General features: G+C 36.6%; 2 protein-coding genes across 7 annotated transcripts in view; one reads left to right on the forward strand and one right to left on the reverse strand.

Annotated features, from left to right (window-relative positions):
* ATP6V1G3 (ATPase H+ transporting V1 subunit G3) overlaps positions 1–17,447 on the reverse strand; it is a 53,082-nt gene extending 35,635 nt beyond the window's left edge. The window contains exons 1-2 of the mRNA XM_082701954.1: positions 17,013–17,447; positions 13,229–13,356 (exon numbers count right to left, since the gene is read on the reverse strand). The gene's annotated coding sequence lies outside the window, so the exon portion shown is untranslated. The remainder of the gene's footprint in view (positions 1–13,228; positions 13,357–17,012) is intronic.
* A 58,722-nt stretch (positions 17,448–76,169) lies between these two features.
* PTPRC (protein tyrosine phosphatase receptor type C) lies at positions 76,170–200,947 on the forward strand. 6 transcript variants are annotated; one of them, XM_082701936.1, is made up of 33 exons: positions 76,200–76,542; positions 76,624–76,739; positions 134,557–134,580; positions 139,131–139,328; positions 141,769–141,903; positions 144,564–144,707; positions 145,485–145,550; positions 146,714–146,740; positions 148,968–149,186; positions 151,137–151,265; positions 152,395–152,535; positions 156,477–156,593; positions 161,247–161,399; positions 162,798–163,009; positions 167,686–167,746; positions 173,147–173,255; positions 173,989–174,023; positions 176,524–176,633; positions 177,205–177,295; positions 177,386–177,462; positions 181,367–181,403; positions 181,501–181,598; positions 182,318–182,443; positions 184,817–184,974; positions 185,180–185,315; positions 187,034–187,183; positions 191,535–191,625; positions 192,915–193,048; positions 194,019–194,153; positions 195,799–195,921; positions 196,144–196,319; positions 198,010–198,145; positions 199,854–200,947. In XM_082701936.1, the coding sequence occupies exons 2-33, from the start codon at positions 76,667–76,669 to the stop codon at positions 200,127–200,129; spliced, it is 3,897 nt and encodes a 1,298-aa protein (XP_082558062.1). In that variant the 5' UTR covers positions 76,200–76,542; positions 76,624–76,666; the 3' UTR covers positions 200,130–200,947. The 6 variants fall into 6 exon arrangements, with proteins under 6 accessions (XP_082558065.1, XP_082558062.1, XP_082558066.1 ...); XM_082701938.1 differs by lacking the exon at positions 139,131–139,328 and having other exon boundaries at positions 76,400–76,542; XM_082701937.1 differs by lacking the exon at positions 144,564–144,707 and having other exon boundaries at positions 76,408–76,542.
* Positions 200,948–265,991: the final 65,044 nt, after the last annotated feature.

Below are 265,991 nucleotides of genomic sequence, written 5' to 3' on the forward strand. Positions count from 1 at the left end.
CCTCCTTCCCCCTTCCTTCCTTCCCCCCTTCTTTCCTTCCTTTTCTTTCCCCTTCCTTGCATTTTTCCTTCCTTCCTTCCTTCTGTCCTTCCTTCCTTCCTTCCTTCCCTCTCCTCCTTCCTCCCTCTTTCTTCTTCAAGGTCAGAATCAGATTCAGATTCAGATTCAGTTCCCTGCTGGGAGAGTGATCCCAGGAACCTTGTCTAGGCTGGGTTTGCAAATGACCTTGAGGAGTATCTTTCTTATCCAAGAAAATCAGGTTGATTTTAGTACCAACTGGGTGTTTGAAGTGTTATCTTTACTCAAGTTGGCCTAGATTATTCCCAAGAAATTTTGGTGTAATTGGAATGTTGGAATGTTGAACCATCCTTTGACATTCTCATATGAATTCTTTTTTTTTTTTTTTTAAATATTTTATTTATTTATTTGACAGAGAGAGATCACAAATAGGCAGAGAGGCAGCAGAGAGAGAGGAGGAAGCAGGCCCCCTGCTGAGCAGAGAGCCTGATGCGGGGCTCGATCCAGGACCCTGAGATCATGACCTGAGCCGAAGGCAGCGGCTTAACCCACTGAGCCACCCAGGCGCCCCTCTCATATGAATTCTTAAGCAGGATAATGTTTCTCTCTCAAAAGTTCCCGGTCTTAAAAAAAAAAAAAAAGTTCTATTCTTGAGGTTAGCCTTAGGGTAAAGATATGCTAATATTACAGCTGACCACCGACAGATGAGAAGATATTCTCAAATGCTAGGTATGGATGGAAAGAAGTCAACTACTACATGTTACTACCAGTCACTATACTGGAAATGGTATGCACATTAGCTCCAAAACATCAAAACAACTGTCTTAGATGATTATAATCTTATTTTTAGTTAAGGAAATTAGTGTCTAAATTAGGTAAGTAATTTTTAAAAGGCCGTCTAGCTAAAAAATGGCACTCGAGGAATTTAAAGACAGGTCTGTCTGAGTCAGTGTCAGGATCACTCCTGCCTGTACTTATGCCTTCTCAACTAATAGGACTCCTTGTGCACAGTATCTTGATTTCCCTGAAGGTCTCAAGTACTTTTTAAACTCATATATATTGCATTTTCCAGAATAGTTCATGCAAGTCACCACAAAATTAAAGCTGAAGAGTTTAAGAAAGCAAATCAAAGTTGTGTTAGAAAATACGTTGTGCAGCAAATCTAGGAGATCTCTTCTAGTTGAGTATAAGATATATCCTGCCAAAACCGAAACAGAAATGGAGATCTACAGCTTAAACAAAACAATACTGCCTTTCCAGGGACTAACATGGGATTAAAGAAAAAGTCTTAGCTCTTGGATTAGTGGAATGTACTAGCCAAGAAGCAATGGAAATCCAAGAGCTAGGGTTAAGGGGTGGGAAAGACACTGAATAAAAAGTTTCATAAAAAGATTGAGTAATCTACACCTAGTTTGTACCTATTCTTAGTTCTTTGAACTGAATTTAAAATAAACAATTTTAAATAGCTAGTCTCATGTGCTGTTTCTCAGTGGAGATGGAATTGGAATTAGACGTAATAAGGATTGTCAGAGGAGTATAAAGGAAAATGTCTATGGAATTTCTGGAGGCTGGTCTTTTGGGGAGAAATTTCCAGTTGCTGGATAGCGGCATTGATAACATCACTATAATTTGGGGCACCTGGGTGGCTCAGTGGATTAAGCCGCTGCCTTCGGCTCAGGTCATGATCTCAGGGTCCTGGGATCGGGTCCCGCATCGAGCTCTCTGCTCGGCAGGGAGCTTGCTTCCCTCTCTCTCTCTCTCTGGCTGCCTCTCTGTCTACTTGTGATTTCTCTCTGTCAAATAAATAAATCTTTAAAAAAAAATCACTATAATTTGAGAGTCATCTGTTGTCCTTCTGTCACATTGCAACTTCAGGACTGGACTTGGAATACATTTATCTCTGGTAATTTTTTTTTTTTTTTTTATTATAAGTGAAGATGAGAGTGGGCAGATGGTGGCAGAAGAGGGAAACTGAATAATTCAACAGGGAATCGTCTTGACTTAAATCAGTTTTCTCTGTGCCAAAGCCTACTATGTGATGCCAAAGGAAACCGTCAAGACTTTTCATAGCCACACAGAAATGTGCAGAGACGCATTGGGTGTAGTTGCCTATGTAAATTTTACTGAGGGCTTCCTGTCATCTTAAGAAGAAGGAAGTGCAGAAGTACGTGTGTGTGCTAGCCTGTGAGTTTCTCACTGTGTATGGGAGTTTCGATGTGTTTTTCTGGGTGAGGAAGAGGGAGGTTGGGTGCAGGGCAGAGACATGAAGGAAGTACAGTAAATGTAGCATGCCTGTCCATCTCAGAATCAGCTTGCGATACTTCTGTGGTGCCCAATGTCACTCTCCATTTCTTCAGGTCTGGGAATGATTGTCCTTAATTACCTGTGTGGTTTTACTCCCATATTTCTGGGCTACCACATCTGTTTTTAATTTTCTCTCAATTGCAAAAGCAATATATATTTAATGAAGAAAATTTGGAAAATATAGAAGACAAAGAGAATAAAATAAAATGGGCTCATAATTCTATCATCCTGCAATAACCACTATTAATGTTTTGTTGTGCATTTTCCTAAGTATTTAGTTTTACAAAATAGGGATGATACTCTAAATCTTGCTCTATAACCTGCTTTTCCCCTTGACTTTTATGTGTTTTTATGTGACATATGCTTTTCTCAGTATGCTTCAGTGTATCACTTGGACAATTCTCCATCTTCATGCAGCCCCACCTGTGTGCTAACTTTACCACGTTTTTTTCTATCAGTAATTTCTACCGTGTCTCCTTTGGACTTCCTGATTCCTGCATAAAAATCACTTCCTTGTTTATACATTCAAATTCCCTTCTTTGTAATCACCTGCTCGAGCCTTAAGTCTCAGAAAATTGAACTACCTTTCAATTCCACATAAAACACTGCTGAAGAAAACCATACAACTGAGTTGATTCCTCAAAATGTTAATTCAGAAACGTGATGTCCTTCTAACAAATGAAATGTGCTCCTAATTCTGGGTCTGTGTATGTCTCCTCTGCCCAGAAATCCATTTCCTGAGTTGTCTTCTGTGACTCACTCCTTTACCATCAGGTTTTCCCTCAAATGTCACTAAACTCAGAGGAAACATCTATTTTTGGCCTCCATGCACTGTGTTGAAGTGACTGAGTTGTCTCTTCTCTTAGCCTGTAGTCTCCTTGAAGAGAAGAACAATATCTAGTGGAGTTTTGTCACATGGGAAATCTTCAAGAAATCTCTACTAAATAAAACAATAAGTAAAAGAATAAATAAATGAAAAAATATGTTTCTTTTCTAATTCATAAAGTATCATATTTGATTTTTTTTAAAGATTTTATTTATTTATTTGAGAGAGAGACAGTGAGAGAGCACATGAGCGAGGCAGTCAGAGGGAGAAGCAGACTCCCCATGGAGCTGGGAGCCCGATGTGGGACTCGATCCCGGGACTCCAGGATCATGACCTGAGCTGAAGGCAGTTGTCCAACCAACTGAGCCACCCAGGCACCCTCATATTTGATTTTTTAAAGATTTTATTTTTAAGTAATCTCTATACCAAACGTGGGACTCAAAATTACATTCCCAAGATTAAGAGTCACATACTCTACTAACTGAGCCAGCCATATTCAATTACTTTAATTACATCTTTGTAAATATTGATTTGGTAATAGTATTTTGGTCATTATATATACATTTTGGGCAAGCTTTGACCAGGTTCACATCACCAGCAGGGGGAAAACCAGAAGCTCAGTGTTACTCTTACTTTATTATACTTCTCATTCTTCCTCACCAATATAGTCCTAAAAGCAAAATATAGAGGAGTTCTAAAAGAAGTCAATCCTGGATGATATGGGATGCTGTAGCTGAACACATCTTACTGAAACATTACATTTCTGTTAAGTATCCAAAATTTACTTATCTTAAAAAATCTATGTGAATTTAGTATATTAATCTATAGCATGTTTTCTTCAATATTACTTTTTTAATAACTTAACAACTTACTTCACATTATTTGACTTTCTCTCCTCCCTCAAGTAAAACTGCTACTCCAGAAAGTGCCCATATTCATCCTATGACTTCCCAAAACTTCTTGAATCCCATTAGTGTCTGCAAAAGTATGTATAAACACAAATGAAGAAATAAAATATTGTACCACACTGCCTGTCCCTGTTGTGACTTGAAGGCAGAACCTGATAGTGTTGCTATTTGTATATCAGTAAATGAAATGAGAAACATTAACTCATTAAGCAACATACATTTTAATTGTAAATTTGCTGAGCAATATCCTAGCTCCAAGGGTAAATTCTCTATAATAATTCTCTCCAATATACCTTCTGTTCCCCTCTCTCTTCTTCTTCTGGAATCCAAATTATTCTAATGTTGTTTTATCTTATAGTATCACTTATTTCTCAAATTCTCCCCTCGTGGTTCAGTAGTTGTTTGTCTCTCTTTTGCTCAGCTTCTTTATTCTCTGTCATGTGGTCTTCTATATCACTAATTCTCTCTTCTGCCTCATTTATCCTTTCAGAAAGTGGTCGATTTTCTCTTTCTAGAATGGCTGCTCTTCTCTTCGATCTTCTGTTGGATTTGTAGGTGTTTGGAATGGTTTGATAACTCAATAGCTGAACTCCTGCTACCTGATGTCCTGCTACCTCAGCCTGCTACTTCTCCACCATCTTGACTCCTCCCTATTCCGAGCTCCAAGGGTAATCAGAGATCTATAACATCTGAACATGTTTTTAAGACATTTTGCAACTCAGATTGAAAGAAACTCTTCCTGATTCTCCCAGATATATAATCATACTCCAACCTCCCTTCATCTGAACAACTAATGTACCTCCTGTGGATAGTTATGACATTTATTGTACATATTTGGAGGATATAATAGTCCCTAGAGAAAAAAAAAAATAATAAGTGCTTATATGTCCAAAATGAGAAAAAGTAACCAGAGAAGACAAAGTTCCATGTTATTTGACTCCTAGATATACCTGCTCAACCTTTCAGAGGCCTGAGTCATAATAAAAAAGGATAAAAAAATGCAATATGAGAAATATCAAGGCATATTTTCATTGAATTACCAAGGGGTTTTTATTTTACATAGCAGAAAAAGAAGGAAATCTTTTATTATTTATGGCAGATTATTTATGGAGAAGGGAATTTTCAAAAATTTGGCTTTCTGCTTTAGAAAATTATCTCCAAATGCAATAATCATACATAAATGCTCGACTTCCTATCACCACTCATAAAGACCTTTTTGATGAATATTTTCTTCTATCACTAAACAAATTTAAATAACCTTTGATTTATTTGCTGAAAAATCACTGTAAAATAGCAGAAATACTGTATTGTTTTGAGTACACAAAATGCATATATATGGCAAGAAAGTGAGCTCTAAAGGCAGATTTCAGAAACTACATACTTAAATTCCTTTAGCTGTTTTTCTTACTTTTAACTATCTTTTTTCCCTTGGATATCTAAAATCTGGATCCTTCTCTGCTAGAGAACACTGCAAAGGTGCAAGGTCACATAGAACTTCAAAATTATAGAATACAATAAAAATTAAAACTAGTAAACCAAACGTTTACCTTTACTAAATTACGATTTGGGTCTCTGGCCGATTAAGCTTAAGATGAACACATGGGGAGATTCAAGATTTTAAGCAAGAGAATTGTCCTCTCTAGATTAAAACCATGTTCCAAGAGTTCTGACTTGAGGGATCTAAATTTATAGCTCTCTTTTAAAATACTGATTGTATAGCAAAATATACAAATAAACAGACTCCAGGGAGACAAAAACCATTTGCTCCCTTCCTCCATATTATCAGCTTCCTTTACTTTCCACCACCCTGCTATGATGGCTGCGAGCCAATTCCTGTGGCAAGACATTTAAAAACAACCGCGTGGCTCCGTATTGATTGGCAACACGAAATTTGGCTCCATAAAGTCTGGAGAATGTATCGGGAGCTAACGCTGTTACCTGCCTGATTTCAATGTATCTTTGTGTGCTTAGCACAGGAAAAACAATTTAATAACAGGCAGTTTACAGTCTTGAGTATAGTGGACTGGTGAGGTTCAGCTCTAGATGCACTGGCAAAACTCAGCCAACAGATTGGTAGTTTTATTTATTTATTTGTTTATTTATTTTATAAAGTTAACTTTTAATGGCCCATTTGTGATTGAATCCAGAATTTCATAGTCTATGCTATCAACCCCTAGATTTTACCAAAAATTCCTTGCTATGCCTATAACATGCTAACATGGTCGGATGCAAAATACAGTATAACTGGCTATTTTGCCTAGCAAATCTGATGTTACTTTTTAACGATACCCAACCACTTCAACATGAATAGGAATTTAACATAGTCACAAACATCCATGTGGAAAGTGCATTGTGGAGTATGCTTGTGTGAATGATTTTTTTAAAAATACAGATTCAGTAGGGGAAAATGACTTGTTTGTGTTAACCTGTAAGATCTACAATGGAAAGGAATATTCATCTTACTTGAAATCTAAGTGTTAAATTTAGTTGGAATGAGCAGGTTCATTAATGATTCTTGTAATATGGGTAATGATAATGAAAACATCAATTTATAAATTGTCATTTAGTATTAGGCTTTTTCCACTGCCTTAGCTTATTGTCACTTATATTCACATATTTCTATTAAATTCAGGGTGTGGCTCACTGTCTTTTTGTTAGGGTGATAATAGAGGCATGTGGTTTTATTTGTGGGAGGAGCTTTGGAAGGAATTAGGATCATCTTAGGCCATTTTACTTCTTTGTTTTAATCATTTTTCCCCCTCCTAGTCAAAAGAGATGATGGCTATTTCTGACTCAGTGAAAAGTAAATAATCTAATTGTGTCAGGATTTAAGAGCACTTACTACACCATGATAAAAAAATGAAATAGAAGCAAAACATAAAACATAAGGTATTCAAAAACCTATTCCTTCAGTCTCCCAAGTGTTTCATTTCCCAAGCCCTTGCCTGCCTTTCTCCTATGTCTCTGTAAATCACCAAGCAGTCTGGCTTTCTGCCACGTTTTCCTTCTTTCCTTTACACCAGCAACATCTACATTTTAACATCGGCTTCTGCTACTACTTACATTTTTTCTGTCTTTTATGTGCCTTACTCTCTATATACACACATATATGAAAAACAAGAAGAAAGAATAAAAGACTGAGCGATCTAACTGTTTTCTGCCTTTTTTATCCTGCTCTCCTCAGTCTCCTTTAGAACACTGGGGAGAAAACAGTTCAGATGCATATGATTTGGATGCATTTTTAACATAAATGGGATTTGGATTTTTCTACTCTGTTTTGGGAAAATGATTTAACATCCTTGTCTCATTTGAGATCCATAGAGGAAAGCTTTTAATAGCTTTCCATGAAATATATATCTGCTGTGTTTTTTTAAATTTCAGATTAGTGAAATTCCTTTTATTCCTAGTTTAGTAAAAGTAATTTTGAATAGATGTTGAATTTTATGGATGTCTTTTCTGTATCTGTTGAAAAAACCACAGCATGTTTTCCCTTTATTATATCAATGTGGCAAATTACTTTGACCTTTGAATATGAATGTAATAATGATGACCTCTTTTTTATTTTGGTATTTCAAAAAGTTGTCAATAAACTTGGATTTATAACCTTTATAAGTACTTTCAAAGAAGCAACATTTGGGTTTGTTAATTTGTTCTAAAAAACATCTTTTCTTTCATTTCTTTCTGTCTTTATGTTTCCTTTTTTCTACTTTTTTTAGTCTTAATTTGTGCTTTCTTTTCAAGTGTATCAAATTAATATTTAGATCAGTGAAAATTATTCATTACTTTTCAGCCTTTCTGCTTTTCTAATACATTTGTCAATGCTATAAATTTTCCTCTAAGCATGGCTTTAGCTACTTCCCAATGTTTTGATATGTCATATTTTAATTAATGATTTAATTTAATTAATGGCTATCACTACATTTTATTTAATTATTTGATCAATGGGTCATTTAGAAATACATTGTTTAGATTCTAAACAGGTATTTTCTAGTTATCTTTTTGCTATAGTTTCTAGTTTGGCAATATATTAAAAGAACAGATTCTGTTTAATTTAAATCCTTTGCAATTTGTTCAGTTTCTCTGGGTCTGTATGGGAGGTGTGCTCTGCATCCATCTCTGTGTCATTATAGAAACCAAGTCATTCATTATATTTTACCTGCATTTTCTTGATTACTATTTTTCATTTTGTCTTTTGTTCAGAAACTTTAAATTTGACACAGTCTGATTTGATTGATTTATAATTTGTATATTTTATTTTGTGTTTCAGGAAATTATTCCCTATCTTGACATCCTAAAGATACTCTAACACATTTAATTTTTTTTAAAGATTCATTTATTTATTTGACAGAGAGATCACAAGTAGAGAGGCAGGCAGAGAGAGAGGCGGAAGCAGGCTCCGCGCAGAGCAGAGAGCCCGATGTGGGGCTCGATCCTAGGACCCCGGGATCATGACCTGAGCCAAAGGCAGAAGCTTTAACCCACTGAGCCACCCAGGCGCCCCCACATTTTATTTTTTAAAGTTTCTATGATAGTTTAAGATAGTGAAAGAACTAACCAAATAAGATACCAAGCCTGCGTACATAAATCAGGACTGATATAAGTAAATTGATAAATACTGTCACTGTATCCAAGATCTATCCCCCCCTCTTTTTTTTCTTTTGATATCTCTTACCTCAGCTTATCTGTCTAACTTCAATTAGGACCCCTAGTAACAATAGCTAACATTTATTATTGATTATATTAGGAACTATGCTAGATACTTTATAGTCACATTTTATTTTGTTCTTGTGCCAATCCTGTGAGATAAGCATCGCTATCATATCTGGTTTACAAATGAGGAAAGTATCATGCTAAAAGTAAGGGATCTGGTAAACAAAGTTCTGCTGAGTTCAGGCAGCCTATGTAGGATCTGACCCTTAGTCTCTATGGAATGCTAAGGTCATTACTAACACACAAAGAATTATAGTAATTACTCTCTTTGCCTTTGGGATTTCTCTTGGTTCTGCTTCTCTTCTTCTTTCGTCTAGTTTCTAGTCCTTTGCTTTTGGTTTGAATTCTGACTTTTTACTTAGGCTCTTTTAATCGACAGCTCTATTTTAATGATCTGCTTGCCTTTGATTTAGCACTAACTTTTTATTGCTACCTACTACACCTGGCTCTAACTTCAAACTCTTGGGTTTTCACGCTATTCATTGCTCAGGACTCAATCTAATGCCTACATAACAGGGGATATTAAAGAAGAAATATGCTATACTCTTCCTGTAACTCTAGTAACTAGTGAAATATCCAATACCTCCTCCAAAAACCATTCCTTTAGTCATTTTTTCATGTATTTAATTTTTCTTCCTTTTTTTCCTCTCCTCCCTCCCTTCCTCCCTCCCTACCTTCCATCCTTAAGTTTATCAGACTTTTATCAATGTTAAGCTGGTCTGTTCTAAGCATTGGGCATAGAAGGATGAATAAAATATGTGCTTTGCTTTGTAGAGCTCATCTTCCAACAGAGAACAAATGTTGATGATAATCAGTGAAATAACATTGCATAAAATATTCTGAATTCATCATGGATGTTTTCATAAAAGAGGTAACAAATGAGCTGAACCTTTAAAGATAAATTTTTAAGAATAGGGAAGCGGTGCTGAGAACTAGAACTTAAATCAAGATGTGAGATTTCCACATAGTCCTTTAAAATTGAATAGAAGTAGTCTGAAAGAAAGAACTTAGATGATCCTGGAAAATGGGTTTATGATCTCAAACAAACAAACAAACAAACAAACAAATAAACAAAAGCCTCCCCCAAAACAACAACAAAAACCCCCACAAAAATAGGAAGTTTACTATGTTAAAATCTTACATTCAGGCCTTTACTTTCTTTATTCATTCTCTCCTTTTCTTTTTTCTTATTTTTCAGGGTGGTTTTGGTAACCACAAACCCGGTGACATTTTATCACTATACTCATATTTCAAATATAGCATATATTATAAAGTTGTATAGTCAAGTGAAACCCTAAGAAGCCACAATGTCCCCCACAAGATCTGAGCACTCAGGCCTACCTTCCATTTTATTTGTATAATCTGTCCTCAGTGTAGAGTAACTCAGTGAGTGATTTAAGTGTTTTATCCTTTCTTCACTTTCTAGGGACTTTTCTTGATAAGCCACCAAAGCATTATTTTAGAAAATTCAATTACTTTAGCCAGGTTGAAAAAAAAATAAGTCTATGTGTTGTTTTTACCTGTATATATCATTTCTACTGCATATCTTTTACATAGAAGAATGGCATCCAACCATAAATTTAAGCTTCTAAAATATTTTCCTTAATTATACTCAGTTTACCTATAAAATATGGCCTAGTCAAAATATTAAAAGTAATTCTGGTTTGTCATGAAGTTGTTAATCTATATATTCCTTAAGCTAAGGATGACTTCTAACTTTAAATTATTGAAACAGAATTGTAACTAATAAAAAATTACATTTGGGAGTGTCTGGATGGCTCAGTTGGTACAGCATGATTTCTGGGTCATGAGTTCAGGCCCCATATTGTGCTTAGAGCTTACCAAAACAAAAAACAAACAAACAAAAAAGTGATCTTTGTTCATGTTACTAAACTTTATCTAACTTCATATGATTTCTACTCTTGTCTATTATTTCTTTTTAGCTCTCCAAGAATTCCTAGCAATTTCAAAGAACACTAAGTTATCCATTCTTTGATCTAATATTTTCTGAATTTGTTGGTTAGCTCTTTATTCTAAATACAATCTTTTTTTTAAAAATTCAATTACTTTACAAATATGTGAGTTTTTTTAAAGTAGACAAATTAACAAAAAATAGAAAAAATGTATTGCACTCTACTAAATTAAAAATGACACAAACATTTTTAAAAGAAAAGAATCTAATGATCATCTTCAGATTCAGAGTTGTAAGTAATTTTTTTTTTGGATGATTATAAGAAGAGGAACTAGGTTTAATCTGTAATAGAAATGATTAAATTAGCTTTTAAATAGCATTGCTGAACTATGTATTATATGCAAAAATGAAGACTTACCCTTGTTCCTCTAAATTTTGAAGCAAAGGCAGTTTAAGAATAGTTCTGGCTTGGGTCTCCAAATTAAACACTTTTTTTTTTTTTTTTTTTTTTTTGCCAAAAGAGACTGCCCACCCCTCCAAAATAAAAAGCAATTTTACCTAGGATACTCTAGAATTGTCAAAAATAATAAACTCAGTGGAAAAAAATGAGTAAAACTTAAGAGTTTAGAATAAATCCCCAACCCATTTTGAAATGTCTCCTAAATATCTCTGATAGGTAATTGTGCAGATCACCGAACATATATTTTACTACATAGCTCTCAAATTGAAAATTTTAAACACTTCTCTGATTTCTAAGTATTATTTATTTAAAAATTATATGAATTTTTCCATTGTCTCTAATATAATAAAATAATCTCAAAATTTAAAAAATAAGTAGATGAGGTAACGATCAAAGATATAATAATTTATATTTCATTTTATTTATGAATGATTCAACACACTTTAATTTCCCTGAAATGTTTCAACATGTAAAGCAAAATAGCAAAACTGTTTTGTTTCCACAAAGAAGATGTATAAGAAAATTTTCGTACATGAAAAGTATGGAGCTACTTTATTATTGTAGAAAATTTTATGGCAAAGCAATTCTGATACTTGGTTGTAATGGTTGTCATAACTGAAAAATATATGCCATGTTGGTATATAGATCCAAAAGAAAAAATGCATTATTAATTGTGATTATTAAATTACGGAATTAAATTTCACCCGGTAATTAAGCAAAGGTTTTTGTTGAAGTTTATCCACTAAATCCCTGCCATCCTTGATGTCCTTGAGCTATTGCTGCACAGTAACTGGAGAATCACAGTTTTGTATCTTTGAAAATAATTTAAACTCTGCAGAAATTATATTGGAAAATTTAAGTTTCAAAAATCATGCTTATGCAAAAAAAGATGCTTATACATTTTTAAGGATGTCATGTCATTTGTGGCAAAGCAAAGCACAAAAACTAAAAACATTTTTATCCCTCCCTTTTAGTAGTGCTGAAAACTAATATATGCTTTTCTTTGTTGACCCCCTGTGTTGTGAAACTATCGCAGATCCTTCATGATACCTTCACCTCCTGATAGAGACAGAGAACCAGGCTCAATTCTTCTGTCAACTTCTTTCTAATTTAAAAATGGAATGTTCTCCTTTTTACCTCCTCTACTTAAGTGGACTGCCTTGAATGTCTCCTGCGGTGAGCACATCACACTTTATAGACCATTAAGTTAGGTTAGGGTTAGGGTTACAATTAGGTGGATTACATTTGCGGTTACTGTTTTGCTTGATTAACAGATTCTTCTATTGAATCACCATTTTCCCTCTCTTAACTTCTACTCTTAGATAGGTTTACTGGAAACCGTAAAGTCATGCCTAGATTGAGAATCTCAGGCTAAATGAGACTTTAGAAGTTATATGGTTAGATTTCCCACACAGCTCTAGAGTTGCCAGATTTACCAATTAAAAAAAAAAAACCAGGGAATCCAATTAAATTAGAATTTCAAATAAATAACACATTTTAATGTATAACTATGTCCCAAATCTCTATAAATACTTAGTGTCTCTTATTTTATCTGGCAACCCTAAATAGGTGACTGCTCTGTAGGAATTCTTGTGTTTGGGTAGTTCGCTTTCCTTTTTCCAAATGGAAAGAAATATTTCTTGGTAAATAGGGGAGTAATTGATTGTAAATGGAGTGTGTGTGTGTGTGTACATAAACATCATAATCAGCTATGATGACATTTTTTTTTCTTGCTCTTTGTTATAAATCGTAAATTATCTAATATCCTGACATGATAGGTCCTCTGAAACTTTATGGAATAAGAACAAAGATAATACAAAACCTGACTTTAAGGTCTTGAAGACCCATGCTTCACGTGCCACCATAAGGAAGATGTACTAAGCAATGTCAAGAGTCAATTAAGGGTACAAAACACTGGTGGCTAAGTTGGACAGACAGCATGTATTTTTGGACTTCTAGTCAAAGAAAGTTTTCTTCACTGGCCACAGAACATTCTCCATGCTTCCTAGTGGGTTTAACCTTCTAAGACATCAGTAGGTCCCCCGAGGAAATAGCTGGGGGGGGGAGCTATCTAGGACTTTGGAGCTTACCTTCCTTTTCAGTGCGCCACCCCAAATGCCTTGTCAACTTGATGCACAGAGAGAAACTCATCTTCCAAAGGCAGTATCAGTCAGTCATGGGGATTGGGTCTTCCCTCACCTCTGCCATTCTGCCATATCTTGAATAAGAGATGAGGGAAGAAAAAATTTAAAAAGCTCCTTTAACTTGAAGTCACCATTGAAGTACAGCTATTTACATTATGTGACAGATTGGGAACAAAAGTGGGCTTTGGAGGCATGTTAAAAAGCTATGACCCCAGTAAAAAAATTTCCTTAATTACTGGCACAGCAAAGCCCTGCACTGTGGAAAAACATCCTTGAAATCCATTAGTCAAAAGAAACATGACTAGAAGCTCCATTTTGTAAATATAGCATGCTTCTGGAATTACGGTAGCTAACCCACCCCTGAAGGATGCCAGTCTGGAGATAAGGGCAGGGTCAGATTCATGGTCCTGTGAATCTTTGTGGGAACAAGGCCCAGTGCTTCAAAAGGCTTCCATGCTTGATTTAAACCCTATTGTTATTGTCTTGAAAACCTTAATCATTTTCAATAAGGGTTTCCACAAGTTCATTTATTTTATAGTGGGTCATGGAAATTATGTTGCTGGTTCTGCACGGAGAAGAGAATTTTGGTCAGGGCTGTGACTTGTAACCAGAGGGCAGAGCTTTCCTAGGTACTGTGTTCCCTTTAGTAATAGTTCAGTGCCCATGTTTCCCATTATTGAGTGGGGAGTACCACCTGTACGCTATCATCCAAATCAGATCTAAACTTTGGATATTCATGATCACTTCTACCTATATCCAACTGGTTATTAGGACCTGTGGTTTCTATCTCCTACATATATGAAAACTTTATTGCCTCCTTTTTGTCTCTCTGCTAATGGCTTTCTTCAAGTTTCCTCCGGTCTTTCTTGGTCAATTATGCTAACTACTTCATTGGAATACCTGATTCTGGATCAATCTTACACTGTACAATTCATCTTCTATAACAAGGTCAAATTCTGCTTGCTACTGCTGCTTGTTTTTGTAAATAAAGTTTTATTAGAACAATAGCCATACCCATTAATTTACATCTCACCTATGGCTGCCTTTGTCCTATAGCAGCAAAATTCAGCAGTTGTAACAAAACCTGGCAAAAACTAAAATACTATGTAACCATTTCCAGAAAAAGTTCGCCAATTCATGTTTTATAGTTATCCCTAAATCATCTTCTAACTTGCATATTTCATCTTTCTGTTTCCCCATTTAACTCCAGATTGGCACTCCATTGTTCACATAAATTCTTAGCTGTTCAAACTGGCATACCCAGCTCTTTTTTTTTTTGTTTGTTTACCCAGTTCTCGATAGGCCTCTCTCTTTCTCTCTCTCTCTCTCTCTTTTAAGATAAAAGAGAATGATTCTTTTTTAAAATTTTAGATCTTATTTATTTGAGAGAGAGAGAGAGAAAGCATGAGCAGGGGGAGGGACAGAGGGAGAAGCAGGCTCCTGGCTGAGCAAGGATTCCTAATGTGGGGCTTGATGTGGGGCTCAATCCCAGGACCCGTGGATCAGGACCTGAGCCAAAGGCAGACACTTAACCCAATGAGCCACCCAGGCACCCCAACTGATAGGCCTCCTATTTATTTGGACTCTCTGCTAACAATATCTGGACCACTGTTTCCTACTGGAGTGGAGACAAATGGGTGGGAAAAAGAAGGAGGAAAAATGAAGTGGAAGGTTTATCAGGTTTACTTCAGAAGATATTCTTTAAAAAAAAAAAAAAAAAGATTTTATTTATTTGTCAGAGAGAGAGAGAGCGAGCACTGGCAGACAGAACAGCAGGCAGCGACAGAGGGAGAAGCAGGCTCCCTGCTGAGCAAGGAGCCCGATGCGGGACTCAATCCTAGGACGCTGGGATCATGACCTGAGCCGAAAGCAGCTGTTTAACCAACTGAGCCACCCAGGCGTCCTGTTCAGAAGATAAATTCTAAATGCCACCCTCTATTCAATGGCTTTTTGTGGGGCCACACTAATCTCAAGATTAATTGCCTCAATTAAAGCTAATTTATATTCAGGCTGCAAATACAATGTACCCAACAATATTATCTGAACAGAAGAAATATTCACTGAGGGAAAAAATATTTCCCCCAAAGGTAGTGCATTTTTATTAAAAATTAAAAAAAGAATAACATTTATTGCTCACTATGTGCCAGATGTTATCCGAAGCATATCTGATGCACACACTCATTGAAATTTTTAACAGTGCTGTCTTGCTGGTGGAGAATAGGAGGCTTGGAAGGGTAAAGCTATAATTAGTAGGCAATGGGGCCAGAATTCAAACTCAGGTGGTCTCATTCCTGAAACTTCATATTTAATTACTATACTTGTGTCCTTCTGAAACAAAGCACTGCTTTTCCTTGATGTGAGGTCAGGTTCTCTGGAAAATATCATAAAGATAAATAGTTCAGAATTTTATTACTAAAATGAAACACTACATTTTGTTTAGAATGACCTACATGAAGCTGGAAGGGCATTGGCTGTCTCTGATTGAGGAAGCCTATGTAGCCAGACAAATGGCCTTTTCTTATTTTATCTATTGGAAATTAAAGGTGACTAGGGGACTTTAACAAATTTGAACCCTCATGGTACAGGGGCCCTGGCTGACAGTTGACTTGGGTTTTCTTATTTATTTATTCTCATCTACTGATGAAAATAACATATTTTGTTTTGGAATGAAAAAAAAAAAAACTTGTCAAGTCCCATTAAACCAAAAATGATATCATCTCTGGAACTGAAATAAAGATATTAAATTTTATCATGTGCAACCTGGATCAAACTTTATAGTTGGACACTGATATTCAGCAAGGCAAAGATTCTTATTCAGGGTCACAGAGCAGAATCAGAAGTAGAACCAAAGGCTTAATAGACGAACCTGTGTACTTAGTAACTAGGTCCTTCATTCCATGGTTGTATATATTGTGGTTGATTGCTTGTAGCTTTTGACATCAATATAATCACTTATTAAAAACAAAATAAAACTTTGAGTCTGTGATAGTATCTGTTGTCAGGTATATGAGGTTGCAGTACTCTATCTCTTTAAATTCTTCAGAAAATCTACATCCAGCACATCATGTATGTGGTAATATCAAGTTCCTGATAATTCAAGTCTCTTAGCCTTACAATGCTTGTGTTGGTAATGTCAGTCAATTATCTTCTTTTTTTGGATCATGACCTCGGTAATTATACCAGAGACCGCAATTTTCCTCCTCTTCACTCAAAATGTCTCTGGTCCTCACTCTTCTTTTCTTCTTTCTAGTTTCCATAAAATGTAAGGTCTTTGGTATTTCTAAGACTGCATACCCCATTGCCTTTTCTCTTTGACTTCTTTTAAAACCTCATTTTGAAAGAGTCACTTTGTCTTTTTTTCATTTCCAACAACCTGTTTTTCTCTGGCCTCTTCCCATTATCTTGAAAACAAGCTCAGGTGCTCCTTACCATGGGAAATGCTCTCTTTCCCCCAACACCACCTACAGCTATAGCCTTATTGTTTTATTTTGTTTTTAAATAATTTCTAAATTTCTCAAAAAGTTCTCTGAATTAATTGTCCAGCATTCCTATGCCTTGTTTCCCCACCTCTCTGGTGAAATAGTTCCCTTCAAGGTCAACATGTTAACTAGACTCACTGTGGTGATCATTTTTCAATATCTATAGATATCAAGTCATTATTTGTGCACCTGCAAGTAATATAATGTTATATATCAATTATATCTCAATAAACAAAAAAGTTAAAACTCACTCTTGTCAGATCCAGTCGATCTTTCTTATAATTAAGCTTCTTCCACATGGCTGAAGTATGTGATATTTTTTTTCTTAAAATATTTCCTCTTCTGGCTTCTGTGACCCTGCCAGTTCCTGGTTTCTGCTTTACCTCTGCATTACTTCTCAGTTTTCTTATCTGGTTCCTTCTCTCTCTCTCACTCATCGAGCTCAGATAGTTCCCCGAGATTCTGTACTTATTTTTCTCATCTGCTTCTGCACACTCTTTTTGAATAATTTCTCCTGCCTTTCACAGCTTCACTTACCACAGTGGTTGAATTTCTGAGACACAGAACTCTTTGAGCAGCTGGCCAAATCTATGAACCCCTCACCCAAATTTTGACATGAGAATATAGCATTTGTTAAGCTAACGTTTTTTGATCACTTACTATGTGATCTATTATATCCTTGTAACAATCTCATGAGGTTGGGTAAGAAATTTGAGCTGGGTTGAATAAAGAAACTTACCAAAGATTCACACCTTCTACATTTATTTGGCTGGGTTTCAAACCTAAGCAGACTGACTATAAATAGACAGTTGACACTTAGTTCTGCATGCGTTGTGAGCAGAATCATGGCCTCGTGAATCTCTTTTAGGGACTCCTGAGCTATCATCATCAAGATGATGGTCACAAATTCCTATATCCTTAGCTACAGTCTGAATTCAATACATATTCATCTTTTTAAAGCAGATTTTATTGAGGAATAATTGCTATACAATAAACTGCACATACTTAGTGGACAAGTTAGTAAGTTTTGACATGTGTATATATCTGTGAAGCCATCACAACATTCAAGACAATAAACATATCCATCACCTCCAAAAGCTTTCTGAGTGCCCTTTGCATCACTCCAACCCACGTTGCTCAGAGGCAGCCAATGATCTGTGTTCTGATACTACAGAGCAATGTGCATCATCTGTTTTTATTTTATTTTTTAAATTTTTTAATTTTTAATTTTAATTTTTAATTATTTATTTATTATTTATTTTTATTTTTTAATTTTTAAAATTTCTTTTACTTTGTTCACATCTTCTATTTTTATATTAATAAAATCACACAGTATTTACTCTTTTTTCCCCCGAATTCATTTACATTGTATGTAACAGCAATTTATTTCTACTTTATTGATGAGCAGTATTCCATTGAGTCGATAGACCAAAATTTACCTATTTATTCACCTGTGACGGACATTTGGGTTGTTTCCTATTCAGGGCTATCACAAGTAAAGCTTCTATGAATACTTCTGTACAAGTCTTTGTTCAGAGTGGAGTAGTTAGAACATACAATATACATACATTTAATTTTCTAAGTGCCAAAGAGTTTTGCAAAGTGGCTGCACCATTTTACTAAAAATTTCCATCTTTGATGTATGAAAATTTGAGTTGTTTCACATCCTTGCCAATACTTAGTGTGATCAATATTTTTAATTTTACTCGTTCTAAGAGGTTTATGCTGGTACCTTGAGTTTTAGTTTGAATTTGGGTAATGACTAATAGAATTGAGCATATGTTCATGACCTTCATTGCCACCACATGTATTCTTTGTTGAGATGGCTCTTCAAATATTTTTTCCATTTAAAAAATTGGATTTTTCCTCCTTATTGTTTACTTTTTTTTTAAGATTTTGTTTATTTATTTGATAGAAAAAGAGAGGGATAGAGAGCAAGCACAAGCAAGGGGAGCAGTAGGCAGAGGGAGAGGGAGAAGCAGGCTCCCCATTGAGTGGAGAGCCCGAGGTAGGACTCCATCCCAGGACCCTGGGACTCGGACCTAAGCCGGAGGTAGACACTCAACCAACTGAGCCACCCAGGTGCCCTGCCCTTATTTTTGAGTCTTGAATATTCTCCAAATATTCTGAATGCAAATTCCTTATTATAACTATCATATTTTCTTTCAGTTTAACTTCTCATTATTTTGATAGTAATTTTTGACAACAGAAGTTTTAAATTTTGGTCAAACCCAATTTATCTTTTTTATTTTTAGATTTTTGTTTATTCATTTGAGATAGAGAGAGAACACAAGCAAAGGGAGGGGCAGAGGAAGAGGGAGAACCAGACTCCTAGCTGAGCAGGGAGCCCAACATAGGGCTCGATTCCAGGACCCTGAGATCATGACCTGAGCCAAAAGTAGATGCTTAACCAACTGAGCCACCCAGGTGTTCCATCATTTTTTTTCTTTTATATATATGTTTTTGATGTTGTATCAAAGAAATATTTCCCTAACATAAGATCATGAAGATTTTCTCCCATTTTCTTCAAGAAATGTTAGACTTTTCAGTTTACCATTTAGGTCTAGAATCCCTTGTAGTTAGTTTTTATATGTGGTGTGAGGTGTTCATATTGTGCATGTGATTATCTAGTTGTTCAAACACTGTTTGCTGAAAGACTGTGTTTTCTTTGCCTTTCCTCCTTTGCCCCAAATCAGCTGTCTGGTAAGGCTAAAAGTAAAGGATTCTTTCTTGACTATTATTCCATTGATCTATTTGTCTATCTTTATAGCAATACCATACAGTCTTCATTACTTTAGCTTATAATTAGTCTTGAAATCAGGTAGTTCTCTTTTGCTCTTATTTTTCAAATTTGTTTTGGATTTTCTGTGTTTCTTGAATTTTCATGCAAATTTTAAAACAAACAAGAGCTTATCAATTTATACAGGAAAACCCACTGGGATTTTTGAAAGATCAATAAGCCTATAGATCAATCTGAGGAAAATCACTATTTAAAAAAATCTAGTCTTCTGATCCATGAGTAAAGAACATCTCTCCATTTATTTAGATTTTCTTTAATTTCTCTCAGCAATGTTTTACTGTTTTTAATTTATAAGTAATAACCTTTGGTCAGATTCACCTCAAAGTCATTTTTTTATGCTATTGTAAATACTATTTTAAAAATATTTCAATTTCTGACTGTTCATTGTTAATATAGAAATACAGTTTTCATTTTTGTGTAGAGATCTTTACTTCTACAACATCTCTAAATTCACTTTTTTCCTTAGTAGCACATTGTCCGTCAGATCTTTTATGAAGATGATCATGTCTTCAAATAAAGACAATTGTATTTCTTACAATCAGGGTGGCTTTTGTTTAGCCGGCCTCAATGGCCAGAATCTTTCACACATAGAAAGGAAGTGGTGAAAGTGGACATCCTATCTTATTCCTGATCTTAAGGGGAAAGCATTTAGTTTTCACATTAAGAATATATTAACTGGGGGTCCCTGGGTGGCTCAGTGTGTTAAGCCTCTGCCTTCACTCAGGTCATGATCTCAGGGTCCTGGGATCGAGCCCCGCGTCGGGCTCTCTGCTCAGCAGGGAGCCTGCTTCCCCCTTCTCTCTATGCCTGTCTCTCTGCCTATCTATGATATCTGTCTGTCAAATAAATAAATACAATATTTAAAAAAAAAGAATATATTAACTGTAGAATTTTCACAGATGCACTTTATTAGGTTAAAAAATTTCCTTCTATTCCTTATGTTGCTGAGAATTTTTATTGGAAATAGATATCAGGTTTTGACCAATTGTTCTCTGAATCAATTAAGAAAATCATAGAGATTTTATTTTTTATTTTTTTTAACATGGGAAATTACATTGATTTAAAATGTTAAACCAACCTTGTGTTTTGGCCATAAACTCTGCTGGAATCCAATTTGCTAAATATTTGTCTAGTATTTTTCCATCTATGCTCATGAGGAATACAGGTCTGTTGTTCGTTTTTGTGTAAAGTTTTGCCTTGACTTAGTATCAGGATATTGCTAACCTAATGCAAAATGTTGACAAGTATTCCTTCTTTGACGGTCTTTAGTAGTTTGTGTACAATTGGTATAATTTCTTCCTTAAATATTTAGTGGAATTCCTTTTTAGTAAGATTTTTTAAAAAAATTTATTTATTTATTTGAGAGACAGAGAGAGAGAGGTGAGGAGGGGCAGAGGGAGAAGGAGAGAAATCCTCAAGCAGACTCCCTTCTGAGTGCTGAGCCCATTGCGGGGCTAGATCCCAGGACTCTGAGATCATGACCTGAGCCAAAATCAAGAGTTGGCCGCTTAACCAACTGAGTCACCCAGGCACCACTTTCTGGGAAGATTTTTAACTTCAGGTTGGATTTATTTAATAGATATAGGACTATTCTGTTTATCTATTTTTTCTTGAGTGAATTCGTTTATTACTTCTAAGGAATTTGTCCATTTTACCATTTTTGGCATAAAGCTTTTCGTACTTTTTTATTACACTTTTAATATCTATAAATTTTGTAGTGATGTCAACTCCTTCATTCTTGTTATTAGAATTTGTGACTTCTCTCTCTCTTTTTTTTTTTTTAACATGTTCTAACTGGTTGGAGCTTTATTAATTCTCTTGATTTCCTCAAAGAATGAGCTTTTTATTTCACTGATTTTTATTTATTGTTTTTATTTTTTTTTCAGTAATTTCTTTTCTAATCTTTATTAGTTTCTTTTGCCAACTTTGAGTTTAAGTTGCTGGGTTTTTTTCCCCAAGTTCCTTAAGGTTGATGTTATCAGTTTAGGACTTTTTTTCGTGCTATAAATATTTAGTGCTACAAATTCCTCTACATAGTTCATTCATGGAATCCCGCAAATTTTAATATACTGTGTTTTAATTTTTTAAAACGCTCCATAATTCTATTCTCATTTCAAAATGCTCTCTAATTTTTCTCTTCATTCTTCCTTCAAACTATGGATTATTTATAAATGTGTTCTTTAGTTTCCAATATTTATCAATATTCCAAGGATATTTCTATTGTTATTTCTAATTTAATTCCATGGTTCTCAGAAAACATATTTTAAAAGACTTGACTCCTTTAAATTTATTGAAGCTTGCTTTATGACTTGGAATATAGTTTATCTTAGTAAGTATACCACATGAAACTGAAAAACATATATAATTTCCTATTGTTGGAAGGAATATGTTATAAATGTTGATTAGGTCAATTTAGTTGATAGTATTGTCCAAGTATTCTATGTATTTCCTGACATCTGTCAACTTTTTTTTTAAGTCAATTATTGACACAGGAATATTGAAATCTTTAATTTCAATATAATTGAGATTATATCTGTGGATTGTCTCTTTCTTTTTGCAATTATATTAGTTTTTGCTACCCACATTTTGAAACCCGGTGATCATATGCATAAATATTTGGGATTGCTATGGTCTCTTGAAAAAAGGCATCCCTTCAATAGTATGAAATGATCACTTTTATTATTGATAATATTTCTTATTCTGAAATTGAATTTTTCTATTCTTAATATAGCCACTCCAACTTTTCTTTTAATTAGTATCATCATGGCATATCTTTTTTCCATTCCGTTATTTTTAAACCCTTTGTGTCTATTTAAACATCATTTCTTATAAGCAGTATATAGTTAAGTTTTGTTTTTATATCCAATATAACAGGTTTTTTTTGCCTTTTAAGTGGTGTGTTTAGACTATTTATATTTAATGTAGTGTTAATAATTAGAATTAAATATATTATTTTGCTAGTCACTTTCTATTTGTCTCATTTGTTTTTTGTGCTATTTTCTTCTTTGGTCTGTCTTCTTTTGAACTAATTGAGTATTTTGTTGTTGTTGTTCCTATTTTGTTGGCTTATTAGTTATCTTCACTTTTATTAGTGATTGCCTAAGGTAGATTGTATGCTTATTTAAATAGTTAAATTTTAATGACATGATATCACTTTATGTGTACTACAAGAACTTTACAGTAGTGTATTTTATTTATCCTCCCATGTCTTTTGTGATGTTGTTACATGTATTTTATTGTTACATATTTCATAACCCCCATACTACCTTGTTGTTTTTGCTCAAATAATCAATTACCTTCTAGATACATTTAAATAATAGAGAAAAACATGCATACATTTTCCCTTCTAGTTACCATTGTTGCTGATCTTCATTTCTTCATGTACATTAATATATTTATGCAGAGCCATTTTCTTTCTGCCAAAGTACTTTTTCTAATATTCTTTCTTTATTAATATTCCCTAATATTCTTTATTATTTTGGTAGTGTAGGCGTGCTGGTGATGAATTCTTCAGCTTTGTATTTCTGAAAAAGTCTTTTGCCTTTGTTTTTGAAAAGTATTTTCTTTATAGCATTCTCAATAGTTTTCTTTTCTAAATGTCACCATTTCAATAATATTATTTTCTCATATGTATTGTTTCCAGTGAGAAATCTGTGTTCATGATTAGCTTTCTGTGTGCAAAGTTCCATTTTTCTCTGGATGTTTTCAATATTTCTCTGTACCATTGGTCTTGAGCAATTTGATTATGATGTGCCTTACTATAGTTTCCTCCTCCTCCTCTTTCTTCTTTTTTTTACGTTTCATCTAACTTCTTGAACGCATGTGGGTTTATGGTTTCCATCAGGTTTGGAAATTTTTCATCCATCTTTTTCAAATGTTTTTTCGATCCATCCCTTCCTGAGGACTTCAATTAAATGCACGTTAGGGACCAACATCTTCAAAATGCAGAGTAGAAGAACCTGGTCTCTGTTCCCCCACAAAAGTAAACAATTAGACATCTATCCATGAACAAAAACAGCTTCAGGAGGGCTCAGAAGTTGACTTAAGATACTTTGGCAACACAGCAGTGGAAGCAACAATAACAACAAAACAAACAAACAAAATACAAAAATATCCCTGAGAATAACCATATAAAAAGGGAAGGAAGAACAACTTCATTTTCTTGCATTATTCCACCCGCCAGGCTGAAACTGCTCAGTGCCAAGAGGGAACTCCCTAGTTAAAGAGTCCCATGACAGGAAAGGGATAGTAGGGTGAGTGATCAGAATCCTGAAACTTTTGGGGGCGCTGCATGAAGGACTCACTTTAGTTTCACCTCACCCAGAGATCAGCAAAGCTGAGACAACTAAAGACAGTCTAGAACAAGAGGGCAGGGTCAACCAGTATTAGCCCCACAGTGGAAATGGCCATGGTTTCCCATGGCCTTCTCTGCAAGGGATCCCAGGAGCTTTAGCCACTGTAGAAACCAAATGCCAGCACAGTCATTTTGGACCCTGAAGGTTTCACTGTTGATGTTTTCTCCCATAAGTTTCATGTTCATAGGTGCCAGCTGCTTGAATACCTCCCCTATCCCTCCTACTACCCCCATCCCCCACTGGAGCCCAGGATTCACACAGACAGGCAACCCCGGCCTCTGCAGTTGCACAATGAGACACAAGTCCAGACCTTCACAGCTGACTGCCACTGCTGTGTGCACACTCTGGGCTAACCTCTCCAGCTATGAGCCTGCACTCTATTGTCCTGATTCTCATCCCAGACCTCAACTGCCATGTGTGTATCCCTGGAGAGACCCTGCTACCATGGTAGTGCTTACTAAGAGCCAGATCCAGCCCTGTCTCTTATCACAGACATGACCATTGTGCCTACCTGCAGCTAGCCCAACCATCTGTGCACTTGCACACCCCTGATGAGACTCCTGTTACTGGTTTTCTTTTGTGCATGTGCCATGGCAATAGCCTCCAGCCATGGGGGGTGGACACTGACAGCCCAGACCCCTACAGCTGTTGTGCTCTGGCAGTTAACCACTGCCCTTGCTTCTGGCCATGGCCTTTTTACTATATATGTCTGCAACCAGCTCTTGTCATTACACAGGATCTGCAACCAGCCCTGCAGCCGAGTGTGTGCACACCACCACTCAGGCCACACCACTGCTTAATTGATATGGATGTGTTCCTGAGGATTCCAACAGTCCTTGTAGCAAATGAAGACCTACCCTATGGTGCTTGCCAAGGCCCATGCAGTTGTTGATCCCAGCAGCCTGAGCCATTAAGAGATCACATAGGTTGAACCCAGAGTCACCAGACATACCACATGCACTTAGCACCTTACAACATTACAACATTAGACCCAGGATCACAGAATGCTCTAGTGTATCCCTATACCCAGAAAAAGGCCTTTCCTTACTGAACTCAGTGTAGAAAGACTGAAGAAGAAGTCTGTTTCTTCAAATAAGCAAATACTTGAACAAGGCTACAGAGATTGTGAAGAATTAAGAAAACATGACATCACCATAGAAATACAGTAAACCTTTAGAAACTGAGCCCCTCTCCACTAAAATAGAGATACAAGAATTGCCTGATAGAGCATTCAAACTAATTGTCTAAAAATGCTCAGAGAGCTACAAGAGAACACAGATAAACAATTTAACAAAATTAAGAAAACAATACAAGAGAACAATGACAAGTTCAAAACAGATAGGAACATGAAAAGGAGCTGAAGACTACGGTGGCTGAACCAAAGAATTCAATAGATGGTTTTGACAGCAAACTGGATCAAGTGGAAGAAAGAATCAGTGAAACTTGAAGACAAATTCTTTGAAATTATCCAGTCAGTGGAGCAAGAGAAAAAGAATGAAAAGGAATAAAGAAAGCCTACAGGATTTTTATGATGTTAGTAAAAGAAACAATCCATGCAGTTTGGAGTCCCAGGAGAGAGAAAGAAGCAGATAACTTATTTAAAGAAATAATGTCTGAAAACTTCCCCAAGCCAGAGAGATATTTAGAATCCAAGTTCATGAAGTTCATATATCCAGAAACAAGTTCAACTCAAAGACATATTTTTGGAGATATACCATAATGAACTCTCAAAAATCAAAGACAAAAAAATCTTGAAAAGAGCAAAAGAAAAGAAGCATGTAATTTATAAGAGGAACTTCATAAAAATAAGTCCGTCAGCTAATTTCTCAGCAGAAACTGTAAAGACTGGGACTGTAGGAAGAGATATTAAATGTGCTGAAAGAAAAAAATTGTCAATCAAGAATACTTTATTTGGTAAAGTTGATCTTCAGAAATGAAGGAGAGATAAAGACTTTCCCAGACAAATAAAACTTGAGAAAGTTTATCACCACTAGACCTGCCAACAAAAAATGCTAAAAGGAGTTCTTCAAGAATATATTTGCAATTCATATATCTGATAAGGGTTTAATATTCAAAATCTATAAACAACTCATACAAGAGAACAACAACACAAATAATCAGATTTAAAAATGAATAAAGAATTTGAATAGACATTTTTCCAAAACAGATATAGAAATAGCCAACAAGTACATGTAAAGCTGCTCAGCATCTTTAATTATTAAGAAAAAGCAAATCAAAATCACAATGAGATATCAGCTTACAACTATTAGAATGATGATTATCAGAAAACTCTTAAGAGGTAAGTGCTGGTGAGGAGGTAGAAAAAAGGGAACCCTTGTGCAATGTTGATGAGAATATAAATTGGTATAACCACTATGGAAACAGTATGGAGATTCCTTTAAAAATTAAAATCAGAACTACCATATGATCCAACAATCCCACTTCTGGTTATATAACCAAAGGTAATGAAATCACTATTCCAAAGAGGTATCTGTGCTAGGCATTTATTTTAGTTTTTTTTTTTATACCATTTATCTAATCTACCTAACCCATTTATATCATCTCCCTAACTTTTTGAATAAGTAAAATGCAGTTTTAATGACTATTTTAATGCTCTTGGCTGCTAATTCTGCCATCTTCATTAGTTCTGCATCAGTTTTAATTGATTGATTTTTATTGTCATTATCAGTCATGTTTTCCCGCTTTGCATATATGGTTAACTTTGGCTTAATGCCAGACACTTTAAATTTGCCTTGTTGGTGCTGGATGTTTTTATATTTCTACAATTTGCTGACTTTTATTCTGGATGCAGTTACTTAGAAATCATTTTGTATTTTTGAATCTTGCTTTTAAGATTTGTTAGGTTGGTCCAGATCAGCATTTAGTCTAAGGCTAATTATTCTCTACTACAAGACCTTTCTGAGTAACCTATCAATATCCTGTGATTTAGAATATTGTTCATTCTGATTGATGTGAGCAGACACTATTCCCAGCTTGTATGAATGCCAGATAGTGTTTCCTCTGATCCTCTTGAGTGGTTCTTTCCCTGGCTCTGAATTGTTTTCTCCCATGCATGTGCAGATCAGTATTCTTTTGAATATTTAAGAGGACCTTCTGGAATTTTTCTGTGTAGCTTTCTAATTTTCTGAAATTTGTCTCACAAACAATTCCTTCTGGAATTTTTCTGTGTAGCTTTCTAATTTTCTGAAATTTGTCTCACAAACTTTAGCTGTGTTGGCTTTCTCAGACTCTTGGTTCCATTTCCCTAACTCAGGGGATTTTCTCATCTCCACAGCCATGGCCAGTGGTCTCATTCAAGTTGATAAGCCATGGCAATTGTAGAGATTCCCTTGTTTGTCTCTAATCTTTTGGTAATTACTTTTCTTCATTGCTTAATGTCCAACATCCTGAAGATCTTTGTTTCATCTATTTATTTTTGTTTTTGGTGCCTATGAAGAAAAATAGAGCAAAGTAGGAGATAGAGATCATTGTGGAATAGAGTATAGATTTGGATAGGTTTCTTAGGACCCTATATGAGTGACTAATCTGAAGAAACACTGAAAATATTGAAGGAGTGAACCATGAGACTCTCTTGGAGAATAGCATTTGAGGCAGAGATATCAGAAAATTTTTATTTTATTTTTTTAAGGTTTTTTTCTTTTTTTAATTAATTTGAGAGAGAATGAGAGAGAGTGCACAAACACGGGGAGAGGAAGAAGATGACTCCCTGCTGAACTGGGAGCCTGACATGGGGCTGGATCCAAGGACCTGGGGATCATGACCTAAGTTCAAGGCAGATGCTTAACCATCAGAGCCACCCAGGCATACCCAAGAGATCAGCATATTTAGGAACAGTGATAGGAACATCACTAGCTTTCTGAGAGCAATGTAAAGGTCAATGTGGCTTGAAACAGTCAACAGGACTGAGATGAGACAAGAGAGATAACAAGGTACACAAATAATCTGAGACTCATAAAGAAAGGATTTTAGATTTCATTCTAAGTATTATGAGAAGCTACTGTAGGATTTTTAGGAAGGGTGTATGTTTAAAGAAAGAGATTTAACATTTTAATGGGCATTACTAGATCCTATGTAGAAAATAGATTATAAGGGGTCAGGAGTAGAATCTGATTTAGACAAGGATATTGACATTAGAGGTGGTAAAAACTGAGTCAGTTCTAGAATATTTTAAAGGATAAGCTGAATATTAAATGAATTATAGGGCATTAAATGAAAGGAGCATGAATATGGGGTATATAAAAAAAGAAAGGTGTAAAGATTTATTACTAAGTTTTTAGCCTAAATAATGGCTTTATTTATTATTATGGATAACAATGAAGAGAAAAGTTTTGGTGGGGAGAACTAAGTTTGAGATCAAGTAGGCAGCTGGATGTTCAACTCTTCTGTATTCACTCTTCTAGAGATATTGTAGAGTCATCAGCATACATATGTTGTATGGGGATCACTAGGTTGTGTGAAACTTAAAGAAGTCTAAAACCCGAGTTTTGATGCATTTTAAGATGTCATGGCTGGCAAATTGAGACTGAATCAAAAGACCAAGAAAGAGAAGCCAGCAAACTGGGACAAAAACCAGGAAAGTGTGGCATTCTGGACACCAAGAACAGAAAGTACTTCAAGAAATAGGGAGAAATCAACCATATCAAACATTACAGAGAGGTCAAAGAAGACAAAAACTGAGAATGGACTTCGGATTATTCAATGTACAGGTCTTCAGTAAATCTTCATTTCCTATTTTTTCTGCAAAGCCTCAAATACTGAAAGAATTTCATTTATTTAATTAGACAAAGATTCATGATGTGCTCACTCTTTTTACTCCTGAGTTTGGATGAAAATTTTGCTTTCCTTATTTGTTGGTGTTGAAATCAAGAGAAAATCAATGTTTTCCACTTTTTACTCACTAGGTTGTTGAAGCTTAATATGGAATCCAGAGCCTACCATCTTAGGGATATGTTCCTAGGAGGACTGCCTAATGAAGATCCTCCTAACAGCATGAGCAGTAACCTTGTGGGGGAAAATGTCACCTGTGTCTCCCAATGTAGACAGCCAGTCAGTGTTCTATTTAAAGTTTGTTTCTCTGTTTATTTTTAATATTATTTTACTATATATATACCCCCAAAGATACTTGAGATCCACAAGAACCTAAAGGTACACTATGATAAAGAATATACTCTGTTTTTCATTACATTAAAAATATTTCACTCCAACTATGATTAAAAATATAAGAACCAAGTTTCAAAATAAAATAATTAACTATAAAACCTAATATCTTGTTTGAGTTTTTTTACCTTAGATAATTTTTTATTTAAACACTAAAATGAATTGTAAAAGAAATGTCTATTAATAACCTCATTAATGTTCTCAATATTTTATGTGCTTGATTCAACATGTTGGTTTAATTTTAACTTAACAAATGCTGTTACCTCATTTAACCTACTACATTCTTTATATCTGAGTTGACTCTGGTCTGTACAATACATCTCTTGTTTATTTAATCACCTAAATGCCATTTAGGGATGTTTAAATAATCCATAAGTAATATATTTTCTAAATAAAGCAAATACTTTATTTATCAGACATGGTGGTGGCCTTGGGGTAAATGTCCTGTGAGAGTGTTTAAGGGTCAGAAACAGAGCAGAAGTGGGTATTTGGTGTAAATGTGTACTCTGTCCCGAGAAACAAGGGCCCTGCCAGTGACACTCTTTACCAACGAGAGCAACTCTTCCACAGAGGTGCAAGAAGCTAGCAGGCTCACTTGATATCTCTTTCTCTCAACCTAACAGAGGAAATATTCCAATTATCTGACTGAAAAGTAAGTAAAAGAAGAAAATGGAGACAAAATCTATTACTTTCAACCATAGAACTTCATATTTTTTAAATAAATGGTACTGAGGTGTTATAGGAGCCAGAAACTACATAATTTCTCTCACACAAGAGTGAAGGAAATAAGTCAAGTATGAACCTCTCTCCTGCTTTTTTAGTACTCTGATTCATGTCTTTTAAAAAAAAAAAATCTTACCCTCTGTGATGGTTAATTTTATGTATCAAATTCACTACCATAGGGTGCTCAGATTGAACATTATTTCTGGGTGTCTGTGAGGATGTTTCTGGCCGAGATTATCATTTGAAGCAGTGAATTCAATAAAGTAGATTGTCCTCCCCAAGGTGGGCGAGCATCGTCCAATCTGTTGAGAGACTAAAAAGAACAATATAGAGGAAGAAGGAATCCTTCCTTTTTGCTTCCCTGTTGAGCTGGGACATTTTACCTCAGACTGGGATTTACATCATTGGTTTCCCTAGTTTTCAGACCTTTGAACTCAAACTGAACTACATACTGATATTCCTATGTCTTTACCTTACAGACAGATACATAAATACACATATGCACATGTATTTATGTATGTATGTGTGTATGTATACATTCTTCTATTGGTTCTGTTCCCCTGAAGAACCCTGACGAATACATCCTCTATTTTATTCTTGAGCTTAACAAATAAAATAATGAGGCTAAAACATGGCCTCTGAGAAACACAATTTGTTATTAGATGTCTTATATATAAGTAGGGGATCTTTGTTGAGCACTCCCAGAATGGCTAGTCCTGATCTATATATCTGAGTTCTTAAATTAAGGGAGAACTTCCCTTAATGAGTTTTTGTTTAGATAGGATAGGTTTGTTTAGACAGTGGAAGCCAACAACCTCAGCATCTCAGACATTTAACAGAACTAAGTTCTATTTCTCATTCATACCACATGGACTTCTCCTCCCTGCCCATTGTCCTCATTTAGAGATCAGCTACGGATTTGAACCCATCATATGTCAGGGACTAGGGATCTCAGTGAATCATACATGGTTCTTAATGCTGCCACCCAGAAGTCACACGTCACTTGCACTCACATTTTATTGGGCCAACCAAATATGATGGTAAAACTATTCAGGCTTGAGTAGAGAACAACAAAACCACATTGTTAAACTAGATGGTGGTTCTTTAGGTTCATGATAGGGTTACCAGGCCCTGGTTAGAAACACAGCTGCCAATATCTTGGGGTGTAATAGTTACAAGTTTAATGATCCAAGGCCAGGAACAAAAGTCAGGAAAGCATTCTACAGAGAGAACCAAAAGTGAGACTTAGCTGGGATAGGTTCAAACTTCTGCTCTAACAAGATAGATTGAAGAGATACATAACAGGATCTCTCTAGAGTATCTAGAAGTGTATCTAGAAGTTTTCTACGCTCATCTCCTCTTCCTGATATTTATTCAAATGTTTATTCCAATGGACAATGAAAGTCTGGTGTTTTATAGCCTCTGCATATTTAGGTTCACGTCCTTACTTCAAAGAACTTCAAAGTAGGTAGATTCTGACACTTTTCAAGGTATTATAAAAACAGACATTTTGGCTATATACTTTATTTCTACCTTAAATTATATATGAAAATAATTATATCTAATCATCTATTTACATTCCCATAATAAAGGTGCTATGGCTATTGCTCTAGAGGTAGAATGATGAATATTTATTGAGAATGTTCTCTCTGTTAGATATTTGATATGCACTATGTCACTTGATTCTCCCATTAAGCCCGTGAATACATTATCACTAATTTGATATTCAGAGACTGTTTACCAAGTGCTTACCATATTCTGGGCCCTGTGCATTGCATATTTTAAATTGGTTATCTTATTTAATTCTCACAACAACCTTAGATTACTAGCTAGATAACTAGATACCTATCCAGGAAACAGAGGCACAAAAATATTAGGTAACTTTACCAAAATCTCAAAGTTAAAATACAGAGGAGTGGATATTTATATTAAGTTTGTCTGTTTGGCAAATCCTATTTCATTATATCAAGCTATGCCTTGTTTATTGAGAAAAGATTCTAAATTAAGAATAACTTTAAAAAATCTAGTTTATCCCATTACATGCTACCAATTAAAATTAGGTGAGTTGGACTTCTAGAGTTCTATTCATGACTTACCTGCTCTCTGCTTATTTTTCTGCCAGAATTGCCACTTGAGTGTTCTGCTCTCTATCAGCAAGAATTACTTCATAACTGAAAACTCTACCATCTATAGTTTCAAGCATAAATATATTTATTACTTCTTTTATAAGAAGTCTGGAGTAGGGCGCCTGGGTGGCTCAGTGGATTAAGCCGCTGCCTTCGGCTTGGGTCATGATCTCAGGGTCCTGGGATCGGGTCCCGCATCGGGCTCTCTGCTCAGCAGGGAGCTTGCTTCCCTCTCTCTCTCTCTCTCTGGCTGCCTCTCTGTCTACTTGTGATTTCTCTCTGTCAAATAAATAAATCTTTAAAAAAAAAAAAAAGTCTGGAGTAGGTGATATCAGTGTGGATTTGTCAAAATCCTGGGTTGGTGCTTTGCAATTCTGTAAGATTTCTTACTGCAACTACCCAGAAATAATATATCATTTCCACTTATATTTTATTGATCCAAGCAAGGATAGTGGCAGGACAATTGCTCGAGTAGAGGCAACTAAACCACATCATTAAAAAGGTGATGGCTCACAGCTCCAACATCAAGGGGGCATGGGTAGAAAACAAAGGGGCATTAAGGAAGAGCAAGGGAAAGAAGACTGAGTGGGAAAGAGAGATCTTTTCTTGCCTTCTTCTATCAGGTAAGAAGCATCTTTACAGAAGATGATACAGCAAGAACATGCTTTCACTTACCTCTAATTGATGATAACAAGTCCACATTGCAATCCTTGTCTACAGTGGAGGCTAACAAAGGATTCATGGCTTTTTAAAGATTTGTTGTGGTTCATATTTTTCAAAAATCTGTTGTATTTGGTGAGAAAGGGTGAAAATTCCCTGTATGTAGTGAAAAGGGGAGAGGAGTTAGGGAACCAACATTAGAAACTGACTGCCACTCACCTCTAATCTAGTATTAAGTTAATAAAATATAGTTTATTCGTTCATCCCTAAAATTTACACAGTTTCATTACCCAGTTTCAATACTACCTTCCCTTAAAAATTCAAAAAATTGTATCATCCAATTTGCCAAAAATTTCTTCTAGTTTTAATATTTTATTTAATCCCTGCATTAAAGTGCCATTAAATTAACATTTCATTTCAGGGCAAAGAGCCTTCCAATTCTGAAACTTTCTATCTTCAAATCTCATCCCCACTCCTTTCCCACCATCATATTCAAACTGGTGGTATCAAGTCCTGTCAAGTTTACACCAAAATTATATTTGCAGCCTGTCCATTTCCTTCTACTCTTAGCATCCTTATTTCTGGGCACCATCATTTCTCATTTTGACGACTGCAATAGCGTCCAAGTCGATTCCCTCACTTCTGTTCTAGATACCCTCTAAGACATTCTTTGCAGAGTAAAGAAGATTTAAAAATGTAAGTTAGATTATATTGCCCCTTGCTTAAAAATCTCTTCATGATCATCCTATTGTGTAACTTACAGTCCTTAATATGGACCACACCCTGATAGACTGAGAACTTCTTGAGGAGAGAGACTGTATTTATCTTGCTCATATTCTACATTTAGCAAACAGAGAAGCATCTATTATTTATTCAGGTGTGTGTATTAGATGAAAGAATGAATGCTAGAATTATAAGTTACTCTTATCATAGTATACAGAAGATTTATACTAGGAACATTTTGAGCAAGTTCTTCCTTTTTATAGAAAAGATATTCCAAAGACCCCTAACCATTTGGATAATGGGATCATACAGCCAAATGAGACTAAATAGTATTGACTGATTTCAACCACGTTAACAGTGAAATAATGTATATGAAAATATAACATATCTAACTAATAGGGTATTTTCAATTCTGTTATTTTATAGCATCTTCCTACTTTAAGTGTCAACATTTTGTCTAAAAATAGTTGGATCCACCATTTTACTGTCTTAAAATGATACTTAATATCTATTCTTTTTCCATTTGACTATGTAAAGCAAATAAGATAGTCTGGCAGCAAAGAATCCTCTACTATGAAATAATATGTCTAGGGTACTGAACAATTTAACTTGACCATAAATACATTTCTACCTTTTACAAGTAATATAAAAATTTATTAGTAATGTCTTTTGTATCAGTTTCCATTTATTCACATTAGATTATTAATGCGAATCTTACCAGCAGTTAATGCATTTTTTGTTGTTGTTGTTGTTGTTCCTGGTCCTATATGATGATTTTCTTCTTTTTACATCTCTCTGTTCATCTTTTCTGCCTTACTCTGATCTATATCCCATGCTAAGCCAAAACAATTCACAGGGATGGTAATTTACCTCAGAAAGCATACACTCATTAAAGATGATCTCTTATCTCTCCATACTTACTCCAAAGTCAGTCATTTAAAGTACAGAGTCTTAATTAACCTTGAACTCTACTGTTATAGTTATGCTGTTTCTGTTCATATTTGGTACCTCACAGATCCAGGCAATAGAATGCTGCCAATGGCAGTCACTAGTTACATAATGCTTATAAGCAAGCTTGCTTTCTTTCTTAAATCTGCACAGTAAAAGAGCTTTTACAGAGACAAACTTTTGTTTCTGATGTCACCCAGAAAATTCTCTCTGATATTACTCGGAAGCCCCTCATTCTACTTAATTTCACCTATCGCATGATGAAATTTATACTCCATATCACACTCCAGTTCCTAGAAAAAGTAACAATAATTAAAAACTATCTGCTTATTGTTCACTGGGCTCTTACTCTATAATTTTTACACTTTATTGTGTACTAACAAAAATGTCCTTTACAATGAAAAGTTATTAAATGTAAAATATTGTATTTTTCAATGTCACTATTTCCTTTGATTCTGTATTATTCTATTTTTGTAATTATTCCACTTGTTACATATCAATGCTGATTCTTTCCACCATAGCTTTTCTTATGATTGATATATAGCAAATGGCCCTAGTTTAAGGTTTTTGTGTCAAGAATAACGCTTGTAAAGTGCAATAGGTAAGCTCTATTTTAATCCTTTACTTGAATTAGATCAGAAATTACTAGTTGCATTGATAATGACACCATTTTATAACATCAAAATGCACTTAGTGAAAAATACTTTGGGGGGGGGTGTCTGGGTGTCTCGATTGGTTGAGCATCTGCCTCTTGGTTCAGCTCAGGTCTTGATTTCAAGGGTCATGAGATTAAGCCCCGTGCAGGACTCTGTGCTCAGTGGGGAGTCTGCTTGAAGTTTCTCTCCCTCTGCCCCTCCTTTCTCAAATAAATAAATAAATCTTTACAAAGAATATATTTTTAATGTATCATATGTACTAGTGATGTAAAAACCACATTAATTAATTTAATTTTGGAGAATTTTATGTGGTATTGTTTGACAGTTGTTGCCCCGGCAGTATTTTATATTTAAATCTTAAGTCATCTGGCTCCCTATTGTCCAATATTGTCAAATGTACGATTGACAAGTTCACCTCATTTCATGGTGCAGCTTTCCTCTGAAGCTCTCTGAAACACAGAGGTCCTGGACCTGATCAGAGAAATTGAGAGGACTATGTGTATCGAGTCTGTAACGACCAGAGAGAATTGTTATTTCTCCACTTATTGTTTAAATCACTCACAGAAAATGAAAACCTCTGGTGTGCTACTGCATGGGTTTCTCCATTTCCTATCTCTCGGGATATTTGACAAAACTTTAAAATTAAGCCTATAAGAATTTTCCTTTCAGGGGCAAAAAGAAAAGCCATCTGATTTTGTGGTTATCATTGTTTATAGTAGTAAATGTGTAACAATCCTAAAGTTCCAGTACATAATCCAACGACAAGTACTCACTCTGTGCTGCCTCAGATCCGTGGTTCTCAATATTACCCGCAGACAACACTGGGCAATATCTGGAGAGAATTTTGGTTGTCACCCTTGGGGGTGAGGGGAGAGGTACTACCGGCGTCTAGTGGGGAGAGGCCAGCGGTTCTACTGAACATCCTTCGTGCCCAGAAACGTCTCCACAACAAAGAAAAGCAGACCATAATGTAAATAATGTAAAAAGCCCTTGTTGGATTGAAGGAAATCTATCGTTTTTTAAAAGTCATCAGAATGTGAAATTTCTGTGGAAGAAGTTAATTCTAAGAATACATCTTTTCTTTTTTAGAAATATCTAAAATTCCCATTGTTGAGATCGAGATGAAAGCTGCTCGGTGACCCACTCTGACAGATAGGGAATAATTTGGTGGAGGTGACAGAGTAGGGGGTATTTGTGGTGACTTTGGTAGTGCACAAACACAAAGCACCCCTATGAGCTGCCTTTTGAAGAAGGAAAAAAAACTGTCTCTCAAGCAGAGTGTATGTAGCTCATTAGTTACCTAACTGGACTCTCTGTTCTTTTTAAGAGAAACTTCCTCTGGGGTTGAGAGGGGGGGGGAGGGGGCACTCAAGGCATGGGAGGGGGTGGGCAGTTTGCAAGTCTGAGGAATACAAATCTTTGAGGTGACTAAATTAAAAACATGCTATGAAGCTATAAACTCACTACCGAAAACTGTGGCCTCGGGTCAGAGTCCCTGCAGGAGAGCGGTTTCCTCAATGCCTGCGCTTGTTAACATTTTCTGTAAGGAGCAGCCCAGGGCTAAGTCAGCTCTAAGCAGGACTCTGGAAGCCCACATCAAAAATGACAACAGGCGGGCCAGTGTGATGAGGCCTCGGTGGGAGGTTCACCCTGTGTGAGGATTCTGTCCTGGCACACCCCGGGAGAGTCGCAAGGACAAATGTAAATGTTCTGTTTCATTGAAAATCACTTTGGATTATACAAAGCCTATTCTTTTTCACTTGAAAAGCTACCCATTTTTGCATTCATATGTGCAAGAGATGATTGTCCTTGGGCCACAGAACTACCCAGTGACAATTCCTGGGCGTGTTTTCTCCCCGCAGTTGAGATGGCGTGATTTCACAGCGCTCCGGCCCGGTTAGCATCGTGGATAACCCGGCATCCTTCTTCGTTTCTCCGGGGACTTCCTAGCTCTGGGAACAGAAGACAAAGAATGGCGTCATTTACCTGTGTGAAAAGAAAAATGGTTTTAAAGCAATGCCTGGTAAAAGACAATGTTCTCTTCCCGGTGTATTTTATTTATTTTAAAAAATTCCTAACACAATTCCTTGATTTCAACAGGGGGAAGGGAGGGATGATGGCTGTTTTACCTCCTCTCTGCCCCCTCTGCCCCACTCCAGGACAATCGGCACTATTTGGAGACATTTTTTGGTTATTGGGATTGGGGTTCTTACTGGCGTCTAGCAGGAAGAATCCAGGAGTGCAGTTGAATATGCTGCAATGCTCAGAACAGACTTTCCCAACAAAGAATTATCTGACCACAGTATTGACAGGACAAGACTGAGAAAGCCAGGCCTAATCCAATGTCAAGGACATAAATGGAACTCAATGCTAAATATTCCAATTACTTATGAAGGAAACTCAGTAAGATTGTTGGGAGTGAGAAGATTTTGCATCAAAATCTCTGGACCTTTTAAAGATAATCATGTAGATTTTGAGCCTGGAGTAAGTTGAAAAATATTTTCAACTCACACCTATTCAGGCACACCACTTCAAGAACACCTCTCTGTCCAAAAAAAGAAAATTAGTTTAATTATAATTAAGTTATGAGTAATAAAGTCCTAGAATATCAACCTCAATATAAAGAAATATCAGGAGTTCATAAATGAATGAGTTATCTCTTTTCATGTAACTGGATATGGCAGGTTTACCCATACTGCCAGCAATGCCACATTTAAATCCCTTTAGTCAGGTGCCTGGGTGGCTCTGTCACTTAAGTGGCTGCCTTTGGCTCAGGTCATGATCCCAGGGTCCTGGGATTGAGTCTTGCGCTGGGCTCCTGCTCAGCAGAGAGCCTGCTTCTCCCTCTCCTCTGCTGTTCCCCTTGCTTGTGATCTCTCTCTCTCTCTGTGTCAGATAAATAAATAAAATCTTAAAAAAATAAATATATCCCTTTATGTCATAATTATTGCATTAAAATTGAAAGTCACAAAGGCTCCAAACAGACCTAGACTATTATAATTTCAGCACACCTAGGTCAAAACTCAAAGCAATAAATACTAACTTACAAATATAAGGGAATATCACATATTTGTTGTTTTCTTTTTAATATCTGCCTGCATTTTCACATTGCAAGACTGAGTATAGAAAAGCCAGAGGCCTGCGATGAAAATCATTTTCAAAATACTCATTCTAAATCATTTTGACTTCAGGCCTGTGCACTGTTTTCCTGCACCAAATTGTTGGTCTTTATCCTATAAAATATAAAACTCAGCCTCCACGGCTGGATTCATTATGAATTATGTAAATGCTCTATTGTTGCAATCACTTAGGTGGTCAGCATTGGTTACATGACACAGTGTTCAAAATATGTACTTTATGTAATTCATCATGCACTTGGCATTTTCTTGCCTTTAAGTGTTTCTATTTTCTTTTATATTTGGAAGTGCTAAAATAAACGAGGCACATTTTCTGCCAAATTTAGCAAGCTCCCAACTAACAGCTTCTTATACACTGTATAAATAAAGTCTTTGTGCCAATGAGAGATGTACTTCGCAACTTTCAGATTTCTACAGGTAGAAACACATGACTTAATGCTTGAAGTCCTCATGCCTGTCAAATCAACCTGTGCCATGTTGGGTAAAGCACATGACAGCACTTGCTATGAAATTTTGCTATTTTTAATATTGTTCTCACTAAAACCCCTTTCAAGATGCATTGTTTTATTAGATGAATTTAGGAGCAGCCTTTGAGCTATGATCATGGGCCATCTCTATGTGGAGATGGGTTAACATCATAACCATCTCCACACCAACTGCTCTTACCATCCACAAAGAAAGAAGGGCCACTCCAATTAAGTCTGATTAAATGAAAAAGACAATTACAAAACCTTTCTTTTAGATAGTACCTGGAAATGGCACTCTCAAAATGTGATTCAACATCCACATTGGACAATAATTAGTCATTAGCCATTAGCCTATGGGGATACTATCACTGGGCCTCAGTTGCCTTCCATGTAAAATGAAAGTGCTGCATGAAACTGTCAACTCATCTCATTAAGCATATCCCTTAGAAAATCTTATCCTTTTAAAATAGTTGAGTTTTTGGAAGAGCTATTTTAAATTTGATGAACTATTGCCATTCTTGATGTCATTATATGCACAGCTGAATGTCTAACAGATAATCTCAACACTTAAAGCTCTTAAAATGGTTAGTGTTTTTTAAGTTACTATTTGAAATTTTAAGGCCTCTTTATATTTTTAAGAGATCGAGAAAATATTTTATATGTACTATTATAGACATTATTTGTGTTCATTTCTAAAAGGAAAACTGCATTGGTTTCTTTACTCATAAAACGTGAGCAACTTATTTCAGGCTTCCCGCAGAGCAAGGAGCCAGATTTGGACTCCCATCCCAAGATCCTGGGATCATGACCTGAGCAGAAGGCGGAAGCTTAACTGACTGAGCCACCTAGGCATCCCTTGAACAAGAATTCTTATGATTATTATGATATTATTGATTTACAATGAACTACTTGTTATTATCAAACACAACACTGCTATTTGAGAATCATTGTATGTATGGTATTGTCATAAAGAAAGAGAAAGCCGAAAATAAAAAGCAAAACAAAACCAACCAACCAACCAAACAAACAAACAAACAAAAAAGGCAGAGACTCTTAGGAGCTTTTGGTTTAGATGGGAAAAGCTCTTATTGCAGCAAATATTGAAATGTGTTTAATCACTAAGTTTCGTTGTATTTGCAGAAGGACATAAAAAAGTGAACACATGGTTTGTTGAAGTCCCTTCCCTCCATCTTATAAGTCTTTGTACCTCTCTCCACCATACATGTACCCAAGAAGAATTGTTAGCTAACCGAAATCACCTTACTGTCAAGTGCACACCATGGCCAAAAGGTGTCTGTACTTCAGGGGACCCAACCTCTACCTTCAGTGTGCACTGCTCTCTGTTATCACTGCTCATTGGAATTCTAGGTGGCAGGCTAAGGGTTGGCCAAAGTTTCTTCTCAATCGGAACCTGAAAAATAACAGGATTGGAGGAGATTTTTTCAGCTTCTACAGCACATTTATTTTGTAAAGGGCAAAAGAAATCTCAGAGGGAATTTGGAATGAAGAAAAGACAGAGGTTAAAGCTCTAGCCAATATCAACAACCCCAAAGCTCTCACAGAGTAAGTCTGAAAAGCTTAAGGCCTGCAGAGGGGGATTGAGGTGGGGGATGATGGTAAACTAGCCCAGGTCACATGGTCCCCCATTCACATCTGTGCACACCCTGATCTATTCCTTTCCAGTCTTTGGGTCCGAAGTCTACTCACTCTTCTATTATCAGGAAAACTCTTTGTCTTCACAAAGGAAGAGATCTCAGTCTCAGGGTCCTTTATGATTCTGGCAGTAGAGGATTTTCTTTATGTTCCTTTTCATATTGAATATCCGTGCCCATTACAAAACAAGTAAATTCTCTTTTGCTGGCTGTTCTTTCTCTATCTTCCCCATATGTAGACCCACATGGGCCTGTGCTTAGTGAATGTTTTCCTTTTTTTAATTCAGAGTCTTTTAAAAATAAGGATGTTTGGGGAAGACTTGTCATTACCTTCTGCACATGGCTAATATATTTATAATAATATGAACAAACTGCATGCAAATAGGGACTTGTGCATTTTTGCCAAAATACTTTTAGTATAAAAAACAAAAAGAATATTCACTTGTACTCTCATAATTTAAACTCCTAAAATTAGCCATTTTAAAAAATAGTCTATTTTCCAAAGATTGCACTATTCTAATGTTCATGCTATTTTATGTTTAGCTGGCACTATTTAAATGTGTGAAGTAAATTATGTGGAAGAAAAGCAGATGTATTGGTGAACTGTTTTCTGACAAGCTTTTCATTTGGATGTCAAGAATTCAGGTCATTTGGGGAGCTGACAATTCTGTTACTTGGCAGCAATTTAAAAAAATATTTTTTTCCTAAGAAATTGTAGTAGCTATTTTTGGAAAGTGCCCACGTTCTTACAGAAAGCCTGTCTTTGGAACATACGTAAATTCAGTGTGACCCTCCCACTTTTCTTGATTTTTCTTTTTCTTCTTATTTTTTCTTTTTCTTATTTTTCTTTTTTCTTACTTTTTTCTTATTTTTCTTTTTCTTATTTTTTTTCTTTTTCTTCTTATTTTTCTTTTTCCTTTCATGGTAGGAGCCTAAAGCTTTTATGATCTGGTGGCTCCTCTTTATCAAAAGAAATACAGAAAGATCTTAACTTTGCAAATGTCACTAAAGTATACAACCATGTAAACACCTTGCTAGGACCCTGAAGGGGACCTGTATAGGCCAGGAGCCCTGAAACCCACTTTAGTAGTTTCTACATAATTTCATTGCTGCTTTATTCCTGGACTTATGCACAGTGGGATTTAATAGTTGCCTGTTTTTCTTCCAGGTGACAGAATGCTCATGAACAGGATACTTACCTGATTCCACAAAATTACTGTGAGATAAACACAAGGATTCTGATATAAGAAACTCTCTTCCTAGGGTGCCTGGGTGGCTCAGTTAGTTAAGCCTCTGGCTTGGGCTCAGGTCATGATCCCTGCATAGGGTTGGGCTCTCTGTTCAACAGGGAGCCTGCTTCTCTCTCTCCCTCTACCGGCTGCTCTGCCTACTTGTGCATTCTCTTTCTCTCTCTCTCAAATGAATAAATAAAAAAAAAAATCTTAAAAAAAAAAAAAAAGAAAGATACTGACTTCCTGATGTCTAGACTGTATATGACTCTTCCTATCTCCCTTTTTCCTCTCAGCACAATCCACATCTAGCCAAGTGATCTACTTATTTTGTTGCGGGCAGATATCAAAGGAGTCTGGTTGGGTGGGAAGTTTCTTTATCTTGGAGTATGCTCTCAAGTCTCAGCTGATTCAGTTCTGGATTCAACCCTGATATGTGTTTGGGAAGTATAAGTAAAAACAAAATCATCTTTGAACCCAGAAATCCTCTACACAATGTAGTAGAACCCCCCCCCCCACTTTTATTAATGAATAAGCATTAAACCAGACTGTGACGTGTGTTACAAACAATCCACTAAGAGATTGTGATGACAGAAAGAAATCTCATTCCCTAATAGAGGCATACAGATATAATCCATTACATATACATTTTCAAGATTCAAGATAAAAAATAACTAGTCCTCATGTAAGAGAAATTTGAAGTCAGGGCGCCTGGGTGGCTCAGTGGGTTAAAGCCTCTGCCTTCAGCTCAGGTCATGATCTTGGTCTTGGGATGGAGCCCCGCATGGAGCTCTCTGCTCAGCAGGGAGCCTGCTCCCTCCGCCCCCCACCAGCCTTTCTGCCTACTTGTGATCTCTGTCTGTCAAATAAATAAATAAAATATTTTTTAAAAAGAGAGAGAACTTTGATAGTCACACATAGTTCATCCTAACTTCACCACAACTGAAGTCACTATCTATGGCAACTGTTTCGCTTTATTCAGAGGAGAAACAAACTCCTACCACCTTTATGACCGGAGGTAGTTTTGCAACTTGGAGCAGGATACCAATCACAGTTAGGTTACTACCCTCCACAAAAACTGAAGATAGAGATACAATCTCCCTTAATGTTTACATTTCCAAATGATGGCTCCCAGGTCTGTAGGAGGGTCCTGGGTCATAAAGTTAACAAAAGGCCCATCTACTTTTCAAAAGGATATGTATGTGCATTTTAAGGAGAAAGTACTAAAAATAACAAGATTTCTAGGGTAAATACTCTAGGAAAAAGGGTGGGAGAAAATTGTTTTTCTTATTTTCAGTAGGAACGATTAAGCCTTATATATTTAATGCATATTTGCTCTTACAATGTCTGACAAAAAATATAGGTCAATGATAAAGGATTTTGTTACAAGTGTCTCAATCATCTGTTGCAAAGACTTGTCCTATTGAAGCTTCCCTTGTCTAGATGTTGTTTTTCTTAGAGGTTTTTTGGTTTTGTTTTGTTTTGTTTTGAGAAACAGAGATTATGAGTGGGGTGGGGAGCAAAAAGAGAGAGAGAGAGAGAGAGAGAATCTTAAGCAGGCCCCATGCCCAGTGTAGAGCCAAACACAGGGCTTGATCTCATCACCTGAACTGAATTCAAGAGTTTGACATCAAACCAACTGAGCCCCTTCTTAGATTTTTTTTTTATACCAATTATTTCCAATGATTTTTTGATATTAAAAACCAAAGTAATGTATATATTTTTTGCTATACGCAATGATCTTTTTTGACCCTGTACCATGTCTGTATCTTTGTAGTTCTATAATTCTATAGTTATAAAAAAGAGGACTTAGTACACTAAGTGTCAGTATTTGGTGACAAAGTTTTGTAGTTCCTACCCCTGCTATGACATTCTCCAACTATACAATGCTGTTGGAGATGTCTTGCTGCACAGAGTTCCCTATCTACTTGAGAAAAGCATAGAATCCATTTAAAACTATTCAAAAAACCATTATAATTTGGCTCTCACCTTCAGTAATATAATGCTACTTGATTAAAACATGTGGCACCCCTTTCTTAAGCTATATATTTTTAAGCTTTTTATAACATTTCATAATATTGATCATCATTTCCTCTTTGAAACTTTGTTGTTAGAATAGAGAGGAACACTGGAAATAATCAGACCATGTTTCTTGTGTTAGAGATGAGGAAAAAGTGGCCACAGAAGATGAAGAGTCTTGTCCAAGTTCACATACTTAGAAAGTATCTAGACACAACTTTCGCAATTCTAGTCTCTTCTTAATCTCCTCCAGAAGATGCTTTTTACTTGGCAAGAAATAAGTGTCAGTAAAGTTTCTTTCTTTCACCTTTGCTTATCTATTACCTCATTCTACCAAAAGGCTTCTATGATCAACCCTATGTGACTACAAAAGACCATAGATATAAGAATAAGACAGCTTGGATTTAAATCTTTGTTTTGTTATTTCTATTAACTTGTAAATGTGTCACACTGACTTGCACAAGTTTAGGGCCACTTAAAGGATTTGTAAATGCAAATTCTGTCAGTGATGAAGGAGACAATATAAATGAATTAAGTTGGTGTATAAGACAATATTAGATACTGAAAATCAATATCTAAGCTTCCATTTCAAGAAAACAGAAATGGATTGGCAAGTTAAATTGAAGTAAAGTACAAGAAAGGAAAAAATAATATATACATAAAAGCAAAAACCAGGGCAACTAAATACAAAATAATTGTATGTGAGAAAATAAACAGAACACCCAAAACTGGTTCTTTAAAAAGATTAGTATATATTTAGAAAAACTAATCAAGAAAAAAGGCAAAGAAGATAAAATATTAACACTGATAATTTATAAGAGTATCACTACAGATCTTACAAATTTAAAATTTTTTTCCAGTTCCACTGAAATACAGTTTAACATATAACACATTAGTTTGAAGTGTACAACCTAATGATTTGATGTATGTATATGTAGTGAAATAATTACCGCAGTAAGTTTAGTTAACATACATCACCTCACATAGTTATAATTTTGTTTTTTTGTGATGACAACTGTTAAGATCTATTTTGGTAACAACTTTAAAATATACAATACTGTGCTGTTACCTATAGTTACCATTCTGGACATTATATCTCCAGAACTTACTACCTTATAACGGGAAGTTTGTACCTTTTGATCACCTTACCCATTTCACCCACCATCACACCCATTCTTCACCATCCTATGTCATAACCACCAATATCTTTTCTATATCTGTGAATTCAAAGGTTTGTGTGTGTTTGTGTGTGTGTGTGTCCATGCAAATGTGTTTAGAGTTTACATACAAATGAGATCATTTGGTATTGTTCTCTTCTTTCTGGCTTGTTTCACTTAGCATAATGACCTCAAAGTTCATCCATGTTGTTGCAAATAGCTAGATTTCTCTCTTTTTCATAGCTGAGTATGTATGTACATTTTGTATGTATGTGTGTGTATACAGACACACACACACACACACACACACACACAAACATACCACATTTTTTTTTAATCCATTCATCCACTGATGGACACTTAGGTTGTTTCCATGTCTTGGTTATTGTAAATAATGCTGTCATAAACATGAGTTTGCAAACATCTCTTAGAAACAGTGAGGTTGCTTCTTTCAGATATGTATCCAAATGTAGAATTGCTGGATTATGTAGTAGCTCTATTTTCAATTTCTTGAGGAAACTTCATACTGTTTTTCTTTTTCTTTTTCTTTTTTTAATAATTTTTTATTTTTTATAAACATATATTTTTATCCCCAGGGGTACAGGTCTGTGAATCACCAGGTTTACACACTTCACAGCACTCACCAAAGCACATACCCTCCCCAATGTCCATAATCCCACCCCCTTCTCCCAAACCCCCTCCCCCCAGCAACCCTCAGTTTGTTTTGTGAGATTAAGAGTCACTTATGGTTTGTCTCCCTCCCAATCCCATCTTGTTTCATTTATTCTTCTCCTACCCACTTAAGCCCCCATGTTGCATCACCACTTCCTCATATCAGGGAGATCATATGATAGTTGTCTTTCTCTGCTTGACTTATTTTGCTAAGCATGACACGCTCTAGTTCCATCCATGTTGTCACAAATGGCAAGATTTCATTTCTTTTGATGGCTGCATAGTATTCCATTGTGTATATATACCACATCTTCTTAATCCATTCATCTGTTGATGGACATCTAAGTTCTTTCCATAGTTTGGCTATTGTGGACATTGCTGCTATAAACATTCAGGTGCACGTGCCCCTTCGGATCACTACGTTTGTTTCTATAGGGTAAATACCCAATAGTGCAATTGCTGGGTCTTAGGGCAGTTCTATTTTCAACATTTTGAGGAACCTCCATGCTGTTTTCCAGAGTGGATGCACCAGCTTGCATTCCCACCAACAGTGTAGGAGGGTTGCCCTTTCTCCGCATCCTCGCCAGCATCTGTCATTTCCTGACTTGTTGATTTTAGCCATTCTGACTGGTGTGAGGTGATATCTCATTATGGTTTTGATTTGTATTTCCCTGATGCCGAGTGATATGGAGCACTTTTACATGTGTCTGTTGGCCATCTGGATGTCTTCTTTGCAGAAATGTCTGTTCACGTCCTCTGCCCATTTCTTGATTGGATTATTTGTTCTTTGGGTGTTGAGTTTGCTAAGTTCTTTATAGATTCTGGACACTAGTCCTTTATCTGATATGTCGTTTGCAAATATCTTCTCCCATTCTGTCAGTTGTCTTTTGATTTTGTTAACTGTTTCCTTTGCTGTGCAAAAGCTTTTGATCTTGATGAAATCCCAATAGTTCATTTTTGCCCTTGCTTCCCTTGCCTTTGGCGTTGTTCCTAGGAAGATGTTGCTGCGGCTGAGGTCGAAGAGGTTGCTGCCTGTGTTCTCCTCAAGGATTTTGATGGATTCTTTTCACACATTGAGGTCCTTCATCCATTTTGAGTCTATTTTTGTGTGTGGTGTAAGGAAAAGGTCCAATTTCATTTTTCTGCATGTGGCTGTCCAATTTTCCCAGCACCATTTATTGAAGAGGCTGTCTTTTTTCCATTGGACATTCTTTCGTGCTTTGTCGAAGATTAGTTGACCATAGAGTTGAGAGTCTATTTCTGGGCTCTCTATTCTGTTCTGTTTTTGTGCCAGTACCATGCTGTCTTGATGATGACAGCTTTGTAATAGAGCTTGAAGTCCAGAATTGTGATGCCACCAACGTTGGCTTTCTTTTTCAATATCCCTTTGGCTATTCGAGGTCTTTTCTTGTTCCATATAAATTTTAGAATTATTTGTTCCATTTCTTTGAAAAAGATGGATGGTACTTTGATAGGAATTGCATTAAATGTGTAGATTGCTTTAGGTAGCATAGACATTTTCACATATTTCTTCTTCCAATCCAGGAGCATGGAACATTTTTCCATTTCTTTGTGTCTTCCTCAATTTCTTTCAAGAGTACTTTATAGTTTTCTGAGTATAGATTCTGTGCCTCTTTGGTTAGGTTTATTCCTAGGTATCTTATGGTTTGGGGTGCAATTGTAAATGGGATTGACTCCTTAATTTCTCTTTCTTCTGTCTTGCTGTTGGTGTAGAGAAATGCAACTGATTTCTGTGCATTGATTTTATATCCTGACACTTTACTGAATTCCTGTATAAGTTCTAGCAGTTTTGGAGTGGTGTCTTTTGGGTTTTCCACATATAGTATCATATCATCTGCGAAGAGTGATAATTTGACTTCTTCTTTGCCGATTTGGATGCCTTTAATTTCCTTTTGTTGTCTGATTGCTGAGGCTAGGACCTCTAGTACTATGTTGAATAGCAGTGCTGATAATGGAAACCCTGCCGTGTTCCTGACCTTAGCGGAAAAGCTTTCAGTTTTTCTCCATTGAGAATGATATTTGCGGTGGGTTTTTCATAGATGGCTTTGATGATATTGAGGTATGTGCTCTCTATCCCTACACTTTGAAGAGTTTTGATCAGGAAGGGATGCTGTACTTTGTCAAATGCTTTTTCAGCATCTATTGAGAGTATCATATGGTTCTTATTGATGTGTTGTATCACATTGACTGATTGGCGGATGTTGAACCAACCTTGCAGCCCTGGAATAAATCCCACTTGGTGGTGGTGAATAATCCTTTTGATGTACTGTTGAATCCTATTGGCTAGTATTTTGTTGAGTATTTTCGCATCTGTGTTCATCAAGGATATTGGTTTATAGCTCTCTTTTTTGATGGGATCCTTGTCTGGTTTTGGGATCAAGGTGATGCTGGCCTCATAAAATGAGTTTGGAAGTTTTCCTTCCATTTCTATTTTTTGGAACAGTTTCAGGAGAATAGGAATTAGTTCTTCTTTAAATGTTTGGTAGAATTCCCCCGGGAAGCCATCTGGCCCTGGGCTTTTGTTTGTTTGGAGATTTTTAATGACTGTTTCAATCTCCTTACTGGTTATGGATCTGTTCAGGCTTTCTATTTCTTCCTGGTTCAGTTGTGGTAGTTTATATGTTTCTAGGAATGCATCCATTTCTTCCAGATTGTCAAATTTGTTGGCATAGAGTTGCTCATAGTATGTTCTTATAATAGTTTGTATTTCTTTGGTGTTAGTTGTGATCTCTCCTCCTTCATTCATGATTTTATTTATTTGGGTCCTTTCTCTTTTCTTTTTGATAAGTCGGGCCAGGGGTTTATCACTTTTATTAATTCTTTCAAAGAACCAGCTCCTAGTTTCGTTGATTTGTTCTATTGTTTTTTTGGTTTCTATTTCATTGATTTCTGCTCTGATCTTTATGATTTCTCTTCTCCTGCTAGGCTTAGGGTTTCTTTCTTGTTCTTTCTCCAGCTCCTTTAGGTGTAGGGTTAGGTTGTGTACCTGAGACCTTTCTTGTTTCTTGAGAAAGGCTTGTACCGCTATATATTTTCCTCTCAGGACTGCCTTTGTTGTGTCCCACAGATTTTGAACCGTTGTATTTTCATTATCATTTGTTTCCATGATTTTTTTCAATTCTTTTGTAATTTCCCGGTTGACCCATTCATTCTTTAGAAGGATGCTGTTTAGTCTCCATGTATTTGGGTTCTTTCTGAACTTCCTTTTGTGGTTGAGTTCTAGTTTTAGAGCATTGTGGTCTGAAAATATGCAGGGAATGATCCTAATCTTTTGATACCGGTTGAGTCCTGATTTAGGACGAAGATGTGATCTATTCTGGAGAATGTTCCATGTGCACTAGAGAAGAATGTGTATTCTGTTGCTTTTGGATGAAATGTTCTGAATATATCTGTGATGTCCATCTGGTTCAGTGTGTCATTTAAGGCCTTTATTTCCTTGCTGATCTTTTGCTTGGATGATCTGTCCATTTCAGTGAGGGGAGTGTTAAAGTCCCCTACTATTATTGTATTATTGTTGTTGTGTTTCTTTGATTTTGTTATTAATTGGTTTATATAGTTGGCTGCTCCCACGTTGGGGGCATAGATATTTAAAATTGTTAAATCTTCTTGTTGGACAGATCCTTTGAGTATGATATAGTGTCCTTCCTCATCTCTTATTATAGTCTTTGGCTTAAAATCTAATTGATCTGATATAAGGATTGCCACTCCTGCTTTCTTCTGATGTCCATGAGCATGGTAAATTCTTTTCCACCCCCTCACTTTAAATCTGGAGGTGTCTTCGGGCTTAAAATGAGTTTCTTGGAGGCAACATATAGATGGGTTTTGTTTTTTTATTCATTCTGATACCCTGTGTCTTTTGACAGGGGCATTTAGCCCATTTACATTCAGGGTAAGTATTGAGAGATATGAATTTAGTGCCATTGTATTGCCTGTAAGGTGACTGTTACTGTATATGGTCTCTGTTCCTTTCTGATCTACCACTTATAGGCTCTCTCTTTGCTTAGAGGACCCCTTTCAAGATTTCCTGTAGAGCTGGTTTGGTGTTTGCAAATTCTTTCAGTTTTTGTTTGTCCTGGAAACTTTTAATCTCTCCTTCTATTTTCAATGATAGCCTAGCTGGATATAGTATTCTTGGCTGCATGTTTTTCTCGTTTACTGCTCTGAAAATATCATGCCAGCTCTTTCTGGCCTGCCAGGTCTCTGTGGATAAGTCAGCTGCCAATCTAATATTTTTACCATTGTATGTTACAGACTTTTTTTCGGCTGCTTTCAGGATTTTCTCTTTGTCACTGAGACTTGTAAATTTTACTATTAGGTGACGGGGTGTGGGCCTATTCTTATTGATTTTGAGGGGCATTCTCTGAACCTCCTGAATTTTGATGCTTGTTCCCTTTGCCATATTGGGGAAATTCTCCCCAATAATTCTCTCCAGTATACCTTCTGCTCCCCTCTCTCTTTCTTCTTCTTCTGGAATCCCAATTATTTTAATGTTGTTTCATCTTATGGTGTCACTTATCTCTCGAATTCTCCCCTCATGGTCCAGTAGCTGTTTGTCCCTCTTTTGCTCAGCTTCTTTATTCTCTGTCATTTGGTCTTCTATATCACTAATTCTTTCTTCTGCCTCCTTTATCCTAGCAGGGAGAGCCTCCATTTTTGATTGCACCTCATTAATAGCTTTTTTGATTTCAACTTGGTTAGATTTTAGTTCTTTTATTTCTCCAGAAAGGGCTTTTATATCTCTCGAGAGGGTTTCTCTAATATCTTCCATGCCTTTTTCGAGCCCGGCTAGAACCTTAAGAATTGTCATTCTGAACTCTAGATCTGATATATTACCAATGTCTGTATTGATTAGGTCCCTAGCCTTCGGTACTGCCTCTTGTTCTTTTTTTGTGTGTTGAATTTTTCCGTCTTGTCATTTTGTCCAGATAAGAGTATATGAAGGAGCAAGTAAAATACTAAAAGGGTGGCAACAACCCCAGGAAAATATGCTTTAACCAAATTAGAAGAGATCCAAAATTGTGAGGGGGGAGAAAGGGGATAAAAAGAGGTCCAAAAAGGAAGAAAGAAAAAAAAAAGAAAAGAGAAAAAAAAAGAAAAGAAAAGAATTAAAAAAAAAGAAACCAAGAAAAATATAAAAAAGAAAAAATATATATATTAGATAAACTAGTTAAAAAACGTTAGAAAAGAAAAAGGTAAAAGTTAAAAAAAAAATTTAACCAGAAGGTGAGAAAAAAAAAAACAAAAAATGAAAAAGAAAAAATTAAATTAACTGCAAGACTAAAAAAAATCACAGGGAAAAAGCCATGAGTTCCGTGCTTTCCTTTCTCCTCCTCTGGAATTCTGCTGCTCTCCTTGGTATTGAAACCGCACTCCTTGGTAGGTGAACTTGGTCTCGGCTGGATTTCTTGTTGTTCTTCTGGGGGAGGGGCCTGTTGTAGTGATTCTCAAGTGTCTTTGCCCCAGGCGGAATTGCACCGCCCTTATCAGGGGCCTGGGTGAGTAATCCGCTCAGGTTTGCTTTCAGGAGCTTTTGTTCCCTGAGTGCTTTCCGTAGAGTTCTGGAGGACGGGAATACAAATGGCGGCCTCCTGGTCTCCGGCCCGGAGGAGCCGAGAGCCCTGGGCCCCACTCCTCAGTGCGCCCTCAGAGAACAGCGCCCAGTCACTCCCGTCTGCCTGACCTCCGGCCGCGCTCCGAGCTCACCGAGCCTGCGACCGGTTCAAGGTAACACCGAGCTGCGAGCTTACTGTCGGCTCTGTCTCTGTAGGCGGCTTTCCCGTTCCAATACCCGCAAGCTCTGCGACACTCAGACACCCCCGATCCTTCTGTGACCCTGCGGGACCTGAGGCCACGCTGACCCCGCGTGGGCTTCGCCCCGGTTTAGCCTCTGGAGCGATGTCCCTCAGCGGAACAGACTTTTAAAAGTCCTGATTTTGTGCGCCGTTGCTCCGCCGCTTTTCAGGAGCCGGCCCCTCCCCCGAGGTCTATCTTCCTCTCGCTTTGGATTCACCTCTCCGCCGGTCCTACCTTTCAGAAAGTGGTTGTTTTTCTGTTTCCAGAATTGCTGTTCTTCTTCTCTTCGATCTGCTGATGGATTTTCAGGTATTTGCAATCTTTAGATAAGCTATCTAGCTGATCTCCGGCTAGCTGATGTAGTCTCAGCCTGCTACTTTTCCGCCATCTTGACTCCTCTCTCATACTGTTTTTCATAGTGGTTGCACCAAATAGATCTTATGAACTTTAAAAAGATAGTAAAAGAGGGGCAGCTGGGTAGCTCAGTGGGTTAAGCGTCTCCCTTCAGCTCAGGTCATGATCTCAGGGTCCTGGGATTGAGCCCCGTGTCAGGCTCTCTGCTCAGCGGGGAGCTTACTTCTCCATCTCTCTTTCTGCCTGACTCTCTGCCTACTTGTGATCTCTGTCTGGCAAATAGGTTTTAAAAAAAAAAGATAGTAAAAGAATATTAAGTGCAATTTTGTATGAAGGTTGTCATAATGTCATAAAGTTGTCAATTTATATTAAATAAACAAATTTCTTGAAAACATAATTTATCAAAACTTCCTCTGCAATAATTAGAAGATCTGAAAGTTTTTTTTTTTAATTTTATTTTTCTAATTGACAGAGAGATCACAAGCAGGCAGAGAGGCAGGCACAGAGAGAGGAAGGAATCAGGCTCCCTGCTGAGCAGAGAACCCGATGAGGGACTTGATCCTAGGACCCTGGGATCTCGACCTGAGCCAAAGGCAGAGGCTTAATCCACTGAGTCACTCAGGCGCCCCAAAAGTTTTTTTTTAAATAACAAGTTTATTCCATTATTAAAATCTTTGCTCTCCGCTCCCTCAAATTCCTCTAGCCAAAGAAGTTCTTGTAAGTGGCACCAATCTTACACAGAAACTCTTCAAGGAAACAGAAGAAAGAAAACAATTCCCATTTTATTTTAAGAGAAATGCAAAATCTTGCTATCAAAGGCTTACTCTGGCATTACAAGAAAGGAAAAATGAAAAAGAATGTAAAAATATTAAATAAAATATTAGCACACAAGCATAAAGAAATATAAAGAGGGAAATGTATATTATAATCATATACACTTTAGTCCAAGAATGCAAGGGAAGTTTAGCATTCAAAAAAAAAAATCAATATATTCTACCACATAATTAAGAGAGACAAAGAGAGAGGGATCCCATAATCATCTCCTTAGATTCAGGAAAAATAAACACACTGTGACACAAAAAACCCAGTGAACTATGAAGAGAGAAGCACTTCCTTAATTTAAATATAGAACTTCTATAAAAAAAACTACAGCAGATACCATAGTTAACTGTACATTAATGAAAGACTTTCTCCTGAGATTGGAGCTAAGAAACTTTTGCCCAGTATTATCAACAAGGTACTGGAAATCCAACCTAGTACAAAAGACAAGAAAAGGAATACAAGTTAAATGAACTCACGAATTGCTAAAATTCACAAGTGAATTTAACAACATGGAACTATAATTGCTTAATATGAGGTCATTATAGAAAAACCAATTACATTTCTACATATCAGAAGCAAACAAATAGAAAATGAAAGTAAAAACACAATGTAATTTACAATAGTATCAAATAACATTAGATCTCTAAGAATGCAATAATAAAAATGTGCAAGACATCTACAATTAAAACACAGAACATTCCTGAGAAAAATTAAGCAATATCTAAATAAATGGAGGTATATACCATATTATTCATGATTTGGAAGACAAATAGTGTAAAGATATAAATTATCACAAAATTGATTTATGAGATATAATGTAAGTCAAAATCCCACAATATATTTTGAGAAAATTGCCAAACTATTTCTAAAATTTATGTGGAAATACAAATGACCAAAATTAGTCAAGGCCGGGGTGCCTGGGTGGCTCAGCTGGTAAGTGCCTTCTGCTCAGGTCATGATCCCAGGGTCCTGGGACTGAGTCCTGCATTGGGACTCCCCCCACCCAGCTGGAAGCCTGCTTCTCCCTCCCCCTGTCACTGCCTTTGCTGTACTTTCTCGGTTGAATAAATAAACAAAATCTTAAAAGATTTAATCAAGGCAATCTTATAGATCAACAGTGAAAGGCTTATATTTTCATATATCAATTTTTTTAATAAAGTTACAGTATTGAAGACACTGTAGTATACAGAATATACAAATAGTCAATAGACTTATGAAAAATACTCAGTTTTATTCTTTATCAACAGAATGCAGATTAAAAGAATGAATGATATTATTATACTCCTGTTGGAATAACTAAAAGGGAAAGGTAGGGAAAGAAAAAAAAAAAAAGAAAAGGAAGACAGCTCCAAGTATTGGTGAGAACTGGGAGCAGTTGCAATCCTCACACACTTCTGATGGGAATGTAAATTGGTACAATCATTTTGGAAATAGTTTTGACACCATCTAACAAAGCTGAATACATGCATAACATATGACCCAGAAATTCTAGTTTGAGATTAATTCTTATAAGAATTTGCGTGTATGTTTACCAAAAGATAGGCACCAGGATATTACAGCAGCATTATTTGCAATAGCCAGTAACCGGAAAAGAGCCAGATGTCTATCAATAATTGAATGGAGAGACACAACTGATAAACTCTTGAATGAAATTGTAGAACACAGCTAGAATGAACAAGGTACAAAGATAGTGCAACAGGAACGAATCTCAAAAATACAATGATGAGGGGCACCTGGGTGGCTCAGTGGGTTAAAGCCTCTGCCTTTGGCTTTGGTCACGATCCCAGGGTCCTGGGATCGAGCCCCTCAGTGGGCTCTCTGCTCAGCGGGGAGCCTGCTTCCTCCTCTCTCTCTCTCTCTCTGCCTGCCTCTCTGCCTACTTGTGATCTCTGTCTGTCAAATAAATAAATAAAATCTTAAAAAAAAATACATGATGAGTGATAGAAGCCACACACACGCACACACACACACACACACACACACACCCCAAATGGCATATTATTTATGTAAAATTTAAAAGCAAGAAAAGTAATCTATTGTGCTAGAGTTAAGACAGTGACCTTTGGGGTGGAGACCCAAGTTTGGAGGCGGGGATTACTAGGAAGAAAAGCAAGGAGGGATTGGAAATGTTGCTAATGATCGATTTATTTTTTCTTGGTTTTCTAAAAATTAATTTTGTACTAACTTTCCAAAAATTCATCAAGCTGTGATTTTTGTGTGTGTTTTTCTAAAAAATATATTGGTGGACAGCTGGATGCTTTAGTTACAGCAGGTATCAGTCACTCAGCTTTAACATATGATTCTTATGCAAAAATTAGACTCCAGTGAAGTACAGTTTTCTGGGTTTCCAAGAAAAAATTAAAATGTGAATTTTAAGTAAATCCTCCTTTTCTTTTAATTCCAATATAGTTAATGTAATTAAATATTTTTAAATGTAAGCAACCAATTCAGATCAAAACAACCACAAAACTAGCAATGTGGGTCAAAAGATAATAATAACAGCCACAAGTTTATAGTGTTTGCTTTGAGATCCATCTCTCAGTTTTGAAACAGGGATAATACCACACTACACAATAGTGATTTCAACATTTAAACGAAAAATTGTGTAGAAGGGTTTATCAAAATGTCTGGTGTATAACAAGTGATTGATACATGGTTGCTATAGACATGTTGCTGTTTGAAACCATAACGTGTCTCTTAAAATTTATCTTAATGATCCTTTATTTTGGTGGACCTTTTACTGAAATCCCACACCTTTACTGTAGTAGCATTGCATCAACCACAGAGTAGATATTCAATACAAATTTGTGGCTTAAATATATGTGAATTGATTGATTAATAATGATGTATATTTATATAATTGAGAGTTTCAGCATCATTGGCATTATTTCTATAGCTTATGTCATATCATGGAATGTTGTAATAATGTTAGGATTCTGGAGATCATGGGAAATTTAAAGGCTAATTATAGACGGTTTAGACTAGTTATAGACAATTTTCAGGTAGCTGGAGTTAAATAAGTGTATCATTAAAACACATGTAAAAGTGTTTCCTACTCTATCCTAGGCAGGTGGTAAGAATTGGTTCACAATATCCCCTTTTGCCATTTGTGAGCTCCATCTTGCATTCTTCATACTCTTTTCAAATGGTTCTGAGCATGGGGCAGGAAAGGCATGTACCACCACTGCCATTGACTCATTCATTTACACCACCCCTCCCACCATCGTTGGTCTTGGTTATTTTCAGCTCTTCACTCCAGTCCCTGCTGAAAGTTCTGATGCTGCCAGTACCTGTCGCTGCTGCTGAAATCCACAGACATACACATCAGGGCAGCCAACGTACACCACTGAGGGTGTCCATATCTATGTCAAGGGCCAATGAGTCTTATCACAGTAGAAGCTATCAGCACCATATCCTATTGCTGTAGAAGCAGCCAGGAGCATTCTCTGACACCTAGTACCATAGCACGTTTAGATTTCAGTTGCATGTTTGCTGTAATCCTCTTTCCAATAAAGGAAACCAAGGGAGTTGAACCGGTGCTAGATCTTAGCAAGCAACATCCAATATTATGCAGGGAAGAGGGAATGGCTGGAGGGAGATGTCATTTAAAAAAAAAACAAAACAAAAACAAAACAAAGAGACAAAGAGGGATGGAAAAAGCCTTTAGCCACAGGGAGGAAAAAAAAAAATGGTTTCAAAAGAGAATCGAAGTCATATTCTAATGTTAGGATTTCAACCAGTTTACCTACTGTCCCTGACACAAACAACCAAGAGAGGGGATCCTTGAGTTAGGGGCTTAGAACTCAGTTGCCTTGAACTGATATAGAAGAGACCTGCCAGCATCTGATTTACCCACTGGGACTGGACGCAGCTCCAGAACCTGGTTGTGCTGAATTGTCCTTGTGCACCATGTTCCTCTACTCAGGGGAAATTGCCCCTTCCACTTTAACAGTGTTTTCCAGATTTGAATATTGGCACAGAAGAACTTGAGAAACCCACAAGTCCAAAGCATCCATCTTGTCAATTACAAAGTTGACAGTCACTCAGAGAAGTTCACTAATTTGTAGAAATCATTCAGCTAATTATAGCAGAAATAGAACTAGATTCTAGATCTTTGATTTTCAATGGTGGACTCCACCACTCTGTCACTATGACAGAATTTTTCTGATCCTTTCTCGAGAATGGGTTTACTCAGAAGAATGAATGGAACAAACTAGAAAGAAAGGCACTAGGGATGGTGTCATTTCACTGTATCTTGCTTGAACTACCCTGCATATATTTCCATGAGCAACACTGCCCACATTCTAATCCACTGAGGAAGAAAGTAGAGAAAGTGATCTCTCTCCTTTTCAAGCAAAAACCAGTATTTGTTTGTTGCACGTTGCTAACTTTTTAGATATGTAAATGTATTACTTTCTAAGTGGGGTCCAAGGGCAGCCACGGTGAGTATCTAATAAATATGACAGCAGATGTTAAAATTCAAGAATAAATTCCTTCACCTCAATTAACATGATGAAAGAAAGTATTGGGGCACCTGGGTGGCTCAGTAGGTTAGAGCCTCTGCCTTTGGCTCAGGTCATGATCTCAGGGTCCTGGGATCGAGCCCCAAGTCTTCCCCCTCTCTCTCTGCCTGTCTCTCTGCCTGCTTGTGATCTCTGTCTGTCAAATAAATAAAGAAAATCTTAAAAAAAAAAGAAAGTATCAACTAGGCAATTGTGTGATTTTGAATTTATTCAATTTCATATTTAGGTACACCTCTATGAAAGCAATCCATGTGTCATTCATTTGTAAGGTATGCCTTGAGGTGGGAGTGGAAGACAAATGTCAGCTCTCTGGTTAAGCTTAGGCTAGCTTCGCTAATGATACTTTACATGAGCAGAGATTTTCCCCTGAAAATGTAAGAGTCAGCTTGACTTAACTTCTCTTATGATTAAGCCTGCCTCCAGTATCTGAATAATTCTTTCCTTAGATAAGGAGGAAAATACAGTGTTAAGGAAGTTATTTATTTAGAATGTCAAATTCTTTGAAATAAAAACCACACTGTTACATGCCATCCTGAGTGAAAAAGGGAAAGAAATGTGAGCATACACACAACCTTAAAAAGAGCTTAATGTCATTGTGTTTTTCTTGAGAAAGTCAACATCATGCATGTGCGTGGTGCATAGAATACGTTGTTGGCCAATAAGTTCATGCATGTTTTCAAATAGGACCGCACTAAAGTCAATGTGTTCTCGATGTGCCATAAACTCTTTTAAAAGTTGTGTGTTTTAAAATGATATAACTCTCATTATCAAAAAAATGAATGAGACTAAAATGTACAAAAATGAGAATACAGGCCCTCAACAATCTGACGTTCAGTGATCATCAGTGTTTCCCTCTTGGGATATGGACCTCTGGACATCTCTCCACGCACACGTTTGTGTTCACACACACACACACACACACACACACACACTCTCTCTCTCTCTCTCTCTCTTATATGAATACAATCTTACAAAATACGCTCTGCAGAAACTACTTTCCCCAACCATGAATAAACTTGCCCATTTCACAGGAAGATGGATAAAGTCTCCATGAATGTGTGTTTGCAAGTGTCCTCTTTCTTTGTTTTTAAAGATTTTGACACAGATCACAAGAAGGCAGAGAGGCAGGCAGAGAGAGAGAGAGAGGAGGAAGCAGGCTCCCTGCTGAGCAGAGAGCCCCATGCGGGGCTCAATCCCAGGACCCTGAGATCTGAAGGCAGAGGCTTTAACCCACTGAGCCACCCAGGCGTCCCAGAAAGTGTCCTCTTTCTTAACGGAGCTTCAGCACACAGGAGCCCAGTGAGTACTACTGCATTATGCAACACTGATAATATTTCAGAGGGTGAATATCAAATAGTTTTGATAAGATACCATTAGCTGAAAGCCCCACCTGTGAGCTAAATTTGCATGTTTCTTACACTTACTCTTTTTTTAGGATTTGTATTATGAAAATTTAAGCCAAAAGAAAAGAATTCTACAGTGACCATCCACACACCTGTACTTCGATTCACCAATTGCTCACAGGTTGCTGTGTTTTCTTTGCGTACCAATGAAACTCTCAGTTTAATCTCTTTGATTTTTTTTCTGAAGCATTAAAAAACAACATGACACTTTGCTCTTAAAGACTTCAGCCCGAGAAAACAAAAAATTATCAACATTCTCTTACATTTACATTCATATTATCATACTATTACGTGTAGAACAGTCAGATTATTTTATAATGTCATGATGAACTTTCGTCAAGCGAAAATTGGGGGATGTGAATTTTGCACAAAGTTTACTTTGCACTTTATTTTTTATACACATAGAGAATCCACAGGGTGTCAACATTGATTGACTATAAAAGAGCTGTTTATATCCTTTGACATGGAAGCATTACGTTTGCGTAATTAGCCCCCTCTTGTATTCAGAAAACCTAGATTCACTTACATCCCTTTAAAACTATTACCACAGGACATCAGGCAGCGGGTCGCCATCTTCAAACACAGTACAACGTGCACCTGGTTCTTATAAAGCTAAGAAACAAAGATTAAAGCAATAGACAGCAAATATGAGCTGGCTTCCAGGGATTTTATTCACCTGAATCCTTTGGGATCATAAGGATAAATGTGATAGAAGGGGGTTCCTTCAGCAGTCCTGAATCAACTCACGAGGATCAAAGTATGTATTTTTCTTCATAATACACTTGAGGAGATAGAGTCACTTTTCGTCATTGATACGATCTTCTTCTCCCCCACACTTTTTCTCTTTTCCGTCTTTCGTTTAGCATTGCAGTGACGATCCACAACGTGGTAACAAGGAAAGAGGTCTTTCCTTATTGATAGATTTCTAGGCATCGAAGCCATTTGCCACTCATCCTAGGTGTTCTCCAATCATGCATTATTTAAATGAAGGCAGCTACCTCGAGTTAGGATGGATTTATTAGCCGGGGGCAGGGACTGCAGGAGCTTTATAGGGGTGTGATAGAAGGGAAGCGGGTCTCTCCTGTTGAAGAGGGGCTGCTTGGAACAGCTGTATGAATGCTCATCTGCCGTCCTGAGAAAGGACGATGGCTTGTGCAGCTCTCCTCTATGGCGACATGGGGACTCTTAACCAGGGCATTGAACTCAGCTCTGCTAGCCGTGAGATTAGAGCTCTGCCTCACCCTTGAGCAAACCTATGCTGTGAAACTCCGATGACTGCTTCCTGCCCCACAACCCATCCTCCACTCAGCCATTGGAAAGAAGTTCCAAGGGAGGGCAGGGCAAAGACAACAGCTCCCGAGCACGTCCAATGCAGAGGAGTTGTATGAGGCAGTTGCTGCAGACGAAACTGCGAGCAGGTATGGTTAAAAAGGGAACCACTGGCTTCCTGTGAGCACGCGTTCCAGTCTGCAAAGTTGAGGCTGTTTAGTTCATCACAAAGGAAGTGCTCTCAGCACCCCGGAGGTGCTGTTCCCAGGGGCTTTGAGTTGTGGGTGGAGGAAGGCATGCTGAGATGAAAGGCCACCTTCCCATTGTTAAGGTCACCATGCCTCTGGTTGGGTTTGTCCCTGACTTACGGCCGGCCGCAAGTCATGGATGTGTGGCCCTCAGAGTCTTGCTTACAAGGTTCACAGCACACACTCTGCAGCTGCACCACCCAGCTAGGAGGAGTGAAACCAGTGGAGCCTTGTAGGCTGAGCTCATTTCCGCCCACATCAGAAACAACAGAGGAGTTTGTGGAGAGCTACACTTGAGCCCTCCATTAGCTGTTTTACATCTTCTAGACCAAGATGCCACTTCCTACACCCTGTGTAAGCGGGGAACCATGTGGACACAAAGTCGTAGGAGGACCTAGCCCTAAATGTGCTAAGGCATTGAGAAGGCTTTCCTTATTCACACTTGCTTTCCAGCGACACTCTTCACAAATAAACTCCACTCCCTTCTCCCTCCTGGGATTTTATGACACTAGACACATTTTGAGGGCATGGAGAAAAGAAGAGGAGAGGAGAAGAGGGGAAGCCAGAAGAGGAGGGAAAGACAGGGGGAGAGATAGGAGAGAATGTGCCAACCAAAGGTTTAGGGGTGCCTGGGTGGTTCAGTACGTTGAGCGTCTTCCTCTTGGTTTCAACTCAGGTCATGATCTCCTGGGTCCTGAGATCAAGTCCTTTCTGGGGCTCTGAGCTCAGCAGGGAGTCTGCTTGCAGATTCTCTCCCTCTGCTGCTCCCTTTACTCTCTTTCTCACACTCTCAAATAAATAAGTAAATCTTAAAAAAAGAAGATAGAATTTTTAAAACGATATGTTACAAAGTTATACATTCTTTTTTGAATGAAAATAAAAATGAGTTGGTAGTGAAAAAGCAAAAAGGAAGCATTTAAAAGATACAAAACCGGGGAAGATGGGATACAGTGAGGAAAGGGAGATCTTTACTTTTACCCAATTTACCATACCTTATAGGTTGGACCAGTATAAATACTGGTGAATACTCAGAGTTTTTCATTCCATTGAAATCGACACTCTCAAATGCATTGATGAGACATCTTTAAGACCTTCTACTTCTGGTTCCTGCCATCAGCTCCATAGCTTTTCCTTTGGTTCTGGCCCTCACCATGGTGTTGTGATTATGGTCCCTTCACTCAGTCAGATCTACTCTATGCTATTGACAAGAAGATTTAGTAAAAATAAATTTTATTATATCCCTCCCCTCCTTAGATGGCTTTGATGATTCTTCATTACCCACAGACTGAAATCCAAACTACTAGTAAAACAGCCAAGGCTTATCCTGATCCAGGAGTGGCCTACCTCCCCATATCCCCACCTTTGCATACCCATGATTCTGTGAATTGAAGAGTTTTGTTGGAAACCTCTGTGCAGTACATTTGTACCTGTTGTTCCTCTAACCCTCCCCCACCAGCTCACTAACCTTGTCTGTGCACCTTCTACTTACCACTCAAGCATAATTGATCACTTCCTCCTTCATGCCACAGTGTCATACTTTATCACTCCGTGTTTTAATTATTTGCTTATAAGTCTGTTTGCCTACTAGATAGTAAGCTGCTGGTGGGTATAAGCTTTATTCCTACTTATTTTTGTGTTCTTATATCCTATTGGTAATAAGATATTTCCTGGAACATACTAGATATAATTCTAAAAGTATTTGTTGAAGAGTAAATCATTGAACATTCCACTATAAGAAAGTCTTGTTCCCTGTGGTTACTCCGGGCACTTTCTGTTGCAAGTGTCACAAAATTGGACTTAATCTCATTTAAGCAAAGAGGTAAATTATTAGTTAATGTAAGATAAAACACTTAGGGTAATTATTAGATTAGAAATAACTAGACTTGACACATGAAAATATCGTGTTTTTCACACATCTTGTTTCTCCTACCCATGGTTGCATTTAGGCTGTTTTGGCTTTAGCTTTAGAAATGGCATGGTAGCAAGAGAAGTTCCAAACTCCAGCCTTTTAAATTTTTTCACTTTTCAGTGCAGCAGGGGAAAAAAGGGGGGGTGGGTGGAGTTCTTTCCCAGAAATGCCAGTTAAATTCACCCAAGCCAAATGTACTCTAATTGGGTTATGTGCCCATTATGGAGCCAATTTCTCTGGCAAGAAGACAGCTCTACCCTGATGGACTTAAGGCCAAATGGTGTGCTCGACCATTTGGTTTTGGTGTTTCTTCAGGGTCACAGGGGGCTGACAGTGGAGAGGGGAACATAGTCAGTTACCAGAAGGAGGAAGAATGAAACTGGGTGGCAAAAACAATGGGCCAATTATAGGGTTATGAAGGAAATATTTGGTTCCTTTAAACCAAGATTTGGGAAGTTGGGAGCTTCATTTCTTGCTTAATTTCTAATGAGAAAATCCCAAAAGTCATCTCCTACTTGATTTTAGTATAACTCTTACCACTCAGTGTAGATCTTTTAAATGGAAGCTTTGTTCATTTTGATATTGGAGTTGAATTTATGGCACAAGAAAACTAATTATTTTGATCAACACAGTCAAAATTGTTGATTCACATGGCCCACTGGGTCTTTTCTGTTGTTCAAGTATTGTCACAGAATGAGTAGCTGGGGCTCCTGTGTGGCTGTCGAGCGGCCAACTCATGATTTTTGGTTCATGTCATCTCAGGGTCCTGAGATCAAGCTCCACCCCTCATCAGGCATAGAGCCTACTTAAGATTTTCTCTCTCCCTCTCGTTTTGCCCCCCTTTCCCATTTGTAAGGGATAAGGCTAGTGAAATAGTCACAGTTGTTTCTTTCTTTCTTTATTATTTTTTTAATTAAATGTGACTTTTCACCATCATGTTTAAGAGCTGCCCTGGTTGCCCATTATTGTCTAACAAACTATGCCAAAAATTACAGCTTAAAATATTTTATTATTATCATATCTCATGATTCTGGGGACCAGGAATTTAGATAGGACATGGTACAGATGACTCATTGTGCCCTGCTATCTGGGGCCTCAGCTGAGGTCACACAAATGTCTGAGGGCTAGAAATATTGAAGACTGCTGAGTGTCTCTTTTTCTCTCAAGATCTCACTCTGCCAAACCCAGTCTGCAGCCTATTGTATAGCCCATGAGCTAAGATTTTAAAATGTTTTAATATTAAAAAATTTGAAAAAAATCTGAAGAACAATGTACCTTTCAAGTCTAAGGCATTTTTGCATCTCTAAATAAAGCTTTATTAGAACACAGCTACACATATCTGTTTAAATATTGTCTATTCTCTGCAACCATATATCCTATGGTTTAGCAACCAAAGATATCTATTTGACCCTTAAGAGGAAAAATTTGCTGACTTCTACTTTAAATGACTTCTACATGTGGAAGTAAGGAGTAAGGCATCAAGAGCAAGTAGTTACAGGACAGGAAATGGAAGGGGCCATTTTCTTCAAGTCTTTTCTGTTGTTCAAGTATTGTCACAGAATGAGTAGCTGGGGCTCCTGTGTGGCTGTCGAGCGGCCAACTCATGATTTTTGGTTCATGTCATCTCAGGGTCCTGAGATCAAGCTCCACCCCTCATCAGGCATAGAGCCTACTTAAGATTTTCTCTCTCCCTCTCGTTTTGCCCCCCTTTCCCCATGGATTATCCAATCATTAGCTGAGGAAGCTAAGGTTTGACAGATAATTTTATAAATAGGAAGGGATGAATAATTTTCCTAAGCAGGGAAATTAAAAAAAAGAATGGCTACGTGGTCAGAGAGCAAATAAGTGGGAAAGGCAAGAACAGAAAGATGGTCTTGTTCGTGGATCAGTGCTTAGATCACAAGCTGTTTTCTCTAAAGAACTAACAGTAGTTGAGCCCTTTCCATGTATAAGACATTATGCTAGATGCTTGGCATATCATTTCATTTAGTTCACATTCTAATGCTAGAAAGTAGTAACTACCATTTTATATTGAGGAAACTTGTGCTAAGGAAAAGGTGCCAGTAAATGCAGATAACAAAATAACTTTCCATAAGGTCTCAAAACTTGGCAGCAGCATTTAAATTTTTAGGAAAGAAAGCTGACTCGAAAGCACAAGCTACCGATGTATTACACCAAATCTCTATCTAATGAAGTTACTTGTATGTTAAAGTTTCCTCATGTGGGAAGAAGAAATGCACATTTTTCATGTATTCATGTGTTAATCTACTTGTTCATTTAGACCATTATTCTCTGCTTTACTGACAGATATGTACTGGGCATCTTCTAGAAGACAGGCCCTGTTCCTGGCACTATGACTTAATGGTGGGCAAGACAAGTAGGCCCTTTGCCCTTATGGAGTTTACATTTGAGTGGAACGCTAGCCAGATGAAAGGCTAGTAAATAAAATAAACATATACATAAAATATCACAATTACTGAAAAATGTTACAAAGGAAAAGATCGAGAGGTTGAGATGAAGGAGAGAATGAGAGTTGGTCATCTTCTTCAGAACCTTCTTCTTCAGTGACCTACGTCCTTTCTGATAGTTAAGCCATGATGTAAAATTGAGAAGGATTTGATGATGAGAGGTCAGAAGAAAAGAGCATTGTTCAAGGAAGCAGCATATGTAACCACCAAAGTGGGACCAAAATAAATCCTGGAGAACAAAGTGGGAGTCTGGAAGGTCAAGTGTGAGAACCATGCAAGAGCTAAAATTTACAATCTAGCTGTCCTCCAAAAGTTACATTTCATAGTAGCTGGCTGGTAGATGTTCAGCTGGAGACTGGATTTTCCCATTTCTCCTTTTCCTGTATGGAAGCCTGACAATGTGGCAAGTTATTGTCAAAAGAGTGGGTGGCAAAGTGGTAAGTGTCAATTGCAGGCCTTGTGGGTTCTGATAAGGAGTTTGGATTTTATTTGAATTGCAAATAGAATCCATTGACAGTTCTTAGGACACAACAGAGGCATATATACATTTTAAGAAACTCTTGTTGCCTTGTGGAGAAGGAAGAGGGGAAGTGGAAGGACTGGTCGAGATGCGGTATTAGTGCTCTAGGAAAGGAGTGGTGTCCTATAGACATAGAAGTCGCAGAAGTGGGAAGAAGGAGATGACACAGATACGCATCATAGACACTCAACTGAGAAAATGTGTTTCTGGATTGGGCTTGCTAGCTCAACGTGAAGATGAAGAAGGAGGAAAAAGATGAGGATGCAAAAGGTGATCTGCAGGTATCTGACTCGAGAGTGACAGGTAGATGGCTGTACCCTACATCAAGGTAGGGAAGGATGCTGGGCCAGGAGAGCAGCAGGGTGGCATGGTGAAGTCAAGAGTTCAGATTCAACATGGTTGTCTATGGAACACGCACGTGCCTTGACATTTCAGGTAATAGGAAACAGGGACACAGAGGTAAGGTTTGGACTGAGCATAGAAAGTACGAATGGATCTCTGAATCCATGGAAATCCCCAGTTTTTCAGTTCAGGGCACTGAACTATATAATATTTAAAAGCTGGATAGAAGAGTTTAAGGAGGAGACCCTTGAAAAATTGCTTTTTTGGTATTACATGCATTAACCCTGTTGATTACTTCTAAGAGACAGGTAGGTAGGTTTGATTAAAAATGTTACTTGAGTTGGGGTCATTTCTGTTTCCATCTGAGTTACATAGATGTATATTTATTCGTAAGTGAAAACTCCTTAATGTAGAATTTGAGGGAGTTGGGTGCAGCTCAGATTTATAAACTCAGAACTTGGGTTCGAATTTAGAATCTGTCTCTTATAAATGAACGAAGGAAAGTTTCTTTCCTAATCCAGGCCTGTTCACTCATCTAAAGAAATGACACAATACTCCCTCATACAGGTGCAAAGATCAAAAGGGTGAATTCACATTAGTGCTTAGCACAATGCTCTGTAGATAGTAGGTACTGAATCTATCACCACCTTACCACCATGACTCTGTCCAAGCAGGATGCTGTGGTTAGTAGTAGCAGTATTTGAGAAAACATAACTAATTAAAGCTGAAACTTCCCCCTTGGTACTTTAATTTATATTCTTGTTCTATCGACTTTCACAGATACATGATACGTTTCCATTTTTGCTTTAGTTCACTCACTACTATGGTGTCCTTGTTATGGTGCTTCGTTTACATTTGTTTTGCTTAAAATATTTGTTTCTTTTTAAAAAATTTTAATTCAGCTAATTAACATATATTATTAGTTTCATAGGTAGGGGCTAGTGATCCATCAGTCTTACATGAGACCCAGTGCTCATTACATCATGTGTTCTCCCCAATGTCCATCACCCAGTTATTTCACCCCCCACACCCTTCCCTCCAGCAACCTACGATTTTTTTTAAACCATGAAAATTTGTTACTTTACATATTAAATAGGTCAACAATCCTTAAAAATGGAAGTGCCAAGATTACCTGACAAGTAATAAGTATTCACAAATACTATGCTTCTCCTGTAAAACAAGTAACTTTTTAAAGATAATATTCCTTCAGTACCAAAAAAAGCCCAATGCTTCACAATCATCTGGAAGAAAACTAAGCAATTCTTAAGACCGAAGTATGTCCTGGAGATTTGAACTGTCTTATATTCATCAAAAAATTGAACACACACACAGACACACACATTTGTTCATACATATATCACCTACATACATCATATTATATTACACTTTAGTTAGTTGTGCATTGGTCATTTTCCTCCCTGACCTGAATTCCCACAGGGTGTGGATAATATTTTACTTATTTCTTATAAGCACTGTATTCCACACATTGTACAATGTTTTGGCACTCTTGTTTCTACTCCTCGAAGTTTTCATGGAAATTTTTTTCTTATCCAAAGTCAGAGTATTTTTGGTAGAAATGTCTAGCTGTCCTCCAAAAGTTACATTCCATTGTAAGCTGGCTGGTAGATGTTCATCCCGAGACTGGATTTTCCCATTTCTCCTTTCCCCCTGTATGGGGGTCTGACAATGTGGCAAGTTATTGTCAAAAGAGTGTTAGGCAAAGTGGTATGTGTCAATTGCAGGCTAGGTTTTTCCAACTTGGTGTGTGCCTTACTCATGCTTTCTCTCCCCTTCTGGCACTTAACGAAGATAATAGCAAGGCCCAGAAACTGTGAAGGCTCAAGGTAGAAAGGACCCATTCCCCTGAATCACTACATGGAGAAAACCAACAGCCGACCTCGGAACCGTAGCTTGGTCTGTTTTGTGAAAAATAAGCTCCGTCTGTGTTTGAGTTTTTATCACTGTGAGTTGCTATTAGTTCCAGGAGATAGCATTAACCCTAACAAGCCCAGGACTCAGAAGACTTGCATTAAGACGGAGCTACATCTTTGGAAGCTGAGTTTGGCTTTACATGCTTATTCTATTTCCTTCTGCATAGAGTGCAGAAAAATGAATTTGTCTTTGTAAACAGGAAGAAGAAAGGTGCCCAACTAAGCAAGTATAGCAGATATTATTTTGTAACCTTAATCCAGGTGTTCAAAACTTGTCACACTTCTTTATTTCCTGTAACTCAATCTAGCTCTAAACCTCTGCCGATTTTATTACCAAAAAGGGCAGCACATTTCATTTCCATCTCAGGGCTGCAAAGGAGTTCTGTCCATCTTGGGCTACCCAGACACCTTAAGAAGGAAGCTGTGGGGGCGTCTGGGTGGCTCAGTGGGTTAAGCCGCTGCCTTCGGCTCAGGTCATGATCTCAGGGTCCTGGGATCGAGTCCCGCATTGGGCTCTCTGCTTGGCAGGGAGTCTGCTTCCTCCTCTCTCTCTCTCTGCCTGCCTCTCCATCTACTTGTGATTTCTGTCAAATAAATAAATAAAATCTTAAAAAAAAAAAAAAAGAAGGAAGCTGTGGCTATTTATGCATTCTAACAGTGAATTACAGTACACCTCTGCCCATGGGCTCAGGTGGCCATCCTTATTAAACATAAGTTTTGGTGGGAAAGGCAGACAGAAATTAAATAATTACCCAAACAATGAGTCTTCTTATAGACAAGAAAAATAGATCCTACCTATAGGACTGGGAGAATATTGCCAGATAGGAGAGTTTTTAAAGTAGAGAGGGCACTGTATATAAAGTCTCTTACGTGATAAGGCTAAGGTAAACAGGAAGGAGTGAGCCAGTGCCTTCTGATAGGGGAGAAGTGAAATGGTAAAAAATGGGCTTATAGAGGAAGGCAAACATTGGGCCTGGCAGGGCCTTGGGGGGTTCTCTTAAGCATTTTTCTTTAAATCCAGATTCAGTGGAGAAGTATTGACAGGATGAGGGAAAGGTGCACAAGATACAGTTTTGTTGAGAAAAGACCTCTCTGACTAAGAGCGGAGAAGGGATGGGGAGTAAGAAACCATATCAGGGCAGATACAGGCAAAAGTGTTAGAAGGTCATTTTAGTTGTTTATTCAAGCTATGTTAGTAGTTGGATGAAGATCGTGGTGGTGTACATGGCGACAAGTTGACAAATCAAAGATATATTTAGGAAGTAATGTGGAGAGAAGCTTGTGATGGATTGGAGCAATTAAGTTTTGAGAGTGACCGAGGTCTCTATTTTCACAATGGAATGGCTGGTGGTACCACAGCCTGAGTTAGAGAACCCTAGAACAAAATCTTATTGGGGGAAGAAAGATGACGAATTTAATTTTAATCTCCTCTCTTCCATGGTTCTCTCCCAGTGTGTTCACTGAGTCCGTTTACTAAGCCTGTCCGGCCCCTGGAATTGTAGCTACATGGCTAGAGTTCTAATTATTTTACCAGATGCTCTCGTGACCTCCTGGGGCACTCTCCCTTTACAGTGGCCAGAGTAAAGCATACAAAAGCAGAGTAAAAAAAGAAACTCCCAGAAGACCAGACAAAGTGGAGAGCTGAACGTGGGTCTCTGCACACATGACTCACAAGGTTATGTACCACACATCTCTTCTCACTCTCCAGAGGAGTTTGGGTTCTCAGAAATCACACCAAGAAGTACTTTGCCCGACTCAGTGGCCCAAGCAGCAGGTTTTCTCATCTTTTTATTCTCAGAAGCAGCAGCTCTGATGCCTAGTGAGGCAGTCTTACAGCCGTTGAACTCTCTCTTTACTGGTTTGTAAAATAATACGTGGAACCTCGAAGCCCATGGCATTGGCCTGGCTCCTTCTGGGCAGAGTTACCCCTAGAGGGTTTATGAAGTGGCGTGGGCACAAGTCTAACATGACCATCACCCTGCACACAGGGCTTAGCAGGCAGGGCCTGGGTGACCAGGATTTTCTTAGAAGAAGTGGCATATTTATGTTTTCCAATTTAAGAAAAAAATAATAATACAGACCCCCCCCACCATGGCATGTTGTATCCCATGTTATCAACCTTAGGAAGAATTTAAGATTGCGTCTAACTAAACCTGCCTAACCAGAGCTAATGTGTTAAAGACTTTCAACAAATCAGAGTAGAGAATGAATCTTTTTTAATGTGTTTCAGTGACTGGCCAAAGCAATCTGCAATGGCTTTAAGATGCCAAGAACATGACGGTTAAGAATTGTACCAGATTGAAGTTCTAAAGAACTCATTACATCCAACTTGCATATTTCCTCATGTATTTCACCCTTGTTTTACTTAATTTAGTTTTATTTAATTTAATTTTGCAGAGTCCAATCCATAGCTCATCTAACACTGTTTACTCTGACTCTGTACTAAAATTTGGGAACGTCGGCGCCGATCTTCTTTGAAATATATGAAATCTGCTAGTAGCTTTTTTGAAAAAGCATTTTTGTTTTGTTTTGTTTGTTTTTGCAGTCCGTTATCTATTTGCACCACTTTCAAGCTGGATGCAGAAATTGTAACTTAAAATAGCATGTTTTACCACTTTGTTTTGTTTATGACACTGTCTACTGGCTATTTATTGATGCTGTTATGCTGCTATTCCACAGTGCTGCTTGAACCACCATGGGATTCACAGATGGGCTTCCAGAAATGTTTTATAAAAATAGGAAAAAAAAAAAAAAAAGCAAGACTACTGCTTTATATCACTTTCAAGTAATCCCAGCTACCAAGAAAGACGCTACCACCAACCCCCACTTCCTATTAAACTGATGAAAAATTGGAGGGTTGTTTAAGCAATCGACACCTGTATGTAAGGACAAACACATCCATGCCCATCCCCTCCATGTGCAGGACTCTAGCTGGATACACAGAGTGTGAGGGAGGCATCAGTGATGATTAAGATACAACAAAGTGTGTATCATCTTCCTTTTTTATTTTCTGTTGAGAAAGTAATAATACTATCTGAATGCTGTTGTGGAACAAAGTTAACTAATTAAGCAAGCATGTGATAATTATTATAATTACTTTACCAGATGCTCTCATGATGTCTCAGTGAGCCTGTTCTAATTAAAGCATACACCATAGGTCGGACATGGAGTCATGACTCCCATTGTATCTCATCGTCCTATTTTCCAACATTTTATTTCATCATAAATTCAGAAGCTGATACATCTCCTGTGCTATATTTGGTACGTGTGATATGTATTTGTCTAGCCATGCAATTGGAATAGTCCAGAAAGGAAAGTCATCCATTGCCAGGACCCAGTATAGAAAGAAGTGTGGAGTGAGAGTTCAGCTTCCTGACGTCTTCGAAGGAATCTACCAATGTTAAGCATGGCTTGTAATCAGTAATGTGGGGCCTGAAGTAAAACATACACATCTCAGCTTAGTCCTTTTGGAATAAGAACAATGTGAAATCCATGGAAGATCAGGTCAGAATGGAATATTCTCTTAGTTTGTTAAAGATTACAAATAGTTTGGAGGCAGATTTGGAAATTGGTATGAGAACTCATTGCCTGTATCATAGTTCTTCATTAAACAGTCTGAGCTCACTTGGATATAAACAAAATCTTTATATTTTTTCCCCTGCCACTGGTCAGGTATCCTGCCACATTCCATTGATTTTAAGATGCACCTTTTATAAAATATATTTTAACACGACTGAAATCAAGATGCATCTTGCAATTAACAGTGCCTTTAAGCCAATTAAAGAAAACAGAATAGTGAATTTCATTTTTTCATGTCTTAATAAATAGGGCAGTTCTCATAACTTTCTAATTACTTTTAGGTACAAAAAAGATTTGTTCCAGCATATCAAACCCTTTCATTTCATATTCAATTCAATATTCATATTCAATTCAATATCATATTTCAAATTCAAAAATCCTTCACCTCCGTCAGAATGCTGCCTGTATGATTTGCAGAAGGGAACTGGTAGGGGCAGGTCCTAGGGGCGCTCCTCTCCCTCCGTCCTTTGGGTCTCTATTTCTCTTTTTTGCTGGGGCTGAAAAGAGGGCTAGAATACATATTCTATTGTATATTCTTTTAATTCTAACCCAGTGTGTTTATTCTGCAATGTTAGTTGGTTGTTTTCTTCATTAATTAATTTGGTTCTGAAAGCAACACTGAGGTAATACGATTAGCTCCACATTGGAGAGATTAAATATTTGCTAGAACTCAAGTTTAACTCTGTTTCTTGACCACTAGGAAAAAATACATAGACATCAGTATTGAATTTTGTACATCAGTTGGCATTGATGTATAGGAATGCATGGGTCAGGTTTACCTACACTCACCAGGAGAGTTAAAGTTCTGGTGCTCAGAGTGAGAACATCTGTCAAGGCAGTGCCACCTCTCCCTTTACACAGCTTGATGTTAGTGAGACTTATTTTTGTCTGGGTTTGCATTTTACATAAAGACAGAGGGGCAGATATATCAAATAACATGGATTTCTTGGCTCAATACCCAAGTTTTCAAAAGGCAAAATGGCAGAACACAAGAATGTATTTTTAGAGCAAATCATAAAAACGTAGTATGCCCTCCTTTGTGCTCTTAAAATATTTTGTTAATTGATCAGAGTAGATACTAAGTTTTATAATTGCTGGTGTTCAGTAATTCAGCCATTTATTTCACTGGTAAACATTTCGGCTGTCATCACGCCTTTCCTGTGATACAGCAAACTTCCCAACAATTTTGATGGCTCTAGTCTTGCCAACTCTCAATATGTTGGCCACATCACAGCTTCCTATGTAAGTCTTTTCACTCATTCTTTCAACAAATATCATTTATGGCAACCACTGTAATAAGCACCCCTTATACATCATAGTTTACCATCCAGAACATAGGTTTATGTTCTAGTGGGGAAGGTGGCTATGAATAAACAAATATGTCCCCAGATTTGGAAAAAACAAACATGATTTTGAAATAGTGAAGAACATGGAAGGACCAATTTAGTGTAAACAAGGTGGAAAGGGGCATTACATGAGTTGAGAATGTGTACCAAAGCTGGATTTTATTCAACATGTAAAGTGAAAACCATTGAGAGGTGTTAAGGATCTATCATAATTTAACTTGTATTTAGAAAAGATCAAATCTATTTCTTGTGGAGGAAATACTGAAGGGAGATAAGATAGAAGCTCAAAGATCAGTTAAAAGGCTGTTTCAACAGTGATGGTGCCTTGGTCCCAAATGATATAATTGGAAATAGAGCACAGTTAAGATGGTAGAGATAGAATAAATTGAATGCAATTGTGACAGAACAAGAGAAGTAAAAAATAATACTGATGTTTCTGGCATAAGTTATTTGATATATATTGGCACGTTTGCATATATGGATAAGAACAGGAGCTAGCACAGGTTTAAAAAGACTTTCACATTCCATTGAGTTGGTCATGAGGCAATGTAGTGTACATGTCAAGAAGGCAGGACCAAATGTGAATCCAGAGACCTGAATGGCAGATCTAGCTGGAGGTATATGTATCTGTGAGTCATCAGTGTGAAAGAGCTTACCCAGGAAGAGAGAAGTAGACCCAGAACTGGGCTTCAATGGATCACAATCCTTAGAAGTCAGGTAGAGGAACAGGGCTCAACATGGCAGCTGCTAGGGATATTACAGTGAGGGTCAAGAAAAATCAGGAGGCGATGGTATTTTGGAAACTGGCAATAGATAAGGATTAGGGGAGAGTTAACCATATTTAGTGCTCCTGAGAAATCCTATAAGATAAGAACAGAGAAATAAGTGATGGTTTAAGATCTGGCAAAGTGGATTTCATTGGCAAGAAGATTCATTCTTAAAAAGTTTCAATAACTCCCTGTATCTCTTAAGTAAGCTTAAATTCTTAGAACCACAAAGCCTTGCACAGTTGGACTATCATCTCCCTCAGAACCCACATGTGTTTTGTTTGTTTCTTTCTTCTATGTCTCCTTTTTAAAAAATTGAGATATAATTGATATTGTGGAAGTTTAAGGTATATAATGTGTTGATTTGATATATTCATATATTGCAACATTCCAAGCTCTGCTTCTCTTTATCCTAGCAACACATGTCTCGTTCAGTTCCTTGAACACACTCTCCTTCTTTCACTATATGGTTCTTTCTGCCTGGAATGCTCTTTTATTTTTCTCCCCATGCCCACTCAACTTCCATTACTTTTTTAGGTCTACTTTCATTGCTTTTTATTTCAGGCAAATGTCTCCTTACAACTACCAAATACCTTATTATTCGCTTAAATCAAGTATGTCCTGTGTGTTGAATTTGTCACTGGAATTAGTTAATGAATTACTGTCTCTTCCACTAAAATGGAATAGAGTGGGAGCACGTCTGTTCTGCTTACCCTTCTTTCTTTGTATTAGAGAAAATAAATGTCTTATATGCTGGGAAATAACTACATATTTGTTGAATGAATGAATGGATAATGTCTGCTTCTGCTGTTAATCTCATGTAATCTGTTTCTATTCTTTCTTTAAAAAAATGTATTTATTTGAGAGAAAGAGCATGTGCAAGAGAGGAAGAGAGAGTTGGGGGAGGAAATGGCAGAAGGACAAGGAGAGAAACTCTTAAGTGGATTCTGTACTAAGCTTGGAGCTTGACAGTAAGCTTGGAGCCTGACACGGAGCTTGATCTCACCACCCTGAGATCAGACCTGAGCTGAAACCAAGAGTCCAGTGCTCAACCTATTGTGCCACCCAGGTGCCCCTCTGTTCTTTACAAAACCTTTATTATATGTGACTGAAAGGTTTAGGAAATGATGATTCATTTAAATAAAATATTATTTACTTATTTGCTATTACAGCTTTTAGACTCTCTTGTGAGTCAGATAGGATTATTTTAAAATTTTATTGATCAAGCTTTGTGGCCATTCTGGCTACAGACTATTTCAACCACTCAAAAAGTACCACTCTCTTTACTACATTTAAATTCTGATGTTCCCTGGTCCCTTCCTAGCCTCAGTTGTTCTCAGTCGTTCTTAAATATATACGTTTATCAGCAGCCTGCCCACTCTCCCAGAATCAAGAGAGTAGATCACATCAGTTTGTCACATAGAGTCCTATTTCTGTAAGAGAGTTCTGCTTCTCCTGTCTAGGGTTTGGATGCTAGACCCATACATGATAGATTTCCTCACTACTAACCAGACTTCTGCTCAATAATCAAGTCTGGAGCTGTCCACTCTCAAAGAGAGGCTGTGCTCTTCCCCCAGCAAACTGCTAGGGTCTTCCTTGTTGTCTCCCTCCTTGCTCTTTGCATCTCAAGGGGTATCAATCCTCTGGCTCACCATGGCCTCCATTCTGAGAATATGTGAACTGAGTGCAAATCTATCCATTGCTTTCTGTCTACATTAGGCTCTATTTCTTTATGCCTTTGCAGTATACAATATAAATTTTGCTACTCGAAGTCTAATACTTCCTATAGACAGTAGACTCATTTTTATTACATTAAAACAAAACGTGTAACTCAACTCAAGTATTCCTAATTAATCTCAGTGTTTCCTGGGTAGAATCTCTCTGCCCATCTGTCTAAAATGGAATTTAATCTAAGTTCTTACTGTTTCTTCAAAGTCATGATCTACAAAGCTCCTTTAAAAATCTCTCTTTAAGGCTTCTAAACCCCTCCTAGCTTTAGCTTGTTGTAGAAGGTACTTCTTATACTTAACTCCCTTGAGTGTCATACAAGGGACATGTCTTCCTGGCCTCTAGTTTTGCCAAATAGCTGCCATAGGAGCAAGCTAAGAGAACACAAGTATTTGCTTACAGGTAGATAAAGCTAACTCCTGGAGAGTTTTCCACTGCAAATGTATTTGGAGAAATAAATTTGAAAGCTGAGTACTTGAACTTGTGCCTCCTGATACATGTTTCTCACGAAGCTTACCTCCTGAAGAGCAGTGTTTATATTCGCAGCAATTTTATTTGAAAAGACACTTGCAAAAAGAGAAGAGCACCCTTTTATGGAATCAATGTTCTAACTTTGAGAGATTAAAAATTTTAAAAATACATAGTAAAAGAAACTGGAGAAAGAAGTGAGAAAAACGAAGAAGGTTAGTAAAGCAAGAAAGGAAAGTAACATGAAACTTAGAAATTTCAAAACACAACTTGTCTATTTTTTAGCTGTGAGAACGTGGACCACCTATACCCTCTGAACTAGATGGGTAAAATGGGGAGTAATAACATTATTTGTCTCAAGCATTGTTGTACAAGTTAGATTATGCAGTTAAAGTGTTAAGCATATTTCGGGACGTAGTAAAAACCCAATAAGTTAACTATGGTATGGTAATAATCAAAATAAAATAAAAATCATACCAAAAATCTCATTATAATGTTAGTATTCAGAATTTCAGATGTGGGATTATTTTCATTCGCTCAAAGGGTGTACAAATTTGGCTGTGTACGTTCCCAGTAGCCAGTGACGAGTAAAATAATGAGTTTGTAAATATGAAAAGATCTATTCACTGAAATACAAGAACGCTTAAATTGTGCTTTCTACCTGAGGATTGTAGAGTTACTGCAAGGGTTCTGTTTGTAAGTCCCTTCACTACTGTATATGGCTCAAATCATAGTGTCTTGTGCACATGCGCACTATTGGTTTTAAATGAACTGGATATTGTGATAATGATACCAATTTATTTAATTGTGCGACAGAATTCACTGTAGCTTTTTGCCAGTCTGCATTTTCCTAATTGATGGACTTGCTAAGAGTACCATCAGAATCATGAAGAAGGCTATATATTAATTTGCTGTCTTTTAATCAAAAAGATTGGGAGTATATTGCTGAGGAGGAAAAAAAAAAAAAGTTAGCTTTGAAAAAACAACAGCAACAAAACCAGCAACAACGTCCCAGCTCTTGATTTCGTTGCCCTTCATACCCTCATCAACAGCCTAAAGACCTCTCAAGTCACAGAAGCATTCTTTTTTTGAAGCAGGATTTGCTGCTGTAGATGTGACTTTCTGATTCCATTGCTAGCCCCATGAGGATGTCTGTGAAAGATCTGGGGCAAAGCTGTTAAGCTTTCTGAGAGTGCTTTTGCATAGAAAATGGGTTTGACTGCTAAAACTGTTATATTGGTAGGGTTTGAATGTCTGCCTAGGAAATGATACTGGTTGCAAAAAATAACCAGATAGGTAATTTTTCCTTGCTCCTTTGGTCATTTGGAATCAAATACAGGTATTTTCTACTAATTCAATCCTTGTGTCATCTTGCCAACCCCATTATGGTATACCCACCCTGGATCTGATTTATCAACTCTTAGGTGAGAGAATACTGAATTTTTGGGGATGGGGATATGACTTTTTTTTTTTTTAAGTTGTAATGAAATATTGTAAGAGAGTATTATTTAAAGCTTTAGAAAACATCTTCCTTGAAGGAAAAAAGTCTTTTAAAAGGCCTACTAACTTGGCCTAATTACTTGAATTAAGGAAGTAAGACACTTTTGCACTGACTTTGAACAACTTTCTTGACTTCCTGCAAAGAGGATTCTTGACAGTATTTTTGGAGAAGTTAGTAAAACCGAATCTGACATCACTACCTAGCAGTTTCTGTAGCTACCAGAGTGGTTTGCTCTTAGGGTAACAGAGGAGGAAATTGCTCCCTGTGTGATAAGACAACAGCAAAGAGTATGCATTCATTTCTTTTATTTTTGACTCAATTTCACAAAGAAAACCTTTTGCAGAGATAACTATTATTTTGCCTTTCAGAAGGACGCATGCTGTTTCATAGGAATACGGCTGATTTCCAGATATGACCATGTACTTGTGGCTTAAACTTTGGGCATTTGCCTTTGCCTTTCTGGATGCAGGAGTGTTTGTTACTGGTAAGTACAAGTATGTTAATGTATTCTTAGTAATATATATATTTTTTCCTTATGGAGAGACATGGGTTTGAAGTAGACATAAAAAGAAGTTAAGTGTTGGTGATTGAAAATGAGGAAGCTCACTCTAAAATGATCAAGGCTATTGTAGTTCAGAGAGACAAGTCTTGCTATGTGACAGAATACATTGTTACTGTTTTAAAAGGCATAAATGTTTGGGGAGAAAAATCACTATTTAAAAGAAACGTTGTCTATCTGTATCTTTGTTTATAAACTATTCAAGGATATTACAAAAGCAATGTTGTTACTTAACCCTCAAATATGTGAATATACGTTTATGAAAGTCTGAGGAAATCTTAATGACAAAGTAAGTGAATTTTCATCCTTTTAACAAAAAATGATTTTTTTAAAGTCATAATATGGCTTTGGTTGCATGCAAGCCATTCTTTTTTAAACTGGAGTTTCCTTCCTCAAAAGTAAATTACTACTGAAACAGTTTTATTAAATACTTAGCTATATGATAGCTTAAAATAATATACTTGGGAATTTACAAAATATTAATTTTATGCATATTCTTAGCACAGAATGTATTTTAAAACAAGTTTTTGGTTTCTTCCTAATAGTTTTAATGGTCATTTGCTTCGGAAATTTTTACGGGGCCACCGCCCTTCCTGGGTGTGGGTAAATAGTAGAGCCTTGATGAGATTAAAAATGCTTAAATTCTTAAGAGTCATGCAAATGCTGTATTCTATAGGAAAATGTAATGGGGAATCTCAAGTACTCATTTAATTTGAAGATCTTGGCATATTTATTATCTATTTAATGGACATTTATTGAACAGTTTTGGTTTGGGTCATGAGTGCATCTCGGTTGATTGTTAAATGTAACTAATAAATTGATATTTAATATTACTCCTTATGATGTAGCATCTAAAAGCTGTTACTCATTATTGAAAGGATATTAAAAATGGCATTTGTGTAGACATTTCAACTAAGTTTTTAAAAAAGGGGAAAAATTGTTTTTGAAAGTGTCGCTTACTGGAAGTCACTCTGAAATCTGTTTTTGATGTTCTGCCACTCTTCTTTCCTCTAAAAGGCAGGATAGTAGCTACCTCTAGAGCTTGTTACATTGTCAGTTGATATTTTGTGTAACGAGAAGAGTGGAAAGCGTTGTAAGATACTGTTTTGTTTTTAACTGCAAAGAAGGGTTAAAATTTGTTTATAGAGAAACAACATTTTGTCTTAATACAGAAAATGTTTTTCAAGTTACCTTTTCTATAAAGTTAGTTATCATGACCAAGACCAAATTATAATGAATAATGATTTTAACCAGGCGATACTATGTATATTATCATAAATTAGAGTGAATATTCATTGAAAATTCCCACTTAAGAACTGTTGCAAAGCATTTTTAAATAAGCACAAAGAAACACTGAAGTATTTTGTAGGACACAGAACAAATCACCATAAAAATTTCAACTCACTCTATTAGGGATTTTTACCATAGGAAATTTCTTTCAATTTATGATCAAAATAAAAATATAAAACTATCCAGAAACATTTAAATCAATTGTGCTGAATAATTTGTCCTAAATAAATGGATAGGTATACATAGATTTATTTTGAAGGATCAAAATACAAAATTTGTACACTTGTTTGTACAAATATCAAGAGCTAATACTTTTTCTAAAAGGCATTGAAATGTATACATATTTTTGGAAAAAACAAAAGAATCATATTATCTGTGTCTACAAACCTTATTTAACATATAAGTATAATTATCTGTGTCTGAAAATCTTACATACCATCCTTTTAAGTTCAGAGAGACATTTTGTGATTCAATGTATGATTTGGGAAGTTATTAATCTTTTAAATTATATATATTTCCTTATTAACAGCTAATGAGTTGATTGTATGCTTGATTTTAATGTGTTACAATTGAGTTCAGTGAGCATAGGAAGTATGCTCAAATTTATATTGTGTTCTTTAAGGGAATAAAAAACCAGAGCCAAATGTAGAGAGACATCAATTAATAGGTAAATATATGTACAACTCACATGTGTTATTTAATACCTAAAATAAAAATACTGGCAAGGCAAAATGAAGCTTTGCCATGGCAACAATGCTGGGTTGGGTTTTTCACAAAAGTTTGTAATCTCTGTGCCTCTTTGCCATGATAACTGGAAAACTTGGTTGAACATTTCTAAATAATTCTAGGGAATGATGATTGTTTTTAGAACTCAGGTAGGGATGAGTGTTTTCTGACTCTAAAAAAGGAGTAAAGCTAGGCAAATCTATCAGTCTATAACATACCATCCAGGGTATACAAGTTATATTATGTAAGTCATAACAGTTTAGATTCATTTCCTGCTCATAATTCTCCATTTCCCAGCTACATTAAAATAAATATCTCACATTATAAACATGTATTATGCTTGCACATCTCAGACTTTCAGTGCAATTTGAATTTAATAAGCAACCTTACTAAGATCTAAATACTCTACAATTTAGAGATTTAAGGATATGAACGTTATTTTTTATGAATCTTGTACAAGTATTTATTTTTTATAAAAATCTGCCTGTGATCCTTATCATTGCTAGAATTTGAAATGCATTTTTTTGATGGGGGGAGGGAAAGGGTAAGATGGACTTAAGGGTCTGTCTGTCCTTTTCCTATCTTGTTCTATATAAGTAAGTAGAAGGGCAGTGTGGTTAGTCTGAGCTAGGTCTTTCCTCTGTTCTGGGGCACCTCTATAGCGATATACAAACACATATCTATTCTAGTGTTTATCTGTGAATCATAAAGTACACACAAACACATATCTACTTATCTACCTTCTGGTTCTTCATATTTGTCTACTTTTAAGCATTGCGGTTTTATGCGCTTTAATCCTTGGCCAGTTTTATTCTTCTTTTCTTGTTTTCTGTGCTCAGAGTTTGATATCATTACCTACTAAGTATTGATGATCCTGATTTCCCATCTCCAGACTCATTCCTCTGAGGGACAAAAAAAAAAGGGGGGGGGGAGAGAAAAAGAAAAAAAAATCTGAAATATATTTAAATGCTCCTCAAGTCTTATAATTTTACTTTTTAATCATCTCTAAAATCTTTTCCCTCTTTTTTATCTCCATTGACATCACCTTAATTCATGCCTTTATCACTTTTTGCTTTCCTAATCTATCTCAGGTCTCATCCATTTCTTTCTATAGTCTACACCTTAAAAATATAAAATGAAAGAAAGAAAAATCCCTCTGATATCTTCTTATTGTCTTTGGTATACATGCTAAACTCCTCGTCAGAGCCGCTGGGTTCAGTGAACTAGGAGCTGGGCCTGGACTTGGGCCTGGAGCTGGGCAGAGAGTATTTTGTCTTTTTTTTTATGATTCATTAACCCACAGGAGGCAGTTTCAACACTCTGTTTCACTCATCTACACTTCCTCAGGACCTGGAAGGCTCTGTGCAAGTCCTATTTCCTCTTGAATGTTTTCTTCGGTCACTCATGCCACAAAATCTCTCTACCGAAATTGTACATGTTTTGCCAACTTTCCGTGGCATTTTTTCACATACTATTTCAATTTTGTTGTTGGTGGTGGTATTAGTGTTATTATTTACCCATCAGTGATTACAATTACTTCCATTGTAACCAGTGTGTAAGCACAAACTATGTCTTATGCCTTTTTCTGTATCCTCTGTACCTGATTTCTTACCAGACACTAAAAAGTTATGCTTGTTTTTTGACAAGACCAAAGATTATACTAATGAAGGAGAAAGAGGAAGAACACACACACACACACACAAAATTCCAAAACAAAGGATCAAGGAAGAGAGAAATGAGCAAAAAAAAAAAAAAACAGCGAGCAGAAGGATAGAGGGAGTTAGACAATGTCATCAAGGTTAAATAAAATCATTTGGATCTGGATTTTTATAGGTTTTGATTTTTAAAAACTTGATTTCTTCTTATTATTATTATTTTGCTATTTCCTTCATTCATCTCCCTATTTTCCCTCTTATCTGGAAGACCTTCCTAATTTCTTAAAAAATCCATAGCTCAAGAATGTTATTCCTAAATACTTCTTGGCCTACTCTTGGACATTTTTAGTAATGGCATTTCATTTGGTGGGTTAATTTTGTTCTTCAGATAGAGATGACTGTAAGAAGAGAAGTAAGGAATCAGGTGGGAGAGGAGATACTTCTCTACCATGGGGACAAAAACCCAGGGAGTCAGGTCCAGTCCTTGCAGATAGAGTCATGGACACTGGTAGTGTTTTGGGACTGATTTCGAGGGCTCACTCTATGCACTGCATTCTGGGCACACAGAAAGCTCGTTGGGAGTTTGGGCATCGTTTCTTACTAAGATAACATGATAATGAATTTCAATTTGAGTAGGTAAAAAGCAGAGACTTATAATTAGTTTGATTAATTTTGTAGGTGAAAGCATAGTGTTAACACACACACCCAGCGTTCTGATCAGATCATGTATGTGTCAGTCACCTTGGTGCAGAGAAAGAGATTTGTCATCACCGAACACCTTTGATCTTTTTCAGTCATCTTATAAATTTATGGGAATATTTACATAGGAGAAAATTGGAATGGAAATTGAACTTAATCTCAATTTAAACTTAATTTCAGTCTAGTCTTAATATCTGTGTCTGTATTAGATACCCAGTTCTATACTACTTGCCTATTATTAAAGGATTAATGCTATAAGTTTTATATACATAAAGATAATACTCTGTAGGGAAGGATGAAGAAAAAAAATGAAATATTGCAAGTTATTCATTCAGCCATATGATATGATATCTATTTCTACATAATACTGAACTATATAGATATATTTTGTATACAAGGTCATAACCAATATTTAGATAAGAAATATCTAATCATTGCTTAAAATTTTTAATTTGCATTCATTTTTATATGTCCAGGTGCTACCTCAATGTCAGTGCGTCAAGAGTCTGGGGGAGGACTACTGTAAGCAGAGTATTGTGGGTTCAGGAATAACAACAAAAACAAGAAAAAATAAACAGAACTTTGGCATAAATACACATAAAGTCAGTGTTAGTGAACTACGTAAGCACCTTCCATGTGCGTTCATATCTTTAACTGATTGACCTCTGAAAAAATAATCAGTAAGATTATCAATGCTTTTATTAGATTCCTTTTTTAAAATATTTTATTTATTTATTTGACAGAGAGAGAGAGAGCGATCACAAGTAGGCAGAGAGGCAGGCAGAGAGAGAAAAGGAAGCAGGCTCCCTGCTGGGCAGAGAGCCCCATTCGGGGCTCGATCCCAGGATCCCAGGACCCTGGGATTATGACCTGAGCCGAAGGCAGAGGCTTAACCCACTGAGCCACCCAGACACCCCCTTTTATTAGATTCTTTACTGAAGACGCATTCAAGCAACTTTAACATCTTCCATGGTGCTTAGCTATATATACAGTGTTTAAAGATTCAACATCTATTTCCTACTAAAAATGAGCCACAAATGAAAAAGTTATTTTACTAAAACTTCAATTTCTCCTATATATACTGCATGTGTAATAAAATTATAACTACATGCAATGATATTCCAATGAAAATGATTGCCATTCATATATTTAAAAAACTACTTCCAACCAAAATGTGAACAACCACAGGAAAATCATCAGCCCTCAAAAGAGGTAACCTTCTAATAGTGGAGCACAAATCAAGAACTAAGGGCAACTCAGCATCAACACATATGTATTAGAAAATGAACAGCTACTCTAGCAAACAACAAAAAGCACTAATGTGCTAGAAGAAACTCGGCATTGTAAATATTAGTAATAATTAATTGTCCTGATAGTCATGGGAAATAGATTAGAGAATCCTATATAAATAATAATGATGTTAACAGATGATAGCAAAGGGATGAAATCATGGCAATAAAGTGTGGTTACCATATTTTAAATATCTCCATTTAAAGGAAAAAACCCCACTAATTTGTTTAGTGATAAAAGCATCACTAAGCATCATAGGAAACGAGGTAGGTGCCATTCTGTGTTGGAGATGGCATTTAGATCGAGAAGCATTTTAACAATTGAATTCGATGAATTGTATGATCTCAATTCAAATCACTTTCCATCTCTGAGACACAGTGTCCTCATCTATAAAGTGCTGTAAGCATTAACATTGAGAATATTTATGAAATGCTTTGAAAACTATGAGATGCCCTGCAGAGTTACCTACTGTATTTACATGATCCCATAAAATCACAGCAGTAGCTATTTTTTATGGACACAGGATTCCAAATTACATCTCTTTCCTTGAGTGGCTCAGAGGAGATACAGTTTAAGGCTATGAGGTAAAGGAATAAACCCTTAGAGATCTTTGAATTCTTTGAAATTTCCATCCCGTTTTAGGGATTTTTCAGGCTACTCTGGATGTCACCTCTTAAATAGTTTGTAAATCCAATTTTTTGCTAGAGATTCTAAAGTTTTCTTGTTGTGACAATAGCCTGCAATTTTGCCTCCCTTCAATCCCTAGTGTGTTCTTACCTACTTCTACTAGGATAATCTCTGTAAAAGGCGAAACTTACCTTTGTATAATCTTCGTTCAGTGGCTCCCTATTGGATAGAGAATATACTGATCCCATAATTTTGATCCCAAGGATGTTTAAGAAAATAAGCATTTCACTAGAATATACCTATATTTATGAGTTTTCCTTGAGAACTGCTTTCACAGAAAACAAAATAAAACAAAACAAAACAAACGCATTAAGCGAAACTAATTCCCTGAGCATTTTTATATAACCTGATCAGATCATTACCAATTTTTTCATTAAAAGAATTTTACTGGATGAATGTTCAATAGCATCACTTTTCATTCAATTTTTATAATTAATATTAAATTCATGAATCAATTTTTTTCATCCACATCCAATTTTACGGATTATAGACTTATGCCTCTGATAATTTTCCTTTATGGTTATGATATTTCTACATGAATTTTTTTTGGTCAAATAATACAGATCTAAATTTCCTAAAAAGGTTTAATTCTTCTATTTAGCCAGAAACAGCATTACTTCTGCACAGTTTTAGCCAATGCTTCTTTCTTTTCCTTTTTTTTATTTACATTTCAATATGACACAAAATGTAATTGATCTAATGTATTTACCTCCATCAAATCATAGGTTGTGCAGTATTAGACATTTTCAAATTTATATTGTGCTGATATAGCTATCATTAGCAATCATTTTGTGATTGAGAGCTCCATTTTGAGATTTCAAGTGTTTTGATTACTTCTCGAGTAACCAGTGGAAACTTCAGAAGTATTTACAAGACTGCTGTATAGTCTAGAATCGCATTTTAACTCTCATTCATTTGAGTAGCATTCTTCTTATTAGCTTACACACCCTATGCCAACTTCTTACTGGTTGGTACAGCAAAAATTAGAGAGATTAATTAATGTTTTCAATATATATAGTAGGTGAGATCAAAATAAGGTGTCAAATCATCCTACTTCTGTCTCTGCATTTAGAAAAAATAAAGCTCTTAGCATGGTATACAGAGCTTTAATTTAGTCCCTCCAGGTTTTTATAGCTTAATCTGTAACTTTGTGACATGTACTATACAGTTAACCCTTAAACAATGGAGATTAGAGAGACTGATGCCCTACACAGCCAAAACTCTATGTATAACTTTTGATTCCCCCAGAATTTAACTACTAATTGTCTACTTTTGACTGTAAGACTTCCTGATAACATAAAAGGTTGATTAATGCATATTTTGTATATCATATGTATTATATATTATATTCTTGTGATAAAGTAAACTCGAGAAAAGAAATGTTGAGAAAATCATAAGGAAAAAAGCAATTGGTAGTACTGTATTTATCAGAAAAAGTCCACATCAGAAGTAGACCTACACAGTCCAAACCAGTGTTGTTCAAAGGTCAACTGTATACTCCTGTTGTAACTTGGATTTTCCTAAAAATATAACGTTTTCTTCTTCAAATTGCTGACCAGGCTATTTCTTCTTCCCTCCACTTTTTTTTTTTTTAAATTGGGCAAATTATAATGGTCTTTAAACTTTAGTTCAAGGGTCACTTCCAATGGGCAGCCGTCTTGCATGTTCCCTGCTCTTCCAGTCCTTTCACACCTGGGCAGGTGTTCATCTGCTGTGATGATTCCATGAATAACCCTCTTAGAGATCTCTTTATCTGGCTTTCTCTCATATAGCTGGTGAGCTTGTGTAGATAATCATTAGATCTCTGCTTATTTATCAATGAGCCCCTGCAGGTCCTTGAAACTTGTTTGTTAAATGGGTGGATAGGTGTCAGTATAGTCTAACCCTGTATGAAGAAAGCACTTAACAACCCACAAAAATGATTTTAAATCTGTCCTTTTGTTGTTGTTATTACAGTATTTATAGTAAAGTTCCTACACGATGGAGAAATTCAGGAAATAGAAGGAAGAAAAAATTGCTTAAAATCCTTGCTCACCCTTTTTCTTTCCTTCTGGTCTTCTATCTCTGTTTTGATTATGTTCTGTGTGTAAAATGATTAAGTGCTATTTGTAGAGTTGCACATTACATTTTTTTTCTCTAAGTGAACCATGATTATTCTAGGCAACTTGAGAAACACAGAAATGAATAAATAGGAAAATAAAAATCTCAGGATTCTTGAAACCCATCACTAAAAACTTTCTGAATATTTTATTTCACCAGTCTAGCTAAATCTGTTTATTTACTCATTCATTAATTCATATCATGAACAAATATTTTATGAGTACTTTTCCTGTACCTTCAGCTGGGAATGCCATATTCTATGCCCATCTTTGGGAAGTCTATACTCTCATTGTGGCAGTGGCTGCTTGAAGATGGGGTTTTAAATCTTCCAACTTCTCCATAAGCTTTCTCCTCAAAGTAATAACATACCTTGCAACAGATGATTAATTCTTTTCTCCATCATTACAAATTATAGATTAAAAAATATTATTTAAAATCTGCTTATAATACACTCTTTAAATAAAAACTCTGTTCTTACCAGACCACATTTGGCCCCTGTTTTAACTAGATTTCTTCTGCAGGCTTTCAGTTATAGAAGTTCTGAATCTGCCAGAGTTGTGCAGGTTATTATTAGATATTTAATAAATAAAGGTGGTAGATGTGAAGACAAACTAGACAAAAGTCCCAGTTCTCTTTGGTTTGTTTGCTTTGTGATTTGGTCTGAAAATAAAAGCTTTATTTAGAGAGACATGTTAAAACATACCCATGTGTACCGCATGCAAATAAACCCTTAAATTATTTTGGTGATCTTCCATAATGGTTTTCCAAGGTTATTGGCTAATAAGGGCTGATATTTCATCCTGGGTCAGCCTGATTCTTAGTTCATTCTTTTTCGACTGGGTTACTCAGACTTCTTTGTGGTTAGCCTAGTGACCAGGTAATTGAGGACATGACTATTTGATGGTAGGCAAATCACACCAAGACTGCAGGGTGGTTGGTGGTGTCTCAGAGGTCATTTGTGTGAAACATACATTTCAGCCCCATGCAGTTTAGTTAGCTACATAGGTAAAACACTGGGCACCCAGCCACTTCAATATTTTTAGCAAGATCTAAGTCACCTGAGATTTTGTCTCTTATTAAAAAACAAAAGACATCTTTGATTAATTCGTATTTACTATGAATGTTGATGCTGCATTAATAATACAAAAGTCATGTTGCCATCATCTTGAAATGGAGCTTAAGAAGGTACACCACTGAGTCTGTCGGGAGGTGAGTGATATGATGGAAAGAATGGATTTTCCCCAAACTAATTTGTTTTTTATATTACATAAAGTGAAAGCCATTGAATAATTTACCAAAGTATCTAGAATTTTTTTTTTGTTTTTGAAGTGCAAGGGAAGTAACTTGACCTTTGTTAAACACTTTGATCATGGAAAACACATGAGGTTCTCATCTTATTCCAGGAAGTGTAGACACCAGATAAGCTTTTTATGGTTATCCAAGAGGCATATTAAATGAATCTGGTAAAGCTGTCTTATAGTTTTCTACTCCAGGGACAGGTTGGCTAAAACTCAAGGGAGAGGAAAGAATAAAAAAATATGTTTATTGTTTGGTTACTGTGATAAATGTGGGCTGTCAATGAAATAACTTAGGTCAAGTATTCTACCTTGAATTCTTAGACTTAGGTTTCCAAATCCCTTTTTTAGTTTCTAACCTAAGATTTTTAACTTATGCCCTAATAAGTTCTAAGTCTTTCTATTTTTTTTAGTGACCATGTTTTTATTTTCTGAATCTACTGATGGAAGCTTTAGGTATGTTCAAAGTACGTTGTAGCTAAGAAAAATTAATTAAGCAAAAGATACCAGTTCAAAGCATTGACTGTGGGAGAGAGTGATGATATGTAGGAGGTAGGTAACTGAAAGAAAAGGGCTAGGGAGCTGATGAAAATAATTTAAAGAAATAATACTAGAAATATTGGATTCAAATCAGCTCTGACCTTTAATATGCTTAAGAAATCAGTCTTTGAAATGTTGCTTGGATTCCATTCTGAGCTATCCAGTTAGAAACATTACCTTTTAAATCCTCAGTTCCTTATCTGTACAATAGGAACAATAGCAGTAGCTATTAGATGAGATAATTTACTCATTGATTTAGCCATTTTTAAAATAGAATCTCTATTATGTGCTAGGAACTATTCTAAGTGCTGACACAGTGATAAATAAAACAGAAAAGGTACCAACATTCAAGGAGCTTAATCTTAGTAAAAAAGATAATGAAACTAAGTAAATAACTGAGAAAGTTTCAGATATTGATAAGTGCTGTGAAATAAAACAGTGTAACGTGATAGAGACAGGCCAAATCAGGGAGTGACTGGCCTTTTAGACAGTGATCAAAGAAGACCTCTTAAAAGTAGTGTCATTGGACTGATGATATTGGGTGATAAGATTTGTAAAGATTTTTGTAAAGAAGAACTGGCAGGTGCAAAGTTTCTTCATAAAAAGCAAAAACTTGGTGGGTTCAAAGCAAGGAAAGGAGGTCAGGTGCTTGCAGTATGGTGGGTAAATGCTGAGTGGTTTGTGGTGAAGCTGGAGAGATATGTAGAAGGGGCAGGTCCTACAGGGCCTTGTTGGCAATGAAAAGAATTTGGACTTTTACCTTAAGCATAAAGAGAGTAAGCTATTTGGAAGTTTTAAGTGGAGAATGAGCTAATCTTATATCCATGTTAAAGAGACTATTCTGGCTGCTGTGAGAATAGATTGGAAGGGAGTTATAACCTGGAGACAAGTTAGGAGCCAGTTGAAATGGTGGAAAGGAGAAAAGGGGTGGTATCTGGACTAGGTGCTGACAGTGGTGGTGGAAAGAAAGGACACGTGTATATAGAATCAAGAGAAGTTGCTGTGTGGAAAAAAAATATAGGAAGTTATATAGAACGCCTCATCTTTTCCTCATGAACAATTAAGATGAGAATCACCCCAGTTCGAATAGGCAATCAAGGGTTCTGTTTTATCCATATTAATGTTTGAATTCTCATTAGACATTCACTAGAGATATTAGAAATTGATTGGAATTAAGAGTGTGGGACTTATTAGGACTAGATTGTAGTCAGACATTTGGAAGTCACTGTATAGAGATGGAATTTAAAGCCAAGGAACTGAGGACTTAATTCTAAGCCCTGGGACACATCATATTTGGAGGGGTTAAGAGGAGGGACTAGGAAAAGAAAAAGTGAGAAGGGGTAGCCAAAGTGGAAAAGGAAAAAAAATTTGCTATCGATATTGAGAAAAAAAGCTGATGATTTAATGAGAATCCAGCCAATTTCACATAAAAGTCAAAATTTGTGTCTTTTGAAAGTTTGGTTGAATAGTAATTATAAGCATACTAATTATTGTCAAATATACTTATTTAACTTTAATACTGGCCCAAAAGTAAGTTATGAAAATAATTTGTAACAATATTCATAAGAATTAAATATATATGTATATTTGTGTGTGTGTGTGGATATATATATATATATATATATATATTTACATGTATAATATTTATCTCCCTTGCTAGCTCAGCTATTCGAAAAAAGGGGTATGACTTAAAATAATATTTTAATAAAATTTGGGTAAAATATATTGAAAGACTAATGAATTATTAATTTAATTGAAAATGTCTTGAAAAGGTAACACTGTTGAATTTCTTGTTTGGTATATTTTGTTTTGGTGCACATTGATAAAAATCTTTAAAGATCCTATTTAATCTAATAGATGGACAGGTTAGGAGGTTTGTTGAATATAAATTATTTCATAAAAGACTTATTTCTAAAACAAATTTTAAATCTTTCATTTCTTTGAGAAATTTGAAAAACAATTGCTTATTACTTAGGCTTATATTTGGTAGGACCAAAGAGTCTTAATAAAAGTTTACAAATCAGAATTTGTCCTTTTGGGGACACATCTATGTTTATGAATATGTTTATATATGTATATACATATATATGCTTATATAAATATATATATTTAATAAGATGAATTGCTAATAAGGAAAATAGTGCTACCATGTGCCATGTGTTTTCAAAACTGTATAAATGTGATCTCATTTAACTTAAGTATACATATACAAATCATTATGGAGTCTAGCTTATACGTACCTTATATCAGTAAAGTTGTTACTTTGTTTCCAGATATTTTATCATAAAACTTACTGATTATAATATCCCAAAGGGAATAGCTAAACTTAATTTTTCTCATTCTAATTTTAAATACTAAAATTGAGAAAGAAGGAGTGAAGAAAGGAAAGTACTAATGAGCTCCTCCCATGTGCTTGGTACTAAGATGCTTCACCTGCATTGTGCTGTTCAAACTTATCTTTCTTTCTTTTTTTTTTTTTTTTTTAAAGATATTATTTATTTATTTGACAGACAGAGATCGCAAGAAGGCAGAGAGGCAGGCAGAGATAGAGGAGGAAGCAGGCTCCCTGCGGAGCAGAGAGCCCGATGTGGGGCTCGATCCCAGGACTCTGGGATCATGACCTGAGCCGAAGGCAGAGGCTTTAACCCACTGAGCCACCCAGGCGCCCCTCAACCTTATCTTTCTTTCTGTATTTTGTTTCTAATGGTTTGGAGTATTAAATAAATGTTCAGATAAACCTCGGTCACCAGTGTGAACAGAGGAAAACAGAATTATGGTTAAACCCAAAGAATAAGCGATCTAAATATTATTGAATTTGTTGTTCTATTAGGGTATTTTGTTCAAGTTCAAAAGTGGGCACATGAGATGTTTGGGTAGTTTACTCTGAGTTCAAAAATGAACTCCTATTGAAAAGGCTTAGCACGGGAGAAAGTTGTGCAGCTTTCTCTTCCTGCCTGGCTTCATTTTCACAAGGATATAAAGCCATCGTTTAAGCCCATCTGCCTCAGAGCTTGTGAGAGACAAGGAGAGAAGAGAAGGGTGGGGGGCAGAGAGAATGAATGAGAGAAGGTGAATCCATTTATTGCAAACGATATTTTAGTGTGTGGAAAATAGATAATCATGTATGCAGGCACTAACATCAGTGAGTCAGGGAGCATAATTTGCTGTAATGCAGAAAATCTAGCTGTATGTAAATAGGGACATAAAAAGCCTAGTAAACCTAAGTAATCCATTTTAAGATGTGTTAGCTCAATTATGCAAGAAAATATCACTATTTCTCTGCCCCCTACTTTGAGGATAAAAGTTGGAATGACGGAAATAGCTTACAATCAAAAAATTTAAAAAAAAGAAGAAGAAGAAAAGAAAAGAAAGGAGTCAGTATCATGTCAGTGTGCAGAGCTGTGATACCACATGGCAACTTAAGAACAAATGGAACCCACAAGTCCATCTTCAGGTTCAAGAAGGAGAGGTTCTCACACAGAGGAAGATTAAACATATTTTCAGGGTGATCTAAAACAGAAAATCACCAAAGCCTTTGAAATAAAAAATTATCCCTGTTCTAAGAATAGAAGGTGGTTTTGTGTTGAGGGCAGCTAGAAGGCATGATGGAAGAACTATAGAGAATGGCTAGTGAGAGATCAAAGGCAAGTAGAACCTCAAAATTCTGGAAGTGGAACAAGTCAGATACAACATAAGGAGTACTTCAAAGACAAGGAAGCAAGAATAATAAAAATATCTTTAGTTGTCAAATGTAAAATTTGTGCCAGTTTTGTCACATTTTATTTTTCAAGAGCACTGTAAAACCAAAGACATTTTCTGTTCACATCAATCTGACGATACATATTTTTCTCATCTATCTGAATTAGTCAATTTTCCAAAAGAAAAAAAATACATTTTGCTCAGAGTCCAAAATGTCTTTTCTTGGTTATCCTTAATAGAATGCCTTTTCTTAAACTAAATTTTAATATTTACATTTCTAAGTATAGGGTGGCCATAGAAAATGAATGAGAAATCACTTCTTATAGTAGAATGAAATGGAATGAAAAAGGGATGGTTGTATTCTTTAAGCATCTGCAAAACTATACAGGAGTGCTCGAGTTCTGTTATTACTATTACAATTAGCTTCTCTTTCGGTGTTTCACTTTAAGAGTTGGAATCTTGATATAAGGAATAAGAAATAGTTTGCATATTAATCTAGAAATCAAAGTACAGAAATATAGAATGTTCAAACCACCGTCATGTGGATTCTTATTTTGTAACTAAGTCACCCTACAAAGATCTGTATTTGTTAAAGAGCTGATAGACTAAAGAGAAGAATCAGTGCAATCTACAATTCCTTGATTTTGTAGAATCTTTGTTCTGGTATATGTTTTGTCAATTTATGAAAGACAGTGCTTACCATGGAGTTGTTTTTTGCTAAAATATGACCTTTATCACCTATTTAGATTTTAAACAAAAAATATGTACATAATGGTGTTTCTGAAAAACAAAAACAAAAACAAAAACAAACCATGATGTGCTTTTTATTTTAATTCATCCATTATTCTATTCCTTATTTAATTTAGAATATATTTCTATAATTCCTTTAAAACTAAAACATGCTTCATTTAAAAATTTATTCTGGCTTTCCTTATCCATGATTTTTCTCTGAATTAACACTTCTGAAAGATATCTGATACCATAACTTGTCCTTCATTCGAGGTCTCCATTTTATGAGCTAAACATCTGGATTTGATGGCCAAGAAAACATTTCCTTCCACTGACTTTTCTAATAATCTTCTCTAACAGATACACATGCTTCATGTTTGTCAGTAAAATTGACATAATTTTCATGCCTAATGTTTTACTACATGATTAGGGAATTTTTTGGGCTAGTTTTTAAAATACATTTTAATTTTGTATGAAAACAATATTAAGAGCCAATCTAAAAAATATTAGAACCACAGATGTTTTCCTTTACTGTGTTCATTGATTTAAGATCCACCAGCATGTTGTTAAAATGTCCAGAGCTTAACAATAATGATGACAGATGGGGCAGATTAAAATTCTTTTTTATAAAAAAAATTTTTGTTTAAATTTTATTTAAATACCTTATTTTAATTTATTTTCTTCTGACTGAAAAAAATGGAAGGAAACTCTCAGACATCTAAAATTTCTCTCTTTCGTTTTATAATAAGAGGGAATTTGAAATTAGGATTTAGGGGTTATAAGGCACCCCCAAAATTTATTCACACAAGTTACAAGTGCTAGTTTTGTTTTCAGTGAGGAGAGGACAAGGATACATTTTCTCTTAATGTCTATTGTCCTATTTTACAACTGTAGCAATTGATCTTACTGAACTCTTCAGTCTGTAAAATACAACAGGTAATAAACAACTTGGGTCCCTCTCTCCCTCTAAATACAGGAGTATAAAAATGAAAAATTTTAAAAACTGATCAATGTTTCTTATCTATAATATTTAAATTGTTAAGAATGAATTTACAGATCCATAAATACTTTGGAGAATTTTATCTCAGAAAATATTATCAGTGGGTTTCAGTGAATTAGTTAACCCATTCAGTGAGTTAATTAACAACACTGCTGTTTACATGACAGATTTTTTTTATTTTTATAGTCTTTGTATTGCAGATATATAGTCAAAATAAGTTAATATATACACAGGATATAAAAGAAGCATAAAAACTGGTCTTCACATTAAAAAATAGACAATGAAGATTTTTTTTTAATTTTTAGATAATGCATTTAAATTTTATTATGTTCTTCACTGTTTACTGAGAGTCAAGCATAGTTTAAGACACAGGATTCTATCAAAGTAGCAACAATATTTCCTGCCTTTATTTGAGTTTGTATTCCTAGAGAAGAAATTTTAAAGAAAGAGGAGGGGAATTTGGAAATTCAGAGACCACAGTAACACAAACCATCAGTAATTACACAATAGTACATTTCTAGAGAAAAAAGGAGACTGGAAATCATCTAGTTTAACTCATCTATTTTATAAAAAATGTGAAACTGAAACTCAAAAGCATTTAATGACTTGCCCCATGTTTTACTGAAAATGAAGGAACGTGGTCCAGCATTCCTCAGGTGTACCACGAGGTTTTACCCATTTATCAGGTTTGCCTGATATAATGAAATGAGATTCAGATTGGACATTCAGGGACAAGTTTTGAATCCTTTGTCTATCACTAATTCCTTTTCACTAGATTTAGACTTTGGTGGTGTTCGATATATTATTTAACTTACTTAAACCTCAATGAAATTTTTTCAGTGAAATGAATTGCTTAGTTCAATTTCTCAGCCTCGACTTGATTGATAGGTTGGCTTGGATAAATGAGCCATCCAAGTGCATTGAAGGATGTCAGTATCGCTGACCTTTACAAACTGGAGGCAGTAGCTCACCTTCCTCCTCTTCTCCCGCAACAGTCATGGCGAGCAACAAAAATGTCTGCAGGCAATCAGTGTCTCCTGAAGAAAAAATTGTCAGCCCTCACCAGCTTTCTTTAGAGATACTAATTTATTTGAAATCATTTCTTTAGGACTTACCCACCTGTAACACTGTGCTGTTCTAGACCACATCTTTAACTCTTGGATGCTTCATTAGAAAGCACTCTCTAAGCATTATTCCCTGAAGTTTGTTGTATACTTGTTACAGTGACCAAAGGGAGCATGATATAAAATTTGGAAACAAAAAAACAAAAATTGGAAACAAAATAAAAGAGCAGGGACTCCAGTATGAAGCATGGGCCTACTTAAAAAAAGAGAGAGAGAGAGAGAGAGAGAGAAAGAGAGAGAGATCAGAAATATTCACAAGTAAGAAATTTATAATAGTAATGAAATCTTAAATATTAGAATGATATTAAAGTTTTCAAGGTAATTGGAAAAATTTTTCTCATGTAAGAATTAATCTATGTATTTACCAGTTGTACCGAAAGGTACAATGACAATTTAGTCATCCTAGAGACTCATTCCAAATCTTAGGTGTCCACTATGCATATTTCCTTCTAAGACCGCTTTAACTGTGTGGGGCAGTGATTTCTGGTAAGATTTGCTGGAACAAATATGAAGTATTTCATAGTGAAAAAGGTCACATCCTTTCATCCTTTGCACAGGGAAGAAATAGATTCCTATTATCCTCAGTTTTAAATTAACAGATTTTGTTGCTTCCTCTTCTTTCTCTCCCCCCCCCCACATTTTCCCCCCAAGTGGGTCCCGACACCTGCCAACAGAAGATGAGAGCCTCCTACAGAAACAGTGTGTGCAGGGGAACCTGGGTGGCTCAGTGGGTTAAAGCCTCTGCCTTTGGCTCAGGTCATGATCCCAGGGTCCTGGGATTGAGCACCACATCGGGGAGCTCTGCTCAGCAGGGAGCCTGCTTCCCCCTCTCTCTGCCTGCCTCCCTGCCTACTTATGATCTCTGTCTGTCAAATAAATAAAATTAAAAAAGAAAGAAAGAAAGAAAGAAACAAAAAGAGAAGAAAAGAAAAGAAACAGTGTATGCACAGGAGATACAAAGGGACATTGGGAATTTGTGTCTAGCCGTTGATACCTGAACAGAGAGCTGGTCTGATGAGTTGGGCTTTGCACCACCGAGTGACTCTGTCATACCTTGCTACAAATTGCCCCCAAGGAGGTTTACCCACTTGTGGTTTTGGGAGAAATACACGTCATGGTGGTGGTGTGGAGGGTGGGTGCACGAGGAAAGTTTAGTTGTTAAAGAACGGGAGCTGAGAGCTCAAATAGGTTGGGTATGTTTTGCCAGATGAAGATAAAACTTGAGGCAGCCACATCCTGTGACTAGAAATTGTTAAAGTAGGCAGACTTCTATCCGGAAGTAATAGTGAAATGCCCAAGACAAGGAGACTAAATTAGAGAGAGGAAATCAATTTTGTTTAAATTGGAAGATCTTTTTCTTGGTTTTATGGAATATTTTAACACCATGAGGGAATCAAGATCAGGTCTCGCTTATTATATGTATGTGTATTCCTATCTAAAATAAATATTGCAATTTGTCTTTTTTCCAGTAAAGCAAAGTTTGAACTGAAGTCCAAAATATTTCATTACTGGAGCAGAGAGAATGAGCTTAGTCTTTTTACCAATTACAGGGTTGATAATTAATATTTCAGGAATATAATTTTTTGAATTTTACTAGTTGATAAAAAATGAATGGAGAAAAAAATCTTTTTCTGATTACTGTCATCGGGTTACTGGTGTTTCAGATTTTTTTTTCCATTAAAGAAATTCAACTTTTATAAGCCTTTACTATTTTCTGTTTTTATTGGTGCCAAACAGTAGAGATTCAATTTTCCTCCCAAGCTAAAAATAAAGGATGGCATGAATAAAATACTTTTTAATTTTAAATAAAATAGATTCAATATAGATATTCACCTAAAATCCCAAACATACCTGAATTAAATTATAGTCAGTTTTATGGATGAAAATCAATTGTCATTTTAAAAAAATAAACAATATTTTCATTTTTATCTCTGTTGCTACTTCTGGGTTCTGACTGAGTCCGGAAGCAGAAGTTGCAAAACATTGTGAGAAAATTTTTGCCTTTTTTTTTTTTCTCCACCCAAATGGAAATACCAGAAGTCTAAGAGGAAAGTCCATTTTTGCTAAACACCCAATTCAGTGTTGCATCTCTATTGCCGTCTTCAGTTATCTGTTTACAACTACCCTCCATCCATTCAGAAATGCTGCTCATGTTTTAACATTCCTGTCCTCATCCTGAGAGAATTCTTTTGGGTTTCTTGTTGCCATTGGCTACCTCTGTACCCCATGAAAAAAAAAAAATGCACTGGTAGCATCTTTTCCATAATTATACAGAAATATTCTAATTATAGTTACCCGATAAATGTGTTAAACTGAGCTTATTCACATAATCAGCTTTGTGGAATAGCACAGTTTTTTGTTTTGTTCTGTTTTGTTTTTGTTTTTTCCTTTTTCCAGGGAAGAGTTGTAAAGTCATATGGATTGCTGCCATCCTATGTGCCCATAGGGGTGTCTTTCTGATCCCTGTCTCACTGGGATACCCTTCTACTTACTTTTTAGTTACTCTGTATGATATTGTAAGCTCCACTGAGAGAGAAACTTTTCTTTTGAGAGAGAAACTTTTCTTTATTTGCTTCTATATCCTCAGTGCCTGACATTGGAGAGTAGTTTTTAAACACATATTTACTGAATTAATAATGAAATGGATGAGTGAATGAATGAATGAATGAACTGTTATAACTCTTTGAGACAATTCGGTATCATGGGAATATTTTGGACTGTTTTGTGTAGATAGACCGATAGTCATGACTGACTGATATTCTGATAGAAGAACAGCAAACTACTGAACTTGAATATTATTTTATTATGTTACTTTCTTATACAAGGAGGGGATAAAATAAGGGACTATATTGAATGGTATTCATGAAAGAAACACAGTACACAAATGCTTCACTTCCTTGAGACAGAATGACATGAATAGCCTAGAAAGTTCACCCTGATTTATCAATCTTTGGTATATGAACAAAAATTCTATGTAAAGTGGTACAAGTTGTGACACTTTTTTGCTTGGCCTTTTACAGATGAAGATAACACATTTTCTATGCGTCTTCCACACTTTCCTGTCCCTCTCACCCCCCAAATAGGTGGTTAACACTTTGGTATTTGGGATACTGAGTGGAACATATCACACACACACACACACACACACACACACATAAATACCTATGGCAACATGACAAGACTTAAAGGAACTGCCTTTCAGTTCTTCTTATTCTACTTTTTGGAAAACTGTGATAATTTGGGCCTCCAGTGAAGACTTTAGAGAGACTAGCCAATTTTCTGGTTGTTTTTCATAATAATCAGAAAAGAATCCTACTTCTCCCTTCCCTTTGAAGTAAAAGTCTTTAGAAGAATAAGTAATTTTTACCCCAACCATTGGAGAATGTTAAGTTGAATACATGATATGGTCCTACCTTCCAAAAGCATATAGCAGATACCTACCCTGGCAGCCAGCATTCTGCCTTTGGTGTGGTACATGAACAAAACTTTTTCTTTTCTTCCAGACAAGATTTTTCAAAATAAACATTTTTAAAAATTCATAATGATGACCTTAAAATCAAGGACCAAGTTAACTTCAAGTACAACAAAACTTTCAGAGACGTGACATTATATTTCATTAAGGTTAGAAACTCAGAGGCTAATTAAGATGGACCAATGACACTAGGGCCTAAAGTAGGATCCAAGTAAGTCTTTAAGAAAGAGGTAGAAGCTTCTTCATAATTTGACTTCTGCTTGTCACCACCAGGCACAGGCTATGTCACAGTAAATCATTTGCTTATTTTGTAGGAAAGACATCTTTCTTACAAACTGTCAACATACGTATCACTTGATGCCAGGGAAACGAATACAAAGCAGTGATAAGACACGTGCCCCTCCCCATGTGCAACTTCTTGTGTAGGCTTCCCCCACTCCCAGACTGTGGAGGTGTTCCACTATGGAGAAACAGAAGAGACCCAGGCTTACTCCCAGGCCACCGTAGGTGGGGACTATCTGAAGGAACGAACAACGTATGTTTGATGACCAAGCCAATTTGGGCCTGAAGGATATTTTGCTTAATTTTTCTGTGGAACTAGTGCATTAGTTTCCAGGCAAAAAAGAATATTTTGACAGTTTTTCCTTAAAATGCATATAATTATATGGAAACCCTGTCCGTAGACATATGACCATTTCTTTAAGAGAGGGTCCTGGACTTGGGATGACTGTGCCGAAGACCAGGAACATTTTAAGTCTCTTCATGCATATTAATAAATGGCTCTTCAGAATATTTTTCTTGCCTATGTTCTCTCCAGCGATATCTGAGTTTCCTTTTTTACCTACTTGCTAGAGTTTAATTCATCATTTTAAAACATATGTTAATTTTATAAGTGCAACTGGTCTTCCTGAAAGTTTCTGCCTTACATTTAATTTGACTTCTATTGTTTTTTCATATACCTGTCATCACGTGCATCCCTTCTGTGAATCGCATTCATGTGGTTTACATGTTTATCTTTTGTGCAGCTGTGTTTAATTTTTTTATCCCAAGTTTTATGGAAGAGGAGAGGAATAGATGTTTTCTGAGTTGATACAAATGTTAGAACCGTAAGTCGAGGTTGTCAGCTGTGATGGAGTCTAGAGGAGGAATCATATGTGCTTCTGTCAATATTCCTTTTTGAAAAACTCTTGACTATTAGTTTCTGGAATGTTCAGAGAATACTTGGGAAACCATGATGGAGAACAGCATCCGTCTGCCCAGGAAGAGATCCCCTTATGAATTCTAGGTGACCTTGGCAGTAGCCCTTGAATCTTCTTATTTTCTTCAGAGAACTTAGCAATAGCACAATGACTCAAAGTGCACTGGGTCTTACACTGGGATTCTTCACTTTTGGCTTCACTCCAAAACTCCCACCCCTAACCACATGCCTATCTACCAACTTTCACAGCAGCCTTATGAGGACAATATTCTCATATTCTCAGTAAGCTCCTTTCTCAATCCCTGTTGGAGGGGCATTGTACAATCTGGATGAAAGAAATCTTAGAGGCCACAAATGCCAATGTGTGCAATCCCTTTTACTGCAAACCCTCACTGTTTGAATATAAATCTAACTACTTTTTAAAATGAAAAGCCTAGTTTAATGGTGACCAGCTCAAATTACTTGAAATTTGTGGATTCCATATCTCCTATGCCATGACTGAAACTGGTGGTTCTCAAACATTTGAATCTCAATATACTATAAATGTTAAAACCATAAAACTCCATTCTTAAACATAATTATAGACCCTGAGGAATTTTTCTTGATTTGGGTTATATGTTTATTTATCATAATGAATAGTAAAATGGAAAAATTTTAAAATACTTATTTACTATTTAATCATAGTAAACTTGATACATGTTAATATAAATGGCATATTTTTATAAAAGATAATGACATCACAAAGCAAAGGTTTGATAAGAATTGTGGCACTAGTATACATTTTTACAAGTCTCTTTAATGTCTGTCTCAGTAGAAGGATATCTGAAGTTTCTTATCTGCTTTTACATTCTGTCTGATGCAATATCATATGCCATGCAGCCTCTAAAAGAACCCATTTTCTACTAGTAAGGGGAAAAAAGGTATATAATATCTATCTATCTATATATATATATATATAATAACTTGAGGGGCAACTGGGTGGCTCAGTGGGTTAAAGCCTCTGCCTTTGGCTCAGATCATAATCCCAGGGTCCTGAGATGGAGCCCCACTTTGGGCTCTGCTCAGCAGGGAGCCTGCTTCCTCCTCTCTCTCTCTGCCTGCTTCTCTGCCTACTTGTGATTTCTGTCTGTCAAATAAATAAATAAAATATTTTTTTAAAAAATTTGACCTTGAAATCACCTTGGGGAGATCACAAGGTGATCTTCACAATCACAGGAGGAGAACCCCTTGTGTCTCCAGAATACATTTTGAGAGCCAGTGGCTTAAACCAATTAGATAAAACTCTTTCCCTCACAGCTGCTTAGACTAGGATTATACCTTCTGCCATGTAATACTATTTGAAGTGTTCAAATGTATTTCTTGTATCCTCACACACCTCTTTTTTAGAAAAAGATATCTTACATTTTCATATAAATTACATCTGGCATGTTATACGTCATCCTTTCCTACCTCCGGCCCTCGGGTTAACCTCTTCTAAGTATTCCTAGATTTCAATTCCATTCTTAAAGTAAGAGATCCTAGACTGAACATAGCAATTCAAGGATCTGTGATTGATTCAACAAACATATGCATTCCAAAAACTGGCTGTCGAGAAGCTGCCATGTCCATCTGGTTAGCCAACTTTTTATATCGTATTAAACACTAACAATCTCAGAGTCAGACCTTATTAGGTTCGAGTAATGTGTTTCTTCCATACTGTATTGGTTACTTTAAGAATAACATCAATAAGACTAATCATTAAAATTATTAGACAAAAGTTAGTACTTGACACGTGCTGGATGCTGCACTTAATGCATATATTCATTCACTCCTCTAATTCTTACAATAATCCCGTGTACATATATTTATTTCTCCCCTTTTACAGATAAAGAATGAGAGGTACAGAGAAATCAGATAAATTGTTTAAGATTACATAGCTGATAGAAAACAGAGCCAGGATTTGATCCCAAACAACTCAATCCCAGAGTCATTTCAGGTAGGAATTTTCTGGGAGCTATGTGTTTAGATAAACATATAAAATTATAAACCTACATTAGTATAAACACAAATATCAGTATTTATTTAAATATTTATTTATTATTTTAGAGGGAGAGAGAGAATGCAAGCAGGGGGAGGAACAAAAGGGAGGGAGAGGGGCAGAGGGGAGGGAGGGAACAAGCAGACTGCCCACTGAGCAGGAGCTCAGTATGACCTGAGCCGAAATCAAGAGTCAGCCACCTAACCAGCTGAACCGGTTGGGCGCCCATTATTTTAAACTGGAATGTCATACCTAGGAGTGGCTTATTTGGCAGCAATGAGACAAACAGAAGTGGTTGGAAAGAGAGAGAGAAAGAGGAAAGAAAAAAGTAATTATGAAGACTGCAAAACCTAAAAAAGCATCCTCTTCTTATTCTGGATACTCTTGCCTCCCCCCCCCCCCACCTCCCCCGCTCCAGCTCTAAATCCAGAGGGATTCTCGCCTCACTGACCAGTTTCACTCCCTCGCTTGTGAGGACGGTCTTCCAGATCTGCAGATATTCTTAGCTATTCGACAGCTGCATTTTTGTTCTTTAAGCATACCTGCATCTGTAAATGTCACATTTAGATGTTTTCACAGGAATCATGAATATTGTGGTTTCTCCTTTAACGTCGAGGACTTTGTTCTGGACTAACCACTCCTTTTGCGTAGTTGCTATAACTATGCCCTGTGCCCATTGTGCAAATGTGGGAGAGAGGAGCCACATTACCATAGTCCCAGCTTGAGCAGTAAGCCCTTTGCCATGAGAGATGGAGCATGTGTGCCTTACTTCCCAGGTCTCTGCACCTAGGAAATGCAACAGACTCCCAAGTCTGCGATCACTCCATTGTCAAATGAAGATATTCTCCCAATACAATAGCACTGCAGGCAGGATTGAATTTACAGTGGCTTCTGTGTAATTCTGAATTCCCTAGACCTGAGACATGCTGAGTACACCTGCTCCCCTCTCTACCTTGCTGCATTTCATTCTTTTCAGTCCATTAATGGAGCCAACCCAAGCTGGAAGTGGTAACAATTTGAATAGTAATGGTCTTTAACTTGTTATCTTTCCTTATAAAAAAAAAAATAAAAAAAAAAAAAAAAAAAAAAAAACAGACACACAATTCTGAGAGCACTTTTAGCTATAAGGTTTTTCTATCTCATTAAATGAGCTTAAACTTCTTGTGAAGTGTAAAATGGCACAGGTGGGTTTGTGGAAGTAGAAGGAGATAATCCTGAGTCTGAACAACTTGAAGGACTGGTAGGCTTCTGGAAGCAGTCAAAGGAAACTTCGCTTCAGAACTTCCTTAGTCTCACAGATAATGCCCTGACCTGGACACTGAGGACCTGTGGCCTCCCGCTGAAGGCAGCAGAGCTGAGCTGGTGGCCTTGACAAATCATATCAATTCCAAGGTAGTTTCATGGTTGATTAAAATGCTGGACTTTATTTTTAATTTTTTTTTTTAAGATTTTTTCATTTATTCATGGGAGACAGAAAGAGAGAGAGAGATTGGCAGAGAGAGAAGCAGGCTCCCTGTGGATCCGGAGCCCCGATGCAGGACTGGATCCCAGGACCCTGGGATCATGACCTAGACTCAAGGCAGAGACTTAACTGACTGAGCCACCCAGGAGCCCCTATTTTTCATTTTTTATTTTTTTTTAAGAGTGTGGACTTTAAAATCTAGACTTCCTGGGTTTAAAATGCCAGCTCTACCACTCTGTATTTCTTTGGAAAAGGTGCTTAACCTCTATGCCTCATCAGTAAGTGGCGATCATCTGAGTAGCTACCTCACAGGTACTAAGGAATAAATGATGAGCACAAAGAAAGTCTTAAATTTATGTCAGTAATTATTATGATCATTGCTATGCTATTATTATTTTCATTTTTATTCCTTTTTGCATGACAGCATGTTACTTCTCTACCAACAGGAGAACACAAATGAAATAACTTTTTAATATTAGTAATAGCAATAAACACATTCAGTGCTTCGGAGCTATGCCTCTCCCTCCCCCACACCCCTTCACATGCCTTAAGGTCATCTAAGGAATAGGATGTGAAATAACCAGATGATACCCAGGCAACATGGAAGGAAATAGTATCATTTAAGGCAGTGGCTACTATCACTTTTGTATATCCAGTTAGGCTTACATGTTTTAAGAGAGTTGTTCTGGGGATAATTGAGGTGAAAGTGTGAGTTTTCAGTTTGTTTTTTTAAGATAGTGCCTGTGGCCTGAGAAATAAGGAACAGACCATCTTCCCACAATTGAAAGGGAAATGTGTAACAATGGGAAAATGTTTGTTCAAAACAGCTGTTTGACATGAAGTTTGCTGTAATTGTGAAGTATTTCGACAGCATCAAAAATTATTTGGTTGGTGAGAAAATATTTAAAGTGGCTATGTATGTAGAAAAATCAAGTCCCTACATCTATTTCTGAGAACAGCTTCCAGAGAACATGTTTTTTTCCTTGTACCTTATAACTATCTCATTGAGGCCCACTATAGGAGCTGTTTCCCTTTAGAAAACAACTGGTTTTTTCCCTTTGTCAACTAATAATTTTTTTTAAAGATTTTATTTATTTATTTGATAGACAGAGATTACAAGTAGGCAGAGAGGCAGGCAGAGAGAGAGGAGGATGCAGGTTCCCTGCTGAGCAGAGAGCCCGATGCAGGGCTTGATCCCAAGACCCTGAGACCATGACCTGAGCCAAAGGCAGAGGCTTTAACTTACTGAGCCACCCAGGCACCCCTCAACTAATAATTTTTAATAGTCATGTTACTTGATGACAACATCAAGTAGAATGGTAATACTTTTTAAAAATTTTGAAAATTCCAACTCAGATATGCCATGAGCTGTTTTCCACCTTTGTCTCAGGAATTTATGTTGGGCTTGTGTGTGCAAAGCTCTGGAACAGGCTGTTGGGAAAAGAACACAAAATCTCCTTTCTGAAGCCAACTTGACCCTGAGGGTTGCCAGATTGTAGGAGAAGGTCTTACTCTCCCACTGGCCTGGTTCTCCTCCTCATGTTCTGTATAGTTCTAACACTAGCTGAAGTGCTTGCACAGCCTTTTCCTTTTGACCCCACGATACTCACATAGCAACAGTGGTTAATGATAAGAGGAAGAAAAAGTACGATCTTTATCCTCTTGAGGCTGATGTTCTGGGAGACCCATGATGAAAAACTCAGGTCTCCCAATTTGGAGAGTATCTTTGGATTCTGATTGGGATTGAAGCCAGTATAATGGGGACTCTCTTGGAATATTCTTGCAGCCTTTTAGGGCAATCTGATAGATCATTGGAATATATTTCATAAGGGAATGCATTCTATTATTTATTATAATTTTGATGGACATATTTTGGCATCAGGATGGGCCAAAGTATGCAAGTTAGTCACGAGTGGAGTGAGAGCCAGGTAGAGGCAAAGACAGTAAGCAGTGCAAAGAGCCAAGCCCCCAGAGCACATGCAGAGACATTCTGCAGTGCCCACTTCTCACAGCAGTGTGAGCCAGATTCCCATCTTAAGGTAGCGAGAGCAACTATAATGATATATTCATGACAATGTCTCCAACCCCTATGTGTCTCTAAGAACAGAAAAACTCTGAACCTAGTTCATGTGTTCCCCTTCCTGGGTTCCTTATCATCTGATAGATAAACATGGGAGAAACGTTCAAGTATGTCCCGCAGATGCATAGCAATAAATACCATGGCACAGACTGAGAGGCGTATTTGGCAAAGTGTTGCATTGTTGGCAAATAAAATTGGGTTGACCCACTTAGGATAAAATGAGAAGACGGAGACATATGAGTGATTCTCTTCGCAGTCCTGGAAAGAAGGCTCAAGTGCACACACTTTATTTTGCCATTAGCCATCTTTATCTACAAAGGGCAGCTCATTATCTCTCAATCTGTTCAAATATTCACACTGAAAGATGTAGGGAGAGTTGTGGACATCCACTCATAGATGTCTGAACAGTAGGAGACAAACGTGTGTCTGGAGTAGTAGGTTTTTCTACTCGTGTCAGGAAGAGAGGGCAAGAACAAGGAGAAGGTCCTTCTGGTGATCATGGTGGTTTCAAAACAGGTTCTTGGGACTTAGCAGATCTTTTCAGGGCCAAGATTTTTTAAGAAACTATTTGTAAGACTGCTCTATTTTACAAAGCAGAGGAATTAAAGCATTTGCTAAACATGTCTAGATACTGAAGTAAAGGTAAGACTAACAGTTCTGTTAATCTATGAAAATTAGTTTAAGAGATGATGTAAGAGTGGGTTTTACACATGCAGGGGTCTGCAACAGGGACAGTAGTGAACAGATTTTACCCAGCCTTAGTGAGACCAGACACAGACGTTAACAGCATAATATATCCCACGAGCAAAGTGATCTTAACATAGCACTATTTTCAAGATAGACTATAAATACTTCTACCATGGATCTACTTTTTAAAATATTAAGTTCATTTTTATTTATCTTTATAAGTTAAATGCATTCTTGCTTGAAAACAGATGACTGCAAGAACTTCAGTAATAATCCTAGAGGTTACTGTATCAGTCAGCCTTGTATTCACTTAGCATACAACATAAACTTGTGGTTTAAATAAAGAGGAGCTATACAACTAGAGATCTGGAGAAAGGTAATCCCTGACTGGCACAGAGGCATCAGGATGTTTTAAACAACCCACCCCCTTTCATGTTTTGCTTCTCCATCCTGTTCTATAGGCGTTTGTCCTTGTGCTATCTATCTCATGTCTCTTGACGGCTGCTGGGAATCCACATCTTTCATCTGCATTCCAGGCAGGAAGAAAGAGAAGGACAAAGTGGCAAGAGAATTTTCCTAATGAGTTTTTTTCTGCCTTTTTATTCAGGGATGAAAACTTTCCCCCAAAACTTCGTGTACTCTTACTGGCCAGAAATACATCATTTGGTCATCCATTATTGTAATGGATGGGAAGGAAGCCTTGAGAAAGAAAAATGTTAGCTTTCCAGACTCTATTGTAGAGTTAGACAAAAAAAGAATGGGGTTATGAATAGCTTTTGAGTACTTGAGTGCAGTTGCTGTAGCTGGTAGTCACTGCATATGATTGAATCTATATTATGCCTTTTTATCAGACAAGCTTCTCATTGTACAAGATCAAAGAAAAGTAGTAAGCTTGCTTCAGATGGGAACAATTCTATTTTACAATTAGTAATGATGTAAGATCCCAGTTTCTTCAGCCAAATGAGTTTGCAAAGCCAAGAGTTTGGCTTGCTTGCATTACCAATGGACAACAGAAAATGGGGCCATTTATCCGTTCATTCAGTCAGTCTAGCTGTGTTTTTGAATTCTTACTAACCACAAAGCAGTGAGCTCAATTCTAGGAAGAGCACAGAGGAAAAAAAGTCACAGTGTCTGCCTTGAAAATACATTTCTATTTGTTGGACAAGACACATACACATGTATACAAACCAGCAGTTCACAACATGCCACAGAAATATAGAAAAAGATGCCAACAAAAGCTGGAATGTTCAGAGAAATATTCAAGTAATTGATAGAATTTAAATCTTAAGATGTCATAGGCATTGTAGGCAGTAAACGGCATGAGAAAATACGGTCATAAAAGCAAACCCAAGGGAGAGTGAACAAACTGGTATTATATTTGTTTGCAGAGTAAATGAGGAAATGTTAGAAAATTACTCATGGATTTAGCCTGTAGCAAACCCTGGATGCAGAAGTCAGAATTAGAAGGTGCTTTCAAAACAGTGGACCATTAATTGTAACTTGGTCAGCATGACCTTACAGAAGGAGACACTGGACAAAGAGCAGAAGCATAGAAGGTCAACCATATGGTTAGCTGGAGGAAAAGGATTCCAGTGCTCAAATCGAAGGTTAAAACACAGTGCGGTGAGTTTTATGTAAACATATGCACAGAGTGACACCATAGCATAATACAGTATCCTCTAACTTAGGGTTTTACAGACCATACAAGAAGTAGATAAAGACGGGGAGGGCATAGCACAGAGAAGAAAGAGACATCGCTAAGACATCTGAAGTATGGACTCGCTTACAGACTGAGTAATTCAGTTTTGCTAAGCACCTCCCAGAACGCTACTGAGAATGGACAGTATTCAGAAAAAGGAAGGAAGGGGACCTAAGGGCTTACAAAAGGCCTTTGGGCAAGCAAATATCAAATGAGGGTAATAATCCCAATAGCATGGTTTGAAGGAAAGACAGATGATTACGGTTAAGGTGAGAATGGGCGAGATGACATTAGGTAGATTCTATAGAAGGAAAAATGATTTTTAAAAAAGATTTTATTTATTTATTTGACAGAGAGAATGATAGAGCACAAGCAGGGGAAGCAGTAGAGGGAGAGGGAGAAGCAGGCTTCCCGACAAGCAGAGAGCCCGAAGTGGGACTCGATCCCAGATTCCTGGGATCACGACCTGAGCTGAAGGTAGACGCTTAACCATCGGACCCACCCACGTGCCCCAGGAAAGGTGATTTTAGTAGGGAAGCCAGAACTATAGTGACAACTATAACGTACATCAGGAAAAATCAGACTTTTTCAGATTAGGTGAGAAGGGTACATGTTTAAGAGCAGAAGGAAAGGAGCAGCGAATACTAAGACTGTCTACCTTCTAGAGGAGGAGATAAACTTGGAGTCACAGAGATCTGAGACCCCAAAGGGCACGGTTAAATGTTCTAGCCTTTCAGGATTGAGGAATCCATTTCTCCCAAAGGAAGATTTGGAGCCCTATGGCAAACAGATACATATTGAAGGGAGATTAATGAATTTAACAAAAGCCTGCCATCCATATACAATGCAAGCAGCAACAAGACTACTGGAAGGCTATGGTACATTTAGCTGGAAGGCATTTTCATGTGTTCACTGGGTGACATGTGACATATAGACTGCAACATGTGGAATTGATATGTGGTCCTTGTTGGTGACCTACAAAGAAATGTTTTTGTATGTTCAGCCTGATGGGAATAGTTTCAAAGGAGTGACTTCTGTGCAAACAACAGGGTTGAAACAGTACCCACAACGATCACACCAGGCAAAAATTACAAAGAAATAGCTAAGTGTTTGCATAGTAACCACAAAAAATGAACACACTTATTTTCAGAATTCAAATCGTGGTAGATTTTAGGGTATGTTTGGAAATGACTAATTCTTAGCGTTGTTTCCTCTGGCGCCAAATTCCTATGCAAGTTTCTTTATCTCTGACTGGTCATGCTCACATTGGTCGTCTGCCAGCTTTTCCGGTGCTCACACCCACCCACCTGCACCCAGCATCCTCCTTTTAAGCTTTGTGCCTTCCTTGTTTGCACCATGTGGGCCTCCCTACTACCTGATCTGCTGTGTCCTCATAAAACTAGATTTTTTGAAAACCTTGAGTATCTTTCTTCTTCATCTTCATAAGTCTCTAATAGTACATCTAGCCAATTGCTAATGAATTGCTCTTTTTAGCAGATGAAGACTATGTTTGTTTGTGGGGATGCATGTGTTTATAAAGCATATGATAACAGATTTGGTTTTGACCATATAGAAGCTATTATATGCTTAGAAAAAAATTTCAACATAATATGAGGTTGAGGACTTTGAGTGTTTGGAGATAGTGTGGACTATAACAAATTTATAGTGATTCCACTGGTTGTCTTAACTTTATGCTGAAATTATTATATGCTTAGAAAAAAATAACTTCTTTGATTCTCTAAGAAATAGGCTGATGTCTTAGAAACTCTACCTTACAGACTTTATTTATGGAGCGAGTAGGAGATAATGGAATTGCTTGATCAAGATTTTTTTTTTTAAATCACCAAGTCTGTGGTATAAATTGACTTACTTCTTTTAAAAGAAATTATATAATTAGATTTAAACGTTTAATATTTTAAAAGATATTTTCCTTTGCTTTTAGAGTTTCACATTTTTAAAGTTTAAACTTTAACTGTTGTGAAACATCCCACTGCTGAATCCTATGGAAAGCAAGGCTATGATGAATGCTTGATTCGCCTATTCAGTTAGAAGCAGAGCCAGCTTTTCATCCAGGACCCCTGAACCATCACTCCAGAACCCCTATTTCCCCCCAGCAAATGAAAAACCGATTTCTTGGACAATGATAAACAATGGGGTAATTAAAAAAAATCAAGTTGTATTTTAACTGAACTAATAACCTAGTCTTTGAGCTGAAAAGTCCAACGAATAACAAGTCATTTTTTCCCCAAACTTAACCCTCTTCTGCACCTTTCTTTGCCTTCTTATCATCCTGAAAATTACATTTGTAAAGAGAATAAATTCCAATCAGATATTTCTTTGGCCTCCCTGAAAATACCTTAGTAAAGTTAATATATGTTCCCCTTTTATTTTTCTGTTTCGAGCATCTTCATTCAGAACTGTAAGAGTAAATGTTATTTTTTTCATGCTAAGGGAACTCAAGTATTATTATTAGCTTCTGCTTTGAATTTACTTTTATACTTCTCTCAGGAGTTTTGACAGTGATATAGACATTTTATAAATCAGGTCACGAGTGAAATACACTCCTGGCATAACTCAGCTAGGGTCCACATGACAGACTCAGCCTTAAATGCTAAATATGAATGTTTCCATTGTTGACTTCTTTTAGCATTTTAAGGCAAAGGCACTGAAAGTCAAAATCTCCATGACAACATTTTTATAATAATTTATTATTGTTATCCGACCCTAGTAGGTACAAAAACTCCTAAATATGAAACTTGATCAGTTTGGGATTTAAAGATTGGCAATAAAAAGAAACACCACTGAAGGACTACATAGAAAACAGGATCTAAGATAATTTTGGACACATCAATACTTAAAGACTCAAAAAAAAAAAAAAATCCACAACCCAAGAACTTTAAAGAAATTCCCTAATGGCTTTATTGTATACTAAAAACTAGGGTATTTCTCTGAAATTATTTAAGGTGTTTTAATTTTAAATTCTATTTGTTAAATCTAAAGCTTTACTTCCATAGACTCTAAAACCGTTTATAAATACAATCATCAAAACTGAACTTTGAGACAAGACAACGAGTACAATTAACAAATAAGTAAGCACCATCTCTTCACTCTAATTATTCTTCTCTAGCTCTTTCTTCTTCGCAGACTTTTTAATTTTTTTTTTTTAAAGTAGGTTCCATGCCTAACTGTGGGACTGGAATAATGGCCCTGAGATGGGATGCTCTACCAGCTGAGCCAGCCAGGCTCCCCTCCTTCACAGACACCTCCTCCCTCCGACAGCCTCACAGTCTACACTCTCTCACTTCCCATTCACTTACCCGCCCACTGCTTTCTGGCTTTTTCTCCCAGCACACCACTGAAACTACATATACTAGTGTCACCGTCCCTGCCCCCACATTCTAAAAAATCAAATCCAATGGACCAAGCTTGAGCATTTACTTTTCCTTCACCTCTCAGACACCTTGGGCATTATTGACAATTTCCTTCTCTTTGAAACTCTTTCCTTGGCTGGTTTCCCTAAAACTTAACATCCCCATTTCTGGATTTTCTTGTTTATCTCAGTCCCTGGGCTCCTCTTTCTGGAATAGCTCCTTAGACGTTGGGGTTGGTATCTTTCTGGGTGATATCACTCACTCCCGTTGCTTCATTGGTCTTCTGTCTAGTGGTGGCTTCCATATCGACGTCTCTAGCTTTGCTCTCTCTTCTGCACTGGAGGCTCATTTGTCTAGCTAGTCATCATTTGTGCTGGGCATCTTTCGTATCTCATTGGCATCGCGAGCACAACATTACCAAAACTGAACTCAGAATCTGCTTCCATCAACCTGCTTTGCTCTCATTTTCCCTATACCAGTGAACTCTAGTAGCTTCCATACTATCGTCGCCCAAGCCAGAAACTTCACACCCGTTCTGAATTTCTTCCTATCTCTTGACATACTCTCTTCTATTTCCTTTGCCACAAACTTGATCCAGACCACTTTGCTTCCTGCCATAGTCTCTGAGATTGTTAACCTCCACACCACTGTGTATTCTAGCTAATGAAACCCTCATTTTTTTTTTAATGACTTTATTTTGTAATTATTTAATTATTTAGCTCCTTATGCCTTCCTATGTGACTTGAAGTTCAATTCAAGCTGGCTGTTTCCGTGGGACCTAAGCTTAGGTGTTGATTGGTCAACGTGAATCCTGGTCACTATATTCTCTTTGACAGTAATGCAATTTAGAGCAATAAAACCTAAAGGGAGTTGGGGGAAACTGTCCTTCATCTTAAAAGGAAACTAAAGGAAGCCAAGACCCCTTTCCTGGCTCCGACTGTTATTTTATGAAAACGTGACACCTTGTCATTTTGACACCCTTCAGGGCAGTTAGGCCCATACCCTGTGAATGTCACAGAAAATACATGGAAGAAACCTGGACTCTGGTACCGTTATTCAGGCACAGAACTAATCCTTTTTGGGGAAATAATAAACTCCTATGTGTGTATTCTGTTTGAGGTCTGTCATTTTTTCTTCTGTTAGTTGTGGCTGGAAGTATGTTAATACCATTTTAAAAAACATTTTATGGCCTCCTAGCCCATACCCCTGTCCTGCGTGCCTCACCTTGACTCTGAAAACCAGGAGTAGGATTGCTCCCTGCTTAAATCTCAGCAGTAATTCCAGTTGCCTGGGGATAATGTTCCAACCTCGGAGTGTACAATAGGATGCCTTCGCCAGCAGCATTGCATCCCCTTCCAAAAACATTTCTTGCCCCCTTTTCACCTTACATCTTGTTTTCTAGCCACGAAGAACTTTTACTTTCTGAAAATGTACTAGGTTCTCAGCTCTAGACCATACTGTTCTCCTCTGAAGGACCAACTTCCCTTCCTGCCCAATTCCTTTCCAACTTAGACATTTTTTTTTCAGGGAGGCTCCCATTGTCACCCCAAGAATGGATTAGGCACCCCTTCTCTCTCTGCTTCCATAGTACACTGTGCTTATCACTACGAGAGCACTTAGCACATTGCAAATGTGGGTATAGCCAAGTGGCTGGAAGAATTGACTTTGAGCTTGTCTTTGCCACTCACGAGCTGAATGATCTTGGACAAGTTCTTGGATGCACCTTATTGGCTTTCCTCATCTCTTAAAGCAGGATGGTAATTATCCATGCTTCATATGATTACAATGATTGAGGAAGCTTATATATATGGTACAAATTTATGAATATTATAGGTAGCCTGGAGTACTGTTTGGTGCATAGTGAGTGCCATGTACACAATAGTTGTTACTGTAACTGTGTCTGTATAACTTGCTGTTTCTGTTAGGCTTTGAGTTGGTTGAGATCACATTGTGTGTCCATAGCACCAAACATGGTGTCTTACACATAATAGAGATTTGAAAATATTTTTTGAGGGAATCAAGTGTTTCCTTTAAATAAATGAAAAAACCTTGTATTTGATAGTTTCCATGACAGAGGCAAAACTCGCTTTCCATATCCTAGATTTGTTAGTCACAAAAATGAGTTAATTTTTATCACTCTTCCAGTGATATTACGGAAAACAATCTCTTGGGAAAATAAAATATAATGAAACAATATAAAATAATATATTCTCAGAGTAAAAAAAAAATTGCTTAGGAGGACAGTAGAATAAATCTTTTGATTTATGATTTTTTTCTTTTTACTTGATGGTATTTTTAAAGAGCAGACTCAGGACAGGGCTATCTGGCTGGCTCAGTCAGTTAAAGTATCTGCTTTCAGTTCAGTTCATGATCCCACAGTCCTGGGATTGAGCCCTGTATTGGGTTCTCTGCTCAGTGGGGAGCCTGCTTCTCCCTCTCCCTGCTGCTCCCCCTACTGTACTTTCTCTCTGTCAAATAAATAAATAAAACCTTTTTTTTTCCTCAAAAAAAAAAGCAAAATCAAATTTAAGAATTTTGAAGTCTTGAGATGTCCACAATATACTTCTCTTCAAACATTGTCTTAATTCAGTAATTTTTATGCTATTGGTAAATCATGTATTTATATGGGGGCAAAAACCCTAAAACCAAGCTTCTTTAATTGATCAATAAACTTCTATGTATTGATTTGGCATACCACAAAGTAGCAATCAAGATTAAAAAAAAAATTGCATTTAGACACTTCAAACTTAACCTAGGTTTATCTTCTTAAACCAAAGACCTTTATTTCCCAGCAATTGCTTTTTCCTTACGTGCAGTAAAAATGACACTTCCTCTCCAACTAATGACCATGTCCTTTTTGATGTGACCAGAACAGCATCTCACATTCATTGCCATGTCAGTTTTAGATAATGAAATACTATAGACATCCATAAAAATTTGTGAGTGAATTTTCAATAAAGGTGTTTAAGAATGAACTCATAATTAGAGAGTAGGGATTTTTCCTTTTTTTACATTGAATTATAATTCACACACAAGGTTGTATTAGCTTCAGGTTCCAATATACCAATTCAATACTTTCATTCATCCCTCAGGGCTCACCACTACCGGAGTACTCACCATCTGTCACCAAACAGCGTTACTGCAGTATTATTGACTATATTCCCTCTGTTGTATTTTTTATCTCAGTGACTTATTTCTGTACCTCTTCTGGGTACCTTCAGTCTCTACCTCTTAATGCCCCTCAGCTTTTTCACCCAATTTTTTCTACACACCTGTCCCCTGTAGGGATTTTATGAAACAGTTTCATGTATTAGGCAAGTGCTTAAGTAAGCTTTATTTTATCTCTCAGTTGTAACATTTGGACTCCTTAAACATGGCATGACATAGAACATTGTCTTTTTAGGATTGTTACTTACAACATCTATGTTATGACTGTACCATGACTGGAACCATGATTGAAAACCCGTTATCAGATGTGTGAGGAAAGTGCCCAGTGTCAAAAGTACCTACTTTAAAAAGAAAGGACAGTTGTATCATCTTTCTCTGAACTATAGAAATATATTTTTTAATAACCTTGAGGGGTGCCTGGGTGACTCAGTCGGTTAAGTGTCTGCCTTGGGCTCAGGTCATGATCCCAGGGTCCTGAGATCTAGTCCTGCATTCAGCTCCTTCTCCATTTCCCTCTGACTGCTGTTTCCCCTGCTTGTGTTCTATATTGCATGCCTGTGTCAAATAAATAAAATAAAATCTCTTAAAAACCTTTAATAATAATTTCAGATTTACAGAAAAGTTGCACAAAAAGTTCCCACTTGCTTTTTTTAAAAAAAGATTTTATTTATTTATTAGAGAGAGAAAGTGAAAGAGACAGAAGGAGCAGGGGAGGGGCAGAAGGAGAAGGGGAGAAGTAGACTCCCCACTGGGCAGGGAGCCTGATGTGGGACTCAATCCCAGGGCCCCAGGATCATGACCTGAGCCTAAGGCAGACACTTAACAGACTGAGTCACCCAGGCATCCCTCCCATTTACTTTTTACATATCTTTCTAATGTTAACATTTTAAAAAGTTTTTAAAATTCTTTTTTCAACGTTTTAAGATTCATTGTTGTTTTTTAAAGATTTTTATTTATTTATTTATTTGACAGAGATCACAGGTAGACAGAGAGGCAGGCAGAGAGAGAGGAGGAAGCAGGCTCCCCGCTGGGCAGAGAGCCCGATGTGGGACTCGATCCCAGGACCCTGGGATCATGACCCAAGCCAAAGGCAGAGGTTTTAACCCACTGAGCCACCCAGGTGCTCCCCAAGATTTATTGTTTATGCAACACACCCAGTGCTCCATGCAATACATGCCATCCTTAATTCGCACCACCAACATTTTACAAAACATTTGTCAAAACTAAGAAATAATCATTCAGATTTTAACTACTATTCCACCATTGTTGAATCCATAACTTTTATGCTATTGTATTGAATGTAGAACACCACTTTGGATTTCTTCCTCCTGTCCCTTTGGTGTCCTTGGATCTGTGAAAGTTTTTCAGTCTTTCATTGTTTTTCATGATCTTGAAACTTTTGAAGAGTTACTGGTCAGATATTTTGTAGAACATCCTTGAATTTGGGTTTATCTGAGGTAAAGACTGAATTGTGATGCTCTTGAATGTAGATGCTAATCATAAATAATTTTCAAGAGAATTTTACTAAAGCTAACATTTTTTAGGACTGAGTACTTTACAATATTATCACTAACAGTATATCATTTGATCTTCACAATGACCCTGACATTCAGAGAGCTGTGACTCCTATCTCATCTTCCTCTTCTGCTGTATCGTTAGCCTCGCTGTTTTTTCTCATCAACACTACATTCACTTTCCCTCTGTGAAATTCATACAGTTGAGCATACATCACAGATTCGATTCCACAAATATTAGTGAATTCAAATTTCCTTACAGAAACTCCCAGTCAAAATTTGCTGTAGCTTTTCTGCAGCTGGTCATTTCCTACTTCAAATTTGCATCTCTGGTAACGAAGACAGCTCTCTGTTACTTGGAATGCCTTCTACAGATCTGACACTTTACTACACCACTGCAAGATAGGTATTATCTCCCCAGTTTTCAGATAAGAAAGCAAACCTTACTCTCCGGGCTTTGTTCCAGCAGTAGTAAGAGACAGAGCCTTTACCATATTACCATGGATAGAGGACCATGCACTTTGTCTATATGGCCCTCTAGTTGAGGATAATTGTAGCATACTGTCTAGCCTCTCCCAGGATGTATATTAAAGAGATAATGATCTTGAAGAGATACTAGGTTGAGACATATATGAGGGAACAATAAAGGAGGGGAATTATCAATACTACCAAAGAATGTGTAGAAAGTGACATGAAGGGAGGTCTATTTAAACACATCAGTGTAATATTTGCACATAGTGAGGACTCAGTATTAACTATTGTCATTATTATTACAGCCACTATCTCAACTACCAGGGATAAGCTCCAAGTGATTTCAAGTATTTTCTCATTTTCCTAATTCTGCCATTTTATATCATCCATCTTAAAAGTATGTTGCTCTGGGTTCTGAGATACTGAGTGGAGTAACTGCTCTGAATTATTAAAAATGTGTCAGCATATTATTTAGGCATCTACAAATTAAAGGTCCATGAAACATAATCCTTGCCTTCTAAAAGCATCTATGTTTCTTTTTTGTTTTCTTTCAATCATTCTGTCAAAACCAATTAGCAGAAAATAATAGAGATTAAATATGGTTTTAAATAAATTTCTCTCAGACACACACAATCAACATTAATTTTCTAATTAAGAATCTAATAGGTTCATTTTAACAATTTAAACACAGAAATATGTGAGTTAGATGGATAATAATGTTAACGGTTTATCATGTTTACGAGTTAATGTTAATATAATGATGCATGTGTTTCTTCCATCCCCATGTATGCATCAAAGTGTCTGTTTTTAATTTACCAAACTATCTAATTATACTGTATATGGTAAAACTACTCTACTGGCACTCACACTCCACTTTCAGAGACTGATCATTGTCACCATTAGTTTGCAAAACCTTTTAAAATTTATTAAACTCGCAGAGTATGTGAATTTCACCGCTTTCTGATCTGAAGGCCTGATTTCAAGGGTTTCAAGAATGACTCTAACAAATTTTGCAGTCATCCTTGGAAAATTGAATATTTCTCAGTTCTATTCATTTTGTGAATATAGGAATTGTAGTCTTTTTTTTTTAAAGATTTTATTTATTTATTTATTTGAGAGAGAGAGGGCACATGCATGTAAGAGTACTGGCAGGGGAAGAGCAGAGGAGGAGGAAGAGGGAGGGGAAAGAATCTTAAGCAGACTCCTCAATGAGCGTGGAGCCCAGGGCAGCCTTGATCTTGTGACCTTGGGATCATGACCTTGGCTGAAACCAAGTGAGATGCTTAACTGACTGAGCCACCCAGGCATCCCATAATTGTATTTATTGACATGGAATTAATGTTTGTGAGAAACAAACAACTAAATTTTAAAGAAAATGTCATTTTGTTGAAGTAGGTTGTAGTCTATGAAAAGATTTTAAAGAAAATTTAATTTTGTTGAAGTAGGTGATAGACTATGAAAAAAGTATTTTTTTTTATTATGTTATGTTAGTCACCATACAATTCATCATTAATTTTTGATGTAGTGTTCCAGGAGTCATTACTTGCAACAGTGCTCCAAGCAATGCATGCCCTCCTTAACACTCATCACGAGGCTCACCCATCTTCCCACCCCCTTGTCTCTAAAACCCTCAGTTTGTTTCCCGGAGTCCATAGTCTCCCATGGTTCGTCTCCCCCTCTGATTTCCCACACTTCATTTTTCCTTTCCTTCTCCTAAGGTCCTCCATGCTATTCTTTATGTTTCACAAATAAGTAAAACCATATGATAAATGACTTTCTCTGCTTGACTTATTTCACTCAGCAAAATCTCCTCCAGTTGCATCCATGTTGGTGCAAAAGTTGGGCATTCATCCTTCCTGATGGCTGAGTATTATTCTATTGTGTATAAGGACCACACCTTCTTTACCCATTCATCTGTTGAAGGACATCTCAGCTCTTTCTACCGTTTGGCTATTGTGGACAGCACTGTTATGAACATTGGGGTGCATGTGACCCTTCTTTTCACTACATCTGTATCTTTGGGGTAAACACCTAGTAGTGTAATTGCTGGGTCATAGGGTAGCTCTATTTTTAACTTTTTGAGGAAACCCTACACTGCTTTCCAAAGTATCTGTACCAACTTGCATTTTCACCAGCAGTGTAAGAGGATTCCCCTTTCTCCACAATCTTGCCAATATTTATTGTTTCTTGCCTTATCAATTTTTGTCATTCTAACTGTTGTAAAATGGTATCTCAATGTGGGATTGATTTGAATTTTCCTGGGACTAATGATGATGAGCATTGAAAAAAGTATTTATTATTAGAAAATCTTAACATTTTCTCAATAAATGTGTCTCAAATTTACCTTTATTTCCTTATCAATATTTAGCTTTTGTTCTTCTAAAAAGTACATGCCATTGGTAATATCCCATTAAGAATAAGAACCTACTTAATTTTAGCCCCATTTCATTAGGATCAAGTGGAAAATCATAAAAAGATAAAGTAATGCAAGAAGAAAAAAACTAAATCTATGAACTTTTCATAAGATTTCTCATAAGAATTATTTCAGTCTAAATTTACTCTGCTTTATAACATGAAATAACATATTGTGTCAAGAGCCAGATTTCCCTTGTCATAGATCAGGCATAAAAATATTTTTCTATTAATATCTATAGCTTAGACATAAGTTATGAAAATGCTAATAAGCTGATAATTCAAAATTTGGGGTCTTTTTACTCTTAGGAGGTTTTATTACTATGAAGGGATGCAGGTGTCTCCTTCTTTCATGTTTAGCTTCATCTGACCAATGACTATATTCCTGGATCTGAAATGAGTGAGGTGATTTTTGTGGTAACTGCTGATTTCATTTAAAAGGATAACTAGAGAATATTAGAAGATTTATCCTAGAACTGTGCCAATGACCAGCATACTATTCCTGCCTCAAAATCAAGGACTACTCTCCTCGAGTTGAGGCTGTGGGTACTATATAAGATTACAATTTTACCTGAAGGATAAAAATGAGTAAAAGAAATGGTTGAAATGAGAACTAGACGAGTCATGGGTCCTTTTATTCAGGCCATTGCATTTCCACGGGGATCTCCAAATGTGGCTGAAGGAATTGTAAATGCTGTGGTTGATTTTAAATAACTTAATTCAGTCAAGGGGTGCCTGGGTGGCTCAGAAGGTTAAAGCCACTGCCTTCGGCTCAGGTCATGATCCCAGGGTCCTGGGATGGAGCCCCACATCGGGCTCTCAGCTCAGCAGGGAGCCTGCTTCCTCCTCTCTCTCTCTGCCTGCCTCTCTGCCTACTTGTGAACTCTCTTTGTGTCAAATAAGTAAATAAAATCTTTAAAAAATAAATAACTAAGAATAAGTAAATAATTTAATTCAGTCAAACCAGACACAGTACCCGTATGGTCTATGAGGTCCAGGTTAGCACTGGACACTATGAGGACCCAAGCCCAAAGGAGCCATGTCCCCAGGTTTTAAAATGGTGGCTGTTTCAGCATAGGCATAACATAAGCCTAAGGTGTTCTTTTGCCTTTTGAGAATGCCTCAGCCAACCAATAAGAAGGAAAAGTATACTAAATATGAAGTAGAAAGGGGGTCACATCCTTTTCCATTCAGTCATGAAAACTTTTTGTGTCCAGATGTCAAACTTAAGAAACAGATGGTAGATCTCTATCAGTCAGTGAAAGAGTTCTGAGGCAGTTTTGGGGATGGTTGCTAGGAAGCTGGCCCTCAAGACTGCAACGCATAGGCATCGTCTGAGTACCATTGTGAGGGCAACTCTGGATTCAAACCTGTGGGATGCAGCCATTTCCATTGCTTGCATGAAGCTAGAGTCCTAGATGATAGGTCATTGGAAAATCATGTGTTTTTGATGGTTGAGATCTTTACTGTGACTCCTAAGAATTTGATAAAATTTCTTCGAAGCCCTCCAAAGGACGAGGGAGAGTGCAAACGGAATATGATAAAATACAGCAGCAGATGTGATAATCACATTCAAGCTAAGGGGACATGCTAAATACCATAATCTGACAATGTAACTCTTATTCCTTGTTGAGCAAAAATTGCATCAACATAGAAAAATTATGCCCAATTCTAGAACTGGAGACAGTAGCCACATAGAGATTCTTACCCAACTCATAATTAAAAAGAAAAGGAAATTTTGTGTGCTGATTATACAAATAGATGGCTTAGCCCTGATAGGTTCTTAAAAGAGTTTTAACTATTACTGGATTTCTGAATCTCATTTGAAAATTATCCACTGATGGACAGCATGTGGAAAGGGCAGAGGAATGGACTGGTACTAACTGCAAAGAACATTTGTTTAACATCTCCTGTATGTTTGCTATCCATTTTGTAAAGCCCTCTGCAAATATTACTCCATCTAATCCCCCCCATACCAACCTATACATCCAGTAGTTATGACCATCCTATCTCTACATATAAGAAGAATGAAGTTCCCAAGCATTGTTTAACCATGCAAGGCCCTAGTTGGCTGGGCTAGGATTCAAACCCATGTCAGTTTGAGTACAATGCAAAGCCCAGCTCTTTCTGGGTAGAGTTTTGCATTTTGTTCTTCCTTGCACGACATAAATATAGATACATATGAAAATTTGAGAACATATGAAAATGCCAAGAGGAAACGCAATGCCATCTTATGAAAGGACAAATTACACGTGTCACATCTTACAATGAGTTTCAAAATTATGCTGCTCAAAGTTTTCTTAACATGGGACTATAGGCCCAAACAATATTAAGACTAAAACCAAGAATACTTAACAGGATAAAAGGGATGCCAATGTCACCAGTGCCCTTAAGAAACACGAACAGAGTTAATATGTCAGTGCCTAAAGGTGGTAATCATGATGTTGAACAACAATGATTAGTGCCAGTTACTGAGTTCCAAGTGAGGAGGTGCTCTGTGCTTGCTTACTTACTAGGTATCTCACATTGTCCTGTCTTATTTAATAACCATAACAACCTTATGAATAGATATTATAAATTAACTGATGAAGAACAAATGCTTAGAGACAGTCGTTTTCCCCAAGGCCACATAGCTAAAGAGTTGCAATGGAGAGAACCAAATTCTTGTGTGTTGCTTTCAAAGTCTATGATCTCAACTGGAACACTCCATGTAAAAAGATAGCTAATCACATAAGTCAATGTATGGTATGTATCCCTATGAATGGTATATGTGATCCTCGCTCTAAACATTAAGAGAAGTAGGTGGTCTGGGGAGACCAGGTAAACTGGCATGGAGGTGGAATTTGAACCACATCCAGAAAACGGCTATGATTTAGGATCTTTAAATGATATTCCAGGACAGGGTCATGTTTAGGGAGAGAGAGAAGGCACGTGCTGAAATCTCATTGGGCTACAAGAAATTGCCTTTGAACAGAGTTTGAAATGAAAAAAGTGATTTCATTTAAGCATATTGATAACGTCATTGGAAAGGCAGGTTACAAATGCAGTGTGAAGGGCTTTCCATAATAAGAATAAAGATTTTGGAATTTGCTACTAAAATATTTTAACAGGAAACATATCAGTGCATTTAAAAAGCAGGCTGGTGTGGCAACCTCTAGCTTGCATGGGGAAGGGAGGGAGGAAGTTGCAGTTTAGAAACTGAGTTTAAAAGTCAGTAAAATCAAGGCACCTGGCTGGCTCAGTCAGCGAAGCACGTGGCTCTTGATCTCTAGTCCTGAGTTCAAACCCTAGATTCAGCATAGAGCTCACCCAACAAACAAATGAACAAGTCAGTGAAACAGAACATGACCAGTACTTGGACTATAGTAGAAACAGTGGAAAGGGAAAGGAAGCACAGACCCTGGGTGTTAGATATTCAACGATTCGGTACTGAAGTTGAAAACGATGCTGTGAAATGAATGATCTGAATCCTGCCTGTCCTCCCACTTGCCCCAACGTGGTTACTGGAAAATGTAGGAGCTTTGGCATCTCATGGGCCTGGGATGAGGCTTTTTTTTTTTTTTTTTTTTTTTGCATTGTTACTCTCTACTGGAACAATTTATACAAACTGTCAATGTCTTCATTTCCTCATTTCTAAAACAAGAGTAATACTTAGCTCATACAGATATTATAAGAAGAGGAGGTCTTCAAAAACTGTTTCTTTTTTACTCTACAGAGAGGACAAATTTTCTGACATGAAAGAGGCATGAAAAACTGATCCAATATAAATTTTTCTAAAGAGGTTAAATAAAAAATTATCTCATGCCTTTTCCAGGATACATAATTAATGGGTGTTAATATATTATTTAAATATTTTCTCTATCATGAACAATTGTTTTTAGTCAAAATATGAGACAATTGGTAGAAGTTCTCAGCTTGGAAAGTTGTTGCAAGCCAGGGCTGAAGCATGCCTGGTACCGTGCAGGAAGCAAGATGCTCCCATACATTTTTGTGTTTTCTGGCACTACCTTTCATGAGACTTCAAGTGTGGTATTAAGGAAGTCACTCAGCTCATTTACATTTGCCTGCAAAGGGTACGACACAGAATGTCCTAGTGGTAGAACAGCGCTCGTGCATGCTGATGAGGGATTCGGCACACATAGGAAATGTCCTTCCTTCTCTCTGTTTGGTCATTTCTTCATTTTGAAGTAAAAAGAACATGAAATCTATTTACAAATAAGCCTATTTCTCTTATTTTTTTGTTTGTTGGTCATCTCCTTTCTTCAAGTTTCATTAGGTGACCAATTAATCAAATTTAGTTGTTGGCCAAAGAGATGCTGACTTGTTATGTTATGACAGATAAGTTTGAATCTTTTTTTTTCTCATTAAAATATCATTTGTAAACATTTTTCAAACGAAGTCTTTTCTCAGTGAAACGGATCACCACCATTATCATCAACCTTTTCTTTGAAGGACCTTTTCAGGGAAGCAAAAACAAATCAAACTGAAATTCAGTTCTTTCTTTTTTTCTTTCTCTCTCCCTTTCTCCTTTTCTCTCTCCCTTCTTTCCTTCCTTCCTTCTTTTCTTTTCTTCTCTTTTTCCCTTCCTCCCTCTGTCTTTCCATCCTTCCATCCTTTCTCTCTCTCTCTCTCCCTCCCTTCCTTCCCTCCCTACCTCTTCTCTCTCTCTCTCTCTCTCTTTCTTTCTTTCTTTCTTTCTTTCTTTCTTTCTTTCTTTCTTTCTTCTATTTCCTTCTTTCCTTTCTTTCTTTGTCTTTTTGTCTTTCTGTCTTTTTCCTTTTTCCTTCCTTCTTTCTTTCTTTTATTTTGTAGCAGTTAAATGTTTAATCAGACAGCTTCAACGTAAACTGGAGAAGTTGCGGTTTAACCCTGAGATAGAGGCCGATTATGCCGGTGCTATGGCAACCCGTTTCACCATGCGGACTGCTTGTGTGCTTAACCGCAGGAGCTGCACCTCTTCCTTTCCTATAAAGACTTAGAATCAGAAAAACAGAAGTACACCGAAGAGAAGAAACCACAAGAGCAGTCAAGACACTGCTGTTAGCTTTTAGCTGTGCAAACAGCACACTTGTGAGAACAACATACTGAAAACCTTTTCTATTTGAAAGTGTAGCTTTTCCCGTTAAGCCTGGGATTCCTTTAATGATTCTGAAAGTAAATCAAAGGTTCTGTTCAGAGTTTTCATTAAGGGGAAATGAGAAGTTAGTGGTGCATTTATCAGTCTTTGCTTTTATTACCCTTCCCTTCAGGAGAGGAGGCTTTTGTGCAATGCGTGTAGAGTGTGATTCTGTTTGTGAGATAAGAGCCCAGTTTGGTAGGCGGTCTCCCCTAAACCTAGTATTTATTTTCTGCTTAGTTCTTATTATCTTGCATTTACTTCTCTCTCTCTCTCTCTCTCACACACACACACACAATGTCTATCATTTAAAGTTCAGTCCCTGTTCATTTAAAAAGGTTTGTGGGTGATGCTGTAAGTCATGGACTTCAGAAATAAAGTAAATGCCCAGTATCCCCCTTCCTCGCTGGCTTCCTGCCCCACATGGCGCCTCACCTATCCATTCACTCTTGCATCCTTTGCTTCTACAAGATACAGATTTCTTTCTTTTTTTAAAGAGCATTTTTTAAAAAAAGATTTCTTTATTTATTTGAGAAAGAGAGAGAGGGTAAGGGGCAGAGGGTGATGGGGGAGAGAATCCCAAGCTGACTCCAAGCATGCAGGGGCGGAGCCTCATTCAGGCAAGGGTGGATCCCACCACCCTGATCTCATGACCTAAGCCAAAACCAAGAGTCGGAGGCTTCACCAACTGAGCATAGATTTCATCAGCACAAGCTTTTGTGTTGGTTTGTTTTGCTTTAAAGCACGGACATAGTAAGAGTAAACCATTTTCAAGCACGTTTTATTTTTCCTTCCTTGAGGATTTAGGTAAAAATAAGTCCTTACTTTGGTGTTACTTTGTCACAGGCCTGTCCACACACTCCCCCGAGTTTTTTTTCCCTAAAGAAATGTTTTCTTCCTAATTCTTTTATAGTCATTGTTCAGCAATTGCATATCTTAAAAATAAATTTTAATGTCTGACTTAACTCCGAATACTAACATAATGCTTCATCCATGATGATTTTCTCATGTCTGGGTCTCTGATAGGACTTTCACACAAAGTGGATTTAGCATACACAGTTTTCCCTTAGAGCACAGTATATTTGAATAAGCACGAGGCTTTTGGTATCAGATGTGCATTTAAAACCAAGCTCTTTAGCCTTGCACAAATTAATTTTTTTGAGGCTTCATCTGTAGAAAGAAGACAATGCTGTCTAATCACAGGGTTTCTGCAAGAATTATATGAAGTAATATGTAAAATTATTTCATGTAGTGCCATCTACATAGTAGCTGATTATTATAACAGTAACTATCATGAATGCTACTAAGGACACTAATAAAACAATTTCACCACTTGTACAAACATCCTTTATTGATTCTTTGCATTTCTTTGACCATAATCTTATTCTAATCCTAGAGAAAGCCACAGCTACAAAAGCATACACCTACTAAGGGATTAATATAATTAGACAGTTTTTGCTAGCTGAGATATATTTTATAAATAAAGTACTTATTCCTGGATTTAGATAAATAAGCATAGACATTATTTTAAGAAACAAAAAGACATTTAATGTGAGAATACAGGCATCCTTCATTTCATTGTACATTGATTCACTGTGCTTTCCAGATACTAGATTTTTTTTTTTTTTTAACAAATGGGAGGTTTGTGATGATCTTGCTTCTAGCAAATCTATTGGCATCATTTTTCTAACAGCATTTACTCAATTCGTGTCTCTGTGTCACACTTTGGTAATTTTTGCAACATTTCAAACTTTTTCATTATTATTATATTTGTTATAGTGATCTGTGATCAGTGCCTACAATTCACCGAAGCTCACATAGTGACTAGAAGTTTTTAGGAATAAAAGTATTTTTAAATTAAAGTATGTACATTTTTGCCATATGGTATTGCACACTTCATAGACTACAACATCATGTAAACATAACATAAGCACCTGCGAAACAACAAAAAAAAATCATTTGACTCTCTTATTGTACTATTTGTTTTATTGTGGTGGTCTGGAAGTGAACCTGCAGTATCTCTGAGGAATGGACTATAAATTTATTCAGAGAAATGTTTTCAGAGTACAGTTGACCCTTGAATGATGAAAGGACAAAGGGTACTAACTGTCTTCTACCATCAAAAATCCAAGTATAACTTTTGGCTCTCCCAATACTTAACTGGATTGATTGGAAAACTTCTGGTAACAAAAACAGTCTATTGGCACATATTTTATATCTTTATGTGTATTATATGTATTATTATTATGTGTATTACTGTATTATTACAATAAAGTCAGCTAGAGAAAAGAAAATGCTATTAAGAAAATTACAAAGACAATACATTCACAACACTGTACTACAAAAAATCTGCACGTAAGTGACCTGGGCAGTTCAAATCTGTGTTGTTCAAGGGTTAACTGTACATAGATAAGGGAAGTATCTTTACCAATCATTCTTAATCCTTGTCTCACCCCCTCCTTATCTCCCCATAATCATCATTAGAGCTTTAAGAAAATACTAGTGCACAAATCACACCTTAAATTTACTGAATCAGAACTTGGAGAGGTGGAACCCAGAATTTTGAATTTAAACTGAAATTTTAGTCTGGTGCAAATACAAGTCTTGATTTTGTATTAATTAGAATTATAATACTGTTCATTCTTTCTCTCTCTCTCTTTATAAATATGTAAAGTTTTATGTAACTAATACAAACGAGGATCATAAACTGTGTTCCACTGAGTTTCTGCAGGGCTCTTGTTTCATGACAGTGTCTATACTATGTCCATGGGAAAAAATGGGTTGTTGGCAAATTCTTCTGGAAGATTCTGGGTCAAATAAAACTACACAAATTTCTCTTTGCCTTTGATTTGTTAACACGTTATAAAGGTCTTTGAGGAACATGTAGCATGAAATACTTCTGAAACAAATTTGACTGTGGGAATTTTTTTAAAACTTATGAATCTAAATCAAAGACCTCAGAAAGACCATCATTACTCAGGAAGAGATAATCTAGCTTTTTTTTTTTTCTTTCCCTGTGACTTAGAGATAAATATTTTAAGATAAAAATTCAGGCAAAGTAACCAATCTTTTATAGATGGTCATCTTATGTTTATTAATGTTTTGTTGTGATTTGTTTAATCAACATGGCTGAAATTGATAATATGTTTTAAACCAAACATGAAAGATATATGAATGCATGCCTGGTTTTAGAGGTGAATGTGTTTGCATACTCATATGTACGATAATTGAATGAGAATATCTGTGATGTTTTATATAAAAATTCTTTAGGAGAAAGTTATGTATGATTTCTATATGTATGTATGTATTTATTTATTTTTAAAGATTATTTATTTATTTGACAGACAGAAATCGCAAGTAGGCAGAAAGGCAGGCAGAGAGAGAGGGAAGCAGGCTTCCTGCTGAGCAGAGAGCCCGATGTGGGGCTCCATCCCAGGACCCTGGGATCATGACCTGACCCGAAGGCCGCGGCTTAACCCACTGAGCCACCCAGGTGCCCCTGATTTCTATATTTAAAGATAATGAACTCCTTGATTTTATTCTATCCCAGGCCTTATGCTTTTGCCCTCTTTACCCTCAACTTAATTTTACATACTGATAACTTTATTTGTATTTTCATTCAAATTGTGTGTGTGTGTGTATAGTTTTGAAAGTTTGAATCGTACTATTGGGTTTGTAGTAAAGAAGATCTGCCCTTTGTCCCCATCCTGCTTCCCATGCTCAATTCCTGCTTTCCAGAAGCAAACATAAGCACTTTGAGATATTTTGGCATTTTAAATGGTGCTTTCTATTGTGCTCTGGGTTTTTTTTTTTTTTTTCCATTTTATCCAGTTTCTATTGGCTTCCTTTCTTTATCTTGAAATGTTGCTTTTTAATACCGTTTGCTCTTGTCATGGATGCCATGTTGTCTCATTTTTGAGAAATGAATGACTGGTTTCAGGGTTTCTTCTGCTCAGTGTATTGTCTCTGTTTCTCTTAGATCCTCTTCTGTTTATCTTGGTCTCTGTCTTTCTTTTTAGAGGCTTTGATCTAGTGTTTCTTGAATGTCCATTGTTTTTAAAGTATGTTGCAATTCTATGGTGATTGGTGGAGCTTGGAAATCATGGGTCTTGCTAAATTACATGAAATGAGAAAGGCACTGAAGCTCCCCAAGTTTTAGTTTCCTTATCTATCAAATGAAATACATGTCAGTAGATACTAGCATCCTCTGTTTCCATAGGACTAGAAATCTCTAACATTATTTTCTGGTGGTAAGCAGTAGCTGTTTTATCCATGAGATTCCAGGCATAATAACAATACAACCAATGTTTTAACATAAAGTTCAAGTAAAGAAAGGGGAAATTATGATGAGACAAACACTCCTTCAAATCTAACACTTCCTAGGTATGTGACTATGAGCAATTTACTAAACTCCGAGTCTGTTTCATTCCCTATAAAATGGGAAAAACACTTGCTAATGCACCTGCTTGCTTTGATGACTAAATGCAAAAACATGCAAGGTTGTTAGCATGTCTCATTAATACCATTTCAGTAAATTGCTGCTGTCATTATTATATTTACTAATAAGCTAATGAAGGAAGGACTATTTCCTATGTTTCCCTGAAATCCAGATAAAACCTTGTTTGCCCCTTGCACAGAGTGCTTACTCCATAGATAGTCATTATTTCGATAGGATTTGCAAATCCTAGAATTTGCAAAATTCTGTGGACCACATACCAGGTTTACAGAGTAAGTAAAAGTAGAATACTTTTACTTTTATTTTTGTGCTTTATTACTATCATGCCTTACTAAATAAAGAAAACCATGCATGTATCTGACCCCCTTTTTTTTTTTTTTTTTGGTCTTGTTGTGCTTATTTCACTTTTCACTTTTTGTATGGCCTTTGTATTTATAGAGGTCAGATAAGTATTCTCAGCCTTCAAAACATGCCACTGTTAATTTTAGGGCAGATGCTGAGATTAAGTATTTATTTCATCTATTCTGTTTCACCCTTCTGTCCTTGTACTTTTCTTAGATTTGCTGAACTAGACATGTTTAAATCCCTTTGGAAATGACATTCTATTTCGTTTTGGGGGGGTTGGGGATTGGGGGTAGAAGTGATGGTGAGAATGGGTGGTGTTTAAAGCCCAACTATGCCTTTTGAAATGCCATTTTCACTCAACTGATTCCCAGTTTTTACTGAAATTTCTGATCAGGGACTTAGGAGTGTGACTTCAAGGTAACTTTGATTTGTGATCACTTAAACATTTTGAGTCCTAAAGGAAACATATTGGGAAAAGTAAATTCAGTAACAATACATCTGTTAGAATAACACAGCTTTGAAGATCAAGTGCTCTGTTATCTACATTTTCATCTGTTTAATGTACTTAGTCAATTCCACTGGTGATTCACAACAGGATTGTAATGGAAATGAGTGCTTGCTCAATGATTTACAGATTTTTGAAGCTATGGTGCCACCTACTGGAATATTTCTAAATATTCCCTTGTCTTAATAATGAAAAATAGGCACTTACCTTAAAAAATAAATGTAGAAAATGTTGTCCCAGAAGAGTGAAGTAAAAAGGTAATATATAAAAACACCGAGTTTTACTACGCTCTCTTTTATTACATTTTGTTTCCTGCATTTGTAGAATTTAAGAGCTTTCAATGCAGTTCATACTTTTAGAGGGACTGATGCTTTCTTTTTAGTGTCCCACGTGTATCCCCACTGCTATTTCACCTATTTTTCTTTACCTGTTTTCCACACCAGCGCTGTTCATATAGAAGGTTCCCACATATGGCAACACTATTTGTATTTATACAATCTCCTAATATTAAATAGGTATTTATTATGCACTAATTATTAAGTACTTTCTGCAGATATTTATTTGCTTTTTCCATGTCGATTTGAGTCCACTAACAATATATGATGGCTTTAAGTCATACATGAACTAGGGCATAAAGGGTACAGTGCTGTCTGCCTATGCCAAACAGCTGAGATAACTCCATTAGTTCTCTTGCTTGGCACTGGCTGAGGAGATCACTCTGTTACCATATACTGAAGCAGAGTGAGTAAGTCATGAATTAACTAAGTATTTCATGCAACCAGTCTGATCAGGTCTTCTTGTTCAACAATGAAGCTTCAGGGGCACCTGGGTGGCTCAGTGGGTTAAGCCACTGCCTTCGGCTCAGGCCATGATATCAGGGTCCTGGGATCAAGTCCTGCATTCAGCTCTCTGCTCAGCAGGGAGCCTGCTTCCCGCGCGCGCGCTCTCTCTCTCTCTCTCTGCCTGCCTCTCTGCCTACTTGTGATCTCCGTCTACTTGTGATCTCTCTCTAAATAAACAGAATCTTAAAAAGGAAAAAAAACAATGAAGCTTCAGCATAGTCACTTCTTCTATGAGTTGGGTAACATTCTGATAATGTCTGCATATGTAAAATACAATAGACAATTGAAGTCATTGCTCATATAATTTAGGAAATGTTACAAAATGTGATGGGAGATATTGACAAAAGTACTGCAGACATTTGGCAGTCTCCTCTCTAAATATTTGGGTGACTTCTCTATCTACCTTATCCGAAACAGTTTTCTACCTAGGTAGACAGTCTCCATGGATGTATTTGTTCCTGTACTGCTTATATTTATGTAAGTCATTAGAGTGGTTTTTTGAGAGGATATGTCCTTTAGATATTAGTTAGATTTTAAATGAGGCTATTTCATGTAGGTTATCTTTTTTTTTTTTAAGATTTTATTTATTTATTTGACAGAGATCACAAGTAGGCAGAGTGGCAGGCAGAGAGAGGGGGAAGCAGGCTCCCTGCCAAGCAGAGAGTCCATTGTGGGGCTCGATCCCAGGACCCTGGGATCATGACCTGAGGTGAAGGCAGAGGCTTTAACCCACTGAGCCACCCAGGTGCCCCATCATGTAGGTTATCTTTATATATATCCCTTCTTTGAGATTTGTAGTTAAGTTTTTTGATATTTTTAAAGTCACTGAAAATCTTTTAAATTTATGTAATCTAGTAGATATGGTTTATTGAAATTAATGTCATTTCAAGTTGCAGTGCTGTCGTTCCCGAATATTTTCTTAAGGACAATAACTTAAATTTGGAAGTGGTTTCTATTTTTCAAATGTTATTTTAGTGTATTTCTGTAAGATTTATTGAGTGCCTAAGTAATTTTCCTGTGATTTGTCATGTTGACTGAAAGTGTTACAGAGAGCAAAAATCTGTTTATAGAGATTTTGTGACAATGAGAATAAGTAAGTTTAGCTTTATATTGAGTCTAAATTGTGATTTGAAGACTTGGAATTTTCTTTCAAAGGGATAAAAGACTTCTGTGTATGTGTAATACTTTAAAAAGAAAATGAAATAAAACAAAATAAGCTACAGTGTTTCAAAATAGCCTGAAAATCAGTCAGCAGAGGAATTTAGAATTAGATCCTGAGATAAATGGGGATAAAAGAGAAGACATATTCAATTTGGGAAGCCTTTATGGAAAGTAAGTATGAACACAGAGGACAGGAAGATGTGATCCCTCTTTAGATGTTATGTTGTTTGCCATGGATGCTAAATTTTTTTGCATTGAAAATTAAAGGACTTGGGGAAATGTAAAATGGGACCATGATTAGACCAGAAATACATAGATGTAGATAAACATATAGAGAGAAACTATTTTTCTGTTTCCAATCTACAGAAGTCTTTTCACAGATAAACACAAAGTCTGTGAGTTACAATACTTTTGTTGATGTCACTGTAGTTTGGTTGACTTTCCTGTCAAAATAATATTCTGTAATAAATTAAATTGACATACCTCTGATTTTTCTCTAGTATTTACTTATACCATACATAGAGCATTTATCCAGCAGACTATAATTTAACCAAAATGCCTATATTTAAGGTCAAGTTTGTTTTAGCATTCATAGCACTACTAGTAATTTATTTCATAGTCTAATCCTGATTAAGATGCTTTTGTATTTAGCTTATGAGCTTTTAATAAATACCGATTTCTATATAACTTAAAACATTGGCTAAAAGAATTTCCATGCTGAGAGGTTAGATGGAGAGGAAAGGTGGTAAGGATGAATTAAAGAGGAAAGCAGGAGGCCAGGCGGTAGACAGCATTATCTGCAGAGTCTGACAGGCTCAGGTTCAAGCCTGGGCTAGCATATACTAGCCTTGTGAACTTAGCCAAGGCACTTGACTTCTCTAAGCTTCTTAGGGTGTTGTGATCCCTATGAGAGAAAATGTAAGCTACAGGCTTACTATAGTACCGGGCATACCATGAACACTCAATACATATTAGCGATTAATAATAATAAAAATATCATTTCTAAATTTTTCTTTTAAAAATATACACCTGTAGAAGTTGTCTTCTCCATTTTGGTAATTTACCCTGCTCTCCTTTTCAATACTTGGATTAAAATACTATATATCACATCTGTCTTTTATTTTTTTTTTTACATATTTCTTTTAAAAAGATTCATTGTTGTTTTTTTTTTAAGAATTTATTTATTTGTTCATTTATTTATTTATTTATTTGGAGAATGAGTGTGGGGAGAGGCAGAGAGAGAGGGAGAGAGAATCCCAAACTGATTCCACATTGAGTGGGGAGCCCGATGCAGGGCTCAATCCCAGGGCCCTGAGATCATGACTTGAGCTGAAATCAAAAGTCAGACGCTTAACTTACTGAGCCACCCAGGCGCCTCTAAAAACATTCATTGCGTTTGAAGCAGTTAGAATTAAACTACTATCTCTAGGGCATTTAACATATATGTGGCCTGATGGATAGTCTACTGTTTAGAAACATTTCTAGCATATGTACTCTAGTATTGATAGTTCTTATGTTAAAATGAAAGCTTCCTTATTATCCCAACATTCCTTTTTCATTTCCATAATAAATATGTAACAAATTGTAAACTTTTTATAACATGTTCTATGTCACTGGTGCTACACGTTTTGGTGGCAATAAACCAGTAACCCAGAACAACAGAGCATATTGGTTGGTGGAATTAGTGATGGCTCTACGACAGGTGATATTAAGATTCCTCTCTTCTCTGTCATTAAGTCCACTTTCTGATTTCTCTTCTACATTTATTGATCCAATGGCTTCCACCTGTCTCAGGAAAAAATCCAATCTCTTCATCATAGCCCTATACGGCTTGTTCCTGGCTCTTCTTCCAAAGGTGGTGTCATCAGATCTCTTTGATTTCTCCCTTGCATTTCCTCATGCTCAGAACCATCAGCAAGTACGTATTGACCGCTTATGATATGCAGCACTTTTAGCTACATATCTATGGCTGCTTTTTTTCCCCCTCGTCTTATTGTGTGACTCTTGCTGATCTCCAATGGAAGGAATTTTAATTATTAGTCCTAATCAAGTTCATCTATGACCTAAATGTCTTTGCAGACTCTTGGAGATTTCTATCAGTATGGATATAGATATATCACAGATGGTAATTTTTCTCAGAGCAAAGGACCATGCCTTTGACATGTTCAAACCTAGCACCTAATATCATGCCAGAAAAGCAACAAATATTTTTTTTATTTAACTGAATCAAATTAATTTGTTTGAATTTCCAAGGAATTGGGTGTTTATACTGAGAAGGGACATATCAAAAATAGTTTTAATATTGAAAAGACTACATACTTCTTAGATAAAGAGAGAGATGTATTAGATGGAATATGTAGATGTATTATACACTCAAACTAACTTGAATATTTTGAATGTAGCAATATGCTAAGCTATCTACATTTATCACGAAGATAATTTTTTCTTTCACTTAAAATGCAAGAGCTGTTAAAAACTCCCATAATTTTTATTATTTTTCTTATTACTTCTTTTACAAATCAACACAATTCTAAGAACTGAATCTAGAAGGAAATAAAAACACATGAAAAGAGAGAAGACTACTAATAGGAAAATGAAAATAAAATAAAAAATAAAAATATTTTATGTGAGCTAAAAAGTAAAAACTGACTAAACAAGAGGAGGAACAAAAATCCACATCATGTAAATTAAAAACAGTATTTAAGTTTGAATGATGAAAAACAGTAGAGAACTATAATGAGAACTAAATGAGAAAATATTTGATACAATATACATTTTAATAATGTATTTTAATAATTACACTTTTACATATGATATACATAACATATATATAATGTATAACACACAAATACTTTTTTATCAAGGAATAAGCCAGGGAATGTCATTGAAGAATACTAGGGGTCATACACATCTGATGGCACTTCTGAGGGGAGAAAATTTTTTCAGAGCGGAAAACAAAATCTCAAGGCTGGAAGGTTCCTTAAATACTAGCCAAGCTGTTCTTTTATCCAATGCTTGATTCCTTTTCACATCAGTTGACTATCATTTGGGAAAGAGCTTTATGATCTTTTTAATAATCATTTTCAAAGAGGGGGAATGAAAACATGTTTCACTTCCCTACAGACTGAATCCAGTTCCCAACACAACAATAAAGCCAGCCTCTCCAGTATTTCCATGAACCTCATTGAGAAGTCCAATGTTAGCTCTCATCTCATTTGATTTCATTTTTCCTTCTTTTTTTGAAAAGATATTATTTATTTATTTAAGAGAGAGAAAGAGCACAAGCAGGGGAGAAGGGTAGAGGGAGAGGGAGAAGCAGGCTCCCTGCTGAGCAGAAAGCCCAACGCAGGACTTGATTGCAGGACTTGATCCCAGGACCCTGGGATCATGACCTGAGCCGAAGACAGACACTTAAAGACTGAGCCACCCAGGAGCTGCTTGTTAATTTCCTTCTTGAAACACCCTCTACTCATAACCCTTGTTGACTTCCAATTCCCTCCTACATAGAAAATTAGGTCACCTTTGCAGTCCCTCTCCTTTAATTAATCTATTCAACTTCAGAATTCTATCTTGGACACTCTTCTTTTTTTTTTTTTAATGACTGGGGAGTCTCCTTCACCTTCTTACCTACAATATTCATCTATATGCTAATCCGTAGCCTTAGTCCAGATGTATATCCTGAGCTACCAACCTCCACCTCCAAACATTACCAAACATTTTTACATACAAGTCACAAGCATACCAAATTTTCCTCTTTGTCTTTTATTTCTTCTTCAGCTTAATGAAAGCTTCCAAAATCTACCTAATGCATTTGCCTAGTTTGTTGAGTTATCAACCTGAATGCTTTTCCTTCTTACTCAGTCTGCCCTCCTTTAGTTGTAGAACATTTACAAAGTCATGATGCCAACTTTCAAAGTGTTTCACAGATTTTTTTCATGTCTTTTCTTTCTTTCTTTCTTTCTTTCTTTCTTTCTTTCTTTCTTTCTTTCTTTCTTCTATTTTTTTGGTACCATTTTCCTCATATAAAATATCATCTTCCTCATATACTTTTCTTTTAGTCTCCTGATGTTTCTGTCCCCAGCTTTGCCATCTGATAAACTATTTCCCATTTTATAACAAGGTCAATAAAAAAATTGAATTGCTTCTCCATTAGACCTCCCCTTAAACATCCTCCTCTGAAGGTTTTCTAAAGCCTATAAAACAAATCCCAGTTTCTTATTCCTCTAGCACTAAGCTAAAACTGTCCATAATTCTTTAGGTCACAGCTTAATGAATCCAAGAAACCTCTCTGTCATCTCCTCCCCCAGCTGGTCACCAACCCCAGAAGACTAAATTAGCTGATCTTCCTATGTGGTTCTATAACACATTCTGTCTCATTGGTTATCACACTGTATGACGACGACTTCTTCTTCTTCTTCTTCTTCTTCTTCTTCTTCTTTTTATTTGATGTGTATCTCACGCTGAATTCAGCTCACTGAGGCCAGGAAATTCCTGTATCTTGGTTGTATTATAGTCCTAGAATGTGGCCTGATGTCTAGCACTTAGAAGGCACTCAGTAAACAATCATTATCTAAATAAATGAATTCATTTGGGGGTAAATGTCTAAGGTCTTTTGCAAGACCTTAGAATAAAATTAATTCTAATAGTTCCCCTTTATTCTATTATTTTTCTTATTTTATCTGAGAATTCAAAAGCTAATAGCACAACTTTAATGTTTATTTCGGCTTTGTAAACACGACATTAAGAGAAGGAATGTAGTTTCAGTGGGGAAAAGGGTAATGAAAATTGCCACTTTGTGAATATTCACTAACATAGAGTTGAATATATATATATGTGCATATACGTATATATATACATATATATCTAACTTATATTTATATAAGTATGTGTGAAATTTGAAATTTTCTAAGAGAATTTTTTTCCTTTTTTCAGGAGAAAACCTTAGTTCCTCTACTGGTAAGAATTAATATTTGCATTTTACTTATTTTATTTTATTTTCTTTCAAAGTTTATATATTTAATTTTGATAGAATTTTCTATTATTATCCAGTAAAATCATTTTATAAGGATAAATGTTATAATCATTAATGGTTCTTGATATTTTCTTGTTCTTAATATTCTTGCTTATAAGATGTAAAGATTGACAACTACTTGAAAGTATTTGTATATATGTTATTGTTTATAAATTATAGCTTTTCTTAAACTTGACAATAAATTGCACGGCGGACTCCAATCTCTTTTTAAATTTTAACATTACAAACAATTCAAGTTAGACCAGAAAATTTCATGGTTCAAAAGTTGGTTAAGGAGTTATCTGAGAAATTAGAGTTCTAAATATATTATATATGTTATACATATATACATATGTATATAAAAGAAGCACTTTGAGAATAGTAAGAAATTTTATAATAATCAAATTCTGTTGTCACAATGGAATTAAAGGGGAGGCGAACCATGAGAGACTATGGACTCTGAAAAACAATCTGAGGGTTTTGAAGGGGCGGGGGGTGGGAGGTTGGGGTACCAGGTGGTGGGTATTGGAGAGGGCACAGATTGCATGGAGCCCTGGGTGTGATGCAAAAATAATGAATACTGTTACGCTGAAAAAATGAAAAATTCAAAAATAAATAAATAAATAAATAAATAGAAATTTTAAAAAATCTTAATGAGTATTCTAATCCTGAGGTAAATTAAATTTAAACAATGAAAATGTTAAAAATAAATTCACACATACTACATGCAAAATAAGAGAGAAAATAAGTTATATCTCTTAAACGTTATTGCTATTTAAAATTTATTACTGATTTCCTGATTCATCATATGGTTGACAGTATGCATTAAGAAGGTAAGTAAAGCCACTAAGATAATTCTGTTTTGATAATTAAAATGCACAGTTCTGCCTAAGTTCATTTAAAATATTCCGAGATTGGGTAATTAAAGGAATTTTTTAAATTAAATGAAAATTCACTTCAAATTATGGAAACAAAGAACTATGTGGAAACTAACAAAATGTTCCTGAATCTTCATAAGAAACATACTCCCTTATTTTTTTTTAAAGATGTAGTATTAGGATATTATCATTGTATAGTACAGCAGAGAATTTTTATAAATACATAAAAAAGTATTTAATGCATAGTAGACGTGATTGGTTTATGCCAACTACTCTCAGGCATTGTAGCACCTCCACTTTTTACAAATAATTAAGTTCATTTCAATCATATAAATTGATTATTGTTTCAGGAGGGAGTGGGAATGGGTAGAATGGGCAGTGAATGTTTACAATGGTAGATGACTCATCTTACTGAGTTTCCATTATCTCTGCACTGACTATTAAAACAAGCCTCCAAATGATGACATCAGGTAAGTCAAAATAGCAAGCCCAAATGCAAATGAGAATGTCTTCTTGCAAATACTGCCAAAAAGAAAATGATCAGTGGAAACCAGTAGTATCTTCAAAGTAAAGATGAAGGATAGTATAGAAGTGGCAACTGGAGTGTGCTTTCTTTCTTTTTTTTTTTTTTTAGATTTTATTTATTTATTTGACAGACGGAGATCACAAGTAGGCAGAGAGGCAGGCAGAGAGAGAGGAGGAAGCAGGCTCCCTGCTGAGCAGAGAGCCTGATGTGGGACTCGATCCCAGGACCCTGAGATTATGACCTGAGCCGAAGGCAGTGGCTTAACCCACTGAGCCACCCAGGCGCCCCTGGAGTGTGCTTTCTAACTGTGAATTAAATTCTTATTCATTGAATTAAGGAATGCTCACTGAGCTTAAGTCATGTGCAAGCATATTAAGGCGTCTAGGTAGGAGGGTAGTTTACTGAACATCCTTTTTCATAGACCTTGGAGTGGATTTGCTTGATGGGGTGTAATCTTTAGGAATGCTACTCTTCAACAAAGCCTAGCACAATTTACTAGGTATTTGGAACGATATTCCCTTCACTCTCTTTGTAATTCAAATCTAAAAAAAAATGTGATAAAGGGAAAGTATCACCACATTTCTCTTCAAACAGAACAGATCATCAAAATCCTGCCCAAACCAAAGACAGTTTAACCTAAAAACAACAAATTAGTAATTGTTCAGTCTATAATGATGAAAGTGCATTAATGTTATTGTGCAGAATTTTAAGCTCCTCCCTCTCTCCCTTCCCTGTTCTCTCTTCTGCTCTTTCTTCATGCTGTCTTTTCCTCTTCCCACCTCCCTTCCTTTTATTCAACAAAGAGCACAGGTGAGAGAATAAGTCAAGTTAGACTTAGAATTTTACACGGAAGCCAGAAGGAGCTACTTGCCTATTACATAGCTAGATGTGTTGGCCTGTATTATGGGTGAAAGTTTGCTAGTAAATATATTGATTTGTGAGTGACTGGGTCATGAAATTCTAGAGATTTTGGAAATTTTCCTTGGAAAACAAGGACTGTAACAACTGTACTATCACTTTGGATTTCTGAACCACAGCAGAGTTCCACCTTATTTCATGGGCACGGCCTCGGGGAAGTTCAATAGGGTTTAGATTTTTTTTTTAAAGATTTTATTTATTTATTTATTTAATATATATATTTTTATATATCACAAGTAGGCAGAGAGGCAGGCAGAGAGAGAGGGGGGAAGCTGGCTCCCTGCTGAGCAGAGAGCCCGATGTGGGGGTTGATCCCAGGACCCTGGGAACATGACCTGAGCTGAAGGCAGAGGCTTAATCCACTGAGCCACCCAGGTGCCCTGGGTTTAGATGGTTTTTAATCTATATTTAGTAAACACTGATTTCACTTCACCTTTGACATTAAATGAATGAAGCAAGGACTTCGGTGTGTCCTTTCAACTTCCATTTTCTTAATTCACTATTCAGTAATCCTTTAATTTCGCTTCTTAATTCTTATCACTTCTACTCATTTCCAGTTTCTCCCCTTCTTCCTCTTCTCATGTTCATGCTATTTTCTCTTACCCACTCTTGTTGCACTGAATGGTAGAAATACTTGTGTGATATAATTCAATTTTTGTTAATTAAATATTGAAAAACATCAATTTGGCTATTCATAAAAGTGAATACATGTAAAACACAGATACTTTAGAAAAAACACATCACTATAACCTCAATATCCAGAAGTCACAATGTGTTTTTTGTTAAAACAATCTTTGGTGTATTCTTCACAAGCCCCCCTCCCCCCATTCTTTAATAAAGAAATCCACATTCTGAGTAAGAGACCACCAAAAATTTAAAGGCCTTTAACACAGGTGCTGATGTGCCTGCAGGAAGTTTTTTTTTTTTTTTATCAAATGTATACTTCAATCAGCTGTGCCTGTACCTATTTCAACACTGCCTTGTGACATTGTTTTTCTTCTGAGGTGAATTGAAGCTGTGGAAAAAGTTATTTCAATATCTCAAATTGTGTCTTATGTCATCAAAAATTGAAAACATTTTTGTAGACTTGGGTCATATGTATATCTGTTTGAGACTTTTGTTTCCCTGCCTTTTACTTAATCTGCTTTGACTTTGATTTATTAAAAAATAATCACTTTGTCCCTAGGACTTTATCTTTCATTTTTTTTTTTCCCCTCCTGGAACACTTGTCCTCCTAATAATCTCCTTTGGAGTTTATCTTCCTCTATTCTTCATTAATAAGTCCTTTACATTTCTCTTTTTACAATTTCTGTTCATCAATTTTCTTTGTGTGTGTGTTCCATCCTTATTTTATTTAATTTATTTAATTTAAATTCAATTACCACACATATAGTACATTAGTTTTTGTTTTTTATTTATTTTTAAAATATTTTATTTTATTCATTTGACAGAGAGAGATCACAAGTAGGCAGAGAGGCAGAGAGAGAGATGAGGAAGCAGGCTCCCCGCTGAGCAGAGAGCCCGATGCGGGACTCGATCCCAGGACCCTGAGATCATGACCTTGAGCCGAAGGCAGCGGCTTAACCCACTGAGCCACCCAGGCGCCCCAGTACATTAGTTTTTAACATAGTGTTCAATGATTCATTAGGTCCGTATAATACCCAGTGCTCGTCACATCACATGCTCTCCTTAGTGCCCATCCCCCAGTCACCCCATCCCCCCACCCACCTCCCTTTGCACAACCCTCAGTTTGTTTCTGGGAGTCCTTTTGAACCCATTTGCCTTGGACAGTTGAGAATCCAGCAATGGAAAGGGAAGAAGGCAGGGAAGTTGCTTTCAATTTCATTTCCCCATTTGTATCTTTAGCTTCTGTTCTGTAACTTGTTTTATATCTAAGTTTACATATCTACACTTCTGTATGCATCTATATTTATATATATGCATGTATATATGTATATGTATTTACTAATATATACACACACGGTGTATACACATATACACACATCATAGATCTTGTCTATGTTGTGCATGTATATACACATATATATATTTATATATTTATATACATGCCATAATGGACTGGGAAGTTAATAAATTCAGATGAGTATATGTTGCAGGATATGATTCACATATTTTTTTGTTTGTTTTCTTTCTTCCCCCATGAATATAATAGGACTGAAGTTAACAGAAGAGCCCAGTGCTCTGACTTCTGGCGACCCCTTTCCTGCCCGCACCACTGCATTCTCACACCCAAGCATCTCTGAAAGAGAAAATAACTCCTCAGAGACCACCCCACTTCCTTCTAATCCAGACAGTACTCCAACTGAAAGATCCTGGAGCCATTTGGATAATAATACTCTTGCTGTGACAGGTTGGCACAGAGATGTTAACTGAAATGAGTTTAGGAGAACTAATCTTTCTTTTTGAATTCTAAAGTTATCCAAACGGTTTTTCTTTAAATTACATGTGCAGTATCTATGTATGTGATTTTATTCAGGCATGCTAAGGGTGGGACATCTAGGTGTTCATGAAAAATTGACTGGCCAAAGTAATGAATGCTCGCTGTTGAGGAGACGTCGGAAAGGGTTGGGGGTGGGGAAGCCCCCACAAGGAATTTTGTGTGGGAGAGGGATTCTCCCTGGCTGGAATTCCAAAGCAAATTCTTTCTTTGTTCAACTCCAGATTCTCAATATCACAAAATTACTGGAGACATACAATTTAGTTTTTAAAAAACCACACAGGATTAATAATCCAGCTTTGCTACTTGGATTTCCCCCAGGGATATTTGCATTATTTTAAAAAAAAATAATCAAAGTTGTGGGTCCTAATGGTAGAATTTAAGGTAACGTGGTGACATTCATAGCAAAATATCAGTGATTTGGGGGCATTTTCGCCAGGGAAGACCACTGAGACTCTTCAGAATCCCAATAAATCTGTAATGTGTTCATTTTTTATATATCGTTAGGTCTGCCAGTGTATTTGGTACATAAATCAACTCTCAAAGAGGGTTGTTCATGCCTTTTCTGAAAGAATGCACTATATTGTCATTTTCTGAGGCAAACAGGTTTGTAGACATATTCTGATTAGAGATTAAGCTAATTGCTTAACAGGGCCATTCATCTTGGTTTGGAAAACAAGTATGTCTAACACTTTCTCAAAACTTTGGTGGGGAGTACATGATAATGTTTGGAGTATCATACTGATGAAGTTTATTAGCTGTAATAAGCAGTTAAATAAATGATAAATTGCCTCTGCATGTTGATTACAGGACTGTACATCCATTCTTTCCTCCCATTTTCCCTGTTCCCCTAGCAGAGCAGCAGCTAGGACCTATCTAAACATTGCAAGCATTTGAATTCATTGCCCCAAATTTTAACAAAAAGTAGGTGAGGAGGAGGATGTTGATGGTTAGGCAGAACAGTTCAGGCTAAACTTTTTTACTAACTTTTTTACTGAGTAAATGTCACGCAGAGTTTTCAATTTCAGTTTCCGCATTTCATTTCTTGGACACAAATACATGCATACAACATTCCAGATGAAGCAAAATGTGAGAAGAAATGTTTAAAAGGGAATAGATTAGGGCGAATAATGATAAAAATATTATAGTAATATTAAAATGCTAACTTGCTTTGGCACAATAATACTGATGGTGAAATTAGCTTGGAAGGTTTCTTACACTTTCAAATAAAAAAATAAACTTTACCCCCTAGAAAAAAGTCTTGCTATCAGGTGATATTTTAATTATCTACTGGGATAAAATGTATATATGTTATTTAATTTTTGTTTGTAATTGATGTCTATTGTGAAATACAATAAAATATTCAGGCTTACAGATATATGTAGTGAAAAAAATCCTTTGATCCATTTTCCTAACACTGTAATGTTCTCATACATTTTCAAAATTACTCAAAAATCAATAAACTTCATTATGAAGCAAAATCATTAAAAAATCATTAAGCTTAATTTTATAAAAATATTTTATGCATGTTGTGAAATATCAGTATAGAAGCATATACAAAGTATATACTTACGCTTATAAATACTAAAATGTATACATATAGTATTTATATAAATACATATATTTATTTCTATAAGTATATATATATATGTATTTGTTTTACATACAAACACAATGAAAATACTATTTCTCCAAATCCTGATTCTTAAAGATACTGTTTTATCTGTGTTATAACCTCCAGACTCTGGACATGGGATTCTGTGAGAGAGTGTGTGTATATGTGTGTGCAGCTGTTTCCCCACATCTTTTCTAGTACTAGATATTAATTAATCTTTTACAACTCTGCCAGCACAACAGTTAAAATACTACATTTGTACATTGAAACAAATTTCATACTGATGAGCATTTTTCCATATACTTTTTGGCCACTGCATATATTAGATGTCTATTACATGTCTGGTTCATTTTTTTTTTTAATGATTTGTCTATTGTATATTGAGGGATTTGTTATTGATTCTGCCTACAAAGAAATATACCAGTTTTCAGTTTGTAAAGTTGCAGGAGGGTGCACAAAGCTCATAGGGATGTAGAGGTTTAAAAAAAAAAAAAAAAAGCCACCTGGAAACCTGAGTCATCTGTGACTTCATGGCCCAGAAGGAGCCTCTGGGAATATGTAAATCAAGAACACAGGTGCCACCTTCCTGCCAGGCCAATTTGACTAGAGGCAGACAAACATATTAATAGACTGAGTCATTTCACGGGTTGGTAAACAAATATACTTATGACCTCCTAGTATTTGTATTTTTCATCTAGAGTGAGGAAACACTGAAATGATTTCACTTTCTTACCTTAGGTGTTACACAGCCGCCTCTCCACCCCACGCATGCAGTCTTGCAGAAGTCCTCTGCCGGATCTGACACGCAGACACCCAGCAGCGCTGCTGCCCTCTCCCCACTCACCCGTGCTCTGGGCGGGAATGACACATCAGGTTTGCGGGGCTGTTAGACTTGTGCAGATAGGAAGAGAGCATGACAACTGCCTGTGTTTAAGAACAGTGTGTGGGAATCCAGCCACTTGTTAAACGTGTAGCACTTGCTAGTTGGTGAATGTGGAATTTCATATTTCCATAGTTACTGTAGTTTGTGAGGCCACATAACTATTTCCTTGGAATACAGACGAAATCATAAAGAATGAGACTCACAAGAATAAAAGAAAGACCTGTTCCAGAGGAGACGGTTATTTAGGATACTCTCTATGTTTCTTTATATCTGGGGCAAGTATCATTGCAGAGTGAGAACTTTTTTGCTGCTAATAAAGAATAATATATATGAATTATTGCTTAAAGATCCCTGACCAATAAACAAAATCATGAAGACTGGATGATTTCCATCATCAATGAAGGGCAGTAAGAAATTATAACTAAAATTTAATTATTTTTTTTTAAATGGAAAAAAAAGAAGTAGATGCTTTGTACTCCCCATTCAAACATTAAGATTCTCTGAACTTAGCATCTCTGTATATAAAGCAATGCAAAATGTTCCCTCCCTTGTCTTTCCAAAATCAGCATCTAAGTCATTTCATGGTGCCTTTTTTTTTTTTTTTTTTTTTTTGGTCCCCAAAAATGAAAATCCACATAGACACATATGAAACTGTAGGAGCCTGAGTCCTGAAGGTTAAAGATAGAAATGGGGCAGCCTACAGAGCTGGGCTAAAGTGGCCTTGCTCTAAGTATGAATCAAACATAGAAGTCAAACCTATCCAATAGAATGATCATTATTTTGAGGGATTGAACCCTTCCCTTGGCACAAAAATCCTTAGAGGCAATGCACAAGCTTAAAACGACTGAGGACAGAGCTGCCCTTGCCTCCCTGCCTCATTTCCCCCTGCTCCAGCTGCCATGAGAACCTCAGGCAAAAGATTTGGAGCTTTTAGCAACTCCGCAGACGCAGAAGTCGTGGATGGGAAGGAGCTGTAAAAGAATTAAAGAAGACTGACCTGAGGGGGGCTGATAGTCACACAATCCACTGTATTGGCCCTCCTGAAGAAATTCTTCCTCTCCAAGCGGCTAATTCCACTAATTAAAAATTGATTGGGATTAATTAACCTAAAATAAAATGGTAAAAGCCACTTCTAAACCAGCACTGAGATTACCGACCCAAGGGAGTCGTAGTTTTTACATGAAGGAGGAAGGTAGGGAATTTAGGGGGAGGAGGAGGGGGTTTCAGAAGAACAGGAGGACAAGGGACTCAGGCGAGGTGAAGAGAACAAGCTTGTGAAGGAGAAGTAGGGAAGAATATGGAAGGAAGCAAAAGATAAACTTGCTGGTTTTTAAAAGATCTTCTTGCCCTTCTCTGGTTCTGTTGGAGCCCTTCTCTGGGGATCCAGAACTGAAGAAGTGATGTTTATGTCATTCATTCTCCTCTATGGTTTAGTGAAATGGGGGAATGGGGAATGGATTAGGAAGACTGAGAACCCGAAGTCAAATTTTTAGAAGATGCCTTTTTAATTCTAATGGATGTAGATGCGAAGTCATAGACTGTTCTCAGTGTGTAATTGGAGGGTGTCTGCACGCAGGCCTCGAAACCATTTTCAGAATACGCGTGCGTCTTTCACTCTGCTCAGACACTGTGAATCTTACTGCAAATGCAAGGCTGATATCCTATCATTGAACTGAGGACCCCAGGGAGCCTGATAGTGAAATAACCAAACAAGCTTAGAGAGAGGCTCGTCAATATTCCTGTTATTTCCGTCATGACAACTGTCAGAGTGCTAGTCATCTAATAGGCATCCAATGCATACATGTTGATGGCTTGCGCCATAATTCTGGGTGTGATGTCTGCAGGAAGATGTCATATGCGGGAGATGCTTGACAATGAAAAGCCCTAACCAAATACATTGTGCTGTTTCTTCAGCGGCGACACCTGATTCTATACCAGTTGGCTTAGATGTACTTGGAAAATAAAGGAAATGGTGTCAGGATAATGTGAAAGTTCTTTGGTTCTTTGGTTCTAAGCCGGTTTGGTTTTGAATTTTCCTGGCCAGGGCTTTTTCCCTACATAGGGAAAGTCAAATTGTAATCTTCAGCTGGAAAAAGAAGAACCCTGAGCTCAGCAGGTACACAGGGCAGAAGCCCATTCAGCTCTGATTTCAGAAAAGTAGACCTCAGCACCTGCACCCAGAAATTCCTCCCCAGAGAGGTGCACCCTTGTGAGGCTTTCAGCGCATGGCAGATTGCACTTCCTCTTCTGCCAACCTTAACACAGACTTTTACAGCCAGAGCTCCACTCCCATCTCTGTGGTGTCTGCACCCACAAGCCAGCACCCCACTCTGTCGCCTTGGTGCAGTCTCATTGTACTGTATTCTCACTCCCTTCAGCCAGGGAGCTTGGCTTCCCTGAGTTGTGAAGGCTGGCACTTTTAACATTTGTGCTCTGATGACAGTGCTGCACAGGTTCTGAGTCACCTGACGTTAAACTTGCCTCTGCCACAAAGCTTGCTGCGTTTCATTCAGTTTTGCAGAATGCATAGTGCAAAGGGTCTGATTGTTGCTTGGCCTTTGCTTCAAGAATCTGCGTATGTTGACTGTTTGGCCATTGCCCTTGGAGGGGCAGAAATAGATGACAGTGACGATGGCCTTTCTGATTGCAGGCTCCCCAGGAGAGCGGACCACAACCAGCATCTTCCATGTAGACCCAACTTTCACACAAGTAGCCACCCTCAGCCCTGCACACAGCAGCTCTGCTGCCTTACCTTCACGCATCTCCAGCACCACCGCCAATGATAACTCCTCAGGTTTGACCATGATGCTCGAGGTGTCTTAGGTTATGGATAATGAGATGGAAACTTGAAACTTTAATGCAGCTCTTTTGCTTCATACCAAATATTATTGACAGGTTTCCTGTTTTATCGAGTTTCATATATTGATAATAAATTAGACAAACTTGCCAGTAAGCTTTTTTTTTTGGGTAGGGGAGCATACTTTATTTTGTTATTCATAGTAGGAATGTTGATGGCAATGAAGAAAGATAATAGACTTTAGGGTCATATAGCCCTGGGATCAAATCCTTAACTTTCTGGATGACTTTAGCACATGCTACTAATAATTTGTGTGTCAGCTTTCCCTTCTGTGAAATGGGTATTATAATATTCATTTTATAGGATTGATGTGAGAACTGAGTATGTTAAAAAAAAAAAAAAAGGCCGGTAGGCAGTGAATATTAAAAAAAAGAATAAGTGGTATCATTGTTAGTGATTAAAATAAAGAAGCTGTAATTGAAGGAGAAAGCAGTAGTTTGGCCATCAGGTAAGAATTACACCAAGGAATGAATAGTTTCTCTCAACTTATTCAATGTCATGTTCTAATTATTTGAACTATTGTTTATCTTCAAGGGCTATGGGTAGATGACACTTTGATTCACTTTTTTATTTTAAAGAGGAGCAAATGTTAGTTTCAGTGAAGTCTCCTGTAGTAAAGATTCAGTTGGGAAAGTATCTTTGCTGAAGAGTTTTTCCCTTGTCCTTCATTATGACAAACTCATTAACTTTTATTCTCTGTTCATTTCCTTGCAGATGTGTCTCTTACGTCCACTTCACCTGCAACAAGCACTAACCCTACAACTGCTCCCACAACAATAGGTGACAATCTTACTCTCAACCACGCAGTCACACCACCGTCATGTACCTGCGATGTGCTCATAGAAGGGTCTTCCATTTTCTCTACACTTGGTTCTCTTTTTCTGAGAAGTTCCATTGAATATTCTAATCATGGGGGCTGTGGAATAGCAGTCAGTCTTGTAACCCTTCTTTTAGCAAGGTCACAACTGGTGAGGTTGGGGCAGAATGTCACTGTCATAACCTATCAAGTCATTATAACATCCACTAAGAGTTGTGTACTTTATGCAAATGCATAGAAAAATAGTCAAGTATACTAGGACTTCCTTCTCTGGGAGTGAGTTTAGGTGTTAGTAGGAAACAGAAAAATTCTATCAGTGGGATTCTCCATTCCAAGGGGTGATTCACAGAGGATTGATTGTAGAGCCCGAGTCAGGTAACATGGAGCATGGAAGCAAAGCGAGGGGCCTGTAGGGAATTAGCCGAGAGAAGGGCCATGTCAGTCAGTGGGTCGGCCATGGCAGAGCCTGCAAGCCCACTGTTCTTTCCTAAATTCTTCCAACTCAAAGACCAGATTAGCAGAGATCTCTCAGCTTTCACAAAACACATCTCCACTCATTCTTCAGTGAAATATATATTCTTCACCCATGATATGTTTCAATTCATTAAAAGAGCTTAATTACTCTGGATCCAGTGTATGTGCAAAGAACTTAACAAAAGATTAAACTAGGGAATGAAGCATCCTTTGCCGGTTTTCTGATGTTTTTAAACAAAGGTGGAAACTGAAATATCTAGGGATTATAATTCTATAAATCTACTTGGAGATTAATCAAAGGGATGAGTATCTTTAAATGTTCTGGCTGCATGTATGGTTAGCTATGTCCCCACACCATAATAAAATGTGTGTTCAAAAATACCAATATTGTAATTATCATAATCATGTTCATTGGGTAATTTCATGAAATGTTTTATAGAACTAGCCCATTAGTTTTTAACACTTGAAGTTTTCAGATTAAAACATTGTACTAAGCATCACAAACCCTGCACTGTCTGTTAAACCTAACATATAGACATTACAATATATGAAGTTGAAACATTGTAAAACCATCCTTTCCCAAAGTGACTATAGCAGAGATACTGTAAAGGAAATTTTAATAATTTACATTCTTTTTTTTTTTCTATTGCAGTTCCTGCAACATCTAAGCCAGCATGTGGTAAGTTTTTTTTTTTTTTTTTTTTTTTTTTTATCTAGAGGGAGGATATATCACTTTAGAATATTGCTTGAATTATTTCCTTCTTCATTCTAAGCCTCCAAACCCACTAGCAAGCTAACTTTACTGGCCCTCACTTCCCAGCAATGAATATTTCCACATTTTAAGAGCCAGTGTCTTTAATAAACCAAACTATGGAAAGAACCTAGATGTCCATCAACAGATGAATGGATAAAGAAGATGTGGTATACATATACAATGGAATACTATGTAGCCATCAAAAAAAACATGAAATCTTGCCATTTGCAATGACGTGAATGGAACTAAAGGGTATCATGCTAAGCAAAATAAGTCAATCAGAGAAAGATAATTACCACCTGATCTCTCTGATATGAGGAATTTGAGAGGCAGGGTGGGGGTTCATGGCGGGAAGGGAGGAAAAAAATGAAACAAGATAGGACCAGGGAGGGAGACAAATCATAATAGACTCTTAATCTCAGGAAACAAACTGAGGTTGCTGGGTGGAGGAGAGGCATAGGGTGGTTGGGCTATGGACACTGGGGAGGGGATGTGCTATGGTGAGTGCTATGGAGTGTGTAAGCCTGATGATTCACAGACCTGTACCCCTTGGGCAAATAATACATTATATGTTAACTTAAAAAAAAAAAAAGAAAAAAAAGAGCCCATATCCTTCAGGAGCAAGAAGCTTTGATGTTATATTCAGACCTAGTTTTGAGTGTCAGGATTAAGAATTACTAGCTAATGATACATGTGAAATGTGGAGAATACCTTCCAGGCTTGTGAAGAAAAAGAATCTGTATTTGTCTCCGCCTCTCTGTCTTTCTGTCTTGTCAGAGTTTTGGCTCAAAGCAGGTGCTTGAATACTTACCTGTCAGGGGAGACCTCATGATCAATCAAAGCAGGTGCTTGGGAACAGTTTATGCTACCCTGTCTCCATTTTCCTATCCTCTTCTCAGTGAGGTCTTTCATGGCGGGGGCTTCACCCTCCATGTTTGTGAGTCTCCCTGCGGAAGTCTCTGCCTTCAGTAGCTCCCCATACATTTAATGTAAAGATCAGTCTTCAAAAGTTTGCTTAATTAATGCAATTTTTTATGCTCATGTTCGTCCTATATTATTGCCTCCTTACACTCTTCCCTTAACTAATCTGAAACTATTTAGAGTGTTCTAAGCACATAGTGGTTACGTAATGCCTCTGTGTTCCCTCCTACTCTGCTTCAGCTACACTTAGAACTCCACCCTCATCCAGGGCACCCCCTCCCACCATCTCTTTCCCTACATCCTGCTCATATTTTAAAACACAAACTGAGTCACCCACCTCCTCTGGAGAGCCTCTCCTATCCCTGCACTCTGACTATATTTCCCCCCACCCTACTCTCGTATTATTTGGTGCATAATCTTATTTTAGGTGTTTGCATGTCTTCTGCAACTCGTGTCTATGCTTGTCTTCATGATAGGATTCTATGCTTCTAAGAGTGGATCATATATATTCCTAGGGCTTGGGGCAATGCCTTAAAGATACTGAGGGCTTAATAATGTTCATTGGATTAAAATGAATGAATAGATTAGCATTTGTGGAAAAAATATATATATTTACCAGTCAACTGAATTTGTTTAAATAAAGGAGAGAATGTGACATGTCACCAAGGGGACGTCCTTAGGAGAGTTTATTATTGATGATTTTACCAAGGTAAAGGAATAATGAGGCCTGTGGTCCCTGAATTAATTAATGTCCCTGGAGAAACAAGTAACCAAGAACTGCATTTTAGAAGGAAAGAGAAATGATAAAGCAAGGAGAAGACATTTGTCAGATACTTCATTCATTTGTGCATCAATTCAACAATCAATTCAAACAAATAAGCCCCTACTAATGACAGCTTTTATGCAACAACTTGGATTTATGTTGATGCTCAAAGTAAACTGGCCGTTACTGCCATAGAATATACAGTTCAGTCAGGAAGACAAACATTAATCTGTTAATCCTTATAGGATAAACTTAAAAGCTGAGGTCCTTGATAGGATATAAAGGGGATTTTGAAAATTAATTATGGACACACCTGATATGTTTCTTCTCTTCTTCATGTTCCTGGGGATATTTTGTTAGATTTTCATATTTTTGAAAATCTCTACTAAAGTGTTCACATTTGCTGTAAGTTTCTTTTTTCTGAAATTCTTTTTAAAAAAGGTAATCCTCTCTTTCATTTTCTTTCAGATGAAAAGTATAAAAATATCTCTGTGGAATATCATTATAAAGAAAATAAGTCATTTGAAGCACAAATAAATGCTAATAATGATTCAGTGAGTTGTGAGAATGTCACATGTGAAAACAATATGATCTATAACCTAACAGAATGTTCACATGCAAGTTTTACTATAAGTCACGAATCGTGTGTTGGTCCAAATAAAATTTTAACCCTGGAGGTACCACCAGGTAAATATAAATTGGTTTCTATTTGTATATTTACAAAACTGTACAATTCCACGTGTCTTGCATTCTAGTGGTTGCAGGAATCTGTCAGGTAATCCTCAGCAAGGATGAGGGACAGGAAGTCTGCAGGAGGCAAGTGGATGAGCTTTCTGCTCTCCTAAGCCAGTGAGGTTAGGAACCCTTATAAGCCTTCTTAATTCTTTTCTCCTCCCTACACTTCTTCTACGCAGTGTTTTATGTAGATTAAGTATTATTTTTCCCACTGTGGATAATCGATTATCCACAAGCTTTCTCCCCCCACACACACTTAATTCAAGTCATTAAGTATATATGTGCACCTACATATCCTACTAAATGAATACAGGTGAGTCTGGAGTATACAGGGTGAAAACACAGAGTCAAGGATTTGATGGCTGTGGAAAAAACAAGGATACTTTCACACACAAGAAGGAGAGTTGTGATCATGTTAAGGTGACCAAGCCAGTTTTGCCAGCTCAGCTCCTGCAGGAGAGAAGGGACCAGGGTATCAAGCCCACCCCTCTAAAGCGTATCTTAACAGAATATGTTTTGGAAAAGAGATTTAGGAGCTGTACATTTGTTGACTCTCTCACATCATATAATAATTCAAAAGTATTGATTTGTTAACATTTCAGTAGGTTAAAGTTTGCTTTCCTATATTGGCTATTGTAAATAATGCTGATTTAAACATAGGAGTATCCTATGTTTAATGCTTTTATATTCTTTGGGTAAATATCCATCAGTGAGATTGCTGGATCATAAAATAGTCTATTTTTAACTTTTTGAGGAACTGTTATATTGTTTTCCACAGTGGCTACACAAGTTTGCATTCCCTCCAACAGTTCATGAGGAGTCCTTTTTCTCTACATCCTCACCAACACCTGTTGTTTCTCATATTGTTGATTTTAGCCATTTTGACAGGTGTGAGGTGATATCTCATTGAAGTTTTGATTTGCATTTCCCTGATGATAAGTGATGATGAACATCTTTTCATGTGCCCATTGGCCATCTGCATCACTTCTTTGGAGAAATGTCTGTTCATGCCTTCTGTCCATTTTTCAATTGGATTATTTGTTTTGGGGTGTTGATTTGTATAAATTCTTTATATATTTTGGATACTAACTTTTTATTGAATATGTCATTTACAACAATATGGATGTAGCTAGAGAGTATATGAGAGAGTATAATGCTAAGCAAAATAGAGAAAGACAAATATTATACAACTTCATTCATATGGAATTTAAGAAAAAAACAAACAAGGGAAAAAATAAGAGAGAGAGAGAAAGCAAGAAACAGACTTTTAATATAGAGAACAGACTAATGGTTACCACAGGGGAAGGAGATTTAATAGGTGATGGGAATTAAGGAGTGCACCTGTTATTGTAGGGAGTTGTTGAATTGCTATATTGAAACTAATATTATACTGTATTAACCTACTAGAATTAAAATAAAAGCTTAAAAAAATACATAGGTTAAAGTGATTTTCTTGAAAAATTATTGAAATTAATAATCAGAAACAGAAATGAAATTTAAAAAACACATTCCCCAAGACAGAGCCCCACATACTCTGTGTAATAATCATTTAATAAAAAATAATCAAGAGTCAATAAAAAAATTGCTGGCACAATTAAGAAAAGGAATGAAGTGGGTGTGTTAAAATATGCAAAAAATGCAATATCACCTAGACATTTGCTTGGGTCCCATCTTTTAAAGGTAAGGTAAATTTTAAATAAAATGCTGCCAAAATGTGTGATATTAAAAAGAATAAGCTAAATAATGGAGATGGACAAACCCCTGAATTATTAGATTTCATCAAAATCACTCTAAATACTTGCCAAAGACAGTGTCATGCATATAATTTCAGTCACTTGAATTGAGCATATGACACACATTATGAAGCATTAAACATCTATTTCTATATCTTCTTTTTGACAGATCCAAAAAGATTTTCTTTGGAAGATTGTACAAAGGAGGAAAATGCAGATACTTCTCTTCATTTAAAAGTAAAAATACAAAACAACTTCACTTGTGATAAAAATAAAATTACATACAGATTTCAATGTGGTAAGAATATAGCTTTGATTAGAGTATTTTTCTGGTAGAGAGTTGTTCTAGATAGATCTAATCCTTCCTTCCTTCCCTCCCTACTCTCTCTTTCTTTCTTTCTTTCTTTCTTTCTTTCCTTCTCCCCCTTTCCTTTCCCTGCTACTCTCTTTCTCCCTCCTCCCCTTCCCTTCCCTTTTTTTTTTTTGAGTCAAAATATTGTATTCTATATACCACTCAAATTCACAAAAAATAACCTTTTCCTAAAAGGTTTCTCTTTCCCTAAAATATAATCTTTGAAAAAGTAAAAGTCAATTAATTTACAAGGATTTTCTTGGCAACTATTATACACAAGGTATTGCTAAGGGATCATCAGAGAAGGATGTTATAGAAAAATAAAATGCACATACTGTTAAAATAAAAACAAGCATAAGATCATATGATTCAAGAGTTTATGTGGTCAGCCCTCAATCACCAAAATTCATAGACAACCTCAAGAACACATACATGAAAGACAAGTGGGAAAAACGCAGTAATTGCCTCTAAGAATATGGGTTTGTGTTCATATGGGAGGCAAAGTTGAGATACCAGTTATTTTTAATAATTAATGACTTAATGAATTTTTATTCCTTTTTATTTGAATTTATTAAGATGGAAGCTCCTTCCTTGGCATAAAGCCATTTGCTAAGCCATATATGGCAAGACACACACACACACACACACACACACAAAGGATGCAGTGTGATAGCGGTTGTAATCATCATGTTATAAAGAAGATTAATGGCTATGATATAAGTAGTACAAGGAAAGCAAAAACAAACTGATGAACTGATGGTAGAACAATGATGTATCTAAAATATTTATTGGACAAAAGTTAACTCAGGTGCAATCTCAGTTTCTGAACAGAGAGCTCATTCCATCGGTAAAATTAGAGATACTCTCAAATTCAGTTAGACTTTTTAATATTTTCTTTAAAATAGAGTATGGCAAAACCATGCGTTATGATGGTAGTTTTTAGTATCTTTTACTTATTTACTATTTGCAAAAGCTTTCAATCTGATCGATACTAAGTTATTATAGATATGAAATCTAAAGACAAAGTGTGATATATTTTATTCATTTACTGATATATGATACTTATTTCTTTCAGAAAATTGTACTCCATCTACTGGGGAGGAAATTTACTGTGAAGGCTTTTTACCTCAGAGAAAGTATTACTGTTATTTACAAGCATCCTATGATGGCCATAAGTTTTTGTTCTTAAATAAAATTATTGAAACAGATTTGGGAAGTGAGTATATTACTTATATATATATATATATGTAAAATTTCTTCTTATGTGCTTGCAATTCTTTGAAAATCACAGGAAATGATGCTGTAGATTTGGAGAAAGGGTTTCAGAAAAATAGATATGTATCCATTTTTAAAGCAAAATTTCAAAATGAATGACAGAAGATCCAAAGCTTTGTCAAATTTTTTGTGTGTTTGTTTTGGTTTTTTGTTTGTCTGTTGTTGTTGTTATTTCAACTGTGAATTGTAAGCCCTTGTGAGATTATGGTGGAAACAAAACCAAGATAGATGATATGGTTTCTTCATGCATTTCCCGTCTCCTCAGCAGCCTCAATCCCTTTGTGGTGTCCTGTTGCACCCTCTGCCCCTCTATCAAACCCTGCCTTTGACAGAAGTGAGCACAGGGCTATTAAAACACAGCAGTAAATCTAAATATTGGTGGCAAGTTAGTATGTAGCATGAATACAATGCTAGCAATATAAATATTAACAAGACTATAATAGCTAATCACAGTTGGAAAGTACCATTCTGGAAAATAATAGCATTTGGGAGCTGGAGCGGAGAAGGAAGGGAAGAGTGCTAAAATTCCACTCTTATTCAGTGGAAGCATGGAGATTCTGATGTCATGTAGAATCTGCTAGGGGAAAAAAAAATGTTAATAATGTGTATGACAACTTAGGAGTAACCACCAAAGAAAGAGAGAGGAGGAAAAGGTAGTGGAGAAAAGGAGGAGGAGAAAACAGAAGGAGAGGAAAGAGGAGGAAAAAGAAGAAGAGGAAAAGAGAAAGATTGAGGAAGAAGGAGAAAGAAGGAAGAGGTAGAGGACATGGAAGTGTTAGGGAGGGAAAGAGAAAGGGTGAGAAGAAATAGTAGTGGAAAGCTAAATAGGTAAGACAGCAGAAATATGCCAGGGTATATCAAAAGTCAAAAGTCATAAATACAAATGGCCTCAATTTACCTTTTGAAACACAGATACTCAGATTTGAGCAAAGACATGTTGTGGAGGAATTTCACAGCCTGAAGGGAGACCAAGTGGTATTTTAGGAGAAATGTTATCATTTTGCTGTATGCTGAGTGACAGTCAATGGAGAGTGCTTGTAAGAATGAAAACAACAAATGCAAAAATGGTAGAAGGGAGAAGATAGCTAAGTTTATAATACTAAGTTATGGAAAAAAGATAGGAAATTATATTAAGAATTTATTCACAAACTTAAAGGCTTGATTTTTAAAAGAATGCTAAAATAGACTTCTAGCAAAAAATGAAACGTCTCTATTGATTTAAAAAAAAACCCTAAAAGTAGATATTTAACAAAGTATAAAGCCACTTTTCATCCAATATGAAAAGTTAGATAAAATGAAAAATTTTCTAGAACTTATGAATTATGAAAATTTACTGGGGAAGAATTAAAAAATTGGAATTAAATGTATCATCCAATGTCTCTCTACTCATTTCACACTCACTGTCTGCTTCCCTCACCTGCCCTTAAGAAAATATGAAGACAAATTTGCCACATGTTCAAAGAATGGTTGGTTTCTATCTTATCCAAACTACTCAACAGGGCAGAAGACACAGAAGTCTATCAATTCATTTTAATTATTCTTAGGGTTTAGGATAGGCTTAGGGTAAACATTCAGTGGATTTGCAACTTGAGTAAAACGGAGGCAACCATAGGCCAGTTTCTCCTATGAACATAGATACTAAATAATAATTTAAGCATTAGAAAATTGAATCCTTTAGTGTATTAAAAATATATAATTACCAAAAAAGAGATACAAATGACAAATAAGAATATGAAAAGATGCTCTACATCGTATACTGTCAGTTGATTTTCTGTGTTGATCTTGCAGTCAGCCACATTACTGAACTTGTTTATTAATGATAATATCACAGAATTTTTGATACACAATACTAACATGATTCTAAATTTCATATGGAAGGGCTAACTAAGGACTAAGGGAGTTGCCTAAATCTGCCTCCCAATAACCCTCCAAAACAAAATCACAAGAAGAAAAATGAAACTACATTAAAATTATGTTCCTAGCATACCTAAAAAAATTTAATACTTTTTGAATATTAATTACCAAAATTGTTGCAATCTTTATAAATAAATAAAAGAAAATAGAAATCCTAGGAACATTTTTTTTGTAAGTAAAAGCATATTTTTCTATAAAAAGTATGGAGGAAAGGGTAGTCTTTTTCAACAAATGATCCAGGTATCCCTATAGAAGAAAAAACAAACATCAGTCTTTACATCTCAATAAACACAAAAATTAACTCAAAATGGATTGCAGATGTAAACATTAAAATTATAACTATAAAACGTCTAGACAAAGACAGTAGAAAAAAATCTTTGCTACTTTGGTCCAGGCAAAGATTTCCTAGTTCTCAAAAAGCAAAAATCATAAAGAAAAAAATTTATAAATTAGACCTCATCAAAATTGAGTGTTTTTCTCTTTAAATAAAGCCATCAAGGAAATAAAAAGCAATCAAGCCACGATAGGAAAATATCCACAGTTAATTTTTCAACAAAAGAAGTTTCTCCAGAATATATAAGGAACTCTTCCAAATACAAAATTAGACACAAACTGACCAAATTAAAAATACTCAAACATTTTGAACATATGTTTCACAAAAGAAGATATGCAAGTGGCCAATAAGCACATACAAAGATGCTCAATATCATTAGTCAACTGGGAAATGCAATTTAAAACAACTATGAGAGGATGATATTATACCCCCACTAAAATGGCTAACGTTAAAAAGACTGACAGTACTATTGGTGGAGGATGTAAGGTAATAACTTAGAAATTTTATTCCAGATATTTGCTAAAGAGAAAAAAAACCATGGGGGCATCTGGGTGGCTCAGTTGGTTAAGCCTCTGCCTTTAGCTCAGGTCATGATCCCAGGGTCCTGGGATCGAGCCCCACGTCGTCGGGTTCTCTGCTAAGTGGGGAGCCTGCTCCCTCCCCTCTCTCTCTGCCTGCTTGTGTTCTCTCTCTCTCTCTGTCAAATAAATAAATTAAATATTTTAAAAAATAGAAAAAAATATGTCCTCACAGTGACTTCTAAACGAAGATTCATAGCAGATTGACTCACAGTAGCCGAAAGTCTGAAAGTAACCCCAATGTTCCAATAATAGTTGGTGGATAGATAAAATGTGGTGTATCCTCACAGTGGAATACTACTCATGAAATAAAAGAACCAACTCCTGATATATGCAACAACATGAATGACTCTCTAGAACATTATATCGAGTGCCATATGCTAAACATAAAAAACCACTTACTACTTGGTTTTATCTATGTGAAATGAGTGAAAAAATGAATTTAATCTATAGTAACAGAAAGCAGTTCAGAGGGTTTTGGGATTGGGCAAGGGAGCTGAGTTGATGGGGAAGTGTCACAGAACTTTTGGGGGATGATAGAGATAGTTTAGGTCTTAACTGTGGTAGTGGTTAGGTAGATACATATATTTGTCAAAAGTCATACATTTTTACCTCGAATTAGTATGTCTTACTGTAAATTGTACCTGATAAATTTGATCTAGGCATTTATTACATTCTCCATCTCAAGTTATGATTACTAGTTATTGGAGGCTTCCAAATAATGACAATTAAGTTTATCAGTACTACAAATGACAGATTTCCAGCACAGTGGAATCTAGAAATCCCAAGATGAATCATAATATATATAAGAGGAAGAGGATATTCTTGGAGGTCTTCAGGTCAGTGGACTCTTTCAGGTCCACGGTGCCACTTTAGAGTGACATTTCCTCTGTTAAGGGACCTCGAAAGCAAATTGGGTAAGACCAGATGTCTTTCTTTTAATTTCACGATTAATTCATAGTTAAAATATGGTTATTGATCATCATAATTATAATAGGAAGAATGGTTTTTTCCATGTCTTTTTTTTCATATTTTATATTCTTATTCTTTTAACAGGACCAGGCTCACCTCGGAATTTTAACTGCAGTGATAAAAGTGCAACTAGCATCCTGCTCACCTGGAAACCCCCTACAGATACTTTTCATAATTATACTCTTTGTTATAAGAATACAGGTAATTTGTGTAAGATATAATTCCATATCAGGAAAGAAAATTCCGGAAGTGAAAAAAGCTAGAAATGGGGGTTGAGCTAGTGAGTGACTGTGATGTCTTCCACTCTCTGTGGGCTCTCCAGTCTCTGACATGACTAATGCCTAGAACGTCCCCTATATTTGCTTGTCTTTCTTGATCTGTTTTAGTTCAAATCTTTATACTCCAAAGCCTGGAGAAAAAAAATACCTGCAAATAATACTCATTATTATTTTCCAAATATTATGTAAGTTGCATGGTTCAAACTCCTTATTCAGGCTCACAAAAAAACAAATACCTCTCAAAACTTGCTCCTGGTGGTATGCACAAAATATTGGATGAATAAATAGGAAACCTTGCCTAATTTAGCCATGGAAGCCAGTTTAATGGCAGAGGAATCTTGGAACATAGTTCTAGTTAGACTTTGTAGAAATAAATGTCATTCAAAAAATGTGCTACGACCAGTTCAGCCATGAGCCCTCCAAATGAGACTCTATTTAAGGGGAAAAAAACATCTCCTGGATAACTTAAAGTATCCAAAATGCTTGTAGAAAACTGTAGGCATCACTGGGCCCCTGCCCAGCCAACTCAGCATGTGAGAGCTCACTTGCCAATCCTTTACTTGTAGCTTAAAGTAGGCCTGAGCTGAATATCGTACAGAATTCCATCTCTTTGCTTGGTAGGAAAGAAACCCACATACAGTTAAAATTCTGAAATGGCTTGTTTCTAGCGTATTAGTTTATATTTTGATAACATTGTTCCTGCTGGTTGTTTGACTCTTAATAATGAAACTACTAAAGCACAGTTAAATACACATGCATTTTCAAATTAAGAGGATTCAAAGGCTGTGGAGAAGAAATACATGCCTTCTACTTGCTATAATGGTAATTTCAAAAGTTATATCTATGGGAAAAGAAAATTGAAATTACAGGAAGACAAAACAGCAAGACAATTAGATACTTGCTCAGACCCTTCTTGTACAAACTTCCTTGGTTTGGATTCTGTATGAACACATTGTTTGGCTTTCTTTTCTCTTCTCTGAGTCTACTCACTGTTCCTTACTGTACTCTTCCTTTTCCAAACTCTCTCCTATGGAGTATTTTGAATGGAAGAGTATACGGTAAAAATTTATGAGTGGTGTTTATTGCTCCTTTGTACTCTGCACAGCTTTTAAAAAATGTCTACTTTATTAATCAGGTTAAGGAGGATGTAATTATTAGCTGTCTGACAAGTTTTGTTTTATTTTAGTTTTATTTTCTTTGCAACTAGTACATCTCCTTTATATTTAGTGCCACCAAATATATGGCTATCTAAATGTAACATTTGAACAGGATTGGGGGGAAAAGAAGGGAGAGCTGGCCCAAATCAGGCTATGTGTGTCCTTCTATTTCACCTTTCATATTTTCCTCCATTTCCCTCCAAATCAACTGTCATAAGAAGAAAGGTGTTCTGCTGTTCTATTCATCTCAAACATATGCCATGAGATCCTCTTCAATTTTTTCAGGGAGTTGATAGGATTTTAACATTGTTAAAATGAGTATTTTAACTACTTTCATTATTTCAAGTAATATCACTATTAAAAATCCACAGGAGTAAAGTCTATGAAGTATTATTGCAGATTATATTGCTTTTTAGTTGGGCATTACATTTGATTTCATTATTTCATAATCCAATCATTTCAGTGTCTCTGAAAGCTACATATTGAAGGAGAACGAAAATATAGTTTCCTACATTGACTTAGTTTCCTCTTCGTTGGGTGTTTTCATAATATTTTAAGATTTTGTTAAGCATTTCAATAATAACTCTGAAAAAATAAATGTAGCCATTGTTCATGTGATGCAACTCAGGATCACAGAACTTCTGATAAATGTTCAAATTCAACAGCTTGAACTGTGGTCTTTTGGCTACTGTGTTGTTCATATTTTTAGCATGAGCTACTTTGAGAAACTGTGTATTTTATATTAACTTAAGGATGACAAGTGACAAGACGTTCCCCCACTAATGGGAAAAAGCCATCTATGCTTTGTTATATCCAAAGTACTGTGTGTGTGTGTGTGTGTGTGTGTGTGTGTGTGTGTGTGTGAAGGGTGGGCGGGTGGAGGGGCAAAGAGGGAGGGAGAGGGTGAATCCGAAGCAGATTCCATGCTCAATGCAGAGCCCAACACAGGGTCCAATCTCAGGACCCGAGAACCAGGCACCCCAAGTACTATTTTCAGAAGTTACTGAAACCAGTGTGTACCCTTCAAGACCACAACAGTGCTGCTGGAAATTTTGTGTATTCCTTTTTTTTTTAAGAAGAAAGATATTTTTTCCTCCTTCCAGCACAAAATTCTGTGGGGATCAATAGGTTTATACTCTTTGGCATAGTGTTCAAGAAGATACTTCAGAGTAGTCTTAGAAGCTGTGGATTTCCCAAGGATTTTTTTTTCTTCTTAAACAAAGAAGTGACAAGTGAGAAAGTCAGTGTCTTTCTAACCCTTTCCAGTCAACATGCATGCCTTAAAATTTCATGTTTCTGTTGCTCTAAGAAAAGACAAATTTCAAGCACTATGTCAAATAAGTCCTTAATGTGTTTCATATTATACTTCTGCTGTCAAAGTCCTGAGAAAAATTGTTCAAATATGTGGAAGAGGCAGAGATATTCACATAAAGTATTTCGACATTTCAACCAAAGCTTGAAACCCTTTGCAATCAGAAATGAACATTCCCAACCACCCTTCTAAGCACTGAAAACTTTAATCCCAAACAGCAGTATCTTTTGAACAACACATTGTTATAAATTAAATCATCAATTTGACTTCTATCAAATTTGCTAAGATAAAATCTTTATAGAGGTACATAAATCAATCATTTTGAAGCAGAATGGTTGTCAGTTACATATGCAAACATACAAAATTAGGTCACTAAATGGAAGCCAGAGAGACCTTGAAAATAGCATCTTGATGTTTAGATTTTATCTGGTATTGTTCTAACAATCTATATAAGGAGTGAGTAGAAGTTTTGAGTGAGGGGTCAGGGAGAGTTATACCTGCCCCTCTCTTGAGCTAACACCTTTCCTGACCTCAAATGGAACTCTCCCTAGGGTTAGAATAGAACTGAGCTGTCAGGTATAAATCAATTAACTCCAGCTTTGGGGATTTCTGAGAAAATAGACATTTAATCAATTTAGAAGAGTCATTTTATCTTACTTATTATTTAGCATTCCATGGTAAGGTCAAGATATTACTACAATCTCAATACTATTGATAAGTAACTGAGACAAGAAATTAACAGGTTAGATCTTATACTGTTTCTGCAAATCCATAGGCATGTCAAGCTGGACCAGAGAAGTGAAGTATCCAGGTTCAAAATCAACTTGGCCCCACTGCAAACCTTGTCCCTTCTTCCACAGCAAACAATATACACAGTGGGGAAAGCAAGAGCATAGACCCTAGAACCTCAATGCTTGGGTCTCATCCTGGCTCTGTTCCTCCTTTCCTGTGAGATCATAGACTGATTGCTTCACATTTCTATGGCTCAGTTTTCTCATCTGTAAAATTGGATGAAACTAAGAGAGCCAGCCTATAGAATTGTGGTGATGGCTAATTCATTCATGTATACCAAGTAAAATCGTGTTTGGCACATAGAATGACCTAGTCATTATCTTTTATCATCAACCTTATTATTATTACTATTATCACTATAATTGCTGGCCAGCATCATGCTGCCAACTTTAATCTTCCTTTAATTACATCCTGGTTGTCTTTTAATAAGTTTTGATTGATACCTTTAGCTACTCAAAAATGGTGGCTAGTGAATTTTCAATTCAACAAATGCTAACTCTTCTGCCTGAATGTCAAAACATATTTAAACAAGATCCTACCGGCCATAATCCTCCCTGACCAGAATCTGGTATCCTCGTCAGGCTTGTCCCTACGTTCAGAATGCTCCTTCTTTCATTTGTAATGCTTTCTTTTATCCCTTATGCCAACATAGTTATTAGTCCTTAAGTGGATTCTGTGCCTCAAATCCATAACAGTAACTAATATCATTGTTCAAAGTTCAAAGGTTGCACATTAGAAAAGACTCCCTAAAAAGTACTCTTTCTAAAACAATACAACTCAAGACTTTTATAAAAGTCATTGTGGGCTGTGTTTTCTCAGAAAGGAAAGAGACCACCTTCACAAATATACTTGAACTTGTTAAATATTTTATGTTCCAAATCAATTATATGAAATTATATTTTTGAATATTTGAGTTTATTTATAATAAATGAATTTGTTCAATACATTTGTTGATAATTGTATATACAGTACTTCTGAATACCAAGGATGTATATCTTTCTCAATCTCTCAGTTTGGAGTTGGTTCAAAATGATTTAATGTAGAGGGGCACCTGGGTGGCTCAGTCGTTAAGCTTCTGACTTCAGCTCAGAGCCCTGCATCAGGCTCCCTGCTTGGCGGGAAGTCTGCTTCTCCCTCTTCACTCCCCCTGCTTGTGTTCCCTCTCTCACTGTCTCTCTCTCTCTCTCTCTGTCAAATTAAATACATAAAATGTTTTAAAAAATGATTTAATGTAGTGTCCAAATTAAATATGTGGCAATCCTGACTTTTAATGACTTAATAAATGTTTACGTTTTTCCCCGTGATAAAAATAAAGAATGCATAAATCTGGATAAGACGAAGACCCAATATAGATTGTCAGATTTGGTACCTTATAAAGTCTACAAGATATCATTAAATGCCTATGCCACTGGAAAAGTACAACGTAATGGAATTCCTGTGGAGACTGTATGTCCTACAGCAGCAACAGGTAAGATCTAAGCTTTGATGCTTCTTTCTGTGAATGGCAAGGTGCAAAGTGTAAACTATTGAGTATACAATCCATCTGTCTTTATGCTTCATTTAGGAAACACATTGAGATGGCACATGTGTTAACATCTAGGGTTTATAATAATTTAAAATACAGTAATTTCATAACTGTTATGCTGGGTTTTCTGTATATCTCATATATCATTATAGAATTGTAAGAATGAAGCAGAGGGCATATTAACAGGTACAATTTTTAAGGTTTCAGGCAATTTAGGTACCTAATCAACTTAGATAGAAATGCATTATCTGTTGTTTTTTTTATCATCTAGAGATATCAATTGTAGTCAGACACCTAATAATGTCTCACTTTGAAAGCAAAGTATTCACTTGCTGACCTCTGCTTACCTCACAAAACGTCCTATAAAACATAATATTTTATTGGCATTTTGTTCTCTTTGTTATACTGAACCACCTACTCTTTTATTTTTTGGCACATTTTCCATCTGAGGTTTCCTTTCAAAGGCATTTGCCTCTTGCCACCTGTATGATGTTTCCATAGTTTCCAAGATCTAAAGCTAGATCTATCTCTGAGGTGAATGTTAACTCCACTAAGTCAGGAAGGAAGAAATAGCCCTGTGTAAGGTAGTATTTGTAGCTCCAGAGATCCTCACTGGCACCAGGCTTATGAAGAAAAATTTTGTCATTTAGGGCTGGGCGCAGAATGCTCTTAGTGAAATTTAAGGTCATTCAGTTTCTGGTTTTAAAAGTCCAGATCCTTGAACTTTATGGTCTTATTATTTTTCTAAATCTCTGTGAAGTCACAAAAGATGAAGATAATTTGTCGCTGCTCCCGAAGAATGCAGCCAGGGAGGTGGTTACTAGGATAACATAAGCTTCTCAAGGATGGAGAAGCTGGGACATCTGGCTGGTTCAGTTGGTACAGTGCAACTCTTGATTTTGGGATTGTGAGTTTGAGCCCCATGTTGGGTGCGGAGATTACTGACAAATAAAAATCTTAAAACAATGCAGGTGCTGGACTGTATGTAAACCTTCAGGGTCCTCATAGCATCCTTTCTTTTCTCCTTTCCCCTTTCTTCCCCTCCCCTTCACCTTCCTCTGTTTCCTTCTATTCTATAATTCTACATACTCCCCGTAGGGGAGAGCATAAGCTCTCATGATTTCAAGTACAACACAGATGCTAATATTCACTGAATGACTAGGTGATTTATTTTTAGGTGTTTTGGCACAACATTTTGATGGATGTACTATTATAACTTTCTCATCTATAACCACCAAATTCACACTTACAATAATTTATATTGTACATATACATTGCCAAGTGATTTTAATATGCATTTACAAAGTGATTCAAGTAACAAATCTTTCTTCATTTTGATAGCTCCAGACCCAGTCAACAACCTACAAGCTTTACTGAAAACAGATAATAGTATAATTGTGACTTGTAAGCCTCCTACCAGATATAATGGCCCCAGCAATGGCTACTATTTTCTGAAAGTCAAACCTGGAGGTGGTGATGTTAAAGAAAATAAATCAAAATCTTGTAATTTCTCTGTAGAAGATCTTCAATATTCAACAACATATGAATTTGAGGTAAGATTTTAATTTCTATAATCACTATAGTACTGATATACATTATAATGATTGTCATGTCATACGTAAATCATACTAAGACCAGTGTTCATGTGAGCTTGGAAACTGTGTCTAATGAAATCAAACTTTGAAGTCTTAAATATTTGACTTCAAACTTTGAATTCCCAGTTCTAAAAACAGTGGTTTCAAACAAATATTTTGGGGGGAATATTTTTGACCTTTAATATGATTTACTTAAAGCAAAATTATTGCTCCTCTGTCAAGAAGCACAACATTTTTCATGCAGTGGATTATTAATTTGTCAAATCTTTCATTTACCTTGAATTTATCTTTATTAACATGACTTTTTTAATTACAAAATATTTTACAGGTACACTGAGGTTGGAAAAGAGTAGAAATAAATATTAAGAAATACAGGTGAACATAGAGAATTAAAAAAACTCATCTATAAGCTTACTGTGCACTGATCATACTTCGTGAATGTACTCCTAAAATGAAAAAACTCAGTCTTTCTCCTGGTTGTAGGGGAAAACCTCAGTTCAGTCTTCTCTTGTGTGTTCTTCTCTGTGAGTCTCCTGTTCACATGTCTCTCTTCACATGCAACACTAAACTGACACTTCTAGTCACAAAATGTGTGGAGCCTTTTCTCTACATCAACAGGTCTTTGTGGCACCAGCTGGGTGTCCTACAATTTAATTCAAATCTGACACTACCTATCTGGAGACAGTGGCAGATTCCACTGGTGAAGGGATTGGTCCCACAAGACTGTTCCTATTCCTCTTCAGATGCCAACTGCAAGTAGCTGATCCCTAGGTTACCCTCAACTTTTGTTCAATGTGGTAAATTGGGCATTTCCATGACCCTCTCCTCAGGTCTGTTCGCGTGGCCCACAGAACTCAGGGAAACACTTATTCATATTTATTTATTTATTTATTTATACCAATTTATTAAAGGATGTGATAAAGGATATAGATGCAGTCAGATGAAGAGAAAGGGCGATGTCTGAGAAGGCCCCACGTACAGCACCTTCTGTCTCCATGAAGTTGGGATGCACCATTCTCCTGATGTAGATGTGTTCACCAACCTGATAGCTCCCCAAATTTTGTTCTTTGGAGATTTTAAGGAGCCTTCATCATGAAGATGTGATCAATCATTAACTTCATTTTCAGCCCTTCTACCTTCTCAAAAGAATGAGAGGCGGGACTGAAAATTCCAAACTTCTACTCATGGCTTTATCGTTCCGGTGACTAATCACCTCATTAGAATGAAAGACACTCATATCACCAGGGAAATTATAAGGATTTCAGGAATTCTATGCCATGAACCTAGGGCAAAGACCAGTATATATTTTCCATTACCTCACAACTTCCATAACGTGTAATGCGTATTTATATACATTCAGCACATATATTATCAATATTTTGAACAGCAGTTTTTCACATATCACTGTATCATGGACAGTTTTCCATGTTAAATATTCTGCTACTATGCAATTTTTAATTTCTGTGTAAGATTCTATCCTAGGGCTTCATCACATTCTATTAACTGTGCTTGTTTTCATCTCTGTTGTAGACAATAATCAATAAACACACTTACTGGTAAACAGAAAAATCTTTGAATCTGTCTTTAATCACTTCAGTTTAAATAAATTCCCGGAAATAAATGTATTGGTTTAAAAATAATTTACATGTATTTTAAGAATTTTTGTGATAATTTTTTTCCCTCTAAGTTACCAAATTACACTTCCCATAACAGTATATGAAGTGACTGCTGTTAAGTCTCACAATACTGAGCACGCATGCCCTTCTTTTTCTTTGATGTGTAGTAGGTGAAATATGCTATTAACATCTCTTTTTGTTTGAATGGAGTTTCTTCATTTACTGATGAAGATAAACATGGTTTTTGTTGTTGCTGTTATTGGTCTTGTGGTACCATACTTTTTACCTCCTTTGCCCAGTTTTATTTGGGGAAGTTGGATATTGATGATATGAAAGTCTTTGTCATATAAGTTGCACATTTTGTTTCTGATTAGCAGTTTGCTTTTTAATTTTATTTAGAACACTAAGTCATATACAACTTTTCCTTTTCTTTTTATTCAGTCAAATTTATCAGTTTTATTTCTGATTTGATGGACATTTAAACAGTCTAAAGTTGACTGTTCAATATAATGTTGGCAACTGGCTTCATATCTTTAATCATTTAAAGAAATGTTTATGTATATGTAATAATATATATAAATATATAAATTTTCTTGTTGTTTCTCTGTTTAATCAGAGATATAGGTTAAACTTTATCACATGTTTTTATTGTACTATATTAGATGATGCCATGGTTGTGATGACATGATGTTATTTGTTTATATGGTGAATTATAGTAATAGGTTTTGTAATGCTAAACCATGTCATATTCTAAGAAAAAATCTTGCTCTGTTGTTATGTATTATTTCCTTAAAGTATTATTGAATTCAATGGCTTAATTTTTTTTAAGTCTTTATGAATGGATATTCATAAATGAGACCATTCAATAAGTGGGTAGAAGTAGTGGGCATAGCCATTTGGTATAGGTGTGGGCATGCTCCATTCTTAATATATTTTGGTACAAAGCTTATGCTAACCTGATAAAGCATATTGGAGACATTTTCCTGTTTTTGTACATTTTATAACTTTAATATAGGGATGATTTGTTCTCTGAATAATTTGTTTTAACCCTTTTAACACAGGAATTCCTTCTGAACCATTTACATTTTCTTCCAATATTATTGTTCTTTACACATATTTTACACTTTGTGAGGGTGGTATTTATTTTTTCAAGGAATAGTCCATGTAAAAGAAATATTTTGTTATTGCATTTCACGTCCATTATACGTCATCTCCCATTACTTTTCTAGCACCCATTAAGCTACGTTTCTTTTCAGTTTCTCAACCACATCTGTACACGTACTTTACTTGATGTTCTTCTCTCTTTCTAGAATTTTCTTTTCCCATTTGTCAATATAAGTTACTCTGGAAAGATATATATAAACATCATATTAAAATACAATCTTCAAATTCAAATTAGTATACTATTATCTAGTTATCCATTTTTCCCTACCCTCCAAAAGATGGTCTCCTGCTTTCTTCATTGCATGTACCATAATTCATTTTCATGTTTCTTTCTGTTTCTACTACAACATTTATGCCATCACAAGGTACCAGTCATTTTGGTTTTTATCATCACTGTGATCTCTGGTTAATAGAATAATAAAGTTGTTTTTATCATTCTTAATTTATTACTTTTCTTTTTTGTAGATTTATTTTTATGTTCTGGTAATTTAGGATTGAAAGTGTTTTTTTTCTCCATTTCTTTCTTTTTTTATTTTCTAAAAACAAAACAAAAGAAATCTATGAACTGTCCTTTGGTAAAATTTTGGCTGTAAACCATGTCTGTGATGTTTATTACTAATTTTTGAATGACTGACAAAATTTAACGAGTGGATTTTTAGAGTAGAATGTTTTTATTATTGATAATTTCCAAGGAATTTATAACTGCAATTAGGAAGAATTTTTCATTTATCTGTTTTTAAGGAGAGTGTTTTTACATTTTTGGTGCTTGGATTTTTATTATTATTAATTGTTAGATTTTAAAAGATAATCAACTTTTACAATTCCTACTTTTTGGAATTTATAAAGTATTTTCTATAGCTCAATGTATCATGAATGTTTTTAAATATTCTGTGAGTACTATATTTGTCAAATCTTACCAAAGGGTAAAAACTTAGATATATATTTTCCGAATTTGTCATGTTTACCTTTTAATGACACTATTCAGATTTATTTTTATTTAAATTTGTTTTTTTGCCAAAGCCTCTTATTGCTTTCTTGCTCCTTTCAACTTTCCTTGTATCACTAAATTGTGTTGGTTTTATTTGTATTCAGTATTACGAGACACAGATAGTTATGCTAGTTAGATCAACACTGTAGATTTTAATCTATGTCACTTGAGGGTGCCAATCTTTATCATTTTAATCCTTGTGAATTAAATATCACTTTATTATAAATATTGTGATACTTATTTCTACTTATTTTTATAAATTGTGTGTGCATTTTATTTATAACCCTTATAGACAGTATATGATAGAATTTCCCTTTTAAAGAAAATGTAAAGATATTAGGTAGGGAATTTTAGCTTTAAGATTTGAGTATTTTGTTGTGTTGGATCTTATTCATTCAGTTTCACTTATTCTTGTTGATTATAACCATTATTATTATGATGATTATAGCTAAATAGGTTGAGATTTCTTTTATCTTTTTCACTGTTAAATAATGTCTTTAAAAAATATTTGATGGGGCGCCTGGGTGGCTCAGTGGGTTAAACCTCTGCCTTCGGCTCAGGTCATGATCTCAGGGTCCTGGGATTGAGCCCCGCATCAGGCTCTCTGCTCAGCAGGGAGCCTGCTTCCTCCTCTTTCTCTGCCTGCCTTTCTGCCTACATGTAATCTGTCTGTCAAATAAATTAACAAAATCTTAAAAAAAAAAATTTGATAACAAAATGTTGCCATAATCTTGGTTTCAACTTGAAAGTTAACCTGTATATTTAAATTAAAATAAATAGCATTGTATGAGAAGTAATATATGTGTTTCAATATGATAAATAAATTTACATTAGAAAATTTTTTCTCTTTTACTACTGAAATTCAGGTCTACTATAACAATGGGCACTTTGAGGGACCTGTAGAAAGAGTTTCTCGATCAACATCTTGTAAGTCATTACGTGGCTGTTTATTATATTTTATTTACATCGAAACATATATTAACATTTACAAAGTTTTATTCATTCATACTAATATTTAATTTTTAAATGTTTACATTTTCCATAAATAATATTTTAAGTTGCCTGTAAAAAGATGTATAGGTAAATAAAATACAATATTTTACTTTATTTTTAATTTTTGAGTATAGTTGACATACAATGTTACATTATTTTCAGGTGTACAACATAGTGATTTAACAACTATATTTTATGTTATGTTCACCTCAAATGTGTCTACCATCTATCATCATGCAACACTATTACAATATCACTGGCTCTATTCCTTATGCTGTGCCTTTTGTTCCAGTGATTAATTCATTTCATAACTGAAAGCCTATGCCTCCCACTCCCCTCACTGGTTTTACTCATCCCGTCACCCCTCTTCTCATAGACAACCATCAGTTTGTTCCCTGTAAAATACAATATTTTAAATTCCATTAGGAGATTCAAGGATTCAAGGATTGTTGATTTCATAAAATAATTCACAAGAGGATTTATCTATATAGACTTAAATTATGATTAGGTTTTCATGTTTGTTTTGTGTACTGTTTTGGAGATTGTTACTTATTTTATCTTCTTCTGTCAGTCCAAGGTAAGCTTGGTAGAAGTAGGCATTAGAAAAAAATCTGTCCTGATTTACATAACTAAAGCCAAGATAATGCTTAATAACAATATGCCTATTTGATTTTTTTATCATTAATATTTTACATATTTAAATCAAAATAAAGTTGCAGATGGAAAAAAAAAAATCACCTAGGGGCACCTGCATGGCTCTGTGAGTTAAAGCCTCTGCCTTCAGCTCAGGTCATGATCTCAGGGTCCTGGGATCGAGTCCCGCATCGGGCTCTCTGCTCAGCAGGGAGCCTGCTTCCTCTTCTCTCTCTGCCTTCCTCTCTGCCTACTTGTGTCTCTGTCTGCCAAATAAATAAATAAAATCTTTTAAAAAATCACTTAAATTTAAATGTCATCATGATAATGAAAATAACAGGTACCTGTCACCACTCCCCACTCTCTTTTTTGCTCATGGAGAGGACGAATTTTCACCATTTCTGTTTTCGGTTTTCCTTATAGTTCTCTCCCTATTATGTCAAGAATATTGCTACTCTATCTAGAGCTAATATAAACATTGCCCATTGACCTGATCCTATGAAGGAAGAAGACTTGGTTCATTGTTTTGGCTTGTAAATTAAGTTAAATTATTTAAATCTCTATGTGTTGTGTTACCAACCATAGGCTGTTTCCGATGCTATCATTGCAGCATCTCAGCCTCTCTCTCTTACACATATGCATTTGCACGATGACCAACACCTTCTTTTCCGAAGTCTTTGAAAAAGAGGAAAGAGATAAAAGCTCCTGTTCCAAGCTGCTTTCCTAAGGCCCATGTACAGTTTTCATTCTTTCTGTTCAGAGGCTCAAACTATATATTCCCAATGTGAAATGCCCACCAAATTCAGCAAAGTAGCTTTGATTTTATTACCATTTAAGTACTTTTCTTTTGTAATTCTTTACAATAAAAACAGCTTCATTGATTTTTTTTTCCCCCGAGCGTGCAGATAGCTTATAGCTGCAGCACCTACTCTTGGGGGTCAAAGACTCAACTGGGGACATTTCACACTCACATCTTAATAGGCCGGCTGTGAGACCGCTTCACTCAGAAAGACACAGAACGGGGAACACAGGGTGCCAATGAGGGAGGCTATCAGCCTCAATGGCGATAGCAGTGAGCATGGTGGTCCGAGAACCATTCTGTGACCCTCCCTGCCACCCCTCAGAGGCGGGGGAAGAGAATCAGACCACATGTATGGGGGTGGGAGTTGCCCTGGCTTAGAACCCCCACGTTAAGAAAGGAATCAGTATCTCTTAGAATAGTTTCAGGGGCATAGCTTCCAGACGTGACAACAGGGCCAGGGCCAGAAATGAGATGTGCCCTGGGTTACTCCATTCAGGAAAACCTAAAGCTAGGGTTTCCCCCAGGACCGTGTAGTTGGTACAAAAACTTCCCAATCCAGATTAGCAATCAGGGATCATTTTCACCATTGGCAATGTTGCCTTTTAACACAGGTAATATTTCACTTCTCTCAGATTTTCCTGTCAGTGGGGCTAGAGAGTTAACCCAAGGTCCTTTTTCCGTAACGCAGAAAAAGTTTTATTGACTTTTTGTTCCCAATGGCATTGTCATTAGAGATAAACAGTAAGACACTATTTTAAAAATTTAAATTCAATTAGCCAAGGTATAGTTATAATGACGTTTTAATAGTGACATCTTCTCCAGGAGAGGTCTGGGGCTGGCACTTGCCAACCAGAAATACTAGAAAAGTATTGCTGAGCTTCCGCGGCATAAGATTTCCTCATTTATATTTTGACAACATTTCCAATTGAACTCCTGGGGCCCCTTTCTTCTTGTTCTGATTTGGACTCCCTAGGTGTACAGTTAAGCCGCTGAGGTAAAATTTTCTTTCATTAGTTTCCTCTTTCAGATTTGCTACATCTGAATCTAACTTTTTAAAAAATTTACTTGTATATATTCTCTAGTGTAAGGAGAAAATATTTTAAGCTTGCACATATAAAAATGAAATGCTTGATTCTACCCTGGCACTTGATCAATATTTTGACCTGGCATAGAATTCTAAGTTAAAAAATCAAGAATTAAAAAAGGATTTCTGTTTTGTTCTCCTGCATCCAGCATTACTTTCTTTTTGTTCTTCTTTTTTTTAAATTTTATTTATTTCTTTGACAGACAGAGAGAGAGAGAGATCACAAGTAGTCAGAGAGGCAGGCAGCGGGGCAGTGGGGGTGCTCAATCCCGCCACTCAGTCGCTGCCAGCATTACTTACTAATGCCTTCCCATTTCTCAGTCTTTTTCTATATTCTCATATTTTTGTTCTCTTGGGAACTTTTAGGGTTTCCTCTTTATTCTTGGTCTTGCAGTGGTCTTTTTTTCATTTCTTTTCCTGATACTATTGGCTTTGTTGTCCTGGAGACTTATATCTCTGAGAAATTTTCTTTGCTCTAATTTTTTTTTTTCCTGTAGTCCTTTTGGCACTCCTGTTAGTCACATTTTGGAAACTGTAAATCAGTTTATTATTTTGGAATCCCCCTCTCTTGTTGAGAGTTTCCTTGAGAGTGTGGTTCTTAGCAGCAGTCTGATCAAAGCTGTAGTGAGACAACAGGAGAAGTTGATTAGAGAAGTGCTGTGATCCTTAGAGGAGCTGTTGACTGAGGATTCTTTGTATTATTATTTTTTCTGTTTATTAAAATAGAATTTTACTTTATTACTTACTTATATAACATCTATTTTTTATTTCTTTTTAAAAAAAATTTGTCCAAGTTTTATTTAAATTCAAGTTACTTAACATATAGTGTATGTAGTACTGGTTTTAGGAGTAGAATTTAGTCACTCATCACATACATATAACACTCAGTGCTCATCTCAAGTGCCCTCCTTAATGCCCATCACCCATTTAGTCTGTCCCACCACTCACCTCCCCTCCAGCAACCCTCAGTTTGTTTCCTACTGTTAAGAGTCTCTTATGGTTCGCCTCTATCTCTGTTTCTACCTTATTTTATTTTTCCTTCTCTTTCCCTATGTTCAGCTGTTTTGTTTTTTAAATTCCACACATGACTGAAATCATATGGTATTTGTCTTTCTCTGACTTATTTCATTTAGCCCTCTAGCTCCATCCTCATCATTGCAAATGGCAAGATTTCATTCTTTTTGATGGCTGAGTAATATTCCATCATATATGTAATAAACAAATTTATATATGAATATATATATATATATATTTTTTTTTCACATCTTCTTTATCCATTCATGAGTTGATGACACATGGACTCTTTCCAGAGTTTAGGTATTGTGATAATGCTGCTATAAACATCAGGGCGCATGTGCCCCTTCAAATCTGTATTTTTATATCCTTTAGATAAATACCTTGTAGTGCAATGGCTGGGTGGTAGGGCAGTTCTATTTTTAGCTTCTTGGGGAATATCCATACTGTTTTCCAGAGTGGCTGCGCCAGTTTGCATTCCCACCAATAGTGTGTGAGGGTTCCTTTTTCTCTGCCTCCTCACCAACATCTGTTGTTTCCTGTGTTGTTAATTTTAGAGTCATTCTGACAGGTGTGAGGTGTTATCTCATTGTGGTTTTGACTTGTATTTCCATGATGATGAGTGATGTTGAGCATCTTTTCATGTGTCTGTTAGCCATCTGGATATCTTCTTTGGAAAAATGTCTATTTATGTTTCTGCCCATTTCTTAATGGGATTATTTTTGAGGGGGGTGTTGAGTTTGAGAAATTCTTTATCAATTTTTGGATCCTAACCCTTTATCAGATATGTCATTTATAAATATCTTCTCCCATTCCATAGGCTGCCTTTTAGCTCTGTTGATTGTTTCCTTCGCTGTGCAGAAGGTTTTAATCTTGACGAAGTCCCAATAATTTGTTTTTGTTTCTCTTGCCTCTGGTAATGTGTCTAATAAGAAGTTGCTACTACTGAGGTCAAAGAGTTTACTGCCTGTGTTCTCTGCTAGTATTCTCTTTCGTCTTCCTTTTCTCCAGGAAAGGGCATGATTTCATGTTAAACTCTGGTGAGAATTTACATCAGGATAAGTAATCCTAATGGTAGAATGAAACAGTTTTTGTCCCTTGGTTAATTGATTTTATGCCTTAGTGAGTAGATGAGAAGTTTTATCTTTGTAGAACAGAAGTCTTTCTGATCCTTTTGGGAAGCTATCTGCTTCTGCACAAAAGTTATACTATGTGAGTTTTTTTCTGAGATTTGTAATAACTAGATTATCTCTCTTATCCCTTCAAAATGGAATGCTGAAAGAAAGAGAATTAAGCCTAAAGGATTGTGTTGCATAAAGGAACAGTATCTGGGGGAAGAAAAGAGAGTTTCTCTTTTATGTTCTAATTATTCCCTTAAAATATTAGGTGTTTTTGTTTGTTTTGAGTAATGTAGGCAAAATACACAAAATCAAGATTTTTTTCTATTTGGTCTCATTCTAAAAACTTTATTTTTTGAAAACTTCAAAAGAAGATAACATATTAAAATGAAAGTATTTTTTTTTAAAAAAAGATTTTATTTGACAGAGACAGAGAGAAAGATCACAAGTAGGCAGCGAGGCAGGAAGAGAGGGGGGGAATACAGGTTCCTCACTGAGCAGAGAGTCCAATGTGGGGCTCTATCCCAGGACCCTTAGATCATGACCTGAGCTAAAGGCAGAGGCTTAACCCACCGAGCCACCCAGATGCCCCCAAATGAAAGTACTTTAAAGTGATATTAAAAAAAACCCAGTTAAATATTTGTCATAATAAACTTTCTTCATGTGTTATTTTTTACTTCTAGATAATTCTAGAGCACTGATTACATTTCTGGTATTTCTGATCATTGTGACATTCCTAGCCCTCCTCGTTGTTCTCTATAAAATCTATGACCTTCGCAGCAAGAGGTCCAGGTAAGAGTTGATTTCAAAATGAAAAATAATAGTAAAAATGATGAAAGCACCCATATATGGGGCAACTTTAGAACCAGTTAAGTAAAGAAGGGGAAGTAGCATGAAGTTCAGTTCGTCAGTGAACTTTTGATCAAAAACTTAGTGCGGTCTTCTTGGTTTTTAGTAAATACTAATTGTTTCTACATTTACTAATGATGTTATGGATTTTTAAAAATAATAGCCAATGAAATGAATAAATATTTATTCTTTTAGTACAAAGTAGGTCAGAGGGATCTAGAAATGATAAAGGCAAAAAGGAAAGAGAGAACTATCTAAGGAATTATATCTATTCCCTTGGCCAGGGAATATATGTAGCTGTTATGAATATATGTAGCTGTTAAAATGTAGCTACATTTTATGAAAAACAAGAATTGAAAAACAAAAAAAATTAGTCACTTAATTGCATTTGACAGACAACTCCTAGTTGGTTTCTTCCTCCCTTAATTTTTCTTTACTCCTCTCTCTCTCCAGCATCTCCTCTCCTTCATTCTTTCCGCCCTCCCCTGCCATATTCCTTCCTCCTCCCTTCTCTCCCCTTCCCTTCCTCCCTCCCCCTCCTCTCTTCTCCTTCCCCCTTTATCCTCCCTGTCAACATGCCCTCCTTCCTCAACACATTCACTAAACGTAAACTGAATCCCAACTGAACTCTATGCTTCTTTAAAAATATATAACCTTCCATTTCTTATTTTCACAGCAATATGGAAGAAGAGGTTATACTTGTTGAAAGGGGTAAGTGGAGATATTTTTTACTGGTGAATATCCCCTTCACATTTGAATCCATTCATTTTAAATAAGAATTCAACATTTAAAAAAATATAATTTGGACTTCCTCTGTTGATACAATCATGAAACTTAAATTCATTTATTCTCTCTCTTTCTCTCTCTCTCTCTCTCTCTCTCTATTTCTCTCTCTCTCTATATATATATATGTAAAATATAAATAAAAAAAATATATATATATATATATATTCTATTTAGATCAGTAAGTACTATGAATTTCCCAGCATATGCCAAATATTGTGCCAGCATTGAAAACATGGCAATTAGAAGCCATAGACTCTGCTCTTAAAAGGTTTACAATTTAATAGAGGAAAACAGAAATATCGAGAAAGTACGAAAACCATTTGGTAGTTGCCATAGTGATTGAATGTATATGATGCTATGGAAAGATAGAAGGCTGAGTGGGAAAGGCAGGCATCTGGGTCTTCTAAGATTGTGGGGAGACAGTAGATCAACAAATGAGGGAGTGGTGGATGGAAGACCAGATGGAAAGTCTCATAGAGGAGGAATTGGTAAGTGTGGTCAAGTCTCTGCCAGGATGGGATGGTGGCTTTTCCCTAAAGGCTCATTTATGAGCATGACAAAAAAATTGCAATTTGACTTAGGTGAGAAAAAGGAACTCCATTTTTTCTCTTCTTTTTCAACTTTTACACTATTTCTTTAATTCTTTCAATGTGATTTTGGATCTGGTAAAAGGAGATGGAGATAAAGATTGAAGCTATGTTTACAATAAAGAAAATGATTTGTTGTCTCATATTCAAGACCACAAAAATTTAAGAACTCCTCTGTCTTATTGGAACTTCTGACAGGTTTTCCTCTGTAAGAGCAGGGTCTAAATCAGTAAGCAAAAGCTTACTGATTGGTTCTTTAGAGTTCCTTGACTTTATTTTCCATTGCAAAATCTATCACTACCTGATATTGTATTATATATTTTACTTGTTTGATAACTCTCCTCCCCTAACTAGAATGTAAGCTAGGGATATGAAGACAAGGAGATTTTTCTTTCTCGTTTCACTGCTCTATCCCCAGTACCTATCTGAGTATATGACATTCAAAACATGTCTTTGAATACATGCATGAATAAGGTAAAATGTTCTAAAAGTTAGTTCTGATAGACAGAGGGAAGAATGAAGAGTACAAAAATTACAAGCCCCTAAGTAGAGAAGGGGAATGAATTTCAGGGTGTCCGTGCAGACTAGGAAGGGTCAAAGAAGCCTTTTATGTCAAAGTTGATGCTGATTGTCCGTTTGCATGCATTAGAACTTGCCCAAACTCCACTTAACCTCAATGGTGGCTCTAAATTCAGAATAAATGAATATCAGAGATCCCCAACAACCCAAAGAAACAACTGCACATGGCTAATTTGTTAAGAGTATTTGGATAGACTGTTTCCACAGACAATAAGATAAATGTGCAATCCTAACAGACATCTTCTTTCTTTACCTGTAGAGAACATTAACCTGAAGAGAAGAAACATATTTTTCATATGTGTGACAGTTTACATTCTCTTATTCTTCTGAAACTGTTGTTTTTTAGGAGCAATGCACAACTGTAGTTCTCTATATATTTTACTCCTTACTAAGTTATTAAAAAAGCATAGCATATAATGTGTTTTGTACCCTCGAGGCATAACAGATAAGCACAACTTGTTTAGAGTTTAGTGTGAAGGGAATATCCAATGAAGCTGAATCCTGACTATCAGAGTATAAATCATATGCTCTTATCTGCACAATATTTCATAATAACTTAAAAAAGGAAAAAGGAAAAAATAATAACTATAATATAGGCACATAAGTATAGTAACTGTTTTATTAATGAAGTAGTCAAACCTTAGATTTAGGGAATGGAACACTAATAATAGTGTTACAATTTTTTAACAAGTGGAGTTACCTGCTCATGTTGGTATTTCAGAAGACTAATTTTGGGGGAAGTTTAAAAGAAAAGCCAACATAAGGAAAAACTAGAGACAAGGAGAGGAGTTTGGAAGATGTAGTTGCGTGCATGAGGAGGACTGTCTGCCCCGACCACTCACAGAGCGATCAAAAGCACCCAGTGACGGAGGGGGATATCTTGGATCATGTGGAAGTTTCGATCTTAAGTTACTTTGTGAATGGTGATCTTGTTTACTGAGATTTGAAGTACTAGAGTCAAGGAAACATGATTTTTACTTTGAACATTTTGACTTTGAGATACATGGGGGATAACTGTATGGAAAATCTGGGAGATGGTCTGAAAGGTTAATATAAAGCCCAGAAGAGGGCTGGAGCCCAAAATTTAGAAATCATGGGTTTGTAGGTGAATCTTTGTAGGCAAGGGAGATTTGCCAGATGGAATATGTGTGAGGAGGAAAGGAGCAAAGGGTTAATCCAAGCTACAAATTTAATGGAATTTGTATGAACACTTGAAAGATAGATATAACCCTGGTCATGAATCCTTAATATGTTTAAAGATGATGAAAAACAGCTGATGAGTGTAGAGCCAATCCATGCCGATATTTTGCTGGAAACTTACAAGAGGAAGATTGCCGATGAAGGAAGACTTTTTCTGGCTGAATTTCAGGTGCGTGCTCCTCTTGATATATGATGAGAAATTTACTCAATCGTCAAGATCATTCCATTTCAAATGTATTACATAACTATTTGCCTTTGTAGTTTATCCCACGTAATACTGCAGCATAGTCAAAGCAGAGATTATTAAGAAATTTCAGAACCGAAGAGATACTTATAGTCATGAAATAAGTAAACATTTCAAAAATAATTCTTCATTGTATCATTATCAGTTTTGAGGTTGTGACACAAAACATATTTGGCCAGTTTTGTACTTACAGTCTAGGTAAATATCCAAGTTTGTGTTTCCAAATGAATTTTACAGTGGTAATTAATTCTGAATTTACTTTCACTTGTGGGTTTTACTCTCAAAGTGGCCAGCCCAACATTCATTTTTTAGGGTTTGGTTGTGTTTTTTTTGCATAATTTCTAACAATGTTAACTTCAATTACGCGACACAGCTTGCTTATCAGCATGAAGGAAATACGTTTTAGGATGTTTCTTTTGCTCAAAATGACAAGTGGCAAGGGGAAAATTATTTTTCTTGAATCTGCCTGGACTCAAAGTATCTTTATGTCTTTCAGAGCATTCCACGGGTGTTCAGCAAGTTTTCTATCAAGGATGCTCGAAAACCCTTTAACCAGAATAAAAACCGTTATGTTGACATCCTTCCTTGTACGTAATCATTGAGAATGGGATTTCCATATATTTAGGCTATTTGATTTTTCATTATTTCATTTATTTATATTTCTTTTCTTTGGACAGATGATTATAACCGTGTTGAACTCTCTGATATAAATGGAGACGCAGGGTCAAATTATATAAATGCCAGCTATATTGATGTGAGTAAAAATGCATAACTGCCAGATGATTTTATATCTTTGTTGTTTTGTCACTGACCATTTTCATTTTCCTTGTATCTATGCATTCCATTCAGTTCCTTCTTTACCATGGCAAAATTTTAGAAATATTATTAGAAATAGTTTGAAGTAAACCCCTAAGATTGCTGACATAAACAACAAAATCATTAATAACCGCAAGTATAGTTATTATTTGTTATTGGTACTAGGTATTTTATAGAATTTTTTCTACAAAAAAGATGATACTAATACTTAAAATATTCTGATACGTACTATGTGCTGGATATTAGATTAAATGGTCTATGTATATACTGCTCATGAGAGCCCCACATTGGCCCTGGCCATGTGTACCATTCATGCTCATGTAGAGGTGAGAGGTGAGGGCTGGGAGGCTCTGGGGAAGTAGTTGTCCTTGTCCTCGTTCAATTAGTAAAAGGTTGACTTGGGATTCAAACCCAGGTCTGCCTGACTCCAAACTATGATGCTTCAGTTGTATCACATTTCATGTCAGCAGAGATGTTCTTCATTGACCTGGCTCATGTGTTCATTGTATTTACCCAAAACCAAATACTGTATACGGTTAATGTATCCATAATATTTAAAAATGTTATTTATTATATAATTGTTAAATAAATAATGGACCACACAATTTTTTTTTAAAAATTAAGTGGTGCAACAATAGAGAGAGACTGAAAAAATTCTCCTTCCACACAATCCACCTTTTGCCCCATGTCTCCGTTTACCCCAACAGGTAACCTTCACGTTGTTTCTTATTGATCCAGCCGGTTTCTTTATAAACAAGAGAATGCCAACTTTTTTATCCTCTTCTTTATCTAAAAATGTTAACATAATATTCATATTGTTCTGTGCCATGCTTTATATACATATGTAAGATTTATATATATATGTATGTATGTGTATATGTACATATATATATACACATATATGTATATGTGTGTGTGTATACACAGAAAAAATTTATATATATAATCACTACAAGAAAAGGGATTGGCAAATTTTTTCTGTAAGGGGCCTAACGACAAATATTTTGGGTTTTCAGGACATAAAACTTCTGTCACAATTACTTAGGTCTGAAGTTTAGTGGCCACATCCAGAGATAATACACAATGTGAATGTATTCAATTTTTTTTCCCCAAAATCAGACACAGGGCACCTGGGTGGCTCAATGGGTTAAGCCTCTGCCTTCAGCTCACATGATCTCCGGGTCCTGGGATTGAGCCCCATATCGGTCTCAGTGGGGAGCCTGCTTCCTCCGCTCTCTCCTCTGTCTGCCTTTCTGCCTACTTGCAATCTCTCTTTCTCTCTGTCAAATAAATAAATAAAATCTTAAAAAAAACAATCAGGCACAAGTTGTAACTTGCTGACCCTGGACATAGAGTATTTCTAAACCTTTCTCTCAGACTTTATAAGTCATTCATGGTTATAGCTGAATTGTGATTTAGTTAATCATTTCCTGTATTAATGGACATTAAATGCCTTTTCTAATCTTCTGCTTTTACAAACAAATGCTTCAATGAATAATCTTGACTCATTATTTTACACTGGGCTTTAGTATATATAGGATAAATTCCTAAAAGAAGAATTTCTAAGTCAAAGAGAATATGCATTTGAAATTTTAAAAGACATTTCCAAATGGTCCTCCACTAGGGTTGTACCGATTTACATGCCACCAGCAGTGTATGAAGAGGGCTTATTTCCACAGACCGCCAAAAGAGTAATCAACAAAAAATTGTTTTGACAGTCAAATGGTTGACAAAGTGTATATCATGCTACTCTCTATGCTGGTTTATGAGGTAATTCACAAACTTTCCTTAAAGAAAAAAATTGAAATTGAAGTTTGTTTTGACCTACGTGAATATATAAACTTTCAGTGGAATAGGTAAAATGGTCAAATCGTATTTATTTACTTATAAACATGATGTGTTAGTTTCCTAGGGCTGACATAACAAAACACCACAAACTGGGTGCCCTAAAACAACATAAATTATTCTCTCAAAGTTCTGGAGGCAAGAAGTCTGAAATCCAGGTATCAGCAGAGCCGTGCTCCCTCCGTAGGATCTGAGGGAAACCCTCCTTTGCCTCTTCTAGCTTCTAGTAGCTCCTGATAATCCTTGGCCTTCATTGGCTTGCAGCTGTTATCACCCTAATTTGTGCTTCCATCATCACATGACCTTCTTTCTTGTGTGATTCCACATCACTATGCCCCCTTTCTCTCATAAAGACTCCAGTCATTAGCATGAGAGCCCATCTTCAGTCCGTAGGACCTCATCTTCCACAAAGATCTTCTTCGCAAATGAAATCATATTTTGACATTCTGACGGGATATGAGGTTTTGAAGAATGCTATTCAATCCTCTACACACAGATAATGTAAAATTATAGCAAAACTTTAAAATTTTGGATCATTTATGAAACATGCACCTTCACCATTTTTGCAAGTAGAAGCTGAGCTGGGATTTATCTTCTCGAGAATTCTGTCCCTTGAGTTGGCACTCTAACCAATACATATATCCTGCCTCCCATCCACTTTGTTTAATACATGACAATTTTTGTATTCTTGCTTACTGTTGTCTCTGCAAGTTCGATCCCAAGCAACAAATACCTCTTTCATCAACATATACTCATGATATCCACAATAAAATGTCTTACTTTATTCCTTTTTAATATGATCAACAAAAGACTTATTTATAATAATGAGCAAACACTTAAAAATGTGAGGTCATAGTCTAAAGATAATTATGAGTACTGCATCATAATTTTGACCTCTATTTTAACTGATTCTGTAAGTAACTTCTGTAGGCTTTCACAACTATCACTGATTAACTTTATTTTAGTACATAGTGTTTCACATTGTTTTTGGAAGAAAATTGAGAACAGATTTTATAAGAATTTAGGTGGTCTCTGGAAAAAAAAACTTATAATCTCTATTCAAATATCTATGGTAATTATGGTATTGAATTAATACTTATTTTTCTCCACCAGAGCTGGGAACTCCCAAAAAGCATGTCTTCAGCTTTTGCATAGTTACTTGACATATTGTAGTCCCTCAATAAATAAGTGTGAAATAAGTTAATATATGACTAACACTATGTCATGAGATAGACGTTTCAAGAAGTTATTGATTTAACCCCAAATTTTTGTGGCCCATGTAACCATATTTCATCGAATGGGCAAAGGTTATCTCTCTGAAGGCTTCTCTGATTGCTGAGGTAAATTTAAGGAATATGGGATAATTTGGAAGAAATTAGCACAATATCTTATCTGCCTCTGTACTCCTTCTTTACTTTGGTAATAGGAGTGGAAAAAGCAGATATGTAGGTAATGAAATGAAAGTTATTGTATCTTTTATCTACAATGGCAGAGAAGGAGTCTAGGGAATCTGCGGTCTATCCCAGCACCAGTGAAAAGGTAGAAATGTGGGGATCATCTCAGAATGATTTATTGAAAGAAATTGAGTAAAAATCCCAAAAGCAAATATACGGCTTGTACGAAGGTTTAAATTGTAACAGATGGTTTTGTAAGAGTTGGCAGAACATAAAATATAAGAATGTCTGGATTCCTTTTATAAATTGCTGCACTACCCCAGATGAGGATGAAATCTGATTTCTAAAATTGTTTTGGGTATATGGCAAAGATACATGAAAGCCATGAATATGGTTTGTAAATGCTAACATGTTTGGCACAGTTTAATGGGTGATCACGAGTTAATAAAATCCCCCCTTATAATTTGAAAATGTTCAGAAAAATCCACAACCAAGAAATGGTGGCTCTAAATCAACCTCCTTTAATGTACATTTTACATTTTGCATGTAAATGAGTAATTGAGGGTTCACTAAATGATATACCTTTGTATGTGTTTTGAACAGGGCTTCAAAGAACCCAGGAAATACATTGCTGCACAAGGTAATTTACCTGACAGTCTAACATTCTTTTTGAAAAAAATGTTTTATAGTTCTTTTATCAGAAGATATTTATCAGTTAGTATTTATTTACCTCCTAGGTCCCAGGGATGAAACTGTTGATGATTTCTGGAGGATGATCTGGGAACAGAAAGCCACGGTCATTGTCATGGTCACTCGATGTGAAGAAGGAAACAGGGTAAATGACATAGGATGAAGATGGGGGTTAGGAAAAGAGCATGTTGAATCGCATTTCAAAATACAAAACAAAACACACATATTGCTTGATGACAAAAACAGTTCTCTATTTTAATCAGTGTAACACTTGACTTAAACATTTCTTACATGTAGAATAATAAAATATGTACATACTTAAATATATGTATGTATGAATGAAGTTTAAGTGTTTGTGCTTAATTGCTGGCCTTACATTTGATTCCCATTTCTTCGCAGTATTGTTATAAGTTTAGTGCATTGTTATGAGTTTAGTGCATTTCAGTGTGCTGATTTCACAAGCACTCATGAATACTTAAAACAAGACTGTCCTTGGGCAGATAGGTGGTAATTCATGTAATAGGACTTTAGGAAGCGTGAAAACCTCCCTACCCTGCAGCCTGAAATTAACTGCATGCAACCACATCATTTCTGCTGACAACTGAGCCCATCCTCTTTTAATATGCAGCTAAGCCTAGGAAGAGCATCCTTCTGCTAGGTAGCATGGAGAAATCTTTCAGGACACGTTAATGGGAAATGAAATACTTTTCAAACATCACAGTTTGAGGTGTATATGTGCTTGAAGAAGAGTACATAAATGTTGTGAGACTTTCAGATGAATATTTTTTGTTTTGTGTTTTTAATTTCAATAAACAAATTTATTTAAATGAAAAACCAAAATTCTTAATATTTTTTGAAATATAGAACAAGTGTGCAGAATACTGGCCATCAATGGAAGAGGGCACACGGGCTTTTGGAGATGTCATTGTAAAGATCACCGAGTACAAAAGATGTCCAGATTATATCATTCAGAAGTTAAACATTACAAATGTGAGTTTGTTTCATTATATGATTTTTATTTTCATATAGGTTGTCTAAAAGTACAATTATGGAATGAAATTAAATGTAAGAAATTATAATCTATCTAAGAAAAACTATTTTAACAAACTACGGGAGGAGGGGTTGCCCTAGAACAGTAACACAAGCCAACAGGGTCAAGTTAAATGACTGGAGAAAGTAGTATTTGTCCAAGTCATATCAAAAGTATCTGTAGTGGCACCTGAGGGGCTTAGTTGGTTAAGTGTTCAACTCTTAATTTTGGTTCAGGTCATGATCTCAGGGTTGTGGGATCAAACCCCTGCGTTGGGCTCCATGCTAGTCATATTCTCTCTTCCTCTTTTTCCCACCCCAGTCTCCCACTCAAATATATATAGTAATGTTGTGACTCTTGACATAAAGAGAAGAGCTCATTAATAGTGTTGAATAGATGATTGGATTATTGAATGAATGATAAAATGGCCCTTTTCTCAATGGGTCTATTACCATTACCATTATGGAGAGAATACTTAACCAAATGGCACAATTAGAGAGCTCTTTCTGCCTACAGATCCTGGTACTTTAATAAAATTACCTTTTAGCACCAAAAAACAAAACAAAACAAAACAAAACAAAAAACCAAAAAAAAAAAAAACACAACAAAACAAAACAAAATGAAAAGAAAAACAAAAGCAAATGGCACAATTAGAGAACTGTAAGAAATACACAGTTCTGGGGCACCAGGGTGGCTCACTGGGGTAAGCCTCTGTTTTCCTCTCAGGTCATGATCTCAGAGTCCTGAGATCAAGCCCCACATTGGACTCTCTGCTCAGCGGGGAGCCTGCTTCTCTGCACCCCCCCAACCTCTGCTCTCTCTCTGCCTGTCAAATAAATTAATAAAATCTTTTAAAAAGAAGAAATACAAAGTTCTAACTATGTAGCAAAGATAAAATGTTTAGTTTGGAAAAAAGAATTGTCACTGTGGCCTTAGATAATAGTTAAAATGGAGGTCCTCACACATGTTATAGGATTCCGAGTTTTTTGGGTTTTTTGGGAGTTTTTGTATTATTATTATTATTATTATTATTTTTTAATTTATTTTTAAGTAGGCTTCATTCCCAGCATGGAGCACAATATGGGCCTTGAACCCACCACCTTGGGATCAAGACCTGAGCTGAGATCAGGAGTTAGACACTTAACTGGCTGAGCCACCCAGGCACCCCCTAGGATTCTATTGTTATGAAGAGTCCAGAATAGGCAAATTCATAGAGACAGAACATTGATTAGGATTGCTTGAAATTGAGGCGCGGTGGGAAGCAGGAGGAGGGATGACTGCTAATCAGTAAGGGTTTCTTTGGCGAGGTCATGAAAATGTCTTGTAATTAGCTAGTAGTAGGATTTTATGACTCTGAGAATATAATAAAACACTTTATCATTTAAATGAATGAATTTTATGGTATGTGAATATATTTTAAAGAGGGATAAAGACACAAAACATACCCCTACCCCTTGTGTATTTCTTCCAAGGCCTTCTTAGCCTACCATGGCGTTACTATGATAACCACAGAGGGCTGTGGGGCAATGGTTCCACCACTGATAGTTCATGGTAAAATACATGAAGGACTTAGGCATGAGAACCCCAGTCCATATACATGGGTCATATGTAGATCAGGTTACATCGATTGGTCTCATTATTATTCTTAATTAATATAATTATTTCCTACCAGAAGATTACAACCAACCAAGTTTTGTTGTTTCTTCTGCTATCTAAATGTAGGTGGTTCTTCTTCGTACCAGCTCAGGGAAGTATGAATTATTCATCTTGAATAAGGGGTTATCTTGAAGTTGGGACAAATATGAGCCATAGTCTGGGGCTGACTTTCCTCACTTGTCTCCCCACAGTCTGAGCTAACATTTCTAATATAAGACGCCTACAAAACATAGCATTAACCAAATAATTTATCAGACTTTCTTCACTTGAAGAAAATTTACTGGTCTATCAGACAGAATTATTTCAGAATAATTGAGAATAATTTGAGAATGGCCTTTGCTTTCTATCTTTTCCTACCCCACCCACACCCCCATTTTTGGTGCATGCATGTGTTTCTGTTGTTTGTTTCTGGCATGGCAGCATGGAAGTTCCTTGAAGCCTCAGCTCATTTACCACAGCTTATTGCCTTCCTGGTGAGTTCTTGCTTACCGGTTAGTGCTTGCCAACCCTGCATGATGTCTCAACAGCTGGTTATCCATTGGAAAGGAAAATGTCACCATGGTTGAAAAACACTTGCATGAGGAGTTCTTGGTCCTGCCCCTCCTTTCACTTACTTGTCAGGTAGTTTGCTTTAAAAAAATATATATATATATTTAAAGAAAATATCTTTTGCCTAGAAAAAAGAGAAAGCCACAGGAAGAGAGGTGACTCACATTCAGTTCACCAGCTGGCCAGACCATGGGGTGCCTGAAGACCCTCACCTGCTCCTCAAGCTGCGGAGGAGAGTGAACGCTTTCAGCAACTTCTTCAGCGGCCCCATTGTGGTGCACTGCAGGTAAATGGAGCCCCACGGCAGGTGCCAGAGCTATCCCAGTCCTCGCCTTGAGGCTGGTAGGGACATCCTTCCCTTTGGCAGTTGCTACTTTGGGCAACAGTCTGTGGGGAGAAACTGACATTCCTTCCTCTGCTTCACCCCGTCAGCTTTTCCCTTCACTTCCCTGCCATGATCATGCCTTCACTTTGTTTGTTTGCCTTGTCAGTGCTGGTGTTGGACGCACGGGCACTTATATTGGAATTGATGCCATGCTAGAAGGTCTGGAAGCAGAAAACAAAGTAGATGTTTATGGTTATGTCGTCAAGCTACGGCGACAGAGATGCCTGATGGTTCAAGTGGAGGTATGAGCCAACCTTCAACCCCCAATATCCCTTTTGCTTTTTGACGGGAATTTTCCTGTTGGGGGGAACAGTGATCTTAAAAGAAATCCTGAGTCTTTGAAATTTTAAACAGTGGGTGAAAATAGTTCTCTTTTAATTTCCTGAAAACTAAATCAATTGGTAAGCACCCGTTAGAAGTATTTTGCATTAGTGGTTAAAAAGTACGGTAGAAGAAGGATGATTCTTAATTATATAAACAAACACATAGATAAATAATAAAATGCCATTTACAGGTGTCAGAAAGGAAAAAAGAATAAATAAAACACTGAAAACCAGTTTGGCAGAATCTCATAAAGTTAATACCAGGGAGGACAATATAGTATAGTGATTAGAGCCCAGATTTTGGACCTACACTTCCAAGGTTCATATCTTGCCTTTAATTCTTAACATTGTGTATCCTTTCACAAGTTTTTAATATTTCTGTGCCTTTGTTAAGTCATGTGTAAAATGGAGGTAATGACCTATTCACTCTATGGAGTTTTGATGAAGAGGTATTCCAAGGAAAGTATGTAGGCAAGTTCCCGGGACATGTATGTAGCCAGTACTTGTAAGTGAGGGTTATTATTGAAACTGTCTGCACTTGACCCAGCAATTCCACATGTATGTTTATGCCCAAGAGAAGCACCTGCAAATGTGCACATTTAGAAAGGTGTGCAAGAATGTTCATTGAATTAAACATTGATAGAATAACCAAAAAAAAAAAAAAAAGAAAAAAAAAAAGAAAGAGAGAGAAAGAAGGAAAGAAAAGACAAGACAAGACTTTATTCATATTTATGGAGAAAGGGGGGAAATGTAGACATACAGATGCCCGACAACGCATGCTATGCAGTTGAAAGGGATAATCTTTGTCTGTATCCATCCATGTGGTTAGAAGCTCAGATGAAAACCACGAGTGAATAAAATCACTGAATGAAACATGTAAGATAAAATGTATAGAATTTTAAAGAAGCACATAAAAATGTACAATGTTTATAGATACATAAATGTAAGTGCATAAGTATAAAGATAGATTGTTAACCAGGAAAAAAAAAATAGTTCCTATGGAAAAAGTAAATGGGGTAAAAGGATACAGTCAAAGTCAGGGCGCTGGAGTTAGTGGTTAAAGAGGCTTGAACTTTATCAGAAATATGTCATTTATTTAAAAATAGTGGATTCAAATATGATAAAAAGTTAGGAGTTGTTAAATGTTGATTTGGCATAGTGCTTTTTTAAAAAATAATTTCCTCTATTTTAAATAATTCTAGGAAACTCTTTTTAAAAAATGTGTTCTAGGGACTATCAATTTGTGTTCTTTTCCTCTTAAGTACAGTGCGAAATTTATTATAGTTTTATATATTAGTGAATTGAGTTGAAGGATCAATAATAATTACTGAAGGAAGTAACAGACAATGCTTTCTGATTTTTAGAAATAAAATATAAGTTATGCACTATATAGTAGATATTTAACCTATTTAGCAAGCTATTTTTTACTGGGAAAAAAACGGTCATGGAATTTGCCCACATTCTAGAAAACTGTGAGAGCCACATTCCACAATATTCAAGTGTTATAGGTATCAGTTTTCTTTTGCATACATTGTCCCAATATGAGGAAAGTTATGGAGGTGTATAATTTATTTAAATGTGATTTATAGGACTGTAAGTTGTCAGTTAATTATCTATATTTTCCTTTGGAATTGTAGGCACAGTATATCCTGATCCATCAGGCCCTGGTGGAATACAATCAATTTGGGGAAACAGAAGTGAGTTTGTCTGAATTACATCCATATCTATTTAACATGAAGAAAAGAGATCCACCCAGTGAGCCATCTCCACTAGAGGCTGAATTCCAGGTAATAATAGTGATAACAATAATCATAGCTATGGATAACTTTCACTGAGGGCTATTTTCTAGTGCTGCGCTTTATGTTTGACATGGTTCTTGAATCTGGGCCTTCCCACAACCAATGGGGCACAGAAGAGGAAACTAAGACAGAGAAAGTTTAAGAGAAATGCCCGAAAGTGAAAAGCTCTTACAAAGGAAACTTGTTTAAACCTAGAAATGTGTCTACAGCCCACACTTTTAACAATTTCTCATTAAGGTGGTATAAAATATAGTGTCAAAATAATAGATAGTATATACGTACAAAATTGCTCTGCCAAAGGCAATGTAGCATCTCACCTTTTAAAACTACATCTGGTTTGGTTTGGAAAGGAAATAATTAGAGGAGTTTATGACTACTTAGAAAGTTTAACTGGCTGGAGCTGGTAGACAGAAACTAAAGGATAAATACATGTGTCCTAACCTATTTATTGGGCTATTACTTGGAAAGCTAGCTTAGGATATAGTTCACTCACTCAGAGAATTCTCACAGCTTTCTCCAAATAGTTCAGTTGTTAAAAAAAAAAAAAAATTTGCAACTTTTCTCTTATGATTTCCAGTTTACTGAAATGAATTGTAAACTACCAAACTGGCCAAATTGGAGAGTTTCACAGGACCAGGAATACGTTTTTAATCAGATGCAGAACTGGTTAATGTTTTGGTTCAAAATGAGGATGAGGTGTTGAGGAGGGGGTAGGTAGAGCATCCAATAATCAGCAGGTAACACAATCCCCTAGAAGACCCAAGCATAGTGGAAGGACCAGCAGCCTGCCAGAGTAATCTTGAGTGGAAGGATGTTTAATTGCTTTTTTCTTACCCTTTTAGCTGACAGATCAACCACCTATCAGTACACTAACTCTGCTAAACCACATATACATATATTTGATCCATGTTTGGAAATATTTATAAATGTAATTTAGACATTCTCATGTAAAGTCACTAAAAGAAAGAGTAAATTCTGTGACTGAACAAATATGATTAGGTTTTTGCCCTGTGTCGAGTACAGTTTTGGGTACAAGAGTCAGAGTGATTTACAGTGGACATGGTGAGAGTGTGTCACCCAGGTCACAGCTAGTGACTATAACTTATAGAAATAGTGAAATTATTTCATTTAAGCATAAAGGAAGAAAAGAAATGAGAGGAGAGATGTAGGTCACTTGCTAGATTTGGTGATAGGAAGTTAAGGCTGTTCTTGTCAGTTGTCTTTTCTTTCTAAAGAGGGTATGAAGCAAGATCATCAGTTAAAAGTTTAGCGGGGCAGGAGTGAATAGGACAAAAAACACTTATATTTGAGGAAGGAGAAAGTAGATGGAAAGGCTATGTCAAAGTAGGAAAGCCATCTCCCTAGGCAACGTAGTAGATTGAAGGAAACTGTTACATCATTTCAAATTTATGGTCATGAACTTAAAGAGTCCTTTGGTTTTATTGTTTTGACAGAAACATTGAAAATAGGGGCTGTGTATACAGACAGTTGGCTTAAGCCCATCTAGGATTTCTTGAAGTTACTGTTTGAAAGTCGGAGGCAAAGTAATTGAGGTTGTTTGCAAATGTATGATATAGTGGTGGATGATAAAGAGCAAATTGGCTGCAGAAGGACATGGGGCACTTAACGACAGTGGTAAGGGTGGTATGTGGAAGATTTTGATAGGATTGCACAATGCTAGACTGGAGATACTAGAATAAATGACTAGGAAGAAAAGAGGTAATTTTCAATAATGAGATTATTGAAATTTTAATTTTTAAATGAATGCTGGAAATGAAACTTACAGAGGTGGAATGGAGAAAGTGGTTGGTAGAAGAGTGGAGGGAAAGGTCATAGGAGGTAAAGAAGCTAAGAAGAGACTAGAGCATTGCATAGATCATCCTTGTCAATATTGAAGTAACCAAGAATGATGATAGACCTGGGAAGAAAAATTAGGCAAGTCTAAAACTAAATGAGAAGGAGCGATCCAGGAATCAGTACCTGGAGCCTCCAACAAAGGTCAAAAGCTATATATGACATGGTGTCAGAAAAATCGAAGTAGTTGGGCTTTTTGAAAGAGAAATGAGTAGGACTCATAAGGAGAAATGAGTAGATGAGGAGGAGAAATGAGTAGAAACAGGTAGCAAAGACAGAACATATCTTTCCTTCAAGCTGTGATGTATGTGGGGAATTCAGGTTTTGTTTTGTTTTTTTTCCAAAGACCTACTAATGCATTTTTGGTGGTGTTCTCAAGAGACCGTTGGGTTTCACCTGGTGCACCCCTACTCCCCCAAGCATAAAAGGTGAAGGAACTGTTGGGAGAAAAGCATTAAGATGGGTGGCAGTTTACTGATGACAGACCCTGAGTACCAGAGAGCAGAGAGGAAGACATTGACTGGTGAGATGTAAGAGACGGAGTTGTAATTTGAGAATAACGACTTAGATAATTATTTAGTAATAGAGCTCTAGCAGATATGGATACGCTTGGAAGCTGAGACTGAAGTGTGAAAAGCCCTTCCAGTCTTAGATGAGGGTAAGCCATTAGTTTTATCTATAATAGTGGGTATTGGCTAGAGGGCAAGGGCCACTGGGTGACCATTCTGACAGACAAAAAGTATGATGCTTTCCAAAGCATTAGCCTCCGGGAGTTCAAACGGCCTGGTATTCAAAAATGAGGTTTTCTTTCTTTCTTTTTTTTTTTTTAAGTTTTTATTTATTTATTTGACAGAGAGAGAGAGATCACAGGTAGGCAGAGAGAGAAAGGGAAGCAGGCTCCCCACTAAGCAGAGAGCCAGATGTGGGACTCGATCCTAGGACCCCGAGCTTGTGACCTTAGCCGAAGGCAGAGGCTCAACCCACTGAACCACCCAGGCGCCCTGAAAAATGAGGTTTTCATTCACTCAGTTACACAGCAATGCATGGGGTTTGATACGGGGTATCAAACCATATTTAGTTTGAAAGAGCGTCCCATATTTAAAAATATATATATGTGTGTGTGTGTGTGTGTGTGTGTATACACACACATATAATATAAAGAGCATACCATATTTAAAAATATATATATATATACATATATATGTACATACACACACACATCCCATGCACATATGTTTGCGTGTATATAAAATCCTAATGAACTGTATATGATGAGCTCTTTCGGTTTAGATTATTCATTCATTTGACAAATACTTAAGAACAAATGCAAAGAAAGGGCTACAGGCAGAGAGATCTTCCAGAATAAATGGCATTTAAACTGATAGTTAGGGACCTCCTGGGTCGCTCAGTTGGTTAAGCCTCTGCCTTTGGCTCAGGTCATATCCCAGAGTCCTGGGATCGAGCCCCACACCTGGCTCCTTGCTCAGCAGAGACTGCTTCTCCTTCTGCCTCTGCCTGCCACTCTGCCTACTTGTGCTCTCCCTCTATCTCTCTGTCAAATAAATAAATAAATCTTTAAACTGAGAGTTAAAAGGCAAGTCTGAAATGAGCAGAGTGACAAGAGAAAAGGGTAGCCTAGGCCTAGAACTCATAAAAGTTAAAGGACAACTCACACCCTTATCAGAGTCAAGAAGTTGGTTGGCTGAAGTGGAAGGGAACCAGCATAGGGTGAGGCTGGTCCCAGCAATGAACAGCGCAGCCCTGAAGGGTTTTTGGTGCAGTTGAATGCTTCCTAGTTAAGGCAAACTGCTGAGAGCCTCAGGGGGTCTCTGTTTCCTGTTTTAAAAGGATTAGAACAAGTGAGATTGATTGAAGATAAAGAGACCAGTTAAGAAACTGTTGATGTTTTCAAGTGAGAAATGGAAGTGCACACGGTAAAAAGCAGAAACAGAAATGCAAAAGGGTTTGAGAGCTTCCCCAGCAGACAGGAGAGGTCTTGTTGCTAGATCATCTGCTGTGAATGGGAAGGAAAGCGGTCCGGAAGGTGTAAGCAAATGAAGCATCAATTATTTGAAGCATGAGCCAAGTCTTCTGCAAATGCTGTATCTGGAGAGTTTATTACTGACCATTTCTAGTAATATACCACTGCCTCTTGTAATATGGATAATCATCAACATCGATACAGTAGTGCTTCAGTTATATAGGACCAAACCATTGCTATTTTGCTCTCCAGCAACTCTTAAGTGGGAAACCTATTTTGTTAAATGATTGTATATCTTGAGTTCAAACTCACCATGTCAAAAATATGAAATGCCTGAAAAATTAAAAAGAAAACTTAAAACTTGTGAACTATACGCAATGAATACACATTTCCACAAAATTTGATGTAATACTTTTCTTTAGGGAACATCTTTTGCCACAATAATAAACAAAAGCACAACTTGCATTTTAAAAGCCGTGTTCCTTTCTGTTTTTTCACCCTCAGAGACTTCCTTCGTATAGGAGCTGGAGGACACAGCACATTGGAAATCAAGAACAGAATAAAAGTAAAAACAGGAATTCTTACATCATTCCATGTATGTAGCTCATTCTGTGTTATTCTTTGGTATCAGATAAAATTAAACTCTTTTTTGCATGCACACACACAAATGATTTTGAAGCAAGTTTTCAACATCGGGTTCAGAGCAAGGAATAACTAATGGGCTATTTAAATTTAATTATAGAAAATATTTTGCACCCCATACATTCACAATGGACTTTGGAGGATAGACTGTTTACAATATTTTCTACCAATTTACTATTTTCTATCAATTATTTCAGAAATGGGTTTTCCAGAAAGATGTAACCTCTGAAGCTGGGAGAAAAAAGGCCAAGTCCACTTTACTAGTTCTCTCTCATGTTGAGTTTATTTCAGTTATTTGTTTCAGGGTAACTGCCAATAGCAACCATTACTTCCTTTTTTTCCTTTATGTTTTCTCTTTTTCCCTTCCTTCTATCTGGGAGATTGACAGTAGGTAAAAAGCACCCCATAAACTGTTAATCATCAGACTTAGTAGACTAAGAACATATGTACAGTTTCAATATTTGAATTCTGTTATTTAAGAATTTTATAGGATCATGCCTGGTACAACTCTCATTTTATTCATTTGCATAAACTAGCATGGAGAAATTTGCATAAATCAGCATGGAGAAAATATAATAAACTAACAAACTAGACAACCAAATAAATCATATCGATGTATATTTGGCTGAAGTCCTTCTAAATATTAGTTCAAAATCTAGAATTGATGATGATATAGCTAATCGGATCATTTGTCAGGATATTATAGATTAAAGAAATTGAGAAACACTTGGAAATTATGCACTAAATAATTTTCTTGATTGAATAATAAGTCACCTGAGATACCTATGTAATTAAGATTGTTAATTTGATATTAACAGGATATAAATGAGAAATTAGGTTTTTACCTAAGCTATGTATTTTTTCAAACTTATGTATGTATTTTTAAACGTATCTAGCAGAATGATGATTTTCCATGGAAAACTAGTTTTCCGTTTTCCATGGAAAACTAAAGTATATGTGTCAAAGACTGAATGATTATATAGAATATTATATCTATTTATTGTTTAACATGGTGCTATATCCCATTTTTTCCTAGGAACTTTTTGGAAAGCTGCTTTTTCTTAGATTTCTTTTTTGTGATTTTGTTAATCAATACACACTGAATTTTATGTAGGGTCTCACTTCATGTACCTCAGTAAATTTACACTATGCAGTCTGTTACTTCACTAATTTCTACATTACAATCAAGAGGGCATTTGATTTTTTTTAAAGAAAGACTTACCACTAATTTATTTTACATAGATGACTTTAACAGAGTGCCACTCAAACATGAACTGGAGATGAGCAAAGAGAGTGAGCATGATTCAGATGAATCTTCTGATGATGACAGTGACTCCGAGGAAACAAGTAGATACATCAATGCATCTTTTGTAATGGTAGGTACTTGCATTTCCCAAGCCCAGGATCTAACCCTTTAAAAAAATGTATTGTAGAATACATTATAAAAATCTATATTTTTATGGTCATTCATTAAGTAATTTTATAAAAGAATGATGAGCTTGACAATAATTATTGATTGACACAAAATTTTCATTTTTAATACTGTATTTTAGCTTACTGAAAGACTGATATTAAAACCTAGTGTGTTGATACAAAATAAGACAATGCTTATTAGTTACAATTTATGACTGGTAGGACTCTTTCAAATAATACAGATAATACAATTTGAGCAAATATAAGTATTTGAAAATGTTTCTACTTACTCAGATACCCAAATTTTAGGCAAATAAGAATTTGCATCTTTGCATAGCTAAAACATTTCATTCAGATTATCTGAGTTATTAAAGAGTCTGTCTCATAACTTTTTTTTTTCAGTAAGCAGAAAATTCTAACAAGGAACCATAGTCATTCAGAAAATTCTTTTTGCATGTACATGAAGTTGGATTTATTTTCCAAATTTTTCTAAGACACACTTGTAGAATATTAGTTTAATTCAGAGTTATCATAAGACTGTGTAGGTAGCAAAGTGGAGAGACATGGTGAAGATAATCTGAAATGCTTACATATTTTCTTTTTACAACCACATTTACTTTTTTTTTGAAGTTAGTTTTGGAAGGAAAAACTTGTTAGTTTTGTTAAGATCATATGTTCTAAACTTGATTTCACACTATTAGCTAAGTATTATCATTAACTAAGTATCATTAACTAACTACATATAGATATTACATTGTTTCTTGGTTCTAAGGATCTTAATATTTTTATGTTACAGAATTGATATCAAATTAAGTGGCAATATTTCCAAATGATTATTTTAAGAATCCATTGCTCTCTCATCAGTGAGCAAGAGTAACAGAATCTCTCTCTCTCTCTCTCTCTCTCTCATTCTGTCTCTCTTTCTTATTAAAGAGTTACTGGAAACCCGAAGTGATGATTGCTGCTCAGGGACCACTAAAAGAGACCATTGGTGACTTTTGGCAGATGGTATTCCAAAGAAAAGTCAGAGTTATTGTTATGCTGACACAGCTGAAGAATGGAGACCAGGTTTGTACTTCTAAGAATATATATATTTTTTGTATTTCTGTCATAAAATATCATTTTCCATTCTTATTACTTTCCTGATTCTCAGGAATTACTTTCCTGATTCTCAACTCAACCATAGGATTTTTGACCCTTCTGTCACAAAGCTACCTTTGTTCATTCTTACCACCTTCCATGCAAGTGTTGGTCTTTGGAATCTCATGTCTGGGTTTTGACAGTCTCTCATGCTACTGTTTCTCCAGTCCTACCCACCATCAATGGATCAACTCATGCAGAGCAATCCCAGTGTTACTGCTTGCTACAAACAACAAACAACAGACACATTTTCCTTCTGTTTTCCTCAGATGAAAATCAAACTCCTCAGTGTGTTGTTTAAGACCCTCAATAACCAAACCCTCAAAAATAATTCCATTTTCTTCATATTTTTATGTTTTCCATGATTTCTATTCTGGACAAGTAGGTTTTCTGACTGAATGTTGACACACCATTTGCATTTTCATCACTGAGACTTAATTTACTGGAATTCCCATGTCTAAAAGTGTCCTTTATTTCCATTTTGATCCTTTTCTTCTAGAACTCCTGAAAAATTTATCTAAATCCTGCCTTCTTTATGTTCATGTAATATTTATTATTACAAAATTTTATAGTTGGAGGTGAACCCAAGATCTAATTTGATCTGTTTAATGCCTGTGACATTTATTTGATCTTTTCCTTAGTACCTTGGGTTATCAAAATCTCACTAGTAGTAGATTTTACTTAGTTTTAGTACCTAACATATTACCTGGTATATGTTACAGCGTATTTAGTGAATATTCTCATAAGCATGCAACTATATGCCTTTTCTTTTTGTCTTTTCTTTGGTGCCTTATGCCTGGATATAGGACACGTTTTGTTTTATGATTTTTTAAAAAATTTTTTTTAAAAAGAAGTAACATGTTCAGATTTCCAGCATGGAATTCCAGCACTCTTTTCTTTCACCTAAATTGTGAAAGCCAGGAACTAAAACGCTAGTTGAGGCAGGAATGCCTAACACTGTCAGCAACTGTGATGGTAATGGGTGCAGAACCATTTGCAGAGAGAACATACTTCTGTGTTCCACCTGCTTTTCAGTCTGACTCTTTACTTAGGTATGGAGTCAACTTATATAAGGGTGCTCATGGTGTTGGTCTTCAAAATACGGAGACAAAACTCCAAAAGATGAAGTCTCCTTCCACAAGGACCACCGGAAAGATAGTGACACTTCTTGCAAGGGTCATGATCAACATCAGCTCAATCTATAAATTTTGAAGAAGTGTTGATAATAAGGGTATGGAAGGAAGATACAGATCTCCAAGACCTACACTAGTGGTGATAGAGCCGTTCCTGTGGTGTCCTGGCCACTTTGGTTATGTCTCAGTTCCCTTGATTCATTCACACAAGGAAACACCAGATGTTGTGAAATGGATGTCCACCATACTGAAGTTAGATTTTAGAGCTTTATGTGTGGCTTTCCATTTTAGAACACAGTTAGTAATTTCAATCTGATAGAATGCAGGGAAAGAGAGAAAGGGCAAAGAGAGACAGAGACAGTAAGAGATGTTCTGAATATATTAAAAAGCAAACAGAACCCTTGTGTGGGGCTTGTTGAATTGTGTTCTTTGTCATCCAGGAAGCCTGTGCTCAGTATTGGGAAGAAGAAAAGCAAACATATGGAGATATACAAGTTGATATGAAAGATACCAAAGAATCTCCAGCTTACACCCTCCGTGTATTTGAACTGAGACATTCCAAGGTATGTAAATAATTTCAGGAGTATGTATTTTTGTTCTGGTAACTGATCTGGTGGAAAAACTAATATAACTAACTCTATAAAAGCAAAGAGAAATCTGTATAATGTTTTTAGAGTAAACCTTTAAGGGTTAAATGAAAGCAATTGTGAAGACAGTGTGACTATTAAATTATTAAATGGACTGAACCTTACTTGAATTAATGTTCCCTTCTTTTCTGGTTTCAGAGGAAAGATTCTCGGACTGTGTACCAGTACCAGTATAATAACTGGAATGTGACAGAGCTTCCTGCAGAACCCAAAGAATTGATCTCTATGATCCAGACTCTCAAAGAAAATCTTCCCAAGAATTCCCCTGAAGGGAATAAGCATCACAAGAGTGCTCCTCTGCTCATTCACTGCAGGTGGGTGGGATTTGATAAGATATTCTCTAAAAATCAGCATAATGCTTGACTTCATGGTTTACACTTCCTGTTAAAGTCTATTTATCCTGATATATAAAATGCATGACCACAACAAAAGCTTCTTGTGGAATCAGTCACTCTCAGTTTTGCTTGCACATACAGAGCAATTTCTATGACTGTTATAGAAATAATGATAGCAATGATTATATTATACTGCAGTAGTTTTAGTCTATAAGTTTCTTAATACCAGTGTCACATTGACTCCCAGTGCCTCACAATGAATCTGAATGTCTTATGGCCTGGATGAATTAATGAATAAGTGGCAGGATGCATGAACAGACAGGTGGATGGATATCAATTTTGTTTATGCTTATATGCATTGATCCACCCTATCGGGTCTTAAGACAATCTAAAGGAATGGATGCTTTGCCTTCAGTAAACATCTCAAGTTATATATTACCTGAAAAGACTTTACTATTATATATAATAATTTTTGACTTTATTAATTTCTACTATGTAGACCCTTGACTTTTTTTTTTAAGTATTTTTTTAAGTTGTTATTTATTTATTTGACAGACAGAGATCACAAGTAGGCATAGAGGCAGGCAAAGAGAGAGAGGAAGGGAAGCAGGCTCCTTGCTAAACAGAGAGCCTGATTCAGGACTCGAGTCCAGGACCCTGAGATCATGACCTGAGCTGAAGGCAGAGGCTTTAACCCACTGAACCACCCAGATGTCCCGACCCTTGACTTTCATGTGTGAGAGATGCCTACATAGCTACCTTAAATAAGAGATATTGAAAGAAGGATGCATAATATAAAATATTTACATAAAAATATTAGAGTAAATGCAAAATAAAAATAAAAAGGAAAATGAGAAATGTAAATTTACTGAGATGCTTTTAGAAATTTCAAGAAAGCTTCATTATTATTATTAGAATTGCATACACTAGTATCAAATCCTTACAGATGCACGACTTTTCAATTATTATTAGAGTTTTCAAAGGTGATATTTGTGCAAAAGAAAGCTAAAGTAGGCAAGGTTAAACTTCAAAATTATATGTGTTTCTTAAGATATGGCTGAATATCTATTATATGTCCCTTAGTTATGTATAATAAATAAAATCCTGCTAATAACATAATTGAATCTTTACTATAATGTAACATGCTTCTTATAGGTAAGTAAATCATTGAGTTGTCCTCTATTAATAATTATACCAGGTGTCATTTTTCTATTGATACAGAAATGTGGACATTTGTAAAAAGCATTAGAGAGGCATAAGAGAGAAAGAGAGAAGGCAGGCGTTCTAGCAATATACAAAATATTTGGTCCCATATTTCTGGTTTTATTGCTTTCGGGCATGTCTTTATCTATCTTCCCTAAGTCTTGATGTCCTCATCTGTCAAATTGGCATCACAATATTTGTCCTAACAACTTCCTTACAACTTCAGATGTAAAAAAAAATGCATGATAATCTATAAGGGAAGGGGATTATTATATTCTCAAACTGAAAAAAGTTTTCCAAAAAAAGCATTGAGCGGAAACGTTTTGCTCTTAAGAGATGGAATGACATAATTACAATAAACGTGAAGTGAAGAATGCATTTCATCTCTCTCAGTTTTTATTCTAATATCACCTTCTCCATCAAGTGTAGCATTATTTTCTTTTTAAAACTTCTCTTCATTTTATAGAGATGGATCTCAGCAAACGGGACTATTTTGTGCTTTGCTAAATCTCTTGGAAAGCGCAGAAACGGAAGAAGTAATAGATGTTTTTCAAGTAGTAAAATCTCTCCGCAGAGCTAGACCAGGAATGGTTCCCACACTTGTAAGTAGATCTCGCAGCTGCTTTCGATGTCTTGCATTTGTATTTTAACAGTTTCTTCTCTTTCTTTCCTTCCCTCCTTGTCTTCCCTATTCCTTAACTTTTCTCTTCTTCTCTTCTATTTACCTATTTTTCTTTCCTATCTTCCCTTTCTACATGATAATTCACATTAAATTATTATATTTTATTTTTTAAAGATTTCATTTATTTATCTGAGAGAGAGCACAACCTGGTGGAGTGGCAGGCAGAGGGAGAAGGAGAAGCAGGCTCCCCACTGAGCAGGGAACCCCACATGGGACTCGATTCCAGGACCCCAAGATCATGACCTGAGCTGAAGGCAGAGGCTTAACTGACTGATCCACCCAGGCTTCCCTAGATTATTATTAATGTTAATAAAAGAACTAACTAGAGCTTGCCAGCGGTTTGTTGTGGCAGTTCATAAAGAACTTCTCCTCAAATGCTAATGAATTCCCTAATTTTCCCCATCTTTACTCCTGTATTAATTTGTATTGCTGTGTAACAAACCACCTCAAAATTAGTGGCAGATAAAAAAAAGAACTATTACAGTTCAATAGTCTATTGGCGCAATGAAATAGTTCTGCCAATCACATCAGCGTCAACCAGTGTGGACAAGGCTCACTTACTGGTTTGCCACTGCTAATGTATCTGCTGGGATTTGCCTCATCCAAAGTGATCCCTACTAACAGATTGGCAGTTGCAAGACTTTTTAGCTCTGGCAACAAGAGTGAGTAGAACGCAGGTGTCTTCTCTGGAGGACTAGCCCAGGCACATTCCCATTAAGGCAACAGAGTTCTGAGAAGCAGGGCAGCAGTATGCGAGATCTCCTGAGGACCAGGCTTGGAAACTGGCACAATCTGTTATCCTCTGCATTTTCTTATCCAAACGAGTCACTACGCTAGCTCAGATTCAAGGAATGGGGAAGTTGACTCCACTTCTTGTTGAATGGGTCTGCAAAGTCACCTTGCCAAGAAGTGTGGATCCAGTGAGACTAGCAAGTGTGGCATTTTGTAATCAATCTAACCTGGATGTTCCAGGTAGTCCAGAAATTCATAACTAGTCATCATATAAGCTTAACCCCTCACTCAGATCTATGCAGCTTTTAATGGTGCAGGACACTGAGCTTGCATATAGTTGATTATAAAAATGTCCTGAGCGCCTACTATGTGCTCTTGCCAATAAGAGACTCACAGTTTAGTATGAGGAAACTGTGGATATTTATTAAACAATGTAGTAATTGAAATGACAGAGAGATTATACAAAGAACATGAATATGGGCACTGAATTTAACCTATGGGGATCTGCACAGGCTTTCCGGAAGCAGGTGATTTCTGTGCTGATACTTAGAGGAATGATGCTTAGGCATTAAACCAAGAAGGATAAGCCCAGAAAGTGGCATCATGGGCCAAGGCAAAGAAATGAGACCCCACGTGGCCTGGGAGGGGAATGAACATGTTTGGTGTTACTCCAAGGTAAACTTTGAGGAATACCCTGCAGTCAGTCCTTTGGAACTATAGGGGGACTAAGCTATTTAAAATGTTCTTTTTATAAAAACAAAAAAGAGTAGTTTTCTGCTATCCAAGACTTCCAAGGAGATGACCAGTTCTTGCTAATTTTCATCTGACATGAAAATAAATACGTAAACTTTCTTTATAATAATTACATAAGCTTTTTTGCTTCTTTCTTTTACTAGGAGCAATACCAATTCCTGTATGATGTCATTGCTAGCACTTACCCTGCCCAGAATGGACAAATAAAGAAAAGCAACAACCAAGAAGATAAAATCGAATTTGATAATGAATTAGACAATGCAAAACAGGGTGCTAATTGTGTTGGTTCAACTGGTGCCCTTGATAAGGCCAATGAAGGAAACAAAGAAGATGAAGGTACTAAAGTCACGAATGGCCCTGAAGAGCCAGAACATTCTGCCAATGGTCCTCCGAGTCCAGGTTTAACTCAAAGTGCATAGGAAAGACATATGCAGGACTCAAAACATTGTATTAAGTATTATTTCTATTTTTCAAAAAGTAGGAGGATAAAGTAGATATACAGTGGATTAATGAATGAAGTACTTTGGACAGATATTTGAGAAGTTTTTTTTTTTAATACTGAGGTAACATATTTAAGACAGTTTTGCTAAAACATTTGTACAGTTTTATTCATATTTTAAAATTTTACCTGTCAGTCATCAAAAAAATATCTTCTTTGTAGTCTTTGAATGTGTGTATGTGTGTGTGTGTGTGAGACAGAAACAGCAACAGAAATGGGAGAGAGGGTGCTTTTAAGTAAATTTAAATGCTTTTGAGAAATTTTGCCCTCTTATTTGAAGAAAAAACACATTTTATACTGAATATATTAACTTAGTTTAAATGACCTATTTTTTAAATCATGAATTGTGTGTGAGACCTAAGAAAAAAATGTGCATTTCTAGAATGACCTCAAGATGTCCTCCTTGTTCTACTCATATATTATCTTGTAGTTTACTATTTTATTTTTAGAAATAGACATAAAAGTAGTATGTGTGTGTGTGTAGTTACTACAAGAAAGTTAACTAAATTAACATTTGGAAATCTTACATTCCATATGTTAGCATTTAGTCCTTACCTTTCAAGCTCATTTAATCTAATTTAAAATTTTTAAGCAAGCTTATCTTGTTATATTCATATGGTGTTTATAATTTTGTAGCATGGACTATTCCCTGTATAATATGTGAAATTCATTGCTTGATACTTTTGACCAAGAATTATGTTTGTTGCAGCTGAATTTAAATAAACATCTTTAAACAAATGCCCTTTATATTAATATTCATGGGATACAAATAGAATTATGCAAACATATTTGTGTGAAATATTTAATTTGAAACCTGATCTAACTATTTTTATGGAATACAACACTGATATGAGAAATATAATATTGTACATGTATACTTTCCATTTTAAAATTCATGCTTAACTTTCACCCAAGTGCATTTACTTTGTTTTTTTTAAATCTATTTTATTTTATTATAATTCCAGTATAGTTAATATACAGTATTTACTAGTTTCAGGTGTACAATATATTGATTCAACAATTCTATTTATCACAACAGAAGTGCATTGACTTTGAATTTCTCAAATGCTTAGATTATAATAGCTGAATTATGGAAAAAGCCCGTGTCCATTGATTGATGAATGGATAAAGAACTTAAGGTATATATACACAATGGAATACTACTCAGCCATAAAAAGGAATGAAATCTTGCCATTTGCAATGACATGGTGGAGCTAGAGACTATTATACTAAGGGAAATAAGTCAGTCAGAGAAAGACAAATACCACATGTGTAAACAAAATAAATAAGCAAAGGCAAGAAAGAGAGGCAGGGATGCCTGGGTGGCTCAGTTGGTTGAGCAGCTGCCTTCAGCTCAGGTCATGATCCCAGCATCATGGGATCGAGTCCCACATCGGGCTCCTTGCCCCGCAGGGAACCTGCTTCTCCCTCTGACTCTGCCTGCCACTCTGTCTGCCTGTGCTCGCTCTTGCTTGCTCTCTTTCTGACAAATAAATAAATAAAATCTTAAAAAAAAAAAAGAAAGATAGGAAAACCAAGAAAAAGACTCTTTTTTTTTTTATTAACATATAAGGTATTAGTTTCTTTAGGAGTACAGGTCTGTGAATCATTAGTCTTACACAATTCACAGCACTCACCATAACACTTACCCTCCCCCGTGTCCATCACCCAGCTACCCTATCCCTCCCCCTACCCCCAGCAGCCTTCAGTTTGTTTTCTGAGATTAAGAGTCTCTTATGGTTTGTCTCCCACCCTGGTCCCATCTTGTTTCACTTTTCCCTCCCTTTCCCCCATTGACCCCCACATTGCCTCTCAAATTCCTCATATCAGAGAGAGCATATGATAATTGTCTTTCTCTGATTGACTTATTTCGCTTAGCATAATACCCTCTAGTTCCATCCACATCATTGCAAGTGGCAAGATTTCTTTTTTTTTCCACAGCTGCATAGTATTCCATTGTATAGGTATACCACATTTTCTTTATCCATTCATCTGTTGATGGACATCTAGGTTCTTTCCATAGATTGGCTATTGTGGACATTGCTGCTATAAACTTTTGGGTGCACATGTCCCTTTGGATCACTACATTTGTATCTTTAGGGCAAATACCCAGTAGTGTGATTGCTGGGTTGTAGGGTTGCTCTATTTTCAACTTTTTAAGGAAACTCTATACTGTTTTTCAGAGCAGTTGTTCCAGCTTGCAAAGAAACAGACTCTTTTTTTTTTAAAGATTTTACTTATTTATTAGACACAGAGAGAGATCGCAAGTAGGCAGAGAGGCAGGCAGAGAGAGAGGGAGAAGCAGGCCCCCTTTTGAGCAGAAAGCCCGATGCGGTGCTCCATCCCAGGACCTGAGATCCTGACCTGAGCCGAAGGCAGAGGCTTAATCCACTGAGCCACCCAAGCGCCCCAAGAAACAGACTCTTTTTTTTTATTTTAAAGATTTTATTTATTTTATTTGACAGATAGAGATCATAAGTAGGCAGAGAGGCAGGCAGAGAGAGAGAGAGGAGGAAGCAGGCTCCCTGCTGAGCAGAGAGCCTGAAGCAGCGCTTGATCCCAGGATTCTGGGATCATGACCTGAGCCGATGGCAGAGGCTTTAACCCACTGAGCCACCCAGGCACCCCACCAAGAAACAGACTCTTAACTATCGAGAACAAACTGTTGGTTACAAGAAGGGAAGTGGGTGGGGGATGGGTAAAATAAGTGATGGGCATTATGGAGTATGTTTGTTGTGATGAGCTCTGGGTGATGTAATGAAGTGAATCACTGTATTGTTTACCTGAAAGTAATATTACACTGTGTTAACTAACTGGAGTTTTAAATCAAAACTTAAAAAAAAAATTAGACTGCTTTTACCAGAAATTGACATTAATAATCATAATAAAATCTAATAATTATCTTCTCATATATAATATATTATATTATGTATTCCTATATGAATTATATAAGCACATATTAAAATACAGGCTTAATGCAATGAACCTTTGTAGAACAATGTCACAGATCTCAATTTTTTTAAAGGTTATTTTTTTTATTATTTGAGAGAGAGTGTGTGCATGCACAAGGAACTGGGGCAGAGAGAGAGAGAGAGAATCTTGAGCAGACTCCCAACTCAGTGCCCAGGCCAATATGGGGCTCTATCCCACAACCCTAAGATCATGACCTGAGCTAGAATCAAGAGTCGGATGCTTAACTGACTGCGACACCCAGATGCCTGTCACAAGTCTCAATTTTCTTTTAAAGATCCATAGTCTAAAAATTGTTTAGAATAATAAAAAATTGAAGAAAAATGGCATTTTTCAAAAACTAATGAACACTCTTTTTGGTGAATTCTGCATGAGGTTATTGCATTAGTCACACATTGCATTTAGGCTAACTTGGTTTTCTAAATCTTCACTCTCTGACTGATTTTAAGTGTCTTAACTATGTATCATCAATTGCTTTCCATTCAATTCAATTTATCTTGTGTTCATCTTTCTAATTCTTTTATTAGAAATGTAAAATTAGCAATTAATTATTACTTTTTTGGATAGTACCTTGTTAACATATGAAAAGAAGTGAATTTTAAAATGAAACATTAGTTTCTAATTTATACTGAGTTTACATACTATCTCCTTACTTATTAATGAGAAAAGGGGGTCTAGAATCATCCAGTATGGGTACCATGAAGAAAGAAAACTTGCTTTCACTTCTCTCATTAGTCACTCAAACTTTCATTTTATTATGTTTTTAGTCAATCAAACTTTTAATGCCTTGATTTCTCCAACTAACATGCAATCAGTTGCCATTTACTAGGTAATGTTAAGATGTACAGTTTTTGTCAATCTAACCCTACACCTAAAGGAGCTGGAGAAAGAACAAGAAAGAAACCCTAAGCCCAGCAGGAGAAGAGAAATCATAAAGATCAGAGCAGAAATCAATGAAATAGAAACCAAAAAAACAATAGAACAAATCAATGAAACTAGGAGCTGGTTCTTTGAAAGAATTAATAAAATTGATAAACCCCTGGCCTGACTTATCAAAAAGAAAAGAGAAAGGACCCAAATAAATAAAATCATGAATGAAAGAGGAGAGATCATAACTAACACCAAAGAAATACAAACTATTATAAGAACATACTATGAGCAACTCTACGCCAATAAATTTGACAATCTGGAAGAAATGGATGCATTCCTAGAAACATATAAACTACCACAACTGAACCAGGAAGAAATAGAAAGCCTGAACAGACCCATAACCAGTAAGGAGATTGAAACAGTCATTAAAAATCTCCAAACAAACAAAAGCCCAGGGCCAGACGGCTTCCCGGGGGATTTCTACCAAACATTTAAAGAAGAACTAATTCCTATTCTCCTGAAACTGTTCCAAAAAATAGAAATGGAAGGAAAACTTCCAAACTCATTTTATGAGGCCAGCATCACTTTGATCCCAAAACCAGACAAGGATCCCACCAAAAAAGAGAGCTATAGACCAATATCCTTGATGAACACAGATGCAAAAATACTCAACAAAATACTAGCCAATAGGATTCAACAGTACTTTAAAAGGATTATTCACCACGACCAAGTGGGATTTATTCCAGGGCTGCAAGGTTGGTTCAACATCCGCAAATCAGTCAATGTGATACAACACATCAATAAAAGAAAGAACAAGAACCATACGATACTCTCAATAGATGCTGAAAAAGCATTTGACAAAGTACAGCATCCTTTCCTGATCAAAACTCTTCAAAGTGTAGGGATAGAGGGCACATACCTCAATATCACCAAAGCCATCTATGATAAACCCACTGCAAATATCATTCTCAATGGAGAAAAACTGAAAGCTTTTCCACTAAGGTCAGGAACATGGCAGGGATGTCCATTATCACCACTGCTATTCAACATAGTACTAGAGGTCCTAGCCTCAGCAATCAGACAACAAAAGGAAATTAAAGGCATCCAAATCAGCAAAGAAGAAGTCAAATTATCACTCTTCGCAGATGATATGATACTATATGTGGAAAACCCAAAAGACTCCACTCCAAAACTGCTAGAACTTATACAGGAATTCAGTAAAGTGTCAGGATATAAAATCAATGCACAAAAATCAGTTGCATTTCTCTACACCAACAGCAAGACAGAAGAAAAAGAAATTAAGGAGTCAATCCCATTTACAATTGCACCCAAAACCATATGATACCTAGGAATAAACCTAAGCAAAGAGGCACAGAATCTATACTCAGAAAACTATAAAGTACTCATGAAAGAAATTGAGGAAGACACAAAGAAATGGAAAAATGTTCCATGCTCCTGGATTAGAAGAATAAATATTGTGAAAATGTCTATGCTACCTAAAGCAATCTACACATTTAATGCAATTCCTACCAAAGTACCATCCATCTTTTTCAAAGAAATGGAACAAATAATTCTAAAATTTATATGGAACCAGAAAAGACCTCGAATAGCCAAAGGGATATTGAAAAAGAAAGTCAACATTGGTGGCATCACAATTCCGGACTTCAAGCTCTATTACAAAGCTGTCATCATCAAGTCAGCATGGTACTGGCACAAAAACAGACACATAGATCAATGGAACAGAATAGAGAGCCCAGAAATAGACTCTCAACTCTACAGTCAACTAATCTTCGACAAAGCAGGAAAGAATGTCCAATGGAAAAAAAACAGCCTCTTCAATAAATGGTGCTGGGAAAATTGGACCGCCACATGCAGAAAAATGAAATTGGACCATTTCCTTATACCACACACAAAAATAGACTCAAAATGGATAAAGAACCTCAATGTGCGAAAGGAATCCATCAAAATCCTTGAGGAGAACACAGGCAGCAACCTCTTCGACCTCAGCCGCAGCAACATCTTCCTAGGAACAACGCCAAAGGCAAGGGAAGCAAGGGCAAAAATGAACTATTGGGATTTCATCAAGATCAAAAGCTTTTGCACAGCAAAGGAAACAGTTAACAAAATCAAAAGACAACTGACAGAATGGGAGAAGATATTTGCAAACGACATATCAGATAAAGGACTAGTGTCCAGAATCTATAAAGAACTTAGCAAACTCAACACCCAAAGAACAAATAATCCAATCAAGAAATGGGCAGAGGACATGAACAGACATTTCTGCAAAGAAGACATCCAGATGGCCAACAGACACATGAAAAAGTGCTGCATATCACTCAGCATCAGGGAAATACAAATCAAAACCACAATGAGATATCACCTCACACCAGTCAGAATGGCTAAAATCAACAAGTCAGGAAATGACAGATGCTGGCGAGGATGCGGAGAAAGGGGAACCCTCCTACACTGTTGGTGGGAATGCAAGCTGGTGCAGCCACTCTGGAAAACAGCATGGAGGTTCCTCAAAATGTTGAAAATAGAACTGCCCTATGACCCAGCAATTGCACTATTGGGTATTTACCCTAAAGATACAAACGTAGTGATCCAAAGGGACACGTGCACCCGAATTTGTAGAGCAGCAATGTCCACAATAGCCAAACTATGGAAAGAACCTAGATGTCCATCAACAGATGAATGGATCACGAAGATGTGGTATATATACACAATGGAATACTATGCAGCCATCAAAAGAAATGAAATCTTGCCATTTGCGACAACATGGATGGAACTAGAGCGTATCATGCTTAGCGAAATAAGTCAAGCAGAGAAAGACAACTATCATATGATCTCCCTGATATGAGGAAGTGGTGATGCAACATGGGGGCTTAAGTGGGTAGGAGAAGAATAAATGAAACAAGATGGGATTGGGAGGGAGACAAACCATAAGTGACTCTTAATCTCACAAAACAAACTGAGGGTTGCTGGGGGGAGGGGGTTTGGGAGAAGGGGGTGGGATTATGGACATTGGGGAGGGTATGTGCTTTGGTGAGTGCTGTGAAGTGTGTAAACCTGGTGATTCACAGACCTGTACCCCTGGGGATAAAAATATATGTTTATAAAAATAAAAAATTAAAAAAAAAAAGATGTACAGTTTTTGTATGTCGCATACTAGTGTTACAGGAGCCCGTTTTATTTGTGAGCTTCTTCAAAATACGAACAGCAGGAGTTTTGAATTTTAAATAGTCTACAAGTGCAGTGTCCCTCTGAGGTTTTAGGGGCAAGTGACATCTTCCAAATGGGGCTGTTGTGTGTTTTTGATGTGTATTTTCCACTTGAGTCTACCCTTTTGAGAAGACACAAAATAAATACTTACAAAATAGAGCCATGGCAATTTCTGTTATTTTAAGAAGCAAGTTGGAAACTTTATTTTTTCTTTTTTAACTGAGAAGTTGTAAATGAAGAACTAGAAGAGGGAGGTCAGAAGGACCTTTACTCTTCAATCAGAAGTTGGAACCCATTGCATTAGAACATGGAATTATATGTATATGATTTTTATTTTTAAAAGAAAATCATATGTGAATGATAGACCCATGACTATAGATTGCATTCCTAGAGAATCTATCATGAGATATAAAAGATTCGTTTTCTAAAGTTTGGCATTGCCATTAGTAATTCCAAGGCCTAGTTAGAGAAATTAAACAAAAATTTCCAATTTAATAAAGGCTGGCCCATTCTAGGGTTAAGGCTCTGGATATCATTGTACATTTATTGGGCAAAAAAGAGACTATGTTTCTTTTAAAGTTTATTTTATTTCTGGTACCAGGATTCATTGGAAATAAAAGATACATTTACTGTTCTTAAAATTCAGCTCCCAAGCCATTTATTTTTATAACAAATAAATATTTGCAGAAAACAGACATATATTGTAATAGTCCCTTGAAATTATAAAGCCGTGTTTTATAGTGATGAGCTGAATGTCTTTGCAATGATAGTTTAGAAAATAAGCTTTTAATCAAAACTCTCATACATGTACAGTGAAACTTTCACGTCTATGCTTGCTTGCTCTCTTCCCCCTAAAACACCGAATACAAAGTTTGTTTCTTTTAACCAACTGGGACTGATCTTAATTTTTAATTTACACCAGAGATTTGTTTTAAAATGTTCTCCTTGCAGTATATTAGGTCAAATTAAATGTGTGGTAATTGCTCCTGCTTAACTTTAACATGTTTCTTGACATAAAGACTTTCAAATGTACAACTTCAAAGGAAAAGAATATTTGTTCAAATGAGTAGAATAGGCTATGCTTTCGTTCTCCTATACAAACTTTACAACTGGAACAAGCTGAGGGTTCTTCAAAGAGACACATTCAGAATTGAGCTTTTTCATTTCCTATTTCAGGTGAAAAGATTCGTATTGTTAAGGGTCTATTTTCCGTAATCATTCTTTTGAAAGCCTCCTTACATGTCTCTTTACATTTTCTTGGCACTTTTTTTGTTGTTGTTGTTCACTACTGATGCAGTGAAAGGGTGTGCAGGCTGTGTCATTACTTCTAAATTTAACAATGAATCTTGGAACACTGAAAAAAAATAAAATTACAATCTTTTTTTAAAAAAGCAATAATTATTGTAATAGCTAATGTTTATTGAGGCATAATACATGCTTGCTATTTTATTAATTCTTACCTATGTTTGTTTATCAAGACTGATTCTATGCCGCACAGACTCTTAGTATCTCCACTTTGTAGTGGAACTGAGGCTTAGTAAAGTTTGGTAGCCAGCCTGTTGTACTACATCTAGTAAATGGCAGAGTCAAGATTTGAACCAGCCCTTGCTGGCACCGTAGGCTGCGTTCATAAACTTGCTCTTTTGGCTCTGAGTATCAATGTTGTTCATGTGTTTGGAAAAATTAGTGGAGAAAATAATGAATTTATTTTATGTCTTTTCTCTATCCATGATTAAAACAAAAACAAAACCACGTGTTACACACTCTCAACAGCACTGTACAACAGAATAAGCTTAGCTGAATTCACAACATTGAAGTTATTGTACAAAATAAACACACTCTTAAACATCCATGGGAAAGGATTATTCTCATAATACATATGAACAAAGATCACTTCATCACTAAAGTGAGTGCCAGGAAATAAAGCCTAACAATAAATCACAAATGTCACTGTTCCATTGTCTCTCAATTTGGTAATCAGAACAAGTTCTTACCGTTTGGATCACATTTCAGTATGTTTGTCAGAGAACCCATCAATCAGTATTTGAAACAAGTTATCAGGGCACCATAAAATGCAAACCACATTTATGGTAAGTATGACTCATTCACTCTGGTGAGTCCAAGGGAGCTTGGTTTTTTTTTTTTTTTTTTTTTTTTTTTTTTTTTGACCTAGCTGTCCCCAAACTTAGGAGACCATGTAACTGGAAATGGACATCCTATGTAAAGTCACACATGCATTTCCCTAGAAAAACCAGTGCTTTTTTGATTCATATGCACCTTCTCAGCATAGTAAAAGTGGGACCTCTCGTACACATAGTTAATTTTCCTAGAAAGGAGAGCTTACAGGGTCCATTAATATCACTCACATATAGTAGACAATCCAGATCTTCAGGGGCTGATGAACTATCAAAGGAGAAAAGTATTGTCTTGAATTTTTATGCTTGCATAATCTTTTTTCAGGCTGGGAAGTGGGGAAAAGATGCGGCACTAGAAAGGGAAATAATCTGCCTGTTATTAATACATGGAATGAAAAGTAGGGTCGTACCAGGACACGCACAGAATCTGCCCCCTCCCACACTAGCTGACACAGACTCAAAGCAGGGATTTCTTTGCAGTATACATAGGGAACTGTGTACTGAGAATTTTTACCACTAATCAATAATTCAGATTTTTCATTAACCCAGACTCTATTATCCCTCATGAATTACATTTCATGGCTTTTGTTATGTGTTATAAGTCATAAAGCAGAAAGGGGAGAAATGAATTATTATATTTATAAGAAATTCACATGTAATAAATCCCTTTATAAAGGAGTTTCCATGTATATTTAATTACTTGCTTCCATTGCATCGACAGCTTAACCTAAAGACAGGGTTGGTAAACAAAGGATATGCAGAGAATTTAATACCATAAATTTGGATTTTTTTCATAATTAATGGAAATTTTAAAAAGTAAATTTAATGGTCATCTATTATCTGTTTTGAGTTACTTTAAATTGCCTTGGCCACGAATCACAGGGGTGGCTTCATCAGGGGGGCATCTGACTCTTGATTCTGGCTCTGGTCATAATCTCAGGGTCGTGGGATTGAGCCCCACATCAGGCTCCATGTTCAGTGGAGAGTCCGCTTGAGATTCTCTTCCTTTCCCTCTGTCCTTCCCCACCTCGCTCGCTCTCTCTCAAATAAATCTTTTTCAAAAAGTTAAAAAATAAGTTGCTTTGGCCAGTAAATCTTGGGATGGACCATCATAAAGAATAGCAAACAGTTGTTAGCTATTTAAAGTTAAACACCCTGTGGAACATTTTAACAATTATTATTTTGACATCATCTTTTAAGAGCATGCTTTCCTTCTTCCACACACTATTCTTTTCCCATAGAGATACATGCTGATTAGGTGACAAGTCTTTAATAAACCATGAGATCTTTGTCCTAGAAGCTGTCCCTTGACTTGGATCCCCATAATATCTTTGAATATCCAGTCATTCTAAATAACTCTGCATCCCTATTGAAGGACACCATAAAGGATCACACTTGGTTCAACATACAAGAAGCACTTTTTCAAACAGCTTAGGGTTATGTTAATTATGTGAGCAAATATATATCAGTGATATAAATGCAGAGAACTTGGGTCTGGATTTTTCAGTGTGTGTGTGCAAGTATGTGGGTTTCCCTTAAGATGGCCTAATGTTTCTCATCTGGGATCATAGTCCTTTTTAGTTTTATGAAATGACTTCTTAAATGAAACAAGTTATTTTTGCAAATAAAACATGATTTGGCAGTTTTCTTTTTGTTTAAAGTAGCATTAAATCATGGAAGTCAAATTTCTTTTTGATGAGAATCAGTAGGAAATGAGCTCTATTTGTTCTTTCAAGAGGTAGCAAAATATTTGTTCACAATTTAAATGCAGGAAGTTAGTAAAAGGTCAAAATTAGTCAACTCAATGGTAAGTTTAGTCGAATTACTAAAACCCACTGAATTTCAACAGATATTTTTTTTTTTTTTTAGTATGTTTCAATTCAATGCCCTGTAGTTATTCAGGGAATGTGTGAATTTTAGAAACAATACCAACCCTACATTTACACAACGTTAAAGAGAGAGACTAATTTTATGTAACATTGCAAGATGATAGGCTATTCATTATCTAACGTAGTTCCATGGGGATTTACATATAAGATATTTCTCTGGGACTATCATCTGAGCTTTATGTTTGGTGATTTTGTGTAGCTTCTGAAGTTATTACAAGTGCAAGACATGTTTTGGTATTAAGTTTCACCAAAAAAAAGGAAGAAGAACTGGGTATGGTCTGGGATTTCTCGGTACTCCATGGATAACACTAATCCTTCTTCCCACCCTGATTCTTGTTTTCTTTCTGTACCCTGACTTCAAACATTTATGCAACAGTATCATCAGGTCCTTGCATTACCTTGGCCCACAAATACTTCTTTCCAACTGACAATTAAGTGTGCATTCAACTGATTTCTCCCATCTGTTCCCATTTCCAGTTCCACAGCTTCTCTGCTTGGGACTATTATTATTTAAGACGACAACAACAACAACAAACACTTAAATTACCTATTGGTATCATTAAATATGGATGGTTCCAAACTCGATTCAGGACTACAATGTGATGCATGGAATATTTTCTGCTATAAACTGATCTGTTTCACTGTCTTCCTTGGTGTTCTTCCAAGCTTGAACCAACCCCAAGTCTCCTACTTTCATCAAATGTCATTGTTTTCCTAAAGAAGGAGGAGGAGAAGGGGAAGAAAAAGAGGAAGAGGAGGAAGCGGAGGAGGAAGCAGCTGCCACTCACCTGAATTTCTTCTTATTCACTTAAAAATATATATTCCCATTCTTACCATACTCACTTTTTCTTTCCTTTATCAGAGGAAGTTTTCCTGTACTTTATCAGGCCAAATTCATTATTCATGAGCCTGTATGTTTTTTTAGAATAAGCATTGTTTTATAAAGCTGATATATTCTTACATAAAAACTAGCAATCAGAAAAGAACCAATAAAAAGTAAAAAAAAAAAAAAAAATTCCAAGTCCAACTGAAAATTAGTCAAGAGAGTTCACAAAACATGTACTACAAAAATCCCTAAACATAAGAAGAGATACTCAAACTCACTCATGGAAGAAAGATGCAAATTAAAACAACATTGAAATAGTTCATAATGATAAATATTCAAAAGCTGTTCTCAGGGCTGTGCAGAAATAAGGACCAGTACGGAGGAACAGCCCTACAATGGGCAATGTGGCCACAGCTGCAAATTTACAGACGAATTTATGCTTTTAGCCTAGAAACACCACACCTCTTAATTAACCATCCAGAAATATCTGTAAAGTTACAAAATGTTACATATACAAATTATTATATCTTTCTTGTAAACTGGAAATTATTAGAAACAACCCAAGTGTCCATCTATAGACAGCTGGATAAATAACCTAAGGTACTACCATTCAAGGAAATTTGTATTTACCTAGAGGGGCTAGTGAGGAAGGGTGACATGACTAGGAGCTTGTATATCTTAGCATACTGTTTTGGATTTTAACTGAGTCTTACCTATTTGGAAAACAATGCATTTTAACTTAAAAATTCCCGAACAGACTTTAGATATAAATATCATGACAATTTGGTGAATATTGTTGTAGTCATTTCTCCATATATACATAGAAGTTAGGAATGAAGGAAGAAATGAGGCAAAGAGGGAGGGAAGAAGGTCTAAATAAGAATTTTTTTAGATTAGGAAAAATGTAGAAAAATTTAGAATAACAAAAATTTGACAACAGAGATTTTCTTTTTATTTTTATAAAAGGGATTATGTTTAATTCAATTGAACTTATTCAAAGAGGGACTTGAATGAGTTGAAATAAATTTTGACCCATACTTAAATTTTCTTTTTCAGGGAAGCCACTTGTTTTAGGTGGCTCAGTTGGTTAAGTGTCTGCCTTGGGCTCAGGTCAAGATCCCAGGGTCCCAGGATGGAGTCCCACATAGAGCTCTTTGCTCAGTAGGGAACATGCTTCTGCCTCTTCCAGTCCCTCCCCCTGCTTTTTTTCTCTCTCCCTCTAACAATAAAAATACAAAATTTTTTTTTAAACACACACACACACACACACACACACACACACACGTACACACACACATACACAAATGTCCTAAAATTGGATTATGATGATAACTGCACAGCATGTAAGTTTAATAAAACACAGGTATGTGTAAACTTAAAGAAAAAACAGATCTTTTTTATTAAATTTAAATGACTTGACATTGAACTTAAGGCAAAGTTCATAAAAATTTCTGTTTTAACTTCCCTAGCTGTTATTTAACTCTCTGCTATTAGAGGTAAAAAATCTTCATGTCCACATTTCCTCCAACATTGACTTTCTGCCTCTTGATACTTCTCTTATTTATATTGCTAATTTCACAACACAAGTTGACTGGTAGTGAATTCGACCTCTATTTTAACTGAGCCGGAGTCTAGAATCCTCACTAGGGCTTCTAAATTTCTGAATGTCTTCTTTGGACTCATCTCTAATTAGCTTGATTTCATTGTAAAATGAGTCTTATCAGATATTCTTTATGATGCTGTTTTCCTCTGATCTGGTAGAGTTGTCTTTACACTGGAAGGAGAGTATGCAGGAGGTATAAAACACAGGAGTCACATTTTTGATTCCGAAGAATTTTATAGAATGTGTTTCACTGAGTTCTGTCTTTGATGCAGTGGAATGTTGGCGCCAACCCAAACGTTTCTTCTTTTAAGCAATAACTTGTGTTTTCTTTCTGGATAATTTCATGATTCCTTCTTGATCTTTGAAATTCAGAACATCATTCTGCCAAATCTTAGTCTTGATCTATCGTATGCGGTCTTCCTGGGGCACAGTGATTACTTTCAGTCCTTAGGTACAGATTTTAATGTTTTCATTTTTTTTTTCAATTAATGAATCTTTGAATTTTTGTCCATGTTGTCGGTTTCCTTCAGGGAATCTTGTTCAACTTTCCACATCTATAGGATTCTTCCAGATTCTGAAAGGCGCTTCCCTTGTTCTCCAGCATTGTCTTTTGCTTTTGAGAATAAATTCCTCAAGCCCCTTCACTCCTGATTCCTGGTTTCTGACCTGTTTTTGTTTTTGTTTTTATTCCAAAATCTTGGGGATCTATTCTTTGCCATCAATTAAATTTTCACAAGGTGACAAGATGTGGGCAGGTTTTGTTTATTTATGTTTGATTTCATTGTTTTACTCTCTTGGCAGACTCATTTATATGAAAACGAATGTTGTTGAGTTTGGATAAATTTCCCTCAATTATTTCCTTCCCTGTTCCCTTCCCATTCTTTAACTCTTAGTCTTTCTCTCCTCTCCCCTCCCTCCATCTTGTCATTTTTTTGTTTTGTATATTTGTTGGGGGTAGGTGAGGGTTGCCTTTTTTTTTTTTAATTGAATCTCCAAATCCCCTTTCTTACACTTACTTTGCTATTTTTCTAATCTTGGTGTCTTTTTAGTATCTCTCTGAGAGTCTTCAACTTTATTTTTCTAGCTAATATTGATATATTCCCTCTAAAATATAATTTTATTTATAAGAATTCTTATTTAATTTTTGAGTTTATTCATTTATTTCAGAGAGACAGAGACAGCACACAAGCAATGGCGAGGAGACAGAGGGAGAAGCAGACTCTCTACTGAGCAGGAAGGCAGACATAGGGGCTCCATCCCAGGACCCTGAGATCATGACCTGAGCTGAAGGCAGAGGTTTAACCAACTGAGCCACCCAGGAACCCTAAGAATTCTTATTTACTGATTTATTTATTTATCTTCAAAAATCTTCATTTTTAATGTTGATTAAACATTAAGTATCACGTTGATACTTTATGATGAGACTAGTTCTCTGGGCATATTAATTATAATTTTTATCCTATCCCAGATATTATCTTTGTTTTCATCTATGTTATCTTTGCTTCACTCCAGACTTTTCTCCTTTTCTGATGTGATAACTTAAGTACTCACCACTGATGGCTAAATATTTATGTTAAGACACATTACAAATATCACTAAACTTTTAAATATCTCCTTATTACCTTGACCAGAGTTTATTGCTCCCTTCATCTGATTCGCACACCACAGTGATTATAACTCTACCCTAGTACAGATCACGTTCCACTGTAACATTTGTATAAGTGTCTCTCTCTGGGAACATAGCTTCCCAAAATCAGGAACTATATCTTAACCCACCTGTGTATCCTTTCTGCAGCAACTTGCAGTAGCAAGATTATTGGACTGGTGGGTAGGCATGTTTTAAAGGCTATAAGTTATCATCTATTTCCGTCATGGCGTTCCTTTTTTTTTTTAAAGTATAAATTTATGTCAACCTCAATTGAAATATTTACTATAGATGATCCTCAAATGGATACCATGTTTTTTCAGTCAAGTACCCCACACTTTAGTTCTGTGTTTTAGAGCAAGGGTTGTGCTCTTCTCCTCCTGCTTCTAGAGTTCTTAACTGCTTTCATTCTCCCCCACCACTGATCATTTCCAACACCCCCTCTAGCCCCTGGGCCTTTGCCTCATCATGGTTTATCTTCACAGAGCTCAAGCCTCAGGGTGCTTGTCCATGTATTTCAAGTACCTATCACATGGTAGACTCCAGGGACTTTTTAATGAAAGGGTTATTAGGTGGAAGGAAGCAAGTTTGTGGGGGACTCTGTGGTCTGCCACAAACCCCATCCAGAAAGCAGAGCTTAACTGCTCAGGAGACACTGTGGCCTGCAGCCTCGGGCCATCTTCCTGCCTTCACACAGGAAGCTGATGGATCAGTGAGGAACTCAGAGAGGAACTTAATGGGAGTAACTTAATGATGCTAAATACACTTAGAATTGCTGATCTGCAGCCTCTTTCTGTTAGGACTTTTTGCCCTGGGGGAAAGCTTTTGGGTTTTAGGTCCTTTCTTCCCAGTGTTCTTACCTCACAAATAATTCCACATTTTACTTACAAATTTTAAGATAAGAAATGGGAATTGCTTGGAAACAGCTACTAAAATGCAATGCCTCAGATGTTCCAATGGCGTTTCCCATGTGCAAAATTAAATATGTGATTAATTTCCAGATAATGTAATGTTGTATGAATTTTACAGGATCTCGGTGAAGTGGTATTACTACTGACCAGGCTTTTAAAACATTAGTGATTCTTTCATAAGTATTTTTAATAAAACGGGCACTTATAAGTTGATATATATATCCTTCTTATAGAAATAATCTTCAAAATAAATGAATTTCACGAAGGGAAAGTATAATTTCTTTGTAGTATTAAAAAAATAAGGCTTTAAAATTTTATTTATTTATTTGTTTGTTTATTTATTAAAGACTTTACTTATTTATTTGACAGAGATCACAAGTAGGCAGAGAGGCAGAGAGAGAGGAGGAAGCAGGCTCCCCGCTGAGCAGAAAGCCCTGTAGGGCTCCATCCCAGGACCCTGAGACCATGACCCAAGCCGAAGGCAGAGGCCTTAACCCACTGAGCCACCCAGGAACCCCTAAAAAAAATTTTTTTTTTTATTGTAAAAACTCTTCAGTTTGGGCCACAGCCAGCCCATGAGATAGTGCTACATATTCCACTCCAGTTACAGTGTAATAGTCATTTTTCAATTATTCAAATTGTCATATTTCACCAGTAATTCTTAACACAAATTTGTTAACTCAGAAATAAGCTGCTATTTAATGCTTTAAAAATCATACCAAATCTTTAAAGAAAATGTAAAGATCACCGAAGAGGTAGGGCTGCAGATTCATAATAATTGGAACGAGGAGATTCTGGGCTTTACTGATACACTTGCTTAATCAAAATTTTCTTCAAAAACTATAAAAACATCCTAGAAGAAGATTCGAAATTCTTAGGCTTAAACAGTTCTGACCCCAATAATTTGTAATCTAAAATGTCAGAGGAAATGTCTCTGAATCCTCCCTGGAAAGTAAATCTTTTCTATGTTGGCAGCCCCATCCTTATCTCGGTCATTTTGGTTATTCTATCCCTTGCTTTATGAAAAATAGAAAACTTTTTTTTTTAAAGCTTATGAACTTCACACATAACATAAATGATTTTAGTGGGATTTGCAGGCTATGATAAGAAAACCAGACAAAAAAATCATACAATTATTTTAAACTTTTTTATTAGGTTAAATGCAATGTTCTTTTACTAGTAGAACAAAATATAAATATTCAGTGTTTAAATCTGGACTTTCTAAAACTTTTTCCTTGTGTAAACAAACTACCATCAACTTATTTTTAAACTCCAACTTCTTCTTTTTTTGACTAAGACCAAATCATTAGTTTAAAAAAATTTTTTTTAAATCAATTCTATCGAAATAGCTAACTCTCTGAGAAAAAGAAAAAAAAAGTCTGTGAAAACTGGACTTTTAGCCAGATACTTCTTCATCTAAAATACATATTTTCTTTCTGAATGCATGCTCAATAAAAACAAATCTGAAAAAATATATGTTTATTTTACTGACCAATGCTCATATTTTAACATTAAGTAACAGAACAATAAATTCTACAAGACCAATTTGCATTTTTTCTGCTATAATTTTCTTAAGCTGAAGTGTTTTTACATGTATTTGAATGCTTTCCATTACCTTATTGTAGAATGACCACCAGGTTGTGCTAAAACCTTTGCAATGGTTTTATTCAGAAGGAGGCGGGAGGGGGTGCTTCTAAATGCTACAACTTATATGTGTGTTAGGTCTGAAAACTATATTGTACATTCAGACATGTTTGCATTCCATGTGCATGCTGGTATTTTATAACATCAAGCTCAATCCCACTTACTTAAGAATGGTACTACTAAGATAAACCAATCATATTCTTTCTGCAGAAAATTATTTTTCTCTAGACCATATTCCATACAATCATTCTAAAGGGGGCCAGGTATGAGATCTCCATTTACCCATTATAGAAATCCACTTCTATCTCACTGTTCTGAGAGCAGGAACCACTGGGAAGAGAGTACCTTTCAGGATCAGAGCTTCCATGGGTAGACCTCATCTCTCTCTCTCTAATCTTTATAAGCGTATTCCTGTATCTGTCCCATATATTATCTCCTTTCTATCAAAAAAACATATAAGGAGCTCCAGGCTGACTCATATTTTGCTTTGCCCCAAATCAGAACAATGTTACAAAAACCTGCATATCTAACAAGGTATAGAAATACACCCATTGAAGCCAATTTATACTGTATATTTTGGGATACTTGGAAGACTCACCCAAGGACTGTTTCTGCCAAGACAATTAGACATTTATCAGATGGTGGATTGAGTCTGTGTAAATTTAGGTACTTCAACATCCTCTTTGGATACCTTTTGAAATGAAAGAATTGAAGAGAACGAAATAAAATATGGTGGTAATTTAGATATAGGTTTTGAAAAGATAATTTAGGAGTATAGTTTTTAGGGAAAATATGTGTGTATAAGCCTGTGTGTTTTATTATAAAAATTTTGAAACTGTTATGATAACCCTTAGTATCAGTATTTCCGTATTAGAAATCATTTCCGCCTTCATGCTTATTGTCATCTTGTGTTCGTACATTCCTTTCCTTAAGTTCCAAACTTATCTCTGCGGGGCTGATCATCTTTAGAGGTCATGCCTCTAAAAACGCTGGCTTCAAGGCCTTCCCAGAACTGCTTGAAAGCTGGAGTGTACAATCTCAGATATCTTCAAAGGTTAGAAACATTTTTTTTTTTTGGAAAAAAAATGAATGAAAAAGGTTTATAAAATATTAAGTGGTGGCAGCTTCAAAACCAGAAAAAATGCATGTCCTACCCACAAAAGCACTCCAATTCAATTATTTTGAAAACGTGGCTCTGGCCTTGACAAAACACACCGGCAGCCTGAACATTTCCCATCTCTACACTGCATTTTACAAATGCTTTTTCCATTGTATGAAACTGTGGCTGTCGGTCCACTGGGCTGCTCTTCTTTTCATCTGTCTCTGAACATTTGTACACGGTACGTTCCACACGCTGAAAAAGAACGGGAACAAGAAGAGGGAAAAGAAGAGCCAAAGAAGAGTGTCTCCATCTCCATCCAAAGAACTGTGACTCCTTTTGCTGTACTTTGAACTTGAAAAACCTCTTTAATCCGTGCTGGGCTTGGTTTCTCTCTACAACAGTTTTCAGGGCTTTTATTTAACTTTGATATTTGTTTCTTCCTCTTCTAACATGTGGATATTTGCCTCTGAGGATAATTATCTCAGGAGATCTCAAACCTTCCCCTAAGGCAAAACTTCCCAAACAGGTGGGTGGGACACGTTCATGTTCCTGTACCTTGACATTGATCTTCAGTATCCTCATAGGCTTCTGAAGCCACAAGAATCTTCAGGCTGGTCATCTGCGGGGATAAGAATCTGCGTGTAAAAACTCTGACTTCTTCGATTTGCTGTTTACTCCAGTGTGCCTTTTAAGTACTTTTATTTGCTCTCTGCTCATGGGGTGGTCACGTTTGGGAAGCGGTACCTTATGAGGGACTGTCATCAGTTATCACTTGGGTCAAGGGATTGTGGTCTGCAGAGTATCTTAGGATCAATCCATGTGTCCTTAAGAACTGTATTGATTTGGGTCTCGCTATTGCGTATATGTGCCTCTGATTGATAGATCCTAATGATCCAGACTTTGTGTTTGAGGGTCTATGGTCTCTCCCATCCGCGCTGAGGACTATTTGTACCTACTGCCCTCAGGCCTGGGGAGGAAAGAGACTTTCATCCTGAGGTGTGGAGTATGCCCTGGGGAGAGAGACCCTTTCCTTTAAGGTGTTTTTCCTATTTCCCCAATATTCTCCCCTTTTCCACCCCTTCCTGCCAAAAGGAAAATGACCTTGCCTTTTCTACAAATGCATTTTCTCTGAGCAGCTGCTGTCTCAGGAGAAGGATATTCGTTTTATCAGTTCTAAGTACTGTAAGTTTTCCTTAATGCACTATTCATGACTGGCACTTTAAACCAGCTGATTTCACAGCTTGGATTTTAGACCTTTCACTACTTTTGTATTTATAACTTCCCCACTCTTTATTTTACGGTTTTATTTGCCCTTCTGACCCCTTGCCTGTTCTATACTCAAGGAGTTGTCCACTGCTTTACTCTTTACTCTCACTATTTAGATATCCAAGTATCTAATTCTTTTTCTTTTAAAGACTTTTATTTATTTATTAGACAGAGATCAGAAGTAGGCAGAAAGGCAGGCAGAGAGAGAGGGGGGAAGCAGGCTCCTGGATGAGCAGAGAGCCTGACGCGGGCTCGATCTCCAGATCCTGGGATCATAACCTGAACCGAAGGCAGAGGCTTAACCCACTGAGCCACCCAAGTGCCCCCAAGTATCTAATTCTTTTGTGCTTGGTTCTTGAAAATTTTAACTCTTGCCTTGTTTTTCTTGGAGCATCTCCTTTTAGTCTCTCAAACCCTTCCATACTGAATGGTCTCTGACTACTTTCTGGGTTTCCAGAAAGTCTAAGCATCTATCTTGAACTCTACCCACGTTGCTCTAAAAATGATTCCTGGAGCATTTAGATAAACGAGTGTAGAGGAAATCTGCTCTCTCTTCCATGTGAATGTTCTTCTGAGAAAATAAATTTTGCTTAAAGGTAAAATGTCAGATCTTGTTTTCTTCTGTTTCCTTCCCAGCTCTCCCTCATTTTCAGTTTTAGGAATCAGGACTCGCTTGGCTCCTGCTCACCCTCCTTTCCTAATGGGGAGTTCTGGAGACCAGAGGGGAGCTTCTGCCTCCAGCTTCCTTTGCTTAGTTAGAGTCATTTATATTCATGCACCTTGGGGTAGGGAAATTAGTCAGGTAGCATGAAGTTCATTAAGTCATGTAAAACATAAGGGAATTTGACTTTATTATGTATATATATATATACATATTTTAAAAGAGGGTAACTGTTCACATTGTTTCCGAAAGCTTTGTGTTGAAACAATAGACTTTTTTTTTTTTTTAGTGGAGGCAAAGCATCTTAAGTGTTTAATTATACTTTTTAACTGTATTGATTTTTTTTCCTTTAATGTGTTCAAATCTTCATTTCTATCTATATTACAGCTGTATACAGCCATTGATTCTAGAGAAATTGCTTGACTTTACCTCTCACCTTTGGCTAAAAATATAAATAAATAAAGAGTTACTTAACTCTTTACATAGATTTTTCTTTTAGCCTAAGTAAGGTATTGACTAGCTTTTTATCCAAAAGAAACTCATGAAGAGAACTGGAAAGAAAAAAATATATAGCCAATAGTTTTTATATGCTTTTAGAACCCAAATTAATGAATTAGATGAGACCAAGTTCTATGTATTAATCTCACAAACTAAATATACGACACACAGAATAGGTTTCGACATCTTCCCTCCACCAAGTTTATTTAAGGTTCTTTGGCAGGAACTCGTGCTGGAATAGGCAGCTTCTTGGATGCTTTCTACTTGCAATCTGACACCTAATGGTTTTCCTCTTGGCTGAGAAACTCCATAAACAGAAGTGAGGAGAGATCATGTGACCCCAGCACTCCAGGCGGCTTGGATCTGTGGAAAGGAGGGGCGTCAGCGGCACTGGGACAGAGACTGCTCTTGGCTGCTGTGTTTAAGATGCATCAAACAACAAAAACATCCTCTCTAAGAAGGATAAGGTCGTGTCCTTAAGAATCCGGGCATTCTGTTGAACTTCTGAGAGCTGGTTGAACATGGCTGCTCCATTCTGGTGAGAGGGCTGCTTCAAGCAACTGGACACTCTTGAGGTGCAAAGCAGAGTGTGGGGGTAGGTAAAGGCTTTGCAGCTGAAAGCTTGGGCCTTATCCTGCTAACCCAGTCACATGACTGGGAGAAAGCTACTTCACTGTTCTTAGCTTCAATCTTTCTCATCTCTATAATTGGGACAATATTTAAAGACTACCATTTATTCAAGGCAACAGCCTGAGCACTGTATTAAGCATTTTAGATTTTCTCATTTGATCCTAAACGGAAAAGCAACCAAGTGGTAGAGTTTGATGGCGGTCCTATTCTTTGACCTTTCCAAGCCCCAGTTGTCTCTACTGCAACCGAGAAATCACGTGAGTTCTTACCTCCTAGGGTTGTTGTGAGGCTACCCGATAAAATGGACAAAAATGTTTACAAGAGTGATTGACTTATACTGAGAACTCAGTGCATAAAGGCTCTTATTAACAGTCCTCAATAGGTAGTTATTATCCCCACTTTAAAGATGTGGAAATTGGTATCAGTAACAGTTGCTAAGTAATAGAGATCTGGGATTCAAGCATAGGGCCATCAGTTATTAAAACTGAGCTTCCATCACCAGACTCATAAATCCGTGCTGCAGGCACCCTCTCGTTCCCTTTGCCTCATTTCCCACCCCCACTGCCTTAGCTGGGCCCACTGGTCTCTATGAATCATGCAAATGTTCCGCTATCGTCTTCTGGTTTCCAGTCCTATCCTGACTTGAGGGAGGAAGTTCCAAACCAGACTCAGCTTCTCCATCCTTTGAGGCTGGTTATTGAGTCACTCTTCCTGTTACTGTGAATTCAGGACAAAGAGTTCCAGCACTGACCACAAAGTCCTGTCTTGTTCACTAAGGAAACCCCCGCAATGGTCTCAGAGAAGAGAGGAAAACCTCCCAATGCTGGCCACCGTACGGGTCCCAAACGTCAGTGGCCTCTCCACCTTTCCCGTCCCTAGTCCTTCCCACTCTGCGGCTCACAACAAACCAGGCTCCATTTGCTGTTGACAAGAATGTGATTGGGATTGGCATTTTGTATCCATCCCCTCCGATGTGAATTCTATCCCTCAAGGCAATGGTAAGTTCCTCAAAGTTGAGGAAACAGACTTAAAATGATTAAATTAATGTGCTCAAGGTCACAGGATTATTAACATTTTTAACAGTCTTTTGCATTCATTATTCACTGATAAGTCTAAATCACCTAGAAGAGAGCTTCTCAAGCTTGGTGCTATTCATGTTACATTCTAGTGGGAAGTGAGAAGGGGAGGAGGGTGTGCCACTGCCCTTCCATGGCATAATGCAAAAGCAGAACACGTGGATGCTCCCCACATCTCATTACCTTCACTCTTATCCCAGTAGCCAGAACTTAGCTATATGGCCACACCTAGGTTAAAAAAAAAGGGGGGGGGCGCACATGTGATCTTTATTTGTGCGCATATCAAAACTAGGGATTGTGATTGTTCATTTTGTGTGTCAACTTGTCGGGACTAAGGGATGCCCAAATAGCTGGCAAAATATTATTTCTGGGGTTGTTTGTGAAGATATTTCTGGAAGAGATTAACATTTGATTCAGCTGACTAAGTTATCAAGATCCGCTCTCACCCCTGTAGGCAGGCATCATCCCATCCATTGAGGACCCAAGCGAACAAAACTATCCATCTTCTCCTACCCTCACACATCAGAACTCCTGGTTCTCAAGCCTTTGGACTTGGACTAAATTATACCACTGACTTTTCCCATTCTCCAGTCTGCAGGTGGCAGATTATGGGCCTTTGGGCCTTTGTGGCTTCCATAACCTTGTGACAAATCTCTATTATTCTCTGATCTACATCTACACTGTTTTTGTTTTTTTGTTTGTTTTTTGTTACATTGTATTTATTTATTTATTTGAGAAAGAGAGTGAGAGATGAGAGAGTGCACACAGAGGGAGAAGCAGGGAGCCTGATGTGGGTCTTGGTCCCACCAACCTGGGATCATGAACTTGAGTCAAAGGCAGATGCTTACCTGACTGAGCCACGCAGGCATCCCTACCCACATCTACATCTATCTATACCTCCTACTGATACTTACCTATATCTATATCCTATTGGTTCTGTTTCTCTGGTGAATCCTGACAAATACAGAAACTTCATTGCTATGGGGGAACAAAAACACATAGAAATGGGAGCCAACGAGCAATTTCTGCCACCACACTTCAGAGTTGTCCCAAGAATCAATTGCATTGTACACCGGTGAGATCTCTGTGGTCCCTACGCAAAAACACTGAGCTAACAGGAATTGCAGACTTCCTCTAAAGAAACCGTTATCCCACCGATCTGAAATTGTCCCAGCTCATCAACAGAAGTCAAACGTAGCCACAACCACATAGAACTTCCCCGGGAGCACCACGTGTCATGTCAGCCGGGAGCTGCCGCCGAGGCCTGCATAGACCCTGCTGCCCAGTGAAGCGCCGAACGATCGCGGGAATTCTGAATTTAGGAGCAGTTACCATTGGCGGGGCTGCGAGTCCTTTAACTTTCGCGTAGGTCATCGTCTCTGGATTGGAGCCAAAAAAAAAGCGCCTGGCTTCCTGTGGCTCTGGTCACGTGCCCAGCCACACGAAGGCGGCTGCGGATGACGCAGTTCCTGCGAGACCGCTTCCACTTGGGGATGACGCAGTTCCTGCGAGACCGCTTCCACTTGGGAGCTGACTTTGTCGAGGATGCTACTGATCGGCTGTGACGACGCCCCGCTATGGGTCCCATCTTCGCTTTCCTTACCTGCACAACTAAGGCAAAGAAATTTGAAGACCCCCATCTTCAGTTTCCACCGCTGCAGTAGCATTCTCTAGATCTTGGTCTCTCACGCCACAACATGAAAGTCAAGACGCAAGGGGCGGCGGGGACAGTGCCAGAAGCTCCCTTTCGGGGGTCTGAATACTGCAGTGTGGCTCACACAGCAGTCATCGCCCGGCTGGCACGCTTGGTTCAGCTGAGGTCCAGGCATAACAGGCCCGCCCTGCGGCCCCTGACCGAGGTGTACTCAGGGAGACGCGTGTGGGTGTTTACACAGGACCTGGCTCACGCCGGCCTAAGCCTCTCACTTCTCGGAGAACTGGAATTCCCCAAATTTTCCCCCAAATTAAAAGAACTAACAAACTGTATTACAAAAACAAACAGAATTTGTTTTTCTTTTAACAAATAGAAGCTAATTTATGCGAAGGCTTTGTTGCCTTGAATCAAGCCAACCGCATTATTCACTGCCAACGCTTTTCTGTATTAACTTCTCAAGTTCGTCAAGCTTAGCCCTTGCTGGAAAAAGTATAGGGTTTGCAAGCCACTAATTGGCCTAAAATGCTCCTCGATTTTATATAAACACACAGCATAGTATCAAAAATAGAGTTGTATTCATTAGCCTAAAAATCCGGCTTCCCGTGTGAAGCCTTTTTTTTATACCCCTCGAGATTTAGGTCTGCCTCTAGAGTTAAAGGAAAACTTGTTTTTTAAACGGGTACTCTGTAATTTCACATTAAAGAGAGAGAGAGAGGGATGGCTTTGATTTCTATTTTTGCCTATTAACATATTCTATAAGCGCTGAGGCAGAAAACCGAAATCTTTCCCTCCACTACTCAGTGCTGATATTATTAGGGAAGTAAATCTCTGAAATTACCAACAAATGTAACAATAATAACAAACCAACAGCAATAATTAAAAAAAGAGAGAGAGAGAGAGAGAGAGAGAAATAGATGTGTGCTTGTGGGTTCCACCACAGATCGGTGATTAAATTGCTATCACATTTTGCAGAGCTATTGTTTGCAATCCTTTGTGAGTCTCCGGCATCAAGTCCACCCACCCCCTTACTACTCAAAGCAGATGACTCTTCCTTCTGCTTCACTGAGAGCAGGATGATTCCATGTGTCTCCTTGGCAAGCCTTCTCCTAACTCAGAATCCCTCTCTTAATTCCTTCAGCCTCCTTCTTCCTGGGATATGAACTGTTGCTTCTCAATCCTTTTTTTCCATAGGGCCCCTTTACCTCTGTGTCCTTTGCCCCAGGGCCTCACATCCCCTCAAAAACTTTATCAGCCTCTACTTCTTCAAATGTGTTTCTTCCTTGCTCTTGCTGAACTACAAACGAGTTTTCTCCCATTCTAAGCACAGTTTTCTCCCTTACCATTCCCCCCAGCTCCTCCCAATGCAGCTTCCTCTTGATCAACTCCAAATTCTCCAAATAGTGGCATAAATCAACTATCTAGATGTCTTCATTCGTTACCAACTTTTCAAATCTTTGAAATTTATTGTCTATCCCAAAATCAACTCTTGACACCAACCTTTGCAAATTAAATAACCTCAGGATTGTCAAATTTAGTGATTTCTTTTAGTCCTGTGCTATTTGACTTCCATAGCAAATGACACTATACACATTGATTCCTCCCTCCCTGTTGCCCACTAACCTGGGCCTAGAGACACCAGCAGCCCACTACTCTTTTTTCAATATCATGGCCTGGAAACTGACCATTGGACCTAGAAGAAAGGCATTGATTTCCCCAAGGATGATAGGTCTTGTTAGCCTTTTCCTTATTATCGGATGACGACACCAATTTTGACAGTATTCATTGATAAAGTGAATTTTTCCTTAGCTTTCTCTACAATACAGTATTACTTTTAACATGGTATATTTCAATGAACAAACGTTCTAACTTTTAATGTAATAAAATGTATGATTGTTTTTTCCTTTATGGATGGTGTTATTTGTGTCATACATTTTGGTTTAGAGGCCATAAATATGATCATCAGAAAGACCAAACGAAGAACTTGTATCACCAGATATGAACAGATATGTTAAAGCTCTTTGATTTAATATAGTGTGGTGGTGAGCCATGATAGACCAATAGACATATATATTGGCTTCTATACCAAAATGTATGACATCAACTACTGCTCTGAGGCACCAAACTTTCATTTGCAATTTAGTACTGGGTATTCCCCTTTAACCTTGGTAAATGGACTTGAAAATCTCCCAGAGTTCCAGGATGATGTCTTCTTTGTTGTCTTTGATTTACTACTCTCCCTCACTGCCCAGGATCACCAAAATGAGTTGATTCTCCTTTTTCAAAGGACCAGGCAGATATCCATTACTTTGATACCTGCTATGAAAGCCCTGTAGAAGTTCTTACTACCTTTTAACTAGACTGTATCAATACCAGTTTATGGTATCCTGGATGCCATTTGCTCTCATCATTTGTTTATCCAAAACTTTACTATCCAGTAACATTCCTATAATACATCTCTGATCATAACATTATGTTTTTGAGGATATCCAGTGGTTCACAAGAGAAGATCATTAATGTCACTCTCGTGGTGACTTGACACCCCACCATCTACACCCTATGTACTAGCTGAACTGTCTACTTACTGCATAGTAACTATCATCTATCTTTTAGATTCCTAGAACTTATTTCAGTGTATTCTCCTGCTTAGAAGGCTTTGACCATAGAGATGTGCCCTCTAAAAGTGACCTGTCATTTTAAGTTCTAACAAAAATGCTGTCTACTGTGAGAATCACTTATGGATTCTGTTTCCCTCTTCTTTTGGATTTATCCATCTTGGAAGTGATTTCTCCTCCAATTCAATCTCACTCATGTTTTTATCTCCCACTCAGTTGGCATTTGTTGGAGTGGCATTTATTGGACTTCAAGAATAAATTAATGGAATGGGCATCTGAGAATAAAGAAGGAAGGAGGAGAAAAGGTGAGATGGAGAAAGGAAGTAGAATGAACTGTAAGAAGAGAGGAAAAAGGGAATGGAGTGATGTGGGGGAAGAGAAAGGAAGAAGAGAGAAGGAAAAAGATGGGAGAAGAATAAGTTGGGGGAGGGAGGTAGAAGAAAGGGGACCACAAAGATGAAGGACAGAGATGATCATCAGAAAGACCAAATGAAGAACTTGTATCATTAGATATGAACATATGTATTAAAGCTATTCAGTTTAATACAGTGCAGTGGTGAGCCATGATGGACCAATAGAACAGATATATGGATATGTGGGAGACATAATTCATGGTAGACCTGGCAAAGCAGCTCAATGGGGGAAACTGCCAAGATAATTAGGCAGATGACAAAGAATTAAATTGTATCTCATATCATATCATACACAAACATTAACTCCATTTAGTATAGGGATTTAAATGCAAAAGGAGGAAATTTAAACTTTTAGATAAATAAATAGGAGCATAAATTCATTGGGTAGTATAGAAAGATTTTCATTGCATTAGAAATATCAACTTCTGTTCATTGAAACATACCGTGTTAAGAGTGAAAAGGTGAGTCAAACTTGGAGTATAAGCTTGTCACATATATGACCAATGCAGAAGTAATATCTAAATACTAATGCACATATGCTCACAGATATAAACATACACATATTTATAAACCCTATGAAAAGTGGAAAAAACAACAAAAAGAGTTAGGAGGGTTTTATACAATAATGAGTGGGAAATAAATGGTTTCTAAATATGTGAGAGAATATTTAGCCTTATTAGTAATAAGAAAAAAAAATTAAAGATATTACCCAAAGGCTGGTGAGGAACAAGAAGAACTCTCGGCTACTGCTGTGATGTTCCTTGATGCAACTGCTGTGACAAACACTTAGTTTTAAACGTGCAAATTTTAAGATGTACATTCTTTATAACCTAGGGATTTCACAGATGCTTGAAAACCTCTTACATAATTATAAAATGAATGAAAATGAGAGAACAACAGCTACAGGTATGAAAAAGAAAAAGAAAAAGCAACCATGGAAGAGTATTTACTGAATCATCTAATTTGTTTAAGATTTTCTTCTTTGTTCATTTGAGAGATAGGGAGCAAACAAGAACATGAGTGGGGGAGGGGCAGAGGGAGAGGAAGAAGACTCTCCGCTAAGCGGGAAACCCAGTATGGGACTCGATCCCAGAACCATGGGATCATGACCTGAGCTGAAGGCAGACGCTTAACTGAGTGAGCCACCCAGACACCCCCCCCAATCATTTAATTTTTACAAAGTCCAAAGACAAGTAAAAGTAAATAATTTACAGCTTAAATATTATATACATGTATGAATCTGTGCATGTATGCAGACATGTAGAATATAAATAAAAACAAGTAAACCAACAGCTACAACCTCAGGGCTCACTGACATTTGGCTATGGGAAAGGAACATACAGTTGATGAAAGCATACAGTGGCATCAAAGGTACTGTTAATATTCTATTTCTTGAGGTGGATGTTGGGTACTGAATGTTTATTTTATTTTTCTTTGAATAGGACTCAGACATTTTGTGCCTTCTTTTACTTACATTATATATTTAGTGTGTGTTTGTATATATTATATATATATATGTTGCTTTTATAATATGTAAGTGAATATACAACATAGGTAAACATTTATCTATGTGATATATATGAAGATTTATATATAATATATATCTAAATCCATCCATACATACATGAGAAGAGAAGATTTATTCTGATGCTATACTCTACAATACTTCAAGAAGTAATCGAAGCTCTTAAAATATTGATATTACTGATTATTACAGAAATTTGAACTTCAGGATATAAGAAAACAACCAGGGTAAATGAAAACATTAGAAGAGACCACTGGGGAAAACAGTGGAAAAGCACATGTATTGCATGTCCCCAAGGGTTAAAACTACCGACTTACTGTTTGGGAAAATGATTTTGGAGCATGTTGCTACCTGTGGGAAAGACCTGAGGGTAAAGAAGGGTGAGGAGAGATGGGGGAAGAAGACAGAAGAGAGAAGGACACCGAAGGCTGTGGCGGAGTGTGTACCGAAAACACATGTCTAGGAGGAGAGAGGAAGTGTGCAGAGTGTCATCTCGGCAATGGGGAAGCAGAGTGCAGGATATGGGATTTACAAGTTGTGACCAGCTGCTGATGTTTACCAGCTGACAATATGAGGAAAGTGTAACTGGATTTTTTTTTTTTTTTTTTTTATGTATAGACATAAAACCTTGCATTGAAGAACATGCCACTGAGGGCAAGTAAGCTTCCTCATGCCCGGACTCTTCTCTCACAATGTTCTTCCAAAAATTGATGGTGCCTTCAAATACTCAGAAAAGATACAACACAATATGTAGACACAAATATGACTTGGAAAGAGAAGAAGGAATGACAAAAGAGAGTGGTCATTGAAGAATACAGGTGTGAAAAAATATCACCACTAAGAAATTGTTGGAGAACATGCCCAAAGATATTCCCTAGTAACTCAAAGGGATTTGTGAAAAGATCTATTAGAGCTACTGTTTATAGTACCTTTGGCCCTTATTTATGATCATTCAACTTATGATTTTTTAGTTTTAGGATGGTGTGGACATGATACTCATTCAGTAGAAACCATACTTTGAATTTTGAATTTGGTTCTTTTCCCAGGCTAGCCATTTGTGTCAAGATACTCTCTCATGATGCTGGGCAGGGACAGCCAGTGGCAGCTCCCAGTCAACCACCTGATCAGGAAGATACACAGCTGATACACTTGTAACCACTCTGTACACATACAACCATGCTGTTTTTCCCCCTCAGCACAGTAGTCAATAAATTACATGAGATATTCAACACTTTGTTATAAAAGTAGGCTTTGCATTAGATGATTTTGCCCAATTGTAGCCTAATGTAAGTGTTCTGAATACATTTAAGGTACCCTAGGCAAAGCTAAGCTGTTTAGTAAGTAGGTGTATGAAGTGCATTTAACTTATATTTTCTTTCTTTTTTTAAAGATTTTATTTATTTATTTGACAGAGACGCAGTGAGAGGGAACACAAGCAAGTGGAGTAAGAAAGGGAGAAGCAGGCTTCCCACCGAACAGGTAGTATGATTTGAGACTCGATCCCAGGACCTGAGCCGAAGGTAGATGCTTAACAACTGAGCCACCCAGGCACCCGACTTATGATATTTTCAACTTAAAATATGTTTGTTGGGACTTAGGCCGATTGTTAGCTGAGGAAAACTTGTAGTTAAAGTAGAGTTCAAAGAAAAACATGACATTTTAAAATTTCGGATGGGAAGATGCCAGAAAGTAAATAAAGGAGGAAAATAAAGACATCAAGAAGCAAAATGCAAAAGAAGTTGAACACCTAATTAGGAACATGGGGAAATTTCAAGGGAGAAAAATGAAAGTTAAAAAATATCTATATTTTAAAATAATTTAAATAATAAGGAAACATGATAGTTACAGAAAGTAAACAATGGCATCCAATCTACCAAAAAATAAATAAATAAATAAATAAATAAATAAATAAAAACGTGCTTAATAAAAAGAGAAATGGAAGAAGGTGAATACTGAAGCACAGTTTTGTGAAATACTGGGAGACAAAATTCTGGATGTCTAGGGTCGACAGTGCCTGGCACATAGTGAAGGTGAATGGCAAGCACACTCCCCTCCCCACCTCCAGGCCACTTCTCACATCAAGAGGTGGAGGGATTTCCCGCCTGCTGGAATCAAAGCTTACCTGTGCCTGGCTCCTACCAATAACCTGTGGTAGAACTGATATTCTGGAACTTTCAAGCCCTGACCTTAAGAGACCTAACTGCTTTCACATCAGCTGAGAGGAAACCACCTCAGGGAAGAGTAAGGATTCCCCTACTGCTCAGCAGCTACAGAGAATTGTGCATATTTCTATTTTAGAATTCATTACATTGCAGGGTTCCCCTGCCTACATCAGCATAATCATTTTAAGATTTTTGTCAGATAAGTAAATGGATCGATGGATGAAAGAAGTAATTGCATAGAAGTAGCTGTGACCAGCATTGGAGAGAAGAACACCTCCTAAAGATAGATTATGAAGAATGAATAAACTATATTTAGAGGATAAAACGTAGCCTTAAGAGTAAAACGACTCGGTCAACTAGATCTTGGATAAGCATGCGAATGCTTAAAAATATTAGCAGACTCAGAAGGAAGTAATAGAGGCCAGTTAAAAAAGGGAGCTAATTCACAGATTGACTTACCCCCATATGAGCTTACGTATATAAAAAAGATAACTGTGGGATTATGGACATTGGGGAGGGTATGTGCTTTGGTGAGTGCTGTGAAGTGTGTAAACCTGGTGATTCACAGACCTGTACCCCTGGGGGTAAAAATATATGTTTATAAAAAATAAAAAATAAATTAATAAAAAAAATAATAAAAAGTTACTAAAATAAAAAAAAAAAAACAAAAGATAACCAAACAGTAAGACTTCAAAAACTTGCTAAAAGCTGTCGTTTGCTCCTACTTTGGACCTAGGTATTCAGTTATTCCCACTTATTGCTCAGATCTTAAATAATTAACTGATTTCCTCTAGAGTAAATTATAGATATAAATCTATGCATATTATATCTGTATATCTCTATGTACAATTATAATAATCATCATATAATCATCAGGTTATATGTTTTCAGGGCATAAACAAGCTCAATCATTTTTTCATGGTTCAGACATTCATCAGGTTACTGGCCATTCCTTCACCAGAATAATTATATAATTATACTGCTCATCTTGATAATACCAATTTATTCATTCATTTATTTAGTAAATAATTATTGAATACCTCGTATATGCCATCTCCAGCTTGTTAGCTGGAGAAACAAAAGTAAGCTATATAAACATAATCTCTTGTACTTGTCAGGGAACAGGCTAAGCTTCTATAACAAAGAGACATCAAAGTATAGAAAAATGAATTAGAAAATTGGGGTGCTTGGGTGCCTCAGTGGGTTAAGCCCCTGCCTTCGGCTCAGGACACGATCTCCGGGTCTTGGGAGGAAGCCCCGCATCAAGCCCTGCATCGGGCTCTCTGCTCAGCAGAGAGCCTGCTTCCTCATCTCTACCTGACTCTCTGTGATCTCTCTCTCTCTCTCTCTGCCTAAAAAGAAAGAAATAGAAAATGTTTATTTCTATTCATAGACTGGCAGGATCACCCTCAACACTCATCGACCCAAGAAGTTTGCCCCAATTTTTGCCATATTTCAGTTAATGCAAAGGGATAGGTCATGAAGAGAGACCATATGTACAATCATATATGTGGAAAAGACCCGAGAGGATCATGCATTCATCTATTCATATGTCTTTGATAAGAATATAGCCACATGGTCTCATGCGGCTAGCTGCAAGAGGGCTGGAAGATGTGATTTTTCACCTGCTGGCTCTGGGGTCAGCTAAAAGTCTATTGTATGTGAATGGAGAAGAAAGGAGATTGGGTAATCAGTAGTAGTCGACCATCCCTCTTGTCAGTCATCCTATAAACTTCATCGTAGCTATAATAGTAAGTGATATATAGTGATCTATGCTTTTAAGACAGTCTTTGGGGCCTATGGATGTTTACCTGAATAAAACTCATTTAAACTGTGACTCTCAGGATATTTAAGAATTATCAGATAAAAAGGCAAAAGGAAAAGTATTCAAAGGTCAAGATATTAGGGCAGGTAGGTCTACTCATGGAAAGTTTCACTGAACCCTAGATAGCTCTCTGGTGCCTAAGATTCCCTCTCATATACCAGACATGCCATACATGTATATATGGAATGAATAAACAAATAATCCATTGAGTTCAAATACCAACAATTCTATAATATTCCCAGCAGATGAGTTTCCAATCCCTGAATACTTCCAGTAGTAGAGAATTGTTATTAAATGTATTATCTATCTATTTATTCAGCCAATCAGTTAGTAGGTCAGCCAGTCATTCAATAAACTAGGATCTATTATAAATCCTATTGTAGACCTTGGGACATGAAACAATGAACCCAAAGAGAGACTCCATTCAAATTTCAGTGGGGGAAGGGGAGGAACAAATTGGTCAGTTAAAAACACAAAATTGATACTATACCAAAAATATTAAATGGTGCTATGAGAACTTGTCCTAGGAATTGCTCTAGCAAAGGAAGACCAACAAAGCTTTCCTGCAGCTAGAATTAAATGGACTTTGAAGAATACAGAAGAATTTGCTCCTTAAAATGGGAAGGAAAACAGCATGTGATGAGGCCCTCTGTAGAGTGGAATCCTAGTGTTGTATAACAGAAAAAGAGAAATCCAGTTTGGCTGGATTGGGGCTGAAAAAGTTGTTAAAAAATAAATCAAATTCTGGATTATAACACATTAGCGAGTTTGTTAGAGACTGTTAGATCGTGCCCAATTTCCCTGTGTTCTTCCACTTACATATGAATGAAGGCTAGATGAGTAATTCTTTTTTTTTTTTTTTTAAGAATTTATTTATTTGACAGAGAGTGAGAGAAGGAGAGAGAGCACAAGCAGGGGGAGGAGCAGAGGGAGAGGGGGAAGCAGGCTCCCTGCTCAGCAGGGAGCCCGATGCGGGACTCGATCCCAGGACCCTGAGATCATGATCTGAGCTGAAGGCAGAGGCTCAATCCACTGAGCCACCCAGGTGCCCAAGATGAGTAATTCTTACCCATAGACTATGAGCAGCACACTTCTGGCCAACGTACCTAACAAAAGATATACCTACTCCTCCTCCTTTCAACTACGAACCTGGAGCTAAAGGACCCTGAGCAGCATGCCTGAACTAGCTCGGGTGCCTAATATGCTGCTTGTGGGAAGCTGATTTATACTCTTATTCATCAACTCCTTCTCTCTTTGGATTAGAAGTTCCTCCTATCAGGGTATTATTCTGAGTGAAATAAGTCAGTTATAGAAATACAATTACTCTGAAACTAATGACGTACTAGATGTTGGCCAATTGAATTTAAGTTTAAAAAGTATAAAAAAGGGAAGCCTAGGTGGCTCAGTTGGTTAGGCAGCTGCCTTTGGCTCAGGTCATGAACCCAGCATCCTGGGATCGAGTCCCGCATCGGGCTCCTTCCTCGGCGGGGAGCCTGCTTCTCCCTCTGCCTCTGCCTGCCATTCTGTCTGCCTGTGCTTGCTTGCTCTCCCTCTCTCTCTCCGATAAATAAATAAAATCTTAAAAAAATATATATTTTTAAAAAAAGTATAAAAAAGCCCTCCTTTCTCTAATCTACTTACCATCTTTTGTTCTCATCCATTTCTCTCCCTTTGGAGACCTTGTCCCATCAGTGATTCCATTACTTTGTGGTGTGTGGCTCTGGTTCTTGCTCCTCGCATATTTTCTTCCACCCATGATACAATGATGGCATTTTTTTAAAGATTTTACTTATTTTTTTGATAAAGAGAGTGAGAGAGGGAGAGCACAGGCAGGGGGAGTGGGAGAGGGAGAAGCAGGTTCCCCGCTGATCAGGGACCCAATGTGGGGCTCGATCCCAGAGTTCTTGGATTATGACCTGAGGTAGATGCTTAAGTGAGCCACCCAGATGCCCTCACAATCACATAAAAGACTTTACAAATAGAATACAATGGTGAGATGAAGGGAACACACTCTGAGTCCAGACTGTCTGGATTTAAATCACAGCTGTCATCACTGGACTCGCTTTGTAATAGTCAGCCAATAGTGTAGCCTCTCTGAGTCTGAGTTGGTATTAATAATAAAAATCCTTAGTTTTATGCTTGATGTAAGGACTAAGCGAGTATATATATATATATATATATATATATATGTGCATATATATACACACACACACACACTTTTGTGTAGTATATACATATGTATGTGTGTGTATATATATATTCACAGTATCTGACATGTGATGTATACATCACACGTATATATATGTATATAGTGTGTATATAGTATATACATATGTATACATGTGTATATATATACACAGTATCTGACACATCATAAGCTCTAAATAAGTGTTAGCTATTAATCTTGTTTTCCTTATTAAATATTGATGAAGAAATAAGATAATAATGACACAACTAAAACAAACAAGAAAACAAAAAACAAAACAAAACAAAACTGGCCTAAAGATATTGTTCATTTCCTGGTCCAATCAAGATTTTTCTTTCTTTGGTATGCCAGAATCCAACATTTCCTGGACAGATATTGATCTCGATTGGAAAGCCAGTTCCTTATTTTAGGTCCCTCATGGTTATTTGTAAAACATTGCCCATTCAGTGTATTTATTCTTTGTTTCTAACTGAGTTATTTTCTTCCAGTAAATCTTGGAAAGGCTGCCACTTGTTAATTATCAGCACTGGAATGGTCTTTCTGTTTGTGTGGCTCTCCTCTCCGCTTTGTATCTTTTTCCCCCCTCCCATCCCGATGGCCTGCACCTTAGTTGAAATGATTTTTTTCCTGTCCTGACTTTTTCAAAAAGAACAGATGACCACTTGCATTACAGACACAAAAATGAGATGACACTAAATTTGTAACACAATTAAGCAACCCTTTCTGCCAATGTACCTTAACATAGTTGTTTCATGTTTGTAATTTGGAATAAAGCACAGGAGGAATTCCAAGTGGGAAGTCGATTTGGGTGGGGGAGGGATGGCATGAGAGAATGAGTGGGGCAAACTTGAGGAAAGAAGCGACATTTGAAATATGATTAGAATTTTCTCAGGAAGAGAAAAAGCACATTCTAGACAAAAGAACACTAGGACACCCCTACCCCTCTCAGTAGCTGTGTCCTCTCTCTGGTTGCCTGGGTAATGTATTGAAGGCACACACCAGTCTGGCTCACACTGTCTAAGGCAACTTTATTGACCTCATGATATACACTGGCAACATGAAATTAAGCGGTGTAACATCTCAAGCTCTTCACAAAGGAAACCACTTTTACAAAGTTTATAGAGGTTAAGGGCCTCTCCACATTGCAACAGCTGTCACAATTCCCTCCCAGGTCAGCGGCCCCCTAGGATAACCATAGCAACCCTTCTCCCCCAGTCAGCAGTGTGGCCGGTCTCTGCAGAGGAGGACAGGACACACCTCCAATCAACCTGAGCTCCCCCTCCTGGGAGATTGTATCTAGTGATGTTATGGGAGCCAAATGCTAAAATCGAAGTCATTTGGGGTCTTTGTTGAGTTCCACTTTGTCTTGGTTGTTGTCTCTATTGTACTTTACAACACATCAGAACACAACACATCATATCAGCCCACATACAAGAAAGGGCTTCATATCAAGTGATATTCAAATATAAATAAAAGTATTCAAATATAAATATCCAATACATAAGGAGAGCGAACTACTTTGCACATTTAACTTATAAGGAAAAATTACAGAGAAAATATTCCAAACACATCTCGCAAGTCTAGTCTGCAGACTCTCTGCTTGCTTTCCTTTCTTGTCCAGCTTTTTCAAAGGTGCTGTGCAAACCCCTCTGATTTTCATGAAGCCCCCACTCAAGGCTGCTGGGGGCTGGTGAGAGGGATCAGAGGATGCCAGTGAGAAACAATTAAGCCAGTAATTATGTAAGTGAGTAAGTTTGCAAAGAGAGAAAAATCAATCGGAGAAAATGCTTTGCATACCCTAGAAAGGAATTGTTTTAGGTTATCTGCACACCACTAAGCAGAATATTTTCTTTCTTCTTTTTCTTTTTTGTTTTTTTAAGATTTCATTTATTTATTTGAGAGAAAGAGAGAGAGAGAGCATGAGAAGGGGGATGGGACAGAAGGAGCGGGAGAAGCAGACTCCCCAATGAGCAGGGAGCCCAGCGAGGGGCTCGATCCTAGGACCCTGCAATCATAACCCGAGCCAAAGGCAGACGCTTAACTGACTGAACCACCCAACTGCCCATCGTGGAATGTTCTCTGAAGAAGAAAACGTAATGCTCTATGGATCACGGTTTCCAGCTATCAAATTAGATCAACACTGAAACTCTCAATCTCCTTGATGAATAGGACTGATCTGCACTTATCTTGTGCCTTTGGATAAAAATCTTTTTCAGTTAAGCCCTTCTTCTATCGACTTTGAAATCATCTACCACCCTAGCTACCAGATTATGATAAAAAAAAAAAAAAGTAAAATGAGATAATATAAGGAAGAAAAACCCTCTGAGCACTTCTAGGAGACTTAAACATAAATAATACTATGAAAAAGCATATCCCAAGTAAATTTTGCATCTGTAAAATAAATGTATTATTTATTTTACAGTAATTGATTTTAGGATAAGACCAAAGACTAGATGTATTTTCTTCAATCTCAACAAACTAAAACAAATATTTAGCTAAACAACTTGTTTTCCTCAAGAGTACAAAAACGAATCTGTTAATCCAGATATTACTGACTTTAGTTCATTTTCCTAATTTTGCACATTTGTTTTTGGGAGTGTTGTGAATTTATTTCTCAGAATTATGTAATATGGCCCATCAGCTGATGAGCATATCGATAATGTCATCCCGTGTTATTTATGGCACTAATTGGCAAAATACATGTTGTATTGGGCAATCCTGTCCTCTTCCAGGGTGTCAAAAAGCACTTTCTGATTCCCAAATTGCTATCTTCAAGAGAAGCCAAGACTGGCCAATTTCTCATCAGTTCTGTTTCCTGGAGTCCCAGCTAGAATATATATTCCCCACCTTTTTTGCCGTGAAATGTGGCCAAGCACTTGCGTTCTCCCATCTGAACAGGAATGCGAGGGACATGTAGATCTTTCCGGGTGGCCAAGCATGTTCCTCTACGTCCTTCCTCTTCCGCAGCCTGAGGCTCAGGTGCCGGAGCTGACCTTGCTGAGGCCACCAGTCAGAGAAACTTCCAGTGATCCATTGAGTAAGAATACTTGTTGCAGACTTTACACGAGGGAAAAAAAAAAAAAAATACCTGCAGGTGAAGGCATTGAAATCTAGAAATTTATCTATCAGAATGGTATGTACTACCTTAACCAGTGGTCCATTCCAACTCCTGTCTTGAGCTCCAGACCCCTATTTCTAAATATTTACATGGCTACTCTTTCGAAGTCAAGTACAATGTATCTAAAATTATCTTGGTCTCCAAACATACCTTTCTCATTATTTAAAAGATTTTATTTATTTTTTACTTATTTATTTGTTTGAGAGAGAGCGTGTGTATACTTGCACATGAGCAGGGAGGGGGCAGAGGGAGAGAGACAAGCAGACTCCCTGCTGAGTGGGGAGCCCCCATGCAGGGCTCGATCCCAGGACCCTATGCTGAAGATGTGTCACTGACTGAGCCACCCAGACATCTATACCTTTCTTCTTTTTAATCGCACTCCACTCGACTCACCAGCTTAGGCATTTGTGCTTTCTATCAGTGCTTCTACAACAGTGGCATGCATACCGATCAGTGGCGGACTTGTTCCAACAGCAGTCTGGGGGCTCTTGCCATCTGCCCCAGCCCCAAGGATTCTGATTCAGAGTCTGGGGTGTGGACTGAGACTCTCAGGTGACGCCGATGCCACTGCTCCGCAGATCACACTTTGAGTAGCCCTGTAAGCAGCCTGCCCCCAACCAACTCACCTTCCAATTTGCTGAGTGCTACGTAGTGTGTACCTCGGATTTACCTCTGAAATATGTCTTATTTCCATTGTCACGTGGCCTATTTTCAGCCTCTGTTCCCTCTCACATTAATTGTTCCATTGACCTCACAAGTGGTCTGTCTTCCTCAAACCCTTCCTTGGCATACCTGTCAGAATGGCTTTAAGAACTAACCAGCCAACCACAAACAGAAACGTTGTCTATCTGTGGTTTTCCCACTTCAAAATATTTAATAGAATGATTTTTCAACTTATTTATTTATTTATTTATTTATTTTTTGCACAGCAGGACTCTTTCTTTAATAACATTTTGTGGTTAAGTAAGGTTCACCTCTGGCTGAAATCTGAAGGGGAGTGGTGGGATCCTGGAGCTTATTTCTTTTTTCATCTCATCCATTTGGAAGTCTCTGGTGAGTCTCTTGATGAATCCTATGTCCTCTCAAAGCAGAGTTTGAAAATGATTTATTCAGGGGCACCTGAGTGGCTCAATGGGTTAAAGCCTCTACCTTCGACTCAGGTCATGATCTCAGGGTTCTGGGATCGAGCCCCGCATCGGGCTCTTTGCTAGGCAGGGAACCTGCTTCCCCCTACCTCTCTGCCTACTTGTGATCTCTCTCTGTCAAATAAATAAATAAATAAATCTTTGGAAAAAGAAAAAGAAAATGATGTATTTAGATGGACTCTCAATGTTTGTTTTAAAAAGTTAAAATAGGGGTGTCCGGGTGACTCAGTTGTTTAAGAATCTGCTTCCAGGGCGCCTGGGTGGCTCAGTGGGTTAAAGCCGCTGCCTTCAGCTCAGGTCATGGTCTCAGGGTCCTGGGATCGAGTCCCACATCGGGCTCTTTGCTCAGCAGGGAGCCTACTTCCCTCTCTCTCTCTCTCTCTGCTTGCCTCTCCATCTACTTGTGATCTCACTCTGTCAAATAAATAAATAAAATCTTTAAAAAAAAAAAAAAAAGAAAGAAAAAAGAAAAACAGAATCTGCTTCCAGCTCAGGTCACGATCCTAGAGTCCCAGGATTGAGCCCCAATTTGGGATCCCTGTTCTGCTTCTCTCTCCCCTCCTCTGCCCTTTGTTCCCACTCTTGCTCTCTCGTTCACTTTCTCTCTCTCTCAAATAAATAAATACAATCTTTAAAAAAAATAAAAATAGAAAAATTGAAGCCTGAGGGCCTAGTATTAATCACTATACGTATCACAATCCAGCTCCAACTTAGGTGTTCACCTTCATGTTCTCTCTCCTTCCTTCTAAGGTTAGGAGTGCCACAGAGCCACACTGGAAGCTCACAGTTGTCCACCTTGCCACTGGTTACACACTTTTCCATCCCTAGTACAGCCTTGTACACACATAGCCCAGTCTAGCACAAACATCCCATCACCTATAAAGCTCTTCAGGTTGTCAGCCCACTATCTTCCCACCACACCAACACAGAAATCATTGTTCTCTCTTCATTTCCATTGGCATCCTGGTTGAAATTGTTGGTTTGTCTTCTGACTGAGCTCTAGAAAAGCAAAGGCCATGTCCTTCTATATCTTTGTATATTCATCATTTTGGGAGGTAGGTTATGGGCACATACGTTTGCAATAAATACTTGTTGTGCTCCTGAGCAGGGTATGGTGGTTAGCAATCACGATGATTCTCATAAATATAGTAGGATAATTTAGAGTCATTACAATAAATAATTTCCTATTACAACTAAGAAATTAAGGACCATGTAATATTCATGTCTCTAATTATTGTAAGCCTTTTATTTATAATAAACAAGGGGAAATATAAATTAGTTGTTTGGGTTGTTGAAGAGGAATTCTTTCTGACTGGAAATCTGTCTATAAAAGGAATTATTTATTTTAGCCATCACACATGAAACATTATCACCACCATGGTCTCAATGGATATGGCACTGGGGGAAGCAGACCCATTCTGCATACTCCTGGGGTGTGAGTTATTTTGCCAGGGAGTCACATGTAAATTTAATTCTCTTTCAATCTTATTGGACACCAATGATTCTTCTGTGACCAGTTCTAACAGCAAATGATTGATGAATTAAGAAATATCCTGGGCTCTAAGTGAATACTTTTTACCTCCTTAATTTGGAACAACATGCCCTCGTTCAGTGCAAGACTTTTTAGTGTGATGCCATTATATCTTAGCATGGAAAGGTAAATGTTACAGACCTGACAAGTAATCTCCAAGAAAGCTTGAGGTTAATTCAAAACAGGAGTAGCCTCTTCCCCAGTGAATGTAAAATTGCCACAATTCCTAATGTTCTCACTCCCACATGGATTATTAATTTCCAATAGCATGAGTGGGAATTGCATGGAACTTAGGAAGGAATAGGATCCCCAAAGTTTGAGAACTCATTCTGTTCAGTGATTAAAATATATGGTGCTTCTGCATTTTCCTAACTTTATGTAGGCACTGCTGTTTTTTCTTTTTCTTTCTTTCTTTCTTTCTTTCTTTCTTTCTTTCTTTCTTTCTTTCTTTTCTTTCACCCACTTCACATCACATTAAATGTATCAGTTTGAATACATGACGCAACCTGCGTTGTTTTCTCCAGGCTTCCAAACATGTGGGACCATTTATGTTGTTCATAGCATAGCACTTTACACATGAATAGTGTTTACAGTGCTCAGTACCGTTTTGTCTCTTTAAATTTTGAATTGGTTGCCGGTACCAAGCTGGTGCATTCTGAGCAATAACTTTCCATCAACTGATCCAAAGGCATTCTTTCTCCCTTTTGAAAATCATGGCTGATTAGAAGTCTAATGCAACAGCTGTTAGTGATCATGTGATTGATATGTTTTTAAAGACAGATGTGGAGTATTAGAAGCAGAACCCTTCAGATGTCTCTGTCGTCCATGAACATTTTTGAATGGCTGCTGCTTCCCTTCTCCCTTCTCCATTTGACTTCTCCTCCTTTTTCTTTCCTTCCCTTTTTTCTTTCTTTTTTTTCCTCTTTTTTCTTTCCTTTTCTTTTTTCTTTTCTTTTCTCTTCTTGTCTCATCTTATCCTGCTTTTTCTTTGTATCGTCTAGCAGAAATAGTTTTAATGAAATGAATTATTTAGAAATATATGCAATACCCATTCTCCAAAACAAGTACTGGAATAAAATCCATCTTTGATGGTGAAGAGCTTTCCAAATTCCTTTTTAAGAAAATATTTTTAGGTTCTGACTAAGAACATAGATCCAGTGGAATCCAGGGACTAGGTAGTGCTCAGCTGGGAACTTTCTAGATGACCTAAAGTGCCCTAAAACTGAATACATGTTAATTAGAAACCATACGTCTAAATAACTCTGATTTTCTATGTTATGGTTTTCTTAACATATTCTTTCACAAATTAACCCTCATATTAGAGAAATATTTAAAAGACACAACAAAGGCACTACATTGAACTCTTTTTTAATTTTTAAAATCACCGCGCTTTAACGCCTTTTTACACATTCAGACTTTGTTACCGCTGATCCTGATCCTGTGGCTCTTATCTTAAAGTTCTTCTGTCTGGATATATGACAGGAGGGTGATTTCTAATATGATGTTGGTGATAGCTCAGGAATTGATTCATCTGGCAGCGTCTACTAGAGGGAAGAAATTGTGCTGTGAAAAAGAGAAACCATATTACCTACCGAGAATCACAGCATTTTAGAATGGCAGAGAGCTTTGGAATCACTTCAGGAAGAGTATTTAAAACACTTGATATTCAATGTAAAGGCTTAGGAGTGAAAGGTGATTAATCAACATAAACCACAGGGCCCACAGGATTCTAGGACAGCACATGGTGTTTGGAACCTTCTATTATTCCAGTTTGGGCGGTCCTGTAGGATCCCACCCCCTCCGACTGGCTATCCAGCAAGAATGGAAAAGCCATTAGCTAAGCCCAGAGGAAATCACCATGGAAGTTATAAGGCTGTGCATTTATGTAATGCGCTTCACCCTTAAATCATCTGTAGAATGACCCAATATTATTCCCACTTCATATATAGAGAGTGAAACAGTAACTTATCAAGGTGAATAAATAACTTAAGATTGCTGTGAATAAAAGTATATTATTAAAAAGCAAGTTATTGGGGCCCCTGAGTGGTGTAGTCAGTGAAGTATCTGACTCTTGGTTTCAGCCCAAATCATGATTTCAAGGTCATGAGATCGACCCCATGTGAACTCCATGCTCAACGTAGAGTCTGTTGAGCTTCTCTCTCCCTCTCCCTCTGGTCCTCCCCACCACCGCCTGGTGGTTGCTCTCTCTCTCTCAAATAAGTAAATGAACTTAAAGAAAAATAAAAATAAAAAGCAAGTTTCAATTTATCTCAGTTCTTAAAAAAAACAACTTCTCAAAAGAAAAGCAAGAATGTAAACATTCAGCTCAGGGGGAAAAATCAGTATGTCTTGCTTTTTCCTCATCAGTATTCATATGCTGTGTGTAATTTACATGGATTTCACATCTCTACTCATGTCATTACTATTATCCTCAGCATCAAAATTAGTTTTCATTCAGTCTGCATGAATTTAGAGCATTTCTCAAAAATTTCCACAACCTTTTTATGTCTATTGGTTTTGTTTTGACATGCACGATATTTGGTCTGGGACTAATAACTTATTGTTGCTCTCAAGTTATAAAGAACAGTAATTGTCAATAAGACCATTTTCATCAACAAAGGTTGATTGAGTAGGACGCTGTTCCAGGCATATTATCAAAGAATGTGCTCAGGGGGGCATCTAAGTCAAGCCTGAGCTCTGCAAGAAACCATTTCCCACCTGATCAATGAGTATACTTTATTCTCAGCATTGGTTAATCTACATCAATTTCCTGGCACTTTTAGTGAGGTTGTGGCCTCTTAAAACACGTTAGCTGGGAAATCAAGTGCTTGAGAATATTATTTATATTTAAAGATTGTACCAACATTTGACTTTTCTGCAATTTTCAGTGAATTTAATTTAAACATAATCCTAAACTATAACCCTTTGACTATCGCTAATACATTTATTGTTCCTACTCAAAGGTTCTTTTGATTTCGATCAATGAAGAATCCAAAATACTCAACCTCTGTGCCACAGTTGATAATATTTTTAATCATGAGCAAAGACGCCATGGAAATTCTCTTTTTCCACAATTTTATTTACATTTAATAGTTTCATCTCATTGCTAAAACAAACAACAAACAAACAAACAAAAAAACCTGTGACTACTGCTAAAACTAATTCACAGTTTGCTAATTTTGGAAATACTGCAATTTGGGGCTGAATAAGTCTTTGTCGTAGGGGTTTATCCTGTCACAGAGGGTTCCTTAGCAACATCTTTGACCTCTAGTCACTAGATGCCAGGTACATATTGTTAAAAGATAAACTGAAGCCTATTAAAAATTATAAGCAATGATTTGAGCAAAAATTGATTCAAACTCAGCAGCACCCAAGCTAATAAATAGAAAAGAACCCCAAGTACAAAATGAAATATTTTCAAAAGCAGAAGGCAGCAGGAAAAAGGAAGTTACACTATGAAAAAATTGTGATGGTCATTGCAAGGTTACTTTCCTTTAGGCGATGGCAGGGATCTATCATGAGATTACTCCCCCCCACCAGGGTTCATCAGGCGATTCTTGGTTGACTGGTTTAAGATCCCACTTCTGCAAGACCTAAAACTACACTAAGTTAAATCTCTGGTGAGGTGGAGTTTAGCATAAGCAACTCCTTTTTGTTTGGGCCAGTTGTATTTTTGTTTGTTTGTTTGTTTTTAACAATGTCCAAGTTGTGACATATCACATAGAAATATCTCTAGACATTGCCAAACGTCCCCTGGGCATAGGCTCCCTCCCTGCTCCCCCACCCCGAGACTGATAACCACTGGTCTACTACGTAAATTTATGTTTCCAGTGTTCAATGTTGGTATCCTCTCTTAATATATGGCATCTACATTGTCAAGGTGCTTCAAGACCACTGGTCCAATGGGCGTGCGGATTTCCAAAGTGAAAGACATGACTTTAATTTCTGTATCTTATATCACTAATCCCAAGCAATAATTGTTCTCAAATGTCATCATAGATAGATTGTTTTGGAAACAGTCATTGACTGGTTTTAGGCAATCAGGCTTAAGCCTCAGAGATTTTTGTTTGTTTGTTAAATTATACAGCTGAAGGCTAAAGTAATACACAATAGCTTCCAGAAGTCATGATTTCTTGTGATTTAACATGTGTATATATTAGAAAACTTATATTTTGTAAATCTCAATTAAAAATACCAAATTATAAAAGTCTGACAAATTTAGGGAAGTGTCAGAGTAAAGAAGATAAATTCTGATTTTTTTTCTAGTAGCATTTGATTTTTATTCAGGTTTAGTTTTATTATTCTTCCATTAAAATATATAACTATATTTTATAGCACTATAAGGGTTGTCCCTCCCAAGACTCATCATTTCATTAAATTAAAAAATCAATAAGCTGCAATTTTTCTCTGGTTTCACCCCATTTTATGGTAACATTCACTTGATATATTTGCCAGAATGAAGCTTGTACACAAAGAGCCTCTTGCCTTTTTTTGAAATTCTCCAACAACAGATGCATGTAAGCCTTGAATAAAAAACAGTTCTTTTGAAAATCTAAAGTCAAGCAGCTGTTTTGCTGGAAGCCAGTGCAATCTGAGTTGGATTTGAGAAATCTGGATTTTATGACTTAATGCAAAATTAATCTCAGTTTTTCCATCTGTAAAATGGTAAAAATATATGCTTTGAAAACATTTAGGGAGAATAATGTGATCATTGTGATGTGTGAGTTATGCTTCCAACTCTCTCCAAGAGAAGCAGTAGTCATTATGCTCCTTTTATGTTTGCACATATAACAAGAGTATACCAAAAACTTTAAACTGTTGAACTTATCTACTTAATAAATGTCCTTTGACGACTGTAAGAATTTTAATTCATTCACAATGTCATTACATTTGTGTTTCTATAGAGTTGGCATGTTAAAATGCAAGTTTATATTTCTCATTCTTTCACTTCAGATTGGGTGGGAAAGGCCCATTTTTTATGATCTGGAACAATAATAGTGAAATCAGGTATAAGCTATACTCACATAACAAAAAATGCTTGATATACTCACTTAAGGTTCCTGTTGGTTCCCGGTTGGTCATAGCTACAGGGTTTGCCTATTGTCTTTGTGATAGCTCCACTCATTCTAGTTTGGGGATAGTGTTCTCAAACTAATCATGTTCAAGTTAGATAAAAGAAAGGCTTAGATGAATTGCTTTGGGTTTTAGTGGACAGTTAGTGAATAAATGGATGAGAAGACAATACCAGGAAGATATTTTATATATTTAATATTACATCTATTTTATATATGCTGTATTTCTATACTACATATTTATATAAATTTATATAAAATTATGTCATTTTATATAAAATTATATAATTTTATATAAGTTATAAATTATATAATTTTATATAAATATGTACTATAAATATATTATATTTATTGACATATGTAAATTTATAAATTTATTTAAATTTATGAAAATAATATATTAAATATAAATTATATAAATTTATTTAAATTTATATAAATATATAACATATGATTAATACATGTTCTGTATATACATGATATACTTGTTTATCTGTTTATACATTTTATATATTGTGCTGAAAATAGTTTTCTTACCATGGTGCCCTGATGCATATGAGAGGATCTTAGTAAATACTTGTGAATTATCTATCAAATGTATCAAAAATGAAGAATATGTATGCAAAAGGACAAGAATTATTGAAATATAAGTAAGTGATAAGTTATGGTAAAACTCAGAATCTTGGTTTTAACTTTGGCTCTGGGTTTCAACCCATGCTCTATAGAGAGTGGTCTTTTTCTTAAGGTGTGATCTTTCCAGAGACTCACCTGAATGCCCTTGTCCTCAGCAAGGCTTATTCTCCACGGCTGGACCAGAAACCCAGCATCTCTCCACACTGCACAACATCTGGTATCTCTATTCATCACCACACTGTGCTGAGCCTGCAGAATCCTGCTTGTGGTGTGTGTGTGTGTGCATGTATAAACCCACTCTCAGCTGAAAGCCTGAGAGGGAATCCCATGAACACTGTAGACTCCTCTCACTCTGGGTAATTCCCTCCTTTCTGATATCTTGCCCTACAAATTCCAGCTGTCTCATCAGCCCAGACCCCAATCTAAGCCTCTTTACTAGAGTGAGCCCCTGTTCTCCACGTGGTCTCTACCTCCTTATACTCTGCAGTCTGGAAAGGTCCTCCATGCAAAACCTGGGTGGAACATGGAGTTCCTTGAGTATATTCCTTTCTCTCATGGATCACACCCTTCTGTTTTTTGTTGTCCCATACCTTACAGTGTTGCTTTTCATATTTTATTCAGCTGTAAGTTTATTTGCTGTAGCAAGGACTGAGGAGGTGGTCAGGACCAAAAGCAGAACTGCATCATGTCTGGAAGTGGAAGTTGAATGCGACATTGTTAGAGGTTAGGTCTGATTTCATGGACTACTACAATTTCTGTTTACTTGAGAATCTTGATGAGGATTTATTGAAAGAAACTCCCCCTCTTTTTATGTGAGAGTCTTACTTTCACCTCTGAAAAATTAGAACAAAGTTGATGCCACCATCTCTTGGCAAATGCTGTGTATGTGCCCATTTTTTCTTTGCTCCAACTCATGCAAGTTGATCTTTTCTTGTTTATTTGATATGATAACTGAGTATGGCTTTGAGCATGAGAATAACAATGATAGGCATAAAAATAAATGCAAATTAAAGAAAATAAAGGTCTCATGAGAGGCTTGATTCTTCAGAAACAAAATTATATAAACCATACATAACCCATGGAGGCAGAATACATAGTCGCAATAAAATAAATAGTTCAAAGAGAAGTCTGGTTTCTTCTTGAATCTACCTTTAGTCTGACATGTTCATAATGTCTGCAAAAGGCAACAGATGGTATCAGAATGGTAAATTACATTAAAATATGTGTTCCAATGCGAGTATTATGTTTGTTTATTTATTTAGTCACAAATTCTGTTTAAAAATAAAGTCACTTAGCATGTCAGGTGTAGCTTAAGTAAAAATTCATAAACTTGCAGGTCTATTTAAGATTTTAAGAAAGCAGATCCCACATTAGAACTGATAAAACTGAAATGTCCTTCCACAAAATGTGGCTCTTTTGGCAGTGAGTTGATTTCTACCCGAGGGTTAATAATATCCTCTGGATAAGGAAATAATATAAGGCTACCAAGTTGCCTTTAGCAGTACATATATTTTTGTTTGTTTCTCAGAATTTGAAACAGATTGGAGTTAATTCACCCATACTTGTGTTTCAAGGTATCTTGGCGAGTTTAAGGATTTAACCTAGAGTCATGGAACATAAACTTACTGGTTCACAGTACAATAAATATATTTTGCTGGACTCAATAGTTCAGTGTAATTAGAAGCATGAAATAACCAGCTAACTACCTACAGAGACATGCTGTATCTACTTCTTTCTGCTAACATGAAGGAGATTTGACAGTAGAATCAAAAAACTTCCAAGAAGTCAAGACCATAGATGGTCAGATCTTGGGTGGTTACAGAGTCAAGGCCTCTCAGGTCCAGAAGAGACTCACGCATCTCTTGTTTCAACTAAATTCTAGTTCCTTGCCAGATGGTTCCCAACCCATGAAAGTTTTTAGAAACTTGGAAAAATGTGCCTTATGGTAAGCTGCATGATTTCAGAGGAAAAACATGAAATACAGAAATTATTGAGTTTAATTTAAACTTTGTTGCTTCCTAGTTTTCTCACCTGTCAAATGAATTCAACAAAGTGTCCCTCTGTAATAAAATGAGCACTCTTTCTGGGAAGATGAAATGAGAATGTCTTTATTGCTTCTTCAAATGTAGGAGATAAATACTATTGTTATCTTTAGTAAATAGTGAAGAAACTGCAGCTCACAGGAGATAAATGAATTAATTACTCCATGTCCATCCTGTGCTCTCCTGAGCCCTTACTCTTTATGGATGTTTAAAAGGTACTTGGAGTGTTCACAGAGTAAGGTCCCCACATGGAGTGAGTCCTACTGTTGATGCTCCTATGAAAGAAATTGGCCTCTATCCTACTCAGACCACTTCGTACATGTTTTTTTTTTTTTTTTTTTTAAGATTTTATTTATTTATTTGACAGAGAGAGAGAGATCACAAGTAAGCAGAGTGGCAGGCAGAGAGAGGAAGGAAAGCAGGCTCCCTGCTGAGCAGAGAGCCCGATGCAGGGCTCCATCCCAGGACCCTGAGATCATGACCCAAGCTGAAAGCAGAGGCTTTAACCCACTGAGCCACCCAGGCGCCCCCACTTCACACATGTCTTGTTGTGTGTGGAAAGTAGCACCTGCAGGACATTTCAAATCCCCTTTTCAGCACTTTCTCTCTTAGGCCAAGTCCTTATTAACAGGAAGTTAATGCCCTAAATTGCTCTGTGGCATAGTGGTTAGTCACATGCTCTTGCGTTTAATGCCCGGGTTCAAGGCCAAGTTCTACCACTCACTGAGTATGCCGCCTTTGGAAATTTATTTGTTTATTTATTTACTCTCCCCTTCTCAGATTTTAAATGAGGATGGTAACACTCAATTCCCAGGGTGATTATGTGGATTACATTTGATGATTCCTATGATTGGAAGTGACTGGAAGAGAGTATCTCGTAAATGCTGGCCATTCCTATTATTTCCCTGCACCAAGCACAAAACTGGGACAGGTTCTCTGATGTACTTCACAAACAATGAAACAAGAAGATGGCCTACTGATAGGTTGGGTTTTTTTTCTTATAATGAATGATACTCTTTCCACATAGGGTCCCACCTTCCTATAATATTCTATGACAACAGTACCATTTGCTTGGTACCAAGAAGGTACAAGTCAATAAAGATGCAGTTCAGGAAAAGGTACAAGTTTGTTCACAGATATCTCTGGGATCAAGCCTCCTTGGTTAGTGTATCTTATTTCCTCACTTCTCAGACTTAAATTAGCAAAGCTAAGAAACTTTTAAGATAGGTATAATGAATATATCAGAAGCACTTGCATATACTCATTCCCTTGGGTTATCTGACAGATTACGGACTTGCCTGACTAATCATTTTCCTTGCAAAATGCATTTTCTGTCTAATGCTAACACCCCAACGACGTCATACTACAGATGACTGTGGTAATTTCAGCGCATGGTAATTCACTAGCCACATTCATTTTTAATATATTAATTTCACATTTTCATGTTCTTCCAGAAAGACTAACAGTTTCTGATCACAGCCTGGAACACATGTCTCTAATAACAGCTCTCGTTGTGCCAATTTTTTTTTTTTAACATAAAGATACATGGGTTGTTGAGTAGCTTAGATATTCTGAGATTAAACTGATGAGATCAGGCAAGCCTGACTGCTTTGTTTTCTAGAAGTCAAACAGACTGCAAATTTACAGGATATAAGTAGTTCAGTTAGACAGCGAGGCACCACTGGGGAGACAAGTGCTTATTAAGTTCATGGATTAATGCAGAAGCAGTGTGGAGAACACTGGTTCAAGGCTGAGGCTTTCAGCTGTATGATTTGAACATCACAGTTGTGGTGGTTTTGACAGGATGCCGGCCGACACGGAGTCAGTTAATAAAACTCCTACAAATGAGTTTTGCTTTTGTTTGCTTGTTGAGAGTTCGGTGTATATAAGTTTTTTCTTTTTTTAATGAATTTATTCAGTTCTTTCAGACTGAGATATGTATAATTACAGAAATGGTTTGCGTGGGATTCTAAAGTAGCAAAGGATTAATCATAGGGAAAGATGGTGAACATTTCACGACCAAAGTTACATTTTCCCCTAATTCTTGGATTAATGGCAGATAATAAATAACCTTTCTTTTCATGTTGCATGGAATTAGCCAGTAAGGGAAGAAAAAAAAAGAAAGCAAAAGAATATTCTGAAAACAGAAGATGAATTTCTTTTCTAGCTGGTCTTTGCTTTTCTTCCTTTTTTCTTACTTACTTCCTCTCATTTTATGCCTTTTGTGTAATTTTTCTTCCTACAGGTCTTTATTTTGATTTTTCTCTAATCCCACACCTTGTTTTGCTAAATGTTTGCCCATCCATGCACCTGCTACCAGGATAAAGAACATTTGGAGGGAGGAAAAATGAGCCTGTGGACTAAAGAGATCCGGTTCTATGTGTGACTCTAATGCGAGAGTGTTACCTGGTATTTCGGGCTGAATAGCAACCCCTCCCACCAGATTCATGCGCTGAAGTCCTACCCCTCCCTAGTGCCCCGAAATGTATTTGAAGACAGGGCCTTCTAAGAGGTGATTATATTTAAAATGAGACCTTTAGGGCAGACCATAATCCAATATGACTGGTATCCTTATTTGAAGAGGAGATTAGGACACAGACACGCACAAGAAAGACAGTGTACAGACATGGGGACAAGGCAGCCATCTCTAAACCAAGGAGAGAGGCTTTGGAAGAAACCAACACCTCTGACACCTTGATCTTGGACTTTTAGCCTCTAGAATTGTGAGAAAATAAATTTTTGTCGTTTCAGCACCCAGTTAGCGTACTTCACTAAGTAGTGCTACCAAACTAATATAACTGGTTTAATATATCATTATTTCTTCGGAAGACCCAGGGTTGCAAGGATAAAATATTTTTCTATTATTCATGCAGCCAACGGATGCCAAGACACATCTCATCACAGTCACCAAGACAGGAAGCCAGGGATTCCTACTTTCATGGGTCTCACCAAAATCATTCCAGGCAAAGTGTGTTATAAATAAAATTGTTAAACACATTTATTACTATTTATCATATTACTGGAAATATTTTTATTTCCAAAAACATTAGTGGAAAGGGCTGCATTAATAAGGTAGTCAAATTCTAAAGCTTGAGATTATTACATGTGTTTGCCTCCATAGTAATAGTTAACATTTATTGAACACTTACTATTTCAAAAGCTTTGTTAGCAATAGTTTAATTTATTTTTCTAACAACACAAATGAGTAGATACTCATACTTTGCTCACTATACAGATAAGAAAAGTGGGACAAAGAGAATTTAAATAACTGGCCCAAGATCACAGGGCTAAAAATAGCCACAAGTAACAAATCATTATGAGGAAGTTCAAAACAGAATCTTAACACAATAAAGCCAGCAAGTAATGAAGAGTGGTCAGAAATAACAGTTGGAAATGCTTTACTGGAGGGAGTCTTCCAATGAGTCAGTCTCCGACCTTGGCTGCATGGGCAGCATACTTCAAATACCAAAAACATGGTCAGGGAAAAGAATAAGATGAAATTGGGGAAATGGTGAGATTATTTTGTTTGCTGATCATTTTCAAAATGCATCTTCAGGAGTAGATGCATAGAGAGGATGAGAAAGGAGACAGTAAAAGAGAGATTGCAAAATAATCATAATCAGCAGAAAGTTTACATATATACTCCCCCAAAACTGTGTCAGTGGGTTTTTTAAATATCAGGTGACAGAGAGGAAGGAGCAAGACTCTCTAATGGTCTCCAATCCTGCTTCTTCTAGAGAATCGCTTTATAAAAGTGGTTAATTTCTGATCATTCCCAATTCTTAACTGGCTAATGAAAAGATAATGAGATTTTAATATAGGTTGAGTAGAAGACTTAGACTTTATATACATAATTAAAGCAGTATTAAAAAGCCCTATTAAGAATGCTCTCTAGAGTATGTATGTGTTTATGTGTAAGTTCCTTCCTGCTTAAAAAACAAAACAAAGCCACAACAAACATTGGAAGACCATCATTAGTTGGTTTTAAATATGTAGCAAAACTGTAAGTTCATTTTCCTCTAGTACAATTTTTTTCCTCTCCTTCAACTAAGGAACTTAAGTCTTTGGAAGGCTATAAAGCTAACGTGCCCTAGATTATTTAAATATTTTAAGTAGCGCAGGTGTGATATCAACGTTCAAGAAACTCAAATACTGCAAGACTGAAATAATGATATGCAAAACAAGTGACACATTTTCCATTTACAGAAGTGTTAGCTTTCCTATGGGGGCTAATTTGTTATTGTTTTGCAGAAAGCCAAGTTCATGCCCATGTATTGAACAAATACCATGCTTTACAGCCTCTTTTAAAAGGTGGAACTTCAAGTTTAAAAAATTGTGCACATAACCCAGATCAGTTGTGCGGGTTAAGAGAGAAGTGAGAACAGTCATGATCTATTGGGAGGAAGTGAGGGACAATCTTGGCAGAGGTTGTTGTACAGTTGAGGACAATCCAGTGAACAGAATATGGTGGTTCTGTTGTTTTAAGTGGTATAAATTTAGCCAGAGTTTGTAGGAAAGCTGGACTAGCATTTAACACTAATTTCTTTCCTCTATATAAAGAGAGCCAGTCAATAATGATACTTGGGTATGACACGATCGGACTGTTATTTAAATGTCATCAGCCAGAAACTGATTATTTTTCTTATGATACCACTGCTTTGTTACATTCTCATAAAAATATTACTGTAATTGATTGGTTTTGTCACTAGTTATGTGATAATTTCTCTATAAGAGGCTTGTACTTCTTGTCCCATCGAATTCAGACTTGGCCATGTGATTCGTTTTGGCCAATAAATGGGAGTGGAAGGAAAGAGTGCTTTTTTTTTTTTAAGCTTAAAAAATCCTCAGGTGGTTTCACCTTTTGCTCTTTTCCTTTAAGGATGACATATCCTTCATAGAGGCTGCTCCTTCAGTCTTCACATTAAAAAAATGTGAAGCAGACACAAAACCAAACCATGCTGGATGTTTAATTTAAATTTGAAGAAAAATTCATTGTTGCTGGTGTACAGCCCTGATAATTTGGGGGTCACTTATTATTGAGCATAATCTAGTTTAAGCTGATTGATACAATATTGCAAATGAAGTATCTGATTTGGTCCAAATAAAGTTCAGATACTAAGAGGAGTCACATGACCTAGAGTCTAGGATTGGTTCTGCTCCTCCTTTCTTCCTTCTTTTTTTCCCTCTCAGTTGCTTTCTGTGAATAGTTCTGGAATGATAAGTTTTTTGTTGGTATGTTTATAGTCCCTAAGTGTACCAGCAAAGTTCAGTAAGGGTCCTCACATATACAAAAAACAAAAACAAAAACAAAAACAAAGCAAACAAACAAAGAAACAAGCAAAAACCAAACAAATTTTTAAAACAAAAAAAAACAACCCCAAACAAACAAACTATAAGACATGATTAGAGTTAATCTGATTTGATCCCCTCATTACAACAGAGGCCTATAAGCTAAAGTCCAGAGATACACATTGCTTTGTCCAAGTTCCTGCAGCAAGGGAGTGACAAAGTAAACTAGAAGGCTAATATCAAGGCTCTTGGTCCAAGATGGTTTCCATTAGAGGCTTCAGCCTTCTCAAGGAATTTCAAGATGCTGCAATGAGCTCTGACACAATATTTTTGTCTTTTAAACATTTGGAAAATGACTCATATATATAACAGACACAGCAGGAAAACAGACATGAAGGATTTAGGGAACAAAACTATAACTTCTCGGTCTGTTTCCAGGGATGGAGAGGAGACACTGGAGAGGCAGGAAGAGAAGCAGTATTGGCTACCTACGCTTGCTGGATCAAATAGGAAAGTTCATCAAGACAAACTCTGTGGAGCCCATGGCCATATGACTCTCCCCATACTGTTATTTCTCTACCACAAAAGAAAAAGGAGGCAGCACAAATGTACAAGGAAGACTCATTTTCTGGTTTCACTTCACCTGGGAAAATTAAACTTTTCCCTCTAATGGTTATAGTAAATGTGTTGGCACCATTATTTTTCAACTCATCTCTTCTCCCTCATTTCTCTTATATTATTTTATATAAAATGACATGGACCTATCCTTAAATTTTGTGCCTTCTTCCAGAGAATCAGAACATGATAATTAATTAGCATGACAGGTTTATTCAGAATCTACGGCCAGGACCTCCAAGTTCTGTCAGCAAAGGGCACATCTCTGGCTCATCCCTGGTCTCACTGCCTTCTCTTCCAAAATCCACTTGGAGTAAAAATAGAAATTAATGCATTTTTCAGAGGCTGTCTAGTCACCAACCTTCTGATTCTCTTCAAGGACCTGGCTCATGCTGTCTCCTTTCTTAGTCTATGCCTTGTAAGGATACATCCTCAAATTTTACAAGTAATATAGACCGAGTTTTACTACTCAAATGAAAAGGTCCATTTTATTGAAGTGCAGTATAAGATGAGGTAAGGCAGGAAAAAAATATCTCTAAGTTACCAGAAGCTGAAACTCCACCAACTTTAGTATTTAGGAATGTTTTAAAGTGTTTGTATTCCCTTTATAAAGTATTATTCCAGTCATGCCATTTCACATAGCCCAAACTGTTAATGACCCCAACTGCCCGTGCTAATAAGCACACCCTTCTTAATCTGGTGTTCTGGAATCTTCACCACCCAGCATATCTGATTTTTATATGCCCCTACTTTCTCAGGCTAGAATTGATGTGTTATTTTCCCACACCCTCACACCTTTTCCGCCCACAACCCACATATACGCAGGTGCTCTTTCTGAAGGAGTTAAAGCCTGTATTCCTTTTTCTTTCTATTCACTTGCATGACTTACACCTCACTGCCATTTATCCTCTAGACTTGATAAATAGCCTCCAAACTAAATCAAATCTTGCCCCCATCCAACCCATCTGCAACCCATAGACTCATCTTTTGAAAATATAACTCCTACCATGTCAGCCTTCTGGATCAACCATCAGTCTTCCCCTAGACCTTAGGGCAAAATCCTACAAGTGGTCTCCAAGTCCTGATTTCATGTAACTCCTTTCTAAAACACAGCTTCATCTTCCTTCTCTCTCCTGAGTTCCAGCCATACTGGATTTCTCTCAGATCTCCAAACAGACTGTGTTTTCTCTCACTCCAGGGTTTTCATACATTATTTTCTTTGGCTGGAGTGTTTCTTCCATCATCTTCCCTTTATTTGTTCTTCAGGTCTCACTTTCCTCTAGGTATCTCTGGCCAAATGCTTCACCAGTAGACTCTCACACATTGTATAGTATTCATTATATGTATACATATGTTTAATAGTGTGGAAAGGGAGGTATCCATCCTGTCTGTGGATGTGTCTCCAGGAGCTAGCAAAATGCCTAGAATATAATAGCCACTTAAAAGTACATTTGCTGTGTGGCTGTTTTATAAAATTGTCACCATCTTCCTCAGATTTCATTATAAATATTAGTTTTCAGGAAGCCTTTGCAAAAAGAAGATTAAGAGCTGGGGTGTGGTGAGAATGCAAAGGAATAATAGAGGGACAGTGGATTTATAATGATAAAGATATAGAGGATAAGCACAACAAAGTCCAATGGAAGATGTACTTATGGTAAGTAAGCCTTAAAGACAAAGGAGAAAATGCAAAAAGGGTTGTTGACCCAAAAAGTGGGTATGGAAAAAGGACTCTGAAGAACAAGAAAAACCCTTAGAGTTAATTGATTTTAGTAGTTCTTGCTTTCTCTAAGAAATTTTAGCAATACCCAGAAATCAGCCTAGAAAGAAACTCAGTGTTCCAGGCCACTAAACAGAGCTTCCAGGGTCTGTGTGTCTGTTAATTCCCACATCCCAGACTGAAAAAACACAGTCAGAGAAGCACAGGCTGCTTTACAGTTCATCGGGCATAAAATGCCTGACAGCTCTCTTGGGATCTCCATATCGACAAGCAAAGCAGCCCAGCTTGTCAGATATTATCATTCCTAGCTCAGTCAGCACTGTGGGTATCTGGCCCTGTGCTATTCCATGGGGTACTGTACATCTAGACTAGATAATTTAAGTACTCACCACGTATTCCTAAGATTCCCATGTTTTAACTTTATGATTTCAAATCTTTCATTAGAGGTTTCATCTGTTTACTGCATTGGAAGATAGAAAATCCCATTATCTAAAGTCTATATACACAAAATATTTAATAGCTGCCAAAATAGTCCTAGGCTATAGAATATCATCTTGTGTGTGACAAGATAGTACACTTAAATGGGAATTAACACTTATTATACATAGTGTTATGTAACTGGCAGTGTGTTAAACATTTTCATATTTACAGGGAAAGTACCAACTATTCTTTTTCCCAATTAATTACATATCTTTGACTAGATATTCATTCTGTTTTTAACTAAACACTGGGTATTGTATATTCAGATTACAACTCAACACTAGATATCCAAAACAATCTTGAGAAAGAACAAAGTTGGAGAATCCACATTTCCCAACTTCAAAATTTACTACAAAGCATCAATACTCAAAATAGTATATTACTGGTCTAAAGTTAGAAGTGTAGGCTAATGGAAACTACAATGTTCTCTAGATCGAAGTAGCTTTTATTGAGCGAAACTGCAAAATTGCATTACAAAGGGCGTAGAGGACACATGAAAGATTGTGGGCACTTTTTTCATCAATAGGCAATAATCAACCTTCTGTCATAGCTACTCATATCCTTTCCATGTACAAAATTCCCCCATCTCCTCCCAGTAACTGCAAATTGTTATTCAGTTGCAGCATGAGGTACAAAATTCAGTATCTTGGTTTCTACATCAGATCCTGATAACGTACCTCTTGGTCCAGAGATTGAAGAATCAAAAAGACAAGAATTCTACCCTACATCATCTTAACACACAAACGTGGAAAAGGAGCTTGACAAGCTTGTTATCCTTAACAAGCATTCTTATTTGAAAAGGTGATGAGTAAGAGGCATTTCAGTCACTGATTCATAGCTCTCTGAAATCTTAATGTGAGTAAAGATTATCAGATTCTGGGCTCTGATAGTGAAGAGTATTCCTTGATTAGGTCCTGGTTCTTTTATCTGCAAATATTTCCTAAGTCAATTGTTCCCTATGACTTTTGGTTTCCCCTGTAGGATCTTGGCTTTGCTCTCTGAGACTTACTGCCTTTTCTTCCCTCCTTAAACACTTCTGAAGGCAACACTGGAAAATACAGACTTTGAAGAAATTTGTCAGTTCTTTCTTGCCAATAGAAAGTCGAAAGCCAAGAAGCCTTTTTGATTTTTGAATAGCTTCAGTTTTAGTGTGTCAGCACTTTTGCCAATATAACTCCCTTAAAAACATCTTGGGTTTTCTATGAATCTGGTTCTACCCAATTCTAATTGTGCAAAGACCACACCTACAGTTTGAGAGATAAACCTCTCTCTTCAGGTTTAAAAATAGCTATTTAGGGCATATCAAATCCTTGTGGGATAATAGCCTTAAGATTTCTGAGGTCCCTTTTCCTAGGTGAGACGGCCCACTGAGAACAAACCTAGATTTTTCAGAAGTATTACCAGGGCTTGTTCAAGCACCCACTTTAGTTAAACTCCTACCTAAACCCTATTTTATTTTTTAGAATCTTTTGTTTGCTATATTTCCAAGGCAATAAGACCTTTCTCCTCTATAGTTCTTACAAAACCATTTTGTTCTTACAAACTTCAGATCTTTCTTCAGTTCATCTATTTTTATGGCTTATCATATGCAGCTGGAAGTAACCAATTGACACTTTCAATATTCTATGTGGAGGTCTTCTTAACCAAATCTGAAAGGTCATTAGGTGGCTTTTTTTTTTTTTTTTAATTTTAAAGTTTTTTTCCCATTTTCCAAGTGAACACAGATTTTTCTGCTCCTACTGCATAAGCTGGTCCTCCTTTTTTCCATCCTTATATACCTTTTCTTGTTTTTTTCCCCCAAATTTTGTTAATTTTCTTTTGTGGCCATTTTCTCAATTTCTTCCTGCCACTTGGTCCCAAAGCCAAGGCCATATTTTAAGTTTTTGTTATGGCATCATTCCTTTCAGGAATTAATTTCTGTTCACATTATTTATTGCCACAATAAGCCACACTAACACCCCAAGCATAATGGCCCAAGTAGCAAATATTTATCTAATTCAAAGGTCTGCTTCTCTACATTGATCTTGGCTGATGACCCACTCATGTGTCTACGGTCAGCAAGGTGACCAACTGGGGACTCTCATCCTTCAGCAGGTTACCCTTGGCCTGTTCCATGGCACTCTTAGTGTTCCAAGAGGGTGACTAGAAGTGTACATAACTCTTGAGACCTAGCTACAAAATGGCACCCAGTCACTTCTGCTTCATTCTATTTACCCAACAAAGTCATAAAGCTAATGCTGATTCAAAAGGAAATAAACTCCAACAGTATTGCTTCAGGCATATATAAAGACATAGATAAGGAACTTTGGCCAATTTTGCAGCCACTGTACCACAACTCCTCTTATTTCCTCATAATTCCATAGACAAATCTTCATGGGTAATTCCTATTGACTCTTCCTTCAAAATATAACTGGAATCCATTAAGTTCAACCTTCACTCCCTTTATTTACACTCAAGTCACCTTCTTTTGTCCTTGACTTCCTATTATTTATTTTTCCTGCATCAGACAGATCACATCTTTAAATTCACAATATGAAGTCAGATTATACCACTGACCAGATTAAAATCATTGAGTAATCTTTCATCTTAGGCATAATGAAACTCAAGTTGTCTACAACTGCCTACCAGTGCTCCAAGTCTGGCCGTCTCTCTACTGTCTGAGGTGCTCTCCTTGTTGTTCTCATCCTTGTTTGCTGCCCACCATCATACCAGTCTCTGTGCCCTTCCTTGAGTAGTCTAAAACCTCACAGAACCTTTGTGCTTGTCATTTCTTCCATTCAGAATGTTCATCCCCTCATTTCTTTCAGATTTCCATCCAAAAATAACTTTTTCAGAGATACCTTTTCTGACCCTACATAAAAAATCATCCCTATCATAGCCTATACCTGTGATCCCACTCTATTTCCCTTTGGACTTGCCTGATACATACTTATTTTTTTTTTTTATTTTTTATTGTACAACTCCTAAAAAAGTAAGCTCCTTGAGTATGGTAATTATGCATCTTTTTATTTAAATTGCTAGAGCTGTAGTGCTAAAAGAGTACCTGGCACATAACAAGTACACAAAAAATAGTATGAATGAATGAATGAATGAATGAATGAATGAATGGAGTTGATGGAAACTTCAGGCAAAAGCATGGACTGATAAAGCTGTTGTACTTAAGAATTTTAAGTTATAGCAGCTGGGGCTTTTAGGCAACTCCTGGTGAGAGCTAAAAGGTGCCTGAGAACATCTGAGAGTTTAATAGTTTATTAGTATTTTGTGTAGGTGTAGACACAATGCATAACCCTCTGAAAATATTACAGTTCCTCTAGGGTCTGCCTAATTTTCTTAGCAATGTCATTACATCTACACAGAAATGCAAAATGCACGCATCCATGTATTAGCACTTAACTGCTTATCTTTTCTGCCTATTTTGATGAGTTATCGGTGTTTTCAACTCAGCCTGACCCAGTCTACACTCATGTTCTTTCCATTGAATCTGGTAGTCCTTTAGCAGTCTCTGTAGATGACACCACCATGTCCCTGGCTGTTTAAGCCACAGATGTAGATGTCACCTTTCTCCTGTCCCTTCTATATCCAGCTTCTAAATCCTCTGATCTGTCAACTTCTCATGCTCTCTAGAGTCATAAACCCACCTTTTATCTGTTCTTCATATTCTTTATTCTGTGTTATGTTTCAATAGGGGATCGTGTATCATAGGCATTACATAATTTTGAAATCCTTCTCCTCCTTATAAAATTTTAAAACAGCAAAGCATACTTTCTGCTTTTGATTTATTGTATTAATAATTATAAAAATAATAAATTAACAAAATTAGTAAATTATGTATAATTATTTGTTATAATTTTCTATATTCTGAATTATGTTTCAAAAAGATTATTTATCATAAATATTACATAATTTTGGAAATTTTTCTTTATGAAATTTTAAAATAACAAAGCAAACATTTTTCTTTTATAGGAATTACCCAATAGTATTTTTTTTTCCCTCTAAAAGAGGCAGGGCCTAACTTGACTTAAATAAAATTAAATAGACTTCTTGAAAGCATTTTCCTTATTTATGAATGCTATTATACTACAATAGTTAGAACTGAGTTTAATATGATCTCTATTATTCTGCTTGGGGCCACTATTTTTTTAAGTATTTTATTTATTTATTTGACAGAGAGAGAGAAAGTGAGAAAGGGAACACAATCAGGGGGAGTGGGAGAGGGAGAAGCAGGCTTCCTGCTGAGCAGAGAGTCTAATGCGGGGCTCAATCCCAAAACCCTGAGATCATGACCTGAGCTGAAGGCAGATGCTTAGGGACTGAGCCACCCAAGCACTCCTGAACCATTATTTTATAAGAAACTTTATACCATTTTTTGGCTTGAAGAATATAATGTTCTTTGTAAATTTACCTACTAACAAATTTCTTATGATTTGTATCAACTGTCAGTCTATTCTCTATTGAAACAATCAAAAGTCTGTTTTGTATATGAGATTAATAGCTGTCACCATCATTATTAATTTCTACATCATTTTACTAATCATAAATATATATTTTTCTTTTGATGAATAGAATTTCAATGTATTTATGGATGAAGAGAGTTTTTTTTGTCAACTCCAATTCTGTATAGATTGCTCATCTATTTATGTTTGAATGGGAGTAGGTATTAAGGACAAATCTTAAGACATTCCTTGCTTATATTACTAATGTTGAGATAACTAGCAGTTATGATGGAAGCCTCTGTGATCACACAACATTTGATCATACATAAATAACATAGCAATGCCTCTAAGGACAATGCTGTAGGCTTTCTTAGGGTATTAATGATCCTCCAAAGGCTGAGGCTAAAGCTGAATGGAAATTTGGGTCCCAAACTCTCTTGTTCTACATGTTCTCTAACAGTAACTCACCATGACCCTTGAGGACCATATTATCATTCCATTCCATTACAGATGAGATTCAAAAATGTAGGATGATGTGGCTAAAGTTGCTGAGTTGGTAAGAGGTGGGGCCAGGACTCAACCGGTTAAAACCTGTTTTCTTATCTATTATCTTAGTAGATAATCATCTAGTGAGAGGGACAAATATAAGATGACAAATAATTATAACACAGACTGGACAGTAATGAGAGCCACAATAGTTCCAAAGTAGTATCTCTTTTCGTAGTGGAGTTGGTGACCTCACCTTGCCTTCATTCTTCATGGGGTCTCCTATCCTTATCAACTCAGATCTGCATAGCACCTGGCAGATCATCAGTAGATCTATCTATACACCTATCATCTATCTATTGTCTAACTATCCACCAATCATCTATGTATCCACATCACATACCGCCTTAACTTAGTGTCTAATCCAATGTTTATTTTTATTTAAACCACATAGAAAGCTCTTAGATGCCAAATTCAAGCAAATTCAGCTCATTTCTAATCTGCGAATCCTCTGAGTTAAGGACTGAGCTAAGCCTGGCCTGGCTGCTTGGAGAAATGTGTCTGTTGATTTTTAGCAGTCTAATAGAACTAAAAGTAGGGCAACCAGTTGAATAAAACTCCTAGAAAATTTGAAGTTAATCCAAGGACCAGAAAGATGGTCCCCACATGTTTCCAATTTCAATTTTCTGTTCTGTCTAATCATTTTTATATCATTATCATGAGGTTAGAATCATCATAATAAGTCTTAATTCATTTTATTATAGTTCTGTCATTATGCAAAGTGGACATAATGATGATTTCTTTTAGTAAATAAGTATGTTAAAAGGATTAACTTTATTAATAGTTTACAGAGATCTGTGGAGCAACAAAAAAAAAATTTTTTTTCAGACATAGTAAGTAGTGCTTTCATCTACATGTTCTTCCTAAGTTTTAGAAACATGTCAAATCACCTGAGGTCTCTCAGATTGCTGCTCCAGAGTTCAGGGTGAAAAGACAAGTTGATGAATTATGTAGAGAAGAGACAAGGTCAAAATTATTTAGATAATATGTTGCATTTGACAAGCAATTTTCAAAAATTCACACAGATTGTCACAAATACATTCACTCATGGGGCTATGTCCTGACAGGGAAGTTGAGCATATGTTTGCTCTATGCTGAGGTATTTTTGGAAGTCAGCAAAAGGCTGAAAGTAAGGATTTGGGCTTCAGAAGCAGGAAAGCAAAAAGGTCAGTAAAATACTTTGAAATTCCTTTTAAACAAAGAGTGGATATAAAGCGTGGTTTAGTATCACGTGTAAGAGTGGATATAAAGCGTGGTTTAGTATCACGTGTTCATGATTTCGTTCACAAAAGAAGATCTACTGAAGATTCAAATTGTTAGGGGTCAAAGTCAGTGACTTACCATTATTATGCATAGAAGACAGAAAGCTCTCCTAGGGAGGGTGATTGTGATAGCTACGTTGACTAATTAGTACTTAAAAACTTGTCAAAATGACATTTTATTTATTTATGTTAGTTTAAAAATTGATATGATTAACTTTCTATGCATGCCAACAAGTTAAAATTTAAGATAAGTAGGAACTTAAAATTTTGCCTGTAGATGTTCATGAGTTCTTATCACAAATAGGACTGTCCTTCTTGGCCCATAGTCATTAAACTGTGTACTTTCAAGGCCGATTTTGCAAAGTGAGGTCTCCAGGTTGTGGAACATTCTTAATGTGTGTCCTCACTGGCAGGGGAGGAGGGATGAGAGTGCTTTCCAAGGCCCTTGGACAGGAGTTGCTCATCTATCACCTCAGCATCATTTTTGCTCTATCCTGGGAATGGTTCCTATAAGGGTTTCCATTAGGTCCTATGCACATTGGGTTTTAACAGGTATCATTGCTTTTTAGTTTCACTTCACTTGACTGCTATTTCCTTTTAAATCTGCCCAAATGCAAACCCAATGAAGTCATTCTCCATGGTTCCTTATTGTTCAAATTCCTCAGAATGGCAGATAAATTCTTTGAGGCTCTGAGTACCTCCTGTAGCCCAATTTCACCTTCTGCACATAGTATCTCTTTTTCACGTTTATCTTACATTTCATTCCGGTAAACTGGCCATTCTCCTTCTAACCTTAGTGCATTAGAATGTATTGCTCCATTTGATGGAAATGCACCATCTCTGATCCTTCTACCTTATTAAAAATTCAAATCCAACCTAAGTCCTCTATTATTTTCCTAGTATTGCTGTAACAAATTTCCTTAAATTAGTTTCATTCAGCAATGCAAATGTATTATCTTACAGTTCTGAAAGAAAGAAGTAGAAAATGGGATTTACTCAGCTAAAATCAAGGTGTCGACAAGGCTATCTTCCTTCTGAAGGCCCCAGGAGACAATGTGTTTCCTTTTCTTTGCCAGCTTCTAGAGGTCACTTGCATTTCTTGGCTCATGGAATACATGGATTCCTTTCTTCATCCTCCAAGTCAGAAGCATGACCTCTACAAAGCTCTCTACCCAGCTCTGACTTCCTTATTCTACTTGTAAGAACCTTTGAGATTACATTGGGCCCAGATAATCTTCTTATCCTCATTCTTCTTTATCAAACACCCCCCAAATTAGCCTCCAGTTTTCTAATTTTTCACATCTAGAACTATATTCTACATTTGTTGTATATGCAAAATAGGTCATTGGTAAGATCTATTTAGATCAAAACAATGACAAGAGATTCGATCTGCTGTCATTCATTAAAGAGTTTATTATTTATCTCTGATAAAGCTTAACATTATTTTAAAATCTTCAGGGTAGAATCTATCTGTTACTAAGGCAAGATTTCAAAAGAGACCAAAAAAAAAAAAAAAAAAAAAATCCAGGTCTTGCCATGATAAAATTGAGGAACACTCTGAAGTTTTTCTATCTCTTAGAGAAACGAGAAATACCTCTGATTAAAGAACGGGTTCTGGAGCAGGACATTGAATATGAGCTGACCTGAGAGACGTCAGCATCCAGGTCTCCAGTGGGTGTTCCCTGCTCACAGGTCCAGCCAACCTTTGCTCTTACCAAACATTAGAAGTGAATCCAGGCTTCTGGGCTGAGTTTCTTGAACATATTGTCTTTGTACCACTTTAATATAATGAAAAGGCTTTTTGTACCATTTTCCTGCCATAGCCTATTTAAAGTCAACAAAAACAATTATTAATTGCTATGTTTTAATCCAAATAGTCATTACAGAGCTAATTTTCTTAAGAATAGAAAACACATGTTTCAAAAGTGTGTGTGTGTGCATGTGTGTGTGTCTGTGCATGTGTGTGTGTCTGTGTGTGTTTATGAGAAACCACATTTGTGAATGTATTTGGAAATTGCCCACAAATGACAGAGCTTGATTTGTGTTATGTCTTTGCACAGATGGCAGGTATGTGTTGGGGGAACGGACTCACTGACTTTAAGCTACTGTTAGAGCTCACTTTTGTCTATGGGTGTTATTTCACTAGGCAACGGGGTGTGGCCTTATATAATAGAAATCCCAAATGATAATGACTTAAAGAAAAATCAGAGTTTATTTATTCTCTCGCTCATTTACAAATCCATTCACTCATTTGGTGATAATAAGAAACTAAGAGGTCGGCAATTCATGGCTGGTGCGGGAGCTTAGTGATATCCTGACTGAAGATATTTGTATTTTCTTGGCCTTTCCCTCATTTCTGCTGCACCTCCGGTCATCCTGCCAGCACTCCAGACAAAGAGAAAGGGAAAGCAAAGAACATGAGTTGGTTCTCTTTACTTTAAAAAACTTTGAAAAGTTTCTTTACATAAATAGAGTTTCTCGGCAAACCTACTCAGATTCTCCTGTTTATAGCTTACTAGTGAGAAAATAATGGCTTCCCTTAGCTTCAAAGGAA

This window comes from Mustela nivalis (assembly GCF_964662115.1).
Source record: "Mustela nivalis genome assembly, chromosome: 16".
Lineage (NCBI taxonomy): Eukaryota > Metazoa > Chordata > Mammalia > Carnivora > Mustelidae > Mustela > Mustela nivalis.

Excerpts from the sequence above, each read along its gene's own strand:
- PTPRC (XM_082701936.1), top strand. The coding sequence starts at position 76,667 with ATGACCATGTACTTGTGGCTTAAACTTTGGGCATTTGCCTTTGCCTTT. Across the intron at positions 134,581-139,130 it reads AAACCTTAGTTCCTCTACTG|GACTGAAGTTAACAGAAGAG; the intron begins GTAAGAATTAAT and ends TGAATATAATAG. Across the intron at positions 198,146-199,853 it reads CAGGAATGGTTCCCACACTT|GAGCAATACCAATTCCTGTA; the intron begins GTAAGTAGATCT and ends TTCTTTTACTAG.